The sequence below is a fragment of the Pseudoliparis swirei genome, chromosome 3, assembly GCF_029220125.1.
Source record: "Pseudoliparis swirei isolate HS2019 ecotype Mariana Trench chromosome 3, NWPU_hadal_v1, whole genome shotgun sequence".
NCBI lineage: Eukaryota > Metazoa > Chordata > Actinopteri > Perciformes > Liparidae > Pseudoliparis > Pseudoliparis swirei.
In genome coordinates, this window is record NC_079390.1 from 20,251,830 (window position 1) to 20,540,187 (window position 288,358).

Consider the following 288,358-nt stretch of genomic DNA (forward strand, 5'->3'; position numbering starts at 1 on the left):
TTATTAACTTAAATTCCTTTGGTTGGCTCCATGTGCCGCTTGTTGCTGTACACTAGTGGAGAACTTTTTTAAAAAATGTAACAATCAGTGAAATTGTGCTCTTTTGTGCTTCTTTTCAATGCCATGTCTTAAAGTCCCAGTGAAAGAAAGGCGTTGGAGCGTCTTTATCTTCTGTACTGTGAGCACAAGAGGGATTTAACTATAATTTAAAAAGTGGGCATGCTTAAAGTTCAGCTTAATGTCACGATATTATGTTAAAATTTTTAATCAGTTGGTACAAGCGTACATAGGCACACTTCATATTTTGTTTTCCAGGAAGACAGGATGATTCAATTTTGATGTAAAATATGTAGAAATATAATTTGTTTTAAATATTTTTGCATATATTGTTAAATAAGGTCACAATATAACGGGATGAGATATAGAGTTAAAAGGGGCATTTTTTTATTTTTTTTTTATTATTTCCTTTGTAAACTGAAGTATTGATTTGCGAAGAGTTTTAGCAACTCAGGGCTGTGAAATTTCGCACAATTTCACAACCAAATCTATAAAAACGGATGCATGGAGAATGCAGATGCCTATTTTCTGCATCATACAAGGATTGAACACAGTTGTTATGCATCTGACCCCAGATATCCTGTAATGTCGGAGTTTACAATGCGTTGTGGAAAATGTCCCTCCATTTTTTTGTTATTGAGACTCAAAGGAAATAATTTTTGTATGCTAAATTAAATGCCAGATTTTTTATTACCGTCATAAATGTTTATCAAATATTTCGAGCCACATCTGGGTCATTTGAAGCCCTGGGTATATTAATAAACAATTGCAATCGTTTTAATCCCCACATTCCACGTCTCTTTGTTGAAGTGAAATATTTCAGCTTCTCTAAATTATTGGATTTATTTACTTTCTGTGCGTTAATGTAATGATAACAGTCATTCACTCCAAACACAGAGGGCCTGTGTGCTGCTTACATGGATACATAGTTGACCAAATAACACTAAATTACTGTGAGTGACACAAAAAACGCACTAAACTACCATATAAACTGAAAATGCAATGTGAATTCTCAAGTGTAGTTATTTGTTTTACATCAGTTGGATATTAAAAGTGCTGATGTTGATTGTAGCCACGCCTCTTTAGTCATCTCCTGTCTGAATGGAAAGAAGTGGTACACCTTTTTCGATTTTTCTGTAATGACTATGCAAAGGGTCATCTGGTATTGCACTCACACAGTTTTGCCTTTTACAGAAAATATTCTCATTTCATAGTCATAACATTATTTTAACTCTGCAGTTAGTTGAAGACCAATGAATACTGAAACAAAATGTGTTCAAGAAGATACCACTGATTATCCTTTAATGTGCACCTTATCTCCTCTACAACTCAAGAAAAACAACACATCAAGTCTCATGCCAAATCATTTTGAATTGTAGTATTTATTCAATGATCATATATTTTTTTTTAGTGCCATTTCAACCTCACTTTGAAGAGGACCAGAACAAGCAACACCTCTTTTTTTTTTTTTTTAAGATATTGTATAAGGTGTCAAAGTTTTATGAATATATATTATTTGAAGTTAAAATGTTTCTTTTTATTTTCTGAAGCATGTAATGTGTTAATACACTTCGTGAATAAAAACATACCAAATTGTCAGTGTGGGCTTAACATTACTGCACTGTACACTAAGATGCACAGGTGACTGAGTCAATAACACGTTAACATTGTTTAAAAAAAAGCGTATTCGTTATTTATAGTTTATGCCGAATTTATTTATTTATTATTTATGCCGAATGGAAGAGTGGCTATATGTTAAGAAATAGAAAATGATACATACATATATATATATATATATATTTTGTTGTTGTTGTAATGCATTCAAAATTCAATTGACACTGTATATATATATATATATGTGTAATGCATTTACAAATCACTTTACACTGTATTTGCCATTGTTTGAATTGAGTTTGTGAGAGTAATCTTGGGAAAGTAATCTTGGGAAAGTGGTTTATTTCGGGACGGAGGGCGTAGGCGTCGGTGAGACTGCTGCTGCTGCGTGGGTTTCCCGGATGGAGTAGCGCCGCCATCTTTACGCCAGTGTTACCGGTGGGTCTTCAGTCCAGCGGAGCAACGGTTGCTGTTGCTGATCCACCGCTCGCCGATAATTCTCCCCCTTTCTTACCGGGACGCCACGAGCAGCCCCCACAAACCCGAACACCATGGCGGACAGAGAGAACTTAGTCTACCAGGCGAAACTCGCCGAGCAAGCGGAGAGATACGACGGTAAGAGCGCCACACCGTGTAAAGAATGGTCGTTTGCAGAATCGCTCGGCTCCTCTTTGCCCCCCTCTCAGTCTCCCTGCGCAGGGGGCTCGGAGGCGCAGGTACACCACGACACATGAATCTGTTGGGTGAGGGACAAAATGGCCGATATGTTTCTCCAGCCGAATGAATCGGTGAACGTTTAAATGAATTGTTCGCAGCCTTCTTTTACGCTCGGTGGAAAAACCTGCTTTGTCGCGTGGCCTGGTTACACGTTAGCTCAAGTGCTAAGCTAGTTAACAATCAGCGTCAGTTAGTTAGCGATAACTCCAGCTATCTGTCGCCTAACTAGCCGTTCCTTCAGCCCCCCCGACACGCGTGACGCCAAACTCCATTCAATAATACAGCGATTTATAAAGATAATATTCTACACCCCGTCATACAGTGTGCGCATGCGCTGAATCCATTGGAATAAGCTGGAGCTTGAGTCGGAAGATGTAACGTTATATCCCGAAAATGGTGTCCTTGCCACGGGTAACGTTAAAGCCAACGCACCGCCCACACCGAGAGAGAGAGAAAAGACAAGCCGGTCACAGCCAATGGTTCCACTAACATGTGATACCAATGTTTGGATGCACGCCTAATTTTTACGGGTGACATTTGCCTTTCAACACCCGCTTTGAGGTCCGAATTGTGTGTTTTGCAGCTGGAACAAAGGCGTAACAACCGAAACGAGAAGTTCTCTTTGTGTCGGTCCGTCTGCGGTTGTAGTTTAACAAGGCCAGCGTTGTCGTGCCGGTGTTACGGTTTAAGAAGCGACCGTGTTAACTGGTGACTTTGAAACCGAACGCATCCGTTTTTGTCGTTAGACAGGTGTTGAAAATAGGAAGAAAACACGTAGCTATACCCCCGTGAATGCCGCATTGTGTAATTGGTATAGTATATATTATGTATAGGGTTTGACACTGTATTAAAATATTAAACGAAGCGACATTCACGAAGACACCTAGATGTGTTCTCTATCCTATTTTTCAAACGGCCGTCGTAACCACGACAACAACGGACGTATTTGACTGAAAAGTCGCCAGATAACAGGGTCGCCTGTTAAACCGTAACACCGGCTCATCGATTCAGAGGTGAAGCGCCTGTGGTGAGCCGGCGAGGCACGGACAACTTTTCTTTGCCGTCTTTGACTCGTCTTTTTTTCGTGCAAATGCGACGTTAATTGAGCTCGTTGGCACATTTTCAATATGGTTGAATTATATGTTCAGTCCATACTAGTCGTAATCCTCACCGTGGGACACAGAGGCCTTATCACTTTGTTCGGTGTGATCTATTTGACTGATTTACTTGTTTAGATTCTGCATAAACAAACATTGCATGTTGCATTACCGTATGAAGTGTTGCTGCATGTTGTCACCGGCTGCCTCATCTGGGTGTTGTGAATTTAGAGGAGCAGACACATTACGTTCACACCTTTCTTTCTGGAAACAGAGGAGAAAAGTTGCCGACTCTTTTTATTTTCTTACTTTTTAGTTGATTACCAATGCATTCTGTCATGCACTATAATGCAACAGGACACACCTTTGCGTTCTTCCCATCTGCAACAGGACCCCCAATTGACACTACACATCACATCAACGTCTTCGATTGTCTACATGCATTACATGACATTAACGTGCATACGTGTGACTATCGCTGTATCCCATTTTTACTATGAACATTTCTATATTTCATGCAACATTCTAGATATATTTCTCTTAATTCTGTCTACCTGCTTTTATTCTTCATTACATTTTCTGGTGACGTGTTTATGCCGTGCAACTCTACACCTAATCGAATCCCTTGAAGTTGTGAATGCGTATGGCTGCTAACTGTTGTACATCCTTTTATTAGCCTCTTTATTTAACACAACGCCACAAGACACCGACCACGCCTCGTGTTTCATCAATTTACGCCGATAACGCACATTGAATGTGTACACAAGCCGGCCTCTAGTGGAATACAGGCTAAAAATGTATATTTTTAAGAAGAAAAACTCATGGCAAGGCGGCAACGATTCGTTAATATTGTTTTACATCGCAGGTCATTGAGTGAATATTGTCCCACTGAAGTCGTCTGGATGTGACTGCATTGTGTCTCCGCTGCTCTTCAGTGTCCAACTGTTAAGCACAGATCTGCTCTGGTTTCTACATGCATCTAGTCTGTTTTTAAATGTATTTAAAGACCCATGTGGCTTTGCAATTAGAAACAAAAAAGATCATAATGCGTTTTATGGGTTAGTGTCCGTGAAGAGACAAACCAGCCGCTGGGGGCTATTTTTAGGGAGGTTTCTCTTTCTTGTGTTGAAGTGGTTGAGAGACTGATGCATACCGTTCAGTCGCAGGCGTACCTAATTGATGCCTAGAAATCAAGTACACGTACATAACATATCAACACGTAAGCACAGGATGTTTGAATTGTTCCTTTTTGAGTGGACATTGGCTGCAGTGATGCAGCTGGAAAGTTCTGTAATTATCAGTAGGTACATGGCATCCATGATTCTATGTTCATTTTCAATTTGCACCCTTGAGATAAGAGGGTGTCATTTCCCAGACGTGCTGACGCCCTTGTCGTGCTTCCTGCTTCAACTGCAGCCAAGGCGCCCGAGACCTCCGTGCTCCCTCCATCAAACGGCCCCAAAAGAATACAAAAAGAGCGAGGGGTCTGACTGGAGCCTCATGCTGCGTGTACCTCCCTGTTTCTATTCCCAACGAGTAGAAGCCACATCTTATATCCATCACAAGCGACAAATTAAATCTCTAAAATATCACCCCATGCCATCTTGGCTCTTCACAACAATTGAATACTTGGTTAACAGTTACTCCTCCGTTACTATGTAATAATGATGCACAGAAGAGGACTGCTTTCTATTGCATATATCAGCGTTCGTACGGTCATGGAAAACCTGGAAAAGTTATGGAATTTTAAAATGGTCATTTCCAGGCCTGGAGAAGTCATGGACAAAACTTAAATCCTAAAAGTTTTGGAAAAGTCATGGAAATGTGTTTGTCGAGTTTGAAATAATTAATATATTTTTTTTTAAAGAAAGACGCTCAAAATATAAGCCAGCGATAGCTCTCAAGACGCAAACTTCTCTACAGTTTTTATTTTTATATATCGAGATTTCAGTTTGGTCATGGAAATTTGGTTTAAAGTCCTGGAAATCCATCGGTCAAAATGTGTACGAACCCTGATATGTCAGTCAAAGCCCAAAAGAGCCGGTGTCCAGAGAGGGAGCCCAGTGTGTCGGCATGTGGTCGAGCACAGAGGGGTGGTTGAGCGCATCTGAGAGCGCTCTGGGCCGGAGGGCGGACGATCAAAGCGGCAGAGCGCTCCTCCTGGCCCGAACCATCGCGTATCGGGTTTCTCCCGTATGCTGCGCAGCACCCTGCCGTCGGCTCCCACAGATGACACCCTGTCTGAGAAGCCGTTTGACCGGCACACGGCTCTCACCTCCCGAGCAGCGTGTTCGGCATCGGGGGTGTGACCCGTTCGATGTGTGTGTGTGTGTGCTCGTGAAGATCGCAAGATCACATTGTTGAAACAATTTATTTGCATATCACACACTATGCTATTATTCAGGGTTCGTACGGTCATAGAACACCTGGAAAAGTCATGGAATTTTAAAATGGTCATTCCCAGGCCTGGAAAAGTCACGGAAAAAACTTAAATCATAAAAGTTTGGGAAAAGTCATGGAAATTGTTATCACATGCTCATTTACGCCGAGTTTGAAATCATTAATACGTTTTTTAAAAGAAAGACGCTCAAAATATAAGCCGGCGTACGCTCTCAATACGCACAATTTTCAAAAATGCTGATGTTTATACCGAGACTTCAGTTTGGTCATGGAAATTTGGTTTAAAGTCCTGGAAATCCATTGGTCAAAATGTGTAAGAACCCTGATGATTAGACATTTAGAAATCATCCCACATGTTTTTACATTTTGATAGCAGCGTACAAGTCACACTATTAAAAATACAACCCTGAAGGCTTGTAGATCGCCACATGTTGCTGCGTCAGTGAAGTTTATTTAGACGTTTATCTTCCCTCTGTGCCTCTTGAACTTCTGAGACGTGGTTACAGCGGCCCCACCGAGTGTCTGTGGACGGTCCCCGGGGAAACGGCTTGTTGTCATTAGCAGCTCCTTCAGAGCGGAGAATTAAACAGTTGTTTATCGTAGATTCTTCATCAACCACATCCTCCTGAATCACCTTCAGAAGGTGAAGAACGGCGTCGCGTCGTCTCCGCCTCCTGGTCCATTGTTCTGGCGCCAGTCTCTGGCTGGTGAATCTCTGCGTTTGAAGAGTTTACACCTGGGCCGTGTTCCAGCAACTCCATTAATATAATCCTGAGGACGACAGAAACCTTTCTGGCCGTCGCACTGTGGGTCAACGCTTTGCTTAACCGACCGTTTTTAAAACGAATGCGTCAGAGATGAGCGTCTCCACTGCGAGACATTTGCATTACACTTTGTTGTGAAAAGAATTCCTATACTTTGTGTATAAATGTGCTCGTACAAACAATAAAGTTGTTGCTATATTTATGCCTAGATGACATATTTGTTTTTGTTTTGATGGAGCAACTACAATAAACTCATTGTAAAATAAGAACGGGCATTGAATTCTGAGCATTTTGGCATTAGTTGGATGCCAATTGGATAGAAATTGACCACGCTATGGTAAAAATAAGATTTTGACCTTTGACCCAATCGATCCCAAAATCTAATTTAATGGTCCCCGGATAATAATCAATCATCCCACCAAATTTCATGCGATTCGGTTTAATACTTTTTGAGTTATGCGAATAACACGCATATAAATAAATACACTGAGATCAAAATATAACCATCTGCATTTTCAATGCGAAGGTAATAAGCATTTAAAATATTGTTTCCGTGTCATGTTTTATACAGACATGACACGGCATGAATTAAGATTTATTTTTACATCTTTTTGATCCGTTTATTGCAATAAAATCTCAGCGACATCTCTTGATCTAGTTCCGAGCTGTGGTCCAGCAGCAGCCGGTTGGCCTGGGAGGTGAAGTGTCCGACGCTCAGTGAAGCGTCGGTTAGTGAAAGTCCACTTTTCACACGGTTCAGGTTGTCGCTGCTTGTGTGCCAGGGGGAACTCGAGAAGCCCCCGCCTCACGCCGTTTGTTTCCCCGTTTCTTCCAGAAATGGTGGCGTCGATGAAGAACGTGGCCAGCATGGACGTGGAGCTGACGGTGGAGGAGAGGAACCTGCTGTCGGTCGCCTATAAGAACGTGATCGGCGCCAGGAGAGCGTCCTGGAGGATAATCAGCAGCCTGGAGCAGAAAGAAGAAAACAAAGGCGGCGAAGACAAACTCAAGATGATCCGGGAATACAGGAAAACGGTCAGGCGCCAATATTAACCCAATGTGTCAATTATCTTCTTGCCATTGTTCTGAAATGTTAATTGAAGAACAGCAGTAGGCTTCTTTCTGCCCATTCGGCACTTAATTGTTCACACGGCTGCAGTTGGTCCTTCCTGATGTCTCCAACAAATCATTTACAGTCTTCCGTGACTCTGATGAGAAACTAGAGACAAAGGAGCATTTGTTTGCCTTGTTGCAGTCGCATATTCGCTTCTACGAGTTCATAGAGCAAACATCTCTGGCGTTTCCTGCACTGGAGCCACAGACTCTGATTTGGATCTCTAGGTTACCACTCGCCTCGTTTCACACAGACGTGTTTCTGGTGCCCTGCGAGAGGATCTCATTTCCATTTGTAGGAGGCAACTGGCCCGCCGTGTTTTTGGCTGTTCTCTCCAAGGTCTCTTCCACTTTGAGAGGAAATGTTGAGATTTCAGTGAAATAACGAGCTCGCAGCAATCGCCGATCGACCGTAAATCAATTCTTCCTCATTCCTGCGGCAGAGGAGCTCCCCGTCGCCGAGCGCAGCGCAGCACGGCAACCGACCTGCTCGTTCGATGAAAACGGGAACGTACTTTGTTTTCAGGGTTTGTACGTATGTGATTCCCCAAGGATGCAACAGTTTCATTAATCTGCTTGGTATCCATTTTATTAAAAAGAGCTCAGGGAAGACTCATTTCAGTGAAGATGTTATTGAAATGGAGGTTTAGTCCAGTGATTATTTCACATTGGCTCAAGCCTCGTTATTAGGGAAGCGAAGTCCTCTTACAAATGCTTTGCACATTTTTTAAAAACCAATCTGCTGTTTTCCTTAATGTGTAGAATGCCGTCACAACTCGACTTTAAGTTCGGTAACGGTTCTTTTTAACTCTTGATCATCGCTGTGCCTCTCCTGGACATGTCACTTTTCTTTAAACGAGTACACTTCAGCTCTCGCCCTATTGTATAAAATGCAAAAGGATCAGAAACGTCATCTACACGTTGATAATGACTATTTGTTTTGACTGTCCGAAATCCCATTCCCGTACAGTTTGTATTTAATCAGCCGTATAAGTGTTATTTTCTAAACTACTCTACTATTTAGATGCAAAATAAGACAAAAGTGGGAGTTAACATTACTTCCCAAATGCATTTGCTGCTCGTTTGTTCTGGGAAAACTGGCGATATCCAAATAAAGCTGTTATTATTGACGAGAACATGCTCCCGTAAAGTGGCGTTAAACATGTCTGATTTAGATATCTTACGCTGACCCTGGAACTGAGTCACATTGTCAGCCCTAAAGGCTGCCTCGTGTTTATCTGCCTTCTAACTATTGTCTGTGAGGCGAAGTGTTTTGGGCACATTGTACCCTCGAGATAGAAATGGATCTGACCTTCCACACCGTTGACGGCCGTGTCTGTTTTCATCTGCAGGTCGAGAAAGAGCTGAAATCGATCTGCAACGACATTCTGGATGTCCTGGACAAGCACCTCATCCTCGCTGCAGTCACAGGAGAATCCAAGGTGTTCTACTACAAAATGTATGTATCCAACAAATGTCTCTTTGGCTTCATTGTGACACTTTTATAAAGTTCGGTGTGACTCCGTCAAAGGAGCGACGCAAACGTGTTCCTGTTTTATTGCCCATCAGCAGTCTGTTGGTTCCCACCTCAACGCAGGTTACAATGAACACCAGATGCAGAGCGGAAAGGGGTTCTCCATTTATTTAATTAGAAAGGAAATTGCTGCACACCGCTGTACATAAAAGGAAGTTAACATACTTGTATATATATATCATATCTCACTTCTTTCCAATCCACATCTGAGCTACTTCCTGCTGTGGTGGCAGTGCATAGGATTTGAGTCACTCCATAACCAAGTAATAAAACATTCATGTTTTGGGAGCAACCTGTCCGTTAGACGTTAGCTGAACCTGTCTGTTGCTTTAGTTGGAGATTTTCAGTCGGTGTGAGTTGTTTAATTTTGTACATGCACAGATTGTATTGAACTGTCAAAAATGTCTTTTTCACAATTTGTACTCGGCATGTGAAGAATTCACTGCCCCACCTTATTTAGAGAAACCAGTCCTGTCCAATGTAAAAAAATAAATAATAATAGTTCCATGAAGTGGTCGGTGAAGTTCAGGTGTGGTGGCTAGAAAAAGTTACGCCAGCCATCACTCTTTGTGCTCCCTTGCCTTTAATTCGGCCTTTCAAGTTTAGATGCATTTAGAGATTCATTGTCCTACTTGTCCAATTCATCTCTAGCACACAACATAAAGCCACGACATGTAGCATGTAAAATAAACCGATGACTCAACTCTTGTAAGAACTAAGGAAACGTCAACACACACAATTTTACCCCCCATTTCCTGTTGGGTTAGAAGTTCAACCTCTGAATCCAGCTGTAGGTGCTGCTGTGTCTCTGAAAGCTGTTGGCTATACAGTACAGTTGAAAAAGTCTTCCAGCGTAAACATCTGCCCGGCCTGTTTTATACAGCTTCCATACAAAATTTATTAATTTTAATGCATTTGGGTTATATATATATACTTGAGTATTGTGAAAATTGCAAACCTAGCCTTTATAATAATTGGAAAACATCAGCTTTTTTGTTATGGGGCTCAGGCTTCAATGTAATTATTAAAAAAAGCTTGATGTGCAGCGACGCATTCATGTACTTGTCCCAGACTGTATTGTTCTGCCCAGTAACACTCAGTGCTGTTGTTTATTTGTGGTGTTCCTCTTGCTCAGGAAGGGAGATTACCACAGGTACCTGGCGGAGTTTGCCGCGGGCAACGACAGAAAAGAGGCGGCGGAGAACAGTTTGGTCGCATACAAAGCTGCGAGCGACATCGCCATGATCGAGCTCCCTCCAACGCACCCCATTCGTCTGGGATTGGCCCTGAACTTTTCAGTTTTCTATTATGAAATCCTCAACTCGCCGGACCGCGCTTGCAAGTAAGTGAGATCATTTCATGTTCTTTGTTTATCTGACATTTCCAAGTATATAGGACTCTTGTGTTTTTAACTTTTAATTTCTTATCGTGTTCTCAATGTTTTTTTGTTTTGTTGGTACTGCATTGTTTATGCATATCCGAGCATCCGTGACAGAGTAGCTTAGTGCATCAGAAAAGGTCCGTTGCAACTATTGCAGTTTTGGAAATGAAATTGTCACTTCAACTATTTATTTCTGCCGTGGACCCGAATCCCACGCGATAAGAAACCGTTCCGTCTGTCGGCCACCGGCAACGGAGTGATTTCCATCCATCCAGTTCGCTCCATCTGTCCTCTGAATGTGTGTGTGTGTGTGTGTGTGTAACGCCGTCGTCCCGCCTCCTCTGCCGACAGGCTGGCGAAGGAAGCGTTCGACAACGCCATCGCAGAACTGGATACGCTGAGCGAGGAAAGCTACAAGGACTCGACACTCATCATGCAGCTGCTGCGGGACAACTTGACACTATGGACCTCAGACGTGCAGGGAGATGGTGAGAGACGCTCCTTTCTAACTCGGGCTGTTCGTGGCCACAGCCACATTTCTCAGTGATGCTGAATGGAGATTAGTTCTTCTTGCAGGCATGAGAATCCCTCACCTTCGCCAAAAAGTCGCGTTGAAAAACAAAATAGGTGACTGGCGTGAATGTCCGAGAGTTTTTTTTTTTTTTTGGGGGTGGGGGGGGATCAATGGGTTACCGGGCGATAGATTGGAGGGGGACACGGAGAAGACCTGGAGGGGTGCTTTTTAAGAATAGAACATCTTGATCTTCTGCGCGTCTTGGTCGTCAATCGTCTAAAGATGTCTTCGTCAAGTTTTCAGGTTTGTTAGTGTGGCCGCTTGGCGCTGTCGTGCTGCCGCTATCTGCTGCTGTCACCCTGCGACCCATCAGCCCGCAGCGTGATTTAGCGATGATTATTTAGCATATTTTTATCGAGCGATCATTAATCAGCTGCATTCGCGCGCTCGCGCTGCCGAGACGTCCGCGAGCTGCCACGCTTTTTCGGCGAAAAAAAAAATTTATAAAAAAAAAAAAAAAAAAAAAAGATGTTAGAAGTGAAAAGTTCTGTTTCTGTAACTCTCCAGCTGCTCATCCTGTCTCTCCATGCTCATCCTGATGAACTCTGTCTCATCAGTCCTCATAGTGATAGATACAGAATAAATGTATCTGTGTAGTTTCATAAATATCTTGTAATATAATACTAATAATACTGCCATTTACTAAGAATTGTTGAGTTGTTAAAAGAGTGAAAATTGAGTAAAAAGTTTGGACTATTATATATATATATATTATTATGATATATGGTACTGTTTTATGGTATTTATGTATATTATCATATTACTGTGTATTATGGCAATATAGATTATTACATATTGTCAGCGGAGAATGCATCATAAAATGTCCATCATTAAATGTGTTTTTATGTGGCATTATTCTTGTGTCTTCTGATTCCTTTTGTTGATCATAAATTGGTTCATAAGGGAATATAAATAAAATATAAATGTTGGCATACTGTGATATTCTCTAACTGTGAAGGTTCAAACTGCAAACTGTTTTTCATTAAACAGATTTGAATTATTAAAATATCCTCGATTTAGGGTCATCTTGGAGTTCCTCAGCTTAGCACATTTTCCCAAAGTGAGAGTCAAACCAAAGACCAAGTGGAGAACCACCAGAGAGGAGACCACCAGACTGACCAGTGACCCCAGTAGAACCACTGCAGAACTACTACCTACTACCCAGACCAGTGGAGAACCACACCCCAGACAGACCAGAGGAGAACCACCAACTGAAAAGCTTTTAACAAAGTTTATAAAATAATAATGTATGAAATAATAAAATAATGTTTGTTAAAATAAAAATAGTAAATAAAATATACATAAATATATATAAATATACAAATATTAATTTATATATATACATTACATATATATACAAAAATAAACAAATAAATGCAAAGACAGTTAAGTTTGATGTTAACTGGTTGTTTTAGTGACAACTGTTAGTGCGTGAGTGTGAATGAGGCCAGTTGAGGGCCTTAATGAGATTGAGTGAGCCTGACCATTAATGTTTCCTGGATTAGTAGATCGTGATAACCAGGTAGAGAGAAGAGAACAGGAGGAACAGACAGGAGCAGACCTCAGCAACAAGACTCCAACTTCAAGTTCAGTCCAAAAAAGGAAGATAAGTTCATTCATGAAATATTACTATATATACATATTACTATATATTATAGGCCACGGACTTGGTGTCAGAATGGGAAACTACGTCCTTATCATACAACTTCAACATCGGTGTTTTCACAAGTCACCAGCACCCCCTTTCTACTTGGCGCCCCCTCTTTTCTCTCCTGACCCCTGTTCTTGAAAGTTGTTCTTGTCTTCGTTTCCTTTTTAATTGGCCCCTCCGTAGGCTTTTTGTTTTCAGTTTCGTAGATACTTGTCTTCAAGCCATCTGCTTGATGCTGATCATCAAAAAGCACCATGAGAGCCGTGAAGGTTTCTGTGAGCGTGAGCCTGATCACACGCCTCTCTCCTCCTCAGTGCTCACACACCGCTTTAACTTATCTTTTGTAGATTCTTAAGGACAGCCCTCTTCCCTCACTCCTCCATTATAGAAGTCTAATTTGCAAGTCATTCCTTCTGCCTGTCTCTGGCCCTTTTCCACCTCAAGCTCTCTCTCCTGTCTCCCTCACTAACCTCCTCGCCTCTGCTGCCCCGTTTGCCGACGGCTCAAAAGGATTACGGAGCCGCAATTATTTAAACAGTCCTCTGTATCGCACTACACTCTGAGCTCGCCCACCTTTTTTTAAATTTATTTTTAATTTGATTCAAATCCCTCTTGTCACTCTAACTTGTGTTCCACTGGGACTTTACTCTTTCCACCGTGGCAAAAAAAAAGAAGATTGTGATTGGGGCGTTTTGAAATCAAGACTCTCCGTGCGAACGCAGTGCAGCGGATCGTGGCGCGGCGGAGCCCGGAGACCCGTGAACGCAGCCGTTTGGAGCGTGACATCACGGACGGGCCGGGCCGCCTTCCGTGGCGTTCTCACTGCCCAGTCAGCCGTGGCGCTAACGAGCACCGTCACGGCTTCTCTTTTAATCGTTCCGGAGCCTTTGTGATTTGTGCCTCTTGATTCTTCGTTACGCGGATGGCTGTGCCGTCTCTATGGTAACCCTTCTAAGCAACCGCTTGTCCAGGTTCACACGGCATTTCACTCCCTCAGTACGTCGGACCAGGGCCTGCTGTGAACTCAGCTGACTGGAATGTCAGTGTAACGCTTTAAAAAAGACCACAAAGCACCAGATAACAACTCTGACCGTTCCCTCGTTGTATTCCTAGAGTCTTTCTAAAAGAACTGCAAACATGTCGACGCAAAATGCACATCGTGTTTATGAGAGAGGACGATATGATCTGCTTGATGTTTTGAAAAGGTCGCCCGGTTACTCGTGCCGAGAATATCTACACGGTGGTACGGGTAGATGCTCATCAAATTAAATTTGTGGCGACTATTGGAAAGGTGCTTTTTCTTCCAGAGTGGCATTCAATGTGTACAGATTGTAAAGCCCTCTGAGGCAAATTAGAAATTAGTGAAAATGGGCTATACAAAGAAAAACTAGTGCTTGCCTTTGAGCGTACGCTTTTGTATTTTACTGATTGATGTCCTGTAAACGGGTTGTGACCACCGGACATTCTCAGTGTTTACAACTCAAACCACATGTTCTGGACACTAATGGAAGTCGATCTATAAACTTCCTGATCAGTAACATTTGATAGGTCTAGTCAGAGATGAGTTTTTGCTGTTTTTCTTTGTCATGTGATGGTAAAGTGAATATCTTTGAATTTTAGACTTGAAAAACTAAGAATTTTTGCAAATTTGACTCATTGGGAACTAAAAGTTGCAGTTTAAGATTTGACTGCTCTCATTGATAAAATATTTATTATGAAAATGATTTTTTTTTATATAAAAAAAATATATATATAGTTTTTTAGATATATATATTGGTTTTTTAAAATATATATATATAATTATATTTATTTCTATATATATAATTGAGTGTACAGAGATAATATTGTTTGATGTTCCTGTCGTTATCTCAGGTGATGAACCGAACAAAGAAGCACCTGTGCAAGATGCGGCGGCGGCGGCGGCGGAGACCCAGTGAGACTGAACCACAAAAGACAAGTCCTCCCTCCTCCCCTCCTCCCTTTTCTTTCTCTCCTCCCAGCTCCTGTCCCCAGCCACAGTTTTGAACTGGGTTTCTACTGCAGCCCACACTCTTCCTCCACCTTTCCCTCCAGTTCTACCCGTCCGTCTGAGTCGTTCTCCTCGTATGCATGTCATGTCCCGATGCTCGGCTCCCACTCCCCAGGAGTTTGACCTTATTTCTGACGACTCGTTTTGCAAGCCTGTACCCTTTACGGTTCATGTCCTCTTTCTTTTATTTTGCTTTACTTTGCTGTATCATCTGTTGCCAAGTTTCGCTTGCCTGTATTTCTAACACGCATATGCAAGAGTTTATTTAAAGACAATACTTAGCTGTTAAATTTGTTTTCCCCCTGTATTTGTGTGTTTCTAAACAATATATTGTCCATGCAGTCGGTCAGTTTTGAAACATTTCAGTTTGCAAATTGAGGAAATAAAGTGGCGATGAAAGATTGAAACGGGATGTGTGAAAGCTTTTTGGAAGAACCAAGCGCCCGTTTTACTTTGTGGTTACCAAACCTGCTCCTTCGACACATCAATCTCTTTTTTTATGACAAATGGCAGAATGTCCTCCTTCTCCAAGCATCACTGAGTCATGTGCTGCGAGGCTGGAGAACTTTTGCTGATGGCAGATAGTTAGGTAATGGCTTCTTAGCAGTGTGTGTGCGTGGGAGGGGAATGCTCAACACTATTGATTGTAATATAATGCAGTTTTTGCATTGGCACCATCTAAAAAGAAAAAGTTTGGGAAATCTTTACAGTCCTGACTATTTCAGGGTTCCTCTTCTCAGCCGTCTCTTTCCCACTCCTCGTTTCCTCTCTTCATTCTCTTCGGTATGTGTAACGTGAATCTGATTTGTACTACTGGATATTCTCAACGGAGCCACAAGTACCATTTGTATTCTTACTGAAACACAGCATGGAATTAACATTAAACTTCAAATTGAAAAATGTAATTAACATGTGTAAGGATTGTTTTTATTTTAAACCACTAGAGGGCAGTGCAGGCCAGCAGAATAAAATCCAGCTTCCTGATTGGCAATAGGCGTTTAAAGTAATTAAGTAATTTAGTTAAGTGCTGTACAAGTATACAAGTAAAAGTTTGTAGTAATAGTGCTCTAATAATAGTGTACTAAATAACTGATGGCTTGAGTTACCAGTTACTTTATAGACTAAGGTTTTAGCACAAACACTACACACTGTCTACAGATAAACTTGAGTGATTACCAGTTTAATGGTATAGTAGATTCTAAAACGTGTGTGTGTATATATTTATATATATATTAGTCCAAAAATAAGACATCTAAAAAAAATACACATTAAAGTATATAAATATGTAATTAAACAAAGTATATTACGTAGAAAAATGTCAAAAGGGAATACCAGAAAATATAAAGTGCAGATGGTCTTATAAGTCATTGTGTACTCTAGTGTCAGAAAACATTATGCAAAAAGGCAGTATTACAGTGTTAAAGGTAATCAAAAATTTCCCAATAGTATTTTAAGAAATATCACAAATTCGGTAAAGTGTTTCAAAGTATATGTGAGGAAGTTACTGTTGTGCTGTGAGCCGCTCATCACAAGGCTCCCAACCTCGGATCTTTAAGAAATATCAAGTTATAGTTTAGTATGTTGAAAAATATGACAAAAGACATGGTAGAGTACATCATAAAAAGTCAAAGTATACTACATTGAAAACAGACTGTCATACAAATGTAATAACAAAGTCATTGTATAGCATGTCATCTTTATACTTACCTTTTAAAGTGTCACAGAAAAGTTGAAGGGACGTATAGCATAGTTTGTCTTTCCAATGGCATTACATAATCTTTCATAAACTGTCATGAACTTTTTACTACGATCATTTGAAGACGGTATGAATAAAGTCATTTCATGATGCCCTGTGGAAAAGAAGATGTTACAGTACAGTGTGCCATAAAAAACATTAGAAAAGAGTCATGTTAAAAGTCATCGTAAAAAATGTCATAAAATATCTGGAAATGCCAATGTCTTATATGGCATAACAATCTTAAAAAGTCTTAAATCATAAACACGATTTAAGTATGTCATATAAAAATGTCTCATTTTCACAGTTAAACATTTATATTCATTCCTTAAGACTGATCTGTTTTTCGTTTGCTGTGGAAGAAGACAACATATTCTCTTAATATGAGTGCTCATTTAAAGCTTAATTTAAAGGAATACTTCATGTGTCTTCAAGATAAGACAACGTAATAATTATGTTATTTTTTTGTTGAGACTTTGATGAGAAGATAGAATTAACAGTCCAAAGGTTAAAGAGGTCATATGTTGGACTCCTTTTTGTCCGGGAGGCGTAAAATCCTGGAGGAATAAGTGCATTTAAAAAAAAAATTTGAACTAAAATGTTGAACTAAAGTGTTGAACCACTTTGGGTTCATTTGAAGTTCTGGCACCGCAAAAATAAGTTATTTTTGTGGTAAAGAGGTCCCCAAAAACAGGATAACTCATCATCTCAGGACCCGACTATTCATGCAAAGCTTCAGAACAATGTGGCACAACGACATCTCATCCATTCATAAAATAATGACACCGTACATTTGCAATTTGAATTTTTTTTTTACTTAAAAAAAGATCAAAATAAAGATATACGATTGAAACCCCCAAAGAAAAGAAAAAAGACGCCATTATTACACTTTCAGCTCTAAAGACGGATGGCAGGACGACAAAAAAAACAACAACAAAAAACTCCAGCTGGTTTCTTTTCCTGCAAACCTCCCCATCCTGCCACATCGTGTGCTCGGTAACGGCTGAGAATCAGGGGGGGATGAACACGTTTTAAAAAGCCTACTCCATCGTGGGCTGGTGTCCCTGGAGATGTGGCTTCTTGTATCCTATTGCAGATTGTCCTTCCAGAAAGAGACAGAGACACAAACACATATTTCTGCTACAGTGTCCAGTGTCTCCCTGGACGACCCACAGTGCTTCACCAAAGGAAGGGCTCTAGAATCACCTCAACTCACAACCAGGGGCCTCCCTGGATACATCGGACACTTCAAATGACGCATGATAACAGAGAGAAATGGCATTTTTTTTCTTCAATTTCACGTCATGGTTCTGATTCATGTCTCCATCACACACAGAAACGGTCTCAACGATCTACCCAGATTAGCACTGGACTGTCGACATTTAAAACCAGGACGCGGGACGGGTTTCTTTTTAATTTCTCGGTACAAAAAATAGATCAAAGAGAATGAAAAAAATAGTTATATTCTGACTGCGGATACTTGATTTGTAAAGCTCTACTCAGGAGCAACTCTGGGTCTACGTCTGCACAGTGAGGGGTGTGGTTTAAGGGTTGGGGGTGGAGCTACTTAACATTCATCGTTGAGTATATTAATGAATTTGTATGCAACAGGTATCAGAATATTTGGGCAGTTGATACCCCATTCACATTTAGAGTTTGAATGTTCCTCTATAATAAAGTTAAGTATTCAACACGTAACAGATTTTAACATTGCTCTCCACATGTCTCCTCCTTCAAGTGGCATCATCTTTTTCATTATTGCGATGAATAAGATCTTTAAAGATGATTTACAAAAAGAAAAACCTGTCTGTCCACTAGTGTCTGCTATGTACATCTGTTTAAAAAGCAAGCATGTTACACAGTCGTCCCTATGTACAGCTAACTTCTCCATTTTGTTTTTCGTGGAATATACATATTTACTCATTTTTCACAGTTTCCTATGTTTGCTCGTATATTCAATATCAATAGATTTCATTTTTGTAATTATGAATACAAATCATGTTCATCATATCTTCACAGCTCTCCCAGAGTCACTGGCTGATATCGAGCGAGATTGTTGTTCCCGTGAACGCCGCTCAGGTCTGCAGCGAATATTGTTCAGAAAACAATCTTGATTGTGGTTCAGTTCTTTTTTCTGCTTTTTTTTTTTCTTCCCTTCTCTTTTATTTTTTTGTTTGCCAATTCACAGCAAATCCCCCCCAAAAAATGCACAGTTTTGAATTTTCAAGTTTACAGTTTTCTGGTCTTCGTCTTTATCACAATATCATGATATTATTCATTTTCCTTCTTCTCTGCTCCTCTTCACGCCAGTGGTAGAGTGGTAAAGTGGATTCCCGCGAGCCTTCGATTCAAGCGTACGCTTTCCTGTGTGTAGTAAAAAAAAAGAAACACGATTTTTCTGCCTCTGGTTTTCCACCGATTTCAGAGAGAAATCATTGAGCCGCAACGAGCCGCGACCTCCCGCAGCGGGATCGGTTGTCAGCGCCCACTGGAGGTGACCCGTCGGGCGTGGGAATCCTGTTTTCTTCGTGGTAAGTTTCTGGTTGTTTCGTGGACGGTGTTGATTATTGTTTTTGTTTTTTATCCTTCTTCTTGTCATCGGAATAAGGCACTTGAGAGGTTTTTGGTTTTCACGGGAGCTCGGATGAGACCAGGGCGAGGCCGGAGCCCTGGCGGAGGGGAGGCCCGGTGTGGACGGCCTTGGGACAATCTGGCGTCAGCACCCGTCCGTTCTCCCCGACGCTGCCCGTGATGGACAGACGGGCCTTGTTCCTCATGGCTTCAGTGAAGGTCAGCTGGGGGACAGAAATAAAGAAGATATGTTGTGTCAGAGCGGCTGGAAATAACACACGTTTACATTTGCAGATTGGAGTTTTAGGATGTGTTCCTGCCAGTTATGATCAAATAAACCTCACTAAGATGTATGTTTTTCCTGAAAAAGACACGTAGCTATTCCCATTCATCTCTGATCTTAAAACGTCCAAAACAAACATCAAGAGATCATCACAGAACAAACTTTACAGAAGTTTGCTTATGCTATTACTCTCTTACTACGCTCTTACAATCATTTATAGCACTGCACTCAATCAAATAATTGCTGAGCTGTGGGAACACAGCGTCACTCGAAATGGTAAAGAGGTCCCCAAAACAGGATAACTCATCATCTCAGGACCCGACTATTCATGCAAAGCTTCAGAACAATGTGGCACAACGACATCTCATCCATTCATAAAATAATGACACCGTACATTTGCAATTTGAATTATTTTTTTACTTAAAAAGATCAAAATAAAGATATCTGATTGAAACCCCCAAAGAAAAGAAAAAAGACGCCATTATTACACTTTCAGCTCTAAAGACGGATGGCAGGACGACAAAAAAAACAACAACAAAAAACTCCAGCTGGTTTCTTTTCCTGCAAACCTCCCCATCCTGCCACATCGTGTGCTCGGTAACGGATGAGAATCAGGGGGGGATGAACACGTTTTAAAAAGCCTACTCCATCGTGGGCTGGTGTCCCTGGAGATGTGGCTTCTTGTATCCTATTGCAGATTGTCCTTCCAGAAAGAGACAGAGACACAAACACATATTTCTGCTACAGTGTCCAGTGTCTCCCTGGACGACCCACAGTGCTTCACCAAAGGAAGGGCTCTAGAATCACCTCAACTCACAACCAGGGGCCTCCCTGGATACATCGGACACTTCAAATGACGCATGATAACAGAGAGAAATGGCATTTTTTTTCTTCAATTTCACGTCATGGTTCTGATTCATGTCTCCATCACACACAGAAACGGTCTCAACGATCTACCCAGATTAGCACTGGACTGTCGACATTTAAAACCAGGACGCGGGACGGGTTTCTTTTTAATTTCTCGGTACAAAAAATAGATCAAAGAGAATGAAAAAAATAGTTATATTCTGACTGCGGATACTTGATTTGTAAAGCTCTACTCAGGAGCAACTCTGGGTCTACGTCTGCACAGTGAGGGGTGTGGTTTAAGGGTTGGGGGTGGAGCTACTTAACATTCATCGTTGAGTATATTAATGAATTTGTATGCAACAGGTATCAGAATATTTGGGCAGTTGATACCCCATTCACATTTAGAGTTTGAATGTTCCTCTATAATAAAGTTAAGTATTCAACACGTAACAGATTTTAACATTGCTCTCCACATGTCTCCTCCTTCAAGTGGCATCATCTTTTTCATTATTGCGATGAATAAGATCTTTAAAGATGATTTACAAAAAGAAAAACCTGTCTGTCCACTAGTGTCTGCTATGTACATCTGTTTAAAAAGCAAGCATGTTACACAGTCGTCCCTATGTACAGCTAACTTCTCCATTTTGTTTTTGTGGAATATACATATTTACTCATTTTCACAGTTTCTATGTTTGCTCGTATATTCAATATCAATAGATTTCATTTTTGTAATTATGAATACAAATCATGTTCATCATATCTTCACAGCTCTCCCAGAGTCACTGGCTGATATCGAGCGAGATTGTTGTTCCCGTGAACGCCGCTCAGGTCTGCAGCGAATATTGTTCAGAAAACAATCTTGATTGTGGTTCAGTTCTTTTTTCTGCTTTTTTTTTTTCTTCCCTTCTCTTTTATTTTTTTGTTTGCCAATTCACAGCAAATCCCAAAAAATGCACAGTTTTGAATTTTCAAGTTTACAGTTTTCTGGTCTTCGTCTTTATCACAATATCATGATATTATTCATTTTCCTTCTTCTCTGCTCCTCTTCACGCCAGTGGTAGAGTGGTAAAGTGGATTCCCGCGAGCCTTCGATTCAAGCGTACGCTTTCCTGTGTGTAGTAAAAAAAAAGAAACACGATTTTTCTGCCTCTGGTTTTCCACCGATTTCAGAGAGAAATCATTGAGCCGCAACGAGCCGCGACCTCCCGCAGCGGGATCGGTTGTCAGCGCCCACTGGAGGTGACCCGTCGGGCGTGGGAATCCTGTTTTCTTCGTGGTAAGTTTCTGGTTGTTTCGTGGACGGTGTTGATTATTGTTTTTGTTTTTTATCCTTCTTCTTGTCATCGGAATAAGGCACTTGAGAGGTTTTTGGTTTTCACGGGAGCTCGGATGAGACCAGGGCGAGGCCGGAGCCCTGGCGGAGGGGAGGCCCGGTGTGGACGGCCTTGGGACAATCTGGCGTCAGCACCCGTCCGTTCTCCCCGACGCTGCCCGTGATGGACAGACGGGCCTTGTTCCTCATGGCTTCAGTGAAGGTCAGCTGGGGGACAGAAATAAAGAAGATATGTTGTGTCAGAGCGGCTGGAAATAACACACGTTTACATTTGCAGATTGGAGTTTTAGGATGTGTTCCTGCCAGTTATGATCAAATAAACCTCACTAAGATGTATGTTTTTCCTGAAAAAGACACGTAGCTATTCCCATTCATCTCTGATCTTAAAACGTCCAAAACAAACATCAAGAGATCATCACAGAACAAACTTTACAGAAGTTTGCTTATGCTATTACTCTCTTACTACGCTCTTACAATCATTTATAGCACTGCACTCAATCAAATAATTGCTGAGCTGTGGGAACACAGCGTCACTCGAAATAAGTCCGATGTGGGAAGAAACGTGAGCAGTAAATAATAATCACACCTAAACAAACCATGACCGACTCTTAACTTTCAGACTCTACCGAATCAGCAACATGCTCTCACTCCCATTTCCTCGCTTACACTCTGACATGTCAACAATGATTATGACATTGGAGCCAAACAGCTGTCTCCTGGGTGAAAGTCCTGTGTTTGTCTGATTGGCTGAAATGCATTTACAAAGTTATTGACTTTGAAAATCTTTAAATTGAACCAAAGGAAACAATTAAAAAGCAGTAAAAATAATTCCCGCCTCTAGATCACTGCAGATATTCTGGTCACTTTTAGTACATCCATCCCATAATAATAGAGAATCTGTCTAAACGGGCTCGTTTATTACCGTCTATTCGTTTGACCTCTTTTTCTTGCAACACAGTCCATACCTTCTTTTATCACGCATTGAAAATTGTTTGTCAATGTTTATCACCGTATTTATTTATTTATTTGTATGCGTATTATTCACATAACAAAAAAAGTTTTAAACCGAATCGCATGAAATTTGGTGGGATGACTGGTTATTACCCGGGGACCATTTGATTAGATTTTGGGATTGATCAGGTCAAAGGTCAAGGTCATGAAAAGGTCAAACTTTTCTTGAATCGCATGAAATTTGGTGGGCTGATTGTTTATTATCCGGGGACCATTTGATTCGATTTTGGATCAATCGGGTCAAAGGTCAAGGTCATGGAAAGGTCAAAATCTTCTTTTTACCATAGCACGGTCAATTTGTATCCAATTGGCAACTAATGCTAAAATGTTCATAATTCAATGCCCAATCTTGTGATATGCGAAGGTATGCGCTCTACCGAGTGACCATTCTAGTTATTAGTTGTTTTCATCCTGTCACTAACTATCCTGTCATTAAAGATCCTGCTTCACATCTCGTCAATCCAACTCCCCTCACCTGCCTCTGATCACCTCGTTAGTCCCTCATTCCCTTCACCTGGTCCTCACGCCCTTCTCACCTGCAGCCCATCCCCTCATTAGTCCCTCACTATTTAGCTCCCTCACTTGTCCTCTGCCAGATTGTCTTGTGTTTTTCCGACCAAGCCCTCGAGCGTTCCATAGTTTGATTATTCTGTCTGTTCCGATCTTGACGACTTTCAGTAAAGAATCTTTATTTGAATTATCTGTCTCCTGAGTCGTGCATTTGGGTCCACCTTATCTTCCCCGTGAGACTTTTGTTTCGTTCCCCTTCGGTTTTTAGTGACGTTGCTGCGTTTACAATTACTACAATTACAATAACCAATGTGATAACCTCAGGCGGCCACAGTTATGGAAATAAAACCAGAATGTTTTCTGTTAAATCAAAACAAATGTTACGTGGAGCCATTTGGTTGTTTTGGGGTTATTAGTCCTAACACACGGAAATAACTGTTAGCATTTCTGCACGTCCGCTACGCTCTTCATAAAGTCAACGGGCGTCTATCCAAAACTTAAAGTACGTCACTAATTATCACACTCGTGAATTTTGAAGCTCTTGCGTGTCTTAGAAAAAATTGCAAACGTCATCACGCCGAACAACTGGGCGGCCCTTAGCGTCGTGGTGTCGTCCGTGGATAGCCTGATAGCCTGTTTTTTTTCTTTTTTTGACGATTACGCTCACGCTTCAAAAAAATTATTTTGTTTGTTTGTGAAGATCCCCTTGCTGAACAAAATGTGCAAGTATCATGAACATTGGTTGGCCGCAGATCTTATTTTCTGTAATAATCCATAATCCAACGGAAAGAGATCCCATTAGCTTGTTGTCGAGGGAACCAGTGCGATGCCAACTTGTTCCAGTAAAAGAGAAACAAGGGTGGAAAAGTGCATTAATGCTCGAAAAACATCTTCCATTCGCAATTACTCCAAAAAAAAAAGTAAAATGCCCGATCGACATTCCATACTGTACCTATCTAAACTTCCAACTGTGTGACATTTATATTTTAATCATTATCCACGGCAGTTTAACTCCGCTGACATTACCTCCGCCTCCGTAAAAAACGAAACTAAAACTCCAATATGCTTCAGCAATATCCGTAAAACAATAGATGTGACACAATGCGGTACAGTTAAAAAGAATAAAACAGTCGAGGAGCAAAAACACCTTTTCACAGCCGTTCGCTACAGAATGAAGCCAGCCCCAAAACTACATGTAAATCCATTAGCGACAGAATTATTACACAGTGAGTGATGGTTGCAGGCAGAGGGACAGGGAAGCTGACTAAGCAACAGTCAAGCTAATGAAGAGTTTGAGCTGAAGTGCTGATGGGGGACACATAACCACGTCGGACAGATAGACACGGGGTGGGAAAGGATTTCTGAAAGTCTTACGGTCCAGGACCTGGGGGAAATATCCAAAGGAAACGGCTCCACATCAATAAAGTCCGCTCGGCTCAAGGGACGCTTCTCTTACGTTGACTTTGGTCCGACAATGTACGGTGTGTATACGTGGCTATATTGTTGAGCGCTTCCCGTGGGCTCGGGGTTGGTTTCTCATTAAATCTGCTCCGTGGCTGTACATTGATGGCCTATATTGTATCTGACCGACTGGAGACGGTATTATCCCCCCAGCTGCAGCATGTACTACCCAGGTTCCCGTGTGTGTACATGTGTGTGTGTGTGTGTGTGTGTGTGTGTTTATGGCATAAGGCCGCAAAGAACCTTTGATGGTTCCCCGTGAGGAACAATAATGTACTTGAGGTTCAGACACGAGATGGACGGATGTGTTTGATGAAATGTCCTCACAGGTGGAGACGTGTGTAAGTAAGACATCGGTCCTCATTTAACATGCCGTTCCGACCCGTCACTGTGCTATGAGGGCATCTGCGTCTAAATGGCAACACTAAAAGAACATTTGGTTCAATTGAAGTTCTGTGCTTTGTATTTATGTATTCTAAGACTCTTCCTATCACTTAACCCTTGTGTTGCCTTCGGGTCATTTTGACCCGATTCAATATTTAACCCTCCTGTCGCCTTCGGGTCAATTTGACCCGATTCAATGTTTAATGTCGGTGTTCTTTCTGGAGTCAACAAACAAACATAAAGTACCTCACACTTAAACTTGGAAAACAATATTAATTCTAATAATTTTCTGGAGATTTTAATAGCTGGGGTCATATTGACCTCAAGGGTAAAATATGTTAGTAAATATAAAGGTAACAGGAGGGTTAAACATTGAATCGGGTCAAATTGACCCGAAGGCGACAGGAGGGTTAAATGTCAATTAATTGATAAATCTCCTTCAATTTGTTCAAACTGTCATTTGCATTCTGACGTTACAGTTTTCTAATCAAATGGCCGATTTTTTTTTGGACACGGGTGATCAATCACGGGATCTATTGTATATTTTCAACATGATTGAATTCTTACGAATACCACACTAGATCGTCATCTCCCCGGCGAGTTAAGAATGAGTAATGCGTTTATATTCTTATTTGGCCAGGAGAACACGGGCATGCTGGCTTGATAAATGAGGGCCAACGTCTGCAGCCGCACAAGCTGCCGAGCAGTCGAGGGGCCGCCGCGTCTCGATGATGACTCGTCGCTTCTCGATGATGACTCATCGCTTCTCGTCACATCGAGAGGAAAAAAAAGCTCTAAAAAAAAAAAACCGCAGACCGGGACGTCACATGACCACATAGTGAGCAGTGAAGACAGAGAAGTGGGAAGCATGTTTTTTTTTTGCCACTGGTCACGACAGTCACGTAGCATGGCGAAGCTAGCACGGGGGATATGAGAGGTTTCACTTACAGTCTCTGTGGAGGGAGCTAGTGAGGGAGGGGGGGTCGGTGGGGGGAGCAAAGGCTCGGGCAGACCCCCTATGGAAACCCCCTAACTACATCTTAGCTTCCCCATTGCTGCCATACCCGTTGAAAACCCGGCTAAGCTCGGCTAAGTCGTGGATGCCGGGGTTGAGCCCCGGGCTCTGGCTCGCCTCGGGGCGACGGCGGGGGGGCTGCCTGTCTGGCGGGTAGCGGTGGTCGTGAGGATGGTGGTAATGGGGGTGTTGGGACTGGGATTGGGCCTCCACCTTCATTCTCTTGGCCTCGTTGCGCGACTTGTAGCAGAATTCGATGAGGGCCACCAGCATGGCCAGGCCTAGGCCCCCAACGAGGATGTAGAAGACCCCCGCCACGTTGCTCAGACTGAGGGCCTGGGACGACTTGTCCTGTCGCCGTCGGCGGGGAGAGGGAGCAGACAACAAGTCAGTGCACGCTTCAGCAGGAGCAGCAACAGACAAACACTCAACAATATGTTTAAGACCATGTGGAACAATTACACATCAAACTTCACATTGTACACACACACACACACAGTTTCACACACTCACCCACACAACATATATCACGACTCTTCCTCTATTTTCTATATCTGCTGCTCCACAGCTGGATGTAGCCGCGCTCGCAAAATGATCCGCTTTCATCCTTCCTTTTATATTTTTGGAAAACTTTCTACGTAAACCATGTCGACTCTCAACATTTAAGAATCCGTTTAAACAGTTAAAAAAAATCAAACATGTTTTCTCACTTATCCCCAGTGCTGCTGACCATGCAGATGGATTTGAGTTTGATTTTTGAAATGTTGCCTCTACCACTGACAAATTAATCAGTAACTTATCTCACAAAAAACAATATCAGAATTGACTTTGGGTAAAAGAACAGTTGTGGAACCTTTCCCCTTTCTATGTGTCGGCCTTTATGCGTCTAGGATGAACTCTATGAAAAAAAGAGTTACAATTGGAGCCTTGATAAAATGTTCTACCAGGGACCAAAATGGGTTCTTCCATGGGAACCTAGCGCTGCTATTGGTCTCCTGCGGTAAAATACCGCAGACAGCATGCTCTGTGCATTATCTAAAGAAACAATGACATTGTTCCTGGACAGAGATGCTGCTATATGGATATTTAAAAACGTAAATAGAGATATCTGCATGGCTATATTTAACTAGCGGTAAAAAAAAAAAGAGAAAAAAGGAGAGAAAATCCATTTGTGTAAATTGGATGAACCCTTTAATGTCCCTCCATATTTCACCAGCCTGCCTTTGTCTGTCAGCTCTGACATTCACCTTTGAAAGCCTTTGATTCAAATGTGTGCAGCTGAGCTCGGTCTCCTGCTCCTTCCTGCCATTCATCACGCTCCGATAAATCACTAGTGTCGACGTATTACCTCGACACAAAAAAAGACTGCCTGTCATGCATCGTCTCATTAGCTGGTGATGGCGTGCGCCCGCGCGCGTGTGTGTATGCGCGCGCGCGTGCGTGTGTGTCCTGCACTTGCGGATCTGATCTCGATAACACGACTGATGTGAACAGGTGCATGCTGGTCTAATTCTCACGCGGCGGCTCTCTGCACGCTCCGGTGCGTCGACGAGAACAAAAAGTGAGCCTCGTTCGTGTGCTACCACAGCTGAGGCCTCTGGTGTGACATGTGAACATCCCTCATCCTGCAGTTGCATCGCAGCCACTGCTGTAAAAATATATATATATATATATGTGAAAAGAAAAAAGAAAGAAGAAGCAACCTGTTAGCGCTGCACCATGCCTTGTTTCTGTCATGCTGGATCCCTCGGGCTACGCTCTAAGTCTCTACCTGCCATGTCTGTCACTTGCTCTTCCTCAGAGGGTTATGTCTGTGCGTGTGTGTGTGTGTGTGTGTGTGTCATATCAGCCAGCCCTGCCGTAATAGCGGAGCAGTACTGCCAGCGTTATAAGAAAAGTGTGCATAGAGACAAAGAGAGGAGGGGAGGCTCCCGGCCTGGTGGAGACTGACCTTACTTCCCGAGTCCTTGGGTCCACACTCCCCTTTATCGTACCACCATTTGTTTTTCAGTTTGTCTAAGACTCCTGCTTCACTCAGTTTCAATACGGCAAGGTTTACAGGCGTTCTTCAAATCACAGGGGGGGGGGGGGATGGGGTAGGGGGTGGGAAATAACATAAATAACATCATAGGACATGTTATTTTATGTTATTCAATCAGAAGAAGCCCAAAACAAGAGCAGCTCGGTACTCTTCACAAAGCGACGGAGCCGGGGAGGCCCCCCCCACCTTGTGCTATACGTGTCTCTTTGCTCGCCGGTTGAGACATGGTGCGTTTTGCAGGGGGAGATATTGAGGGCAGGTGGTGGGGGTCGGCAGAGCTAACAGACATATATGTGTGAGGGGGGGGGGGGGAGGGGGGGGCCCGGCTGCATCGCTTTTTTACTGGAACAGGCACATACTGCCGGGACTTTTCTTCCAACAATCACAGAGGCCGGTACTGTCCACCCCAAAACACTGTCGGCTCAGAACAAGCGTCTCAACACCCAAAGCCATGTTCCAAGACACTTACTGCAATGTTTCTTCCCTTTTTTTCCCTGTGAAAGGGTTTTTTGGGGAGTTTTTTCCTGATCCGATGTGACGTCCTGGGACAGGGATGTCGTATGTGTACAGATTGTAAAAACCAAATTTGTAATTTGTGATATTGGGATATACAAAATAAACTGAATTGAATTGCATTACTTAAAAACAGCAGTTTTACTTCCCCAATCTACAGAATACTTCAATTGTTTTTACCGCGACAGTACTCGTTGCCACCCTGTAGGGGTCGACCCGGCAGATGCCCCCGTTACCAACAAAACACATTTGCTCTCCAAAGCGCATCAAGGTCACAGGGGCACAGCGACATGGCGGCTAACCTTCTCGCCACCGCCTCCGCTGCCACACTCTCCTTTGTCGTACCACCACTTGTTTTTCAATTTGTCCAACAGGCCTTGCTCATTGAGTTTTAACACTGCCAGGTTAACTGCACTTCTTGAAAACGATAAAACATATTTGGTGAGAGGGGGGAGGGGGATGAGTATGCTGTCCAATTTGGGAGGGGAGGAAGAGGGGTGGGGTTGAGGGGGGAGGGAGGAGTAGCAGTAAGAGAGGAACAAGTGTGGAAGAGTGCATTAATGCTCTAGACGGTTACATTTCCAGGACCCAAACACACACTGAACACAAATCTCTCCCCATGTAATGTGCTGTCTTAGGTGAACATGTTTATGTATTCATCATATTTAAGTTCACAGGTGTATTCTTTTTTTTCCATTCATTTGTCTTGATTGAATTCAGTTTATTCAAGCAACTCTCTGAGGGTGTCGTGTTAGCATTTGCTTACGCCAGCAAAATAGAGCTGATTAAATCTGCTAGCGACAGGATGAAAACAATAGAAAAGGAGGATGCCTCCGATTAATCAACAATGAGAAAAATTACTTTCTAAGTATTTTATTTGACTTATTTGACCTCCACAGGCGAAATGGCTCTTAGAAATATCTGGTAATGTAATATTCCGGACTTAACTATCTCAAGAAATAATTTTAAAAAATGAAAAACTTTCCAAATATATCCGCCAGAGGAGAGAACTGCATACATCATAATATGTAATGTTATTTATGTTATGGTATATCTGTGACGAGGGTCTACTTTAGGAACCACTGGTTATAGGAAGCAAATATCCAGAATTTATTTTTTAGGCATATATGCAACTGTCAATTTTTTTTATTTTTTATCCCAACATGGATAAAAACATTAAAAAAAAAAATTTAATTTAGCGCAAGGAAATGATCCAATTTAAAATTCAATTAAAACAAATGTTGGCGATCGGCGTCGTCAGTCACAAAATATCTGCACCAGCCAGAGAACTGATAACCAGACGCCTCCAAACAACGCGCACCTGTTTTACACGCACGTATTCAGTGTATGCACGTCAGCCAAGTCAAAGCTCAGCGGATTTAGGAGCATTAAGCTATTCTGGAAAATCATGATTGACTTGCATTAAATGCCAAAGAAAAGCTGTTCAAAATAAGTGTGCATTTTAATTTCATGGTTTGTTTTAAAGGCTGACGTTGTGTCTGTTGATAGTGGAGAGAGAGAGAGAGAGAGAGAGAGAGAGAGAGAGAGAGAGAGAGAGAGAGAGAGAGAGAGAGAGAGAGAGAGAGAGAGAGAGAGAGAGAGCTTTGCATCAGAGTGTGTTTTGATCCTTTTAATTCATTTGCATCATTATGAAAGACAAAAAACAGTCACAAATGGATCAGAAACACAAAAGCGACACGGCTGACATTTGTATTTTTAGCTGACGACGTCGTCGGCGGAGCCGTGTGAAATAACAGCGTTGAGCAACAAGTCGGCTGCTTTTGAAGCACATCACTTATCTACACTGAATAAAACCAAACGGACGGTCTGGCTCTTGGTTTTTTATGAGACGTGATCAATTATAGCAAAGCTCCCCTAGATCTATTTACACAGCGGAGAGCCTCGATAAACAAAAGGGCCCTCGCCGGTGTTTTCTCACATGTTATCGCAGCTCCACAGGAATGAAATGAAAGATGACGGAGCTGGTTTACTCACGTGTGTGCACACACACACACATGTGAGTTCTTTTGCCTTTACTATATGTATCCATTCCCTTTCGGGGAGACCTTGCTTGGGCTTTTGATCGATGAGTGTGCAGATTGAAAGTGCCACTCCCCACAGTGATGACACTGTATTCAGAGTTACCCAGGGCTGAGCTTTCACACGGCTCCCACCACACCATTTCAGTCACTTCGTTGAAAAGTAACCAAAGAGGAAAGCTGTAGTAGAATGAGCAGAATACTCTTTACTCATTACATGTGTAGAAAAAAAATGCAGATCTAAAAAAAAGTTAATTTGAGGAGTTTAGGAGCATGCCATTCCAACATCTCGGCCCAGACAAGCGAGCACAAGCACAACGAGTTACCTGGTGTGGAGAGCTGTGGAGAAAAGAGTGATGACATACCCGCCCCTGCGTGATCGCCAAGACTCCCCCACATGCATGCGGCAAAACACACGTGGCGAGAAGCCACGACTTCGGCCCACACGGAACACATGAAGAAAGAAAAAGCCCCGCCGGCCCACCCCACACTCAGCAGAGACAGATAAAGATACAAGAGGCGGCACACCAGGGAAGGTGGAATACCATAACAACACGTCCTACATATTGTTACACTACTCCACCCACCTTAACTGTGAACCCTTGGGCGTCGCTACTCCGTAGCCTTTGGAGTCCAAGTTGCCTCCCACTTTCATCGTGTCGCACGGCTTGCGTTGCTCCGTGTACTCGTTCATGGTGGACTCCAAGAGGAAGGCGTATTTCCCTTTGGACTTCCGGACGCGCGCCACGCCTTCGCCCGTGGTCTTGGTGAAGACCGTGGGCTCGGCCGACTTCATGTACCCCCACATCTTCTCGTAGACGGCGATCTTTGACCGCTGTGGGGTTATTTTTTTAGGAGGGGGCGGGGGTTCAAAGGTAGATGTGGTGGTGAGAGGTGGAGGGAAAGATGGAAACAGAGTATCCACAACACCAGGTAGAAGACAAAAAAAGTGTTGACCAGAATTGAAGAAATGCATGCACTGGTCTGTGTATGAACTACCTCTATAATTTACCACAGCAAGAACAAGATCTAATCTAAAAATCTACATGTTGGGTATTTTGACCACCATTGGGATTTAGCCAAGCAGATACAGTTTGGGTTTTATTTCCAGAGGTTTATGAGTGATCCGTCTGATATATTGAAAGTCAACGCCGACCGTCAGGACGATCCTCGTGGCCTCGTCTTCAGTGTCAAAGCCCAAAGCTGTAGACTGATCTCTTAGGGGGCAGCTTTGGTATTTTGTTCCCATGCTTTGTGTCTAATGGAGAAAACCGCTTTAAAATGGGTCCAGTATGGAAGAAGCCTGCAGAACGCAGAGCGTAAACGTGCTCTGAGAAGCGGGTGTAAGCAGCTTGACATCGCTATGGAAGGAGACCCGGCAGAGAAAAATAAAACGTATTTTTTCCTCACACGTTGCTTTCTGCTTGTTATCGTGTCACGTGACTTGTTGCCTGATGAAACGTGACGGAGAGTCGGTGAGAGGAACGCCGGTTTGTTGGGTTGGAGCACTGACAAAAGATTTTCAACGTCATGGCCGATGTGGAACAATGTAGATGGCAGATTTCACAAACGAGACGCGCAGAAACAAACAAACCGGATGAAGCGGAAAGGTAAAGAAATACAGCGTAGAATCCCGATAAGCAGCGTTCCCCCTCTAGACTGGACCGGTTTGTCCCCATTAGGCACTTAACCCTCCTGTTACCTTCAAATGTCCTAACGTCTTTGACCCTTTTTGACCCCAGCAATTAAAACCTCCAGAAAATGATTAGAATTAATATTGTTTCCCAAGTTTAAGTGTGAGGAACTTTATGTTTGTTTGTTGACTACCTAAATAGCCCTTTAAATAACTAAAAATGTTGATATTTCTTGTATGTTTTACACAGTGAAAAACAGCCTGAGGTCAAATTGACCGATGCGTACAGGTTGTGTACAGTACATTGAAAACATATCATGTGAATTTTATGTTTTCCCAGTTGTCCCCAATAATTTAGGAAAAGTCATGAAATATGAAGCAAAAAACATGATGTCAATCTTTTTTTTTTAGAGACGTTAAACATTGAATGGGGTCAAATTGACCCCAAAGGTAACAGGAGGGTTAAACACAAAAATGCCCCAGTTACCCTTTAATGTTGGACTTTGTAACTTTATCACATATTTATATATAAATCTATTCTCTCAGTTTCTATTATATAGAATGTGTATATTAGACATACTGTACATATATTACATTCATTACATTATGTGCCTTTTATTGCTACCAATATAGTGCAGGAGTGAACCTATTCATCACTTATATTGTCTCAGGTATTGTAATGCATATATTGTATATAACTATATATTTAATGTTTCCTCTCGAAAACCTTTCTGTATTTTTCCAACTATTTCATTACAACAGGGCTGTATCTGTTCTCTCATCTCTAAATCTGTCTCTGTGAAGTTCCCCTCAGGGTTCAATAAAGTTTTTTATCTGATCTCATCTTCTCACATCCAGCACCACCTCCTCACAACGTATCACTTCCTTCTTAGAAAACCTTTTACCACTGAAGCTCGTCAAGTTATTACGTTTCCTCCTCATCCTCAATGCATCGGAAGAAACGAAATAGGACGACATCGTTGTAATTTCTAGGACACCGGGTTGCCACGGAGACCTGCTAAGCTCCTGTGAAAGAGGGCTCAATCAGCCGTTTCCCCCCGGTGTGTCGAGGATGTGAGTCCTGAATAGGTTTGTCCTACCTGTCTGCCTGAGAGGAGATGATTAACTCCCGTAACCCCGACTCACCCTGAAGAACTCTTTGGTCGAGCCAGAATCCAAAGTGCCGTAAGAGATGTCTGTCTGCTTTGCCAGGTCCTCGGCACTCTCGATGGGGGAAACCATCCTCTCCACGGTGAGGAAGGCAGCCAAGTTAGCCGTGTAGGACGAGATGATGATGAGAGTGAAGAACCACCACACTCCTCCAACGATTCGCCCCGACAACGATCTTGGAGAGGAGGGAGGTGGAGGAGGAGGAGGAGGAGGAGAGAGGAGGGGGGGAAGGATATTGTTGGGGGGGGGGGGAGTTTAAGAAGGTTAGAAAGCAGAGAGAGAGTGGGGGGGAAAGGAAAGGGGGCATGCAAACAAAAAGGAGGGAATTGCCAGAAAGAAGAGCCAGGAAAAGGAGTATTGGAGTGGTAAAAGAAGGGTGAGGAGGAGAGGAGGAAGAGGGATCAGTAAGATAGGAAGACAGAAAACAACCGGTCAGTGTTGTAAAACACGGGGAAAGAGTAGCACAATTTAAGGAATGAAATACGACTGAGACATGGAGGGACACGCCACCACTGTGGACACGAAAAGTGCCGGTGAGCCTCCACACGGTGGAGCTCTGACATCACCTAAAAGCTCCACAGCTGGATTTAACCCCCCCCCCCCTCAGGAGTCATTAGTGCAGATTTCCTCATAAAAAAATCCCCCACGCTTGTATTGACCAGCATTGATACAGAAGAAGATTGGCTCCCCCCCCCCCCCTCTTTTGTGTTCACCAGTGGGATGAAAAAGAGCAGCGGGTCCCCGGCCCGGCTCTTTCCTCGTTTGTTCGCTCGGGGGAGACAGATCGCCCGCTGCTCACGAGCAGCAGAAGGTCGTGAGGAGAATCTCAAACCATAAATGGTGCATTGAGGAGAACAAACAAGATCTCCCCTCGGTGCGAATCAAACGGCAGAGGATACGAAACCCTGAGGCCTCGCCGTCAGAAAGAGAGCGAGAGAGAGAGAGAGAGAGAGAGAGAGACAGAGAGGGGGATCCGTGTTTTCTTGGCATGGTTTTTCCACTGTGTCTCATTGTAATCTGGCCGTATTCCATTGTTCCCCTCCACTCCCACATACCCCCCCCCCCCCTCAAAAAACACGACACAGCCTAAAGAACCTTGATTCCCAGCACTGCTATTTTTATTTTTGTAAACTATTGAGGGTCCTGCAATTGAACAAATAAGAGGGTTCTTCCAATAAAGACTCACGCAGAACGTCCCTCCGACCACAGAGTTGAGCTTCTGCTTTGTCGGTCCGTGGTGATGAAAGTGCCCGTAGCGGCCAAGGCCACTTCCACTTCCACTTCCACTTCCACTTCCGACGTGCTGCAGCCGAGCGCACGCAGGACGCTTTGCCCATGAAATAGACTGACTTAACGTATCAGCTCTGGATTCGAATACAAATGACTCCCCTCTCTTTTCTTCTGCCCACGCTCCATTTTTCTTCTCCTTGAGACCGATTGAGTGTTTTTGTGGCTTTTTTCTCTCTCACGCAGAGACAATTAGAACGATAAAATCATGAGTAAAGGGGTGTGGAGGCAGGCTGTGCGTGATGAGATGCGTGGATGAGGTCTCTATCGTCTCGCTTCTCTCCGCTGCTTTATTTCCTTCTCCACTCGTTCTCTCCATTGAAACCGTCCCCGTCGTTCTCTTCCTCCACACGGTGGAGCAGCGGTGGATTGCATAGGTTAGTAATAACGTCGCCTCCATCCCTCTGTGGCTGATACCACTGACTTTGATCCTCAGTGACACACCGCCGTGTCTTGATGGGCCTGCAGTTAACAGTGTGAATGGGTGAATGATGTCATGTAGTGGTAGAGGCGCTTCCAATGGTTGGAAGAAGAGAACAAAATGTACAGGTCCATCTAACAGAGGGGATGGTGGGAGTTTAAGTCATCTTCAGGCCACATGTTTTTTTATTTCTTTCTCTATTCGCCTTGAATTAATGATGGCAAAAAAATGAAATTAAAATGTGATCCACTGCAGTTGTCGGTGGTGAAAAACCGTCGAGGAGAACCCGAGTGTAATGATGTACGAGTTCGGTTTTCCCACGAGCGGAGGGAAGAAGAACATCCAGGCGGGGAAAGAATTAGAAGAAATAAAGTGGAAACAGGAAGCCTCAGGGTATAAAGAATACTAAATGTCGAAGAAAAGAAAGTATAATTTCAGCAATTATATAGCAATTAGTCAGCACTTTCCCCCTACTGGTTAACTTGTTCATTTGTATTTGATGAGAGCTCTAAAGAGGGTGGCGTGGTCGAGGTGTTGGAAAGGTGGCATTTCTACACTCGCCTGCAATACTACATGTCATTAATCGTAGCTCACTGAAAACATGAAACTACATTTAGCTGACGCTTTTATCCAAAGCGACTTAAAGTCATACGCCGTAGACGCAGCTACGGGGAGCACATCGGGGTTAAGTGTCTTGCTCAAGGACACATCGATCGGCTGGCGGAGCTGGGGATTGAACCGCCGATCCTCTGATTGAAAGAAGGACCTGCTTAACCACTGGTGTGACATGATGACATGATGACATGATGACATGTGTCGTACAATCCCACAGAACTGTATTCCAAATCTCACAGTTTAAACATTTACCGAACATGACAGGGAATGAATGTACACAAATTCTGAACGGACATTTCTTTCTATGTGTAGCTAAAAAAATGTTGGCTTGGGTTTACACTACCGTTCAAAAGTTTGGGGTCACTTAGAAATGTCTTTATTTTTCAAAGAAAAGCACTGTTTTTTCAATAAAGATAACATTAAATTAATCAAAAATACACACTATACATTGTTAATGTGGTAAATGACTATTCTAGGTGGAAACGTCTGGTTTCTAATGAAATATCTCCAGAGGTGTATAGAGGCCCATTTCCATCAACGATCACTCCAGTGTTCTAATGGTACATTGTGTTTGCTAATCGCCTTAGAAGACTAATGTCTGATTAGAAAACCCGTGCAATTATGCTAGCACAGCTGAAAACAGTTATGCTGGTGATAAGCGATACAACTGGCCTTCCTTTGAGCTTGAAGTTTGAAGAACAAAATTAATACTTCAAATATGAATCATTATTTCTAACCTTGTCAATGTCTTGACTACATTTTCTATTCAATGTTCAATTCATTTGATAAATAAAAGTGAGTTTTCATGGAAGACACAAAATTGTCTGGGTGACCCCAAACTTTTGAACAGTAGTGTAAATATTTCGCACAGCATTACAACTCAAATCAAGTGCAGCAGCTTGGTCAGTGCCCGCAGGACTTTCACCCAGGAGACAGCGTTGAAGTATTTCGTCAAGTCAGTTGTTGGTCATGTGACTCGACGTCAACCGCAATCTATCCCTAACCAAGTAATTGTGTTGCCTAAACCTAACTTCCTGTGAAGAAGGGGGCTCACTCGGAAGAGACGTTCCACACTTCACTTATTTCCTTTGATGTGAGAAAAAAAAAAAGCAGCCGGGGGAGAGGATTTGGTGCAGTGTGTGTGTGTGTGTTTAGGTTTTCCAAAGGATTTCACACAGGGAAATAAATTGGCGGCAGATAAGAAAACAGAGGGATATGAAGTGCAGGAGGTGATGAAGTGATAGACAGGGAGAGCTCTGACCTTGAGCAGAGCCTAAATAAATGAGGAGGTGCTAGTCGGCTCCCAGGACCGCACCATTTGACTTATTCATACCAGACAAACTGTCACTCCAGATCCCTCTCTGTTTTCTACACTTCAATTCTCTGTCCGCGGCCTCCTCAACTGCATAATATTTCCATTCTTTGTATCACTGTAATTTCTCAAATCACAACCAGCACAAATAAATAAAGCAATGGCCATGTACAAAATTTACAAATGAAAGGAATTACCTGTACCGTAGATGGTGATTTACCACCAGTACAACCACAGTCATGTAACTCTGCTGCTCTTTTGAATAATATGACTTGACTTTGAAATATTATTCCCAAAGTCTTCACGGAAGGAAGAAACAGCCGTGTTCTGATTCGTTCGATGGAGTCTGGTGTTGGTGAGAGTTCCGGTCAGAGACAACGACCGTATGGCTTTTCTCACGGTAAAATGGCAAATATGAACACATGTTGTGCACTGAAGCTTGCTTACTTTAGGTCTGCCTTTGTTCTCGGTGGCTAAAAGATGTGTCCACTAGCAGTACATATCTTTGCTGTCATACTGAGAATGGATTAGTACCTCAAACATCCCTTTAACAAGCCACCTATGTGAGTTATGTAACAAACATACGTATTCTAACCCAAACCACACACAAAGCAACCGTTTTTTACCTTCGCATTGAAAATGCGGAAGGTTATGTTTTGATCGCCGTGTATTTGTATGCGTGTGTGCGTGTTATTCGCATAAGTAAAAAAGTATTAAACCGAATCGCATGAAATTTGTCGGGATGATTGGTTATTATCCGGGGACCATTTGATCCGATTTTGGGATCGATCGGGTCAAAGGTCAAGGTCAAGGTCATGAAAAGGTCAACATCTTATTTTTACCATAGCGCGGTAAATTTGTATCCAATTGGCATGCAACTAATGCCAAAATGTTCATAATTCAATGCCCAATCTTGTGATATGTGAAGGTATGCACTCTACCGAGTGCCCGTTCTAGTTTTTGTTATTTTGCTCACGTTGATGGCCATTTTGTCGGCGAACGCACGAAATATAACAACCAACGTTTCCTAAGATATCACGTGAACCCTTGTTTGAGGAAACGTTGCGCGGATGTCTATCGGCCAGCTCCAATGGCACCATTGGCTGCTGAGAAGGCCGGTGATATATCATCAAAGATGGCTTTGCGTCATTTCCTTTTACATGCATATTTAATGAGGATTGTTGCAGGGAGCACGAGATCTAAGATCTTCATTGCCACCGACTGCTTCTCTGTAACTGTTGTACACACAAGAAGACAATGACGAATGAAGATAGCATCTCTCCATTAACTCCAGGTGATGCCTGCCAACCTTCTTTTGTTTTACCCTAAGTGGATCCGTTATTTAGCATTCATATATTTATCTTTTAAACATGCACTCTTAATTTTAACGCCGCATTAATTTCCTACAGAGTAATCCGGGAAACATTAGGGACGTGCAGTAAAGCTTCCTGGCTAAATGTGAATTAGTTTCAGGAGCAAGACTTTCATCAGTTCCAAATGAATGCGGATCTGGTCTGGGGACCCTCACAATGTGTTTAGAGATTAAATACCGATGATTGCTCGGGTAGGAAATAAGGAAAAATAAATTCTGCTACTGAACATTATATGTATTTTCCAGACTTCTGTCCAATCTTTCATCCTTTCCTGTGAAACTCTGTTTTGTTTTAAGTCCTCAAAAATGGTTTGAATGAAAAGCAATTAACTCAAAAAAACTCATAAAAGATGGAGTCAATGTATTAAAGGGCCACAAGGAAACAAAGGCGACGCAAGTATGAATTTAAATGTTTGCTTTTGATGACGAACGCTACTTAATTAGCAAAAGCGACCACACGATCAAAGGGGGGGAGACCATAAATTGGCTCTTGACTTTGAAGCTTTAGACCTCCGCTGTACATACAGATGCAATCAGAGCCTCGGGCAATGGCGATAATTTGCGGGAAAAAAGTGCGACGAATCAACCGAGCGAGAAGCGGCGCGGGAGAACCGCCGCGTGTCATTCGGATAACAAAGCTAATTGCCACTGAATTAATAGAATAATAGCAATCGTGCAGACGGAGCGCTTGAAAGTCATTTATTCTTTTTTTTTACAAACGCAGCTTTTGCTGGCGTCAAATCAAAAGTCGGGCACTTCATCCGCGGCGGTCATGGAATTTTTTTCTCCTTCCCATCAGCATTCACACGCTCTGAGCTGATCGGGGCTCATCACGGCGACCTCATTAGCTCGCCGGGGACGTGGCGACTGTGACTCAGCAGAAGGGTCAGAGGTGATTCATTAGGCGGCGGGATGGAAGTGACTGAAAACACCTGGATGGGCCGGTCACACCTGCATGGCAGACGGCGGCCTTCACTCGCACTCATAATGATATTCTGTGACTTGTTAGACGGCGATGATGCGACATCCTGTCGTCTCGGGAGAAAATACCAGAATAACTGGAGTTCTTTTCATCTGGGATTTGCAGTCAATTTGTGTCACCATTTCCCTTTAAGCCCCCTCTTCTTCTCCTGTTACCACGGAGACATTACCATTGGAAACCAGGATATTAATCACAGAATTAATTATTATGGGCTGCCTTGAGTGAGCAGAGGGGACTATTAACCCTTATTAAGAGAGAGGAGAAGAGAGGGAGGGAAGATGTCTTGCGTTATTTCAACCTCTTCCCGTTGGAGCCGTGTCGTGAAATTAGTTTAAAAGAGAAAACTAAATGTAAAATGATAATTCTCTGAGAGAAATTGTGCTGATGTCTGGAGGCATCGTCCGCCTAGTGGCGAGTGGTTCTACCCATACAGCTCAGTGAGCTGATGGCTAATAAAATGCAATAGCAGTTATCCTCAAACAGAACTGGCTAAACTGGTTTTACAGATGGATTATCTCTCAGTTAAAATGCTCAAAGCCCTCTGTTTGTAACACCCTGTTCTGTTTCTCCTGTGTTCCGTGTCTCCTATGTCTCCTCTGTGTCTTCTCTGTCTTAATTGTTTAATTCCCTGCACCTGCCCTCAGCCACTCTTGTCTCGTTAGTGTCTGATGTCGTACACCTGTTTCCCCCCCTATATATTGTGTCAGTCTTTCCCTTGTCTGCTGTCGGATTGTCGTCTCTAGTTCCGTGTCCTTTTCCCGTCGTCCTGTCCGTGTTCCTGGTTCTGCCTGTTTGACCCTGCGTGCCCCGAACCTGGATTCTCTGCCTGCCCCTTTTGGACCTTGTTTTTTTGTAAACTGTTTTGCCTCATTAAAGAGTGCTTTTTTTGTTATTTATATTGCATCCAGTCTGTCTCTCTGCGCCTGAGCCTCACCCCGTCACAAGAACCGGACACTGTTACTGGTGTGGCTTTACTAAATTGTAGCTGGACAGTCATTCTCTCAGTGAACTTCTGCAAGACAAGAAAATAGACCCCTTGTACTCAGACATCCGTCTTTAAAGTGATTGAAGAGAACTTGTTTATCTCCTTAGTCTTGGTTGTTTACTATGTGAATGAAACTTGTCTATGAACGGTGCGAAACAGGTGTGTAGATTATTCCACCTCACAAAATGTTAACGAGGATTAAACATTGATTTAAAACAGTTAACAGCGCCAAAGCGTGTTTAGTCTAGTGGATATTCAAACAGCAGACTCAAGTTCACTTAACAGGTGGTGTGGATGAAGACAAATGCGTACGTATTTAAATAGATCTACGGCTTTCTTTTTATGAGGATGCTGACATTTATTTTTTCAACAGCTGCCGTCCCGACGAGCCTCCGCAGACATCGGTTTGCACGGTCACTCGTTAAACTGAAACCCCGGTGGCGTCTACGGACCCAATGAACTAAAAACTCTGAGGCTTTGACGTTCTCTACATAACCACACATACTAAATTTGGAAGCAGCTCATAAGGATATGTTATCATATGGATAACATAACGCTGGAGATCCTGGCAAACTCAGTTCTTTACTCAGCACTTTACTTTATTCCCCCCCTGTATATTTAGTATTAGTATCAGTATTTAGTCTTTAGTATTTTGTTTTGTGTTTTATATTTATTTTCATTGATGCTCTGATGTGCACCGCTGTGGTGGTTTTTGAAATTTTCCCACTGTGGGACAAATAAAGGAATATCATATCATATCATATAACATACACTACCGTTCAAAAGTTTGGGGGCATTTAGAAATGTCTTTATTTTTCAAAGAAAAGCACTGTTTTTTCAATAAAGATAACATTAAATTAATCAAAAATACACTATACATTGTTAATGTGATAAATGACTATTCTAGGTGGAAACGTCTGGTTTCTAATGAAATATCTCCATAGGTGTATAGAGGCCCATTTACAGCAACGATCACTCCAGTGTTCTAATGGTACATTGTATTTGCTAATCACCTTAGAAGACTAATATCTGATTAGAAAACCCGAGCAATTATGTTAGCACAGCTGAAAACAGTTATGCTGGTGATATAAGCGATACAACTGGCCTTCCTTTGAGCTTGAAATTTGTAGAACAAAATTAATACTTCAAATATGAATCATTATTTCTAACCTTGTCAATGTCTTGACTACATTTTATATAAATAAAAGTGTGATTTTTCATGGAAGACACGAAATTGTCTGGGTGACCCCAAACTTTTGAACGGTAGTGTATATGTATCTGGCCACTAAATATTGGGCCGCTCACGAATGTTTGCAAACTCTTAAAGGGTCTATTTCTCTCTTCCTGCTCATGCTTTTGAGGTGGATGAACATCAAAAAAGTCAAAGGTTTCGGCGACTGAGCTGCAGACTCGGCCAGAGACTGAGAGAGGTTTGAAATGCAGACTCTGTCATTCCGACGCCGACATTGTTGTGCGGCTCTAAAGTCCTTATCTGCGGTAGGCAGGCGGAGATGTGGCGAGCGCCGGTGGTTATGGGGGGCGGGGGGGGGGGGTGGACCGCACACACACGTGAACAAAGCGAGTGTACTCATTAAATAAGTGCGCTTAATCACAGTCACAGGCCCGCCGCTGTAGTCTCCTCTAAAGGTTGCTTACGTGAGGCCGGGCTAATGTACCTTCGGGATCCTCCATCTTTTCTCCTCGGGTGTGGGGGGGGCGGCTGAAACATACAGGCTGGTTTGGTCCACCTTTCATCTCCTACAATCTTACCAACTCTATTACAGTACATGATCCGTAAGGGCTTAAAGCAGATAAAAAAGACGTATTATATGAAAGTCTTGAAAATAACAACGGAGGCCATTACAGCAGTCGCTTAAAATAACCCAAACAATCCATCTGTGGGAACTGTAAGCTTGACAAAGCCATTCAAACAGATAAGAAAGGCTTTACAGGAAATGAGAAACCATTAAGAATTACAGGCTCTACCAGTCCATAGGTTTGACCATAACGATTAGGGCTGCACAATTATGGCCCAAAGGTTCATTTTGATTTAGGGAGAAACTATTTTTATGCCCATTTCACATTTAAATAAACAGTCCTTATTCACAGTGCCTGTCCTCAAAGTCAAATTAAAAAGTCGTGATTTTCACTTTTGCCTGTAAAATGTACAGTGAATCAGGGCCTGCTGCTCTATTTGGGACATTGCCCCGTGGCGGATGGCTGTTAGTTTAGAAAGCGTTTGATTTGATATGCAGCGGGGTTCATAGGAGCGGAACATCAATCCTAAACATCAATATCGCAGTCGATCCTGTTCATTCAAATGTGGGTACTCGATTAATTGTGCAGCCCTACGAACAGTAGATGTGAGCAGAGAGAATGCCTGAGTGCGATGACGGACAGGAAGCCTGATCTTTGATTGGAAAAGCAAAGACGACCAGCCAATAAATGCTGGAGAGGAACACAGACAGACAGTTATGTCTACAAGCCCTTATTTCTCCACCCTTCTACCAAAGCCCTCCATCTTCACCTTTAGCGTTAAGCCCAAAGGATGCTCGGTTTGAGTCATTTGGACAAAGGGAAGAGAAGTCGCAGACACAGGGTGCATCTCAATGAACCACACGCGTTTCATCTACGATGGAGCAAACGGCGGCTCCGCAGGACGACGGTCGCCAGCGTCACTGGAGCTCCGCGAGACGGACGCGAGGCGCACCAGGGCGAAGCCACAACTGCCGAAGCTGACGGACGCGGAGACGACCTAACTCCCTGACAAGCAGAGAGCCGAGTGAATGCAAAGAGACAGCGAGGAACGATGTGGCTGGAGACGACTAGAAAACGCACACACAAAATACGCATGTACATAAAACACTCAGCGTGAGCGGCAGACACACGGAGCAACACGTGAGGCCGTAGCTAACAACACGAAAACACACTCGTACCTAAGTATCGTATAGTACTATAGTGCTATCTGTATTATGCTACAGTTGCCATGCAAACTGCCACTCATACAGCAGGTCATGTGCAATAACTTACTGAACCCTCCTGTTGCCTTCGGGTCAATTTGACCCCATTCAATGTTTAACCCTCCTGTTACCTTTATATTTACTGACATATTTTACCCTCGGGGTCAATTTGACCCCAGCAATTAAAACCTCCAGAAAATTATTAGAATTAATATTGTTTTCCAAGTTTAAGTGTGAGGTACTTTATGTTTGTTTGTTGACTACCGAAATAGCCCTTTAAATATATAAAAAAGTTGATATTTCTTCTATGTTTGACACAGTGAAAAACAGCCTGGGGTCAAATTGACCCCAAAGAACACCGACATTAAACATTGAATGGGGTCAAATTGACCCTAAGGTAACAGGAGGGTTAAATAACTGACTTATAATTGGTAAGATGATGTACATCGTGGTGGATGAAAACCTCATATCTCCAAAATGTCATTGTAAGAGAAAATTTGTTATTTTTAATTGGCTCAACCCCGGGTACGGGTCAAAGTCTACAGGTCCGAGATTACTTTTGAGAGAGTTGAGCTTTTGCTTGTGAAAGCTCTCTAAGAAATTCGTTTTCAGTGTCATTAGTTGAAGTTGAAAGGAATAATTCTGTATTTTGGAGAATGCTCTTCTGTGGGTTAAGTTAGGAGCTCGAGATGGGATGTGTTTAGCTTAGCTTAGCGTAAAGACTGGAAACATCTGGAGCTACAACACCTCTGAAGTGTACTGTATCACATGGATCTCGGGTGTCAGAAATTGGCATATTGGGATTCTTTTCGAGGCAAAAAAAAAGCTAACTGTGTGGAGCTTCTTGAAATGTTGGGTGGACGGATACATTGCTGTTTGTAGAGACATAGTTACATCATGTAACTCAGCATGTACGTTTCTCTTTGTGGAAGGAAACAAAGAAGTTAGATGTCAAATAGTGAGTTTTAAGGTTGTTTGTAGGCGTGAATGTGAATGTTCCACAACGTTAGGCTAGTTTAGACCTGCTTTCAGTCGTTATGCTAAGCTAAGCCGCTCTTCACTTAACACAAAGAAAAACAAGTATTCCTTTAGCAACAAAGTATTTGGGGTTTTCATCTTTTTAGGGTCAACCAACACAGAATTACATTATCCTAAACTTTAATTGAAGTCAATCTTAAATTAGTTTGGGAGTAATCAGATTATGAGGTTTTCACAGCATAACAGTAACTAAATACAATAATACAGTCATCCCAGAGTTTGATCTATAAACTGGTTATGGTAGAAATGTATCACATATGTATATGTGTATATATATATATATATATACTGTATATATGTGTATATATACTGTATATATATATATATATTATTTCCATGGTTTACGATGGAAGCTTACATGTGAATGTTAGTTGTCCCTCAAGCAAAGGACACACTACACAGCTCTTAGGATTGTGAACGAAATAGAAATTACAGCAGATTTTTTTCCATCTCCTGTTGCACAGATTGTCTAAATAAAAGAAAAAGTAAGGGCAACCGTTCTCTTCTTGCCAATTACAACTAAACCGAACAACATCCTGATTTAGTTGTTTCTTTTGCACTGTCACAGGCTACTGCTCGTCTCTGGACGGCGTCTAGACGAGTCCAGTTTGTGTCAATCAAACATGATTAATACGAAGATAAAGGTCTTAACAGGATTGTCAGGCGAGGGATCTAAGGACTCGTCCAGACAATCCATTTGGACGTGATGGCAGACAGCGATTATAATTGGCCTAAAAGTCATGGAATGTTTCCCCCAGCCTGAGGACAAAAAACACAATGAATCAGCGTGACTTGGTTCCTGGATGTTTGCTCCCAAACATCCAGGAACTGTTGCACTTTTCTCAGATGGAAGACAGTCTGATCAACAAAAAAAAGTGTGTCTTACCTGGGGGAGATGTCACAGCCCTGCTGCATGAAGGCGCCCAGGGAGAACCAGAGAGAGTTGAAGATACCAAATTCATTGGGGGGCTGATCGCTTGGCGGACCGTCGGTGCCCTCTTCGGGCTCCTCGGTGTGCCATTCGTACGGGCTGAAGCGGCTGACCAGGAAGAGCACCACGCTCACGCCGATATAGGCGAACACAATGCACATCCAGATCTCATAGGCCAACGGGTCCAGGAAGGAGAACACCCCTGGTTTGGATTTTTGGGGCTTCTTGATCATGATAGAAATGCCCAGCGACATGAAGGGCTTGGAGAAGTCGATCACCTCCTCCCGGACCAACGTGATAGTCAATGGGGCCACAGCGATTTCCGCTTTCTGTGGGGATTTAGATGAAAAGGAATTTGATCAGCCGCCTGAACGAGCAACTCTAAATTCAAATGATGACAGATAACCTAACAGCAAATGATGGATCATCTCTCTGAGCTGGGCCATGCGACAATCAAACATCACTTAGTCACAGATATGACACGCCGAAGGCCGATAACCAGCCAGCCATCGCAAAACAAAACAACAATTACCCCATTTCTCTTCTCCTCAGCTCATGTCTTATATCTGAATTTCCCCCTTGACTGAACAGATCTCAAAGCCATCGAGTTTAGACGTCGGCTGAATACATCTCGGAGTGATCAAGTTGAAGAACGAAAGAGAGAGAAGGGAAATTGAAAAATACATGCCGAAACCCTGTCTAATGCTGAGAGGCTTAGCTGAATCAGCAGGGAGGATACAATAATGTGTCAGAAAGAAACGCTTACAGCACAGGAAGGCCAAAAAAATGTGGAAAAGTTCACACAGGCTTGCTGAGAATCCACAAACCAGATTACAGTGAGTGACTTTGCAACACTCGTGACCTTGTCCGCCCGGCTTAGGAGCAAAGGACTTCATATCTGCAAGAATGTAAGGTTTCATTACGGCCATCTGGCACTTAAGGAGGTGGGAAAGAAGAAAACAAGGGCGAGGGAAAGAAAGTGAAAGAGATTTAAGTTATTTCATCCTCAGCAGAATGAACTAAGATGACAGCCTCGGAGGCCTTTGGTGAGCACGAAAAAACATGGGAGGTTAAGAGGAGGCAGGGCTTTTGTGGGCTTTCTTTCGGGAAAGCCGGGTAAGAAATTAATGTTCTCTCTGCAAAGTCTTGGACAGGAAAGTGCTGACAGCTTCCATGTCCTGAGACATTCCCATGAATGCTGTAGCATAAGCTGCCAGCTTCCTCTATGCACCTAAATCACACACTCTATAGTGCAATATTTGCTATACACACCGGAGCAGAGCATATATTTTCAAGTACACACTGATGCAGGTTTTACTATCCTTACTGGCATTGTTCATCCTCTACGACCTAGTCAACTTCTTCCCTTTTCCCTCTTGTACTCTTGTTAAACGAGGGAAACACATTTTAAAAAGGCAACAGTCTCCTTTGCCAGTCAAGCTTTCCAGCTTTTTGTTTTTCAATCTTACACTACCGTTCAAAAGTTTGGGGTCATCCAGACAATTTCGTGTCTTCCATGAAAACTCACTTTTATTTATCAAATGAATTGAAAATTGAATAGAAAATATAGTCAAGACATTGACAAGGTTAGAAATAATGATTAATATTTGAAGTATTAATTTTGTTCTTCAAGCTCAAAGGAAGGCCAGTTGTATAGCTTATATCACCAGCATAACTGTTTTCAGCTGTGCTAACATAATTGCACAAGGGTTTTCTAATCAGACATTAGTCTTCTAAGGCGACTAGCAAACACAATGTACCATTAGAACACTGGAGTGATAGTTGATGGAAATGGGCCTCTATACACCTATGGAGATATTTCATTAGAAACCAGACGTTTCCACCTAGAATAGTCATTTACCACATTAACAATGTATAGAGTGTATTTTTGATTAATGTTATCTTTATTGAAAAAACAGTGCTTTTCTTTGAAAATAAAGACATTTCTAAGTGACCCCAAACTTTTGAACGGTAGTGTACAGGACTGTCTCAGAAAATTAGAATATTGTGATAAAGTTCTTTATTTTCTGTAATGCAATTAAAAAAAAAAAATGTCATGCATTCTGGATTCATTACAAATCAACTGAAATATTGCAAGCCTTTTATTTTTTTAAATATTGCTGATTATGGCTTACAGCTTAAGAAAACTCTAAAATCCTATCTCATAAAATTTTAATATTTCCTCAGACCAAGTAAAAAAAAAGATTTATAACAGCTGAGTGTTTGTCAAGGCTCAGGAAACCCTTGCAGGTGTTTCGAGTTAATTAGACAATTCAAGTGATTTGTTTAATACCCTACTAGTATACTTTTTCATGATATTCTAATATTTAGAGATAGGATATTTGAGTTTTCTTAAGCTGTAAGCCATAATCAGCAATATTAAAAGAATAAAAGGCTTGCAATATTTCAGTTGATTTGTAATGAATCCAGAATGCATGACATTTTTGTTTTTTTAATTGCATTACAGAAAATAAAGAACTTCATCACAATATTCTAATTTTCTGAGACAGTCCTGTATATGAAGGCTGTTTCTTTTCACATCAAACCCGCTGAATGAAGGGTTAATTTAGACCAAACGGGAGCCTTTGATTGGTTGAACAGTGGAAAAACAAACCAAGGCGGTTGTGATCAGTTTTATCTCGTGTCTGTCACAGTTGTCTAACTGGAGTCTGGTGGCTTTGACGACAGCATATTAATTATATGGTTTGGTCTGTTTATAAATTCTAGTAATTTTGTCGAATCCCTGTTGATTTGATGTATCCTATGTTCACTTCAGAACATGTCATACACAGTAGCATCCGCCCAGAAGGGGGCTAAATGCGCGCGTCATGTTTCTATCGTTGCCAAAAAGCCAGATGTTAGTGGAAGGCAATGGTTTTTTTCGGGAAAGGGGCCTTGGATATTCTTCCCATATCCTTCACATATCTACCCTCAAGCAGAAAGAAAGTCATGATGTGGAATATTCATTTTATTTGCATGTAACAATTACTCCAACATAATGATGAGATCAATACTGTGACTGCGAAAGGTCAAAAGAAATCCTGCACACTATTGATCTGGAATAGGTTTGAAGTCCCAAACTAGACTTGGACAGAGGAGAATATAGATAGATAGATAGATAGATAAATACTTTATTAATCCCCAAGGGGAAATTTGTCGAAGCAGTAGCAGCACCAATAAACTAAACATACGAGAATAAAAAATAAAATATAAAATATAAAAAACAGGGATGAAAGATAGAGATGTATACAAGTATACAAGTAAAATATAAAATAAAATATATATGTACTGTATATATACAACATATATGCATACACAATACAATACTAATGACTAAAATTAAATTAAATATAAAAATATAAAATATAGACAGTGTAAAATAATATGCACACTTAAGTATTCCCGTTTTAAGTTGAAGCTATTTTGCCCGTCATGTCTTCCACTCAGAGCAAAGCTGTATGACAGGAAGTGTTTCTGCTCAGTGTTCTTGTGAAAGAGATGAAAATAGCAGAGAGCGCAGCAGCACTTATTATTCTGGCACTTTGGACCAACCTGGTTAGTCTTTACACCAAAAGTGCAGCGTACTGCTTGATCACTCCTGACATCCCGAACCGTCTTCACAGTGAGTGACGGAAGAACCGAAGAGGCAGGGCGAGGAAAATGCAATGCCCCCGTGTGAATATGACACTTATCTCATCGGGAAACAAAACAGGACTAGAAAAACGCTTTTCTTTTCTTTTTTTGGACTGAATAAAGTTCAAACTCATTTCTATTGCTGCTCCTCATTTCCCGCACACCTGCGAATGTGTTCTGGGAAAAGCCAACTTGAAAATTAGACAACGGTTAAACAGCTATTGTTCTGTGGTCTCTATCAGTGACACAGCGGAGGGGAAATCCAAATGAATTCGCCCTTAAATGACAACATTTTCACTTTAAATTATTTATATTCTGTATTAGAACACAAAAAAACACTCCTCTCTTTCCATGGAAAAGGAAACAACTCTTTATTAGACATACAGTATGTTACATGTTGTCTTTTAAACATACTCTATATTATTTAATTGTGGGGCGGGACCGTTATTTAGAAAGCAGAAGTTACATCATCACATTTTATTCAGACGTTTCAACATTTCCTGTTGTCGTGATGCATTTAGGTTAATGTGCATTACATAAGCATTCATTACATCACCACAATAACGTGTCATACTCAACACATTGCTGTTCTGAGTTTCTCTTCATCGACAGAAATATTGTTTGTTCGCTCGTTATTTTTAGTCGCAATTCATTCGTGACGTTTTTCACAATAAAAGCATCCCATGTGAAACTGCATTACCACCCGTGTTCGGCGTTGGCTTTTATTTTTTAAACATTTGCAGCGATCAAATGCAAAAGAAGTAGAAGATTGGTGAGTACGATGTGACTTTTAGTATAATGAATAAGTGCCACGACACATTGAGCTCAATTCATTATCTGAGTTATATGTTGCGGATGTTTATATATAGTTAAATGTTTCTTAAAGGCTTTTACATTATTTGTGCGAGCCATTAAAGTCACGACTCGCACATACTGGATATAATTTGAGAATGTATGATCGGTTGACATTTAAATACGCATAAATGCATTAAGTGATGTCATTATGGCTTTATTGTGTTTATAAAAGGTCATTGGAAAAACAAATGAACAGAATGTTCTGTTAAATATATATTTGCTTTCATGAAAGCCTCTGCTTACAGTTTCAAATTAATTAATTTGACTTTGATGACCAATATTTTTCTCCATTTTCAGCCTCAGGAACCAATTTTTCTGTCAAAAGCCAGATGGCGTACACATTTATTATTAGCCTTAAAATGGTGAGAAGTGAGAATGTTGTTGTCTATCTTATGCATTTTTTATTTTATGTTTGTAATTTTGTAAAATATTATATAGGTGGAGGCTTCAAATAAGCCTCATTGGCTTTTTGTCTCTTCCTGCACTGAGATATTCATTTATGTTGTGATTTTTTTTGTTCTATTGTTTGAATTATGCAAAATAAATAAAAAATATAATATTATTATATTATCTCTAAATACCATCTTGAATCTTACTGACAAATTAAAGTATGAAGGAGATAAGCCACCTTCGATGAGAAGCTCATCCCTCTTCAAAATAGTGCTTTAAGGAGCGCGGAGAACGCCAACGAGTGTAAACAAACAAAAGCACCTACCCCGTACACCAGCTCCCCGACCATGCCGTTCCAGATCTTTGTCTCTGGGTCTCTGGCGCCGTACTTTCCGTCGGGAACGACGGAGATTTTGTACTTGATGCCGATGTGTTTGGAGATCTCCGCGGCCAGGTCCACGCAGTACCCCTCGTACTGGTCGTTGCCCTCGTACATCTCCCAGTTCTTCTTGAGCATCACATAGGGACCCTCCTACACAAGGGACCATAACCAGTGAACCAAAACCGTCAGACGGACAGACACAACGGTTGGTCGACACACCAATGGACAACAGAATGAAAAGCGGGAACGCCGAGATCAAAGGCACCGGGTGGAGGTTTCTGACCACTGGGAGTGCTACGGAGCGATGTTGTGATGATCCCCGCTTTGTTTGCAATATACGCCGAAACATGCAGCGATGCGCTGTTGCTGATGGTTTCATGCTATTTCATTTCAAAGACGTCGACGGTGGCAGTGACATAGACAAATGCAGCGGGACGATACTTTCTGGCTCGCAAACACGGATAATAATGTTGCTTCAAATGTTTTATACGGCCGAGAAATACATTTGCCGTTCTTGTGTGGCGTCAAGAAAACAAGCAATTTGTTTCGGGGAGAAACTCTAATTCTGTGTTATTTTCTCCCATGCAGCTCCTCAGGGTAACTTCAGTTTCAGTTCAGTTCGTTAATGAAATCTATTTTCGTCTCTTCTGGTCGTGATTAGGAATAAATAAAGCTGCACCATTTAAGATGCTATTAAAAAAACAAACTCAAATCAACAGCGTTTGGCATCATATGATGCACCTTAATGAAAGTTACTGTTGCTAGTTAGGATTTTAGCACATCTTTCAACCAAATCAAGTCCACATGATCAACATTCCTGCACGACAATGAGAAGGTGGACTGTATCGTGATGGGATGGTACCCGAGCTGCCAAATCCAATCATCCAAAATTGAAACGGAATCCAAACCGGAATAAATCGAACAGCATAACTCTTCCATCTCAGTGTGTCAGGGTAAGAAGAAGAAGAAGAAGCTGCAGTCAGACTGAATGACGCAACGCCTCAAAACAAGCCTGACTCAACTTATCGTAATCGGGGGGGCGGCGACGTCGGTCGACGCTGTGACCAGCAGGAGGGTGTCGATCACGCCATTTGCCGCTGTTTAAGAAAGTGTTCTAGAGTGTCAACCTTGCACGCTTTCTGCTCTCATATTTCCAAACAAATTACTTTTGTCATGGAAGGCAACGGATTTCATGTTGAGAACCGGAGCAATTTATTGTGAGATGTGTTTTCTTGACATCGCCCCCGGGCCAAAGCAAGGTAAAACCAAAGACTCCTCAGTGGGAATGCAAATGCTCAGATGAGCCCGCGGTAGGACGAAATATTACTAACGATGGCACGCGGTTGCAGTTTTGTGTCAAAATAATACATCACCATTTATGTTTCACAATATCGTGCTCACAAAAAAAATGCGACACTTTAAAAACTTGTTCTTTTTATTTGTGGGTTGTTATGCCTCACGATGCGTCAGTATAGCATTAAAAAGGGAGTTAACCCAAAATATTCGTGAAGGTTATTCAACAATTGTCGTACAAAGATGAACCTTTAACACAAAAATATCCATTATTCTGCACTTTTTTTGCACATTGAAGTTATTGCAATCTGTGATCCTTTGATCTTGAAGAGCTATCCTGCTATCTATGAGATAGTTTGTGGTAATCTGATCAAATGTCAAATGTATTTATGTATGTATATATATATATATTTTATATATTCCCAAGAAGAAAAGAAAACTGCAAAAATAAATGTATAAATCCAGATTTGGACATTTTGACACACTCTGGTAAGATTAAAATGCAGGACCTAACTAAATAACCTTTTTGTTTCAGTTCATATTCTTAAGGGAACATATTTACAAACATATTTGCAGGTATTTAGACTAGTCACCTGGCATTGTACGTTTCTGCAAACCATGGAATTGTTTTTGCATTCGGTCTCAGCAACTGACGTATAAAAAGAGCGACGAACAGAGCAAGTGACGAAGTAAACCGAGTTTTATTGAAAGTGAAGTAATATAATAACACGTATTACAACAGAGAAAGTCCAAGGTAAGTTGGGAGGTTGGATGTATGGTTCAAAGAAACAGAACTTGTACCCAGAAGGCCACTGTTCTCATCCCGTGTGAAACCAAAAGTACAGTAAATATTAACTTTATGCCTATTACGTAACACAGTTATGCTTTTATTTAACACGTTATTTCAACGTTAGCCATGATCTTCTTTTACAACCATAACCAAGTTTTTCGATTTCTTAAATCAACCACAGCAAGCGCCACGAGAGGCTGATATGAAACACAATCACGAAACACGTTTTTGGGGTTCAGAAATGTTGACATTTAGCGCATAAGGTGTGTTTTTCTAGCAACTGGGTTGAACCTGGAGCCGCTGGGGTCTGTTTGCTTTTGTGATTCCATTCATGCACCAGATTCAAACATCGTATACACCCACAGAGACTCGCATGCATGTCCACTTATATTTAATCTAATTGATGTCAGCCCCACTGTTTATTTCCACTCTGCTAAAAGCGTATTAAAGTTGTTTTTATTAAGTTACTGCTACTGCAAACGCAACATTTCCTACTGCCTCTATAACCTCTCGAGCAGAGTGGCTTTATTGTGAAACGTGGTCAGCGCAAACATCAATTATTCAACTAAAACTAAAATCTATATCACAAAAGACTAACATGAACTCAGCTTATCTTCTTTAGATGTTTTTTTGTAGGAGCATCCAAAGTGAGCCGTTGGATGAAGCGGCGTCATTTTCAAAATGTCAATCATTGGCAAACTTTTTGATCAAAATAAGGCGAGTTTGTTTTTAGCTGCGCTGAAAACAAACCCATTAGACCAAGTAGCCGATCGAGAAAAGTGTGTTGCCTCCGGATTAAACTGAACTGTTCTCCCAACAGTAGATGACAAGTACAAGTGGTACAATCCAAATGGACCCTGTGACAGGCAGCAGCCCATCAATCCAATGAGGTCAAACTAAATGAAAAAGAGTTGGAACACAATAAAGACTGCAATCGTGTTCACTGTAATTAATTAAAACGTCTTTCGCCGCTTCACGTAAAGCAACCCCGTGTTTCCTTCCACTGACAACTATTCGACTGAAGAATGCAATTCATGATACGCTTTTGATGAAGCTCGGCCACTTTGATTATGAAAACTCTTGTTTTCAAGTCGCAGATGTTTTGGATGTATATCAAATGGGAGGTGAGTGGTGGGGGGGGGGGGGCACAGCACTAATCCACGTGATTTATGACAGCAGGGTGTATGACAGTGCTGGCAGCCAGAGGAGCAGAGGGAGGGGCACAGATAAAGGATGCCGTCAGTGTCTCTGGCATGAGAAGAGAGGTCTTCACGGCGAAGGCCAGCACAGCTGGTCAATACAACCACACGACTAATGAGACTCACTGGACATGCTATAAAAAGCACGTAGACGTACATCGTAAGGCCCACTGCCTGTCACAAAGCCACACACACACACACACACACACCTACATCCACAGACACACACAGCCAAATTACCCACGTGAGAGTTGTTTGACTGCTTCCTAAAATCTGTTTGGTTCTGTGTTTGAGTTACGTGAGATAAACAAACTCAGTTTGAATATGAGTGAAAAGCAGCAATGTGATGTTCCATATTTTACAATTACTTGAGCACAAAATCAACATTTTATGAAGCAAAAACACATTAATGCTTCTCAGTAGATGACTCACGCTGGGTCTCAGTCATCAGAAGCCACTCGCAGGCACTAATGATAATAAGAGCAAAAGAGGGCTCACATTTAAAGCACAAATAACAAGTCTCAAATATTTGTAAATGTCCACGTGTTGTTGTTGTTGTTGTGCATGAAGTGCACTCGACCGGCTGCTGCAGGGCAACACGACGGCCTTTGGAGCCTCAACCTCATATACAACTGTATTCACTGTCTGGACTTGCGGCAATAAGAATACACAAGTAAAATGGAAAATTAAAGCTTGTGTAAAAAAAACATTTATTTTATAAATCACTGAATTATTAACATTTAATCTTCTCTAATTGTTGCCAGTTACTTTTTTAAAGATACATGATCCCACAAACATACGACAGCCGAGTCATGAATGACATTTTTTGTTTGTAATTTAACCCTGGATCTCTCTTTCTTACTAATTTTGTCGAGACTAATTCAGACGTTTTGTAAATCGATTGAGACAATTCAATAATTGCAACAAACAACTCTTTGCTACGTAAAGATGAATTTCTACTTGGACAGAGAAAGCAGTCTCCTTCTGTCCGTGTTATGATCCGAGGGTCTTCATAAAAAGTCTCACACATCATAAGGTTTTAGCGAAGATTTATGTTTGTGAAGTATTGCGTATACGACTGAATGAATAAGACTTGGATTACATTGAGTTTGATGAGGCCCAATGTTCTCCAGAGCATCTATCGTTGCATCTTAAAGAGGGATTTGTGATAAAAAAATATCCCAAAAACCGAAACATGTCCTTCGCACAAAGGCTAGCAGAACCATGAAGCAGGACCTTGTCTGGACCGCTCGCCCCCTGATAGATCGACAGTGTGCTCGGTTTAAAGTGCAATGGACGGAGTGTGAAGCCAGAGACACACTTCATCAAAGCGTTCGGCCTTGTGCTGCCAATGCAATAACAGTCAAACGCTGCCCTGGTCTGAGGGACCTTCGCTGCACATGCGTCAACCACCAGGAAGATACGAGTCATCGGCGATGAAACGCTTTGAGCTAAAGACAAATAACAGATATTTACGCCACCAATAAAATCCCACGAGACAAAAGAAGTGGTTGCAGATCTATGTATTCAAAGAAAATGCTTTTTTTCTTCTGTTTAAAGGTTTTTTCACCTCATTCTAATTAGTGAAGCTTTTGCTTCGTTATATGGATTGTCACATGACTTGGAGTGAACCAACCGAAATAAAAAGGAGGGGAAAAAAGAGCACGTTTGTGTGGTCTGAGTGGAATTCCAGTTTTAAATCTGCGTCGACGGATCTATTTCTTCTCAAGTGGGAAATTGCAAAAATCCAAAGGACGTAACTTGACAGTACCGATGAAAATTATTAGCTGACAAATGTTGGGTTCTGAAACAGATGTTTTTTTTTTAACCCACTCAAAAAACAAGCCATACGGTTTAAAAAAAAAACGCTCGCCATAATAGCCATTATGTGACGATTGGCCCCTTTTGGACTGTTTGTTCCCCGTTGGATAAGCTCAGGGAAGGGGCTGTACGCTGTCCTTTAACTGTGTGTTGCCATCGTAAGATTATTTTGTATTTATTTATTTAATTATTTTTTTAAGAAAGCAAATAACTTTGTCCTTGGGGTGAAAGTCGAGCCTTGGGTTAAACATTTGGGTCTCAAATGCTCTCAACCGGGCGGTACGAGTACAGGTCTTGGTTCGGGTCGGCCTATGCAGAACCCTAGTGTGTCGTCACATCACACAACAAGGGTGACAGCAACAACAACCACAACAACAACATCATCCGGCATATGGCAGAATAGGCGATACAACACATCGCTGAAATATAACTGAAAGATTAAGTTTAAGATTAAGCGACAGGAAATGGTGTGTTCACTTCCTGCACTATTTCTCCATGAAGTCTCCTGTCACATAACCAAACGGATACCGATTTCACGGCTGTGGATACGGGACCGAGACAGGTCCGGGTTGCGAATAGTCACAGCTTCATCACACGCCGACGCCCTCGGGCGACTCGCCGCCACCTGAAGACAAACGAGAGCTTTTCCCACCATATTGAACGGCTCTTTTATAACCGCTAAGATGTTCCTCAAGACACACAGGCAGTACAACACCGGGACACGTCATTAACTTTAAACAAACATAACTCTCACAAACATGAAACGCGGGAGTGAAAGAAAGGCGTCATGATGTTGCCGTAATATCATGCTGCATAAAAAGCGTGATGGATATGAACGGGGGTGATTATGAGCGCATTAGTCTTTCTAAGCCGGTTTAAAAGCGGACATGAAGCCCTGCGAGTGTGTCATGTGCTGCACGGCGGAGCAGGTAGACGGAGGGGGAAGTGACAGATTTAGAGCAGACAGGAAGTCAGTGAGACATGAAACATATTCACATTCTGCCGGTGCCGCCTCAATTTATAGTTCAGGGTCCCAAATAGATCTTTGCAACAATTACAAATTCAAATCTGGATGGGATTTACGCTGTGATTGGCCACATAGAAAAACACACCGGGCATGACAATGTATGAAGCTACCACACACAAACAGGTGTAGCGGGAGCTTGTTAATGCTAGTAAACAACACTGTGCTGTTTGGGACCCATTTTAGGCTCAATGGGTGTCCGTCCACACAAAAAAAAAAGACAGTCTTTTTTTTGGCCTCCATTTGCATTTCATTTTGCTCTCGAGGGGCTCCATTACGGCTCTGAGTGGCTCCATTTCTTGTTCAGTTTTACGAACAGGGTGTCCATTAACAAAGTTGCCGTGTCTCTCCTCTCGCCCAGAGTCTTTAGGGCTTCATTCGGGCTCGGGTTGTTGTGTCCATCCCTCTGCCATTTAAGGGCTTTCATATCCTGCTTGCGTCCAACCGGGGCTCAGTTTCTTAAAATGGGGTTCCTCATCAGGGGCTGAAAAGAGGGAGGATTGTGCTGAGCTGTGACTCTCCATTCCCACCTCCGTCCCTCCTCCACCCAGCTGCTACATGTGCGCTCACAATCTGGCTGCTGTAAGTCAGCCATGTTAAAAGTCACAGTAAAATACTTAAGATTTTTTAGCAGCATGTACATTTTTTTATGAACTCTGTGCAATGAGAGAGAAGAATCGAAGTAACGGCAGCAGTTTGACTACCTCTGGTGCAGTACAGGAGAATGTAAGTAGTGGAGCTGTATGATGGTTTGTTGAAGTTTCTAGTTGAGTAATTCAATTCAATTCAGTTTATTTTATCACAATATCACAAATTACCAATTTGCCAAAGCAGGCTTTACAATCTGTACACATCCCTGTCCCAGGACCTCACATCGGGTCGGTAATAAAGAGTCTCATTATTGATTATGTTGGACCGAAGCATGAGTTGTAGTCACAGGACACACAATAAGGTCCTTTAGGGGTACGTAAAAAGCTGAAAACTGAGCATAACATGTTCCAGCATCCAAAATTTCCTAGGAATAATTTTCCTAATAATCAAAGTGACCGTCAAGGAGTTGTGTGCGATGAAAAGTTTGGCTACAGAAGGTGACCTTTGAGTTGAGATTATCTTGTCACACCACAAAGTCTTGTTGCCGCTCTGTATTCTGGTCTATTGGAGCGACAGTTAGTGGATACTTGGTAGCTATCATATATATAGAGAGTTTTTGTGATTCATTTTTACCCCAGTGAAAATGTTGAGCGGCCCTTCTCTCTGGTCTAAAGGATGGCAACAAAACTTTATTAAATACTATAAAAAAGTCAAACTCTATGGTAGATTCATTCAGCACGTCTACATTATGTCTGCTTCGCCGTTAAAGCCCAGAATCAAACAGCAACACTTGCCAAAGAATGCAAGATTCGTAAAGAATAGCGGTTTCACTGATGTTAAAGTGCAAATACAGAGAGTTCTGGAGTAATACTTGTAAAGCGCCTCCTGAAGCGCTTTACAAGGGGGAGGCGGTGAAGGATCACAGTGCAGCTGACCACCGTACTTTAATGTCAGGTTATGGTGAATACAGGTTTGATGTCGGAGGGTAGGATGCAGGATGTGTAGCCACTGACCCTCCTGACTCCGCATATCCCAAACACATTATGCACTAGATAATAAAGTCCTCTTGTGTGTGTGTGTGTGTGTGTGTGTGTCGGAGAGCGCATGTCGGTCTCTTACCATGATGGTAGTAACCACAATAGTGCGGTTCTCCATGCCAGAGGTGTCATTTGGATGCAGACTAGAGTCCTGGATCAGGACCAGTTTGTCTGCATCGTTCCAGTAGCCAATCTGCAGGGAAAACAAAGTGTGAGATTATGTGTGTGTGTGTGTGCGTGTGTGTGTGTTTAATTGTGTGCATATCACTTTAAACAGGCTATTGCATTGCAATGTGAAAGAAAAACACAAAGAAAGCCTTTCTTCAAAGTATATAACTGTATGTTGCCCCAATATGAATATAGATGTGTATATATATATATATAACAGTAATCAGGGTAACATTATTAGGCATGGAATAACTGTAACCAATTTTTCAATAACAGTTAGAGTTCAAGGGTATTGTATAATTACACTGGGCCTCAACTAATGTGCGTTTATAATCGACTGTAATTGAACACATCCGTCTGGACTATCAAAGCCAGTGATGCTTGTACGTTCTTTTTAACAACTATTCCTCAAGTCACTGTGAAGAGCGACTTGAGTCCAAGTGGACCTGATGTTTTTAAAAAGTATTTTCTGGTCATATAAAATAATCTTGGCTCAAAGTCTTTGTAATTCATCTTTTCTTTACGATAATTTTGATTATCTTTCAAACTTATGGTAAATAAGTCGATTTGTTTTTTTCAAACTGCTATTTCCAAAGCCAAACATTACTTTCAGGCTTGTTTTTTTGGTGTTATTTCTAAACATTTGTTCATCATGCCGAAGTTTAAGGCAATAAGCGGTGATGTTGAATCATTGCCCGGCCTCAGCTGGAACTCCCTCATGCAAGATTACAATTTCAAGCTCAACGTTGTGCCGTCAAAATCTATTTCATGTTCAGCCGACATTACTGTCGTCTTCCAGAACTCCTTCAGGGTCAAACTGACCGAGTGGAACTGACAGACATGATATGCTGCGGTCACAACATGAGCACGCTCTGTCCATCGAGAGGAGCTATATAATATTAAATGGCGCTGGTTTGCCCATATGGGATTTTTAACAAACAGCCAATATCTGCAAAAACCAATACTGTGTCAAAGTGATGTATAGATAATCTAATAAACAAAGAGCTTTGACAGCAACAATAAGCAGCTATAAGTCAGAGAGAGTGGAGACGTTGAGCAAAACGGCTGGCTGCTGGTTGGCTGCAGGGAACCGAGACCTGTGATTGGCTGATACCTCTTGTGTGTTGGGACATTGGGATGATTGAGGAACATGAAAAATGTAGCAGAGAGGCCATGACACACACACACACACACACACACACACACACACACACACACACACACACACACACACACACACACACACACACACACCCTGTCCTGACAGGACCCTCGCTGTGCAGAGGAAGACAGGCCAAAGCAGCTTTTGATTGATGGGAACTCCCCATAACACCCCCCCCCCCTCCCCTGCCTCTACCTTGATTGCTCTGTATTTCATTTCATCCTCTCGCTATCACTCTTACAAGTGCTCTCTCTCTCTCTCTCTCTTCCCATTTCCCCCTGAATTTCGTCAACAGACATCCATCCTCGCACACCAGAAGTAGAGACGCTGGTCGAGGCTGATTCTTTTTTTTTTTTTTACAGCTTATGATAGAAAGTGCCACGCTACATTCTGTGTCGAGATCCTTCACATGATAGGTGGGAAAAATAATGTTTATGCTAAAATATACAGTACTACTGACTTGACAAATATACATCAATAACACAAACGTGAGCAGTGTGGTGTGATGTCTTACCCGCCTGGGTCCATTATTCCTCAGTTCAAACATGTCCATCGTGTAGTTGACCCTGCGGCCATAGTGGTCAAACTGGACATTACCTGTTAATCCCTGCAGTCGGACCTGCACACAAAGATATGAACAGCAGCTAATATTATTAATTCTCGCCACAGAAAGGTCGGAGGAAAGTTAATTTACAACCAAAAGAAAGTGTGAAATAGACCAGCTTTTCAGAGGGTGTTTTATAGTGAGAAAAAAAAGCAAATCAATACGAGTAAAAGGAAGACAAGAAAGACTATTTCCACCATAAACATATAATAGGAGTAGAACAGATATCCCATTCAAATCAATGTGGCGGGATGGTCACATGAAGGGTAACATTTCGTAACAAAAATGACAATTTAACGACTTCACCCACAGACTCCTGTCACGGCGCAGTGAGCCGGATTGACATCACCACATGAGTGCGACTTTGTCGGGCTCATTTTCTACCACCAAAGTAGCATTGAACTGGGGAGTTAGAAAACTACCCAGCCAACGAGCAAACAACTGGCTCGGTAGCTAAAGTTCACCTCAACTTTATGCACATGAGAAGCGGCCGACATGATGCCCCGTCTCCCGACTGTTTTGCATTTATATAGACAATAGATTGGAAAAGCGGAAACCGCTGATCCTGTGGACACGTACCGTTAATACTGTCCTTGAACGCATCCCGTGTAGACAGATAGAAGACTGAACCCGCTGCTACATGTGGTTTATTTAAGCTGCTCTCAAACAGAGTTAAAAAGGACGATTTGTTGTGTTAGGGGGAGTTCCGTAACTTTTTCTTGAACAACTGTAGAAAGAAGCAGGTGTTCTCATCCGTGTTTGTTTTGGTGCTGTGGCGTAGTAGACCAAACGTTTTGGAACTAAAGCAAAAGGAAGTGGGAGAGGGATCCTCCTCTGTCGCTCTCCTGAAGGTTTCTTCCCTTTTTTCCCCCGTGAAAGGGTTTTTTCAGTTTTTTTGGAGTTTTTCCTGATCCGATGTGAGGTCCTGGGACAGGGATGTCTATCTGTACAGATTGTAAAGCCCTCTGAGGCAACTTTGTAATTTGTGGTATTGGGCTATACAAAATAAACTGAATTGAATCGAGTCTCAGTTTCGATCACCTGTTTGAGAGTACGCTCCATGTCGATGCCTTGGTTCCACGGGGCGGCGGGGTTGGCCAGGCAGTCGCCAGCGTTCCCCCGTCTGGAAATGTCTACCTTCTGCCTGCGCAGGTTCCTGAAGGCCTCGGCCATCACCATCACCCCGTCGTATGTCAGCGCTGAGGTGTACTGGGAGACAAGAGCAGGGGGTCACATAGACGTTACTGTGTGTGTGGGGGTTCTGTGCAGCTTTCTGAAGCAACGTAACATCACATACACACACATGCAGCAGGAATTACGGTTCAACTCCGGCCTATGAGATGCACCGTGTGCTTTGTAAACTACAACTCCGCAGGCCAGAGTTCTTCTCTGTCTGTTTTGGGTACATAGAGTGCCGAGGGACACGCACTAATAAACGTGTTGCGCACAATTAAATGCTGATTTAGCTGGACGGGCCAAATGTTCTGCAATATTTGCTGGTCAGATGTCCTCTGCCTCCGAGTTTCTGGAGGGCCAAGCAGGATGTTGTAACGGCCTAGATGTTTTTTTTACTCTACTTTAAGCAAAGAAAGAGAGCGAGAGCATATTCCACAGTTTAAGACTCCTGTTACCTTAGGGTCAATTTGACCCCAGGCTGTTTTTCACTGTGTCAAACATATAAGAAATTATTTTTTTTTATATATTTAATATTAAGTTTAAGTAAACAACAAACAAACATAAAAACCACACTTAAACTTGGAAAATTAATAATTCTCCTGATTTCCCCGAATCCGTCTTTGACACAAGGATTATGACTTCATATTTCCATTGCAAGAATCACTCTTTCCGTGAGGAAGGCCATACATTTCCCTAAAACTCACCGGCGGCGGCGTGGCAGACAATTAATTCAGTGAATAGCAAGAAGATGGAGAGTGTGCGGGGGAAAAGGAAAGGGAAAAGGTGAATGTTTAGTCCAGCCGGGTAGCAGTGTGGCATTAATTATCCCGGCTAGCAGGAGTTCATTAACTTTGCCTCCGGCCCGCGGTGGATCCTATTCATTAGCCCGCTGCTCACTGTGACATTATGGCTCTCGACAGAGACTGCTGCTCTCTATCCCCCTGCTACTCTTTGACAAGCTGCCCAAAGTAACACACACAAACAACCGAGGTGCCGGAAAGAAATCCCTGAGAGTCAAGAACATCTTCACTTGCTATAAGAGTAATGAACATGGACAGGGTGACATGAGGGAGTTGATTAATTCTGCAGTCACATAACATGAGCCAGACTTAAATACCCAGTTAAATGAAATGTAGTTTTTTTTGTTTTAATCCTGTGTGTGAATTGCTCATTCATCTCATTTTATATGCCAAATAAATGTAAAAAGAAATGTAATAAAATCTGAACAGAGTACTTTTTACATAAAAATCTGCAATTCCTTTTCTCTTCTCTTCCTGTAAAATGTCTTCAAATGTTTGATGACTCATCCTGCACCCTGGGGCGTCACCAGAACATCCTCCTATTAAATGACATTTTGGGCAACTCGCAATATGAGGAGATAAGAAGAGATATGTGTCTGAATTTCAAAGGACAAAAAACTGTCTTCCAATGGGGCTGAAGTCTGACAAACTTTGCAGATTTCCTGTCCTCTGTTTCTTTGTGTCAAGCTAAACGGTCCAATCAGATGCAACGGACTTTATTCAAACTCCTCTCTGCACACCACTACGTGAAATAAGCTCAGGACTCTTGATAAAACACACAACAAAATGCTTGGCAAAAAAAAACATATTAATACGAGGTGTACGAACAATTAATATAATATAATAATTACAGATAGTATTCAGATGTCACTGCCGAGATCCAGATGTTACGACATGTTCAAACCAAGTGGAAATGAAGTCCCCAAAGCTTACAGTCCAATGCAGGGTACAATAAAGGAAGGGCTCATTAGTTCACTCCCTGCTGATTCCTGGAATTTACAAACACTACAAACACCATTTGTCTTTGCAAAGTGAGTAAACATGCCTAAACTCACCGGTAGTGTTAATATATTTATTAGAAAGAAGGGCTCGCGGTGGCTCGGGCTGTGTGGACAAACGTAATGGGGTGCAGAGTAATTTAGTCTGAGTGGATTTTCAGGAGAGAGAGCAATTCATCAAGAAATGGAGTGGGGATAACTACACACACACACGTGATATTGCCGGTGGAGTAAACTTTTAATTTGAACCACAACCCCAATCTGTCAGACACACACACACACACACTGCTTGACTCGGACCGTTTCCACTCCACCGCATCTGGTTTTTCAAAATAGAAGTCTTTGTCGGACACAGACTCGCCGACCACCGTACCTTCTCGCCACACGCCATTTGCACTCTGTGTGCCTGAAAAGAATCTAAAGTGTGTCAGTCCGTCACGTCTCTGCACATGACTGCGGGGGACAAAGCGGAGAAGACTGCTGGTGCCGATGATGACGATGATGATGATGATGATGCATGTTCCTTGTCCGCACACGCTCACCAATGTGTTCCTTTTGTTATCATCGTTTGTATTCATTAGTTCTGTCTGCACACCTTGCAAACATGCTGCTGCTATATATTCATACCCTTTTCATCTTATCTGTCAGCGTCTTTTCTTGAAATATTATTACTTTCTTTGCTGCATCTGCTTTTTCCCCCCGCTGTTGCAACTCCAGTCACCCCAGAGGAATCCTTAAAGGGGCCGTGGCTTTGCATTTTTACGCCCGTTGACTACAAATAGCATGTTATTTACATGGCCGCCCACTATTCCTCGAACTCGGTTCCCAGCCTCCAGCGAGCCGTCGGTTTCAGCTCATTTCGCTCGTCTCAAAATCCGATCGCAGAGATTTAAAATTGATCTGAAGCCTCACAAACGGGATTTGAGAGTCGACTTCTGAAACAAGCAACAGAAGAAAACCTCTCGCACTAAAAGATGAGATACACAGTTGGGAATGGCTCGTTGTTGCCATGTTTTTTTACAAAAGGATTACGCAAGGTTAAAAAGCTGATCTGCAATATAATTAGGTGTCCTGGGATTGTTAAAATAATGTTAAAATAAGTCCAAAAAGTTCTTGGGCCATAACATTAAGTGTGTCCCCAGGCTGTGCATCACTTTTGTGTCCGCTGGAAACTGTTTAGTTATTTGTTTCCGCTTCTTGCAACGCTCATCAAATTGTATTTCTGTGTATCATGAATAATATCCTCGATGTTTTAGTGTGTCGTGAAGTGCAAAACCGTTTCCCTCTGAATCCACCACCGAAGACTTTTCAGAAGAGTCCCAAGCTCACAGCTGCAGAACCAAATCCGATTAAGATGTTGCATTGCTGATGTGATTTCATCTGCTTTTGAGACGACATACCTTGGGCGGGGCGTCCGACCCCGGGTACTCCCTCTGATCCAGCTTATTCCAGCGTTGCATCAGCTTGATGACCATGGGGTTGCTGAAGTCCACCAGCTGGAAGCCTGTCACGTTGGCTCCGCCGTGCATGAAGCGCTCCAGGTTGATGTCCTTAAAACCCTTGAGGGGCAACAGAGGGGAGAGAGCAAGCTGAATCCAGTGATGGCAAAAAGAATGATGTCAACTACATTAAAAGATACTCTTTTGCCAGCTGTAGTAGGCATTTATGATTTCATCTCATTTCATTTTCGGCCAAGACACTCACAGTTGGCCAACACGGAAGTACCACTTCACTAAATGTACTGTACGTGTAAATGAGGGGAATAAGAGCAAGTAAAACAATTTGATCCGACTGATCGAGGACCATCATACTCCATATCATGATGCTTGGAGGCTACATTACATCGAATTTAGCTGACGCTTTTATCCAAAGCGACTTACAATCGTGTTACATTCATACACCTTCGACACAGCTGCAGGGAGCAACTCAGGGTTCAGTGTCTTTCTCAAGGACACATCGACTCGGGCGGGGATTGAACTACCAACCCTCTGACGGACCTGCTAACCACTGACCCACAGTCACTCTCATTACCGCCGAATCAACAGTTTTCATCGTTAGGAATTGAAGGCTGAGCAGTATTAAAGGATATGTGCAAATTTTTTTCCCCAGTCTGCACTCATACAATACCCACACGCCCAGATGTACGCTGATAGAATTATTAACGAGTTTCAGTACAGGTGGGCGATAAAATCCCCACTCCTTATTTTGTATAAAAATGCATGGGAGCGAAAATAATACGAGTCTTCAGCAAACATCTTGCAACATTCAAGTCTTTTTGTGCAGAATTTGCTTTCTGTGTTTCCCTAGGCAGTGTTTTCCTGCTGAGCTGCAGCGAAGGGACAGTAAATCAAAGAGGGGAATGTCTTCCAGAAGTACTTTCAGAAGATACACAATTGATGCGCTGAACTCTATCTGCTAACGCCTAGCTTTTCCTTCGGCTGATCTTTAGCATGTCATTTAACAAAAAGATCTAAGCTGTGGGTTGTTGAGGTCGTCTAACACTGCAGCTTGGTCAGTGCACCTTCAAACGACCTCTGAGGTCAGTATTGCGCGTGTCAACTTCCGCTCGTTACATGCCGACGCTGCCTTTTCAAAATGAGAATTAGTGAGGACAAGGCGTCAGAACTACTTGGTTATGTTAAGGAAAGGATCATGGTGTGGGATACAAAAGAAGTAGCATTGTAATGTACGCAACATCAGTTAAATAATATTATATAACCAATTTAAACTAGGTCAACGTTGTCTTTTGCTGTCACACGAGACAAGAACACAGATCTAGCTCCTCACACCTTGTCACCTAACTTTTTAAAAGTATTTAGTAGCTAAATCAGATAATTGGGTGTTGGTTGGTCAGCCACTTTGGTCCAGTGTCAGTGAACCCTACTGTTATCTGCTTTAGCATCTGTTTCCATAAAAAACTAGAACGGGCACTCGGTAGAGCGCATAGATTGGGCATTGAATTATGAACATTTTGGCATTAGTTGCATGCTAATTGGATACAAATTGACCGCACTATGGTAAAATGAAGATTTTGACCTTTTCATGACCTTGACCTTGACCTTTGACCCGATCGATCCCAAAATCTAAACAAATGGTCCCCGGAAAATAAACAATCATCCCACCAAATTTCATGCGATTCGGTTTCATACTTTTTTAGTTATGCGAGTAACACGCAAACAAATAAATAAATAAATAAATAAATAAATAGACGGCGATCAAAACATAACCTTCCGCATTTTCAATGCGAAGGTAATAAAGTCCGCACATCAACACCACAACACTTTGGACTCAGGTGATAGTCGAGGTATGTGATAAAGATAAAGATATTATTTTAAGAAACAAGCAAGTAAACCATCAGAAGTCATATCCCCTCACCAGGTTGGCCATGATGTAATGGTAGCCTTTGACATGTTTCCCGACACTGACGATCTGTGAGGAGAGCAGAGCAGAGCTCAGCGTTAATCTGACTGGATTACAGCATAGCATACGTTAATTACATCAAACGATGCATGTGACAGGAGGGTGCGTGCGTGCGTGTTTTTCTTGACACGGTGGGATCATCAAGGTTTAATACAAAGAAGATGGGACGTCTAAACAAATGAACAGGCAGTCGCGTCAGCATCTCACTGAGGAAGTCGACACTTCACGCCTTCAGAGGCATGGCAATGCGTCTTGACTCTTGAACACACACACACACACACACACACAACCACAGAGCTGCACTTTGGTAATAAGAAACTGATTTTAAAATGCTGACATCTGCTGGGAAATCCCACTGGGCATCCAGACTTCACATTAATAAGGGCGTGAATTAAACTGGAGAAATTGAAAAGAAACGCTCTGGGAGGCTCAGAAAAGCTTGGGCTAATATCAATTCCCCAACAGCTTCACTGATGTCAAGACCTGAGCAGCAGTTGGTGAAACTCTGATGTTTGGTGAACGCTCACAGCTGCATATACGCACGATTAAAAGATTTCTTATATTAATTCAGCTAATGGTTTTGCAATTAGTCAGCTGAAAGTACTTTAAAACTTTTCCGTGGATTAGTGACATGGATGAAATGTCTTTAACGCTGTTGGTATAGTGTCTTGGCATTAGAACTGAAAATAGAAATACAGTTTTACGGATCTTTAAAAGAGATACATTTCAAACATTACACAGTCCTGTGTGTGTAGTTTACTGGTCGTATACTTGTAATGATTATTTATGTCCTCAAATTCTAATCCACCCTTTTCAGACTGGGATTATTTAAATGTAAATGTTCATATTACAGGGCCGTCACACATGTGATTGTCGGCATGTGGCGAGAGAGGGAGCAGCGGTGAGCTGGGAAATAACGATGAGAAGGACGATGAGCGGTTTTCTGTTGTAATCTATTTTCCCATTAAATCCTTAATTATTAAATCACAGTGAATCGCTTTCTACAGTTTCTTATCAATTTAATCTTGTATCTGATGCAAACGTCTTTTTTCATAATGTCCTACAGTGCACGAGCGTGAAATGATGAGACGATAAATTGTGTCTCTGACTGTGCGTAAGTGTTTCTCTGGATATTTATATTTTCACGCATGCAGTTGGCATGAAGGCGCTGGTCTGATTATGATTGTGGTTGTGCTTCGCTGGGAGAGAAACATCCTTTCAACCGACTCCTCTGATATCAGAAGAAGCTCCTCAACAATTTAGAATTGTCTCTTTCACAGTGGATTATCAAGCAGATTAGGTTGTGCATAACAGATGATGATTAAGTGATACACTTATTGAGTTGCTGCAGAGCAAGGCGTGCGTGTCGGACCTCAGTGCTCATGGGATGACATTCAGATTCAATTCTGTCACGCTGGAAATGTTACAGATCTGACTTGGTGACTCTAAAGTAAATGTGACTTTGGCATTTATTCACATTTCAAAGCAACATGAAACATCGCTGATACATTTGTTGGTCTGTTTCTATACTAATGATGCGTCTTCATCACACTGTCGGACTATACTCTTTGTTCTCGGGGACTTTGTTGCTCTTTCCGTCCCAAATTTCCATACAGAATTTGGAAATAAAAGTTTGTGAATATTCGTCATTCTCTGATTTCAGATCCAAAATGAAAGAATTAAGAGCAGAAATGCCAACGTGCCAATTTTATTTAGATTTTTAGTTCCTTTTCATTTGTGTCCCCTTTTGTGTTTTCTGTCTGTAACTATGTGTTTTAATGCTGATGCTGATTGTCCTGGTCAAGTCAGCGTTAGAAAAGAGATTAATAATCTCTTTTTTAAAATCTCTGACACTCCTGGTTAGATAAAGACTATATAACATTAATAAATTACAAACCAATCTGCATGTCTGAAAGGGGCTTAAAAGTACCGTTGGGCGACATTCAGTTACTTTCAATACTTCTTGGACTTTAAACCAATCAATTTGCAGCTATGATACAGCTTTGAACAATTTGCAAATGAGTCATCATAAAATGACATTCCCATCCATGAATGAAATAGGTTTGCATTCAGAGATGCTCTCAGATTCAAAATAACATCTGGTCGCTTATACGCTTTGATATGTGCTGACCGTGCTGTTAATTAGCAGCGAATGAGGCCCAATTATGTATTCAAATCAAGTCGTGGATCAGGATAATTTTTTGGCAAGATGCAAATATGAACAGGATGACGCTAGCAATGAATAGAGGCTAAAATTGTTGCTGTCTTTGGCAGTAACTCGGACCGCCGCCTGACCAAAACACTGCATTATCCCACGAGCTCTAAATACGACTCTCGTATCTACTTCTGAGATCTGAGCCAATAGGGATGGAGCGGGACGTCTGCTGCTCGGTGTGGCTCACACGCTCACACACATCTGCAAAGTAGGTTGTTAGAACTATGACAGATGTCAGAGAGGAGATATCCTGAATAATTGAATGATTACAGAGACACCAGTTGCCACGGGGAAAGATGGTGGGATGAGAGGAGGAGGAGGAGGAGGAAGGCACACATGATATTCTGAGTGTGCGGATGCCAACGAACACCACCGGAGCTCCAAACAGACTGTTTTTCACTTTCAAAACTTTCTAATGAGCACAAACATACTCAAACAAACAAACAGTTATAAAAGTGTGCAAATTATTAACTTTGGTTCTTTGCAAATGTTCAGTTTCTGGGATCATGTCGTTGCATTTCAGAGAACGGGGGGGGGGGGGGGGAGTTCGTCATTTATTTTATTTTGCTCATGTTACGGTACGAATATGAAGAGCTTTTACTTCTAAGGTACACACAAAAAGTCTCATAAACACATAGAACAAATATTCTCACCATCATTACTTCAATAAAACAGTGGCCTCTATTTCAATATTATTTTCAGGGAATTCATTGAAAGACATTGTTGGAGGATAATTCTGATTCATGCCCAACTCGGGCTCTATGATAACGTTTACGATCGTGATCGTTAACGTCGTACTCGGTAAGCTAACAGATGAGATGTGAGAAACGTGGCGAGCTTCGTTCTACAAAGGCGGATTATGAAAACCACTTTACTTTGAGGAATTACATTAATCGGTATTAATCCCGCATGCACAAATACAGCAAGAATGTTGGGGAAAAAGTTGAACCAGGGTGTTTGACTCGAAACTGCATTGATGTATCTAAATATATAGATATAGCACGAGAGGTCAGCCGTGTTGCTTATTGGTCCCATTGAGGTTGCATAACGTAAAACGAACATAAAAAAGCCCCCGAGGCCCAAAAAAAGCATGTTTCCCCCCATAGCATTATTATTAGTAGTATTCTTTATATTATGAATTTCTAAACTATGACAACTGACACACAGGCAAGAAGAGTGACTATTAACTGCCTGCCATCATCTCTCATTATGTCACGTCTCTGGCATCTTTCATTGGGATGACCGGCCGCCATGTTGGAGCTCAATTTAGTTCCACTTTTGCTGAATGGCTGATTTAAATAAATCTTTAACATTTGTCTGTCTTTCACAAAATATGCACCCGTTGAAGAGGAAATCCAAAGAGAGGCCAACAACAACTTCATGCTGAGGCCACGGTGGCATCACCTGTTCCAGCACGTTCTGCAGCCTCTCCGCCTCGAGGTCGATGACGTACTTCTTCTCCTGCCTCCGGTCCAGATCCTCCAGCAGCCGGCGGTAGTTGGCATCGTTGAAGCTTTCCACGCAGATGGCGCTGACCTGCCAGTTGTTTTGTCCCGCCTTCTCCATGATGGCCTGCAGGATGGCGTATCCTGATGCAGACACAAGCACAAGTCACATCAGGGAGGGCGGGGAAGAAAACACGGGGAGCGGCTTGACTTCTAAGGCCTTCTGCACAATACGATTGCATTCATTGTACCATCTATTCTCGGCAAAGATGAGCTCGGGATGCTCATTGACTTACTTTTTTCATGTTTACATGGAGAAGAGTGGGATGTCAAACACTAAACCAGGGCTCTCAAGTGTCACGCATTGAGCGTAACACTCACGCATTTCGGTCTTAAGTCACCGCCCACACACACATTTCTCACGCTGAAAAAAAAAAACTCTCGGCTTTTATTTTTTTTGCCTGCCCTCACCATGGAGGAATCCCCTGAGCTCCCCCTGGAGTCTGCTGCTGTGTTATCAGCCAATCATAAAAAGAAATGGCACAATAAGCCAGCCAAAAAAAAAAAACGTATCAAGATTTAATCCAGCAACCAATAAAAATAAAGCAAAATAAAGAAAATGAAAAAGAAATGTCACTCTTGCCTATCTTCAAAACTTGAGAGCCCTGCTAAACTAAGTCAACAGGCGAGTGGTTCGTTGTTAACCTTCGACGACCTGAGCGTTATACTTCTGGTGAGTGTACTTACGCTTAGACGGTCATAAAAGCGGCGTTTTTGTGAAGGACTTTGTAAGAGACGAACTGAATATGCACCCACTCCCATTGGATCCATGCAGCATTACGATGGTCGTCTATAAGTGAATATTGACGCAGATCTGGATATTTCTTCTATTAAAACAACATGAAGTGCTCCTTGAATGCTTTCGAGTTGTCAGCACAACTCTCGGATATGTCTACTGATTAAACTGAGGCACTTATAATTCCTGGATGAAATATGGCCCATTGGGCCATGTGAAGTGATACAACATATTGCTTATAATGACTGGTTGGACTTGCAAAACTGGCTCCCTTTTTTACGATCTAAAAGAAGCTGCGCTGGAGCAAATGGCCTCGAAGAAACTTCTATCTTTTTCCAACCAGACGCTGGATGTTCGTCCAGTCGGTGGAACAGACTCGTCTCCGTGAGCCGGATGTGGCGTCAGACCCTTGATGGGTGGGAGGACCCTCGCTGTCAGGTCTGTGTATAAAGAAGAGGAGGAAACTAGGGAGCTGTGAGGGCGGCTGTTCTCCAGCAGGAACAGATGTCCCCCTTAAACTGCCCCTCCTGGTCGTAATCACAATCTGGCAACCTGTCTCCCTTTGCTCCCAATTAGAGGATTAACCTGTGCTCTGGAAACCAGACTCCGTCTCCACCTGATCCATCCCCTCCCCAGCCTCTCGCTCCCCATTAGAAGGATGTTGGTGCCAGGAGAGACTGGCGGTTAACACGGCACACACGGTGTTCACACATGTTTGCATCAGAATGTCCCCGGTGAGTCCTGGTTTATGACATTTTGGGCTGATGGGAAGCCGGAACCCGACTGCGAGGCAGTTATTGTTCATTTTCTGCAAAAAGACAAATGCGGCAGCGAGAAAAGAACACAATGTGCTTTGATGAGCTCTTTATTGCACCTCTATGACTTTTTGGCCAGACACATTTTCCTTCCGAGTTTTATTTTATGGCCATTATCGACAGGAAATGAGAGCAAGAGAACGAGAGAGATGGGGAACCAAAGGGCCGACAAAAGCCAGTAGCTCCATCTGACACGACGCCTTTCTTTCCTCTTAGCTCGTACATGGTGCCTGATAAATACAAGAAATATATAAAAGAGCGACTCTGTGCAGGGTGTGACGCTACAGGCTTGGATAAAAATGACCCCCTGTGGTAGCTGGAGCTACTTTGCTGCTATTGACTTGAGTTTCAGCGACCAATGAGCAGCTGTTTGGGCTCCCTGCTTTCCTTTTGGTCCGTCAGAGGTATGATGCAATGCCTTCACAGATCCAATCGCCAAAAAGACTGCACTATTTCAATTTTCAATTGTAAATATATTATTGTTAAACTCTAAAAACCCATCTCTCATGATTGAAATACATGATGGCTACACACGTGACATAATGCGATAAGACTGAGGCTAAAGCCACGTGTCTCGGGCAATCATTCTAACCAGTTTATGATGCACGAAGTGTCACGATCCGGAGTTTCTGTGTCTTGTTTCCTGTCTTATTTTGAAGTCCCTGTCTCTCGTGTCCTCTGTTTCCCTGCACTTCCTGTCCCTGTGATCGCATGCCCTGTGTAATGGGAATTTTATATATTCTTCATTGTATTCTCTGTGACACTATGTGAAAGAAACAATCACTTGTGGAGACAAATTATAACAGAGGACAGGATGAAGACTGATTGATAGGTGTTATAATTCACAGGATCTTTCCTTTGAGTATCCTTATAAAAAGGACCTGATCACTTGATTGATCATCGGGTGATTGGATCATTTGGTTACTCGTCGGACGATCTGATCATTTGATTACTCATCAAATGACCTGAAGACAAGTCTCCTTCTTCTTGTTTCCCTTAAATACATGTTGTTTCATTGAGTCTTCCGTTCACCCTTGGCAGACTCCTGAGCGACTCTGTGTAACGGTGACTCTTCTTGCAAGAATAAATTATTTCATCGACAGGTTCTAATTCTTCGATATTCGTCATTTCAGTTTAAAAAGACTCAATCTTGGGTGGGGACAACATTTGCCCTCACACCTGTCCCTGATTGATTCCACCTGTGTGATTGCTAGCCCCGCCCTCATTGTGTCCACCTGTGTCTCGTTACCCTGTGTCCAATCACCTGCACCTCTCCTGTGTATTTAAAACCCTATTTGTCTCTTTCCCCAGTGTTGCTATGTACTGTTTAGTTTGTGTTTGACCTGTTTTCAATAAAAATATTTCATTTTCTGTGGCATGTTGTTGTTTGGGTGCTATAGCTCTCTGGCTACAACAGCCATCCTGACACAAAGAAGACATCTAACGACACAGCAAGGGATATCTTGTCTGTAACATATGTTTAGTCCGAATCCACACTGTTACCCCCACTATCTCCCCAGATACAAATCAGCAGCTGGAGTGAGCTGCTCGTTCGCTATCTGTGGCACGTGCCATCGCGTCGCGTGGCGTGCACACGGCTCGTGGACAAAAAACCGCAGTGGCGAGTAAAGCGTGCAAGGAGCCAGCTGATTACCAGCTGATAAATGTGTAGCCCCGCGGCTGTGTGCGGAGCAGCAGCCAGCCGCAATCAGCATCAGCGTCAAAGACACAGCGAGTGTGCAGACCAGCGCACGTCACGCTGATTTGAGCCGAGCTGGACACGAGATGAGAGGGGAGATTAAAGGTCTGTGTGTGCGCTTTCGGCCCCTTTTCAAACTTCCCCTCCTCTTTTTTCCCTGTCTTTACCCTCCAGTGGGATGCATATTATTCGTGTCTGTCAACAGAGCCTCCATCCTTCCTTCTTTCTCGTTGAGCCAGTCCTTTTCTTTTCGCCTCTTGCTCTTCGGAGAGAGTACATAAAGAGGCTTATGCTTTTTGAAATGAGCCATTCATCATGGCCTGAACCCACTGCCTCTACCAGTCAATCTGCTTTTCCTCTCCTCCCTTACTTCCTCTTTGGATCCTTTTCTCAATCCTCTAGTTTTCTCTCTTTTGTAATCTCCTTGTTTCCTCATCATCTCACTTCCTATCCTATCTTCTTTTCTAGCATCCACACTCCTCCTTTACATCATCTCTCCTAGTTTCCTCTCTATTTTTCCACTTCCTCCTGCTTATTTCCTCTCCATTCATTTCTTTTCACACTTCATTGTTTACTCCTCTCCTCTCCTTTCCTGCCATGCCTCCTCGTTTCCTTTCCCCTCCTCGTTTTCTTTTCTCTCATTCGTTCCAGTATTACTTTCTCCTCTCCATCCTTTCACTTCCGCTCATCTTGTTTCCTTTCCCCTCATCTTTCCTCCATGAGAGTTTTCTCTCCTCTCCATATTTCCTCTCCTGTTCTCTTTTCTGGACTCATTTTATTTTTATTCTTCTATCCTTGCAGGTTTTTTCCTCTTCACATTTTATTTCTTATATTTTCCTGTTTGAGTGTGTACGGAAGCTAAAAGGAACAGCACTCACTACAGTGCTACAGTATCCAGCCCCTTGTATCTCTGGAGCCCTGATGCAGGGATTCAGACTGGCGCTCATTGACTGAGCTCGGCCATGCGTGGGCTGATTCTACATTATAGTCAATACTGGATGAATGCCTGACCCTGTGTGGGAAAAAAAATAATCCTCAGGCCAAAGTGCTGCAGCCTGCACCCAAAAGCTATCTGAAAAGCCCTTGCATGCGCAAACAGAACATGAGTACGTACTACGTAGGTATAACAGGCAATGCTGACGTGCAGACACATTCAGACCCACCAACAAGGACACAAGTCCCCAGGACATATTTGAGGGTTTTTAATAAAATAGGCATGTCTGCCACTTCAGACACAGACTGAGTACACTCACACTATTCCTTCATGAATAGTCTAAGTACAAAAACTCACGGAAGAAATATTAAACATCTCAAAGCCTCTGTTCTACTCACAAAATTGCAGAAAGAAGGCCTCAAGGTTTTTATGGATTGTGAAAAATGCTTTTGCATGAATTTGCTAAACAAGCCGCAAAAGTGAACCAACTGATCAGCTCTGAAGCTGGTGGGCAACATAAATGAGTCCAGTGCACCAAAGGAAATGAATATAGTGAATATAGAAATCTGTTTATAAAGATTAGTTATTTTTCAACTATTACTGAATTTTTGGGGGATGAAAAAACAAATCATAGAACAATAAACATGGAAAAATATTTCACCCGCATTCTTTTACACAATTATCTACATGTTTTTCGTTTCAGGTTTCGGTCTACTTGACATGGTTCTCTTTTTTAATTCAATATATATATATAAATAAAATAAAAAAAGAGAATTATATATATAAAGATATCTATTTTTATTATTATTATTATATATACATATATATATATATAGATAATTATATATATATATAGTGTTAAATGAGTTAATATGATGGACCTACTGTCTGCGTAAATGTGTAATTTCTGCTCGGTGCTCTGAATGACAGTATATTCCAGAAGTACCACAAATTCATGAATTGTCCATTCAATTTGATTGGCTTAGAAGAAATCGCAATAAGTGTTTCGTGTTTGGAACAGCATTACAGACCCTTTCAAATCGGTAGACGAGAGACTAAACCATTACACAATATCATCATCTGTATTCAAGTGACAGACCATTCCTGATTGAGGCAACCTTTGTCTGTCTGTGGGGCCGCATGGCCATAAAGCTATAGGAACCTTTGTTGTGCTTTTTGAAGAACACTTGATCGGATACAAATAGGTTTTTGTTGCGAGGAGAAGGGGCTTTTTAGCCAGTCAAGCGTGTACGGGCCGAGATAAGAGGAAGAGAAAAAAGGAACAAGCGGCCATCCTGATATGCTCCCCACTCTGAGCAGATTGGCTATATAGGAGCTGCAACCACTCACTGCAGTCTCGAAAGCAGCAGAGAGAAAGCATGAAAACCCTGACTACCTTCTGGAAAATGTATGACAGCGAGATGTGGAGATGTGATCCAAGCAGTAGCCCATATCCATTCTGTCGTTTAATGGAAATGTGCAACGGAGGAGGGGGGGTTGAGTACAAACCCTGTGACCCTGTGAGTGTGTATGTGAGGGAGAAGTGAGTGACAGAAAACAATGAAAAGGGGAGAAGAGAGAAATCCAAAGAGAGAGAGACACACATATGGAGGAGAGAAATTTGCCTTCCTCATCCTTAGGAGGGGAATCGAGTCGGAGACTAATGAGAGAGAGAGGACCAACACTGTAGTCTACAACCCTTCCAACAGCACTGCACTATTGATTACCTGGTAGCCTGGAGGCATGTTGTGGATTAAAAAAACAGCCTTTATTTTACAGGCACATCCATTCCCACTTCTGTGTTTGCTGCAATGACTAAATGTACTTATATTTAAGTTAACATCATGTTTGAGAGCTGCAGACATTTTAATTCCTTCAAATCTGATTTTTGTGTTGTGTGCAAAAACAAACACGCACATAATCCAACAGTACTCAAAACTAAATAACCCTAACCCATGAAACAGGGGTTCAGTCTGTGCCCCAAAAAACTGTCATGAGCATTTGATCGGCCACCTTAACCCTCCTGTTACCTTTACACTTACTAAAATATTTTACCCTCTGGGTCAATTTGACCCCAGCGATTAAAACCTCCAGAAAATTATCAGAATTAATATTGTTTCCCAAGTTTAAGTGTGAGGTATTTTATGTTTGTTTGTTGACTACCTCAATAGCCCTTTAAATATATAAAAAAGTTGATATTTCTTATAAGTTTGACACAGTGAAAAACAGCCTGGGGTCAAATTGACCCCAAGGAACACCGACATTAAACATTGAATGGGGTCAAATTGACCCGGAAGGTAACAGGAGGGTTAAGCACACACACACACACACAACCACACACTGGCACTGCACACCAGTGACCTGTGTACAGAAGCAGTCCACCCTCATCACTTACCCCGGTCGGTGTCGTACAGGAAGACAAATTTGTTCCAGTCGTAGTGGTCGAGGAGGGACAGCAGCGCCCCCCGGATGGACGGCCGGAGCTGCAGCGTGAACTGGCTCTCGCCCTCGGTGGGGAAGCTGGGCGTGATGAGGGAGATGTGCAGGGCGCTGCAGAAGGACGTCAACGTGTGGACCGAGCGCTTGTCGTACAGGCCGAAGATGGCGAAGACACCACGGGAGTACTGGGAGCAAACTGGGGAAGAATAATAAGACGATCAATAGATGAGACGATGAGAGCCAGGGGGGGGTTGTGATCTTGGTTGTGAAACATTTATTTAGAAAAGAAAAGAAAGGCGTCAAGAAGAGACGGATAATGAAAGTAGTCAAATGAAGCCAAAGTGGAAAGTTCGTGGACTGGAAACCAACAACGGGTCGCAGCAGCTTTAAACATTAATAAGTTTATGATATAGTTTCACATTCATATTGGTCTCCAGTGTGAATACAAATCGAATAGTTGTTTCCTGTCATGCTCAAATCAAGCATCCACACAGTTGAAGGATGCTGTCAGGCCGTGGATCAGTTCACGCATCTTGTCTGAAGCGCATTTGCCCCATCAGAATCAGAATCAGAATCAGAATCAGAAACAGGTTTATTGCCAAAGAATGAATGTGTTTTTTCAAACAATTTTTTTTTTTTTTTTTGGTGGCACATTTGGACATGGACAACAAACAACAAAAGGAGGAGGAGGAGGGAGAGGAGGGAGGAGGAGAGGGAGGGGAGGGAAGAGGAGAAGAGGAAGGAGAGAGAGGAGAAGGTAGTCCTGGGGGGGGTGGGGTGTCAGTCCCGGGGTCAGGTCCATGAGGACTACCGATGAACCGCCGCGAAAAAAGATGATAGTTTCATCGTGTCGGAGCAAAAACAACAACACACACAATGAAGGCTCACAGAGAAATAAGATTAGCTTTTTTGTCTTTCTTCAATGATCAAAAATATTGGCTCAAGGCCAGGAAACTAATAGCAGAGAACAGGAAGTGCTGTTTCCAGTCTGCTTTGGATCAGCAGGTGATGAGTCGTCTTTTTTTGTTTGTTTGTTGTTGACAAATGCACCTGGGCAGATGGAGGAAAAAAAAAAGAAGAAAGACAAAAGAGAGTGCGCAGTTCGAGTGATAGAAGCGGCGGCGGTGGAAACGCGGTGCAAAAATCAGCGCGGCAATGAAAGCCTTGCACCGGTACTGGAGACTAACCATTATCCCACTGATTACCACTTAAAACCCTTTTAAGGGAACCGCTGAATGTGGTAAACAGACATCAAAACCAAACGCATCCGTTTCCTCTGATCCATTCATCTCAGAAGCTGTTCTCTTCCCCGCATTCAAACAGCAACAACATGTCCTCGTGGCGTGCTGAATCATTCCCCTCACTGAGGTGTATATATATATAAATAAATATTTATATATTTATATATACACTCAAGGACCTCTTCCTCATTAGCTAAACTCATCGCATTCACGCGACGCTGCTTCGCGACATCACGACAAGGCAAACTGAACCTGCAATCTGTTTTATTGGTCGGGACTTTAAATGAAATGGAAACTTCACATTTTCGTAAACACACACCGGCGAGTGTGTCCTGCTTAAGGAGATCTCCTCATTATAGAAAGGTTCGGCTGTCTTCAAGAGACACACTGTAATTGCCCACTTCTTTACTCACACGCAGAACAACAACAGAGAGGGAAGATAATGAGCATCCTCCGCCAGCTTCTGGGCACGAGAAGAATCGGGGCGAGCGGCCGAGTGAACGAAGGGCTCAAGACGTCGGCGTTGTTAAAGTGAAATGGGGGGTGGGGGGAAGCAAATAAGAGGACTGCTTTACTGACAACGCCGTTGTTTCCATAGAGAGGAAAGAAAGAGAGAGAGAGAGAGAGATAAGCTGTGTCCTCCTCCCTCAGTTGAGACAACAGAAGAACTTGATGCTTCAATTAAGGAACAAGGAGGCACAGGGGACTACAGAATCAACAATCAACGACAGGGAACTACAGAATCAACGACAGGGAACTACAGAATCAACGACAGGGGACTACAGAATCAACGCGGTAGGGTTTGTTGTAACGTCACCGAAGTTTGCTAATATCTTCTTCTTTATCATCACGGGTCTAAAGAGTTGTCCTCGACTAGAGAGAGACCCATGAGTCGTAGGTCCAATCTCACATATTGAGCTTGTCGCCTTTCGAAGTCCAGGAGCTGGTGCTTCTTAACCCTCCTGTTGCCTTAGGGTCAATTTGACCCCATTCAATGTTTAACCCTCCTGTTACCTTTATATTTACTGACATATTTTACCCTTGGGGTCAATTTGACCCCAGCAATTAAAACCTCCATAAAATTATTATAATTAATGTTTCCAAGTTTACGTGTGAGGTACTTTATGTTTGTTTGTTGACTACCTAAATAGCTTTAAATATATAAAAAAGTTGATATTTCTTATATGTTTGACACAGTGAAAAACAGCCTGGGGTCAAATTGACACGAAAGAACACCGACATTAAACATTGAATGGGGTCAAATTGACCCTAAGGTAACAGGAGGGTTAAACTGCGTCACACAAATGCGTCAAATAACACAGCTGATGAAGAAAACCCCGATTTTTATTTCCAGGTGATTTTAAACTAAAAACTAAAAAGAAATAGTATATTTAATTTGTGCTAATCCCCTCAAATGCTAGACACCGGCCCTTTAAAAAGACATCTAAAGAGGATTTGTAATATTTCAATGGAAGGGATGGAACAGGTTTTTTTCCTCCTTTCTCCTCCAGGCCTCAGAGTGGGCGGGTGTATGTGTTTGATAGGCAGCATTTTGGACTGGTATTGAAGAAAATTGTCCACCTTAAGGTGATGGGGGAGTTTGAGTGGCTCAGTGATCCTGGGAGCTATGTTGTCGGGGACATCAGTCCAGACTAAGGCCAGGGAAACCGGGGCACCCTCCCAGAGCCAGACTCAGGAGGGGAGCTCGCCGGCTCAGCCCGAAGAAACATCACGGAGCAGCTGCTGTGTTTGAGTTTTTCCCGTAGAACAAGAGCCCCCCCCCCTCCCTGTGCCTACGGGTTGCAGGAAGTAAGGCTCTGACCGCAGTTCGGTGGGAGGGGTCCTGCAAAGTCTCTGTACGCCGGCAGTAGGGGCTGTGTTCGTATTCTCGGTAATAAGTTAGACACTTTCCCGGTGGGTGTGGGGGGGGGGGAGAACGTCACCTTCGGGGGTCTCGGGAACGCCTCTCTGCTGTTCGCAGATGATGTGGTCCTTTGGGCGACCTCGGACGGTGACCTCCAGCACTCACCGGGGCGTTTTGTAGCCGAGTGTGAAGCGGCGGGGGAGAGAGCCCCGTAGGAAGTCTAAATAAACAACCATGTGACACGTTTATGAATATGTAAACGTTGAATTCAAAACTTGCCTCCAATGGCTTTAGGAAAATCAGGAGTTTCAAAGAGAAAATATGGGTTGTTGTTCAAAGGCGGTTGTCTTACCCTCAGTTAGTTTGTTTATTTCACCGTCAGATGAACCGGACCATTCAATCGATATTTATTTAATAGACATTCATCACAAACACATTCGTTATCACACTTACATCACACGATGGATTAACAACAGGATATGACTGACGGTAAGAAATCAATCCACACGTAAGAAAATTAGATTTTTGTCAAATCGATTCCCACCATAGGTGGAATACCAACCAGGCATCACAGGGCCTATAGGTTCAGGGGCCCAAAGGCCAGAGGGGGCCCCTAAGCCAGAGCTTCAGAATGAACTGCTGTTTGTAACTTTGTATTTCCTTTCGCATATATAAGGTTTTCCTGTCAATAACAGAACTCTGAAGGCTCGACTGATGAAGGAAAAGCTTAAACATTCACTTTAAAGACGCCACAAGACAAAAACCATCACATTACTGTCCACGTTACGGTTCATCTGCTCCGTTTATCTATTTAGTTATGCTTTATGGTTTTATTGAGTGTACCTGGGTTGTAAATCCTGTGTGATGAGATACAGGTGAATTTATAATGAGGTTGCAAATGCCCCCGAGAAAATTTAAATAAAATAAATCCTTGTAGTATTTTTAAGTAGATGTAGCAAAATCATAGTTTATACTTTATTACAAGTAGAAATATATCCTTCAAAAGCTAGTAAAAATACCAAAAGTATTAGCATCAAAACATACTTAAAGTAACAAAAGAAATGATTAATTTATGGTTCCATTACGAAAATGTTGCACCTTTAAAGGTTGATCTCACTTTAATAGCTTTTTCTTATTTTAACCTGTGTTGATTATAGTTTGGAACTTAAGTTACCAAACAAATGCAGTGGAGTAAAAAGTAGAATATTTAAATATTATAGCAGAAAATACATAGCACAAGTACCTAAACATTGTATTTAAGCACAGTACTTTGACCTATTTTAATTTTCAGCATAGTTGAAGGGAAACATCTTCTTGCCACACAACGTTTGAAAAGCATCACGAAAAACATCAGCGTTGGCCGGTTTGAGATCCCGAAGCAGCTCTCCGACGTGTGGGGACCTCACTGTGTTCACCTCACTGTGGGGACCTCACTGTGGGCACCTCACTGTGGGGACCTCACTGTGGGCACCTCACTGTGGGGACCTCACTGTGGGGACCTCACTGTGGGCACCTCACTGTGGGGACCTCACTGTGGGCACCTCACTGTGGGGACCTCACTGTGGGCACCTCACTGTGGGGACCTCACTGTGTTCACCTCACTGTGAGGTCCTCACTGTGGGGACCTCACTGTGAGGACCTCACTGTGTTCACCTCACTGTGAGGTCCTCACTGTGGGCACCTCACTGTGGGGACCTCACTGTGTTCACCTCACTGTGGGCACCTCACTGTGGGCACCTCACTGTGGGCACCTCACTGTGTTCACCTCACTGTGGGGACCTCACTGTGGTCACCTCACTGTGGGGACCTCACTGTGGGGACCTCACTGTGGGGACCTCACTGTGGGGACCTCACTGTGGGGACCTCACTGTGAGGACCTCACTGTGAGGACCTCACTGTGGTCACCTCACTGTGAGGACCTCACTGTGGGGACCTCACTGTGGGGACCTCACTGTGGGGACCTCACTGTGAGGACCTCACTGTGGTCACCTCACTGTGAGGACCTCACTGTGAGGACCTCACTGTGGGGACCTCACTGTGGGGACCTCACTGTGGGGACCTCACTGTGGTCACCTCACTGTGAGGACCTCACTGTGGGCACCTCACTGTGAGGACCTCACTGTGGTCACCTCACTGTGGGGACCTCACTGTGGGCACCTCACTACGCATCAATGACCCGCGTGAATTTTTTTTCCACAATAAACATTCGGTCCGATTCTGGAGCATAAAAAAAGTCTTTCAATGTCTCTTTTCCAAACATGCAGGAGCTGCCAATGAAAGCTCTGGCTCAGTGGACCGCACAGGACTCAGCGACAGCGCATGCCAACTGGCAGATGACGATGCTTATACTTTTAATATAAAATCGATTGCTTCGGCAGTGGAAGATGAATCCAGCGAACACCCTGTGCCGGCTCCCCAGTCAATGACTTCAGTATTTGTTCTTTATGACATCACATGGATCTCTTCTGGGTTTCCATGAGTCACTCACTGTTCTTAACGCGTGGGAACTTTTTACCTAAAAGTAGAAATATGCACAGTTTCTTCTCATTTAATGTTGCATGGACATTTTTGAGTATACCGTATTTTAATTGTATTTCTAAGAGTGTGCTCAATTGGGGCTCGGTGATACGGTCAAAGTCTTCATCCAAATAAAGGGTCATTTCAAATCTCGATAACGATATAACATGCTTTCTGCTCACTCAAGAAACAAAAAGCCAATATGAAATAACCACAAGGTAACGCGTACTGTAATAAAAAGTATTTTCATAAGAATGTAGCATAAAATAACATAGCAGTTTCAAGGGTAAATTAGAGAGGAACATTATTTCCACATATACACCGTTTGTAAATCGAGTGATAATGTTAAGTGTGATGTAAAAGCAAACATTATGACATGGTTTTTGTATGTGAAAATCCGGTCTGGAGTAAACTCCTTTACTTTTTTCGACTTGATGTACTCTGGTGTGACATCATTCCCATCTCCTACTTCCTATTTCCAAGATACATTGAACAGAGCATAGATCTGAGACTAATACACTGGGAAATTGCGAAAAAAAGATGAAAAAAAGAAGAGAAAAAATAACTAAATATGTGCATTTAATCAGATTTAGAGGGTAACCTATTTAATGATTTTAAAATACTTAACTCACTGTATAACTCATTCAACTTTTTAGTGATATTTGTAGCATCTGAAGCTCTTTGAGTACAAATCACTGTGACATTCTTTTTCTAAAAGTTTTCCCACGGATGGGCCACGTGTTTTAAGACACACGTCTTCACAGGAAGTTCCGAGGAGGATTGCTCCCGCGCAAAGTGACATCAGCGGCCAATCGTATCGAAGAGTCAAGCTGTACCAAAGAGTTTGCGTTGTGTGACCTAGTGGGGATGTGGCAGCAGTAGTACTGTGACAGTGAGGGGGAGGCCGGCCTCCTGGACTGGTCCATTTAGTCCCACACCAGCACTGACCCTGAAACTGCATCCGCTGGCCTCACACTCCACTGCACAAACAGGTCAGAGCACACACACACTCACTGCAGCTCACGCTGATCAATGGGCCAGACATTTTGCGTGTGACACACTAACAGAAGCTTCCCCCGTCGTTTTACATAACACTCGCCTGAAACCAACTCTTCAGGCAGAAGCGTAAGCCTCACGCGAGCTCAATTTGGCTGAAGTACACGACCGGGCAAAAGTTTTAGAGCACCCCCATTTTTCCAGTTTGTATTCAAATCTAAGCGATTCAAGTCCAGGGACTAACCTGAAATGATACAAAGGTAAGCGGCAAACTGCCCGAGGTTAAACAAAAAAGTTTAGGTTACCAAAAATTGAAAAATAATGAACATTTCAGAGTTATACAAAAATATAATTTTCAGGGAACAGGTAATGGGTTAACAACTTGCAGCTGTTCTGCAAATCTGCAAGTTCTGGAAATAAAGGAAGCCTTGAAAGTTGATGCTAAGATGTCTCAACTTGAGTTTATTACTTAACAACCCTCTGTCTGTATAAAAGCAGTGTTACTACACCCTCTTAAGCATTATGTGGGCAGTATTGTACTGCATTAAGTCGTATCTTGCTCTTATAATGGCGAGAAAAAGGCAATTAACAAAGGAAGACAGACAGATCATCATAACCCTTAAACGTGTAGGTCTTTCCTTTAGAGAAATGGAGGCGTTCTAAAACTTTTGACCGGTAGTGTACGTCTCCCGTTGGGAATCATCTGTAAAGATAAACCATCACCCCAAGCTGAACCTTGCTCGGACACATGAGGTGAGGTGAGAAACTGCTGTGTCATCGGTGCTCTGTGAAAATGTCTGCACAGTTAGATAAAGTCTGGTGCCAGTGACACATTCCCCCCCCCCCCTCCCCCTTCGGTCCCCCCAGGTATCAGGCCCCGCCCACAGCAGAGGACAGTTTGATGATGGCTGCCCCCGACCTCTGCCCCGTCAATATATATCGATCTCAGCTGTACAGAACTAACCTCCATTATTTATCACAAATCTTGGAGCAAAAACACATCCCTCGCACTCTGCCGGGCAGGCAATCCGCTGAATTTTGAGTTATGGCAATGTCTCTGGAGCTCAAATGATTTAGCCGGTGAAATATCCGGGACCCGTTTTGATCAATTGCATTTCATGGGAGAAGTGGAATGGTGACTGATGAATACGGGTATATTTAGCCTGCATTATTTATGGTTTCCTCGATTGCTCCTTCATTAACTCCTCAAGATATATCAGCCCTTCAAATCTCGACGTGCTAAATGAACTGCTTGTTAGGCACACACCACCAAAACAATACCCACTGTGTGTATGCCCATTTTATTTATTATCCGATAATAAAAATCCACAAGATCACATTTGGAATAATTTATACAACACAGTATTGACCAACACAACTGTCGATATATGTAGTCGATAGTTCCAAAAAAAGCAAAAGGTTACTCAAACAAATTGTAATTACATATTTGGTGCTTAAGTGAGTATATCCAGCAGCTGGTTGTTTTATGTTGGACTGACGCACAATAAACTACAGTCATGGTCATGAGGGAGCATGTGGCTCAATGATGCGTTTCTAATCATTTTTGGCTCCAAATTGAGTTGTAAAATAAATTAAAAAAGACAATACAGAGATAATATTTTGTTTGTCTTTTCATACATTTAACTGACAATAATAAAAATATAGAATTAAACCAGTTTTCATTGACTTAAAGTTGAAAAAAGTGTGTCCCATCTCTATAATATTATTGCATGATTCATCATTCACACTACAGCATGAGTATGTTAACCCTCCTGTTACCTTTACATTGACTAACATATTTTATCCTCGGGGTCAATTTGACCCCAGCAATTAAAACCTCCAGAAAAGTATTAGAATTAATATTGTTTCCCAAGTTTAAGTGTGAGGTACTTTATGTTTGTTTGTTGACTACCTAAATAGCCCTTTAAATATATGATATTGATATTTCTTATATGTTTGACACAGTGAAAAACAGCCTGGGGTCAAATTGACCCCAAGGAACACCGACATTAAACATTGAATGGGGTCAAATTGACCCGAAAGGTAACAGGAGGGTGAAACACATTGATGCAGCACTCTCTCATCTGGCTCTTTATTTATTATGGCTGTACGCTGCTTCATAGCATGCCATTGAACTGAAATGAAATACAGATGAAACCAACGGTTTGACGTCCTAAGTCTTACAATAGTTTCTCAAATTAAAAAAATATCTTCCAACAAAAAATATATCCGTAGGAGACTTTTTAGTTGGAATCTGGTGACTGGAAGTTTTCCCCCCAAAAAAGCCCTTCATGGTGGTATTTTCTATCATCATCATCATCATCATCATCAGCTCTCGATGTCTTCATCGACTCACAAAAAAAAGAGGCGAGCAACATGAGTGGAGGTCTTTTGTGAAAAACAACTGCAAGGACAAAGATGAAGACCCTTTGTATCCGTAATAATTTAGACACTGTAAAAATCAATACAGACTTGTTGTCTGAGCAGTCCATCATGAAAAGAAACCATCAGTACCAAAACCGACTGGACACAGCGCTCACGCTGGGCAGGCAGCCATTTTGGGCACAGCAGCAAGTAATCGCTCAATTTCCTCTCTCAATTCAACACCTCTATTGACACTACCAGACACAATATAGCGGCTTCAATGAAGCTTGCAATTTTCTATATTTAAAGGATGAATTACTTCGTTAAACAGCTTCCCATTGTGTCAGCCAGACAACTGAATCATTATCAATTGAGCTGCCCCACAACGATAAAACTTAAATTATGGCAATTACACCTTTTCTTCACCATTAAAACTAGTGGTGTGTCATTGTTACCACTGGACATTAAATCTTATAACAACGGACTAAATGTTAATTGCCATGACATCGTCATTAGCCTCAGTTTTTGTAATAACAACTTATAATGACACCAAAAAGTGTGCGATTACAATTACAAGGACAACATTTCCCAGACATTTCTTTGTTGTAGAGCAGGGGCGTCAAACCGCCTCTTAAAGGGCCGGTGTACCTGAAGTGGTGTATAAACTACTCCTGAACATACTGTTAGATAACTCTCTTTGCATTTGATTATTGTTTATTCGAGAGTAGAAATATTGTACACATGAACTTTTCTCTAATATTATAACACAAATCCATTTAATTTGTAACCTTCAAAATAAAAGCACAGGATATAAAGGTGATCATGTGTCTTTCAAGCCGTCAGGGGCCAAATAAAACGACGTGGTGGGCCGCAATCGGCCCGCGGGCCTTGTGTTTGACGCCTGTGTTGTAGAGAAACAAGGTTTTCACGGCGTCCTCCTTGCATGATTGGTAGAAGTCCAAGGACGGCGTTGAGTGAGAAGTAAAGCCGAACCGAATAAAGACATTCCATAGGTTAAACATATTAACCCATACAAGTATATTTTAAATAATACATTAATTTATAGTAGCTACTGTATTCTGTAGCTTCATCAAAATACAAGTTAATCATAAAAATACCAACAATTACAAATAAGGCAACGTTGAGAGATCCTATTCAAGGGTCAGCAACAGCATGTTATCTTGGGTTTTTTTTTATAGTCCATTTCATGATTTTTGCCCAAATATCCTCCTTACAACAAGAAACAAACAAACCAGCAGGACAGAAAACATAACCTCATTTGCAGAGACATACAACTGGAGTCGCTCACGCAAAGCGGCCGCAGGCTGCATCAGGACTGTGTCGCACCGGCAGGTTCACGGAGAGCGGCAGCGCGACACCCAGAGCATCTGCAGATGACTAAGTACGCCGCGCCTGCGGCCACGTGACGGCGACACGCCGCGGCCTCCTTCACTTCCTGTGTCAGATTGAATAAAGCTTTTGTGCCATGTACTCGTGTGCGTTCAAGTGCATGTCAGCGTGCACGTACGCATTAGAAAGGAGAGAGAGAGAGAGAGATGGAGAGAAAGAGAGAGAGAGAGAGAGAGAGATCCACGGAACAACATCGCAGCACATTTCCCAACATGCATCAGTGCCACTGACAGACCACTTCTCAATACACAGTCATGGACACACACCCACACACGTGTACACACACCTACACACACACACACATGTACTCATCAACACACACACACACATACACACAGACACACATGTGCCGTATTCTGTCTGCTTGACTTTGTCTCCCAGCATGCCCTGGGTTAAAGATTGGTGGTGCAGGGCAAGAGGGAAGATACAGCTCTGCTCTGCACATCATTTAAACCTCCTCCTCCTCCTCCTCCTCCTCCTCCTGCACCCCCAGCACACCAATTTTACTTTCCACAAACAGGCAGCCTGCTGTTGAATGCTATAAGATAATTAGAGGTATAGCCTTGGGCGTTTGTGCACACGGATATAAGGAGGAAGCTGGGTAAAATCCAGGGAGTCACAAAAAAACACAACAACAATAACGGCAACAAACAAAAACAGCAGAACGCATTTATGTCTGCCCGTGTGGAATCTACTCTGAAAGCGTTGCGACAAACCATGCCGTGAACAAATGCAATCAAACCAACTGCATCATATCCATCATACCAGAAGCCGTCGGCGAAGGACATTTACAAAATGTTGGTTTAAAAATCACACAATTAAAAAGTGAGCTGGAGCTACACGATTGCATTAAGTGCATGCTGCCAGTGGAATGCTCCCTATGCTGTTGCCCCTGTGGGAAAAGCACACGACAGACGGGTCAAATATAGCCGTGACCGTAAGTCAGCCATACAGCAGCCGGCAGCTCCGCCGCTGGCCGACGGGCCTCGAACACACCAGCAATACTTCTATGGAAAGAGCATGGCGAAACACACAGCTAATAATATAGCAGGGATCCACAGAGAGACCATCAAGAGGCACAAAACGCTCCAAACTATGCAATATTTTAAGTGCACCCACCGAGGGATGAGTGAACTAAACTCCTCGTAAATCCTCTCCCACTTAGCATCCATAAAACATGAGCTAACCAGGGCGGGGGGGTGGGTGTTATTGGGAGGTGATGGATAACAGCCAATCAATTTGGCCGTGCTTCCCGCTCAGATATTTGCCCTTGCAGAGGAAAAAGTGACTCACCACAGCCCCGTATCACAGTGTGTAGCCATAGGCCTTCTTTTTTTTTTTTTACATGTCACGGTGCAAAAAGCACACGGGTCTAAATGATACGGCTGCGTTTCATTTCGCCGCTTCAGCTTCCCAGTTGTTTTGTACACGCCGGATCGCTGTCCCAAAAAAAAAAAAGGCTGTGAAAAAGTCCTCCAGTCATAGGTTCTGCCTTTATCTCCGACGATGGGATATTAAAATCCAACACCGCTCAGTGGGCGGTACTAAATCCTAAAAGTGAAGCTCCTGTTAGTTTCAGGGGCTGCCGGCAGTGTTTTTGATCCAGATTGGTGAAGCAGATGATTCATCACTTCGCAACAAGGACAGCGACAACAACGTCTGGCAGAAATTCTGGGGAAATAAACGTGCAACCAAACATTCTAGGAATAACATTCATATCTAACAGTGTAAAACACACACAAAAAAAGCTTCACAATGTGCACAGAGGAGCAGACCAAAAACAAGAAAATACAACGCACAAGCCGCAGTTGCTGCCACCGACTGGCTTACGGCCGCCGCAGCAGTGCCCTGCATTATCCGTCAGTGTATGAACTTGTATATCACGTTCTTGTAAATGTGAACGAAAAGAAGGTAGCCTCAGTCCAATTGCCGCTTCGTAATAAATCAAACTTTATTCGTTAAGCACTTTTCTAACAAGGTTAGTTCAGTTCAAAATGGCTCATAAATGACTGGAACAAGCCCAAAACGACCTGAAACTAAGTGGAAAGGACTGTAAATCCAGACGATAATTCTCGGTATTTTCATCACCGCGATCGACCTCTTCCGCATATGACGCGGTCATCCATTATATCCGCTTTGAGGAACTCTTCGTCTTCAATTAACATGCAGTCGAAGCGACAGATTTAGTTTTTAAGGAAATCATATTTCAGCAGAAGGGAATTTGATAGACAGCTGGCTGCCAAATATTGACAAAGTGTGAACAACAGGCTATTGTGTACACGGCGCCGCGAGCTGGTGAGACACTCACACGGAGCCTTCACACAAATTATTAATATCTCAGCTGAGGAACAATCATTTTACCTTCAGCTAAAGCATGAAATCTGTGTTTTTCAAAAAGGTGGTCTGGAAAATGACCATGAATCGCTCTATGTGCAAAGATGTGCAATACAGCTTGCTATTTGTAGATATTTCCTGTCCTGTTTGTGTCCTTTTTATTTAGTCCCTTAATGAAAGCAAATGTTCTTTTGGGAGACCGACTAATTTATCTAATTTGGTCTATGAAAAAGGATTCTCGTTTGCTGGAACTTGGGTCTTATTTGTGTACTTTTGTCCATCATCAACACTCGCCAAATGAATCGCTGATTAGGGTTGAGTTTGGATCGCTATATTTCGGAGTATTTTAACAGCTATTCTGCCCATGATGGATTGTGGTGTGTTCATGCATAACTAAAAGGCCAGATTATGATATTAAGCAATGCAATGACGTTTTAACTTTATTCCAAATCACTCCCCTCTCGAGGGATTCTCTGTTTATTATATATCTAATTATTTAATTCTTCCCACATAGAAGAATATGCATATCCGCTCCAACAGTAGAGAATAAACCAGTCAACCAAGTGTCTGTATGAAGCAGCGGGTTCCTGATTTACAGCCATTCTTCTCGCCTGAAGAAGCATCTTTCCAACCTCCAATTTTCTCCAATGTTCCCGGTGCTTTTAAATATGACGCTCTTGCAGCCCTCACACGGAGAACACATACACTCATAAAACACGTGAGCAAATCCAATAAGCTGCAGTATGGCGCCCCCGACGATCAGCACGCTGCTTCATATCTGCGCGGCCTGATTTACAGCTGCTGGACATTTCTCTGCTCCACGGGTGACTTGGCAAATATAGTCGCGGTTCCTCCGATACACACATCACCAGTGTCACCCAACATCTGCTCTAATGCACATGAATAAGCATCAATGATACATGGAGGATATATTATTTAATATATCGGAGCTATTAAAGGTTATATGTTGGAGAACATAATGAAAAACATGATTTGAAAAGGACTGTTTTGCTCAAAGCAATATCCATGGTTTACTTTGTGCTTCAATTTGGCATTAAAACATAATCTCTACATTCTATGAAATGTCAGCAGTTACAGAAATTACCAAGATGAAAGTGATCTTTATGTGAACTCGAGTTCAAACTGTGAGGGCCGGAAGGGAGGAGGAGGAGGGGGGGGGGGGCATTTACATACAAATGTGTACTCCTTCTCTGAGTCATAACTCCATAACTTCAAACACACAGAGATGTCATACATATTTTTATGATTCCGCATGACTTACATTTCCTGCGGGAATCATTCGCTCCATCTATCCCTAATAAACATCCATAGATCTGCTTCTAAATCAGAGGGGGAAAAAGCTCCAGAATTTGTGGAACAGCCAATAGGAACACCTATTTCTGAAAACCGAACCAAGAGGAGGCGCTGAAGTCTAGTTCCTTCTCAAAACCACTGGAATTAGTGCTATTATTGAAAGAAAAAAAATTTATTATTTAATTTATGGTAACTTTAATGTGTGTGAGCAATGGGGGGGGGGGGGGCATATATATATATTAAAGAGGTTAGCTAATGGCTCACGATGCACTGCCCGGGTCTGAGAGCACAGTCTAGGCCTGGGGGGAAGGGGGGGGGGTGAACCACGAGGCCTCCACCTGCTCCGCTCAGTCAGGTGGCTGCTGGTCTGCCGTCAGCCCGGAGCTGCGCCAGAGGACTCAGACTAGCTGCCCTCAGAGGAACATTATTGCTAATAGGATTAGTTTTAGGTCATAGAAGTGCACACGTGAGCGGACACACATGTGCACACACACGTGAGCGGACACACATGTGCACACACTGAGACATCATGGGAAAGGGCATTGAGAAAGAGGAAGCGCACCGGTTGAGGAAACACTCTGCTTCACTGATTTGTGAGACAGCGAATCTGCCCCACAACACACACACACACACACACACACACACAAAACACGAGCACACGTGGCAACATGAATGCACGCGTATACACACTAACAGAGCTGCGTGATTCTTGGTATGAGGACAACAGTTTGTTTTTGGCTGATGCTGTCAGATCCGCTCATTCTCAGAGATGCATGGAGCCCAGTCGGAACGCACGCACCAACACACACACACACACACTTGTGCACACACAGGGTCTTACTCAAGATCTGTCTGCAGAGAAACGGAGGACACAATGAGAGGAAAGGATTTAGGCAAACAAACAGATAGTTATGGCAAGCAGTGTGTGTGTGTGTGTGTGTGTGTGTGTGTGTGTGTGTGTGTGTGTGTGTGTGTGTGTGTGTGTGTGCGTGTGTATGGGGTGGTAAATCAAAGCTATGAGTCAGGACAATGAGGGACAAGAGGATGAAGAGGTTCAGGCCAAAGAGAGGGCAGTACAGAGAGTGCAACAACACACACCAGAATCAAGCGGCACTGTGTACCTCCCTCCATCGCTGCAGCTCCCCCCCCCCCCCCCCCGCCCTCCCCCTCCATCGTTCAACCTTCCTCCTGAGTCTCTATAATTCAATTACAGCACACTCTACTTCCATTCGTATTTGTCCCTTTCATCCACTCAGGTTGCTCCTGCTTAAAAAAAATTTGTTTTAAAGGAGCTTGATTACAAATCTAGAGCATAGCTCTGATCGAGGATCGAGCGGCAACCAGCGGCAACCAGCTCGGACCAACGATGTAAACGAAGAACAGAGAGACTCAGATTACAAATAGTTGTTGAATTAGAGATGCCTTCATCTCAGAAGGTAATAAGCAAAGAAAATAATTGTAGTTATGACTTATTTATGTTTCCATGCTGGCAACAGGACTCCTCGACCTTTTGAACAACATTTTTCATCAGGTCAAAATGACCTTTATATAACACTTTATTACTGAGAACATTCATGCTCCCCGGAAAATTAACCCTTTCTCTCTCTCTTTAGAAACAGGCTTACTCTTGTTATACCTTCACATTAAAATCTAAACTTTTACACTTGTTATCTCTAGTTTGATATCTCCTTATTGAGCGTGTACTCTGCTATAAGATAAATCCTTTGCGTTCAGTGATTTCATTACCTTTTTCAAGCATCATATCATTCTAATTTGGTATTTATATCCATTAGTAGAGCTTGAGGAATAGTAAATGTATATTGCTGCGGCTCTGAGAAAGGCTTTCTCATTGTGTTGAATCCTGAAACCTCGAGAGTCATCTGCAAGTATGTTGTTAGAATAGTGACTGGCTGCCAATATTAAGAGGCAACTGTTTGCCAATCATAACAATTAATAAACTAGAATGGGCACTCGGTAGAGCGCATACCTTCGCATATCACAAGATTGGGCATTGAATTATGAACATTTTGGCATTAGTTGCATGCCAATTGGATACAAATTTACCGTGCTATGGTAAAAAGAAGATTTTGACCTTTTTATGACCTTGACATTTGACCCGATTAATCCCAAAATCTAATCAAATGGTCCCCGGATAATAACCAATCATCCCACCAAATTTCATGCGATTCGGTTCAATACTTTTTGTGTTATGCGAGTAACACGCATACAAATAAATAAATAAATAAATAAATACATGGCGATCAAAACATAACCGTCCGCAATTTCAATGCGAAGGTAATGAACTGTGCCAAGACTGCCAAAAAAGTTTTTTTAATGAATTAACAAAGCATTACAAACATACCAGATCATTATGAACACAAATGCCCCGCAGCTCTGAAGTGGTGAAAATAATAGAAACACAATTTAATGAAAAAACCCATCTGTTAAAAATAACTCAACAATAAAGCTCCACAGAGGTCAAATATATGTCACGGTCCGACGATGTAATTAGTACAGATTATTTGCAACATTGTCCTCAAAGATACAAACGAAAAAATAATGTTCATTGAAGAACAGAGTGTTTCATCTACATTCCTATGATTGTGGTCCGGTCCGACCACGGATGTCACACAGCTCGCATGTTCTGTCCTGCCGTTACCTTGCAATGGAGAGATATACTCGTCCTATTTTTAGAAAGCGCTGAAAGCAGCTCAGACAAGCCGAAAATATCAAAAAGCACACAATATATTTGCAGTTACCCAAAAGCATGGGAGAAAGGGAGGGTGGGGTGTGTGTGTGCATGTGTGGGCAGGAGAGGGGGGGAACTTAAAGTATTTAGAACTTAAAGTAATCATAAACTTGGACTTCCAGGGAATGTCAGGAGGAGCTTTCCATCTCTCGGCTGCCTTTTATCAACATGGGAAAATGGGAAGAAAATGCTGCAATAGCTTTATGTAAATCTGTATACAACAGTGATGCATATACAGCTCCAGAGGATGCTAATGGATGTCAATTATAGCTAATAACAAGTGATGCAAGAAGATGAGAGAGCCCACCAGCAACGAGGTCATCTTCTCAATGGCATAACAGTTCTCTAGCTGAGCGGCAATTGTTACAATTGCAATTGTGTGCTTGTGCTACAACCTGCAATCTTTTCCCGTGTGTGAACACTGGCATTACATGTCAGATTGTGTGCCCAATAAGACCAAATGCAATAATCAAAGGGAAGCAAATATACATATAAAGATGATAAATGATGTTGTATTATCTATAAAACATTAGTGCTGCGGCAAAACCAGCATATAAATCCTTTTTGTTGGTTTAAGTAAATCCTCGGAAAAGGTGATAATTCAGTAATGAGATGCTCTCACCCTTGGGCGACGAACATAGAAGGTCATGAGGTGGATGAAAAAGACGTACACCAACAATGACCTTCAGGCTAACCAGCACACACACACACACACACACACACATTCCCACACGTTATTGCATGCCATAGTACACACTTGGGCATGTATTAATAGAAGAGGCCGAGAGCTTAAGCACAGGGACATGATGAGGCAGATGGGAGGAAGCAGAACAAATAAAAAGGCTCTTAAACTGAAACAAATGGATGATAAAGTTCAGCAGGTACATTGTTAAATTGCTTGCTGTCCTAATTTAGTGGGTAAGCACATGAATATTAAAGTTTGATCACGTGCGAGTCACTAGCCCAAGTGAGGAAGTTCAAGTGTCTCGGCGTGTTGCTCCCGAGTGACGGTGAAATGGAGCGGGCGATTCGATGCGGCGTCAGCAGTGAAGCAGACCGTTGGAGTTGAGGGGGAGCCAAGTCGGAAGGCAAAGTTCTCGATTTACCATCCATCAGAGCCTATCCCCATGGACGAGAGCGTTCGGCTGTGGCTGAAAAGAATGAGATCGTGGATACAATTGGCCGAAATGAGCTTCCTCCGATGGGTGGCTGGACCTTAGAAGTAAGAGGTTCAGACATCTGGAGGTAGCTCAGGGTAGAGCATCTGCTCCTTGGTGTCTTAATAGGCCAGCTGATGCGCTCAGGGCATCTGAGCAGGAGGCCTTCTGGACGCCTCCTTTATCCAACTGGTAAAAGGCCACGAGGTAGAACCAGAACAAGCTGGAGAGATAATATATCTCATCTGGCCAGGGGACGCCTCGGGGTACCCCAGGAAGAACTCTGGAATACCCTGTTGCTCTCCTGAAGGTTTCTTCACCTTTTTTTCCCTCTGAAAGGTTTTTTTCTATTTCTTGGGAGTTTTTCCTGATCTGATGTGAGGTCCTGGGAAAGGGATGTCGTATGTGTACAGATTGTAAAGCCCTCTGAGGCAAATGTGTATTTTGTGATAATGGGCTGTACAAAATAAACTGAATAAAATTGAATTGAATTGAATTGAATTGGTGAGCCTGCTGCTACCAGGACTCAGCCCGGATAGTTGGAAGAAACTCGATGATTGCAAGATGTAAACTAGAACGGGCACTCGGTAGAGCGCATACCTTCGCATATCACAAGATTGGGCATTGAATTATGAACATTTTGGCATTAGTTGCATGCCAATTGGATACAAATTGACCGTGCTATGGTAAAAAGAAGATTTTTACCTTTCTATGACCTTGACCTTTGACCCGATTTATTCAAAAATCTAATCAAATGGTCCCCGGATAATAACCAATCATCACACCAAATTTCACGCGATTCGGTTTAAAACTTTTTGTGTTATGCGATGAACACGCATACAAATAAATTAATACACGGCGATCAAAACATAACCTTCCGCATTTTCAATGCGAAGGTGATGAACACTTTGCAGGATCTGCATCACGGTGGCCATTTTTGATGGGGTCCAAATAAGACTCGACGTGATGAAAATACGACTCAACACACCAGATCAACAGCACAGGCTGATGGGTTTGTCGTTAGTCGCTGCGCAATGCAACAACGTGTTACTGGACACATTGAAACGGCGACCAGATGAAGGCGCTACATGAAAGGTCGGGATCACCAAGGTTACCATTTATCCTGAGGGGCGGAATGATGGGTACCCAATTAAATCTATGAATCAGTCCGTATCAAAAGGGGTGAACTGACCAACCGGCAATCTTAGAGCTAGATGGAACATAGTGATTGAACCGTCTGATTTTGAATGAAACATCAACAAACATTGTCAACTATCAGTCTGCCAGAGAGAGAGAGAGAGAGAAAGAAGAGACTCAGAGAATAAACCACGTGAGAGAGCGAGAAAAGCCCAGTGTGAACAAGGAGAGGAGAGAGAGAGAGAAAAGAAAGGAGGGGAAGTGGTGATTGAGTGACGGTGCTTGGAAAGCATGCCTCCATTTAAACTCAACCACAACTTGCAACCAGATGGGAGGGTTAATGAGCAGAGAGTCATGCCTGAACACGACGCCGCGGTGTTGGGCTGCACCAACAGGGAGCACAGAAAGACCCAACATGGTGTGTGTGTGTGTGTGTGTGTGTGTGGTCTACAGTATGCGGTGTGTGTGATGAAGAATTGAAGGCTGAAGCTAAAAACTGCGGCACTGGCAAACACCATCTGGGTGTTCAGAGGAGCGTGGACACCCAATCCCCTTCACACACACACACACACACACACACACACACACACACACACACACACACACAATCAGCAAGGTCTTTAAGCGTAATTGTTGAACGAGAGAAGATCCCCCCACCCCCATGTTCTTTCCTGGGGGTTTCTCACACAAAGCACCATTTCACTTCCACTGTTATTGTCGTGAAATATGCAGTGAACGTAAAGTTAAACACAATATATCATGAAAAACTCAGACCATGAATAATCCAGGCTCAGTGTAACATCTACACGGCCCCCGCGATATATCACGGATCGTTCTCTCAGTGTACAATCGGAGGGGAAGCTCTGACCTTGAAGATGAGTGTTGAGACACCATGACATAATTTGTATTTTGTCAGTATTAATAAGTGATAACTATCTATGCACACTTTCAGCTCTCAACAGACACTTCAGAAACTAGCTTGAAACAAACTCTTACTTTTCGGGCTTTAGGATTCGGCATGACAGTCGCACATATTCTCGGACATTCTTTTAAAGATTGATGCAATTTGACATTTGGCTTTTTTGCCTGCAAGTCTTGAGGGTTTTGACATCTAGCAAAGAGTAGAATAGACAGGAGAGTGTGAGTGGACTAGAGATACAAGATAAGATAAGACAACATAGAACTGGATTCACCCAGAGGGAAATTGTTGTTTGGCAGTTGAGTATGACTTAGGAAGGCGAACAAATATGAGATAACAATTTGGTATGAATACAAAGTATAGACGATGCCACAAACAGGTTCAATTAAGGATCATTCACTTGTCACATTTGGATGGCAATTTACTTAACCCTCCTGTTACCTTTACATTTACTAACATATTTTACCCTTGGGGTCAATTTGACCCCAGCAATTAAAACCTCCAGAAAATTATTAGACTTAATATTGTTTCCCAAGTTTAAGTGTGAGGTACTTTATGTTTGTTTGTTGACTACCTAAATAGCCCTTTAAATATATAAAAAAGTTGATATTTCTTATATGTTTGACACAGTGAAAAACAGCCTGGGGTCAAATTGACCCCAAAGAACACCGACATTAAACATTGAATGGGGTCAAATTGACCCGAAAGGTAACAGGAGGGTTAATGAAGAGTATTGTTACAGTTATTAAAGAAAACAAACACAACTTTAATGCTCTGGGCTTAAACATGATGCCTGCTTGTCATTATATTTGGCATGATGCATTTCTTGTTTGTGATGTAGCCATGTATGCATGGACAACAATCACCTGGGTTACTTCAGATAATGAAGAAAGTCTAAATGTTATGACTATGAGGCGAGATCTTAAAGGGAGAGTTTGTGAGAGTGTTTTTAATTGTGTATCCATGATAGCTGCACACTGTCTTCTGCAGCTGGCAGGTGTTATTTATTATAGAAAGAAAATAGTTCCTACATGGAACAGTGACTTTAGGAAAGACCCGTTGATAACGAGTCTTCCAAATAGACTTGTTGGCGTAAAACGTCGTTACAGTTCAATAATCTGGTATCAATTCTTAATTTATGTGGTGCTCAATATTGGAATGTGACACACTGGGCTTGTGAAGGATCATTTAGTCAACGTACGGGACGTCAGAGCTTCTGTTTGCATCTACTCCTGCAGGATAAGGTCACCAGAACAGGTTTTCCAGGCCAGAGAGTTTTCCAGCTGGTGTCCTGCAATTGTCCTGTTAATTGTCCAACTTAGCTATTTGGAGATAATAAACCAACAGGAACTAAAACCATTCAAAATACCTCCATATCTGTCCTTCATGACAACATGCTGAATCAATATAGAGGTGTCCTTTATATGATTGGCGGGTTTTAACTGATCTTGACTCAGATATGTTTTCAAGGTTGAAGAAGTCGCATTGATCCGCTGCAGAGGCTAAACACAGCAGTATATTGCAGAGACCGAACGGTGTCAAGAAACCCAATCGGGTCCACTATACAACATCGAGATAAAGTTTGTAGCTGTAAGAATAACTTTTCTACCTCCCACTGGACAGTCTTACTGAACACTTTTCTGTGTAGCTGTGAAAGAGGCTCCTGGTAAACTGTCACAGTCGATCCTTTTGGGAACGTTCGGCTCAGTTCCAAACCACATACTGTAGCCATACATTTATAAACTCCATCTGTTATCCCCTGTGTTTTCTCCTCTTTGTCTCTCTTTTTCTCCCCCCCCCCCCCCCCCCTGCCGGGTTGACTGAAAATGTGTCTGTTCCCAGCAACCCATTGCTCTCTTTGTCTTGTATTTGTTCTGCTGCTAATGTAGTCTATTTTCCCATCGTGGAGGAAAGATGACATGGTGGTGCGTACCTCTGGTCCTTTCTTCTCACTCTCTCCTCCTTCTGCTAGTGGTACACTTTAGTAACGCTCAGTACAGTGAAGCGGTTCAGCCTGTGTGCTTAATTGCTTTTCACTTCCAAAGAAGCCTCCCTGCTGGCACACACGGAGGAATTCATACATCAGATGTTTGGGGCGAGAGTCATAAAGTGCTACTGTGGTGATTAATTTGGGACACGATTCTGCGCTTGACTAATCTGCTTCCATCTACAGCTTGATGACCCTGAGTTTAGGCCCATTCACCACAGGGTAACCTGTCGACGACTATTCTAAAGGGACTGCGATCACAAAACATTGTAACCAACCTACTGGATGAAAGGAAAGTCAAGGTGCAAATTCAGGCAGAGATTAATCTGCACGACTTGGAAACTGAACATAAAGTGGATGGAAATATGTTCTTGTTGTGGGCTGTGCTGAATAGGTTGCCTCATGGCCAGTTAACGTGGCTTTATGCAACTGTAATAGCAGTCTCAAGTCTCGGGTCTTGACTACAACATGCCGAGTCAAGAGAAAGAGGCACGTTCAAAGTAAACTACCAAATTATAAACATTCAATTTGAATAAATATGTAGAAATGGAGGCAAAATACTCACGTGTGCCTTGATATAGTAATCACATCCTGTCATGAAAACTACTCTGGTGATATCGCCGTGACATATACAAACATAAATAAGACCACACAGCCAAAATCTGGCATTATGTTGGAGACACAAACACACGTATGGGTTTTAATCTTTTCACATTGCCTTCTGTTTGTTGACAACAGCAGAATCTTTGCGACTCAAAGTGATTATCTGAGGTGTCATCTGTTGTCTGTCTGCTGGTCTGCAACGCCGAGCCCACCTGTCTCCCCTGATCGCTCGGCTTTAGCCGGACATATTTAAACTATATTTATTCGTTGACTGGGAAAAAAAAGACATGACATCGCCGCTAAATTTTAACATGAGTGCTAATCTTTAGGGTAGGGCAGGATATCAAGTCATTCCAAGTCGTCTTTGTCATGAATCTCGTCGAACTGTCAACACTTCTGGTAAAACGCATCAAAACGCCGTTATGAAAGAAAAACAAAGCAGTGAAAGATCTCAGACTTCAACATGAACGCAATCATCTCCCACCACCCACCGTCAGGAAAGAGGGACGCATTATCTTAATCGTTCACAACGTGAGAGCTAAATTTGGTGCGAGATGGCCAATCATCAAAAACAATAGGCGCTGACTGTGAATATGATTCATTGCACCCCGTTTACCCGTCCAGTGAGTCCCTTTTCTCCCCGGAGTGAAATGCCCCGGCTTGTTTGTTTCACCTCTGAATCAGACCACCGGTATTCTCGATCACGCCGGTCACCCTTCATGCTTAAAGCTACTGAGGTAGATCTATCTTCATTGGGATGTGCTGTGGGAGACAGCTGGACCCCTTCAGTTCTGTATAAATCTCCATCTGAGGCAGACAGCGGCGACTCTGACCTCATTCCTTTCATTCTTTGGCAATAAACCTGTTTCTGATTCTGATTCTGATTCTGATTACGGCTCGTAACAAGCGTTGTCAACACCATTTGGGTTCAGGATTTATCCTCTCATCCCTCCACTACTCCCTCGCTCCTTTTGCCACACAGCCTAACAGAAGAAGCTCACACAGCATTGGAAGTTAAAGAAGGGCCATTCAGGTTTTATGGGGGGGAAAAAGTCTGTCAGTAGTTTAAATTTATGCTGAAGATTAAGGATTGGAGAATTGAAACGTACACGTACACTAGGTATGCAATAACATGTTTAGCCATGCTGGTGGTGTAACACCCTGTTCTGTTTCTCCTGTGTTCCGTGTCTCCTATGTCTCCTCTGTGTCTTCTCTGTCTTAATTGTTTAATTCCCTGCACCTGCCCTCAGCCACTCTTGTCTCGTTAGTGTATGATGTCGTACACCTGTGTTTCCCCCACTATATATTGTGTCAGTCTTTCCCTTGTCTGCGGTCGGATTGTCGTCTCTAGTTCCGTGTCTTTTTCCCGTTGTCCTGTCTGACGTATCTGATCCTGCCTGTTGACCCTGCCTGCCCTGAACCTGGATTCTCTGCCTGCCCCTTTTGGACCTTGTTTTTTTGTAAACTGTTTTGCCTCATTAAAGAGTGCTTTTTTTGTTATTTATATTGCGTCCAGTCTGTCTCTCTGCGCCTGAGCCTCACTCCGTCACAAGAACCTGACAGGTGGGGTGGGTTTATGAGGGCTCTGTGGATGGCAATGTGGACTGTCAATCAGTCAGCCTACCTCTGTGGCTCAGGCCAACTGGCAACATGAAGCCAATGCTCAAGGGCCTTAAACCTGCATTCTTTTTAACAGCCATCAAGGAGAGACTCCTTGAATTACAATAATGAGTCCAAATGTATGGAAGTCTTCATGAGTTCATGGTCTCAATTGTTATTATCAAGTCTTTGTCAATACAGCGTGATCATTTAGAAAACAAATCAGAGTGTGCTTCAGTGCGTGGCTACCTAGTGATTGAGCGGTAGCCACCAGGACGTTGTCCGGTCTGAGCCTTTCATCGTGTGTTTTCCGTTCAGTAAAGTTTGTAAAATGTTGGCCGCAGAGAAATGTGTTATTCAGCATAAAGTTGTAGCTACTTTGCTCAACTCTCTTTTGTTACTTTTGGCTCCAAAAAACGACCAATGGGTGACGTCACGGTGGCTATGTATCTCTTATATACAGGCTGTGATCCAGATGGAATTGTATTAACAACTATTGGATTTATTGCCATGATATTTGCACAGACCGACATGACCCCCAGAGGATGAATCCTAATGGCGTTGGAGATGCTGTTAATTGGAATCAATAAATCTGAACTGATGACATCAGCAAATGTTCGCATGCTGACAATAAAATAAGACGTTGAAAATGATAAGCATTATACATGCATAACTTAAGCATGTTTGCATTGTCATTGTGAGCAATGAGTGGCTTATTTATAATGATGTTCTTTAGTCGATTTTGGACACTAGCGAATGAAATGTCGACTTTTGGGAGGACTCATTTGGGAGATGTTCATTTTACACATGGGTCAAAGCTGTGTGTAATACTTAAATCATAAAGGTAAATGAAGGCAAGCAAGAGACCATGTCACAGAAAGGCACGTAAACTAACCAAAAGTAATTCGTTTTTGTGACACCGATATATATCTGCAGCCCTGCTATTAACATCTGTGTTGCCACACTGTATTATTGTGTCACTATAATTAAGATGGCTGTAATTTCTGCTTTTTCACCTCCCATAGTTTAAAAAAAAAATCACCTCAAAATGAGGGTTACATTCTCCATAAAGGGAGTAGACCATTAATTACGCCTAAACAAGTGCCCCATGGCTTTCTCACTTGTTCACTTTTTCTGCTTTTGTCAGCACGGAATATACATGATTTGTATTATTTGGGATCATTTTAAACATTCAGTCAATCAAAACATGAAAGGAAAAGTCATCATGGCAATTTAAAGTCAGTTAAAAAATAAAATTCATGTTTTTTTAAAATGTTGTATTGGTTTCTTGGTTAGTCAAGACATGACATTCAAACTGTCTTGACTTCAGCAGCTGCATTTTCAGTTTACAAGAGGATCCTCGAACTCAGATCAAAGCTTTATGTTGTTTGTATGAAGCCTCCCAGCTTCCTTTCACAGAGCGACAGTTCAGAAATAACCATGAGCACGGAAGAGATGATAATGGGTCTTTTTCAATAAAGAAAATTAAGTGTTTTTTCCCTTGTGACCCTCGAGTGTGTTTGAAGTCATATCCAATGTTTGAAGAATTCATCCAACATAAAGAGGAAGTAGGAAGACAAGCAATCAGGTGACTTCTCCAGCGAGAATACAGGACTGTCTCAGAAAATTAGAATATTGTGATGAAGTTCTTTATTTTCTGTAATGCAATTAAAAAAACAAAAATGTCATGCATTCTGGATTCATTACAAATCAACTGAAATATTGCAAGCCTTTTATTCTTTTAATATTGCTGATTATGGCTTACAGCTTAAGAAAACTCTAAAATCCTATCTCATAACATTTTAATATTTCCTCAGACCAAGTAAAAAAGATTTATAACAGCTGAGTGTTTGTCAAGGCTCAGGAAACCCTTGCAGGTGTTTCGAGTTAATTAGACAATTCAAGTGATTTGTTTAATACCCTACTAGTATACTTTTTCATGATATTCTAATATTTAGAGATAGGATATTTGAGTTTTCTTAAGCTGTAAGCCATAATCAGCAATATTAAAAGAATAAAAGGCTTGCAATATTTCAGTTGATTTGTAATGAATCCAGAATGCATGACATTTTTGTTTTTTTAATTGCATTGCAGAAAATAAAGAACTTCATCACAATATTCTAATTTTCTGAGACAGTCCTGTATATACATACAATGCTCGGAAATAAATAAAATAATAACAGTTTATTATATCTTATAGTATCCAGTGTTGCAAATGATTAATTGAAGTTCCTTGATGGATTGTTTCTTGAGAAAATGTACACGGGTGATTTTAAATGTTGGCAAATCATTAAAATCTTTTGCTTTCATTGCCTCAGAGATAAACCATCCATAAGTCTAATGTATCTTGCTGTTTATTTGCTGCTGTAAAAATTATTTTTCCCTGCGGAGATCATTAAAGTTCCCTCATTTTTTCTCGGGTATTGGAATAAAGAGAAATTGTGAGCGGAGGACACCCGCCTGGATTGGGTCCAACATCCAGCTCTTTACTTTTGTGCAGAAACAACATAACTCTATTCCCCCGTTGCTACCTATCCATGTTAATGAGTAGCTCGTATATGTGTGTGTGTGTGTTTACGCTTTATATTAGGCCGGTGTCAAACCGCATCTGAAAATCTATCCATCCCGTCTCCTCTTTCCCTTGAGCACACTCCCTTCTTACACTCACTCCTCTCTGTAGTTGTGCCTATACCCTTTTAATCCCATCATTCCCCCAAACAGACACCAGCGTCGATCTAAAACCATGAAACCACGATGCACATCATCAGGGTTTAGTTTGTAAGACATATCGAGCGTGAACACACTTTGGCGCACACACAAGAAATTGATGAGCTGCGACAAATGTGAGAAAAGTATTCCTAGAGTACCTTATGTAAGCGCAATGCATGGCTGCAACACCTGTAGGTCCACAGTATGTGGCTTATCATAATACTTTGTACGGGCATTCTCACCCCCCTGAGGATGAATCCCAATGCCTCATGCACCATTTTCATAGGGAAGAATGAGGCTCCGCCTCCAACGCTGTATTTAATTCCTGGTCAATTTGTCCAGTCCCTTCCAATTTGGCTTTGAGCTCATGCTGAAGTAGTGACACAGATTGAGAAATGAAGAACACTCATGTCTGCACATTTTGCAGAAATATAAATGGCAACGCACAGATTGTGCAGTTTTAGTTGATGATAAAGAGACTCCAGTTCTGGCAATCGCACAGATTTCGGTCCAGATTTCGGTTTCAATATTTGAGATAATTTAATCCAAATGTAATGTTATAAAAAAAAATTACATAGAAGTGTTGGCATCGTGAAATAACCAGAAATAGTTTGCACTAAGATCAAAAGGATCTCACCCCGACATGTCATATGTCACCAAAAATAATAATGCTTGAATCATATCGTAAGATACAGACATGTGACTCGGTGACATAGCATCACTTGAGAAACCATCGTCAGCAGAAATGACTCTTCAAGAACTTTTGGTTTCATACGAGACACGAACGGTTGTCCCCTTGGTGAAAGTCGTGTGTTTGTTGGACCCATCCATGACGCCTCGTGGCAGTGAGTCCACACTGGGCAGGTTGTTGATGAGACATTCCTTGAAGTGTTGTGAGCTGGAAAAAGGCTTTTTGCCTGCTTTTTGTCGAATGTTGCCGTGTTTTTTTCTTATTTTCTGTTGCGTAATGTAGGTTTATGGAACTTTGGATGTTCTTCACCAGGAGGAGCATCATATGGCCCATCTGCATCATTAACCCACCCTCTGCTCCCCATGGAGACGGGAAATAACATTGGGAGGAGGGCTGGATTCATGGGGTGGTATGAATGATGGGGGGGAGGGTGTGCATGTGTGTGTGTGTTTGTGTGTAGGTGTGTGTGTGTGTGTGTGTGTGTGTGTACGTGTGTTTGGGGAACAGATAGAAAAAGGGGGCAATGGAGCCCAGGGAGAAATGAAGTGATGATGTATAGAAGGCGGGAGCAAGAAGATAAGAGCAACCGAACCCTTTGTGCAGGTCGTTAAGCTACTACATGATTTCAACAACAACGGGTTTGGCATCCAAAACTGTAAATACACAATGTTGTGAAGTAAATATACAAAAGCTATATTTTCATTCATAAAAATGTCAGAAAAAACAGTTTGATAATCTGCGTTTTTTTCTTTCAGAGCATCACATAAAACACTGAGAACACTGAGAACACTTTGTCACGCTAAGTGCATCGTATGCTTGATATTACAGTAGAGTGATCTCATATTCAATAAAAGGCCCGCCCAGTACATTCTTTTATAGTGATAGTAATATACGGGCTGAGACAAAGTTGTCTTTACTGGGCAATGAATAGGAGTAACTGTGCAATGGAAAGACAAAGGGAAATGTTATGTAAGGCCAGGAGAACTAATGGATGCTGAAGAAGCCGTGTATTTATTTATTTATTTATTTATTTGTATGCGTGTTATTCGCATAACAACAAAAATTTAAACCGAATCGCATGAAATTTGGTGGGATGATTGGTTATTATATATAGGACCATTTGATTAGTTTTTGGGATCGATCGGGTCAAAGGTCAAGGTCAAGGTCATGAAAAGGTAAAAATCTTCTTGAATCGCATGAAATTTGATGGGATGATTGCTGATTATCCGGGGGCCATTTGACTCGATTTTGGGATCGATCGGGTCAAAGGTCAAGGTTAAGGTCATGGAAAGGTCAACATCTTCTTTTTACCATAGTGTCAAAATTTTATCTAATTGGCATGCAACTAATGCCAAAATGTTCATAATTCAATGCCCAATCTTGTGATATGCGAAGGTATGCGCTCTACCGAGTGCCCATTCTAGTTATGATTATAATAGTCACAACATGCTGATCGGGTTTCGCAATTTTGCAAATTTTGTTATCAGCATCAACATTTCTGCAACTTCACACAATGCAGTGCTCCTGACACACTTGCCATTTCAGTCAGGACTGACGAATACATCTGTTTTTACTCTTTTTCCAGCACTTTTCACTCAGGCATCACAATGTAAAGACAAATTAAAACTCTTTTCTTATAACTTGTCACTGTAACTTGTTGCAGTCAGACACCACCTCGCACTAACCCTCTGAGGATTTTGTTAACAATGTCTCAAATTAGTTGACGTCAAGGTCAAGTGGACTTCAAACTGATATATTGTCTATGAGGATTTCATTATTATTTTACACAGCAGAAATCTTTTCGTCTGAAATACCTGCAATCCACCTGTCTGCACTGCGGTGGCATGCGGCGACAAACTCTTCTTTTCAAATTTGAAATCTCAGTCACATCTGGAAATGATTAACGCTACCCGTGTCCCGCCCGACAACTGACAACAAAGTCTGAATGTTCCAAACAACTTGCTGCCGGCAACTTTTCAGGGTAGTAGTTCAATAGGGAGCGCATGCTTTATTTAACTAGTCGAGATGATTTGCCTTTACTCCCTTCTCACAGAACCTGCACTCACCCCCTCCCCACCCCCGTCTGTCTTTAAACATTTGCGATGTGCCAAATCAAAAGTCACACAGGATTTTTTCGTTTCTCCCGCACACTACTTCTCCTTTTTTTTGTCCTTCACCCCGTCTCCCTTTTCACGTCCGCATCCTCCTTCGTTGCTCTCGCGGAATCAAACATCTCATCGTTCGCAGTCATGCTGCGTCGGAGGGAAATGTATTTTTTCGAATCCCTGAGCCATTAATGTGCATCATCACGCAGCTTTCTGTTCCCACGGGATCGGGCAAGTCAGCGGATTTATTCTTGAGAGCCGAGGAGGGGGAGGGTTAAGTTCCCCAGTCAGGATTCAAGGACAATTCATTATCACCGCAAGGGTGCGGCAGGGCACAAAAAAAGGAGGGTGGCGGGTGGGGTTAGCGGTAAGCTGTAGGACGGCGGCTCATTAATATGCGTTTTTTGGATTCCGTGACTGAGCTAAAGTGAGGAGCCGGGAAAATGTCAAGGGCATCGGAGAAACGAGCAGCCGCTTCCCTGCTCGCTCTCCGAATCCACTGCAAGCTGCCTCAGAAAAGAAGCCCCCACATCGGCTGTGTGAATGTGCATCTGTGTGTACAGAGAAGGGAGCATAATAGGGCCTCGCTACGAAACATAATCACTCGTATTGTATGATTCTCCTTTTACCTTTACCATCACCTCTCATCTGCTGCTGGTACTAATGCTACTCATGCTATGCTAACATACCATAACCATGCTTTATCCATATAGCACCTGTTATTCTCTCAGTTTACATTGATGTAGCACACATGTGATATTCCACGACCCCAAACTACCAGTCTGTTTAGCACACGTAATCAGGGCTCTCAAGTTTTGAAGACAGGCAAGCGTGACATTTCCAGCTTTTTTCAGCGTGAGAAATACGATGTGTGGCGGGAGTGCGTGAGTTAAGACCGAAATGCGTGAGTCTCACGCTCAATGCGTGACACTTGAGAGCCCTGCACGTAATATATGGTGAGACATTTCTACTGAGGAAAGAGTTGTTACCTTGGGTCGCGTGACCGTTTCCTTTGACCCTCCACACTTAAAAACAAGAGGAAACTGTAAATATTGTCCGTGTTACTCATTACACGGACAATATTTCTTCAACCCGATTAAAGTCGTTCCGCTTAGAGTTTTCAACTTAATCGTTTACGTGGTTGCTGAATAAAGCGATTCCATAAGATGTGAGGTGTTCAGTTCAATGCAATGAAACCGTGAGCAACTTTATTACCTTCGCATTGAAAATGCTGAAGGTTACAGAATGTTTTGATTGGCGTGTATTTGTATGCGTGCGTGTTATTCGCATAAGTCAAAAAGTATTAAACCGTATCGCATGAAATTTGTTGGGATGATTGGTTATTATCCGGGGACCATTTGATTCGTTTTTGGGATCGATCGGGTCAAAGGTCAAGGTCATGAAAAGGTTAAAATCTTCTTTGAATCGCATGAAATTTGGTGGGATGATTGGTTATTATCCGGGGACCATTTGATTAGATTTTGGGATCGATCGGGTCAAAGGTCAAGGTCATGGAAAGGTCAACATCTTCTTTTTACCATAGCACGGTACATTTTTATCCAATTGGCATGCAACTAATGCCAACATGTTCATAATTCAATGCCCAATCTTGTGATATACAAAGGTATGCGCTCTACCGAGTGCCCGTTCTAGTTGGCTAATGGTTTTAAAGCTGTTTCTATAAAATGTATCAGCTGATGCCAATTAGGTTTATGTTCACGCTTGTGTTTAGGACAGACGTGCTAATTGTAACCATCGAGGTATTATCAAGGTATATTTTCTCTGCTGCCTGGCAGGTAATGACCATAATAGAGGAAGAATACTTCTTCTTCTTCAACAACTTTTACTTTTTAATTTGTTACCCACTCATAGACTCCATCTGGTGTAAAACAAAAACACGCCAACCCTCCCCTTGAACACAGCTGCCATGCCATTTGTACAGATTGTTGGCTGCTGATGAAGTAACGTTTGTTTAGATTGTATTCACACCAGATAAATCAATGTCTGGTGAGCAGGAGAAGGTTACACATAGGGACATTATTTTAACGTCGCCAGAAGACTCATATTAGATGTTGTCTTCTCTCAGCCAAAGCAGGCTTTTGCATCCCTTTCCCTTCATCTTTTCTTTTCCCCCCCCCAGCGGCTGTACCGCCAGCATCCTGAACTCAATCAGTCATCAACCCCGTCATTTGAGTAATTTTCTATAGAGTTTCAAAATGTCCAGCTTCTCCAGATCAGCTCATCCACTCCCTCCCTCTGTCCGCCGACCAAAGAGAGGGTATATCTGGTGTGATAAAAGTGCAATAATTGCTCAATCATGGTGCAATCAGGGTCTCTTCACTGGTAGAGCGAGTTGGAGGGAGCTGAAATGCCGAGACTATCCAACAACAGCTTTGTCAAGCTGAAGCCTGCACACACACACACACACACACACACACACACGCACACACATACAGTGGTGCACAGAGGGTGAAAGGCTTTCAGAGAACTGATAACTAGTAATGATCCGCTCTAATAATAGTCTCATCATTGGACAGAGCAGTAGTAGCATAGGATGAAAGGACAGTGTGTGTGTGTGTGTGTTTGTGTGTGTGTGCTTTAATTGCTGTATAGGGGTTGAATCATGAGCGCCAAAAACACGTATTTCCTGCTACAAGTAGAGAGAGGCTTGTCGTGGACACCTTATCAGACCCCACATTTGGAAAAAGGCGTGGCCGGCAAAAGCTTCCCTCAACCCTGTGCTGACACGCCACACGACATGTGACGGCGCCTCACCTGCCTCGGTATGAAACTGGAAATGTTCCATTTTCAAAATGTTCGGGTGAGTCTCAGACGTCGCTCGGCCATTGTAGCTCCCCTCAACACCCCACCTGCTCCTACACCCAACCAGGCGAGTGACAGTGCAGGTCGGTAAACATTTGACATACTGGTGTGCATGATTTTTTTGAATGTGCTTGACCCCTCAGAGTTGCTGAGGTGGGGTCCTGTGGTTCATCACCGTCTGTCCGTAGAGACGCACGCGCTCGCTAATGCCAGGAAGCAGAATGAACGGTGCAGTGGAGTGTTAGCGAGTTGCCCGACTGCTCCACTGAATCAATCCTGACTAATAGAACATGGCTGGTTGAAATGCGTTGGACCACGGTCACGGACTCGGCTCTGAATGGCTGCTTGTTGATACTCTTATATGATTTGAAGGTCGGCTACCAATGGCAGTGCTACAGAACAGATTGAACAATGTGTTCACGTGAACAAGTATTCAAGTTCACACAAAGAAAGAGCATGTGTGTTATGTCAGACACATTCCTAATGACACATTCTGCTGCCTTTGTGTTGCCTTAATGAGCCAAGAAGTGTAGCAATGCACCAACGAAGAAGAAGAAGAGGAAGAAGAAGAAGGAGAAGTCTGCACATGAGGATGGACAACAAGGGGAAATTATTCTGAGGAATCGGCTTTGCAAATGTTTTTATCATGAAGACAATTTATTCGACATGTGTTTTGTTTTCAAAACAGTGGATTGAACTTGTATTTTTTTCAAAAGCCACCTTTAAATAACGGTTGACCAGTCTGCTGTACAAACACGCCACCAGTTGCTCTCCCTGGAGATGTCAGAGCTTTGCTCTCTGATGTGTTTACGGCTCTTGAGATTGCACTCATTCCATTTTGTCGCTTGGTGTCTGCTTTATGTGTTGTTGTTTTTTTTATGCTGGTTGTCTGAATGCAGGCTTTTATTTTGGTGTGCTATTTTGGATGTTTATTTCCATTCGTCTGAATGAAGACATGATATGGAATCAAAATAGCCGAGAATCTCAAAAGTCCTGAAAGTGTTAGCGTGACATCAGAATCCGAATCCGTTTATTGCCAGGAATGTTTACACAAACGCTGAATTTTTTTTTGGCGAAAGGTGCAACATTTGACATGACAAACAACAATCAACGCGACAGCAACAGTGCAAAGTGTGTATTAACTTTAGTATAAGATAAGATAAAGATAAATAAAGATAAACAAAGATAAACAAATAACGTTAAAGTGTTTAGGTGTGTGTTTAGGTGTGTGTTTCAAGAGACATGTGTGTTTAAATTAAAGTGTATGTTACATGTGACGTGTGTTTAAGTTAAAAGTGCATGTTAAAGTGACATGTGTGTGGAGGAGGCCTCCAGGAGGGAAGAAGAAGGAGGAGGGAGGAGGAGTAGGAAGAAAAAGAAGAAGGAGTTTTGATTTTGATATAACTGATTCTTCACATGCATCTAAATAGGCCTCTTGACAGGAAGCGCTGTGCCAACGGCTGCTTGTTTCAGTAGTGGCGTTTTGCTTTTATTTTATTGTCTTTTTTTTGCACTTTTCCTCTCTTTTTCTTCTTCTTTTCTTTCACGTTTGTCTTAGTTACGGTCGGACACTGGACCATAACTACTTTTTTCGATACTTCTACTGTGGCTTTTGTTCACTTTGTCGTGAGTATCGGTGAGCCGCAGCATAACAATGACGGGGATCGTCGTCTACTCGCTCAGCTGATCGCGCTGTGCAGGCCGAAGCTTCTGCCTGGAGAAAGACCTGTGATCCCGCTGGAGCTACGGAGAAGGGCTCGCGGCTGCCGAGCGGGTGTCAAGCGGAGGGCTAAAACGAGGAGATACAAACCCTCGGTACCGTCGATCATAACGGGGAACGTGAGGTCTTTGGCGAATAAGACGGATGAGCTCGGCGCTGGTAATGACCGAGAGGGTCTTCCGTGAGAGCAGTCTCTTGTGTTTCACTGAGACGTGGCTGCACGCGGACTATCCGGATCACAGCGCGTCTTTGCCCGGCTTCAGGACTGTTCGGGCTGACAGAGACGCTACACAGAGCGGTAAGAAGAGGGGGGGCGGGATCGCTGTTTATGTGAATGAACGGTGGTGCCACCCGGACCATGTGTGCGTGAAGGGGCGCTTCTGTAGCCGAACATTGAACTGTTGGCCGTGGGGATGCGCCCGTACTATTTGCCGAGAGAGTTCACGTCCGCCATTTTGGAGTGCTGAGACGTGCCGCCATCAGCTGACGCTGAGGAAGCTGTGGACACCATCCACTCCACTGTGTCTGCTCTGCTGAATCATCAGCCTGGAGCATTCATGGCTATCACTGGTGACTTTAACCACACCACATTGGATAAAGCTCTGCCAACCTTCCATCAATACATAGACTGCCCAACTAGGAACAATAAAACTCTGGACTTGCTGTATGCTAATACTAAGGACGCATACAGCGCCACTGCCCTTCCCCCCCTCGGCAGGTCTGATCATGACCTGGTCCGCTGACACCCAGGTATGTTCCTCTGGTGAAGAGGCTGCGGTGACCACCAGGACTGTGAGGAGGTGGTCTATGGAGGCTAACGACGCCTACAGGACTGCTTGAGTCAACGGACTGGGATGTGCTGTGTGGACCGCAGGAGGACATCAACAGTATGACCGACTGCATCACGGAATACATCAAGTTCTGTGAACACACCACCATCCCATCACGGACTGTGCGCTGCTTCCCCAACAACAAGCCCTGGATCACCAGGGACCTGAAGGCGCTTTAACATGAAGAAAGCTGCTTTCAGGTCTGGAGACAGGGATGAGCTGAGGAAAGCCCAGCGCAACCTGAAGGTGAAGCTCAGGGAGGCAAGGACTCCTACAGGAGGAAGCTGGAGGCCAAACTCCAGCTGAACAACACAAGGGAGGTGTGGTCTGGCATGAAGCAGATAACTGGCTTCAAGGTGGGAGGGAGACAGCCAGGGGCTCCTGGAGAGGGCCAACGAGCTGAACTGTTTTTCAATAGGTTCAGTTCACAGCCCTCCCCGTCTCCTCCACACATCACACCTCCCAAACACCTCCTCCCTCTGTCCCCCTGCTGAGCTGCACATCCACCGAGCCCTCAATAACAATGGGCTCCTCCACCTCCCCTCTCTGTGACGACTGACCAGGTGAGAAGACAGCTGGAGAAACTACACCAGCGCAGAGCTGAAGGTCCTGATGGCATCAGCCCCAGGGTCCTAAAGACCTGCGCCACCCAGCTGTCTGGTGTCCTGCAGCGCCTCTTCAACCTCAGCCTGAGGCTGGGGAAGTCCGGGTGCTGTGGAAGACGTCGTGCCTGGTCCCTGTCCCAAAGAAGTCAGCACCATCTGGCCTCAACGACTACCGACCGGTCGCCCTCACCTCCCATGTGATGAAGGTGCTGGAGAGGCTGGTCTTGGCCCACCTCCGTCCGCAGGTGAAATCATCGTTGGACCCTCTGCAATTTGCTTACCAGCCTCATGTGGGAGTGGACGACGCCATCATCTACCTGCTGCAACGAGCTCAGTCGCACCTGGATGGAACCGATGTCTCTGTGAGAGTCACTTTCTTTGACTTCTCCAGTGCATTTAACACCATCCAGCCACTGCTGCTGAGTGAGAAGCTGCGGTGGCCGGTGTGGACGCGTCCACCATCTCCTGGATCACTGACTACCTCACAGGCAGACCACAGTTTGTCAGAATGGGCCGTGTGCTGTCTGGAACGGTGGTCAGTGATGTTGGAGCCCACAGGAACTGTTCTGTCTCCTTCCTCTTCACCCTGTACACCAGTGACTTCCAGTACAACACGGAGTCATGCCATCTGCAGAAGTACTCTGATGATTCTGCAGTGGTCGGGTGTATTAGGGATGGACGGGAGGAGGAGTACAGGGCAGTGGTGAGTGACTTTGTAAAGTGGGCCGATGAGAACCACCTGCGGCTGAACGTGGCCAAGACCAGAGAGATGGTGGTGGACTTCAGGAGGAAGGCGACAGCTCCTACACCTCTGAGTGTCCTGGGAGTGGACGTGGACATGGTGGAGGTACAAGTACAAGTACCTCTCCATCGACAGCCGACTGAACTGGAAGGCCAACATCAACGCTGTGTACAAGAAGGGATGAGTCGCTCTTTTCCTGAGAAAGCTTGATCCTTCAACGTGTGCAGCAAGATGCTGGAGTTATTCTACCAGTCGGTTGTCGCCAGTGTGCTGCACTTTGCCATTGTCTGCTGGGGAGCAGCATCGAGCCGTGACACCAGCCGTCTTAACAAACTGGTTAGGAAGGCTGGCTCCATCATCGGCTGCCAGCTGGAGCACCTGGAACAGGTGGTGGAGAGGAGGTCGTTGAAGAAACTGGTGTCCATATTGGACAACCCGGACCACCCTCTCCACCACCTCCTACAGGGACAGAGGAGTACTTTCTCCAGACGTCTCCTCACGCTCCGCTGCCACAAGGAGAGATACAGGAGAACATTCCTGCCGACGGCTATGAGGCTCTACAACAGTTCACCTCTTGCCAGATCACCCTAACCCTTCTTATATTTTGTGTTTTGTTTTTTTATTCTTGTGTTGCTGCTACTGACTCGACAAATTTCCCCTTGGGGATTAATAAAGTATATATCTATCTATCTATCTATCTATATAATAGTGTAGTTATGTGCATCTTATGTGTTTTAGGAGGCCTAAAAAATGTTTCCCATCCATCCAATACCTTGACAACTATAAACCTTTTTACAATGATGGAGAATGAGCTCCTCTCCATCTTTTTTCTTGGCCAAGAAGAAGGGCTTAAAGGTCAAGAGGTCATAGCTGAGGGAAAAGCCGTGTTACGAATCATTCCCTCCTAAGGCCTTCCAGTGCGAGTCTGACCGTTTGACCCCTGACTAATGAAGTCCTCGAAGGGTTTTTCCATCAAAGCACCTCATCCACTCACACTGGAAATCTAATGATCATTAAACCAGAACTGCTAATTGTTTGGACACACATACTCTTTTAACTAACTGTTATAAATGGCATCCGGGGCAGCAGGGGATGTTATTTCTATCAGAGTTGCTTGTGTATGGCTAACAACGTGTTTTATGAGGCCACGGGGACTCAAGGGCCCGACCACACCAAGACGCCCGGAGTCGCACCGCTCGTCAATGTCAAAATTGAGTGAGGCAGCCAATCACATCAAGCAAGGCCAGCAAGGGAGGCGGGCTTTACGACTGTACCACTGACTTCCAGTTGTTCGGCCAGTCGAGCTGGTTGGAACGGACAATGAGAGGAGCGATAATCATATGCGATGAATTTACCGACAGCGTCATCTCGACGTCTGCGTTGAATTATTTTTTACCGCCACATTGTTTACATTTTAATGTCTGCTCCACCGGTTCTTGAGCAGCTTTGCTCCGACTCACTTGGCGACCCGTCTCGGCCTCTTCGTGCACCACATTCTCGTCGGTTCAACTTTGACTCAAGGTGGACATTCGTGCCACAGTTGAAGACGTGTTCAGGACAGACAGACGGACGGACAGACAGACGGACGGACAGACGGACGGACCCCTCCGGCGCAGAAGCGTGCAAGTAAAACCTTTTCTGAATAAAGTTGAGAAAAGAATTCAGAAATGAGGTGCAAGATGCTCCTTTCACATCACACTCACGAGGACGCATGCGTGTAGCTTTGTACTTTTTTGAGCGGGATCTCCTCAGTTGTGTCCTTTCTACTGGTTCTACATACCAATCTAATCTCTTGCGGCCGAACATTGTATGTGGTTGCAGCTACTTCCTGTCATTTAAAAAATACGTGATAGCAGCTCATGCGTGCAGTACACGTGTGTGTGTGAGAGCTGTAACAGCATCCTCTAGTGTGTGAGGACAACTCCCCTTGGCCAGAGTGTGTGTTCCTGTTAAAAACCCATCTGTGAACTCACTCGACTCATTCTTGGTGATCTGAGATCAGACCTCCTGCTACTCTCTGTCTCTGTCAGTCTCTTCAAATATTCTCTGTCTCGCAAAGCAATTGCCTTCAATCCGTTAGGCTTTCATGAGCGTTAATGTTGCGTGAACAATGTTGATATTAGGAGTTGACTGATACGGTTGTTTAAAGGTCGACATGGACTTTTCTATTGAGTCTTTCTTTTTAACGAAAGGACTATGATTCTCGTTCCAGGTGGTTACACACCGTTGAAACTATTTGAATATCCACCCCAAAATCCTACACACTGGCCCTTTAAATTGTCTGTGGATATGGTTGTATATATAAGTGTATATATATATACACTACCGTTCAAAAGTTTGGGGTCACCCAGACAATTTTGTGTCTTCCATGAAAACTCACACTTTTATTTATCAAATGAATTGAACATTTCATAGAACATATAGTCAAGACATCGACAAGGTTAGAAATAATGATTAATATTTGAAGTATTAATTTTGTTCTACAAACTTCAAGCTCAAAGGAAGGCCAGTTGTATAGCTTATATCACCAGCATAACTGTTTTCAGCTGTGCTAGCATAATTGCACGTGTTTTCTAATCAGACATTAGTCTTCTAAGGCGATTAGCAAACACAATGTACCATTAGAACACTGGAGTGATAGTTGATGGAAATGGGCCTCTATACACCTATGGAGATATTTCATTAGAAACAAGACACTTCCACCTTGAATATTAATTTACCACATTAACAATGTATAGAGTGTATTTTTGATTAATTTAATGTTATCTTTATTGAAAAAACAGTGCTTTTCTTTGAAAAATAAAGACATTTCTAAGTGACCCCAAACTTTTGAACGGTAGTGTATGTTTACACACCTGTTGTTTCATAATCAGGCCACGATTTCCACACAACTTAATAACTCCAAAAAAACATTTAAAATAAGACTGACATTTACTTTACACAGCAAATTACTACCTAGAGGATTAATGCCTTTTATTGTTAAGAAATATCTCAGAATAATCTGATGGAGATGACCATCCTCCACATAAACACATTAAACTGCCTCTACGCTTCTTCAAAAGTAAAAACATATGTTTTAGATGGTCGAACAGCTTGTGACTGGAAACAAAATGTACAAAAGAGTTATTTTTGAGCTAAATCTGACCATTACATTGCAGCTCTTCTTATTTAGAGGGTGACTTATTCAACCATATGTTGGTTTCATATCTTATGTACTCAACTAATGCCAGTTATGCAACAAATGCAGCTTTTTTATGTTACCAAACAAACATACTTATTCTAACCCAATCACACTGTTTTCTTTAAATATATTGAAGACATACATGAGTGATGGGAGTGAGAACGTTCCTGAAGCTACTTTAATTCTGCATCTACATAACAATGTTTCGAGCTCAAGCGGTCTTCCTCAGATGAAGGTGAGGTCGTGACCCCAGGAGAGCCCAACTACCTCTGTGAAGCTGCACTGTTGAAACAACATAAATTCAACACAATTCAGTTCTATCTGGTTCACTTTCTAGCACACAGTTTAAAAGTCATGGGTAAATTTCAGACTGGAAACAATAACTAACACAGAGGGTGTTGTCATCTTAAATCGGGTGATTTTCGTGCCACCGTGGCTTGATTTATGGACAATCATGCACTGTTAACCCAATTCTGTGTTTTCTGCCACCTTTCTCTCTCTTCGTGTGCAACGTGATGTATACAAATCAAACGGGAGCTCAGAGATGCTCAAAAGTGGAACAGATATATGTAAATGATTAACACAAAGTAACTGACAGGACTTCCTGTCCTAGTTAGTTTGGAGAAAATCCATCCGAACATCCTCAAATCCAAAAATAGATTCCTAATTGAGTAAGAAGGTGATGAGGCTGCTTCTGTTTCACCCCTGATGGCTGCTACATGTTCACTGATTCCCTTTAAAGTCATAACTCATTAACCCTGTAGTCATTGCAATGAGTCTGGCTTATTTAGATCAAGAAGGAAAGTGCAGTTTAACAATATGACCTCAGCATGTTGTCGACTACTTCCTGTTTGTGTCGTTGAAGATTAAAAACCATTACAACCTTTCTTTAAACAATAGCATCAGTGCTATTTATCTTCTGGTTGAGTAAGTTTGAGATGTTTATTGTGAGCCTCTTTTACAGATCTCTTGACAATAGACCAATATTTCCCATCATACGAAGAGAACGACAAGAGGGTAATTTCTGATTGAAGGGAGAACACATTATGTCTCTAAAAATAAACAGCTGAATTCATTATGAATAAAATGCACCCTCAGCTACAGCCTCCATGTCTTGCTTTGTGTTTAATCTTGATGGTTTTAAAATGGTAGAATATTATTTTGGTGCTAAACACTAACCACAGTTGTGCTGTATAGTGGTGGGATGTTCATAAATACCCAAGGACTGTATTTACTTAGAAATGTGAGGAATTGCTTTTTTTTATACTTATACTCAATTCAAATTCAAAAATGTGTTTTTGTTTTTGTTGCTACATGTATTTTTCAGCTACAGTTACAGATTTGACCTACGATCAGTTTATAAAACGTGATGCTTTTGTATGACTTGATGTTAGTGCATCAATAGCAATTCAAACAACATAGTACAACACACATAATCTGCATATAAAATCTTTTATTTTCTATGATAGCGTATTTATGTGCTTTGACTTGGCTTGCCACGGTCGACTGTGTTACACGGTGTTACACAAAGTTCAGACACACGCAACAACAGTACCGCCCCCACTGTCGCGTTGTTTCGCATTTGAAGAAAACAACAATGTATTGCGTTTCGATTCTAAACGTTATTTATATATTCTAAAAGTTGAAGTGTCGATGCTCGATGCGAAGAGGGAACCTGATAACGGCATTCAACGTTAGAGACTTTGAGCTTCATTCTTCGTGTAAGGTGCATCACAGGTTTTTTTTTTGTCTTTACTGTAACTTCTGCGCTGAAAACGTTTAAAATGAATCCGAAGCTCCTCAGACAGACCATTGATTTCATGAATCCAACAACCTCTGAAGGATCAGATTAACAGTTAACTGATGCTCCGTGCAGGACGTCTCCTCAGAGTTCTTCATAAACCTTCCTCCACTAACACAGATACACACACACACACACACACACACCTCAGGGGGCCACTTATATAACCAGTACACGGATCAGGAGGGGGAGGTGCAGGGAGGCGGAAGGGGAAAGAAGGGGAGGAGACCAAGTTGAAAGAGGAAATCTACACAGATATCAAATGTTTTCAGATATTCTACACGTACTTGTGCGGTTGAAAATTAAATGAATCGGCATTTTTTGTGCCAAAGAAAGATGAAGACGTGCGTCACCTTCCTCCATTTAGTTTTCCTATAAAGCAGAGGCCGAATGAGTCACATTGATGTAAAATACCTAATGCATTTTTTGTGAGGTTATGAAATTCAGTATATTTTTTACTTCTGCTGGGAGAAGCTTTTGGGAGCAGATTGTTATGCAAAGCGAAAAGGGCCGTGCTGTTCCTCTTGACCGCTAAGTCAACTCTTTCATTGGACGTCCTTGCATTTTGCCCACAACACAAGCGACGATGCAGGGGCTACTTTGCATGAACATGTCTTGACTAAATGTAGCGTTGCACCGTCACACATTTCGGGGGGGGGGCAGGTGCTAATACCGCCGAGTGTAGCTAATGGTACAAAAGTCGCTCAGAATCTGCTCTGCGTGAGTTTCTTACAGTGCATGCTCACATTTGACATTTTTTACCAGGACAATGAATCGCCCTCGTGAAAATCCCCTCGACCTCGTCTTCAACTATTCAACTCTCACATCTCCTCACCCCTCCATCCTTCCTCTTCCTCCCTGCTTCGCCACGTTAATCTCTCATTAGCTGCCCAGTCCCACTCTCACCAGCCATTACACACACACACACACAAATATACACACACACCTGCGCGCACGTGCGTATACAACTCTGAAAAGGCCTGAACATGTTCACCACATCAGAAGAATCTTCAGACAAATGAGGGGCACGGGCCGCCAGTTAAAGGGCAGCGCCCGAGAGCAGAAGAGCCCCTCTGGCTGGAGCCCGCGGACGGAGAGATAATAGACTTGAATAAAGCGAACATGCGACACACAGACAGATTTATTTGTGCTTCAGACACACACAGGCACGCACAAACGTGTCTTCCTCATCCTCGAGGACACACGAGGAAGCCATGTGTGAGCGGCGGAGAGAATATAGGTTCTCCGACGCTGCATTTGGAGCACCGGCTGCTCGCTATCTGGATCTGGAGTGAGTCAGAGCGCCCCGCTGAATATAAATGACTCAACGGAGATTAAGATGTCACTGTTTCAATGAAGACGAAGGCCGTTGGGCGGCATGGAGGAGGTCAAATTAACCCCTTGCACCCACACACGCATTGGAAACCCTTTGTCTGGCTGGGTGGTTGCCCCGAGGGTCGGCCATGTGAATGCAGGTGAAACACCGCCGAGGACTCTGCAGCTGCTCTGAAACGTATCGATTCGATTTCTCCGGTTGATTTCACACATGATGGTGCTGTGGCCACGTCTTCAAATGGAGATTTTCAATGAAGGCATTGAGATCTAATACTCACAACAACAACAACAACCAAAAAGACTATTTATTTAGTATCCTAATTTCAACCCACCTAATCATTCTCATCTTTTCTCCTCTGTACTCAACTCTCCCATAAAATGATCCTTTCATTGATTTTCCAAAGTTATGCATGAAGCACACGGTTATTATTCATCAACATCCCTCCATTTAAAACAAACTCGTAGATCATCAACACGAGTGCTTGCTGGCAACTTGGCGTGCCAACGATCATCAAATGATAATCATCATTGTTATGATCAATATTGAGATCATGGTTATTCATCCTGATTATTCATTGATTTGAAGTGCAACATACTTTACTTGCACTTTCACGTTTAGATGAACATAGCACTGCTTTCACTTCCATGCTGCGCTACATCCAAAGCCATGAACATATATTTGCATCCAAACTAATCCTTATTCACAGTGCATCTCCTAGAGAGAAATATACATGTAATTGTACCAACACATTTTTTCCAAAATATTAATGTTTTACTCAACATTGAGGAAGGTTTATGCTGTTAATTCAGGAAGTACTTCATGCAATATGCAACAGAGTTTTAAATGTGAACATTGCAGTCAATCATGTTCATGTAATTGTAGGAAGCTGTCCAAATTGTGATTACAATAATTTGATTAAAAGTGCATCCCTAATTGGATTGTCTGTAAACCGTGATGAATATTTACAACAAACAATTATAGTAATCATTTTACTGTTTGCTTTTCTTTTCCAAATAAGGTGCGCCGATTGGTCTGGTCGCCTGCTGCTCGTACTTGTCACCCTGTTGACCTATTTGTAGAGATGTTGTCAAATTCCCAGATCTCATTAACACAATGTTATTTTCCCCAAAAAAGTTAGGCCTGAGAAAAACCAAGGAGACAATCCACATCCAATGTTGAAGAACATCCATGGATACACTGAAATAAGACAGTATGGTACAAAAGTCCCAAAAAAGCCAGGATGCAAACCTCTGGTTATTTCTTCTCACTTATTATTATGATACGTGTAAATTATACCATTTTCAGATGTTCTAACTCTTACTGTAGAAATATTTCTAAACATGAAGCCAGTGGTCAAGATGCAAGACTTTGCGTATGCTCCTCATTTTCACTCCACTTCAATGTGGAGAATCTGAGTTTCGGGAAGTGTTGTTGAGGTGAGTGTATCAGCTGCGCTGCACTGTAAATAGATGGGATATCCCAAGTTCTATTACACAAGTACCAAGGCCACTGGGCATCGATTCTCTGGCCATCTTCTCCGTTGTGCTCTGTCAGAAACAGCTGAATGTTGTTAGTCTGAACTTCCAAAGGGGGTGACCTCACGTCCAAAGAGACAAATGGTCCAGACGTCTCTCGAGTTCAAAGGTGACTGACTGTCCTGAACTTGAGCACATTACCAGCGACGGCACCCCCACAGTGAGGCAGTGATCCGTGAAATGATCGTCACGCTGCCTCAGTGTTTTATTATTAACAAGGCAGTCTGTTGTTTTGCCATTTCACTTCCGGCCCAGTCTCTTTGTGAGAGACGAGGGATGTTCTGTCCGAATACCATCAAACGAACAAAAAAAAAGCACAGACAGACTGAAATCTGCATCCAGGGTGGCATGGATGCCTTATTTTAACCCTCCTGTTACCTTTCGGGTCAATTTGACCCCATTCAATGTTTAACGTCGGTGTTCTTTGGGGTCAATTTGACCCCAGGCTGTTTTTCACTGTGTCAAACATATAAGAAATATCAACTTTTTTATATATTTAAAGGGCTATTTAGGTAGTCAACAAACAAACATAAAGTACCTCACACTTAAACTTGGGAAACAATATTAATTCTAATTTTCTGGAGATATTAATTGCTGGGTTAAAATTGACCCCGAGGGTAAAATATGTTAGTAAATGTAAAGGTAACAGGAGGGTTAAACTTGATGTAAAAAAAAAACCTGATCATGCGATTCTCATTCAAATGCGATATAATAATAATAATAATAATAATTCATTATATTTGTAAAGCGCTTTTCAATGACCCAAAGACGCTGACAGAAAATGCAAAGCAAAAGAACAGACAAGAATGGGCAACATATAGAGACAAAATAGAACAGAACAACAAAACACAGTAGTCAGGGAAAAATAGAAGCAAAGCGGAGGGGGGGGTTTGGGGAGAGGAGGTGGTTAAGGGTAGGGGAGGTCATACGCTCGGGAGAAGAGGTAGGTTTTAAGGCGGGATTTGAAGGTGGTAAGTGAAGGTGAGTCTCTGACAGGCTGGGGGAGGGAATTCCAGAGACGAGGTGCAACTCGAGAGAAGGCTCGATCACCAAAGTGTTTGAGTTTGGACGGAGGAACAATGAGGGGGGGAGTGGATGAGGATCGGAGGGTTAGGGTAGGGCGATGGAGAAGAAGGAGGTCAGTCAGGTAAGGGGGGGCCAGGCAGTGAAGTGCTTTGTAGGTGAGGAGGAGCACTTTAAAGTTGATGCGGTCTTTGATGGGGAGCCAGTGGAGAGATTGGAGGACAGGAGTGATATGATCACGGAACCGGGTGGTAGTGAGCAGGCGGGCGGCAGAGTTCTGTACCATCTGTAGTCGATGGAGGGAGCGGGAAGTGATGCCCGTGAGGAGGGAGTTGCAGTAGTCCAGGCGGGAGGAGACAAAGGCGTGAATGAGGCATTCAGCGGCAGTGGGAGAGAGGCAGTGTCTGATTTTGGCAATGTTGCGGAGATGGAAATAGGAGGTCTTAATAATGGAGCTAACATGAGGGTCGAATGAGAGGGTGGGGTCCAGGATGAAGCCAAGGTTGCAAGCCAGGGGGGAGGGGGTAATGGTTGTGTCGTCAATGGTAAGAGTGATGGGTCCGGTCTTGTTGAGAGTTGATTTAGTGCCAATGAGGAGAAGTTCAGTTTTGTCACAGTTAAGTTTGAGGAAGTTATGGGTCAGCCAGGTTTTTATTGCGGATATACAGGTTTCAATGTGGGAGAGGGGTGGGTTCTTTGTGGATTTTGTGTTTATGTAAATCTGTGTATCATCGGCATAACAGTGAAAGTCCAGGTTGAAGTTGCGAATAATTTGGCCAAGGGGGAGTATGTAGCAGATGAAAAGCAGGGGGCCAAGGACTGAACCTTGGGGGACCCCCTGCGTGACAGAGGAAAGGGTGGAGGTATGACCATTGAGGGAGATGAACTGTTTACTGTCGGTGAGGTAGGAGGTGAACCAGTCCAGTGCAGTGCCCTCAACACCCAGTTGGCGCAGCCTTAGAAGGAGGATGGGATGACTCACTGTGTCAAAGGCTGCGCTGAGGTCTAGAAGTATCAGGATGTTGAGGGCACCTGAGTCAGAGGAGATGAGTAGGTCATTGATGACTTTGACCAGGGCAGTTTCAGTACTGTGTGATGGGCGGAAACCAGACTGAAGGGGTTCGTAAAGGTTGTTGGACTGAAGGTGGAAGTGGAGTTGGGTGGCGACAATTCGTTCAAGGGTTTTGGAAAGGAATGGGAGATTGGAGATAGGGCGGTAGTTAGAGAGGTTGGCAGGGTCAAGGGAAGGCTTTTTGAGAATAGGGGTGACAGCAGCAAGTTTGTAGACAGAGGGAACAAGACCTTGGGACAGTGACTGATTGAAGAGAGCAGTGAGATGGGGGATAAGGGCAGGGAGGCAGGCCTTGGTCAGGGTGGTGGGGAGGGGGTCGAGGGAGCAGGTGGTTGTCTTAGAGGCAGTGATGATATCAGTGATGAGGGCGGAGTCGGCAGGGGAGAAAACAGAGAGAGGAGGGGGGGGCAGACAGGCAGTGGGTGGGAAAGTGATATTGGGGGGTGGAGGGGCGGAGGAATTGGCGATAGAGGCAGACAGTGAGATATTGATTTGGGAGACTTTGTTATTGAAGGCGTGAAGAAAGGAGTTGCAAAGATCAGGGGAGGAAAGTGAGTTGTTGTCGGGGGGTTTGAGCAGCTTTTTGACAGTAGAGAAGAGGGTCCGGGGGTTTCGGTTGGTGCTGTTGATGAGGGTGGAGAAGTGGGCAGACTTGGCAGCTTGAAGAGCATTTCGGTAGGAGGAGATGTGGTGTTTATAGGCATCTGCGTGGACGGTGAGATGTGTCTTCTTGTAGAGACGTTCGAGTTGGCGGCCAGTCTGTTTCATGATGCGGAGTTTAGGAGTGTACCAGGGGGAGGGGGTGGTGAAAGAGACTGTGATGGTTTTCAGGGGGGCAAGTTTGTCAAGGGAGTCGGAGAGAATGGAGTTGAGCAAGATGGCATAGTCGTCGAGAGAGGAATCAGAGGGGATGGCAAAGGAAATGGACTGGGAGAGAGTAAGTGGGTTGACTGATTTGATGTTGCGGAAAGAGATGGAGCGTTTAATGGGGTGATGGAGTGGGGGCAGGGGGGCGGAGAAGAGGATACAATGGTGGTCAGAGAGTGGAAAGGAGAGAGGGTGAGGGTTGGTTATGGGGAGGGAGGCAGTGCAGACTAGGTCAAGTGTGTGGCCTTTTATGTGGGTGGGGAAGGTGATGTGTTGGGTAAGATGGAAACAGTCGAGGAGAGAGGAAGTCAGATGTGAGGGTAGAATCGGGTTGATCCACGTGAATGTTGAAGTCACCAGTGAGAAGGAGGCGGGTGGAGAGAGAGGAAGCGACGGTGAGGACTTCAGAGAGTTCTGATAGAAAAGAGGGGTGTGGCTTGGGGGGGCGGTAGAGGAGAAGAGCAGTTATGGAGTTGGGCAGTGAAAAGGCGAGGTACTCAAAAGTAGACGAGGGGGGAAGGGAGAGGTTCAGGTCGGTGATGCGTATGGAGCGTTTATGAAAAACGGCAAGCCCCCCCCCTCGCCCTATAAGGCGGGGTTTGGCAAGGTAGCTATAGTTAGGGGGGGTGGCCTGGTTGAGTGAAAAATAGTCCAAGGGTTGTTGCCAGGTTTCAGTGAGGAGGAGGAGATCGATGTTATTGTCCAGTAGGAGTTCGGATATGATAAGTGATTTGTTGGCTAGCGAGCGAGTGTTTAACAGTGCAAAGGAGATGGATGGAGGGGGAAGGGAGATGGATGGAGGAGCAGGAGGGAGAGAGCGGAGGTTGTTGGGGTTAGCAGTACGGAACGGGTTGTTGACAGGGGTGCGAGAGTTAGTCCAGAGTGAGGGAATGTTGTGGACGGATGAGGATGAGTTCAGGCAGGCTGTAGTTGGCTGAGAAACAGAACAGGGACGGGTAGTGACGGGGATAGGCCAGTGAGGGGGGCTGTAGAGAGGGAAGGAGAGAGCGAGAGGGAGAGGGGCGAGAGAGGAGAGGAGGGGAGGAGGTGACGGCAGAGGGGGCATGGTAGTTCTCAATGGACAGAGAGGGGGCGGGTGGGGAACGGCGGGGGGTGGGTGACATAAGCAAGTTCAGTCAACTCACACGTGTGGACGATAGCACCGCGTGCCTAATGTTGTCGGCAAGCACGCGGCTGCCCAGGAGATTTGGATGGAATCCGTCGCGCAAGAAGAAAGAGGGGCGGTTCCAGAACAGATTAAAGTTGTCAACATAGTCAATTTTGTGGGAGGTGCAGGTTGATTGAAGCCAGGTGTGAAGGCTGAGAGTGCGACTAAATCGACCAACTCCACGATCCAGCGTGGGGAACGGACCGGATAGAAGAATAGACCTTCCACAGCTGTTGAGCATGTCAATCAGGCGGATGAAGTCTGCTTTCAGCACCTCAGATTGTTGGCGGGAGATGTCATTTGTACCAATGTGCACTATTATTTTGTGGACCGTAGCTGGGAGAGAGATTAATAGACCCGGGAGCTTCCCGATGATGTCGGGGACCGTGGCTCCAGGAAAACAGTGTGTGACAGCGTTGACAAAACGGAGGAGTCTGACAGTAGAATCTCCAATGATAAGAGTCGTGCGAGGGATGAGTGGGGCCACAGTGGCCAGACCAGGCACGTTGGCCATGGCGTCATTTGTTGTGGAAGGGAGGACGATGTCTAATTTGGGGAGATGATCCTGAGTTGGCTGGAGGCAGGGAGAACCGCTAGACCGCCTGACGGCGGCCATCAGGATTGTGTGGCGGGCAGAGGAGGACGAAGCCCGTTGCTTGGCTCCCTGACCAGAGGTGAACTGGACAGACGGTCGATCGGTCCTGGCCGCGGATGGAGAGCGGGCAGCGATCGAGGCAGACTGTGTGAGTGGGGGGGAATCGGACTCTGGTGGAGTGTTGTGAACAGGGAGTGAGGGGGAATTGTGGACATCGAAAATGGAGAATGTATTGCTGGTGGGGATTTGGGGGGGATGAGGTGGATGTGGCGAGGGCGGAGTTTCCCACCAGGTTTACCCCGACAGGCTGTTAACCAGGGCCCGGGAGTGGAGCTAGTCGGAGGTGGGTGATTGGGTTGAGCCCCCTGCAGGGCCCAGCGGTCAGTGGCCTCCAGGAATGGGACAGTGGAGTCCAGCTCGCGAACAGCTGAGGTAGCGGCAGCGCGGCCCACGGAGACCTCGGAGTCAGTGGAGACGGCCTCGGGGGCCGGAGCCACGGCGTCGGTACAGTTGGATAACAGGGAGTCGAGGATCAGCTCGTCATCCCTGATCTGGTGTAGCACGGATATTCGTCCTTCCAACTCGGCCACTTTCTGGGTCAGGCGGAGGCAGCTGTCACAGCCGGATGGTGAGGCAAGTGAAGACATCACTGCGTTCGGGTGCAGGAAGTGGGCTGGTGGGGCTGTTGGCTCGCCGGCTGGTGGAGCTGGTAGCTCACTTATCATGTAATGTGTCAATAGAGTAACAGGAGCTTAACCAGCTAACGTTACGGTGGCTATCGAGCGTAACAAACTCGTGGAGCTAGCGGCGTGGATCTAGCGGCGTGGAGCTAGCAGCTTGAAGCTGTGGCGTGGAGCTAGCGGCGTGAAGCTAGCGGCTTGGAGCTACTGGCGTGGAGCTAGCGGCGTGAAGCTAGCGGCTTGGAGCTAGCAGCTTGGAACTGTGGCGTGGAGCTAGCGGCTTGGAGCTAGCGGCGTGGAGCTAGCAGCTAGGAGCTGTGGCGTGGAGCTAGCGGCGGAGACGGATCGACAAGCGCTCCGCAGCTGAGATTCAACGCCTGTGTGGATGACCTTTGAAAAAGGAACACTTCCTGCAGGAGACGTGCATCATGCGCCATCTTTTAGGCAATAGTGTCACTGTTTTGACCCGACGGCCTCTTTAGAAAATGAAAGTATAGTGAGATACGGCTCATCTCATTATCACAAGATCTAATAATCCCGTCTGCGAGACGTCGTGTGCAGACAAATAAATTCAATGAAATGAAACCAAATGGAGAGACAGAGACCGATTAGATCCCCTTGCTCACCAGAACTGCATTTAAACTAAGACACAGCCAGTAAATAAAACGCAGTCACCTCATTTAAGAGCAGACTTACGACTTTCCTCTTTAATAGTCTTACAGTTAAAGCTGAACCAGGTTTGCCCTGGTCCCGCCCCTAGAGATGCTGCTGTAGGCTTACAGGCTGCTGGGGGACGTTTTAGGATACACTGAGCACCTCTCTCCTCTTCTCCCTCTACTCATAGATGAATTTACATCTCTACATCACACATTATTAACTTTGCTTCCTCCGCAGAGTCTTTGTGATGCCTCCTGCCTGCTGGGCCGGCCTCCTGTCATGGCCCTGCTGATGTGCCCCCCCCCCCTCCTCCCTTTCTGGATCGTGGTCCATGCCTACTACGAACTAATCGTACACTATTTAATATTCATTGAATGTGTCGATGTAACTCTGGAATGATTCCTTCTGTACACATGACATATATTGCATCGGTCCATCTGGGGAGAGGGGTCCTCCTCTGTTGCTCTATTGAAGGTTTCTTCTCCCCTTTTCCCCCCGTCCAAACCTTTCTTATTCTCAACAAATCCTATTAAAACAGACAATATATTTGACTACTTCCTTATTTTGTCCGTTGCAGACAGGCCTAAGTCCATTTAGTCCAACTGAAGATGTAGATATTTAATAACAGGTCACATATATACAGTATACTGTCATTCTTAAAACATAAAGGCAGCTGTAGTTTTACATAAACATTACTTAACCAGGATTTTGTTTGGGACTATTTTCAGTGGCGGATTAATACATGTGAGAAGGATCGAACTTAAAATAAACAAAAATTATGGATTCCCTATTTGTAGCTTGCAGTTATTATACAATATTGCCAGAGCCATAGGACCAGAGAGAGACTTCTCTAGACCACTGCTGCATCTAACATTACCAAATATTAGAATCAAACTAAAATAGTTGTAATATTTCTAAAAGTGTGGATCAATGTTTTATAAATGATTAAATAAGTGTTTACTCATACTTAACTAATGCTTCATATCCTGCAGTTATGATAAAGTATTTATAAACTTTTTTAAATAAAAAATTGTGAAAGAATATGATGCACATGAAACTATAATATTTAAGACCTGAAAAAATGCTTTTACATATCTTGAATTATTTCCTTTGAGGGCAAAAGCCCAACTTCCCCACGCAGAGATAAATCAATTAAATATCACCGCTGAAAAATGGTGACAAACAAATGTCTGGACCACGGTCTTATTTTTAAATGGTAATTATACCGAGGTGTCACAAATAACTTCATACTGATATATTACATTGCTGTGTGAACAATTATTAGTGGGGCCTTTGAAAGTTTTGTGAGATAACCAACAACATAAAAATCATATTAGCAGCTTCGTGTCCCAGTACGATACCAGCAACACTGGTGACCCCAGAGTGAATAACATGGAGACGATACAGTTAATCAAACGGCTGAAACATAATGTATCAGTGTCGGGGTCTACTGGATGATTAGCAATGACAATGAGGAACACACAACGACATTTATCCTCGTCCTCCCACCAATTGTCCCCGACAGTAGAACGTTGAGCCGCTGAATGAACCGATCTCTCTTCACAAATGAGCTCCTTCTCTCATCTCCACCGTGCCAAAAGTACGCGATGTCCTTAAACGTCACACGGGCAACTCTGCCTATTCATAACCATTATCTCAGAGCCACCGATAATGCAGCAAAACCGGGGGGCCGAGAAGGCAAAAAGGAACAAAGACACTGGGAAATGTAAAACGGGGTGTGAAAGCAAGCGATGTGGGTTCGATCTCAGGTTCCCCGCTGGCCCTGAGCTATCAGAGCCATTGATTGGCTCATGTAATTCTGCTCTGATTGGGCTTGGCCAATCAATGTCCTGCAGACTCGCTTCCTGTGACGATGTAGCCATGAGACTCGAGGTGAAAAATCCTATAGTTTCTTCTGTTCCTGGAATTATACCATTCACGCCCACCCACGCCTCTCCTACAGGACGACTGCTGCTCTGTTCTTCTCGAAGCGGCCATCGAGAGCTCCTCTGACAGACGTTTCCTCTCTCGCTGCCTCACTTCAGTGTCTGTATTGACCGGGTGAACACAAAATGCATGTTTCGAGGACGGCGTAACCTTGCAAGTGAAATACAACATACATACAGACAGTATATATAATGCTTTGCAAGTGTTGCTCATCATATATTCTATTCTTGTTCCCATTATCCACACACTTTTCTATTTTTTTTTCTTTCTCCCGCATTATTCAAGACCTTGAACACTCAGTTCCCAACAGAGATCAATACGGCTTCATCTTAGAGTTCATTAACAGGCCAATACTATCCAGACACATTGGTTTTAGGTATGGAAGTATTTGAACTGAATAGACCAAATAAACACGAGAGAAAAAAACAAAATCTCCTTTAATGTTGCAGACGAATTTTAGACTTTTTGTTTGCTGCATTGGTGCAGAGGCAAAGATCCTGCATGAGGTGAAACGGACAGGTGCATCAACATTCCTTCTTCTCTCAGTCACAACTCAGTCAACTCTTACCAGACAGGCAGGATGCACATGTGTTTAGCTTCAGAAAGACTTACAGTCTCCGAGGATATCGTCAATTATAACTTCCATGAATCCGTTGAGTATTCAGAGGGGAAGAAATGCGCTCCTTTTAACTCCTTATAAATGAATAAAAACTTCCTCGAAATCATCACTTTTTTACGTTTTCTTCAGTATTAAAGCGATCCAGTGGAAGTCTTCTGTTCATGCATTGATAGATTATAGACGGGTAACTGCTGACATCTATTTCGGCATTGTCGGTATTCTCTTACCAAAATGCAACTTCAGAAACCCTGGAGGGTAAATTCAAAGGAATTGACATTCATAAGGCTCTATAAGGTTATACAGAAAAGAAAGGAAGCGAGACTTTTCAGAAATACTTGCCCTCCTAGTCTGATTGCAGACAGAGAGAAACATGAAATGTGTCTCTGGTCGTCACGCACACGCTGCACCCACCGCTCTATTCCCAAAACACACATAACAGCACTTCATTCTCTGCTTAATTTAGCCATTGATTTTTCTCACACCAGATCACAACACAGATAGCAGAAGACGTCAGGCAGCAGTGCTTTATGGTCTCTGTGGGAACCCTCACCCTCTGCACAAACACACACACACACACACACACACACACACTCACTCACACAGAGAGAAGCAAAGAAACAGGACGTTTCCCCAGGGATCATCACAACAACAACAACAAAAAACCACTGCCTACTACTGTTAGGAGATTGTGTGTGACTGTTGTCTGTGTGTGTGGGTGTGTGTGTGTATGTGTGGGTGTGTGTTTACAGCTGCTGTCCCCTTCAGTGTGTGTGTGGCTTTGCTCAGATCAGATGTGAACCAGCAGACACTCACAGACACTGCTGTACTGCCACATCATCACATACACACACACACACACACACACCCAACACGCATGCACACTCATGCACTCATGCTCATGTACACACAACGAGCTGGTTTAGTGGCAGAATGGATAAACGACCCAGATATGTGTCAGTTAAAACATTTCCACGTTTTTTCATTTAAAAATGACAAAGACACTCATGTTTTAGTAATATAATGGTTAACTACTAAATATGATCATCATTTCTATCCATCATGAAAACATTGTACTCACCAAAATAATTGCTGAGATCTAGGAACACAGCAAAATCACAAAAAATTGGTCCATCAGGGAATCATACAAGTTACGTGAATAGCGGTGTGAGAAGTTATCGATACACTGGAGTATCGCGATGTGATGTTTTGTCATACTTTGTCAATTCTCTTTTTTAATTGCAATGATCCCCTCCCTTAAGGTAATGCAATTTTTGGGATCATAGGCCCTGAATTAGAATTGCATATTGTATCTCCATATTCTTGCCAACACACAGCCCTTCATGGGATTAGCCTGTTATATCTTTAATCTGTGCAAAAACATAAATGTAAAAATGATAATGTGTGATTACAGTGGAAGTTTCGTCCTTTCTTCAGCTTCTTACTGCAAAATAGACTTCAACTATTCCTATAACTTGAGTATAATGTCATTATCCACAGGAATGAGGGTGAGAATAAGACCCTGAGATATAATCAAACTGAATTATGCTTTAATATAAAGACAATATTGTCCACATATTTTGGTAAGACCGTCACGCACAGGAAGCCTTGTTTTCCTGCTTCACCGTGATCAAACCCCCAAGGTGCACAAACACAAAAACACGACACAATTTGACAGACTTACAGGCGTTGGTGACGGCGAAGCTGTTGGCCGTCTCGATGTTGTCCACGTGGGGCACCAGGTTGAACGGGGCTTCCGAGGCATTGGGGCTGGTGTTGTGCAGGAAGATTGCCAAACGAAAGGCAGTGTACTCCTGATCAGTGTTTCTGATGAACAGCCCGCCTGAACACAAGAAAGGCAGAAGCCAGATTTTAAGAGCCACAGATGCATATTTGATCCAATTTCATCTCCATGTTTAAAGTTCCTGTTTTGTTAGAAAGTGACCATCTTTTCTGTAGACTAAGATTTCAGTTTCAGAGAATGAAAAAACCTGATTTGTGTACATCCTCTGTGGCGGAATACCAGTATGCCATCACTGCAGGGACGGGGATGTCTATATGTACAGATTGTAAAGCACTCTGAGACAAATTTGGAATTTGTGAAAATGGGCTTTACAGATAAACTGAACTTGAACTGCTGGGGGCATCTTGGAACCTCTTCAAGGGCCCTGATTGGAGAAGTAGAATTGAACTATTAGTGACACCAAACCAATGGATAGAATACGGTGTTTGGTTTTGTTGCTGAGACATTTCAATAGTCTTTACATTTGCATATTTTCATGCACATGTTGAAGAAGCTGTATGGAAATGCAAAAATCCAATAAAACTTTGTCACAACTGTTTTTCCGCTTGCTTGAAGATGTTTTTGCCTTCAATTTGGTTTGTTTCCAGTTTGTAACTTCTGCGTCTTCTACTTAATTAAAGTACAGCCATGCTTAGCCTATAGTGCCAACTTCTAACCTAACTAAGCTGCATCCGAATCTATTCGCTCTAAATGCGTTGATGAAAAAGCTCCTAATGTGTTTCGCTTGAAGTTTGCTTAAAATGTGCTCGCCAAACGAATGTAAAATCAGATATAATGACAAAATAACGTCAACCTGCTGGTGTTAAAAGAGGAACATTCAAGTCATGAGGATTCATCCTCTGGGTCAATCTAAACGTCAACCAAATGTCATGGCAATGCTTCCAGTAGTTATCGAAATAGTTCAGTCTACACCAGTTGACCAACTGACGTTGCCATCCTTAGACGCAAGAGTTGCTCTGGAGTTATGGATTGCGGCACAAAATTGTAGTTTGGGTTCCACAACAACAAGAACATTTCTTTATTTGAACCGTCATCCGTATGGTTAAAAAGAAAACTGATTGGTTAAGTTTCGGAAACGAAGACGTTGTTTCGTGGCTACAGGAAACCAAGGTCCGTAAACATCGTCCGTATTTTAACAAACATCGGCCGTTTGTATTGTGAGGACAACCTCCACAAAAGCTTTTATCAAATATTCATTTAGGTTTCACGGACTGTTTTAGGAGCTAGCTCTGGTGAGAGAGGAACCTCTATCATATCAGAGGTGGACACAGCTGACTGGACACTATATGAAATGTAATAACTGGCCACTATTGGTCTCGTAAATCACTGTGGCTGACAATTCGGTACTCATCTATAGGAACTCATGACTCTATAAGCATCAATGGTCTTTGTGACGATGCAGTCTGATTAGTATATACATTGCCATTGTTTTATATTAATGTAAGCAGAATATCCTTCTGGATCAAGACAGATTTTCATTCAGTTTATTACACATGAGCTGCTCGAGTGTCGAGAATCAGTTTGACATCAGAGATGAGACTTTGCTCTCGGTTTCTTCTTTTTCTCTCATCTCTTTTGACATTACAGCTTTCTTCATGTAAAGATATCTTGACTATGCTGTTCATGGTTGTGCAAATGTCAGTGGTGTTTTAGGTTCGAAACGGTCGGCTTCACATTTAAAAATCTAATCTAAGGCTACATTTCTTGGGATCAGACGGTATGAATGTCACATAAAACAAAATGCCAGTGTGTTCTTTTTATAACTGACCTCTTTAAAATGTAAACTTTTGAATATTTCACTCCTTTATGGTGCTCACTCATGTAAATCCTTTCCATATTTTTGCATAACTTTAGTAATGGGCAGAGAAGCACTGGAGCCGCTAGGAATTTCATTTCATTTCCACTGTGATGGTTTCACGTCCAACTGACTCATGCTGGCAACCAAATGCCCACAGGAGGTGTTAATTCCTTATTTACAAAAAAAATATTCTTGGCAACCGATCAGTAGGAACCCCCTTTACATATTTAGAACCAACATATTTTCATTCCCAACTCGTCAAACACAGCCACCTGGTCAGTGGCCTGAAGCTCCAAACTATGAGGCTCTAGTGAAGGTTCTGGACGTGTCCGTTTCCGCTCCTTACATGCAAAGTGTTTTTTTTTAAATGAACTTTCATTGTAGGTTTACTAGGGATTTAGGGTTAATTTGTGTATTTGGTTAAGTTGTTGGAAAAGACTGGGGTTTGAGTTAACTGTCATTTCTTTAGTATGTAACTGAACAACACTATGGTAAAATAAGACCCTAACAGCAGCCTCCTGTGCTGGTTTTGCCCATCCCAACATCCCAGCTGCTCTGACCCTGTAATGATGACACAAATGGGCTAACATTGGAGCTAGCGGGATGTGTCATTCAAATATGAAAATTATCTTGGCCACCAATATAAAAGAGGGAAAAAAGTGTGACATTCCCTTCTGCTAGATGTTGTTGAGCTTGAGAACAGAGTGTCGGGGGCCCCAGACTTCAAAGCGTCATGACTACCATATGCTTTGCCAACAATAAGACTCCGGGGTTTCCAAAGAGCCTGTTCTCTAAATGAGGACATCCGATCACAGACCTTTTGAATTCACACCAGCTGTTGACAGTCTTCCCGTTAGCTCTGCTCGCTAACACATCTATTTTAATAGATCTTCACAGGCAAAACGTGTCATCATAGCGTCTATTACATCACGCAACGCTGTGTAGGACACCCGCCGGATGACGCCACGATGTGCAAAGTGATGGTTGTAAACTGCCGATGGTATCTATACGATACTTTTCAATAGCCTTGCTAACTATTTACTCATGTCACTAACTGTAAGAAGATCATGAAAGCCAATGGAGGAGCTCGCACAGTGCTAGCTTGGCTACTACCCCTGTTAGTCATTTGTCTCTTGTCTTGCACTTCGAAGTGGTCCCCCCCCCCCAAACCCCCAAGACCCCTCTATTGTTCTTTTAAAGAGAAGGAGATTTCTTTACCATATTAAGCTTGTTGGCCAGCGGCTTAAGGTAGCAAGAAGTGGAGAAGTTATAGGTGAATCTTTCATTGACACTCGGCTGAGATCCATGTGAGCCAGATCAACCTAATGATTTGGTTTATTATAAAATAATGCAGACAATGTACAGAGCTAAAGCAAAGTCACTGCCAGACTGTGTACAAAGTTTATTTTCAATACATGAATGTAAATATGATTTGAGAGATGTTTGCAAGTTCACGGTACAAAAAGGCTAAAAAAGGGATTAAAAGAAGATGTATTTCTGTTGTAGGAGTCAAATTATGGAATAATGTTGAAAGAGAAGTAAGAATGGTGAACTCCTTTTTGTTTTTTAAGGGAATTATTTAGAAAAAAATCCTTGAGAGTTATAAATGTAATTAAAAACGGATTAATATGGAAGATGTATGTGGTAGTATATATAAATATATTTAGTTTTTGATCTGTTTATTGTTTTTTTTCTTTATTTTATATTAATTTTCTGATTTATTTTGATTTCAATTTAGGATAGGAATTTATAAGCATTTTTTTGCTTCTACCTATACCTTTTCAGTCTCTCTCTTGTATTTTTTTTGTATATAGGATAATATTGTATTGTATTTGATTTGATTGACTGAATAAAAAAAATACAAACAAAAACAAACCTCCGGATGTGCTTTGTGCGACTAATTTTCGTTGTGAAGCATTCTGCTGCAACGTGTGCATTTTTTTTCTTCCACAGATGACATGTTAAAAAGCAGTTTTAATGTGTGATGATGTGACTGGTCTCATTAAGTCGAAGAATCTGGCAACACCTTAGTGAACCCCCCCCCCCCCACACACACACACAGACACACACACACAGCCACTCGGATGATGTTAGGCTTAGGATCTTCTTTAGAAGTGGCGTTAGCTTCAGGATCGTTAAAAGGGAACCTGTGGAGTCTTACAGAACTATGAAAGACCTTTTAGCGATGCGTCTTCACACATATTAATGCTGTCAGAATGAACCTGTGGCAGTGGTGAAGCATGTTTGCCACGGCTGTATTGGTGCACTTGTGTCTATGTTGCAGGCGTGTGTACACAGTAAATAACCCGCTGCTAATGAGTGTTGATTTTTCAGTGACAATTGTTTGAAGCTGATAAACATGATTGGAGAGATGTTTGCCCTCTCTGAGAACTGATGACGCTTTGTGGTGGCTGCTCAAAACTAGATGAAAAGGGTTGGGTTAGTCTGGTGGGTGAGGAATCACATCGTGGATTCTTACACTCTCAGAGATCGATGACAGGGCGGAGGGGAAATATGACGACACTGGTGTTACATCAGCAATGCTTGCGGTCATTGGCAGAAATGCTGTCCGCTCAAACGATACTGTGAAGTGCTTAATTATTATTATTTTTACTCTGAAACTGCAGAACATGTGTGAGCAAAGAAAATCACACACACAGCAGTAGTTTTGCTTCGATCAGCAGCAAACATGAGTTGAATGTTTATCATGATGGCAGCAGTTCCACAGATGCACATTTAAACCCAGCTACGAGTGTCCCCGGTTCCAGGGCTGCTGTCTGGAACTAAACCTGACCTTTGACCTCGCCCGGGAAAGGCCGGGGATTCGTTATTACGATGATAAAAAAGGACAAGGAGAATCATTTGAGCAGCTTGTCATTTTTCATCAGTCCGACTGGTCCTGATGTGCCTCGACTCCGCTACAAGCAGCAGGGATGCAGTGGAGGGCAAAGCCAGGAACAAAAGTCAGTTGGAGCAAATGCTTAATACCCACATTATTTTTTCTTTTTTACAGAAAAAAGCACGAATGCTTTCCGGTTCATTTATTCGTGCGGTGGGTTGTGATGATCACCAACTGGAGGTCACCTTCTTTTCATTCCCATGCCTTTAAATCAACCAAGTCAATCTGCCTGCTCTCGAGAAATGAAAACCATGAATCCATCAGCTTTATTTCCACACACCACTGTTAAGTTGTGAAATGGAAAACGAGCGGATGAATAAACAAAATAAAATAAAGGAGTGAGAGCTGTATGGCCCCTGGGACCGTGTGGCAGAGGTTTAATGCAGCCGGCGTCTGCGAGAGTCTTAACAGCGGTCAATGCACACGGGCAGGCTGCACAGGGAATACAAACACACTCTTTGCAGCTCTGATATGCTGCAGTGGCGGAGTGCACTGGGATACACACTGTAGCCTGCACATGCAAAGCGCATTTGGGGGGCGCGTGTGTGCCGTGTGTGTGTGCGTGTGTTAAACATGCACAGCATCAACACGGGAAAGCACCTTGGTGTGCCTGCACGTGATATTTTAGAAGAAGAAAAATAAAAGACTGCAGAAAGGAAAGCAATAATTTCCACTTCTAGTATAGTGCCGGGTGCTAAATGTCAGGACAGGACGTCCACACATTGATTCACAGGATTTATTTTCAGGTCGGAATTAACATTAAGGCTCTCACACTCACCGATCTGAACGCTGCTCGGGAAAGCACCCATTGCCAGTCCCCAAAAGCCAGAGAATATCAACAGAAACCAGTCGCGAGAAGAAATCCTCATTTTGTTTCGGTTATAAACTGATGAGAGACATCGAGCAGGTTTAATTAACACCCCGGGGCAAAAGCAACATCACAGGGTAAGAAAAAAGAAAGAAAAAAGCCCCAAAAAAACCAACAGAGATACAAAAATGTATATAAAATGCCCGTTAAATATCCATGTCTGCCTTGGGATGTTGTTTTTCTTTGGATATCCCCTCCGCAGTGCCGCTCGTTTGTGCCGTCAAACTGCGTCCGTCCGTCCGGCGCTGGAGATTTTTTTGCGCACAACACCACCAAGACGAGGTGGAGGGGAGTGTGGGGCTGTGGGTGGAGGAGGGTGTGTGGGGTGGGGGGGGGGGGAGCATCAGCCAGCGGCGGCCAGTGCGTCTGGATGCGGCTCAACTCGCATCACAGCGATAACACACATGGGCTTCTTTATTTCTCTTTTTTTTTTACCCCACCGGGGCGGGCGGGCAGGCGGGAGGGGCGTCAGTCGGTCCGCTCGGTTCCTCGTTTTACCTCCAAAACTTCCAGAGCCGGTGATGCGAAAAACACACCGGGAGTGTCCGCGGAGAGGACTGCGTGGCTCACATGGGGGTTGGTCACGGACGGCTCTTTTAGCGCGAGGAAATCATTGTTCTTCGCTGACCTTAAACAGATGTGCCATTGTAAATGCATAAAGTGCACTTTGAAATCCTCGCTCTCACATCCAGAACCCTGCACGGCCAGACTCCTTCATGCGAGGCTGAACTACTTCGCCCATATTCAACAGCCCGCAATCTCAGATCCAACCTCCGAAACCTTCTGTCAGTCAACTCGTGCTGCCCGAGCTTTGAGGCAGTAGCACCAGAGCTGTGGAAGCTCTGCCTGCACCACGAAGGTTTTCAAATTCAGTATCATTTAACTATCATCTCAAAACATACCTGGCATTTGGTTGAATTACATATTCTATGGCCTGCTTTTTTTATCTTTTTTGTTTATTTATTTTTCTTATTTGTTTGATTATGTTTTTTATTGCACCGTCTTTTACTGTGTATTTTACTTTGCTCTTCTAACTGTTGAAATGTTTTGACCCCTGTTATTGCCAATTTGTTTTTATTGACTATATTGCACTGCACGTTTTGACCCTTTGTCTGTGATAAGTGCAATATAAATACACCTTACTTACATACTTACTTACAAATAGGATTCAATAAAACCTATGAGGGTTGATTAAAATGGTTTCACATAGTATCATTTCAACATATTCTCATTCATATTCTCGATACTGACCCTTTGGCGTCACTTGCTAACGCACTGGGCAGCCCAGAGCGCATGGTGGCATGTACAAACTTAAAGTTACGAATAAATTTTAAAAAACGCTTTGACAACCAAAACCACTGAGTTAAGTTTCGGAAAGAATATCTTATTTGTGGTTTTAAATAACCACATACGCTCATACAATGTAAAGGTAAGTCCTTTTTTTGTTTGACCCATTCAACGTGGAAGTCATCACACTCTAACAATGATGCCACAGGATTCACACTGAAGTTACAAGCCCAGTGCATCTGATTTAGATGCTAAAGGTGCCTTGTCACCACTGAAAAGGCACCTTTAGCAGACTCAAAGGGGTGTGGGTGGCATGTTTTGGGGATCACGGTAACATTATTTGTTAAATGCTCACTGACGCTTCATGTTTCAAAGTTCCAGCATGCAAATTGGTACAAATAGCAACACAACTGTCCAATTAATAAAAGGCATGGGTGTGTCTTTGGATGCAGTTCCTCTAATGGCCACTAGATGCTGAGCATGGACGTTCAAAATAGCTTTGGCGACTCCCAGATGCATTATGGGGAATGAAATCTACAAATAACAGGTTTGAGGTTCAGAAATAACATATCTATAAGATTAGTATGAAGCTGGAGCCAGGACATGGTTAGCTTAGCATAAAGAGTGCAAACATGAGTAAAACAGCGAGCCTTGCCTACCTAGCTCGTTCATCCTGATGGTTTAGTGAACTTAAACTTTGTCACTTTCATTAAATATTGCATGATTTCCACGAGTAGCATCGCTTCAATGTATTGCCATAAAGTCATGAAGAAGTTATGTGAGTAAAGTGATAAACTTGTATCGCAACTCGCTAGTCTTACCCTCATACATTCTGTCATATTCATTGAATGTGTTTATGACATTACATTACATGTCATTGATTGATTGATTGATTGATTGATTGATATTGATTGATTGATATATTTATTTGTCGTTTGCCAGAGTACAGGTACAAAAGCATCGAAATTACAAGAAAGGGTGGATGAAAGATTACAGCATAACATGAGGGAAGAAGGCGAGAAAAAACACCAACCCCGACTATGGAGCAGGAAAAACACCTTAGCACATAAGCACATACATTTTAGACATGACTTGCAACGAGTAGGAAGGGGGGAGGGGAGGTAATCCAACAACTGGGTGATCTAAGCCCATCCATTGGGGGCAGAAGGTAACCAGCACTGACGCTTTCATCCAAAGAGACTTACAATCATGTTACATTCATGCACCGTAGACGCAGCTACAGGGAGCAACACGCTCAAGGACACATGAACTATAGGGAGGGGATTGAACCGCCGACCCCCTGATGAAAGACGGGCCTGCTAACCACTGACCCACAGTCAACCCTTTTTGCTCTGTAATGCATCATTCTGGTCACATAACATCTATTGCTCCTGTCCATCCTGGAGAGGGATCCTCCTCTGTTGCTCTCCTGAAGGTTCTTCCCTTTTTACTGCATAAAGGTTTTTTTTATACTTATTGGGAGTTTTTCCTGATCCCATGTGAGGTCAAATGTCAGGGATCTCGTATGTGTACAGATTGTAAAGCCCTCTGAGGCAAATTTGTCATTTCTGATATTGGGCAATATCAAATAAACTGAATGGGTAGTTCAGTGTTTTGCACAACTACAGATCGTCATAGACCGGAAGAGCCGGGTATCATACCGCCGAGCTTCAATAATTGAAGAACGACTCGCTGTCCCTCGGCGCCACAGCCGCCCTTAAAGGGACTAGAGCCTCCTTTCATAAAATATGTAACTTTGTCAGGGGTCATCATCAGTTTATTCGGTTTAGTTTAGTCGAAGTGAGAAAGACCCATGTGCCCCCTAAGGCCTTAACCCCTGAACCCACAGGGACTTACTAACGTCATCTGTTAAATGGTTAAGTGTGAGAAACTGTAAGTGTAAATACGAATGGGACAGCACTTTGCTGCAGTATATCACGTTACCAAGGTCAACTAAATAGTATGTACACTTGTGGGTTTATTTTAACTTTTTACTCCATGATTTGAATGTATTCTAGGCTCTTCCCTCACAAGGTTAGAGGTCATTTCAAATAATCTGTTTACTTCTTTTGGTCAAAACAGCTTAAATGAAAAAATTACATCTTTGATGAATAAATCTTATTATGATAGTTTCTGATTTCTATTGTTTTTGTGTTCCACTTTCGATCCTTCATGTTTCTGAGAACATGAAATGTGCCATGACAGCACCCGTGTGCCATCCTCTTTGTTGACCTATTTTTTATGTCTCCGTGCTTCCACTGATAACCCCGTGTTTAATGTCACATTCCTATGAATTGTGGGTAATTCCTTTCGGCAAATTCTGCAAAATTGTGGATTTAGGGAGAGTGTTCAGAAAGGGCTGTAAAACTCTACAGCAGGCTGCACTTATAGACAAAGATTACCAAAAAAAACCCATTTCTGGAACAAGTTGATCAACAGACGTCCTCCCGCCGCTATCATTCACGACACAAAAACTTCCCAAGGTCAAGAATAACCTCCCTTGTTTTTCGTCCTGCGTATATTACATCTGCAACTGCAACGCTCTGATTTCCACACAGAGATCAGTGAAGATTAATATTATTTACACCGTTTGAGAAAATGCTGCTGACGTTTTTTCGAGAGGCTGATGCGATTCAAGTGTATTATTATTTCCCTTAAGCTTTGTTGCTATGGAGCAGAGAGTGGTCTCTCACTGTGCAACAAATCTGCAAAAAGCAATAGTCCTCCACGGACTGTTAGGCTGATCGCTTGCTCCCTAATTGCAGTTTTTTGGAATTTCTGTCTGTACTCTTTTTGGAAATTATAGTCTGGTAGCACTTGGGGATGATGAGGGGGAAAAAAATCACAAGGTTGTTTGTCTCCCGGTTCGATGTTGTGTACAATACAATCTAATAAAATGTTTATTCAGTTCGTCACCCGTCTGAAAACCCATTAAACGAGACATTTCTCAGTGCCACTGCTCTAAATATCTGATCCAAGGCGTGACAATCAGGAACCTACTTGTGTTGCCAAAACAACCGCAACGTGATTGGCTTTTCACGTCAGCCCTCCAGTCGATACGAACACGCACTCTGAGAGGGTTTTTAATGATAACCACGGAGATGTTTTCAGTCGACTCAACGGGACTTTACAGTGAACACGGGCCTGGAGCTGACCGTGGTGCTGAATGCCTCGCACTGCCTTACAATGGCTGACTCAATAACAGCAACAGAACTGCATTCTGTGCATCCTCTGGTTCGCTGAATTTAAAAGACACAACAATGTGGCACGGAGGTCTTTTGAGATTGACACAAATGGCCGTTTGGACAAATATCCGCGAAGGATATTCAACTATCTGGATTGGCTTCGGGGGTTTAAGCTCTGAATGTTTTTTTTTTTTTCCGCAGAGGTTCTGGAAGAGGATACATTGGTTTCTCAACAATCTTTATATAGTTTTTTTTATAACTCAAAATGAATTCTCGAAATGCCGCTCAGAGGGCGATAATGGGCTTTAACAGGTCTGAAAACAGAGCTAGCAGAGGCCAGCGAGGCGTCACAAAACGAGAATGCAGAAAGTAAACCCATGGCCACGAAATCAAGGACGACAGCTGAGTGCAACACCACTTTCTCTAATTTGGAAACGTGCGTGAGCTCTTTAGAAGAGGCCCACATCCCTCTCACGACAGGAGTTAACTCAGCTGGAACCCAATGTCGTCAATTTGGAGTCGATCAATGGCGATTTGGAGAAGATGCACTGGGGGAAATGAACATTTGCTAAAGTGCAGCAGGAGAGAATGAAAGGAACACTTTTCAGATAGGCATCATTTCCATAGATAACATTACAGACATGGACTTTTTTAAATTGTGACCAACAACTCCCATGAGTGTTACTTTTGATCATGTCAGTCGGTATAAAAGACACAAACAGGGAGCTCAACGGTATACACTTGAGTTTGTGTTCTATTAATCTTGGTAATATTCTTGTTTGTTTTAGCATTCTTGTTAATATGTAATTACAAACATTATTATGCTCATTAATTTCCCTTTTTGTAATTTATTGCCACAGTAATCTAGACCGATCTGGCCTCGTGCTCTGCGTCCTCAGTACGCCTCATGGGACCAGTGGAGATAAAAAAATAAAAAGACACACTTCCCCGAGCATATTCTGTTGGTGTCGTGTACCTTTTTAACCCTCCTGTTGCCTTTCGGGTCAATTTGACCCCATTCAATGTTTAATGTCGGTGTTCTTTGGGGTCAATTTGACCCCAGGATGTTTTTCACTGTGTCAAACATATAAGAAATATCAACTTTTTTATATATTTAAAGGGCTATTTAGGTAGTCAACAAACAAACATAAAGTACCTCACACTTAAACTTGGGAAACAATATTAATTCTAATAATTTTCTGGAGGTTTTAATTGCTGGGGTCAAATTAGTTCTCTGCATTTAACCCATCCTGTGTTAGTAAATGTAAAGGTAACAGGAGGGTTAATAAATCATTATTACTGTAGAGGGACTAAAACATCTTCTGTTCCTTTGGTCCCGACGGCGACGGCTGAAAGGGAGACCTGACTCACTTTGACGTGGCGAACTTCAGGATGTGTTACGGTATTAATCTGTCAAATCATCACGATTATGACACACGGGACAATAAACACAACCAGGCATTAAAAAAAAACAAAAAAACCCTTGACTGAATTTAGTTTCCGTGATCTAAAACAGCTTTCCGGGTAAAGCACCGCCGCAGTATGACAAATCCACATGAGTGTTGCGTTGCGTGCTGTTAGTGTTAACACAGTTAAGTCTTTGAGACTCGTTGGGGCGTGCAGAGAATTATTGCGTTACTTTCAACACGCCGGCTCTCCCCTCAGAACAATTACAGGATTGTATATATCATTGTTTTCCTACCACATATATCAAGTGCAAGCCCGCTGACAGTAAGCCATTTTATCGGGCTGAAAACCCCCTCAGCTGTAGCGATAGCATCCTTCTGCAGGCTTACGGCTGACAGGGACCCCCCCCCCCCCCTCCTGCTGCGCTGCTCTCTCTCTCCTGCTTCATTCATTAGCTGAAGTTACAGCGACAGATATCCTAGTGATTACACCTGCAGCACAATTACTTTAAAAACTCAAACAAACCGGCAAGTTTTTTATGGTTGTTTGTGACAAATACGACACATATAATATTCGTACTACTAACGTCAAATTGAAAAGTTAAAGCTTGTTGAATATTGGAGGTAACTTTGGACCAAACATAGCCTTCTTAAATCTGATTAATAGTTGATAACAATAGTGATATAACTGCTGCTCCAGTTGCCAATCAGGAAGGCTTCAGAGTAGGTTTTACTTCACATATTTTCACCACTTTACCATCAGACAGACTTTTTCTGAATTGAACTGAAGTCTTTATAATGCTTTCTTCAAAGCGACTCAACTCATTTGAAAAAAACAGTAATTTTACCTTCCAGAACAAGGGAGTGTGTGTATGTATGTGTGTGTGTGTGTGTGTGTGTGTGTGTGTGTGTCTGTGTTTGCTCGAACCAACACTACGCCCACAGCAATTTATACATTTCTGCTTCTCCGAGCATGCCACCTACTAAGTGTATCTAATTGTAGGTAGCACACAGCAACTATGGCTGATGATATATATGTATATATATATATATATATATATATATATATATATATATATTCAATCCATATTTAGCTTTGTATCCACAAGTCATGCAAGATATCCGCTGAGCCGGCTGACTGGGGAACCGCTCCAAATGGCACAGTATGTTCAAACTATAGACTTCAGGAGGAGCTTTTCTTTCACTGCTGCTATTCTCTCTCACACTCTGCACCCAGTGGATGAACGTCTGACCGACTTTATGAATGAGGTGTGTGTGTGTGTGTGTGTGTGATGGATCTCTGCCATAACTCTGGAGTTGAACAGATGGGAAGTCTGCAGTTGGCTTTTCCTGCTCACACCAGGAGTGATGAAGAGTGTTGTTCAACCGCTGCTCGGGAATCCTGAACACACACACACACACACACACACATACACACAGTGTTGTTCTCTAAGTGTGTGTATGTATCCATAAATGTGTGTGTCTTTGTCAAAAAATTAAAAGAGAAGAAAAACGGGATTCACCTGCCCTCCTTCATGCACTCTTGATAATTCAATTTCCAGCTCTTGATAACCAGTTTTTCTAAGATAGTTTAAAAAGCATACCGGAAAAAAAACATTGTATCATTTCCAGGACTGCAGAGAAGGAAAAGAAAAAGACATGGACAAAAAAAAGATTTGTAAATTGTGATGTATCCTTTAAAAAAAAAAACCTGTCATGTATGCATCTGAATTGAACTTCACACACCTAAAGCACGTATATAGCGGTGCAACATCCTCAGTTGGAAAAAGTTCATTTAAAGTTAAGTTATGTGTTCTCAAGTAGCTGTGATCAGACCATAGCCTGTATGTAGGAAGTGGATGTTGTCCCTGTGACGTCAACCATTGGTTGATGGACAACAGTTCTGAAGCTTGAGTTCTGCATTTCTGATGTTGTTTTTTGCTTCTTCTTAAATTAAAATGACACGGAGCAACGCCGTGGCAGCAACATGTCAATCACAAGCTAGTCACGCCCAACAGCATACCGTGGTTCCTTGTCCAATTTACCCTCAATTTAAGCATCATTTCCGGAGTGATCAACACTTTGCGTCGAGGAAGACTTGAAACTAGCAATCGTGACCATAAACCATTGTTTACAAGGTTTACTGATGTATTAGATCTATTGAGGAGTCGAGTAATCTTCTCATTAAACTACAATCCGACTTCTTTTTGCACACAGTCAACTGTTACAGGTGGTGGAACTCTCCTGATCCCTTCCTCCCCTTTAATCATCTCCACTGGTTTCTGGTTCCTCTTGCTAAGGTCCTTCTATGATGAAATAATGCATTTGGTGATGTATGTTGTAAAAAAAAGATTCACTTTTAAACTGTCATGACAAACAACGGCGTTACTGTGTCAGTAATGAGGTCATTACTGACACAGTGCACCCCCTGCTGTGATCCTGAAGTGTCCCCACTGTGGGACTAATAAATGATTGTCTTATCTTATCTTATTATAAATAAAATGCTGATCATGGGTTAGTTTGGAGAGTAAAAGGCAAACAACTCTCAAAGGTGCCTCTTTTACAGTACTTTATGATTTTACAGATGTATAGCTGTACAGCAGCTTTACGGACGAGGGAGGAGCAGAAACCGCTTTCTGAGTTTCTGGTGAGACCCGATGGTTCGAATAAGTAAAAAAAACAAGTTATGTGTTGATCGTCATCAGCCAAGTCAAAGCCTGGGACAGAGGAGGAGGTCAGGAATCAACACTCGAACTATGGGAAAGATAATATGAAATTCATAAAGTCCTGCAAAGTTCAATTTCCACTGGAGCCTTCATACATAATGTATTTATTCAGTTTTAAACACATTTAGTGAAGATTTGTCTCTTGGGATAAATTCTAATAATTTTTTTTTTTTACTGATTATCAAGTTATTTTTCTGGCATCTATTCACCCAAATGCAGTGCCAGTCAAACTTTCTTTTCTCCATCCCAACCATTAGAGTAATGAGTGATTCATATATATTTGTTGTTTGTTTGTTTGACTTACCTACTCTACTAATTGTTCCAGTGTGACTCAAAATAGTAAAAACAACAAAGCATTTAAAAAGTATTTTTGGCTGCTGTAAGCTGGCTTCAGAGTTTATTTTCTTACTGTCAGATTTTCAAAAAGCATACTATATTTTCGACTATTTAAATCAGTGACATTATAAAGGGATGCATTTTAATTAGTGGAGAGTTACAGAGGTTTAGTGTTGTCAGAGAGGTATCTGGAGGAGGCAGAAATCAGAAACCGTGTTTATCAAACATCTAACAATCCCTTCAAGGACTCACGCTGAAAGTTAATGTAATCTTAATTATGATGAATTTTCACAACAGTTTCAGAAAATACAACACAGTAGCTCTACAAAATGTCATCAGTTTACATTTATGCAAACCACAGGATACGTTAAATGTCGACATTTACAAAAAAGAGGTTTCGTATCAGCCTCTTTCCGCACAATGCTCCGTGGTTTACGGTGTCAAACCATCGGTTAGGGGCAGGAAACACGACCAGCAGGTAACTTTCAATAACAGATGCTCGATATGCAACAACACTCGCTCGGACCTGATGCAAAATCAGATATAAAATCATGGTGACAGGGCTGGAAAATGGCACCATTTGGCTCTGTGTGTGTGTGTGTGTGTATGGGGAAATAACAGAGGTAAGTAAATGAGGAAAATTACATTTGTTATAATATGGTACAACATTTGTGAATAGTGTAGTATCATTTATATATTTGTAAATATATATATATATATATATATATATATGTTTATATATATACACATATAAATATATATGTGTATATATATATTATATATGTATTAAACCTCCGGATTAAACATCAAATCACATTGTTTGTCCAAGCTCTCTTGGAATTATTACTGAAAATTAAATCTGTTTTACGAAGGGAAAACCTTGAGCGTTGGTAGGATTTAGGTCTTTTGTACCTCAACCTTAAAGTTAGGGTTTAAATTAGTACTTAGGTTCGTTGTATTAATAAAGACTTAAATAAGAGATGGGGGCAGTTGTGATTATGCGTTAACCTCAAGGCAAAAACAGGATGAAAATACTGTAGACGTGTTTTTCATCGACATAAAACATAATGCCACATAATCTCATTTGTAGTGAAGACACATGATTTGTGCCCTCAGAGTTCTGACTCGTATTATATCATGGCAACAAAGAAAAAAGGTAGAGATGAACCTTGCCCCTCTCTGCTTTATGTAATAAGAATAATTGCAGACCGAGGCACGCACACGCTGACACAATCGTAACCCCGGGCGAGTCATCCAGATTACAAAATGGTGGTGACTTAATGTTAACTAATAGAGACACCAGAACTGTGTGAGGCCCCATCCAAATTGCCAATCGCCTCGCCTCGCCTATATAGCGGGATGCATGTGGCTAGTCATGCGAGATATTAGTCACGCAAACTGAACGAGGATCTCGATCCAGCGACTCTGTAGCGTCACCAATCGCTCTAAATGGGCTCCTGTGGGCATTACATGGTGTATGGAGGAGGCGTAGAGTAAAGGAGGGTGGAGGGGTGGGGAGTGGGGAGTGGGGGGGTAATTTGTATCTCTTCCACATAAATAACCCACGATTGGATCAAATGTCAAATTAAATGTCTGAGGTCTGGAGAAGGCACATTATTGATTCCCACAGTCAGACGGTAAACGGGCGGAAAGAGTTAAGGACGGAGGGTGATTGCGCAAGACCGAGACAATAAAAAGCCTTAGCACCGGGGCCGGCGAGCTGGAGGGAGGGGAGGGCTGTGTGTGTGTGTGTGTGTGTGTGTGGGGCAGGGGCAAAATGAAGGAAATAGAAAGCGACAAGGAAAGACAGAGAGGATACCAACCCTGAGAAAGCGTCTGACTCACAGGATGCTTCACGAGGGAACATCCATTTCTACTTCCATGACAGACGGTCGACTCCAGCCAGTGTCTCTCCTCTTCTCATCCGGTCTACCCCCGATGCACATATGTGCAACAAGTCACCCGAGTCAAACACTGAAGTTCATAAGTTGAAGGGTGAGTACTGATCAAACCTTCAGTGTTCGATGACTACGATGAGTCACATTTATCCTTAATTATTATCGATTCTGGGGTCACCAAGGACACACGTGCTGGCAACATTTAAAAAGAAAAGAAAAGAAAAAGTGAGCCTTTTATTTGGTGCCTTTAGTGGGAACTAGAAGGCTGTGGTGGCCCCCAAATAAACCCTTTTGTGTGCTGTACTGTGATATATTTGACCTCAGATTGCCTCATCATTGTGTCATCACAGCTCACACCACACATTTTAGTTTTGTGTTTCATAGTATATTGGTTTATTGGTGATTCCCAACCGTCTGTACTCTCTAGTGGGATGATTGGGGAGCAGCTACTGTAAGTGAAGAAAAAAAAGAAAATCAGGATTTGCACTGTGGTCATGCTGATATGTGATAAATTGGTTGCTGCAATAACCTGTAATCTTCTAGCAATGATTGAAATAAAGACTTGACTGTAACTGTGGTTGTTTGGGAGTTTTTGTCCACGGTGCCAGAACATACAAAACCAATATCAAGAGCGCTGATTGGCTGATCCCCGCCACCTCAAACAAGTGGCTAAACTACTATAATGCACAAAATGACCTTCAGCAAACAAGCAGAAAGGCCAAATAGACAGCTCCAAGTAATGGATAGAACATTGGGCTTCTGTCACCAAAAGTGGTAAAAAACAGACACATAAAGTAATTTGACCCTAATAATAAAAGAAAAGAAAAGAAAAAGTTTTGGCATCAACAATTACATGATTTTACTGTAAAGTGAAAGAGAGAAAACTGATTATTGCATCCATGTGGTTACATTTTGCCGGATTAAAACTGCTGGTGGTATTTAAAGGAACCGTTTGACATTCAGGGAAAAAGAGTTGCATGAGAAAAATATTTGTATAAATGTATATGACTGTTAGTTTAGTTTAGCATGAAGACTGGAAACAGTTCGCCTTTCTCAGACATCATTTTGCATTTTGTGTAATCTGCAAGTGGTAGCTTTTCAAGTCTTATCTGTACGGCTGGGAGCAAAAATTTACAGGAATCTTATAGCCGGGGGAAGGTGGCCGGCAAACTATTGGAATTTCCCCCCCCCCAAAAAGAAAGAAAAGCATGGTGCATAACACCTGATGAAATAGAAATTGATACTTTCAAATGTCTCTGCAGATACGTATACAAAAAAAAGAAAGTCAAACCATTCCTTTAACCCGGAGAGAACCCAAATAAAACTGTTTCTAAAAAAACAACACATTTTGGACCAGTAAACTTCCATTTCTCACTTTATTAATAAATCAAACTAAAGTTGTAGTAATGTCACAAGCGGTCCGGTAGAAGTAATATAAATGGTTAAAAAGAGCAAAAGCCTGGGATACAAATTGTATTTATATAGTTTACATCCCCCTAAAAGAGAAAGACGACCAGTGTGTGTGTGTGTAGTGTGTGTGTGTGTGTGTGTGTGTGTGTGTGTGTGTGTGTGTGTGTGTGTGTGTGTGTGTGTGTGTGAGAGACAGGTGGTCTAAGTCGTCCAAACTGTCCATGCATGATGTCCTTCAACCTCCATCAACCTCCATCACATGATGGACAGCTGATCATAATAAACTGCCATATGCAAGGACACACTGACATGTCGAGCCCCCGGTGCTCACCGAGGACGTCTTAATCTGTCACCGGGGAGGATTCGAAACATTTGAAACGTGGATTTACGTCCAAGGTTTTGCCTCCTTCTATTAACTCACTCACTCAGCTGTTCCCGCGATGTGAATGCAGCATTATTCTTTCACAAAGACCCTCCCATTCAGCCCAAAGCCCCAAAGCTGAACCACACAAATTATTATTTCAACAAGACAGCTGGGGGGGAAAGCATTTTGTTTTGGCTTTTAGTTTATCCTATTTAGGAATTCCCACAGTGCAAGTTGAATATGTTATCAATACAGGCAATGAATAAAGCTGCCCTGCAGGGAATCTTTACGCCGATAGTACAACCACAAAAACATAGTTGTACACAGAGAAGCACTTTATTTTTCGTTTTTACCATTTATCATGTTGTAATGTTGTCAAGGAGCTGTTTGTTTATTTTGCAATAAAAGTCTCAAAGACAAAATATTATCGGTCTAGAGCGGCAATGTTACACTACGATTCACCAAGAAAAATGTAGGAAAGAATTGACAGTATATATACAGTATATATAAATATATAATATAAATATATATATATATATAGATATATTTATATTTATATTCATAAGTATATATTTATATATATATATATAAATTTATATTTATATATATGTACTAAATATATATATATATACAGTATATATATAAACATGTACACAGCGTAGCTTTAGAGTCTTACGGAGAATGGTACTAAATAAATAAATAAATAACATCAACATGTTTCATTCCCTTGGGAAAATTAATGTGCTCAGAAAATTAATGTGCTCAGAAAATATCATGGCCGTCTACCGATTCGACTGATATAATATTGGCATTTAACAAATCGTGAGTATGAAAGTGTCACACTAGACTCTGGCAATCGCAGTTTGACAAACTTTTGCCTGAGCTCTTAACTGCATCTCCCACTTTTTAGTAGCAATTTAAATTCCCTCAGTTTTGAGTTGTTGAAAGCGTTGGACTCCCAAACAAAGTTCCTTAGGCGGTAATGATACGAGAAAAGACAGCCCCTCCCTCGACGCCGCTCCGTTACAAGATTTCAAATGAGCACGGACCTCATCGGCGCCGCGTTTATTTGATTTGGGAATTCTTCAAAAGCGCTGCGGTCGAACTTTAACGCTGCAGCTGCGGTGCAGGTGCGTTCTGCTTGTCGAGCTTGTACGTTGCAAAGGGAACATCTTCCTTCAGAGTAAGCAGTGGAAAAAGCCCAGATATCATTAAGCTCTCCAAAAAAGATGCATAAGCACTCTGTTTTAAATCATCGAAACAAGTGGCCCTCGTTTACGCCCGAGGAAACCCCTTCAGGAGGGGAACACAACGCGCTTCATCTCCTTTTCACTGGTTAACATGCACCTCCCTGTGTACCGCCTCGGACTACTTCTATAAACTCTTTAGCTGATACTGTATATAGGGTCACTGAAGATGGGTAATGTCGTAATCCTAGATATATATTCTCCTCAATAATAATGATCATATTGATCTGTGCCTTCCAAATGTACCCACAGTGCACCACACTGAACCTGCTTACCCCTGCAGGCCACACACAAATAACCTAAATCAATTAGTGCACGGCGGAGAATGTTTGTTACGGTTAAACTGCGGCTGTATAAACTACAATTGTACGTTTCTTTATTGGCGGGCTGACAGACTCCTTCATAGCCGCCGGCCATCTCTTCTCCTGCAGGCCGAGTGGAAACCAGTGCAACAGCACTCCTCCCCCTTTCACGGCCCCCAGGATGGTGGACACACGTATGACGTGTGCAAGAGCACGTGTGCACTCAGAAAAGTTTGACCATTGTCTACTCAATAAAATTAAGGCAACAAATGACAATTAATATAATTGAATAGAATTTAATACTTCATCTTTGATTAAAAACTATTGATTTAATTAAGCAAATTTAAACAAAATATTAAATACAAATATTTTGGATTTACTAATAATATGGCAAATGTTGAGTATATCCAAATCAATTATACAGGGGAAATGATAAATATTTACTAGGTATTCAAAAGAAAGTAATTTAGATAAACCAAATAGCTGTGAAAAAGTAATTTAGATTTACTAATTATGTGGATGAAATTGATTTCCATTTACTAAATATCTGGATAATACTGATTTGGATTCAATAAATAAAATAAGTTACAACAACTCAACTTGGAAGAATGTTACTTAATTCAACACATTTAAACTGAAATTGTTATTTATCTTTACATAAATACATTTTGCAAATCAACTTATAATTGGTACCACATGACTTAAAATCTATGTAATGTTATTGATTGTCACTTTGTTATTTTGTTTAAATGTAGAATCTACTTAATATCATGCCTTCTTTTTGCAAGAATGTACTGAGGAACAGTTAACAAATTACCACATTTAGGACAACAGCAGTTAAACATTTATTTGTGCAACTTTGTTGACCATCTTTCAAAAACATTTGTGTAAAATGCCAAAATACAAAGAAATCCTGGTGTACACAAAAGAATCACAGCAGCAAGCCCTTCAAATGAGAATGACAAATTGGATGTTTCTGAACAACCCTGAATGGTAAATAACTGCAGCACTGAAACTCAGACAAAGCCTCGAAAAACATGTGACTGTAAACGCACTGTAAAAAAAAAAACTCATTGGGTCCAGACTGAAGACAGGTGGGGACAGAATCTCATGCCGACATGATGTTCAGGAAACTGGAACTTAAGGCAGGAGTAGTCATCATTACTGCTTGAAGACTCACAGGTCAACCGGTTGTCTGTGGGCTGACATGATTCTCTCTACAGCCAGAAAAAAGACAAAACAGAAAAGATTAACAATAATATAACTTTAAATAGCATTTACAACATGACTAGGTGGTTCGAACAATAAAAATGTATTCTGTTGTTAAATTAAGACACTGAACTTAAAACAACTTGTATCCGATCATGGGTCACACTAGTGGAGCAGCAAAGAAGGTGTTGAGGTCCATGCTGGTAGTCGTAATCACACCTAAAAAGAAAGAGTAAGGAGATAAAGGACAAGGGGAGGACATACATCCTCTTCAGTAAAAACAAAATCATTTCAAGCATCAACTTTTGCTCTTTTCAATGCTAATGTTGTAAATAAAAATGAAAAGGCTAGATTCACACTCAAGTGGCCCATGTTGTCGTCATCATGGCGGCCAAGGTTTGATTTCCGGTGGGCCTTTGCTGCAGATCCTCCCCTGTGGCTTTGTGTGTCTCTCTAGCTCGAACACAAATAAAGAAAAAAACATCTTAAAAACAAATAATTGCTTGCTTCTGGCATTTAAATGGATTATAATGTCACCGTGTTGCTGGGTGTCATTAAGGTCACGAAGTTTTTCCATCCAAGTTGGATTATAATGTCTGAAAGGTGGCAGGAGAAAATAATTAGCATTTTACAATTAACTAATTGTTCTTAATTATCTGTACATAAATGTAAACATTGACTCAAAGGACACTCCCTTTGGTGACGTCCTCATCTGATAATGTGGACAATAAATGAAGATTTGATCATGAAACCATCCCCTCACTGGACAGCTCACGGTGCTTCTGAGGAGCTGTGAGCTGTCATGTCCCCCCCAGCGCAGTTTTAAGCGCCATGTTAACAACAGACACGTGAACAGAGTCCCGACCACGTCAACAGCATCAAGATAAGAGCGGCACGTGAACAGAGTCCCGCGTCAACGTGAACAGACCTGTACAATAACGTGTCTGGTCACGTGACTGTCCGGACTGACCGCGCGCGGTATATGTGAGTCGGTCATACGTCTGCTTGGAACCAGTTTCAAAGCACTTCAATAAAATGGTCGTTATTAGATGAAGTGTGTCGCACGTGACCCCTCAGGTGTCTTAACCCACCTGCCACTAATGAACCTATAACACGAGCGTTAGCTAAACATTACCTCAGCTAACATATGTAAAGTAAGCTAATGTTAGCTCGTTCAACACAGAAACCGACAACCTACGTTACATCGACGATGTTAAAGAAACGTGAAAACACTTAACCATCAGATAGCTAAGTTAATCTCTTTTTGACGCCCCACTTACTCTTGACGCAAAGGCGACACAGAAATGCAGAACACCATGCCTCGAATTCAAAAGTAGCTACTGTTAAGTATTCAGAAATCCCCTGGTGCTGAACCGAAGAAAATGTCCGGAGTCGAAAAGTTCTAATAAAATGTATTTAATAAAAAGTATTATCAATCGTTGATAATAACTAATAACTGTTCAGATACAGAGTATAAATTCTCGGCGAGGGGACTAAGGCTTCACAATCCACAGACCACTCCTGGCTAAACCAATTGTAGTTAACTGTCTCTCGCTCCACCTAAAAGAAGTGCCTCAACATCATCCGAAAGTTCATTTTGTATCTCCCGGGCGTCCCGGCCCCAGAGGAGATATCCACTTCTCATTGGATACATTGTCTTGGTAAAACATTAGTCCTAATCCACTCATTGGCTGAGCCGTCTGTCCGTCGGTGTTGAAAGCGTGTCCACTTGAAGTCATCCGTCCCTCTTCCTCTGAGTCGTTCTGACCTCTGCTCTGAATGGCATCGCAGGGGTCCTCAGGATGCCTCTCAGTCTGCAGCGCAGTCTCCGAGCCAGGTGTGAACTTCCTTTCCCCCCCCACCGCCACCATGAATGGGGCCTCTCCATGGGGGGGATCCCTTGCTGCAAGTGATCTGTTTCTGTCACACAGAAAGATTCATTTTACCAGTTACAGTAATCCATTAAATAATAATCCACAGACGTTTACCAAACAATATTGTAAATTATTAAACAATAACACATTCCATAACAACATGCATGAATTGTTAAGTTGTAATAGTTTATTTTGATAACATCTGCAGAAGTCTTATGTTTAAATTAATACATATAGAAAGATATTATAATAGAAAATATTAAGAAGAATATTGATATTGTTATTAAATGTATTATGAAGCATAGGGGTAATGTTTACTCTATGCAAATGTAAATGGCAAGAATTAATGTATGTTCATGAGAGTGACTGTATGTTAGTATTATAGATTGACGGCGCGTTGAATTCCGTGACGGACTTACAATAGCAAGATACTTTTATTGTGAAGGTGACTTTAATTGACGGGACTCTTATTGTGAAAATACCGGAAGTGAGGTTTGACCGGAAACAGGAAGAGTATAAGACGGCGTGTTTTTGTAGAGACCGGCCTCTTTCTCAGGTAAGCCCGAAGGAGGGTTGTGCTCGGATTGTGCCGGCCCCGGCGGAAGGTTGTGCTTCGGATTGTGCGAGCCTGCAGCCTTGACACGGGGGAGAGCGTTGAATGTTTGATTCACTTTTCTTGCCATTAAATGTTGATAACTTAATCCATGCGTGTCCGGAAGCCTGTTTCTCCACCATCTGCGTAGTGCCCCAGTTTTGAGAATACTTTACACTACCCGCTAGCTCACACGAGGCTAGCTCACACGAGGCTAGCCTCACCAGAGAGCCGAGTAGAAACCTCAGTGTCACTAACATTGCCCGTTCAATACAACGTTACTCTCTGAAATTAAATTAAGTTGGCATTCTTACCTCAAGAAGAGCTGTCGTGTCAGGAGGCTGTCGTTCCCTCTGTGGTGTTTCGTGAGTCACTGAAGCCGGAGAGCAGCGCGCTGCTCAAACTGCGGAGAAGAGGCGCGAAACCGGGTTCAACAGTTCAATCTGCTTTTTTTGTGTTGATTGCTGTGATCAGTCTGATCACTGACACCTGGCCTCTCCTTTGAACTCTCTCTCTCTCTCTCTGTTGGACGGGCTGTCTGTCTGTCTCTGTCTGTGCTGTTTACTTCTCTAGTAACTAGATTCTTAGAATAATACAATAAAATAGTAGGACAGGATATATTACATTTAAGAAGTTAAATAATAAAGGAAATAAAAAATAATAAAAAAATGAAAGTAAATACAGTGTATCTAAGTGTATATAAAGTGAAAGTGGTGCAATGTTCATTGATGTTGTTCAATTTGAGGAGGATCTGGCCAGAGGTGATTTATTGTAAAGTCTAATAGTTGCCAGGAAGGTTCTCCTGTATCTGGAAGTCTCTATCAAGAATGTTCTCCTGTATCAGGAATGTTCTCCTGTTTGTCCTTGTGAAGCAGAGCTAAAGCAGTCTGTTGGAGAACGTGCTCCGCTGTCCCTGCAGTAGGTGGTGGAGAGTGGTCCCGTTCTCCAATATGGACAAACATTTCTTCATGTCCTCCTCTCCACCTGTTCCGGATAGTCCTCTTTGCCAATGATGGAGCCGGCCTTCACACCAGTTTAGTGAGTCGGTTGGTTTTCCCAGTACAAATGCTGCTCCCCCAGCAGAGTAGAGGAGAAGTCACACTGGTCCAACAGACTGGTAGAACATCATAACTGAGATTTGTCATATATTACAAACATTTGAGGACTTGTGAACCTTCAAAGGAGTTTTTTTTGTCTTCTCGGTTTTAAAACCACTACCAGGATACTAAGTGCTCTATCTTGCCAGCCGGCAGCCCATTTGGGGGAGATAGTTACAACCTGGAAAAGAAAGGTAAGCTCTGACATGTTGAGAAAAAAGAAGCTAAAATCAGCCCAAACTCTTAACAGGGTCTCAGATTTACAAAGCCACACCTCTTCAAGTCCTGGATTTCAGACAGCCAATTAACTATTGTGGGTGTTTTGGGGAAATCCCCATCACCTCATTGTAGGCCCTGTCTTGAGTGTTTGTGTTCAATCTTGGATATCCAGGACTAATATTCAGGAGATTATGACAATTTTGCACTTCCAAAAATATGCGATTATAAGAGAATAAGGCCCAATTTGACCCTTTGGACCTTTTTAACTTGCAGCTATCAGTCCCAAACTTTAGGGTATTCATATTCAGATGTCCCTCTTTAAATCTGAAGATGATCCACATATCTGAGTTGGTGGGAAAATTTACTAAAAGACTGGTTTTAAGGATTTTCCTCGTCAAGATTTTGGAGGCGATTTCACCCCATGACCTCAATGTATTATATTTAGGTAAATATAATATGTAAGACAAATAGGAGGTTAAGGTCAGTTGGGGAGTAGTGTGTTTGTGTGTGTGTGTATGTGTGTATGCATGTGTGTGTTTAAAAAGATGTTAGTGTTTCAGAATTTATTTTAATTCATTCATTATCAGTTCTGATTACAAATATTGGACACTGGACACAACAGCAAATACTCACGGTCGCCCTATAATGCTCCTCTAAAGAACAAGTATCAAAACTTATCATTATTTCTTCTACTTTGTACTCTTAAAAAAACTGCAATATGTTTATTGTAATGAAAAAAGTGAATTTGTATGTCATTTAAGAAAACTGTAAAAATGACTGTATTAATAAGTCATTTTTCTTTACAAAAATGGGCAACATTTTTAATTTTGTATTATTAGCATAATACTTAAATTAACAGTTGGGTTGTTAATTTACAGATAATGTCTGTAATTTCACCGAGTTTTGAATATAATTTTATTTAATCAATCCTGAAAGCTACCCTCAACCGGAGCAGGTTTGCCGTTCAGAGTAAGTTACCGGTAACCTAGTTTGCTCAGAATAAATCCAGCTTTATGTACTGGAAAGTCAGGTGTGGCGCAAATTCCTTGGGTGTGTACGTCAAAAAAAAAAAGAGTTTCCATTGAGTAGAATTTATTAATTTTTCGACATTGTTGACTTTACTCATAAAATATGATTAAATTCTACTCAATGATTTTGAGCTGATATTATTCAAACAAAAATGAGTAAAATGCAATTGATAAATAATTCAAATTGTATTAAATCAACATAATAATATGCCAAACTCCACACACACATATTTTTTATGTAAAGGTTACTAGTATTTATTGAGTAAATATTAATTGAGCTCAGTCCCACTTTTTTGAGTGTGTGTATGTGAAACTGTGACGCGTGGATGTGAATAGCCGCGCGCCGGTGTGTGTTATATATAATCTTGGTGAGCTGCTCCAGGCTAAATTACTCTGTGTGGTAAGTAGGAAGCAGTCCTGGTGTTTCGTGATGAATACCCTTTCCTTGTCAGCAACACACACACACGCACACACCATTTCACGGTCACACACACTCGGCTCTCTGCTGGTTGGCCGTCTTACTGATCTCACACACATGACATTTGCTGCAGTGAAATCCTTTTGTTTTCCATAGCACTGCACTCTATGATCTCATCAACCTGCACATACTCGGCGCACACACACACACACACACACACACCTTTACAAAAAGTGACTGCTATTTCTATTTAACCAAGCGTTTACTTTATACCAAGTGATTGTATGTTGCATTAAAACCTGCTTGTTGAATCCTGTTGAAAATATATATATATATATTTGTATATATGTATATTTATTAGGGCTGTCAATCGATTTAAAAAAATTAACTAATTAATCGCACATTTAGAAATTGCGATTAATTAATCGCGATTAATTGCGATTAATCGCAATTAAAAGTTAAAAGTTCATTCTTTTTAAAGACAAAACTTCACACAGAGCTGTGTTTTCAAAGAGGCTCCTACATATACAGTGCCAGCGAGGTATTTAATATCGTGGATGATAAATTGTTTCTTCAGTGAAACATCAGATTAGTAAAAAAAAATATATTGAGACCCCATTGGTCCTGTCATCTTTAACATTGAACAGCAGAACCAGTGGCCTTGATAACTGACTGACATTAAAATATGTCACGTTAACCCTCTGGAGGCTGGGGGCATTTTATACATTTTACAAAAAATTAAATTCACCGTTTAACCCTTGTGTTGCCTTCGGGTCATTTTGACCCGAATCAATATTACACCCTCATGCCGCCTTCGGGTTAATTTGACCCCATTCAATGTTTAATGTCGGTGTTCTTTCGGTAGTCAACAAACAAACATTAAGTGCCTCACACTTAAACTTGGAAAACAATATTAATTCTAATAATTTTCTGGAGGTTTTAATTGCTGGCGTCAAATTGAACCCAAAGGGTAAAATATGTGAGTAAATATAAAGGTAACAGGAGGGTGAAACATTGAATCGGGTCAAAATGACCCAAAGGCGGGGGGAGGGTTAAATATTTAATCGGGTCAAAATGACCCGAAGGCAACACAAGGGTTAAAAGTGTTTCTCTTCTTTCTAAACACAAAACTTTACACAGAGCTGTGTTTTCAAAGAAGCTCCTACATATAAAGTGCCAGCGAGGTATTTAATATCGTGGATGATAAATTGTTTCTTCAGTGAAACATCAGATTAGTAAAAAAAAAGAAGTATATTGAGACCCCATTGGTCCTGTCATCTTTAACATTGAACAGCAGCAGAACCAGTGGCCTTGGTAACTGACTGACATTCACATATGTCACGTTAACCCTCTGGAGGCTGGGGGCATTTTATACATTTTATACATTTTACAAAATAAATTAAATTCACCGTTTAAAGTCTTTTGCATGTGACACACCCCCACGTGTTATACATCAAACATTCCAGAACAATCTCAGCTCTGAAATGAGCCTCATTGCCCTCGCGCCGTGTCCTCTGGTTCTCTGACTGACAGGCTGCTAAATGAGCCTTACCTGTGAGGTGGGAGGTCCTTTGTGATTTACTGAGTGTTCATTGGGTTTTTTTCCCCCGAAATGTTGACAGACAAACGGATTGACCAATCACGTTGAAGGTTTCGTGTGTCGCGTTCTTTCCGCGCCGCGTCACCCGACACGTCGCCCCTTTGTTCCTCTGTGTATCAGAGGGGGAGACGGGAGGAAGGAGGAGCAGGAGGAAGCCCGACTGATTCATCCACGAGTTAAACTCATTTATGCTCCTTATTTTCGCGGAGAAATGATTGTTTTAAAAACGGAAACAGTGTCAAACCGTACTGCCGCGGTTTAAAAAAAAAAAAAACTTGCGTTAATTGCGTTAAAATATTTTTGTGCGTTAACGCGGCCAAATTAATCGCATAGATTAACGCGTTAACGCTGACAGCCCTAATATTTATACATATATATATACATATAGCTACAATGTTGCTGTGGTCTCTCTCCTTTCTTTTCCACCCAACTTTATTGAGACGTTTATCCATTAAGTTAACAACACTCTGTGCATACAACTTGGGTATATAATTACAAACACAGCTGTATGACAGTGTTATCGTCAGAACAACATTTTGAGGCAGAATATTTTAGTTTTTTAGCACCCAAATTACATGAGAATTAATGACTACAGCCCCATTTAAATATTCCCCTCTTAACCATGCAAACAACCCGAGGCAGCCAAGGCCTACAGAAGATTTGAGTCATTAAAATGAGTTTCAACCAGGGATGTGTGGTCAGGGGAGGCATGTGAGGCCAAGCAGCGCCATTTTTGTCCAGAGGGAGAGACGAATGGACTTCATTTGCAAATTAAAAGCACACAGAGGAGGGAAATGCGCTCTTTCCCTGAGCTGCTACAAATTGGTGGAATCAAATATGTACCATATAAATGTATGTGTAAAGAAAGCTGATGTGAATTATGAAAAAACAACAAGTTGTCAATGTGCAAGCTGCCAATTGAAAGTTAATTTAAGCTACTGTATTGGGTTCATATATTTGTAAATCTGACTCTGAAAGACTCGCCAGCCACCAACCTGACTGCACGCCACTGGTTTCAAGAGTAATTAAGCCATTATTTTAAAAAACAACTTTAGTTTAGGGACATACACAAGTAATGAAACAAGCCCCCGAGCTATGGCTTCAGATACTCACTCCTACTTCTTATACACAACATTTGACAGCTCTTCACTGATCTACGGGTTCATTTATCTGCACCCTCAACCCTATGCTGATAGCTCCATGTTCTATGGCAACTCCTTGAAGCATGAATGGTGTGTGTGTATACAGGACTGTCTCAGAAAATTAGAATATTGTGATAAAGTTCTTTATTTTCTGTAATGCAATTAAAAAAACAAAAATGTCATGCATTCTGTATTCATTACAAATCAACTGAAATATTGCAAGCCTTTTATTCTTTTAATATTGCTGATTATGGCTTACAGCTTAAGAAAACTCAAATATCCTATCTCTAAATATTAGAATATCATGAAAAAGTATACTAGTAGGGTATTAAACAAATCACTTAAATCGTCTAATTAACTCGAAACACCTGGAAACACATTTTCAAATGTTTGATTTTGTTTTGCTGTTATAAATCTTTTTTTTACTTGGTCTGAGGAAATATTCAAATTTTATGAGATAGGATTTTAGAGTTTTCTTAAGCTGTAAGCCATAATCAGCAATATTAAAAGAATAAAAGGCTTGCAATATTTCAGTTGATTTGTAATGAATCCAGAATGCATGACATTTTTGTTTTTTTAATTGCATTACAGAAAATAAAGAACTTTATCACAATATTCTAATTTTCTGAGACAGTCCTGTATGTGTGTGGGGAGGGTCTTTTTCTTTTTGCTCATCTCATGAATATAAAACATGGAGTCCCCGCAATGCGCTCGGTTGCTGCCACTGCAGAAGGTCTAAAACCATTAGTGAGAATAATCCACAGCGATGGATTAAGTCAGCTCCTTTCTAAACTGTGTGTCTGGCAGAGGTGGGCTGGAAAGAATGAAAGAAGTGAGCCCATGAGTCACCATGCGCTGTAAAGACTTTGACCTCTAAAAACCAGTGACTTGTGTAAATAAATTAACGTATGTTACCACCTTTCCACCTCGCCCCGGAGTAAAACATCTGACAATGCAACACACCGGCCTCGATGGTGAATTTACGCCCGAGGTTACATGTGTTGCCCGTGCTCATCAGTTTTAGATCTGAGCTACAGGGACGCTGGTGTAGGTCAGTCCGTCTTTGGACCAGAGCAGGCGGCAGCGTTGGGTTGTAAGACGTGAAAGCGCAAGTGGCTTAAATTTGTATTATTTCTCATAGCCACGTCTACGGTGTATGATATATCATGATTGTCGGTCGCTTTGGCTAAAAGCGTGGCTAATACACAGCTCTTATCAATAATATCCTTTAAATGGACACAATACTTTGGTTTATGACCAAATACCTTTGTATTGTTATGTCATTCCCATCAACCTGAGCTGTACTTTGTGTTCCATTTGTGACACATATCATCATTTACATGTCGTTGTTGACATATCATCATTTACATGTCGTTGTTGACATATCGTCATTGAAATATCGTCATTGAAATATCGTCATTGAAATATCGTCGTTGACATATCGTCATTGACATATCGTCATTGAAATATCGGCATTGAAATATCGGCGTTGAAATATCGTCGTTGAAATATCGTCGCTGAAATATCGTCATTGAAATATCCTCATCGACATATCATCGAAATATCGTCGTCGAAATATCGTCGTTGAAATATCGTCATTGAAATATCGTCATTGAAATATCGTCGTTGAAATATCGTCATTGACATATCGTCGTTGAAATATCGTCGTTGAAATATCGTCGTTGACATATCGTCGTTGAAATATCGGCGTCGAAATATCGTCGTCGAAATATCATCATTGAAATATCGTCATTGAAATATCGTCATTGAAATATCGTCGTTGAAATATCGTCGTTGACATGTCTCTCAGTTTGTCAAATCACTATAAAACAGTAATGTTCAACAGTTTCAGCTTATCTGCCTAAAAAAATTCCCCCACTGTTGATCAAGTGGATTTTAAATGACCATGTGTATGAAAAGTACATTCATTTAAAATGCATCCATTATAGCAATGGCATGAGCTCATCTTTAACCTCAGTTAGCAGCCAACATGTATTATGTCATCATTTAGTAAAATTCCTACATTACAAATGGCGACTAAAGTACATCCGGAAACATATGTCATACTCCATCATTCTTTAAAGCCAATATACATCAGCAAACAGATAAATGGCTTTAACCTCACACTTAACTTATCCTTACCGCTGAATCAAAGCCAACCGCCATGATTTAAAACCCTGCGGAGATATATTACTCCACAAGACAAGGTTCTGCTCCTCTTCCTCTCCCCGGTGTGTCTCTGTGTGTGCGTGAGAGAGAGCCAGGAAGCCCAAGAGGTCAGCCTGCATCCATCTGCATCTTCCATGGGTGTGAATGATTGCCGCCACTTGTGCCAAAATCACTACAAGCGAGAGGAGAAGGATGGGAGGATGTGGAGGGAGGTGAGGAGGAGAGATAGGACTCCCCCCGTGTGGGTTCATCTCCTGAGACAATGACAAGACTCATCCTCACACGTCGCGAGGTGCTGCATGTGTGTGTGTCTGCCATTCTTTGCAGCGTTTCTCCCCTTAACCCTCCTGTTACCTTCACATTTACTAACATATTTTACCCTCGGGGTCAATTTGACCCCAGCAATTAAAACCTCCAGAAAATTATTAGTCTTAATATTGTTTCCCAAGTTTAAGTGTGAGGTACTTTATGTTTGTTTGTTGACTACCTAAATAGCCCTTTAAATATATAAAAAAGTTGATATTTCTTATATGTTTGACAGTGAAAAATAGCCTGGGGTCAAATTGACCCCAAAGAACACCGACGTTAAACATTGAATGGGGTCAAATTGACCCGAAAGGTAACAGGAGGGTTAATCCACACGTGCATTCACACCGCCGTCCTCAGAGGCAAGAGCGCTCATATCAACCTCTTTTTTTCTTCTTCCGAATGCACACTGCACACTTCCCCTGTGACGCTTTTCTATTCTGCTGACAGAACAAATGCCTGCACTCTTGTGATTAAAGCTGCTGTCACTGGGTTTTCATCACAGGCCTCACCCGCGCTCTTTTCTGCTGCGGTTCTTTTTTTTGTAATTCGTCAGCTCCATCAACCGCGCGGGCGGCGTCGAGGGAGGCGCCACGGTGCTCCCGGAGAACACGGAGGACCGTAAGAGGATAGCGACTGGTCACTAGGCGTGATGCGAGCTGAGGGAACAGCAACGGAGATAAGGAGACGTTTAGATCAAGGTGTTCGATTCAATTCAGTTTGTTATATACAAGCCCAATATCACAAATTACGAGTTAGCCTCGGAGGGTTTAACAATCTGGACACATACGACATCCCTGACCTTTGACCTCACATCGGATAAGGGAAAACTCCCAAGAAATAGTAAAAAAATGACTTTCATGGGAAAAAACGGAAGAAACCTTGAGGAGATCAAAAGAGGAGGATCCCTATCCAGGATGGACAGAAGCAATACATGTCATGTGACCAGAAGGAATCATTTCAGAGTTACATAAACAGATTTAATGAGTATGCCAGAACTCGATGAATAGTTCGTCGTAAGCGTGGACCACGATCCAGACCTCCACACTACATGAGACAGAAGGAGGTAGAGAGGGGGGGGTTGGGTGGGGCGCATCAGCAGGTGTGTGACCAAGGGGATAAATCTAGTCCACATCTGATTCGTACAATACAAACGTTTTAAACTAGAATTTCCGGTTTATTTCAGCTTAGCTCCGGGGGAGCAGAGTGCAGCACTACATCGCTTCGTCCGACACGGCAAGAGGGGTGAGGGTCACACCAGTAGGTCTGCAACAACGAATCGATAAAATCGATAAAAATCGATTATTAAAATAGTTGGCAACGAATTTCATAATCGATTCGTTGTGTCGCGCGATTATTACGGCGCTCAATAAGTCACGGAGTATAAACAAAGTTGAGTTGAGCGCAGAGCGGCGCAGGAGAAACCAGAGCGGAGCGAGGGGGAGAGGAGAGACTGAACGCTGCGTTGTGAGAGCCAATCAGCGCTGAGCTGCTCCTCTGTTGATGAATCTAATTGGCTGCTGCTGCTCACGTGGCGCTGGAAGCGGAAGTCATTCACGTAGTCGGAGACATTCACGGAGCTAAGTGCGCCTCCGGGTGACGTTATGAACCCAGACACCAAGGCACTACATGTCACGACGTGTGTGGCATTTCCACAAGAGTATAACGTAGACAACGTGGTTATTTATTCCGTGGCGGATAGCGGAAAATATTTTTCCATGGAGAAAGGCAACGGAGATAAGCCACGACTCGCTGTGAGCGCTGCGCGTGCAGACAACATTTATCGGAGCGGAGCAGCGCGTGCGCTCCGATCGCTCTTTTAATGAAGTATCGAAACTAAAAATATGCTAAATCACATCGTTTTTAACGTACGGGTACTTTGTTAGTATCGCTACACCGTGCAGCGTGACAGCAGCAGATGTAGCGGACTAACATTCAAGCTAACCTAACTTCCCAAACGCTGTGGACATCTGAACGCTGATTGGCCGAGACTCGACACGTCCCATCAAAGATGTTTTATTGCGAAGAGCACCACTTCACATTTTTTCCGCGTCTCACTGCAATCTCAACGGCAGCGGGCCAGGTGAAAACAATAATAAATCGGAACGCGTCTCTGGTATTGTTCAGGGGGCCACATGGGGACCACTGCTCAGGAGAGGAAAGCTGTCAGTCTGTTTGTGACGGTTCATCACCATGGTGACCAGTGAACAGGTTCATCCACACGACCAGTGAACAGGTTCATCACCATGGTGACCAGTGGGTCTCCAGGACCTTTCCATGACTTTAAACCAAATTTCCATGATTAAACATTTTGTGAAAACTCTGTCTATACGTGACAAAGTGAGAAGATGTAGTATTTAAACTAACAATTAGAATTCCAAAGCATACCGTATATATACCGTGTAAATTAAAATTTGAATAAAACAAATTTGCATAACTTTTCCAAATATTTTGGGATTTTACTTTTCTAGGCCTGCTAATAGCCATTTAAAATTCCATGACTTTTCCAGGTTTTCCATGACCGTACGGACCCTGTTTTGAATAAAGGGTTGAAAATTAAAGTTTTTTTATCCGATTAATCGATTAATCGATAGAATAATCAACCGATTAATCGATTATCAAAATAATCGTTAGTTGCAGCCCTACACACCAGCATTGCTTAGTCAGGTTGAACAGAACCCTGAAGCATCAACTTCCTTAACGCGGTTCATTCAGGGTAGTTTTTATGGAGCATTATTTGAACGCTTAAGAGTAGATCTTTAGAAGAAGAAGAAAAATTCCTTTTTGATCCGGCGAGGGCATCTCTGTGGCTCAGCTCTGACCGACTCTCAAAGCGTCATTGAAAAACCTCAATGGAAGCTTTGAATGGAGAGAAAAAACACATTCAATACATACACAGTACAGCCATATCCATAATGTTAACTACTCTTATGGAGCATAGAGCACGATGCAGGTGTCAGATTGCTAAAAAAAGAAAAAAGAAAGAAGAGACGGCAAACCAGTTTGTAATGATCGGTTTAAATTCACTCGTGTTGATTAACAGGTCTGCGGGCCACTCAGCCAGAAACATGACTGGACACCAGGGCGCAGATTATAGAGATGGTGTTTTATAACCACTTAGTTCTGATTGAAAGTTAAGTAAGTAAGTAAGTAAGGTTTGTTTATACTACAGTTATCACAGAGTAAGTTCAGTACTGTAGTCAATTCAAATAAATTGTCGGGCGCCAAAACATTTCAACAGTTAAAAGAACAAAGTACAATACACAGTAAAAGATGGTGCCGTAAAAAAACATAAGAAAACACATAAGAATAATATATAAACAAAAAAGATTTTTAAAAAGCAGACCATAGAATATGTAATTCAACCAAATGCCAATGTTAACAGATATGTAAATTAGTTCAGATTACATTAATATCATCCCCTCACTTCCTACATGTACAATCTGAATTCCACTCGCCACTCATTGTACAAGTATAGCATGTGATGTGGAAAATGGGTACTTGTGGTCCATCTGATGAATAAAAGATCAAACTCAAATCAGATATAATATATTATATATCAGTACAGCATGTATGCGTGGACACAGACATACCAAAAACAAGTAGGTAACGTTGCATTCACTAAGCTTTTATACATATTTATACAGTACATGTCCAACTTTATTCAGAATCATGTATAAACACGCATGAGAGACAAGGCAGACAACGTCTGTAGTCCTTGTTCCAGACTACTAATCATGTGAGTCTGGGACATTTACAAGGTTATGTTACCTTGAGACAAGCAGCGCCTCCGCCTCCTCTTCCCAGCATGCAAAGTGTGAAGGCCCTTCAAGTTACCAAACCACGGCAATGCACAGATCATACGTTGCTGACTTGCTTCCCAGAAAATAAATTCCTACCACAGTTGGTCAAAGTTGGATCATGACGCCTGTAAATTGTGATGGACGCTAAAGACGAGACAGTTTGGCTCATCAATTTGGTAATTCACATTTTCTGTTCTCCAAGTTTGGCTAATGTTTGTCAGAACATTATCCAATTACTCTCGTACAGTTTAATAATTCTGGAAAACTCACAGATGTCTTCCGGAAAAGATGAATGAGCCTCATTGTAAAAGGACTTTCTTTGTTACTGGGACCATTAGAATTGCAGCCGCAGCTAAATGTATCTCCTACACACGTATCTTGCGCCGCAGAACTCCTTTTCTTTTCTTCTTTGAAGTCCTTTACTTGTCATTCAATTCAATTCAGTTTATTTTGTATAGCCCATTATCACAAATTACAAATTTGCCTCAAATAGAAGAAATAAAACTTTCACGGGGAAACCTTCAGGAGAGCAAGAGAGGAGGATCCCTCTCCATGATGGAGAGAACAATAGATGTCATGTGACCAGAAGGAATCATTACAGAGTTACAACACATTCAATGAGTATGACAGAGTACATGAATAGTTGGTAGTAGTCATGGACCACGATCCAGACCTCCATGATCCATCAGTCATCATTTGGAAAAAGTTATACTACATGTGAAGAAAAGATAATATCTAAAAATAATGATTAAAGCAATGGAAAAATATATTGATAAAAAACCGGAACACCTGCACGTTAATTTATCAAGATCACAAATAAGAAGTGGAAATAAAACCTCTTTATTCTATACCTTATAACTTAATACAGGTGTTTATTGTCGTTGATGATATTGTGAATTGCCTCGTAACGTCTGCATCCAGTGATGTAACTGAGCAAAGCTCCCGATCGTGATCGAGCTGTCCTTTGACGGATTGCTATACACGTGTGTGAGGGTTAAACCATGAATTAAATATACCACACATATCTATGCCACCTTAAGAAAGGCTTGTTCGGTGAGCTCACTCGCCACAACAGTGCATCACTGAATACATTAATTTCCCAGCATACCTGCCACTTCTGCATAAATATAAAGAACATGGTATCATTATTCTTATATGGAAAGCAGTAGGTTTCCTGAAAAAGGATGAGATACGACACTGCTGTGGTCAATAAATTGCATTGCACGACAGACCTGTATTGCATGATGAATCGTTTCTCATTACATTTCCTGTTTAGGTTTATTGGAGTTGTTAGTCCCACTCCACACAGCTGAGCCGCACACCGCTGAGAACCAAACTGCAGAAAGCCTCCCGATTCCAAATGTGGAGAAAAATAATGTTGCCTTATTTAATTATTCAAATGCATTTTTAACAATTTATGTTTGACTATGTGACTAATATTGACTAATGGCACTTTCCAGGATACAAGCAGAAAGAAAGTAAGATTGGAGTTAAAATGTCCGCGGTTGTGTTCCCAGGGTCCCTTTGGGTTACGAGGAGAGCGAGTAGGGGTCGACGGGTAATGGCGATACACCCTGAGGGGGCGTGTTAAGAGATGTCCAGCAAGCCGGCTATTTGACACCTGTAAAGTAAACATTGAAAATGTTTTAATGAAGTGTCTTGTTGCAGCAGTGTGTGCTGATACCAGTAGCTGACAGGAAGTAGATGGAGACCCAGGCTATTTTCAAACAACATAATTCTAATGAAAGGTCTGTGCAAGAACAGCTTTTCTAAATCACAGGTCTCACGCTTAGCACCGCCATCCCCCGGGCCACAGCGGTGTCAGCTCTATAATTAAACCGTAAACAATGATGGTCACAAACAACAACAGTAAATACTGTAATGGCTGAGCTAATAATGGGGCAATAGAAACTTAGCCACCCATCTTTGTGTCTGCATGTGGACATTTGTACCGGATGCCCGACGCCCGTCAGCGCTACTTCTGACCCGCAGCAGTGTGTTCACTACGTGCAGCCACAGTGAAAATCATCTAAAAAGATACTCACATCAACACAAATTTAAGAAATAAAAACTATTATCAAATGGCTTATTTTTTATTTATTTTAGCACATAATGCATTGGGTTTCATTGGGTTCAACAGACTATTACTAAAAATAATAATAATGCATTTAATTTATATAGTACTTTTCAAGGTACTCAGAGACACTTTAGAATAGATCACATAATTAAAACATCACAAAATATATCAAATAAAAGTAACTAAAATTACCATGAACATATTAAATAAAAACAATTAGAACAAAGAGCACACAATCACACATTAAAAGCAGTTTTGAACAGGTGGGTTTTGATTGGTGATTTGAAAATGGAAAGGTTGGTGCAGTCTCGGGTGAGTTTGGGGAGAGAGTTCCAGAGGGAGGGGGCAGATATAGAGACGGCTCTGTCACTGCATGTCCGGTGCTTGGTCCTGTGTGGGGTGGATGGGAGATTGGCATCAGAGGAGCGGAGCCGACGGGATGGAGTGTGGTGATGGAGCAGGTCGGTGAGGTAGGAGGGGGCCTGGTTATGGAGGGCTTTGTGACTGAGGAGAAGGATTTTGCATTGGATCCGTTGCGGGACGGGGAGCCAGTGAAGGTTCCGGAGAACCTGGGTGACGTGATCACGATTCACGACTAATATCTACTGTAGTTCCCAACACAGCTAAACCCCTCAACACTGTTAATAAATAAAAGCACAAAAGAACATAATGTGCACATAATGTGAAATTATGTGGAACACGTGTCATATATAAATCAAATCCCCCTCCTCAGACAGTTTGGGGCGTAATAGGAACCATAGATGGGAGTTACTATTAGCATAAAGGCTTTGCAGGGGGGGTGAATCCTGATGACGACGCCCCCCGCTGTGACACAACATAGCATTAAGTTGCGTAACACCAAAACAAGCCTCCGGGATTGTGTCACAGCGCTCTGTGACAGAAGACTCGATTTGACTGCAGACCGCTGCGCGGCACGACATCGAGATCAGCCGCTCTCGGTGGGTGTCGACTAATGTGCCGCCGAGGGACTGCCAAATATTTGTATTGTTATTGTGTTATCCACATCAATAAGAAGACACGGTGTTTCAAACAGAGCCTAATTTCAAGGACAGTGACCGTGTTTACATGCATTCGAATAACTGGCTTAGTCGGACTGAAATCGAATTATCCGTTTCATGTAAACACCTTTGTTGGACTATGTGCGGTCCAACTACGATCCGATTAACACCCCTGGATAACTCGATCCGATCCGGTTGATAATTCGACAATCGCGGCATGTAACGGTGAATTGGATTAGGAACTGGACTTTGCGTCTTTGCGCATGCTTGAGATCCCGCCGCCCTCCTCCCTCCCTCCCATGTCGTGACCCGGAAGTCGAAAGAGACGATAAGTTGTCACTATTAACATCATGCAAGAATAGTAGAGGGATGTAGCTTCGCCTTGCTCTCTATTCGCCATCTTTCTCGAAATGTTGATGTTGTTGTTGTTGGTTGTTGTTGGTGGTGGTGAAGAGGTCAAGCGGAAATGGCTGTATCACCACGAGTTGTAATGAAAACAGCGCCACCTATCGTATCGGATATGACATGCTTTCGGCCAATGATTCGAATTACTCACTGCCATGTATATTGGGATAATAGCAGATCCCCCAAAAGATAGCATAGTCCGACTAAAGCAAGATTCGAATTATACCATCATGTAAACACACTGACTGAGTACAATTTATTTAAATTCCTAACCGCATGCGGGGGAGGGGAACACATATTTACGGCACTTTATGTCTTCTTCACCCTTTTTGTCGTGTTTTTTTCTTCTCATTTTTCTGGGAAAGTGTTCCTTGGAAGTGAAAATAAACAATGTTCCCTTTTATCTGGGTACGGTGTAACCTGCCCCTCCCAGACGATCCTCTCCGCTCTGTGATGGACAGAAAAGCTGTCAAATGAAGAACAGCATCAACGCTCACATAAAAGGAGCCGAGAGGAAGTCCTGATCACATCCGACAGTCAAGAAAAACCCAGAGCTGCACAGTTCAAAGGGATTTAGCACAGATCCAGTTTTTGACACTTCTGAGTCAACCTACATGTTTGAATGAAGCTCTTTTGCAAGCTTCTTAGGCCTCGAGCCCAATCCGATAAGATGCGGGGCTTCTCCGGGTGAAGACCTAATAAACACCTCACTAGCAGCCCGTGAGGGAACCGTCCCGATGGACGCATCCCGTTCATATTGTTCTCACCGTTCTTGAGCACAAATCTTCTTCAAAGCGCCTTCCAGCCGGAAAGCCTCACGATCAGACGAGGCCGTGTCACCACTAGGGATAGGTATCGGTTTTTTTTTTTTACGATACCGGTGCTAAACCGCTACTTTTAAAACGATACCGGTGCCTAAACGGTGCCTGAACCGATACTTTTCTTTTTTTTAACGCACAACGAGGACATTAAAAACCTCTTTGGCCATATTCCCTAACAAAAAATGGATATCAGACTGTCATGCTTGTAGCGCGTAGCTTAAACATGTTTACAATGGCTAATTTAGTATTTGTGGGCCAATTTTTATGAACGCAAGACTTGCAATCAACGTTACGGTACTAATCTGAGTTCAGGCTGCTCTTGTCATCATCGGTCTCCACGTGTTCAGGGGGACGGTCTCCCCATCGCGCTCAGCCTGACCGGTGATGTGCTCCGGGCTCACGCAGACACACACGGTGCACACCTCCGCTTTCAAAGTTCAATGATAGGCTATCGTAACCCGCTGACAGAGAAGTTCAAAATAATAGTTTTTTTCAATTTCAATCGGCTCGGGCACCGAAAGGAAGCACCGAAATGTGCGTTGCGTTTTGGTCCGGGTGGCAGCGGTTGTATGGTTCTCGGTACCCAACCCGAGTCACTTGAAGGTGCTTCCAGACGGGGAGCAGTTGCATTTTGAACCGCAGCAGGAACCAACTCCGCCAATGCAGCTCAATAGCAGGTTGCAGCTTAAAATGGAGGAACTATGTCATAATATGACATGGTTAATACAGTATGTTTTGTTTACCATCAATTCAGTTTATACAAAATAAACCGAATTGAATTGAATCATTCATGTTGTTTATTGCCCCAGAACAATGGTTTTATTACAAGGAATCTGGCTTGGTGATTGGCGTGTGACAATAAACAGTCCAATGGTAAAAGACATCATTTAAAAATAGAAAGTGTGAAAATTTACAATTAAATATGATGAACAAACAAACCAATTAGGAGTATGTTATTAAAGTGACAGGTTTAGTAGATGTGTAGCAATGTGCAAATTGTGTATAACTAAGTAATTATCCAAGGATGCAAGTGTCTGTTGATGAGCCCAACGTCAGACGTCTCCATGGCCACACAGCGAGAAGCCCTCCCTCTCCTTCTGCTAGGGACGGTACCATCATCAATGCTTATGAAAAGTCATGAAGGGTTTACATATTCTGACCTTTCATTGAGTCTTGCCTCTCCAGTTCCAAACACCTTGGCCTTTAGATGTGGCCAGAGGACTTAGTTTGAATGAAACATGCAGAGATGTCTTCCTGATTGGCATGTGCATGTTCTTTAGAAGACGGATCCATCTGCAGCAACATAACTCTGTTAAAGAAAGAAATGTGTGAAATAAAAGAAGAAAAAAAACCTGTGAGGACTGACATGTGTCAAACGTGAAAGGCACGTACTTCTTATTTCCAGGTCCTGTTCTCTGGCTCCGTCATTTTCTAAATGATGACACTGCCGGTGAAGAGGACCCTCATCAAGACCGTTACCAACACTTTGCCACTCCAACACACAGAGACCCCCGAACACTCTCTCTGATAGTGGAACGATGGCTGAAGATTCAAGATGCCCTTCAGACGTCATCAGTTTGTCCTTTCAGTCTGACATCGCAGATTAAGGCCTTGGACAAACTCTTCTCTCCAACGTGAAGCTTCTTGTTCAGAGTTGCACCCAATTCAGAGTAGACCAAGTAAACAAGTGATTTACTTCAGCCCGAGTTTACTTTGGGCTTTTTCTTTTCATCGACTGCGAGTTTTTTCGGAGATTGGAAGGTATTATTATCCACTTTATATTCAGAACACAAGGACCACGAGTTGGAAAAACACCCAAAAGACAATTTACGGTCGTAAATCAGTCGAAGCCCCAGCAAATATATTGTGGTTACAGAACTGGACTATAAATGGTGAAAACATAAAGAAGGATAGGATCTTTAAACCAGGATTAATTGGGTTTTCTCGGCCACTTGGGTGAAATAGAACAAACTGTAAACACCTCGTGAAGTTGTTTTGCTGAATCATTTGCAACCTAATGTACACATTCAGTCGACACAAAGCGTATTCATTTGAAATCAAATATCTGGCAACTTGATGAATAGAAGTCCAATATTCGGGGCGGCTGTAGCTCAGTGGGGTAAGGGGGGTCGTCCTGCAACCCCAAGGTCGTCGGTTCGATCCCCGCTCTCCCCATTAGTTGCAAGTCGAAGTGTCCTTGAGCAAGGCACTGAACCCCCAGTTGCTTCCCGGGCGCATCACTGCAGCCCACTGCTCCTTAATAACTAAGGATGGGTTAAATGCAGAGAACACATTTCGTTGCATGTGTACCTGTATACTGTGCAATGACAATAGATTGAATCCAATATTCACTCTCCTTGTCGCCCTCTTTTGGGCTACACATACTCCTTAAAAAAGAAATATGTCCGCTAATATACTGTGAGTTTATCAGCAAATGTTTTTTAAATCCGAAAAACAAACCAAAGATGCTAAACCACTAGAATGATAGAGTTTTTAATTTATTACATTGGTAATATCAAAATATATATAATTTGCTTTATTGGATTTCTTAAAAGAAAAATGTATTTCAGGTAGTCCTGCACAGTGTTTATTTCAGTGAATTGAATTGTTTTAAGGAAATTCTCTCTTCTTGAACCTTGTTATTGTGTCCCCCAATTGCTTTTTTATATATTTAAAGCGCTTTGTGACTTTATTTTTGACATCTAACCTGTTGTCAGACACAGTATTTGAGTATCCACAGCCATCACAATGCTTTGAATAAGCTGGAACAGGCTAAACGTCGTGATTGAAGGCACTTTAAAAAGGAAGTGGTTTCATATAAGTCTGTCTCATGGATTGTGGAGGTCTGGATCGTGGTCCATGTCTACTACGAACTATTCATACAATCTGTCATACTCATTGAATGTGTTTATGTAACTCTGTAATTTTCCTGATTCAATGTATATATATATATATATATATATATATATATATATATATATATATATATCAGTCAATATATATATGTATATGTTTTTATTTATATATATATATATATATATATATTGACTGCATCTCTATGTCCTATATATATAGTATATATGTATATGTATATATTTATATATATATATATAAATATATTGACTGCTATATGACTGCATCTCTATGTCCTATTTATATATATAGTATATATGTATTTCTATATATAGTGACTGTGTCACTAACGCTAGACACTGACAGAAATGTGGTGTATGTATATCTGTATAAAATACAAATTGTATTTTGGGTGAAGAAACGTTAACATTCAGCGTATCCCGACTGTGTTGCCGCTCTGACGCTCTTGTTAATGTTGAGTTTTTAGCGATACTGCATCAAAACCCCTCACAAGGGAGACTTCCTGCTGAGGGCAGACAGGAAGATGTACACACTGCTGTGAAAGAGAGGACAGACAACACGTCGCTTCGTGTGTCGACAAACAGGATTTCATGTCTTATTTATACCAGCAGATTAACCCTTCGATAGGATTTGAAATTAATATGCCTAATTAATTGCTTTATAGTCAGTGTGGAATTATACTCATTTAGTGTCGCATTGCAGGAGGGATAAGTATGAGTTTAAAGAAGAGAATATCAAAAACCTGGCATGGAATAAATTGGAAAGGCTTTTCAAATTCAATGTAATGACTGCATCTCTATGTCCTATAGATATTCTCTTGTACATTTATCTCTCTGCTTCCATTTTCTTTTGTATGGTTTATCTCTTTGCTCCTGCTGCAGTAATGTTCTGCTGAGCCCAATCTCAGCCAGTGAAAGTACATAAAAAGAACTAATAAAAACGTATCTCCAAGTCTATATCAACACGGTTAATGAGCAAAAACATCAATGGGCAATGCTCAACTGGCTAATTATTGTTTTAATAATGCACACTGAGACAGTTAAATATGAATTAGCATTTTATTAAGCGCTTATTTATCGAGTGGAGGAGAGACGACTGCATGAACTTTTAATTAGGTCTTGCTACAAGAAAGCAGGAATGGATTTTAGTCCTCATTTGTTGTCGTTTCGTCTTCATTGCCGGAGCAACGTATATCTTATGACAGAAAACACTCATCAACATTAGAAAAGGAAGCGTGGGCGTTGGATAACGTTTAAGATGAAACTTTGAGTCAGCTCCCCGGCGTCGACAAGAACAAGCGGATATACTACATGAGCTGCGGCCCTCGGCCGTTGCAGCTCAAATTGTTTTTGCTGATAAAACTATGAATACTGCACAGGAAAATAATTAAATTCAAATGTGTGAAAAAGGCATTATCAGCAAAATGTACTCCAATGTAATCAACGTCTGTTCAAGGTGCGGCGTTCAATTCTAATATGATGCCGGATAGCTTAAAAAATGAAAAGGCATCACATTTGAATATATTTACTTAATGTTAAATCTGCAACTTTTTCAATTCAGTTTATTTTATTTTGCCCAATCTCACAAATTACGAATTTGCCTCAGAGGGCTTTACAATCCGTACACATACGACATCCCTGACCTTTGACCTCACATCGGATCAGGAAAAACTCCCAGGAAATACAAAAAAAAACTTTCACGGTGAAAAAAGGGACGAAACCTTCAGGAGAGCAAGAGAGGAGGATCCCTCTCCAGGATGGACAGAAGCAATATATGTCATGTGTACAGAATAAATAAAGCATTACAGAGTTACATAAACACATTCACTGAATATGACAGAAATGTATGAATAATTAGTAGTAGGAATGGACCACGATCCAGACCTCCACATCCCACAATGCAACGTGACCAGTAACAGTTGAACTACAATGTTTTCCTCTGGCGTAGAATACACAGTAAGCAATTAGTATTTGAGTTGCAGTGTTTTGGGGGCATTTGTCGAAGCTATTTCTGGGTACAACATTGTAATATTTCATCTCTAAACATTACAACACCTGTAGCTGTGTGGGGCCCTTTTAGTTCGGCCCCCAGATCACCTTTGATATTCAGCCAAGAGTGTATCTGGGTTTTCTTCCTTGACCAGAGAGTATTTCTGACCTTGAGTAGCTACGACTTGTTGTACTAGTTAAAGGAGAATTAAGTCAGATTCATTGGCAGAAATGAAATATAATATGTGTAACTATGTTTGACAGAGGAGCTGTATTTAGCCTCACTGCTAAATGCCACTCATTTATTATAATCTAATAGTCGTACACACTGCTCCTTTAATAGAAAATGGGCAACAAGCCATTCCTGTCAAAACTGCTCTGTTCAGATTTCTTTCTCTCCATCTCTCTGTCATTTGCATCCTCTTTTGCTGCCTCCATCTCCCTCTTCGCCTCGCCATGTGCGCACAGCTGGTGTGTAATTGGTCAATCTGCGCTTGTCATCTCTGGTGCGATTGGTGGCTGTCTCGTCGAGCCCCAGGCCCCCGATGATCTCCGCGAGACCGGCGTTTCACACAAGAAAGACAACCAACGACACGAACACCGCATGGTTCCCATTAATTATAAGAAGGTTGGGACATGGAAAAGTAAACTCAAACCATCGCTGCATCCCAAATACGCTCTCTTCGACCTTGGGGAATCTGACACGAAAGAAATCTTTGGCATGTCAAATTTGTGAAAGATTCTGATGTGTTCCTTCATAATGCTGTATGAATTAAATAAACGCATGTCGGGGATGTACAAAACCTGCATGAAGCTCATTTTGTGCTGATGCGCAATTTTACCGCATTATTTCTTTCAAAACAGCCAAGACTCCAAGCTTGAGTTTATGCAGCTCATGCCATAAATAGAAACATGCCACCCCCTGTAGGCTCAAATGCACCCCCCCACCCCACCCCTTTAAATTCAAGGCTGGCCTAATCCCTTAGCTGAGCTGAGAGTTGCACAGCACTGATATTTCACTGGAAGGGAACGCAATGGCGAATGCTTTGCTCATCCACCACAACATTAAATAGAGCCTCTGAAGTGTGGCCCGGGGCTCGTGCTTTCTGCTTTCTACCCGCTATGACGATCAGGACGAATACATCGCATTTGTCTCTGAAAAGCAGTCCGTCTGAATTCCTTGAGCCGTTTGGACGTCCTTCAATGCGCGCCCGCCTTGTAGCCGTTTGACATTGTGCGTTCTGTGAAAGAAGAGATGATGAGCATTAGCCTGCGTGTATGTGCACACAATTAGATCCACTGTTTAACACCAGATACACTGTGGTTAATCAGCCTGTATGTTTGATTAGCATCATATAAAGACATTGTCACAATTGTTTTTGAAAAACAGCCACAATTAATGTATGGTGTTATCATTATCATTATTTTTGAATAGGCACATTAGTTGCATGCTTCGACATAACCAATCAAGTAGAGCATGCTTTTAAAGTGGTTACCATGTAAGCTACAATGGCAATCAAAAGCTTTTCCGCTCATGCTGGATGACTCACGGAAATTAAGAATAATTAATTTAGTATATTCAGCATCCATGGAACGTTGGTACATCCAGCATCGAGCAGCATGAGTCATCTGCAGCCATTGAGCCGCGGCCCGCTGCTGCTCGGAGAGATGAGTTTCTTTCAAAACTGATAGAGTGGGCACCAAATTTGACAATGCATTGACGGGTTATAATCATGTGTGAATGGAACACTACATACTATTGCAAATGTTTAAGCAGTGACTCTCGTTTGAACTGTTTTAGGTCATGTATTCTTGCAACTTCCATTTGCAAGTGAAAAGTGCATTTAATTAGACAGAAGCCTCTCCTACTGTTTAAGCGAGAACTCAGATGTGTCATTTACAATGCAGGATATTTATTTATTTCCACCTTCTCTCTCTGAGAACCACCCCGTCAAAAGCATATGCTGATACAAATATGGAGTCATAAAATCCATTCTACGCTTGTGTTTAAAAGACAAATCCAGTGTTTCTATTAAATCTAGTCACATATCAACAGCGAATTAATGACTTTTTTGAAATGATAACATTTTACCCAAATACTATCGTGCCCATAATAATGACATTACAACCAAGTGTGCACATGTGCCTCGATGTATAAAAGTAGAATCACCAATAGGAAATTTGGGAAAACAATCGTAAACAGAATGGAGGTGTAAGAAGTTTGAGTTACAGTTGCTCTTAACCCTCCTCTTACCTTTAGTGTCAATTTGACCCCATTCAATGTTTAACGTCAGTGTTCTTTGGGGTCAATTTGACCCCAGGCTGTTTTTCACTGTGTCAAACATAAGAAATATCAACTTTTTTATATATTTAAAGGGCTATTTAGGTAGTCAACAAACAAACATAAAGTACCTCACACTTAAACTTGGAAAACAATATTAATTCTAATAATTTTCAGGAGGTTTTAATTGCTGGGGTCAAATTGACCCCAAGGGTAAAATATGTCAGTAAATATAAAGGTAACAGGAGGGTTAAACATTGAATGGGGTCAAATTGACCCTAAGGTAACAGGAGGGTTAACAAAAGGATGAATCTGGTATGTTCATATAATTACCCAATTTCCATGTGGTGTAAATGGACAGGTTTCAAACTGAAATATAATTCTAAGTGTAGCAGATGGTCGTATTCAGTTGACTCAACTTTCACACAAACATAACAATCCAAACTGGCCTCCAATGCGGAGAAGCAGGCTTATCAAGCATGAATGGCTTCTCACTGCTCTCGTGTCACAACATGAACACTTCCTCTCCTCCACACACACTCTCTGCACTCTTCTCCCCCCGACCCACAGACCAATCCAAAGGGAAGCAGAGCGGCCCGAGCGGGCGTCTCGCGGCGTCAGGTGATCCTCGGCTCCTCTTCCCACCGAGTGTCCTCTGCTTCGCCGAGCAGCTCGTCTGAATCTGCGTCGCTCGCTCGCTGCGTGTTCGCTCATGTATATTACAGTTTGTGTTCACAGATCGCTAGGCCGTGTTGTGTATTAAATATTAAATGTTCGGGCTATCGGGCGTGATGCGGATGTACTTTGAGCCTTCAAATTGAGTCTGAATCAAAAATACTTGGTTTGATGATATGCACTGCAACAAGCGTGGGTACCGGAGCTTGTGCCGAATGCATTAGCGGAGAGGTATTGAGGGCAGAATATGTGACTGGTGTTGTGGCAATAGTAGACTGAACACTATCATCACCCTTCAGCTCTATTTATGAAGATCAATTGGGCTTTTGCCAAAAGGCTCAGATATTTTCGCCTCACTGGATAAAAGTCGAGTGAAAAGCAGACAGACACCATGAAGATGTGTTGATTACTTTGGACCCGCCATACCGGCACTGCACTGTTCGGAGACGTCCCCCCCATTGGCTTGTCGGAGGCGTTATCCTTAATGGTGCATTTTGAAACATCGAAACATTGAATAGCCATAAATGCTTCACAGCATGTTGGCTCTGCTGACACTATAGTTGTTTCACTATAGCGTGAAGAGTGGTTTAGTGAATCCCTCGAAGGTCATCTTCCTAGTTTCCAAGTTTCCTAGGGCACTAAACAAAAGAAAACCTCAATTGTGTGAACTCCTACTACTTCAACCAGGTGACCACACATCCAGGTTTCCATTTCCAGATGTCGAATATGGAATAATCCATCATAAAAGAATGAATTCTGACGGCGAACATTTAAAGCTATTTCTGCTGTTGGCGTCCACGTCGATTCTCCCATTACGTGGAAATACATGCTTGACAGCATGAAACATGGCTAAAACTAGCTGACATGAACAAACAATTCCAACTTGACCAATGGAAACAAATTGACAATGACATATTTCCATTGTTCCCTCCCACTCTTGGGGTTGGATGGCCAAGGCAACTTGTTTTGTTTACGGCTCACAAACCCTACTCCTTTTATGTCGATTATTCCGTTTCAAGTTCACGTAACTGTCACAAATTCCCCGTCTTATTAGTTGCTTTCATTCGTTTTGCTGCTGGTTTAATTAACTCTCATGTCATTTCATATCCGGCCATTCACACCCGATCATCCTTCATTCCATGACCTTCGATTCTCTGCCTGCACCTTTTTGGACTTGTTTGCCTCACGTACTGAACTCCCAATGTTGACCCTGCCTGCACCGAGTAGAATGAATCATCTTTGTTACCCCTGTAAGTTCTTTGACAATTAAATGGGAACATGGCTGCTGTCACAAATTGTGAGTCTGTTCCAAACAGTTGCCAGATGTCAGCAGCCCCCCCCCCCCCTCCCTCAGACTTCCTCGCTCTTCCTGCTCCGCCCGTCGATCCGACCGTCTATTAATGATGCGGATGTGTTTCCGTTGGGTCGATCTGAAAGCCGAGTACATCCCACACAGATGCCGAAGGGTCCCTCGTGCATCGGTGTCAATGTGCTGAGGGTCACTGCCTGAGCATCAGTATTTGACACCCTGAGAGTGGGAACAGGCTCATAGAGGAGACACGAAGTACAGCTCGGCCGACGTGAATGTTTTTAAGTTTTGTATTTAGTCCAAAATAAAAGTCTTGGAAGGAGAGAAGTTATGAACTATTGATGGTGTTAGTTACAAAGTTAAGGGAAGTCTTTAAGATTCCTCCTCTCTGCAACATCTGCATCAAATGTCATGGCAACCGCAATCCCAAGGTTTTAAAATGTCACGAAAATCCCCAAACCTGCTCGTGGCAGGAGTAGTAAAGTCAGCGGATCCTGGGACGGGGATGTCGTACGTGTACACATTGTAAAGGCCTCTGAGGCTAATTCGTAATTTGTGATATTGGGCTATACAAAATAAACTGAATTGAATTGAAAGTATGTATCCTTTTGGGATGAATTAATATCTTTAGAAAATGTCAATGCAATGTATGTCATAGTTCCTGAGATCTCTCCGTCTGGACCAAAGCGGTGGCGGACTGAGGGACAGACGTGCTGTGAGCAAAGTCATCAGACTTTTTGGGAGGGTATTAATTTCCATAATTCTGTTCAGAAAGTCCTCTGGCACTAAACGAAATCAAACAAATGATATTACCTGTGAACCCTCACAACATACCCACATGCCAGGGGTAATTCTTTTCTGACACTTACTTCCTGGAAGGACTCCAAGAGAAGAGGTCTCGGACTAAAAACGGCGGTGAGCTTACAAATATACACCATCTGAGGTGGCTCACATTGACTGAAGCCATTTTATGACAAGATATCATCACCAAATATTGATCCAGCCAAACTTTCCATTTTCTCTGATGCTGCCTATAAGTGGAGGGCAGTGTTCTTTGCCTTTATGACCACGGCCATGTGGTGTGACAACGACTGAAGTCTCAATTACACCAGCGAGATGAGAGAAGGAGGCAGGCTCATCCATCACAGCAGAGAGGCGAGGCAGTCTCAATTGGCATCTGTCTTCTCCGGCGCTCTGAAAACTCAGGAGGCTTGTTTTGAATTACGATGCAAGGCCAGCCTCACTGCCAAGTTTTCAATGACACCCAGATCTGTTAGGTGCATCTGTTATGTTGAGGTTTCTTTTTGTGTTTTTTTTTAGTTGGCAAACTAAGCAATCGACACAAATATAATTCTTTTAAGTAATGATGTAATTTTAGTTCCATCAACATCTGTGTTAAACGACTTCAAGTGGAGTGAAAACGGGTTTAACCTTCTGACAATGTTCTGTTCTTATATATTTAACTTCCTGTCAGAGGTATGGCAAACATAATTCTCCCCACGCTCGTAGAACTTTACACTATAGCTTAGTCATAACATACTAAAAGTTTCATATTAAAGAGGTAAGAATTGAGTAATACCATGTAACTACCAAAGTAATAATCAGGTAATAGCATAGTATTAACGGTGGTTATATCTGGATAATATTAGATAGATATTTATGTAACACGGTAATATGAAGCTAAAAACAAAGCAACCTAATGGAGAAACTATTGAAGAGAGAAATAAGGCCAAAAAAAGAATTTAGTCTAGTAATACTTAATAAAATAGGTATACTGGTGCAATATTTCAATGAAAGAAATGTTAAAATTGTGATATTAATGGGTTAATGACCTGATAATATAATAATAATATTATATAGTTATATTATTTTACAATGTATAGGCTACCATCATCGTCATGCGTTCATATGAAATTTCTTGAAGGTCCAAATTGGAAATTACTATATTCTGACCCTGAAATTCATCCGACCTTAAATGTTCTCTTTTTGTTGAAAGATGATATTGTATAAACTATATTTTGCAGATGGAATATGTATGATTTGCAAATTCAGATTTTTGCGGACAGATTTGTGATCTTTCTGAACTACAACTGACTGACAGTATACAAAAATAAAAATAAAATAAGGTATGTTCATTATTTGGGAGCTTTATGTCTTCTTCACTCATTCATAAACTGTGCTGTTACTGTCCATGCCGCTGTGTTCACAACATAAAAAACTATCACACGGCATATGGGTCTAATTTCGACCGGCACACAGATGGACTGATCGACAATGCATTTAACTAAATTCACAGGGGTCAGGGGTCACCTTCCCATTGGACCCTGAGCTATGTTTACTGGGAAACCTCACAGATGTGTACTGCGGTGGCAGGCACAGTACATTGGAGGTGAGCTTCCCATCCTGACATATACAAGTGAGCGGTGCGTGGCCAAGGTGGCCAGGGCCAAAAAGACAACAACCACCCCGGCCTGACACTGTTCACACTTCTGCGTCAGGCAGGCGATACCGCAGTATCAAGTGCGCTGACACACACCAGGGACAGGCCAGCGGGCTTCAGTCAGGCCATCAGGCTGCTGAACAGGAACGAGACCTCATTAAACACAACACACTAGAACATATTCTGTAATATCTGTATATTTTATTGTATTTTTATATATTTATTATATATATTATTATATATATATATATATATATATATATAATATTAAAAATATATTTATATATTATTTGTTTTTTATATATATATATTTGTATATTCTATTACATTGTTTTATATTTTATATATTATTTGTTCTGTTTTTTGTGTGTTTTCTTATTCTTTTTTTTTTATTCTTTTATTCTTTTTTTTTGTTTTTAGTTGCTGTCGGCTGTTTTGCATTTAATAAGCATTCATGTGACCGATTAACTTGAACTTTCAACGTTATTATTTGGAATATATGGATACAACACTAACGGTACCGTAGGACTGTAATTATTTGGAGCTCTGGAGTGGTTGGAGTGTCATTGCGGTATCTCTGCTGTGTCATCATCCTATGCACCAAGCTCTTTTATTAATTTTCTTTTTTTCTCTTTGGGTGGGGGGAATTATCTATTTACTTTAAATGTTGTACTTTTTTTGTGATTTTAACTTGCTGTGTAAAAAAAAAGAAAAAAGACTATGATTGACAATGCCATGGTGAGCGGCCAATCAGTCTCAACCAGTGGCCCCTATATATTTAAAAAGAACAAACATGGCGTCGGTGCAACGCCGATAAAAACTTCCTCTTCCTCTTCCAACTATCTCACTCAGCGATGCCTGAAGTTTGACACGTCTCATGAGATTTTAATAAGTGAAGGAAAACAGTGTGAACGTCAAACAACAGTGACATTACTGAAAAGAAACTTCCTGCCATGTAATTAATTTAAACGAGGATCCAAATTGTAGCTCATGAATAGTGCCAATTAAATAATTATAATTTCTCTATCAGTATATGCAATTAACAATGATAATTTGCAACAATTGGATTCTAATTGCCAGCGCAATGCAAAATAGAGCTTGGACGTGCAGCTTATGGGTTTCTGAGTTTAACATTAATATGTTCTGGGTTGTGTGAACCGTTTCTAATAATATCTGGGCTTAAACATTCAGTTCATCTATCCATGAGGCAGAATATCTTCTGTCGATATCAATAATTCACTGTGGATTATCCCCCATAAAACAATTAGATCCTTTAAGAAATACGTGTGCGCTTTTGGTGGAACTGAAATATACATCTGTTCATGTCAATCTGCCACAAAACAAGGCTCAGAGATGTTGCGATAACACCAGAGAACGTGCACAGAGCAGAGGGAGGGACATCGATGCGATACCTGGGCGCCCTCCAGAACGCCGCTGCGATGCTGCCAATTATGTGGTGATAAGGGCAGAGGAAGCACTTAAAGGATCTTTTGAATAGACAGCGTAGGGAGTGGGCGGCACTCCCTCAGATTGGAGAAGCAGACATGAGTACCGGCACACATTTTAGGTTATCGCCTCAAACTCATTAGTTTAAGTGTACACTATATTTCCAGTAGTGTACTTAGGCCCACGAGAAAAGCCGTTTTACGACAAGGAAGAGAAACCGTCGTATCCGCTCTCGCAAAAGTCACCGGGCCGGTAATTATGAACACGGGGGTTGCTGGTCCACCGCCACCTCGCTCAGTTAGTTTGTTTTATTGTGTGACTCATCACAAAAAAGAGACGGGCGAAGTCTGTGGAAATGATGCATTTAAACAACAGTTTTGCCTCGGACAAAGATTGTATCACAAAGAAACCTATGGAGTGTTGATGTGTATGCGGCTATCGGTCAGAGTTTAGCCAAATGACCTAAAAACACTTAGAACTGAAAGTGAGCACATTTGAAAAGTTCCCATTCATCCAGTTGCACATGTAAACAGCACCACACCTGCAGCCAGGACAGCCGGACACAGTTGAACCAGGAAGTCAGCCCGCAAACTGGGACGGATGTTTACGACGAACAGTAATGGGAAACAACTTGACTGTTCGCCCTTTGTTTTCCTTTGGGAATCAGTTGAACTAACTGGCTGCTTGTGATTCTTGCTTCACGGGACTTCGTTGTAGAAATCTTGCCACGTTCCCAAATCTCAGTTTATTAACTTGAGTGAATCTGAAACATGTAAAAAATTGTATCTGAGTTGTAATAAACCAGAAAGCCAGTGAGCAATTCTGAATGAATCTTCGGCGTTAGTCATTTATATTGCAGCGTAATTGATTTTTTTTTTTTTTAAAGGAACAAACTATTTGAGAGCAGTCCAAATAAACAATTCGAAATGTGGTTTGCCAATGGGAGTGCTGCGGTGTCAGTGATCGATTTTATGCGCGTTTCTGAATTATGATAAAAGAGAGGAGCAGCTCAGCATATGGCTTTGTTTGGAAAATGCCTTTTCTGTTTGAAATGGCCAGACGGAGATATGCAACCCTGAAAACAAAGCCAAGTCCTCCGAGGCAAACCAACAGGAAATGTGGGTCAGCACAAAAACAACAATGTCGAGGAAAGCAGCACGTACGATTCATTACGACATGATATATTCACCCTCTTAAATCTGAGTTTCCTACCCCCCTGGCATATTTGTTTTTCCCCCATTCAAAAGCATCTTTCCCGCAACATCATTAGTTCCTTCAATTTAAAATTCCAGCCTCATTTTCCGTCTATGATTGGGAAAAATCTTCACGGGAAATCATCGTATCTGTGTCAGTAATTGCCCGGGCAACCAACAGATGTGCTTTAAAGTGCTAATGCAGAAGCGTAGAAGGCCGAGTTCAGTCCTTACATGAGGGATGTGAGCTGGAGTCAGCACATCCAGGCTGATAACAAGCCCGCCGAAAAGTCAGTTAAAAGTCAATCAAAGTTGTTTCGGGAAAACTTTGACAACTTCAAATGAGTGGCAGGAGGCTCATTTCGCTGTTTCGTGCCAAGATGAGAAACTTTTCCCGGTAATGATGCGTTGACTCTGCACCTGAACTCATGGCCAGCTCATTTTTAAAAAGAGGAACACATTGGCAGCCTCTGCAGCCATGTGGAATAACACACCTTCCGATCAAAGGTCCTTTGAAGCTTTTATGTCACTTCCAGTCTTGAAAGACGGCGTCCCCTCTGCCATCCATCATCCCATCCAGTCATGGGCTCAACCCCAAGCTCGATTATTTATAGACCGCCCAACTTAAGCGCTGCATGCTTCTAAACCTGTATCGATTCCCGGCCAGGAGTAACTCAAGCTCCTGCATAAATGATCGGCCAATAAAACAGCCTAACTGTGTGTGTGTGTGTGTTAGATTGATTTTATACAATGCAAATAGGCACACAACACGACATCCAAAACAATCTGTATTTTCTTTCGCCAAGCGTGGCTCGCCCATTCCTGCCTCGATCCCACCTCTCCAAACGGAAATACACTCATCCATCCTCATTATCTGTGATGGCTCCCAGCAACAAATCAGAAGAAATGCATCATGGTTAATTAAGGTTGATGGCAGGGGAACACCTTGTGGCTGAAAGTTGCAGAGAAAACTGCTTTTTCTGAGGTATAAATTGCTGAACTCGCAAGTGCTGTGGCTAAAGCTGATCTAGGCAGGACTTTAACCGAGGGCCTCGACAGGCCAGCCTGAAGCCCAAAGCAGGGCTGCGACAGTGAAGAGAGTCCTACATGCTCCCTCCAAATAAGTGTCGGATTCAAAGTCTGCTGCATATGAGCAGTGATGGGAAATCTTTACATCGTGTGAAAATCAAAACCAGAAATCAATTTGTTTCAGGGACGAGAGAGCACCCTCGAGTATTAATTTTTTTATTTGATCAGGTTCTCGTTGAGATTATTCTTTACAAGAGAGACCTGGCCAAGAACGAACAAACAAGCAGACTGATGCGGCTGTCACACACTGCAGAAAGTACACCCAGCTGAGAGGGAATAAGAGTGAAGAGACAAAAGGTTTGATCTTCCGGTAAAGAAAGCAGCTGTCCAGAGAAAGATAATATCACCAATAAAATGTATTTTTCCTCTTTTGACCATTTCACATCTTCAGACCAGAATTTCGTTTAATTCATCCTTTCTTGTCTGTCTGGGTAGAGTTCCACCATCACTCACTGGTGGAATCAGATTGCCGCACCTTTGAGCTCATGGAAGATGAAATATGAGTGCCCGCTCGGGTGCCATTCCAGTGAGAAAATGTAATAAAGTGCCACTCCCATCTCTTCTATTAAGGGTATTTTAATGGATCATGCATGCTTTCAGTTTTAAAGAGTAAGAACCCCTCAGGGCAGCTTTTTAACCGAGTTGTGTTTATGGATAAATAAATGCTTTCTGTTTTTTCTCCAAAGAACCAAAGTTAAATGCTATCAGTGAGAGCTCCAGCCACAGCTGCTGACAGCTTCAAACTCCCCTGCAGCTCCGAGACATTTGAGCTGAGACATGAGCCCCTTCTCATGGCAGGAAAGTTGACAAAATGCTTTGACGCTTCATCCTCAAAGAGTCAGAGTCACTCCGACAACTTGGGTCCAGGTCCAACTGATTTTCCTCTGCAGAGACATTTTTGAAGAATGTAGCTTTTGATCTATAAAGCGCCACAGCTCGTTAAACACGAGGCGCCTCGTAACCTCGGCCAACCTCAAGTCTCACAAGGCTAGCTTTTTATCATTTAGATTAGAAAAACAGTAAGATGATTATGAGAAAAAGACAAGTGTCCATCGGAGTAAATCACTGATACCGGCTTCAGCAGGGCCGTGACAGGAGGCCGGCCCACCAGGGAGGAGGCCTCCGAAACAGCCAGGTCCAATGGACCCTATGAGACGTGGAGTCACAATAATATGTGATGGAGAGATGTAAATTCACCCATAAGTAGAGAGAGAAGAGGATATAGGTGCTCAGTGTATCCTAAAACGTCCCCCAGCAGCCTATCAGCCTACAGCAGCATCTCTAGGGGCGGGACCAGGTGAACCTGAATCAGCCCCAACTACAAAATAAAAATGTGGCCTGCTTTACAGACAAAATTATAAAATGGTGTTTTGTTAGTTCGTGGCAGGTCACAGCATGTTAATATCCATGTATGAGTAAAATATTCAATGAAAGGGTTTGTTTTTCCACTGGAATCTCTGATAGGAATATATTATCCGCTGGATTTGAAATCAAAGACGTGAGGTCATTGAGTCCAGGAGTCTGCAAGAACTGAAACTGAGCCCTGAACGTCTCCCCAATGTGAACGATAGCTTTGACTTTAACCTTCACACCGAGAGGAACGGGATACGCTCGAAGAAAATGAATAAATACAAATAATTTCTCATCCCCCACAGTAAATAAACCACAGCAGCCCACCAGCCAAAAACACACACACAAACAGTGTATAAGCCAATAGGCCGACATTAAACACATCTGCAGCCAACCACCAGCACATTACACAGCAGCACGTCATCGTATGCAACCATCAGCCAGAACTGGCTGTTAGGAGTTGCAACAGATGTCAGCATGGAGAAGCATGAAACAAATATCCCCGTCTCAGGGCTTGAGGGAAACGGCCATTTTCCTTCCAAAAGCAACGAGGAGCTTTCTGCTCTTCTGATGGTCATCTTCTTCTTCTTCCTCCTATTTGTTTTAAGGCAGTTCACACCAGAAATGTTGCATTACTGCCTCCTTTCAGGTTGTTATTATCCCTCAGTATTTGTTCTCCGTTACAACAATGAGTCAGTGTATTGTTCAAATTAAGAAATTGCTCCTCCATTCTTTTCAATCATTTGACACGGTTGTATCCTCCAAGCACATGTTGTAGACCCTTCTGAATTGATGGAGAAGCATCGTGGTTGGGCCTCATGTAAACAAATTAAAACCCAGAGTGTGTGTGAAGCTGCAGTGAACTCTCGCTTTACATTTTTTCAAGTTTCAATCTAACTGCGAGTTCACAGACAAAAAGCTAATTCTGAATAAATACAGATGTTTGAATTTTATATTTTTACAGCAGCTAAAAAACTAACTGTAAGCAGCTTATAATTCACAATAAAAATGACTAAAATGGTTGTAATCAATAAAAATACAATACCTAATCATTTGAATTGTGTGTTTTGATGCAAATTACCACTAAAAAAAAATATATCATTGCACATTCTTTATAGTTTACACTGACTTCGGAGCAATTACAATTTTCAAGATAGATGGATAGTAGAAATAGTCTTGAGCCTCGTTTACCTTGTGTTCAATCACAACACAATTTATAATCGGACAATATGACTCGTCGACGATCAACAATCGTGTCGTGACTTAACGCAGCTCATCTAAAGTTATACGTGCTCTCTTCTTTTTCTATTTTTACGATTCGCGATTGAAAACCAGCATACGATCCGAACCGTGTGTCATGTTTTTAACATAAAGCACTTTGTTACTTGGTTTTGGAAAGGTGTTATACGTATAAAAAGTGTTTAATATTTTCACATAACAACACTTTACACAAAGTGCTGGTCCTGCACTCATTAGCAAAGACAATCAATTTCCAGTTATTTCTGTCAAAAGCCTCTCACCCACTGAGCAGCTGCTTTTCGAACCCTGCAATGCAGGTGCGGGCTAATTCAAAAAGCGACTAATTAGCTCAAACTCAACAGAAAATGTTACTAATGTGTTAACCTAACCTCACACTGGTGTTCCAAAGATAACTAAAAAACAAACGTTGAAAGCCTGAATTTGACATCCTTTCTCCGTGGAGCCTTTTCAGATCCTCGGGGTGAAACTCATCCTCCGTCCCTCCGCTCTCACAACCTGTGTGGAGGCTGGCAGAATTAATGACCAGCTAAATTTATGAGGGAAATTTATGAATAATGTTTACGTGTTAATCATTCATGGTGGCCAGCCAAGCGCACAGACTACTGCTCCCCTGGAAATTACTGGTTCTCCTCTCGACAATATAAATTATCCATCAGATTTCAATCAGCCCTTCTCGGCACGGCCGGCAAAAGCCCAAACTATCTCTGCAAAATACTGATGCGTGCAAAGTCCAGCGTCTGGGACCAGCAGGCAGGCGGCGCGCGGCGCTCATCCATCAATCAACGTATCGATGACAGCTATGGCGAGGATGCAGCGGTTTAAACACACACTCTATTTCTTTGTCTCAGAATTAACATGCACTGCGCGTAAACGATAAGTTTGGTGCAGATGACGGATCTGACATTAGCGGTGTGAATGTTTCCCTCAATTAAAGATGTATTTACCATTCATCCACTTGCGTTCCCATTATCCCAGTATCCCATTACTGCACAGATAATCACTATGAAAGTAATGTTAGTCCATCTGTCTTTGAGTTATCTGTCCTTTCCAGAGACAGTACGGTATTTTTTATGTTTTACGAGAACAGCCCGGTTCCTGCTCTGTGCCTCTCCACTCGACACAAACCCTTTCAGACCAATCACATGCATTTCTCCAAATAAACACAAAATGGTGTCTGTGATGTTTCCAGTAATGTGCTGAGGTTCTTTTTTCAATTTTCTTTCAACTTTAATGTATATTATACGTGCGTGAAACTGACGAACATTGAGTTCAAAAGTTAATTTTTAAAAGATTTAACACAGACCTTATAGCTTGTTGCATATCTATTGCCTCTGCGTGTTTTTCACAGATGAAACACAACTCAACAAATAGTGAGCTGCTAAGAACCTGTGTGACAGATGTAGTCTGGGGCAGTGGTTCTCCACTGGTCTGGGGGAGTGGTTCTCCACTGGTCTGGGGGAGTGGTTCTCCACTGGTCTCTTCCCGCCCCCTCCCATAGTTGGTGGAGGGAATAGTAAGTCGAAACAGAAGCCACCAACCACGTCACGTTTCTAGCTGTTTTTCCCATGCTCAGCGACACACCCTCTGAGAAACACACTCTGGTTATCGGCAGCTCCATAGTCAGGAACGTGAAGTTAGTGAAGCCACGGACCACAGTTAAATGCATACCGGGGGCCAGAGCGGGCGACATTAAATCTTGTTTAAAACTCCTGGCTCAAGATAAACATAAAGACAGTAAGATGTTGATACACGCCGGCGGTAATGACTCCCGACTACGCTGGTCAGACGTCACTAAAATTAATGTGGAATCGGTGAGTAGCCTAGTTATGCCAAGACCATGTCGGACACCGTCATTTTCTCTTGTCCGTTCCCCAATTTAATCAATGTTGACATGTATAGCCTCATGTCGTCATTCAACCGCTGGCTGCCGAGGTGGCGCCCAGCGAACAATGTGGTCTACGTAGATAACTGGAAGACTTTCTGGGGGAAACCTGATCTGATGAGGAGAGACAGCATTCATCCCACTTTGGATGGAGCGCGTCTAATTTCTGCGAACATGACCAAGTTGATTAACGGACTTAATCCATGACAACCCAGGGTTCAGATCAGGAAGCAGGAGCACAGTTGTAGTCTTACACCCTTCTCTTATAAAAGTTAACTCCACTATTTCAGCAGTGCAACAAAACAGAAACATTAAATGTGGACTCTTAAATATGAGATATATGTCATCTAAAGCTGTTTTAGTGAATGATGTAATATCAGACAATCACATTGATTTATGTTGTCTTACTGAAACCTGGCCGAGTCATGAAGAATATGTCAGCCTAAATTAATCGACCCCTCTAAGTCATATTAATACTCACATTCCTTGAAGCACCGGCCAAGGAGGTGGCGTAGCAGACATCTTTGACTCCAGCCTATTCATAAATCCTCAACCCAAATTAAATTACAACTCATTACGGCCAATTCTATTCATTATACTTTACCGGCCATTCGGTCCATATTCAGTGTTTCCCTCCTTATTAACAGTTATATGATATGATACCTAGACTGTTTGATATGCCAGAAAGAGATTGAATATGTCCCAAATGATATAAAATGCAGTCTGCTAAAAAGTCCAGGATGTCATACAGTATTCGGTCACATGCTGCCAGCCAACATGCTTGTTGTGGTCTTGTATTAATCTCATGGTTTGTCATTTGTTAATTTGCTTTCTTTTGTTTGCAAAACAAAAAGTAAATTGAAATCGTCTGGCAACATCAATAATTGAACGAGTTGATGATATCATGTCACAAACTCACAATAATGAGTTGTTAATCAGTTATTAATGAGCGCAGCTGTGCGGAATGAGAATTAATCATACTCGCACTCTTCGCAAAACAAATGAAAAGTCTCCAGGGAGACCCATTTGGTCAATCAAAATAAAATATGGATTTAGAACTGACAATAGAAGAATCAATTAAAACTGTGTTTAACGCACGCAATACCATAAGTAGCAAAGAAAAACACGGTAGATAGGAAAATTAACATTTTAAGAGGACACTGGCAGCAGAGTTGCATAATGGTCAGAGAGGCTGGGGCTTCAAACACTCGGGTCAGTGGGCCTCGCGTGCTGCTGAAGTGTCTCAGAGCAAGACACTGAATCCCTGCCAGCTACACGAGGCCAGGGAGAACCAGAACCATGAACTGAGCGGAGTCAAATAAGAGGTTTTCTGAAGAGATTTGGGAACACGACCACTTTTATCCACAATGAGCGCAAAAATAAACCGCTAAAATCAACACCAAATGTATCCTCTGAAGAAGAAAAAACGCAACAATTTCTATTTTAAAACATATGATCAAGCGCAATCAAAACATTCAAATATATCACTTGTTAAAATACACAAAGCTTGTTTTCATTTCCTCTTTTCTACTCAGAAATGTTCTTGTCCAAAAGAGTAAAACACTTCATTCTTGGTGCTCATGTTGACTGTAAGAAGAAGGGAAAGCACCGGTTTCAGATTCAATTCAATTCAATTCAGTTTATTTGTATAGCCCAATTTCACAAATTACAAATTTGTCTCGGAGTGCTTTACAATCTGTACACATAGACATCCCTGCCCCAAAACCTCACATCGGACCAGGAAAAACTCCCAAATAACCCTTCAGGGGAAAAAAGGAAGAAACCTGGAGGAGAGCAACAGAGGAGGATCCCTCTCCTAGGATGGACAGATGCAATAGATGTAATGTGTACAGAAGGACAGATTTAGAGTTAAAATACATTCAATGAATATGACAGAGTGTATGAATAGTTCATAGTAGGCATATTCCACGATGGAGACCTCCACGATCCATCAGGCAGATGGCGGTGGGGAGGAGGAGGGCGGAGTCTCAACAGGACAGTGGCGTAGTCATGAGCAGGAATTCCACGACCCAGGCGATCCATCAGGCAGATGGGATCTATGCCGTCTCATAGGGTCCGATGACCCCATGAGACGTAAAGTCAAAAGGACTTCGGGAGAAAGCAGAGTTAGTAACGTGTGATTGAGAGATGAAAATTCATCCTTAAGGAGAGAAAAAGAGGAGATAGGTACTCAGTGCATCCTAAACGTCCCCGGCAGCTATAAGCCTATAGCAGCATATCAAGGGCTGGACCAGGGCAAACCTGATTCAGCCCTAACTATAAACTCTGTCAAAGAGGAAGGTCTTAAGTCTACTCTTAAACGAGGTGACTGTGTCTGCCTCCCGGACTGAAATTGGGAGCTGGTTCCATAAAGAGGAGCTTGATAACTAAAGGCTCTGGCTCCCATTCTACTTTTAAGACTCTAGGAACTACAAGTAGTCCCGCATTTAGTGAGCGTAGCTCTCTAGTGGGGCAATATGGTGCGACAAGCTCCTTAAGATATGATGGAGCATCACCAATCAAGGCTTTGTAGGTTAAGAAGAATTTTAAAAGTGATTCTTGATTTTACTGGGAGCCAGTGCAGAGCAGCTAGTGCAGGAGTGATGTGATCTCTTTCTTAGTTTTAGTGAGAACACGAGCTGCAGCATTCTGGATCAACTGAGGGACCTAAGAGATTTATTAGAGCAGCCTGCTAATAAGGAGTTGCAGTAATCCAGTCTCGAAGTAACGAACGTGAACCAATTTTCTGCATCTTTTGAGACAAGATGTGCCTGATTTTTGAAATATTACGTAGATGAAAGAATGCAGTCCTTGAGATTTGCTTTACGTGGGAGTTAAAGGACAAGTCCCGATCAAAGATAACGCCAAGATTCTTTACAGTGGTGTTGGATGCCAGGGCAATGCCGTCTACAGAATCCACATCACCAGATAATTGATCTCTGAGGTGCTCAGGGCCGATTAAAATTACTTCGGTTTTGTCTGAGTTTAACATCAAGAAGTTGCAGGTCATCCATGTTTTATGTCTTTAAGACATGCTTGAATTTTACAGAGTTGGTTGCTCTCCTCTGGTTTTATCGATAAATATAGTTGAGTGTCATCTGCATAACAATGAAAGTTTATGGAGTGTTTCCTGATAATATTGCCCAAAGGAAGCATGTATAAGGTAAATAAAATTGGTCCAAGCACAGAACCTTGTGGAACTCCGTGATTAACGTTGGTGGTTATCGGCGTCATCGTTTACAAATACAAACTGAGATCGATCTGATAAATAGGATTTAAACCAAATTAGTGCCGTGCCTGAAATGCCAATCGACTGCTCCAGTCTCTGTAACAGGATGTCATGGTCAATGGTGTCGAATGCAGCACTAAGGTCTAACAAGACCAGGACAGAGAGGAGTCCTTTATCTGCTGCCATTAAGAGGTCATTTGTAATTTTCACCAGTGCCGTCTCGGTGCTGTGGTGTTTCTAAATCCTGATTGAAATTTCTCAAATAAACTATTATGATGTAGAAAGTCGCACAACTGATTTGCGACCACTTTCTCAAGGATCTTGGAGAGGAAGGAGGTTAGAGATCGGTCTGTAGTTAGCCAATACCTCTGGATCCAGAGTGGGCTTCTTCAGGAGAGGTTTAATAACAGCCACCTTGAAGGGTGTGGTACGTGGCCTGTTAGCAGAGACACATTGATAATATCTAATAGAGAGCCGCCAATTAAAGGCAAAACGTCTTTAAGCAGCCTCGTCGGGATGGGGTCCAAGAGACAGGTAGGCGTGTTGAAGTAGAAACCGTTGAAAATAATTGGTCACGGTTGATAGGAGAAAATCCTCCAAATATACACCAGGGCATACAGCGGTTTCCAAGGCCATTCCACTTGAGGACAGATTGGCACTGGTTATGGGCAAGAGATTATTAATCTTGTCCCTAATAGTTAAAATCTTTTCATTAAAGAAGTTCATAAAGTCATTACCACTAAGGTTTATAGGAATGCTCGGCTCACAGAGCTGTGACTCTCTGTCAGCCTGGCTACAGTGCTGAAGAGAAACCTGGGGTTGTTTTATTTTTCTATTATTGATGAGTAATAGGCTGCTCTGGCATTACGGAGGGCCTTCTTATATGTTTTAAGACTATCTCGCCAAACTAAGCGGGATTCTTGAGATTAGTTGAGCGCCATATGCGTTCAAGCTTTCGTGACGTTGCTTCAGTTTGCGGGTCTGAGGGTTATACCAGGAGCAAACCTCCTCTTCCTCACTGTCTTCTTCTTCAGAGGGCTATCGAGTCCAGTGTCATGCTCAGAGAGCCTATGGCACTGTCAACAAGATGATCAATCTGGGGCGGACTAAAGTTAGACCAGGAGTCCTCTGTTATATTGAGGCGTGGTATCGAATCAAATACAGAAGGAATCGCTTCTTTAAATTTAGCTACAGCACTATCAGTTAGACATCTAGTGTAGAAACTTTTGACTAACGGTACACTCGGTAGTATAAATTCAAAAGTTATGAGGTTGTGGTCTGACAGAAGAGGATTCTGTGGGAAGACGTTCAAATGCTCAATGTCAACGCCATAAGTAAGAACAAGATCAAGCGTGTGGCCAAAGCTGTGAGTGGGTTTCTGTACCTCTGACAGAAGCCAATCGAGTCCAACAAGGAGATGAATGCAGCACTAAGGCAATCATTATCAACATCCACATGGATATTAAAAGCAGGCAGCGCGCGGCGCTCATCCATCAATCAACGTATCGATGACAGCTCGTATGGCGAGGGTGCAGCGGTTTAAACACACACTCTATTTCTTTGTCTCAGAATTAACATGCACTGCGCGTAAACGATAAGTTTGGTGCAGATGACGGATCTGACATTAGCGGTGTGAATGTTTCCCTCAATTAAAGATGTATTTACCATTCATCCACTTGCGTTCCCATTATCCCAGTATCCCATTACTGCACAGATAATCACTATGAAAGTAATGTTAGTCCATCTGTCTTTGAGTTATCTGTCCTTTCCAGAGACAGTACGGTATTTTTTATGTTTTACGAGAACAGCCCGGTTCCTGCTCTGTGCCTCTCCACTCGACACAAACCCTTTCAGACCAATCACATGCATTTCTCCAAATAAACACAAAATGGTGTCTGTGATGTTTCCAGTAATGTGCTGAGGTTCTTTTTTCAATTTTCTTTCAACTTTAATGTATATTATACGTGCGTGAAACTGACGAACATTGAGTTCAAAAGTTAATTTTTAAAAGATTTAACACAGACCTTATAGCTTGTTGCATATCTATTGCCTCTGCGTGTTTTTCACAGATGAAACACAACTCAACAAATAGTGAGCTGCTAAGAACCTGTGTGACAGATGTAGTCTGGGGCAGTGGTTCTCCACTGGTCTGGAGGAGTGGTTCTCCACTGGTCTGGGGGAGTGGTTCTCCACTGGTCTCTTCCCGCCCCCTCCCATAGTTGGTGGAGGGAATAGTAAGTCGAAACAGAAGCCACCAACCACGTCACGTTTCTAGCTGTTTTTCCCATGCTCAGCGACACACCCTCTGAGAAACACACTCTGGTTATCGGCAGCTCCATAGTCAGGAACGTGAAGTTAGTGAAGCCACGGACCACAGTTAAATGCATACCGGGGGCCAGAGCGGGCGACATTAAATCTTGTTTAAAACTCCTGGCTCAAGATAAACGTAAAGACAGTAAGATGTTGATACACGCCGGCGGTAATGACTCCCGACTACGCTGGTCAGACGTCACTAAAATTAATGTGGAATCGGTGAGTAGCCTAGTTATGCCAAGACCATGTCGGACACCGTCATTTTCTCTTGTCCGTTCCCCAATTTAATCAATGTTGACATGTATAGCCTCATGTCGTCATTCAACCGCTGGCTGCCGAGGTGGCGCCCAGCGAACAATGTGATCTACGTAGATAACTGGAAGACTTTCTGGGGGAAACCTGATCTGATGAGGAGAGACAGCATTCATCCCACTTTGGATGGAGCGCGTCTAATTTCTGCGAACATGACCAAGTTGATTAACGGACTTAATCCATGACAACCCAGGGTTCAGATCAGGAAGCAGGAGCACAGATGTAGTCTTACACCCTTCTCTTATAAAAGTTAACTCCACTATTTCAGCAGTGCAACAAAACAGAAACATTAAATGTGGACTCTTAAATATGAGATATATGTCATCTAAAGCTGTTTTAGTGAATGATGTAATATCAGACAATCACATTGATTTATGTTGTTTTCCTGAAACCTGGCCGAGTCATGAAGAATATGTCAGCCTAAATGAATCGACCCCTCTAAGTCATATTAATACTCACATTCCTTGAAGCACCGGCCAAGGAGGTGGCGTAGCAGCCATCTTTGACTCCAGCCTATTAATAAATCCTCAACCCAAATTAAACTACAACTCATGACAGACAATTCTATTTGTTATACTTTACCGGCCATTCGGTCCATATTCAGTGTTTCCCTCCTTATTAACAGTTATATGATATGATACCTTGACTGTTTGATATGCCAGAAAAAGATTGAATATGTCCCAAATGATATAAAATGCAGTCTGCTAAAAAGTCCAGGATGTCATACAGTATTCGGTCACATGCTGCCAGCCAACATGCTTGTTGTGGTCTTGTATTAATCTCATGGTTTGTCATTTGTTAATTTGCTTTCTTTTGTTTGCAAAACAAAAAGTAAATTGAAATCGTCTGGCAACATCAATAATTGAACGAGTTGATGATATCATGTCACAAACTCACAATAATGAGTTGTTAATCAGTTATTAATGAGCGCAGCTGTGCGGAATGAGAATTAATCATACTCGCACTATTCGCAAAACAAATGAAAAGTCTCCAGGGAGACCCATTTGGTCAATCAAAATAAAATATGGATTTAGAACTGACAATAGAAGAATCAATTAAAACTGTGTTTAACGCACGCAATACCATAAGTAGCAAAGAAAAACACGGTAGATAGGAAAATTAACATTTTAAGAGGACACTGCAGGCAGCAGAGTTGCATAATGGTCAGAGAAGCTGGGGCTTCAAACACTCGGGTCAGTGGGCCTCGCGTGCTGCTGAAGTGTCTCAGAGCAAGACACTGAATCCCTGCCAGCTACACGAGGCCAGAGAGAACCAGAACCATGAACTGAGCGGAGTCAAATAAGAGGTTTTCTGAAGAGATTTGGGAACACGACCACTTTTATCCACAATGAGCGCAAAAATAAACCGCTAAAATCAACACCAAATGTATCCTCTGAAGAAGAAAAAACGCAACAATTTCTATTTTAAAACATATGATCAAGCGCAATCAAAACATTCAAATATATCACTTGTTAAAATACACAAAGCTTGTTTTCATTTCCTCTTTTCTACTCAGAAATGTTCTTGTCCAAAAGAGTAAAACACTTCATTCTTGGTGCTCATGTTGACTGTAAGAAGAAGGGAAAACAACGGTTTCAGATGGACTCCCTGACATCGTAATTTTAAAACAAAAAAACATCAGAAGTAAAGACTCGAAGAGACTGAGAGAAGCCAAACGGACGAGAGAAGGCTGGCTGCGTGGGAAATCCTTGCACTCTTTTACGTAACCGGTCCAGCGACAAAGCGGCAGAAAGCCAGCGCAATAATTAGTTTCACAGGAGGAGTGTGTTTAAGAACGATAAGCGTTGCTTTGGGTGGAGAGGAGTCAGCAGATGAGTGTAGCTGCGCGTTATCTGCGCAGAGCAGAGGGAGAGGAGCGCACTGCTGTAATAACTTTGAGAGACAGAGTGATCGGGAAGGAGGGATGCTGCAAGTAGCGCATAATAAGAACAACAGATCAGCATCGCGTATTCCTGCAAAAACAGCTTTTAATTTGTCACTACGTTTGTAATAACTCTGAAGGCTTTTTTACGGGAATGCCGCGAGAGCCGCGCACGCCTGTGTCCGGCCTTCTAAGAGCCATTGTGCTCGCGCAGCCGGCAGCTTTCATCGTCTTGCTGCATTGCCACAAGAATACACAAACACAGAGAGCCAGAGCCGCGGAAAAAAGATCAGACAATTTGTCAGCAGACGTCAGCGGTTCCACTGCTCACACAAGTTAGCGCCGTCGATACGCGCCACAATCATTATTCACGGGGCGTCGCAGTTGCAGAGCTGCTCATGATGCAGCGCATGTCAGGATGCGCTTGTCAAGTAAGCCTGACCACCGTGTGATGTGAGGAAGAGGAACATGAGAGGGAAAGCTGGAGTGGCTGCTGGGAAATTGGTCCGAGCTGTAGCCTATGGTGGGATGATTTTCAACAACAATGTCAACCTGATGTGGCTGATTGGACAGATATCTATTTTCAGCTTTGGTTTTCCGAAATAAAGTCAGATATTCTATGTTTAGAAATGTTAAACCCATTTGGAGCTCATTACTAATGTTTTTTAATTGTGTGTATTTTTTTTGTCTTTTAGACTGATTTTCTTCTTGCTCCGCAGCTCAGTAGTTTCCCCCATGCTTCACTTCACTTCCTGTTACTGAAAGCATTTTTTTTCTGCAGATCACAGGCGACCTCAAACTGTGGTCACGGATGAAAACACAACTTTAGGGTGCAGCATGCTGGATATAAATCAGCTCCTTTTAAAAATCACACCATTCTTTTTCATTATTAAAATAACGGTGTGATTAAAAATGTAAATCAAATGAATTGATTGAGAAATTTGAAGGCCGTATGCATTAACAATTAATACGGGTCCCAACACCCTAAAAATAAACATTCCTCAGGAATAAACACGTCACAATTGTGAAGTCGATCGAATAAACGGCTGATGGTTCACGTTGCGGTTATTGAAAGCCTGGTGCATCTCATACAGACAACAAAGGTTGCATCGTGCGTTGGTGTCAGATGCCGATGGGTGTGACAAAGTGTTGGCATTTGACGCCCTAAGAATGAGACCAAGGAAGCATCTTTAATTTTGAGAAACACCCCAAAGACTCCGCCCACATTAGTTAAGATGGAAGTCACAAAAGGAGGTACAGAAATGTCCTGGTTTCTGAGAGTGGCATCCAGTCAGAGCTACATTTTACCTTTTCTTGCAGGTTGGGAGGAGCGTTTTACTTTCTTGCTTTGTAAGCGAGCACCAGCATCTTAAACTTAGGGTGAAAGGGTCAATGGTGGGGAAGCGTAGTGGTGTGATTTGGAGACCCAACACCAGACAGGCGGCAACATTCAACACATAAAAGCCTCCAGAACTGCATTGACACCATCCTGGGACTCTAAATATCCATACTGTTGGGCAGAATAATTAAAAATACTTAAAAAGGTGGAAGCACAAACAAATAAAAAATTAAGATCATTCCATAACATAAGAAAAATACATTAAAATGTTTATATTTCACATAGCAGGTTCAGAGAAAAACCTCCATCATCACATTAGAGGTGGACATACTGACTCAATGTCCAGGAACGTCTTCATCGTGCCTCGGAGTTTACTTCAGGACTTCTATAATCGAGACATCTTTGACCTTAGGTTGAATAAATCTCTGAAAAAGATATACATAAATGACAAAAAAGGACAATGCTGGACAGTCTGGGGCTTTTTCATGTAAAGCCTGCCATTTGGTCCTTTGTCATCTGAACAAGCCTGGCGAGCAGGGCTCAAGAGGTTTCATTTCAATTCCTCTTTTTGGAGCCAGTCACCTTGTCAGAGCTATTCTTCGCACTGGCACAAGGCAAAGGAGCCATTCAGCTGGTGTTAGCGCGCTGTACGTTCCTTCTGTTTGTTCACGTCGATTGCACGGAACAAAAATACCAACAAGATGCTCAGCGGTTAGTGTTTACCACATCTACCAATTCAGGTTTCTAATCAGTGTCATTAGTAGGTCATTAAGCACGCCTGACAATTTGAAGGAATGTAGGTCATAAACTTAAGTATTAATTAAGCAAATAGTCTGAGGTGAATTTAAAGATCAACAGTTATTACGATTCATCCTGGGAGGGAACATTACTTGCGTGTACCAAATAATATGGTGATCCATCCAATAGACATCCAGACATTTCACTCAAAACTCATGTGAACCACTAAAGACCTGAGCCTATATATGTTGAGGTATTTCAGTCTGGATTTAAGTAGTACACCAAATGCCAGCCAAATAAAGTTGCAATTCAAAGAGCCCAGCTGCTACCAGGGCTAACAAGAGACACGACTTTCAATTAAAAGTCAATGTAAGTCTCAACTCCATGCCTATACTATCGTCTTAAATTGCTTAAAGTTTACTACATTTCAGTTCTAAAAGTAATCCAATCAGTAGTACAGGGTATTGTTTAAATGTTACAATTCCAGTTTCCTTAAAGTCAGATAGTACTTAATTTGATTCATTATTATTCTACTTGAGTGGAACTATTAATTTGTGTAAAATACCTCAAGCATCAAATGTATTGAATAAATATTGCTCATAATATTGCTCATAATGAAAGGTAAGCAGACCCAGACTGAGCAAATTGTTCAAGCAGATGCTGATGGAAACCAAAGTAATTTAAGGTATGTCAACAGGTAAATACAGTAGCAAGGAATTGTTGTTGTGGTTTAGCCTATTTTCAGTCTATTATTTTGAACAATACAAATAGAGATCACACTGAAAGCCTCGGCCTTGGCATATGACGCAGCTTGGCAGGATGACAGATGTCCTTACCTCGACCTGAGCTTTGAACAAAGAGCACACACGTGTGCATGATTGAAGGAACCTTTTTTAAACCTCTAAACTCTGTCAAATATTTGCATTGACTCATGTGGAACTAGAATGGGCACTCGGTAGAGCGCATACCTTCGCATATCACAAGATTGGGCATTGAGTTATGAAAATTTTGGCATTAGTTGCATGCCAATTGGATAAAAATTGACCGTGCTATGGTAAAAAGAAGATTTTGACCTTTCCATGACCTTGACCTTTGACCCGATTGATCTCAAAATCTAATCAAATGGTCCCCGGATCATAACCAATCATCCCACCAAATTTCATGCGATTCAAGAAGATGTTGACCTTTTTCATGACCTTGACCTTTGACCCGATCAATACCAAAATCTAATCAAATGGTCCCCGGATAATAACCAATCATCCCACCAAATTTCATGCGATTCGGTTTACAACTTTTTTTGTTACGCGAATAACACGCATACAAATAAATAAGTAAATAAATAAATAAATACAAAAATACACGGCGATCAAAACATAACCTTCTGCATTTTCAATGCGAAGGTAATAACTGGAAGACTGTTGGCCAATATGCATTTACACCACCTCTCTGCATGAGCAAAACAGTCATTTCCATGACAGTATTATTCCTGCTTGTACATACAGCATGCATACATTACGCCAGTATTCGGCTCCTTTCGTCTAAGCACTGCCAGCCTTCTCCTCCTCGTGTGCAGGATTACTTCCAGAGGCGACACGGTGGGGTTCTGTGATTAGGTGGAGTGCTCTGTGCAATGACAGAGCTCTCATTCATTGTGTGTCCATGTTGATGCTTGCCCGCCAACAACAGTAGCAGAGTGGCAGCTGATGTCATGGTTCCTGTCAGTCGTCAGCTAGTCTGTCAGCCTCGTGACTTCAAAGCCACATCAGGTGATTTTAAATTCTGCGGCCTCTCATTTCAACCTGGTCTCTTAACTACTTTCCCATATTGCAAAACAGCGGATTCAGTTACAGTTCCAGGTAATGTATTTACTCCTGCATTACGTGTGTATTAGAGGTCAAATACGTTTACAATTAAAGTCTGCGTGGGCGAGGACCAGGCGGAATTTTATTACCCAAACCAAGTCGTTTTTTGGCTGAAACCTAAACGTAATTGGGCATGCAATTTCAAAACCAAAAGCCCCACAAGCTGTTCAAACACATTTTTCAGAAACGTTGATATTCAACCCATCTAAGTTTTGCAGAAACATGCAATGCAAATGTATTATTTTGATGACCTGGTTGCATATTTTTCTAGTACGTAACATATGTGACGGTGCCTCCTACCACTAGGGGTCTGTGACCTGTTTGTTGGCTCTACTCTACCACACCTGAACTCGCTGGGGCTTCAGCTGAAAAGGCTCACCACATGAACACAAACGCTCCTCTTATCCGGGGCTGACACGGTTCCCATTTGGTTTTGTTTGTTCCACACATTTCCAGAAATCCACAGATGCTAACAATACTGATTACTGACTCTCCACGTTTGTTTTGTTGAATAAATATTCCCATTAAATAAATGTGGTTATTACCTTCGCATTGAAAATGCGGAAGGTAATGTTTTGATCGCCGTGTATTTATTTATTTATTTATTTATTTGTATGCGTGTTATTCGCGTAACAAAAAAAGTTGTAAACCGAATCGCATGAAATTTGGTGGGATGATTGGTTATTATCCGGGGACCATTTGATTAGATTTTGGGATTGATCGGGTCAAAGGTCAAGGTCAAGGTCATGAAAAAGGTCAACATCTTATTGAATCGCATGAAATTTGGTGGGATGATTGGTTATTATCTGGGGACCATTTGATTAGACTCTGGGATCGATCGGGTCAAAGGTCAAGGTCAAGGTCATGAAAAGGTCAAAATCTTCTTTTTACCATAGCACGGTCAATTTATATCCAATTGGCATGCAACTAATGCCAACATGTTCATAATTCAATGCCCAATCTTGTGATATGCGAAGGTATGCGCTCTACCGAGTGCCCGTTCTAGTTTATATATGTGTTTTGCCACACAGTTTGCTATGGACATTCATGTTCAATGATGATCTGTAATATACATTTATTTTTGTACTTATTATGTTTGAGTATGCTATACTAAGGCTAAGGTTCATAAGCTTTAGATGTGCTAATATCTTTGTTGTTGATACCTTTAATCAGAGCCAAGCAGTTTAATATCGTTTGCGATGTTCATGCCGCTGGGGAAAGTTTCCAATTTAATAATCTTAAAATTGCTGTTTGCAGGTGATGTGGTTCTGTTGGTCCATCAACCCCGTAACCTTCAGCCCACACTGGAGGAATTTTAAGCTGAGTGTGAAGTAGTCAAGATGCCAGCCCATCTAATTTCGCCCCCTCACTTATGGTCATGCACTTTGAGTAGTGACTGAAAGACTGATGTTGCAGATACAATCAGCCAAAATGAACTTCCCTCTCTGGGTGGCTGGGCTCAGCCTTTGAGATAGGGTGAGTAGCTCAGACAACCCGAGAGGAGCTCAGGCTCTGCTCCTTTGGGTTCAAAAGGGGCCAGTTGAGGTGTGTTCGGGCATCTGATTAGGATGCTTCCTGGTGAGAGGCCCCGGGGTACAACCAGAACATGCTAGGGAGATCATATATCTCGTTTGGCCATGGGAGAGCGCCTCAGGGTCACCCAGGAAGAACTGTAAAACGTGACTCTGGGTAGAGGGGCCTCTGGAATAGCCTGCTAAGCCTATCCAGGCAAGGATAAGCAGAAGATAATGGAAGCATGAGTAGATAGAGCCACACGAGCTGTTTCCACTTGTATGCAGTCTTAATGCTAAGCTAAGCTAATCATCTGTGTGCTCCAGCCTCATATTGAGAGTGCAGTCATGAGAGTAGTATGGAGCTTGTGATTGTTGCATCGTATCATTTAACATTTTAATGTGTTTTAATGGTCTATCATGTCATTTCCTGTGTGATACTGCAAAGCAATCATCTCTGTCGTCAGAAGCCTGAGGTTTAGGTATGGTGTCACAGATTGTTCAACAGTTATGGTATTTGGATTTTAAACATTGTTGTGTTTAGACATTATACATTATTATGTTTCAGCTGAAAAATGAAATATTATTCTGCAGTTACCTCAATTATGCTAGAGTGGACTTATCCATGTGCACCTTTCAAAGGGGCCATTTTGACTCTTCAATTGTTTAAGATACAAGATATAGTGATTATATACACTACCGTTCAAAAGTTTGGGATCATCCAGACAATTTCGTGTCTTCCATGAAAAATCACACTTTTATTTATCAAATGAATATAAAATATAGTCAAGACATTGACAAGGTTAGAAATAATGATTAATATTTGAAATATTAATTTTGTTCTACAAACTTCAAGCTCAAAGGAAGGCCAGTTGTATAGCTTATATCACCAGCATAACTGTTTTCAGCTGTGCTAACATAATTGCACGGGTTTTCTAATCAGACATTAGTCTTCTAAGGTGATTAGCAAACACAATGTACCATTAGAACACTGGAGTGATACATTAGAAAAAATATGGAGATATTTCATTAGAAACCAGATGTTTCCACCTAGAATAGTCATTTACCACATTAACAATGTAGAGAGTGTATTTCTGATTAATTTAATGTTATCTTTATTAAAAAAACAATGCTTTTCTTTGAAAAATAAAGTCATTTTTAAGTGATCCCAAACTTTTGAACGGTCGTGTATGTATACAAGAAACATTTTCAACAAAATGCTAATCGATTCAATAGTTTACTTATAATTAATTGTTCAACCTCGATAGTGTATTGCCCTCCCTATGTTGGTCCCTGGGTACTTAGCTCCACTATTTCCTCTCACAATATGAAGCGCTGTTAAAGAACAATAAGATGTCAGAGTGAAAGCTTCACTACAAGCCAATTCTCATTTACATATTTAGTTCAGAGAGAAATCCGGTTCCCAGGCTCTTCAGTTCACATATCTTAATTAACACTGGGTCGATAACGTTGCAAATGTGGCCTCTTTGATTGGTGACTCATACATTAGAATAATTTCCTTTTCATAAAACTGACACATTCCAGTTGATTGCTTTTGCACTGCCAACCCTTTATTAGGCTGCCATGCAAATGAAGAAGCAGCTCTACAGCGAGAGGGTTTTGAGCAGTAAATTGGAAATGTAACTGATGGCTTATACACAAAGATATATATTGAATTGATCATATGCATCACTTATATTCACCTACTTTCCTGCGTTCACACCTTTATGAGAATCCTCCCTCATTTACCAACGCCAGTTCATCCAATTCGTCACTTTTTAGTTGACCCTTTTTCAGACTAATACCCAGATTTAATCAGATTTAGTCTGACTGAGAAGACAAACCATTTCTACAGCTTCATACCAAGGTGCCAATGACAGGGACATCTCCCAAGAGGAAAGAGGCTTTTCCACTGTATTAAATATCCACTCACTATGAGAATCGCAGATGTAACACAGACATCATAGCTGTCTGTGTTACGTCACATTTTAAAATTAATTCATGTTTTACACGCTAATGTTGAGACGTCAATAATAATTCATACAGAAGGACATGATTCAGGGATATGTTCAGAACATTTCCACAATCTAGGTTATTTATTAAGCTGGTTTCTCTGTAACTGATGAACAAAAGCATATGACAGTAAAGGATGCTTACAGGTCAAACAAAGAACTCAGACTCCAACAACTGTTCAATTTCACTTTTCATGGCAAGAGAATCAATTATAAGAGAAGGGGTGGATATTTGTCTGGTTTTCCTTAATAATATAGATTTTGTATCAAGAAACAAATTGATGGTGCTACATGTTATTTATGTGCCGTAAAGATATAAAGATGTTTGTTTTTTTAACCAGTGCAAACAAAACAACACCACAATCTTTTAAAAGTTGTAAAGTGTGAATTTGAGTTGTTTACCTGTTTCTAGTCTTTATGCTAAACTGAACAAATCACCTGTGAGCTCTTTCTTCATATTGAGCAAAAGAAAAGTGGATTTTTTTTTTAAGTGAATAAGCATATTCATTATTATATTTTATATTTTGTTTCATTCAGGATGTGCAGCATCAGGTTAGCTGGAAACATATCATATTAAAAAGTCACCCTCTAACAAGAGAAGGAACAATGTGCCATTACACCCGGATTGGGTTAGAAGACACACAACCATTCCTGCTGAGAGCTTTTATATATGCTGGTAGAGATTATAGTTTATGTATGAAACACTTCAGATCAGCAAAGTGGGATACCCATGCGTCAGAATACCCATGTCACATAATAACGCTCAATAAATCATATGGGAGAGAAAGCCATAAAGATAATTACACTTTGTAATGGTGCAAAACAGTTGCACAAAGGTGATTATGAGAGAGCGTGCGCATGCGTCATAATATCCACATTGCATCGCATCCTCGAGGCCCTTTAGAAAGTGTGCATGGCTCACCGGAGGTGGGAATTGCCAAACCGAGGCCATAAAAAATAACATCAACCATCACTAAACACACTTAACTGTGAATGGGTCGTCATCACGCACCCATCACAAAAACAAATGGAGGGGCACAGCGACGTCACGCTAATATCCTCCAGCGACACTTCCGAGAGCCGAGCTGTCGAGGATGACAAGCCGCTCGCAGCGTGGGCTCGGATGTCAGCGGGGCCGTCCGGACCCAACGTGTGCAGCTCGTGGAGAAAGCTGCGCACAGTCAGGGAGACAGCTGCTGGGTTGATGAGGGTAGCCCCTGATAAGCATGAACAGTTGCAGTATGACAGCACACACACACACACACACACACACAGAGGATGTCCAACAGTGACGCAGTGTTGGTGGTGAATAATGCAGAGGAGGTTACTGTACAGGAAAAAGGAGGAGGTGGATGAAGGACCGCGATGCTTCGGGAACCATGGATGGAGGATGGAGTTGTCTGATGCTGATCTTCGTGGCCTCGGGGAGATCGAGTTTATTTCATTTCACTTTAATGGCTACATTACCAGAGTCAGCAGTTTTTTTTCCGCACAGCATTGAATACAACGCTGAGTACAGCGTCACAATATCTTTCTCTCCCTTTGCGGGAGCTTGACCGCAGGGGGTGCTGAGAAAATAGGATATTGTTATGACTTTATGAGGAAGTTCTGAAAGTACAAAATCCATTCAATATAATTGTTTTTTTTCTTCATTTTTACCAATGCAGAGTCAAAATAATTGGGTTTGACACGTCATCAGAAATTAAATGAATACTATCCAAAGGGCAGCCACAACAAGAAGCCCACTTAATTTTGCCTGTGCCTATATGCACACAACTGTAAAATGAACTGGCTGTAATCACAATCATTGGCATTGGCTTAAATCTTATGGGCGGATTAAATGTCTATCGCAGTGTGTTTACCTGTTAACTTTTAAAGCCACATTCTTCTCTTGAGCAGAAAACCGTCCATTGCTCAAAAACATAGCTCAACGTGTGCCCCCTTAATTGTGTCCAACAGTTGTCCAATAATAATCATTTAAAAAAGTATTGACCTTCCAGCCTCGGCCGTACTTCATGTTTTGTGCTATACTGCAACACACGCTGAGCTAAATTGGTGACCGTGGTAACCATTACGCCTTCTAAGCATCAGCATGTTAGCACTGTCCTTGTTACATGATAGCACGCTGACATTAGCATTTCACACTAGCGTCGCAGCAGATACTGAGATAGTCTTGTTTCTAATTTCCTATACTTTAATCCCTCACACCTTATTTTTGCAATGTATAAATTCCACAGTATGTGGCACTGAAAACATGCACTTAAAAAACCCATTAATGGTAATTTGGCAATGTGACTGCAATGGCAAAGCACCTCATCAGTGGAACTCTGCAGAGCAGCGAAACAGCATGCTGCCATTCATACCAATCTACTGCTCATACTTTGCATAAGAACATATGGTTGGATTAAGGGTCTGATACTTGACAGCTGGGGAAATAAGTCAAGAGTCGGGGACCTATTCGTGCCTCGTCGTCTGTCTGTCTTGTGGAATGGCATTTGTATTCCTCTGATGCATTATGAAGTTATTTATTTATTCTTAAATGTTTTGCTTGCAGTCAATGTAATTCCCTGATAAATCTTTTTTTTCTGTAGGGATTATGGGCATGGCTGAGAAAACGCATTAATATTGGTCTTAGGCAATTAGACAGGAATGTATCATATGAACTGCAGGCTGCTTGATTCGATGATTTCTTGACTTCGAATAGATCAACACATAATTGGTGATGACAGAGTTTCTGTTTCACCTGTGTGTGTGGGGGGGGGGGGGGTTGTTGGGTAGGTGGGTGCATGGCCAAGCAAACATGAATACCGGTAATCAAGTTATCCACACACTGAGTTAATATCTTTGACCTTGGAGCGGGAGTAGTTTCAGGATTGAGCCTGAAGAAGAAACACAGCTGTAGCGTAGGATCTCATTTACCCAGTATTTTAAGTTTACTAACTCAACAATAAGGGCCCAGCTGGCTAGCCCGGGCTGTTCCTTCACTACAAAAAACACGCAGGACACAAAGCAAAACACAAAAAACACAACCCGGAATACAGTTCATTCAGTGTCTTTCAAGTTTTATATAGTTCTTCGGGCCAAAAGAAATGAACATTGTCCTTTAACGGAAAACCCGACTCAAAAGGAGTCTGCAGATAACTGAAATATTTCTCTAATCACGTTAATTAAACAACATATCATTTCCAAAACCACAATGAAATAAGGGTGTGGGGCAGTGGGATGTGTGCAATGGCAGGAGGGTGGAAATGTCCTGTAGAGTCCAGTTCAGAAGATGGGGAAGGTGTGTGTGTGTGTGTGTGTGTGTGTGTGTGTGTGTGTGTGTGTGTGTGTGTGTGTGTGTGTGTGTGTGTGTGTGTGTGTGTGTGTGTGTGTGTGTGTGTGTGTGTGTGTGTGTGTGCGTGAGAGAGTGTTTGTGTGTGTGTGGGATTGTTGGTAGAAACAGAGAGGTCGGGCCTGGAGAGGAGGGTGTACAGAACTTATCTGTAGGGCATTTCTGTCGGGAAGGAGATTCTCGGGCATCCGAGCAGGATCTGGTCTGGAGGGGCTCCTGACCGCCGGCTACTTGGATCATCTGCTTCTCAAGTCTTGCTTTTCCGGTTTCACCCACTCTCGCTCCTCGCTCTGGTCACCATGTTGGTTTTTCCCCAAATGTTTGTTGGTTCTCCCTCTTTTTTCCTGCTCACAGGTGCTTATCAACTTTTAGGTTCCACCCACTTTTCCTGTGGGGGGAGGGATAAGGCTGTCCTTCGCTACACAGTGACAGAAACAGCAGATTCACTAACAATGACCACGCTGATAGCGATATGAGTTTGATCGGTTTATTGTGAAAGAGAGAAAAAGGAAAAGGGGTCGAGGGGAAGGGATGTAGAGATGAGGGATGTAGGGATGGGGTCGAGTGGAACGGGATGACGGTCGAGGGGTAAGAGGTAAGGGAGGTAGAGGGGTTAGGTGGGTGAGAGAGAGAGAGAAGGTCGGCGGGTGAGACGGCGGGTTGCAGTGTCCCGGTAGCTGCGGAACGGGAGTGGTGACTCGTGGGTGGGGGTTGTCTCCTCTTGAAGCTTCGGAAGGCTGAATCCCCCAAAAGGTAGCTTCAGGTAGACAAGCACCGGTGAGCGTTCCTGATGGCGTTCAGGTTGGAGCGAATGTAGGAGAGATATGCGGAGGAGGACCACCGGCCGAGCATCTTTATGACGTGGTCGGGTATTCCTCGGCTTGCGGCAGCGGAGGCGGCGCCGATGCGGAAAGAGTGGCACGAGTATGACGCGGGAGGTATGCCGGATCTGGCTAGGACCTGGCGGAGGTGGTGGAGGAACCAGGACCGCGTGGCCCCCTTCCCTGTCTCGGTGATAAACAGGGGGTCTTGGGTTGGGCTCGTTGATCTTGAGTTTAGGTAGTCGCAGATTGGCTCATACGGACTCAGGAACGATTCTTGGCGGCAGAGGTAGACGCGCTGAGGTGGACCGTGCTGGTTAGTCTTGCTGCGTTTGAGGAGATATGTGATGGTGTCGGGAGGATGGATGGAGACGTCGGAAATGGTGGCGTGTAGCGACGGGTGGTGGACCGAGCTCGGAGTGGTAAACTCGGAGCAACGCAAGAAACCAAAAAACGCTAGCAGGAACATGGATTCTAGCGTTTTGTCTGTGAATGGAGACAGGTAGCCTGAACGGAGTGTCTGGATGCAGCGAGTGAGGAGGTCTGGAGTGAGGGGCAGGCGTTTAGGCGCAGAGATAGGTTCAGTGTTGCGAAGGCCTTTAAGGAGCATGGCTATGTGCGAGTGGTTTGTGGTTTGTGGCGGGACAGGGCGCCCCTGTGGACAGTTTGGTGAGGAAATTGATTCCGCTTAGGTAGACTTTTATGGTCGCTGACCTGATGGTACGGGAGTGGGCGTATGTGACGAAGTTTGTGAGGGTGAGGACGTCGAGTGATGGGAATGGCAAGCCGGCAAAGGCGTGAAACGCTTTAAAGCTGTGCCATCCTGTGAGGTACGAAGACAGTGTTCGTGGTGCGACGCTAGTGATGATGGCATCTTGGGAGGCGGAGATCAGGTGTCGTAGTTGAGGGGTCAGATGAAGATGGTGGCTGAAAACGGTGGGACCGGAGTCGGCTGGGGTTCCGAGGCTGGTGCTAATCGTTTGAATTTCTGAAATGAGAAACGGGAGAGTGAATCGGCGATGAGGTTTTTGTGACCTGGGATGTGGGTGGCTCTGATGATGAACTGACACCGGGCTGAAATTAGGGTTAGTCTGCGCATGAACTGCATGATGTCTAGGCAGCGTGACCGCCCTTTGTTGATTATGTCAACTACTGCGCTGTTGTCGGTGTAAAAAGTTATTGTCTTTTTGGACCATTCATGCTCCCAAAGAATGGCTGCGATGACGATGGGATATAATTCTGAGATCGCGGAGGAGGGAGTCAAGGACGCAAATTCCACCGGCCAATCGGCTGAAAACCATTTGTTGCCGAAGAGGCCGCCGAAGCCTATTGAGGGTGCTGCGTCTGTGTAGAGCTGGATGTCTTCCGGTTTTGTAATGTGGTCATCATAGAAGAAGGAGATTCCATTCCACGAGGAGAGGAACTGGTGCCATAGTTTAAGCTCTGTTTGGCATGCGTTGTCGAGCGTGACGTGTGTCTGGAGGTTTTCGGCGGAAGCGGCGACTGAGAGAAGGTGGGACAAGAAGGAACGACCTTGGGGAATGATACGAATGGCGTAATTAAGGTGGCCTAGCAGTGAGAGGAGTTGGCGCTTGGTGCATGTGGGGGTCAGGAGGAAATTGGAGATAATTAGGGAAATGCGGTTGATTTTCTCGAGGGGTAGAGACGCTTGGAATAGGACCGAGTCGAGGGTGATGCAGAGGAATTCCAGTGACGTGCTGGGACCTGCGGTTTTCTCTGCAGAAAGAGGGACGCCGAGTTCCTGGAACAAGGAGGTCAGGGCATGGAGGCCGTGTGCCGGGGGGGAGGAAGGTGGTGTGACGGTGAGGAAGTCGTCCAAGAGGTGGATGACGTAGGGGAGTTTATGGACATTCGCTAGGACCCAACAGAGTGCCTCGGATAAGCAGTTAAAGATTTTGGGGCTGCTTTTGCACCCGAAGGTCAGGCGTACGGCAAAGTAGTAAGCGCCGTTCCAGGAGACGCCGAAGAGGTGCCAGTAATCCGGGTGGATGGGCATTATTTTAAAAGCGCTGGTGATGTCAGCTTTGGACAGCCAGGCTCCTCGGCCTGCGAGGCGGATGAGGGATGTGGCATGGCCAATTGTTGTGTACTGCATGGAGTAGTCTGCGCTGGGGATGAGGCTGTTGATGCTTGGGGTTGAGGAGCCGCGAGGTGCTGAGAGGTCTATAATTAGCCTCTTTTTGCCCGAATATTTCCTGGTAGCTATTCCGATGGGGCTTATTCTAACTATGGGGAAGGGTGGGCTGGTGAGTGGGCCGATCATGAATGAGTTTTAACTTCCTGGGCTAAGAGTTTGGCAACTATGTCAGGCTCGGCAGTGGCTGACTGCAGGTTTTTGCACGTAAAGGAAGACTGTGGTACTGCAGATACGCCTGGGTGGAAACCGTGAGTGAGACCTTGTACAAGATAACTCGTGAACTGGGGGTCTGGGTGTCCCTCCAGTGCGGAGGCTAACGCGGGGATGTTAATCGGTGTCCCGAGGTACTTACAAAGCCTGTGTTTTAGAGGGTTATGGGAGCAGGTTGATTTTGTGTGGGCCCCGCCGCAGAAGGAGCAGGTGTGGCGGAATCGACAGCTGGAGGCGTTGCATCCCAGGTCGTTGAAATTGTTGCAGACCGTCTTCCCGCCCTGGTAGAGGATGGGTCTTCCTCTCCGGTCTGTATCCTTGACAGGAGGGCGGGGGGCTGGTTTGACGGGGTAGGGGCGGGGGGCTGCGGGGGGCGGGCTGTGGTGGGAGGTGGGACTTTGTTTAAGGGGAATTGGTTGCGGCTGAGTTGTAGAGAGGAAGCATGAGGAGGCTGGATGGGCTGGTGCGCTGCAGAGCTCGCAGTTAAGGGAAGGGCGGGATGCAAAAACTCGACAATATAATTCTGGGTCGAGGGTTCCCCAATATGTGCCCTGGTTGTACTGTTGCATGCGGCCGGCGGCCTCGGAAGCAAACAGGACGTGGTAGCTATAGAACCCGTTGTTGCCGAACCGCAAGGCTAAATTGAGGATTAACGTTACGTAGTTGTCCAGCTCGGGCCTGCGGTCGGGTAGGGCGGAGCAGATGACGTCACGGTACAGGGAGAAAGCGTACGCGAACTCCGTTGTCGTGAGTTCTTTGGACCGGGTGGGGAGAGGCTGGCTCAGCTCGACGGGGCCGAATATGGTGAGCAGTTCTCTAGGGGTCTGGGTGTTGCTAGCTGATGGGTGGATGAGATGGGCGAGGTCGACGTAGTTACCGGTGAGAATCTGCTGCCTGATGGAGTTAGATAACGGGGATGGTCGGGTGGGTGGGTGTGCTGGAGGTGTTGCTATGGCTAGGATGGGCCTGGCGGGTGGAGGTACGTGCTGTGGAAGGAAGTTGTGAACTGATGCTGGCTGACCTGTGGAATGAAAGGTTGTATGCAGGTTAGTATTACACACGTTTGGGAGATGGGGGAGGGAAGGGTAATGAAAGGGGTAGGGGTAGGGGGGAGGGGGGAACGGGAACGAAGGAGGGGTGGGAAGGGGTGCTTGGATGGAAGGAAGCATGTGCATGGGGTGGAAGTGAAGGCTGTACGCGGGAGCCTGCCGGGTGGGTGGCCTCTGGGTTGAGGGCATGCTGGGGGGGTTGCGATGCAACCTGGGCCTCTGTGTGCGGCAGCGCTGCTGCGGCCGTGGTTCGCGTAGTGACGTCATCGGCGTTGCTGCTGGCGCGGCGCTGGGAACCCGGAAGTGCCGTGGTGTTCCGCTGGTGTTCAGTCAGGCGTTGGTGTAATCGTGCTTTCCTGTCGGATTCGAAAAACGGGATGTTGCGCTCGGTGAGTGCGTCTTTCAATTTACGCACTGTCCACCCGGCGTTGTTTAGAGTACGGCGCTCGGCGGGGCGTCGGCGTGGAGACCGATCGCGGCTGGCGTTCGAGCGGCTGGCGTTCGAGCGGCTGGAAGAGTGCCGTCGGGGAGGGGCGATGTCCCTCGGGCGACGGAGACGGGATCTCCGCCCGGGGCTGTTGGATTGTGAGGGGCCGATGGCGTCGGGGCTGCCCGGGCATCGGTGTCCGGAGCCGTGAGTGACGCTTACTGTATGTCGCGGTCGCCGGCGGCGACGTATGGCGGGAGACGGTGGGGTCTCTGGGTCTTCGGGCGTTATCGGCTCGTCTGCGAAGAGGTCGGCATCGGAAGCGGTGAGTGAGAGTTCTGGGTCCATGCTGCTACGGGATGTAGAGACAGAGTTACGGGGAGATGGGCAGGTGTGCTCGGTTTAAATGCTCTCGTACGCGGAAGTGAGCTACGTTCGGGGCGTGGTCATTGCTCCCGAACTAAGTTCTGTAAAACTCCATTAATACAAAGAATAAAGGTAAATATTCATACAGAACGGTTTTTTTCTGAGAAATAAATGTCCATTGTGCCATTGGTGTGCAATGAGGCTGTTTTAAAGATTAATTTGCAATAAAATGTACAAAAGTCCAAAGCAATCCATTCAATAGTTCTTTAAATATTTCAGCCTGAACCTAATTGGTGGGACCGACCTACTGAGAGACATTGGTATCCTTTGGTTCGACACTGCTAGCATGGCTGAAATCATTAAGAACTGCTCATCAATATTTTACCAATATTATCAATGGATCAAATGAAATGGTCTCGTGTAAAAGGTGACAATCAAAGTGAGGAATCCACAGGAAATGAAAGAACCTGGCACCTCCCTATCTTTCAGACCTGCTACCCCTCCACGCTCCAACCCGTTACAAACACTCAGAAGATCATCAGAGTCCTTGTGACTTCCCGTCTCAGAGGGACCATTGGACCTGTCTGGGTCTGATGCCGTGGCCCTGCTGATGCTCCGCCCACTCCTCCTCTATACCTCCATCTGCCTGATGGATCATGGAGGTCTGGATCGTGGTCGATGACACACTCTGTCATATTCATTGAATGTGTTGTTACTCTGTAATGCATCATTGTGTCCACATGGCATCTATTGCTTCTGTCCATCCTGGAGAGGGATCCTCCTCTGTTGCTCTCCTGATGGTTTCTTCCCTTTTTTCCCCCATGAAAGGTTTTTTTCTATCTCTTGGGTGTTTTTCCTGATCCGATGTGAGGTTCTGGGACAGGGATGTCGTATGTGTCCAGATTGTAAAGCCCTCTGAGGCAAATGTGTATTTTGTGATAATGGGCTTTACAAAACAATCTGAATTGAATTGAATCAGGACCAAGCGCCAGACCTGAGGTGACAGGGCCTTCTCAGCACCCCCCCCCCCCCCCTTCAGTTTGCTTTCCTCTCTTTCTCTTACCAATATGTCCTGTTTGTTTGTTTTGTTTGCTTTACATTTTTGTTTTCTTTTATTTGTCACTGTCTCTTGTCCCCATGTGAAGTGTATTTGTGAATTCAGAAAAGCGCTATATAAGTTTTTATTATTATTATTAATAAATTATCACCAAACTTTACTTTGGCTGAGCAGTGCTATTTTTGTCTCTTTTATCTCGTTGTTCTGGCTCTACAGCTCTCACATGTGTCTGCCTCACCTACAGCTGCAGCAGGCAGTGGTTTTCTACAAATAAGCTTTAAAAAGCTCCTGTACTTTACCACCAAACGGCAGACAAAGATACTGACGTTAGCTGGAAAATAGGCTCTTCTCCCCCTTAAGAATTCTGTATGGTGATAATATGTCATGTTGTGAATAACACAGTAATAGAGCAGTGTAAAACCACAGCAGCAATGATAATCTATTGCCAAAGATAGAGACCAAATGGACCCACGACGTCTTTAGGTTGCAAAGAGAAAGCCAGAGAAAATTACGAGTTGCAACAAACTATAAAGACATGAGAGGCAGAACCGTAGAACCCAGATCGTTGCCCCCCACAGGCGTTATTATTCCTCTGAACTCACTATGTGACCTTTGGGCTGATTACAGTGGAGGTTTGGCATCAAAAGGAAATCAGTTGTGCGTGTTCTTGGTGTGTGAGAGAGAGGGTCGGGACTTTAATCTCTGGCCTCCTGATTCAGTGAGGACGACCAGAATCAATCCAACCTGTATGGAGGAAATCGATACCCATTAAGAGAAAAGTGCAGGACGCAGGGAAGCAAACCCAGCCTGCTCCGTGTTCTCCGTGTGGTGGCGACGCAGCAGCATGTCGGATCGGCTGAGAGTTTGTGATGTCGAATACGAATCGTTTTCTTCACGATAAAAGGTGCGTAACTGTTCACATTGTGTGTTTTTGGAGAAAGACCTATTTTATTTAATGTTAATTTTCAACAACATAAATTGCACTGGTATGGAAATGACCTTTTCTCTTAAGCCGTGCCATCAACACAAACAACCCTCCAGCCTCAAATGGAATGCCCCCCCACCACCCACCACGCTTTGGATAAGCTCTTCTACCTCCACAGATGCTTCAGCTTAAGGAAGCAGCTGTGCCCTGCACTTTTATCGGAGCTGGGGAGGCTAACCTGATGTGCATTTGCAAAAAAACAACCGCTTGGTCCACACCCAGCGTGTCAGTGTACGCTCAAGAGACGAAGGAGTGATGTAACAAAATGCAAACACTGACTCGGTGGAGTCCATATTAGATTGATTTTAAAGATATGTGTCTTTTTAATGCATATATATTTTATTTTATATTTTACTTTGGATACTTCTTGTATACATCTTTATCTTTCATCCCTTTTTTTATATTTTATTATTTTTTATTCTTGTGTGTTTAGTTTATTGGTGCTGCTACTGTTACGACAAATTTCCCCTTGGGGATTAATAAAGTACATATCTATCTATCTATCTATCTAATGTCCCCTCCTCCATTAGAGAGCAAAGACACTTTCATAAACTTATGCTGGAGTACTAAACACATTAAAGAGCATTTATTTTAATGCATTAGAGTAGGAGATATTTAAATAAAACGTACATCTTTCTACACGGTTCAATGTTTAAGCGTCTTTGAGTATTTTGAAAAGCGCTATAGAAATGTCTTGTATTATTATTATCATTATTAATGTTGAGGCATTTTAATTATCCTTATAGTTGGATTTGTTTGTTTGTTGTATTCAGAAAGGTTATTTTGTAGCCCAGCCCGTAATTTATATGTGTCCATCACTTTGACATTTTGCGGGAGATATCCAATAGGTAAAGGTTACCGTGATATAGTTCTGTAATTTGCCGCAAAGTGACACGTTATGATCAAGCTCATTAAAATACACAGATACAAGATATTCGTTGCAAGTAGAATATTTAAGTTTCCGTGTTTCATACAGCGGATAAATAGGGAAAACACAACATCTTGAGTTTGAAGAGCTAAAGTTTCAGTCAGAAGAAAACAATTCAATCACAGCTCACAATATTTATTTCCAACGTATGGAAAGATTCGATGAGAATTCTCCATCCTCAGTCGTCAGACCACAAATAGTTCAGCATTTCTATTTCCTTTGAGTCCATGCAAGATTCAAAAGTAGACGTAAACTCTCCCGTCCATCCTTCGGGGAATGAACTCTCTCCTCCTTCCAGGGTTTCTTGAGGAAGTGGATAATCGGTGTTGGACTCCCTCCCCTTCAGAGACAGTTCTAGAAGCTCCTGAGTGTTTGTACTTTCACTGGCGGCGGCTTTTATCTGCTGCGTTGGTTCATCAGCTGTATCTGCACCACCCGGCATGGCGCTCGGCTCTGCTTCGGAAACACCTTGAACCGGTTCTCTTTTCGCTGCTGAATCTGCCACGTTTTGCATTTCATCATCTGAAACGACTTTTTTGGCAGCTTCCTCCTCAGCTTTGATTTTCTCCATAAGTAGTTTGTACTTCATTGAAAAGCTTATGTTCTTTGGCGGTCGCACCGCTTCCAACATCAGCCACTTTTGAGCCTTAATTGGACAAACGAAGCCATCCTGAACAATGTCCCCATCTCTATTCTTTTTATAAACTGCATAACAGCCGCATCTTCGATTGGCCTTATAACTGGGATACACGGGCAGACAAGTCCAGTCTTCTGGCATCGGATTTAGAAGATATCTTTTATTCGGAAGACCTGCAAAAAAATAGCAGAAACATGATAGTATCACTTATAAGGTATTGTAAACGTTACTAACGAACTGATCAGAGAACATGGGATTAACCCTCCTGTTACCTTTAGGGTCAATTTGACCCCATTCAATGTTTAATGTCGGTGTTCTTTGGGGTCAATTTGACCCCAGGCTGTTTTTCACTGCGTCAAACATATAAGAAATATCAACTTTTTTATATATTTAAAGGGCTATTTAGGTAGTCAACAAACAAACATAAAGTACCTCACACTTAAACTTGGGAAACAATATTAATTCTAATAATTTTCTGGAGGTTTTAATTGATGGGGTCAAATTGACCCCGAGGGTAAAATATGTTAGTAAATGTGAAGGTAACATGGGGTTAAACAAGCCCTTCAGCTTTGGCTTCCCTTCCTACGTCACATGCAGGCTCATAGACTAATATGCCAACCCCCCATCTGAGTAACTAGAGAAATACATTTTACAATACACTATATTTTTCTCGCAAGCCAATCAGAGCAGGGCTTTTTCCCGGAGGGGGTCTTGAAGAGACATAAGTTTAGGATGTTAAAGGATGTCAACACTTTCTGGTTATAACCCAAAACACAAGTATGAACCTGAACAAGAGCATTTAATGGTAAATAAAAGGTTTACAATGCTGATTTGCAGATAAGTCCGATAGTAAAAGATTAAATAATTAAGCATCAGGCATAAAATTAGACAAGTAATAAAAGGATGAACATTGAAATATCACATTATTTTAATTTAAAAGAAGGTATGGAGAAGATGACTCCAATGCCTCCATCACACCATCAATAAAAGGCCCAAGAAGCCTTAGCTTCAAACGTCTCTGTATTTAATTATAGGAAACTATGGGACGTCGAGATTTGTACATCCTGAAAACCGGCGCAACAGTGTAATTATTATTTATTTCTTCAGAGAGGTTGGAGTCCCCGTATTAAAACGTTCAAACCTCTACTTACATGCATTTGATGTGTTCTGTTCTCCGTCCATTCTTTGTGGATATCTGGGAATATGCTCCACACAATTAATATTGGTCAAAAATGATCACCGAAAATAAAAATAAATCACATCAACTGTGAACCAAGTGACAACAAAATGGTCACCTCGGCAACCAAATTTCAAATAAATTGGAATACAACTTGACGAATGTTCATATGTAATGAATGGGGTTCACTGATAGCTTCTTAGCTTCTTTCAGCTCACCGCTCTCAGCAGCAGCAGCAGCTGTTTTCAGCAAAAGAAGCTCTGATAAATAAACTCACAGTCGGCCACCTGCTCAGCACCAGACAGCAGACACATAAAGCACAAGCAGCCAAGAACAGCCACACAGAGCCGCGAGCGCCGACACAGTGGAATGCATTTCACGCATTACAATATGTATGATATCATCAAATTTAATAAAACACAAGCGTTCAGATAATAAACTGCCAGTTTCATATCTCAGGCATATTTATTGCACGTCTTATTGTTACCCTCGCCGGCACTGGTCTTCATGTTTTTTCCATACGGTCTTCTCCATTTAAAAGCAGTGGACTGTGGGCTACGACGCTCTCGGCAGACTGCCCGCTACAGTCATCCATCCTGTGTGTCAGTCAACCTCGGCTGGGATTTCTCATCTCGCTGCCTCTCTCTCCCCAGAGCAATGATAACAACTCCAGATTCCACCTAACGTTATATTTCATGCTAATGAATTAATGTACCCGTTCCCATTTTCAGCCTGAAAATATACTTTCCTCCCATGCCAAAATGAAGGGAAAAAAATCAAAATGAGTCTCGTCGTTTGCAGCTGATTTGTTCAGGTCCCAGCTCGCTTCCCTCCGTTTCCCTCGGCATGGCTGATGCCGACAGCACAGCTGTGTTCCTGTTAGGGATTCTGATAAACGCCAAACGAAATGCCGTCGGACAGAGACGGGCCATTAATATGGGATCACAAACGTCAAGCTGAACAATATATTAAACAGTGCATAAATTCACCGTGCGCCCTCATTTCGCTGCCCCAATACGAATGAGAAAACGTCACTGCTGTCCTGTCTCTGTGACTTAAGTATTCAGGGAACTTGGAAAAACTTACTTTTTTGCACATTGTTAGTATCAGTCTAAGTGTAACCGTGTTCTGGGTCATAACTCAGTCTTATCTGACCACACAGAAAAGATACATATATGTTTACATTTAGTGTCACATATAAATATCTGAGCATATCACTATCTAATGGTAGAATAAATGGTTTTAAGGCCATTTAGAAATCATAGGAAACAAACGCTCCTTAAAACTCCATAGTTTTCCGCCTCAATGGCAACATTATATTTATTTACCTTATATTTATTTGCATTTTTCGTGTTGTTTCAACGCAAGTGGGCTGCTGGGTTTGTTGAAACTTGCTGTTTGTCCCCAAAAAATTTAAAACCTACGAATGTAGTTAGTTTCATGAAAGGTTGCTTAAAAGTGGAGCATATATTCCATAAAATTAATATGATTAGAAAAATGCTTTTTCTTAAAACCCGATACAATACAAACTTAAACCAAGACTTATGGTAGCAGTGGACTTAAGCTTTATTTGCATTTCATTTGAGAAAATAAATTAAGTGAAGGCACTGATATTTAGCATGCATACTTTTTTGTATACATTCTTAACAACTTTCGGAATCTAAAAGGCTCCAGATGAACTCTGTGTCATCCCTTATCTTTCTCACGATGATTTTAGCATTTGTAAATGTGCACGGATCATACAGAGATCAATGGTGTCCATAGAAACAAGAACACCATATTAATGCCCCATCTGCCTTTCATATCTTTAAACTAAAGGATATACTGTAGGAGTCATCTGTGAAGGGAAATGAAAGGTTAGTGAAAAGTTAAAAATAAATGAAAGTTAAAGGGGAAGAGAGTGAAACATATACACTACCGTTCAAAAGTTTGGGATCACTTAGAAATGACTTTATTTTTCAAAGAAAAGCACTGTTTTTTCAATAAAGATAACATTAAATTAATCAGAAATACACTCTCTACATTGTTAATGTGGTAAATGACTATTCTAGGTGGAAGTGTCTGGTTTCTAATGAAATATCTCCATAGGTGTATAGAGGCCCATTTCCATCAACGATCACTCCAGTGTTCTAATGGTACATTGTGTTTGCTAATCGCCTTAGAAGACTAATGTCTGATTAGAAAACCCGTGCAATTATGTTAGCACAGCTGAAAACAGTTATGCTGGTGATATAAGCTATACAACTGGCCTTCCTTTGAGCTTGAAGTTTGTAGAACAAAATTTATATTTCAAATATTAATCATTATTTCTAACCTTGTCAATGTCTTGACTATATTTTATATTCATTTGATAAATAAAAGTGTGATTTTTCATGGAAGACACAAAATTGTCTGGGTGATCCCAAACTTTTGAACGGTAGTGTATATATATATATATATATATATATATATATATATATATTTATATGTAAATATCCTGTTGTTAGCAGATTTGCATTTAGTATACAGAATGAATAAATAAATAATAGCACGTCCTTATTAAAGGCTCAATGCATCTTCAGCTCTGTCACTTGAGAAATGTGTTAGAAACAATCAATCACGGCTCAATTATTGTATCATTTATATTCTTGAAGAAGGGTACACCATATGAATGTTCAACCATCTGAAAGACGGTTTTACTTGTCAGTTATCTGCTCGAGTGGCCTAAGCTCCAGAGATCAGAGGTGCCATTTTGGTACCAACAAAAATAAACATCTATCCCTTCAAGTGTGTCAGTATTTTCGGACTCCATGCCATAATAAAAAGACAGTATTCTCTCTGTGTGTGTCTGTGTTTCTGTGTGTGTGTGTGTTTGTTTGTGCGTGGAGAATCCGTCGGCGTGATCTTCTTCTCTCTCCCCAGCCACAGCCAATCGATTGTCCCCAGGCTGGTGGGTCGGGCCCACTGCTTTCTGCCAGAGCCTTGAATGCGCTGGTGGGTGGATGGATTACTCCATTGTTAGCGAGGGGCACGCAGCTTGAGATTTCCCATTATATTAAATTAAAACCAGTAATTACAAAAACAAACAACCTCAAAAATTGGCAACATGCTTTTATTTTAATGATCGGTTTGATTTTCATTCCAATCGGGAAATGTAGCCTCGCAATTCTGGCACATTCCTGCTGTCCAATAAGGTGTAAAAGTCCGTTTCCAGCTCCACAGCACATGTTTCAGTGGGTGCATTAAAGGGTTAAACTATGTATTGTTCTCACATGAAAGGCATCAGGAAAAAACTGTTAAAAAAATCATGGTTGACGGAAACGCTCATATTGCTACCGCTGTTGTTGTTGTTGTTGTTGTTGTTGTACAGCAAATCAAATATGTACAATCTTGTGTAATTGGGTTTTTATACAACAGTGTTAATCCCTGTTTCCTGCCCAGGGACTAAATATATAAATTAGCTTATCGCTAGATAAGAAATAAATAAAACAAAAATGATGCAACTGGTAAGAGACATCACATATGACCGCATCCAAATTGTTGCCATGGATATTGAACCGACAAGTCATCCATATCTCTGAATGCAGTGTAAAGGTGTGCACTGCTGCTCAGGTCAAAGACAACCATACACCCACACACACACACAACACTACCAATCTTATTTACACACATCAGATAACATCCTCTGAACTGAACCGACGGCTAAAATTGGAAACCTCAGTCAAGCGAGGAGCAATATCTATTTGGAAACGTGGATGTCTTATTCCAATCAGCAATCTGATGCACGATTCCCTCTGCTGAATCCACTCGATCTTTTCGTCATTTAGTGCTAGTGCACTTCCACTTGTTCGCTTCTCCCTCTGTAAATTCCTGAAAAAATTGAAGTATAATTCACACAGCTAATAACAAGAATGCCATCAGACAAAATGCTGTAGATTTTTACCCTGGCTTTCAGGATAGCATCAGGGGATTCGACCCTTTGTGCGATTCTGAAAAATTATTTCATAGAAACGGATGCCTAACTTTGAACTGCTCAGTGACAAAAGTTTGTGAAAGATTGGAGAAAAGTAGACGTAACTTTAAGATCTACAAAAGTGATGAGCCTACATTTAGATATAAAAAATAAACAACTCTGCGCATGAACATCAAAGAAAAGTATATTATTTTCAACTTCCCCATAAGGTAGCATTTTAGCAAGCGTTGCAACTTAACATGTCGTCTTTTTTGCCATTAATTTTCTCTCTCCTTTCAGTATCCTTTAAACCCGATTATTGTGCATTTGTCATCACATTTAGGATTGAATTAGACGTTCCATATTTCTGTTAATCCAATTTGTCTCTGTTTAATAAACACATCTTGTCTTTGTCCCATGATGTATTGCTGAAGATCAAATTACCCAACAGTATATAAATGAGTTTAAATATATGCACAAACTACAGCAGAAAAATATAACATACATTAATGCCGCAGCAATATTTATCTAGAAACATCATATCGAGTAAAATATAACTGCGCAATAAATACTTTTACTTTTGATAGTTTAACTTGCTTTGAATAACTTTTGACTGGATATTTAATTTAATTCCGGTGCCTCTGTGTGACGTACATAAGTAATCGAGACCATCCGTGGGAAGTCTGACTATTTCTATACAGTAATTCCTAATGCTTGTTATCGGTGCCACCGGGTCGAATTCCAGCTAAATCAGATAACATCAGATACCAGATATTCTTCAGCTCATTTTCCAGCTGGGCCTTTTGGTATCGACCAGTCCGCCGCTGACAGAACCAGATCCGGCTCCACTCCAGAACCAGCTGCACTGAGCAGACTGTAAAACGAAAGCTTTTCTAAAAGGGAACGAATACAAAATGAAAACTCCTCTTAGTACCCTTTATTACATTTAGCTGATTATACTTATGCTGCGTTCACACCAAAATCGTTTACTCGCGTGAGTTTATTCGCGTCATTCACTTCATTCGCGCCTTGGAGGGGGCGGGGCTTATCTCTGTGGTTTCACTCCGTGGAAACATCCATCGTGGAATAAATAACCGCTATTTCTGCTTCGTACTTGTTTGTGGACATCCCACAAACATCGGAACATCCAACGCCCTCGCGTTTCATGACATCACCCGTAGGCTCACACAGCTCGGTGACTTTCACCGACTCCGTCTGAATAACTTCCGCTTCCAGCGCTACCAGAGTAGCAGCAGTTAGATTCACCAACGGCACGACGTCAGTGATGACGGGCGGAGCATCTCAACGCTGATTGGCTTTCGCAACTCAGCGTCGGGCAAATCTTTCGCAATATTTGCAAACTTGAGGCTAATTTTTCGCTTGGCTCTATACGCAGTGTTGCCAGGTCCGCGGTTTTCCCGCGGAATTGGGCTACTTTTGAAGTGTTGCCGCGGGTTGAATTTTGTGTCCGCTGGTTCGGGTAGACCTATTTTGCATGCAAATTACATGAATATCTTTAAATAAAAATCCATATTTTAAAAGAAATAATTTATTTATACCAAAATCCTACCAAACTGACTCCAGATCAGCACGTGCACACATGGATATGGACTTTAAAAGCAGTGTATATGGTTTGGCACGGGCATATTTTGAGTTCTGATATTGGACTGGTTTTGATTGGCCATTGGGCTGGTTTTGTCACACAGACCTGGCAACCCTGTCTATACGCCTCATTCACGCCGCCGGAAAATGTGCATCTATTGCAACCATACGCCTCTATGCTTTGACTTTGCATAGGATCTACTCACACGGAAAATATGCAACGCTTTTGTTGTGAACGCAGCATCGCAATTATTTATTTTTTTAAATGCAGGACGTTCACTTTTACTGCATTGCAAACACTGGACATTGTTTGGCACAAGTAGTCAGTACTAATTATACTTCACGGACTATCAGCACAGAATGTTTTTTTCTTACATAAGGACGTGTACAATACATCAGTGACATGCCGGGCAACTGGCAATTTAATTTCCTCATTGTCCAACCCCCGTTTTCAGACGTGAGCAAAATGATTACATGGCCGTCGGTGAAGTAAATCTCCAACGACTGCTCTCCCCTCTGGCCAGGAGCTCTCCTTTGTATCTGCTCTCGCTTCAGGATTCATAAACTTTTCATCTGTCCTCCGCTTGTTCTCCCCGTCCATCACTTCTCCCCCATAACCTTGTGAGTCTAAATATTCATGGTGATTGGACCCGAGGGGAATTCGCTCTAATTTACGTGAGATTGCCTTCATTATTCACCCGGTGATTTGATGTGCATTATAGGATTGGTGGGTGAACATATGAGAGGGGAACTCAAAGAGAGCTGCTCTCAGGATCGCTGAGCTTGATGGAGGAGCTGACTGATCGCCTCGCCCTCGGGAAGATCACTGTGTTCTCCTCTTTTGTCATTTCTGCTCCTTATGACGTCACTCGCTCGCTTTCTTCAGCTTCCATTTATTACCTGGGCTGGCGGCGAGAATGGAAATGTCAAGCGCTCTGTCGGTCCACAACCTTAATCCGGACTGAAATATCTTATACGTGAGATGGATTGGCATGCCATTTTTTTATTGACATTCATGACGACTTTGGCGATATACCTGACTTTTCCTTTCCTTTCCCCAGGTACACGTTTATGATTTTAAGCAGTAGTGGAAGGATTACTTCAATATTTTACTTCGTAACAGCAGCAATACTATAGTGCTTCCCAGACTGTGATCCTCGTGTAACGGTTAGTACACAACATCGGTGATAAAAGGCCTCAAGATTGTACTGCAACTGACCTCTTAAAAACCCTAGAAAATATTTTATTTTATTGGAGACAAAAGCAATTTATTATATTATACACCTCACATTATATGATGTAACAATTAGTTGTTAATCATAGTCAAAAGGTTGATCAAATAATGTATTGGACGTGACCTCTGACATCAAGGAGTCGTAACGTTGGCTAAACGTAGTTTTTAGACAAGTTTGAATGGCAACGAGTTCCAAAAGACAGTTGAGAGTTCATTTGACAATGTTCAGAAGGGCCTTTATGTGCTGGAGAGAAATATGAGGGGCTAAACGATTGCTAAATAAAGCATTTTCAGATAAATTTGTTCAGAAATTGTTTTGCGAAAATAGTCTTTGCTGCTTTCATTTAGCATCCGTGGACCGATACCGTTTGATTTTTCTACGGGTGAATATGTTGATTGCTTTAATGTAAGCATTGATAGGTTTTTAATGCATGACATATAGTATATACATTGCTTAAAAGTAATGTCGGAATGATTTAATCAAAGAAACCGAAACCAGAAGAACAACAGATAGCCAAATTGCGCTTGTTTCAAAATTTAATCAAGAAATGTGTCCTTCTAAAATCAGTAGGCCTAAGTGAGATTAACAGACTGTAAAACATGGATTTGGTTTCATTTATATGATGTGCTGTAACACTTGATTGTACTGGATTTCAGTAGCTATGATCATAACATAATCTCTTTAATATTTCCGCTTTGCAGATAATAAACGACAGACATTTTCCATTTAAGAAAATGCCTAAATCAATACCACAATTCAACAAACTCATTCATCACACCAACCTCTCTCTCTCTCTCACTCTCTTCCCAGGGGATTCTTCTCCTCTTGTCGGCCTGTTTCTGTCCCTCCTTCTTTAACTTTCCATAAGGTTTACATCATGAGCTCTTTTATCTTTCCCTTTTCACCTCCCGATGCTAAAAAGGGCATTTGTATTCCAGACTCAGCTTGGCAGCGTATGCTTATCTCTTCAGAAGCCCTTTCAGGGAGGCTCTGATTCTGCATGAAAAGGAGATTGACCAGGTGACATCTCGTGACAGAGTTCAGCGCGGGGGATAACTAGAAAAGCAATTGGCAGCAAACCAGCCGAGTTTTTGTGTGTTGTACTAACTGGTCGTTTAGAAATCGAGTAGCTCAAATCAAGCAAACTGAAAATACCCACATACCACGTTTAATATAGTTTAATATCCCTCTGAAATCTACAGACACCGGACAGTTTGGTTTCACAATAAATGGCAACATACAATTTGTGTGAATAAAAGAAATAATGAAATTAATAGAAAGCTATCCTGTGATATAAAAAATATAAAATAATGCTAGCTGCGGGTTACAAAGCAACCACAGCCCTGGTATGTGCAGAGACAGTCCAATATTATTATGATATGATATGATGTGATATTCCTTTATTCGTCCCACAGTGGGGAGATTTCAAAAATCACAGCAGCGGTGCACATCAGAGCATCAATGAAAATAAATATAAAACACAAAACTAAATACTAAAAACTAAACACTAAAACTTAGACTAAATATACAGGGGGAAAACAAAGTAAAGTGCTGAGTAAAGTAAAGTGCAGTTTGCCAGGATCTCCAGCGATCTACATTTATGAACATTAGTTCTAATTATAATGTGTCCATAACCTTCATATTGGCATTAAAACAATAGCTCAAACATCGTCCTTGAGCTATTGCTTAAATGCCGAATGGACTATGGATGGACCTCAGTGTTTACACCCAAAAACACACAAAGAAAGTGTGATTTAATACATGCAGAAAGCACCGTGCGAGAATTCATTGCACCTGGAGCCCCATCAACCTCTTGTGTTTTCGTACCCATGTGGTGTTGTGTGTTGTGTGTTGCATGTTGTGTGTTGCATGTTGCGTGTAGAGGTCAGTGCTCCTGCCCGGCCCTCTGCTGACAGCAGTTCCCTGTGTGGACAGGCTGCAGGCTCTGGCACGTCTCTTCCTGCTGCCCCCCTGGATAATGTTTTCTTGGATATGTGAAAGCTGCCAGCGCTTCACTGCTTACTGGGGCATTCATCATCTCTGAGCAGCCTCTCTGCCATCAATCTTTCACTTTTGGTCTATTAACGTGTGCGCTGGTGTCTTCCCTTTGAACCTTCTACATACATGATCCCCTGTGGGGAGCTACGCTCAAGAAGGAAACAGAATCGGGCTAAAACAGACACACACCGATATAAAGAAATATCTCGATGATATTGTTGTCCCTTTTATTCAATCAGTTGTCTGTGTGTGATTGGATAGAGTTTATTTATTGTAGAACCGATCAGTGCAATGGTTCTCCATGTTACGCTCTTTCAGTGTTGCCAACACTCTTTTCCAATAATCGTAGCTAACATTAGCTCCGAAGGGTGATTCAATTCAATTCAATTCAGTTTATTTGTATAGCCCAATTTCACAAATTACAAATTTGTCTCAGAGTGCTTTACAATCTGTACACATAGACATCCCTGCCCCAAAACCTCACATCGGACCAGGAAAAACTCCCAAATAACCCTTCAGGGGGAAAAAGGGAAGAAACCTTCAGGAGAGCAACAGAGGAGGATCCCTCTCCAGGATGGACAGATGCAATAGATGTCATGTGACCAGAAGGACAGATTTAGAGTTAAAATACATTCAATGAATATGACAGAGTGTATGAATAGTTCATAGTAGGCATATTCCATGATGGAGACCTCCACGATCCATCAGGCAGATGGAGGTAGAGAGGAGGAGTGGAAGAGTCTCAACAGTGGGCGGAGTCTCAACAGGACAGTGGCGTAGTTGGTAGCAGGAATTCCACGACCCAGACCTCGATGATCCATCAGCAGATAGGATCTATGCCGTCTCATAGGGTCCGATGACCCCATGAGACGTGAAGTCAAAAGGACTCCGGGGAGAAAGCAGAGTTAGTAATGTGTGATTGAGAGATGAAAATTCATCCCTAAGGAGAGAAAAAAGAGGAGATAGGTACTCAGTGCATCCAAAAACGTCCCCCGGCAGCTATAAGCCTATAGCAGCATATCAAGGGGCTGGACCAGGTGAACCTGATTCAGCCCTAACTATAAGCTCTGTCAAAGAGGAAAGTCTTAAGTCTACTCTTAAACGAGGTGACTGTGTCTGCCTCCCGGACTGAAGGTGGAAGCTGGTTCCATAAAAGAGGAGCTTGATAACTAAAGGCTCTGGCTCCCATTCTACTTTTTAAGATAGGAACTACAAGTAGTCCCGCATTTAGTGAGCGTAGCTCTCTAGTGGGGCAATATGGTACTACAAGCTCCTTAAGATATGATGGTGCATCACCAATCAAGGCTTTGTAGGTTAACAGAAGAATTTTAAAAGTGATTCTTGATTTTGCAGGGAGCCAGTGCAGAGCAGCTAGTGCAGGAGTGATGTGATCTCTTTTCTTAGTTTTAGTGAGAACACGAGCTGCAGCATTCTGGATCAACTGGAGGGACCTAAGAGACTTATTAGAGCAGCCTGATAATAAGGAGTTGCAGTAATCCAGTCTCGAAGTAACGAACGCGTGAACCAATTTTTCTGCATCTTTTTGAGACAAGATGTGCCTGATTTTTAAATATTACGTAGATGAAAGAATGCAGTCCTTGAGATTTGCTTTACGTGGGAGTTAAAGGACAAGTCCCGATCAAAGATAACGCCAAGATTCTTTACAGTGGTGTTGGATGCCAGGGCAATGCCGTCTACAGAATCCACATCACCAGATAATTGATCTCTGAGGTGCTCAGGGCCGATTAAAATTACTTCGGTTTTGTCTGAGTTTAACATCAAGAAGTTGCAGGTCATCCATGTTTTTATGTATTTAAGACATGCTTGAATTTTACAGAGTTGGTTGCTCTCCTCTGGTTTTATCGATAGATATAGTTGAGTATCATCTGCATAACAATGAAAGTTTATGGAGTGTTTCCTGATAATATTGCCCAGAAGAAGCATGTATAAGGTAAATAATGACAGCGGTTTTCAAAAAGTAGTTTTTAATTATGATGGACAGATTTTTGTATTTAACTATTATCACGCGGCTTAAAAAATACCACATATAGCTGCAGATTTTTTTTTTTAACTCCTTTTAAGAAGATGCCTCCGGAGTCCCTTGGTTATTGTTGGCAGAGTCAGGCTCCACCCCTTTCCATCTCCGAACTCAGCATACAGTAAATCAGCTTGCAGAAACAAAAACTCCATCATTTACCTTATTGGTCTTATAGTGAGATCGAACGACCCACTTTGAGCCCAATAATGGTCTGACCTGATATGAGATGAGATGTGGGGTGTAGAGAATTAAAATGACCCAAATGCACAACGGTAAAACTGGGTGACCCTTGGCCCCTGCTTTCTGATCCCATATCTGCATCCATGGGACTTGCCATGACCAAAGAGTGCTCCGATTGAAATGGCATGGGAGGATGTCTGTGATGGATCCTTTGCTGCTTTTTGGACCGCTTCAAACATTTCCACCGCGCCGTTTGAGAAGATTAATGATTAAAAGTTCACTTCTTCTTCATCAGTATCTCGTCCAGAAATACCAGCAGTGCTAATGTTTCTGTGTTGTGCCCTCCGACGGAGCTGGTCAACAAGACAGCCGGGAGCAGGAGGCAAAGATGGCCGCTTAATTAGATGAAAGGTGTGAAAGTGAAGCCAGGAAACTGTCATAACTGCTGTGTCTCCTGCAAACATATTAATCACTGTCAGCTTCTTCGTTCTAATCAAATGACTGGGGACATGGTGATGAAAAACCCTCAACGACTTTGCGCTTATGGCAAATTCATATTTTGCATATCAGAAGGATATATGTTTTATTTCTAAGAGGATGCAAACATGTTTCCCATTGGAGCCAAGGTTGTATTTCTGAAACACAACGTTTTTTTCTTTCCACTATTTGCCCAATAAAGAACGGGAATTTAGAATTTCTCATGAGAAAACATTCAGGAACTAACAGGGTCCCGGGGGGTGCGGGTATAAAGGAAAATATCGTTGACAGGCTACAGATTTCAAACAGAATAAAAGCTGCAGCTGTATATTTTGTCTCTCTCATCTCAAAACGAGGCAACTGATTATTTAAGTGAAAAGTATAACCCCCGACGGCAAAACATCAAGCCAAAGAATCCTGCCTTGACAGATTTAGAGCAAATGAAGACACCACATGACCAAGAATTTACCTCCAACTTGTAGACCACCCAGCACTCTCATTCGCTCCTGCTGCAAAGCCCTACGGTACTCAGGAGCCTTATAGAGCCTGACAGCAAGCGACATTTGGGAGAAAAGGGCAGCGCTTTTCACAAATGGTCAGGTTGAGAAATTGTGTTTCTCTTCACACTGGAATATGTCCCTTTACGTGTATTAAAGGCCATCGAAACTAAATAAGCTGACAGGTTTAACCTGTGCCCTTGTCTCAGGACATGTTTGATCATTTAAATGAATAGTTTTGGAAAGTTTCTGGATAACACGTGTCACTTTCTTTACTCAGGTACGGTGAGAAAACTCTAAAGTGTGTGTGAAGTACAGAGCCGGAATAGACCCAGAAACTGGGTTTATTTAAGCTGCAGATTGTGTTTTCAGTCTACGAGCGACATATCCAACGGTGACACAAAGCTACAAACTGAAAGCATGATTGGCATGACACGCTCGCGTGAGCTGGTCTCACACTTCTTCTTCTTTGTATTAGCTCTCAAACGACACGGTGTAGACCAATCTTATGTTCTTGACTCTCTTCCAGGGTACTTCGTGCTATTTAACGACATCATTGCATCAACAAGCGCATGAGGAACGTGCCTTTTTCCATTCGTAGTGCGAGCATATCATTAAGTGTCACATCACATTATGATTCTCAGCTCTTTGCTTGGATGTTTTTCTAACGTCTCATATTTTTATGTATTTGAACGCTTTGCGTGTACCTTTGACTTTTTAAACAAAAGCGAGATATTTAGCTCAAGCCGCTTTTCATCTTTTGCACCGATGATTCTTCATGTCGACGATTTTCATGTCAATGAAAAGCCTGACAAATGCTCCAACCTTGAGCTATCTAACATTGTTTATACGGAGAACATGAACAGGGCTTTTACCTCCTTGAAGTCGGGGCCTGGCCTTTCATTTATATTACTGCTTCATACTTATGGTGTGTGGTGGTAATCAGAGACTATAAACCACAAACATACCATTTTTCCCACTTGATGGATGCATTGAGATGGAGAGTCACATGACCTGCAGTGAGCTTTTGCTTTCCTGATATCAACACCAAGTGGGTTCTTTACAGGAAACACAGACAACTCCATCATGTTTAGCTCCAGGAACAGAAAACCCATTTGTTCTCACTGCTCTGCCATAAAACGCTCGGCACTGAGAGTTAAAGAGCAGCCTGGACGCAATCAAAAGCTAATCTCTTCAGACGCAACTGCCTTTGAACTGAACACTCAACTCTGCATGTTACCAGTAAACTGAAATGCGTTGCTTGATTAAGAAGGGGAGGTTATTTCTGCAGTTTAATCAGTCGGAGAGAAAAGGGGGGGGGGTATTTGGGAGTCCTGTACGTGACAAGAAGCTGACAGTTCCTCTGTGTTTCTGAGTTATTGCTTTTAGTACTGTAGTGCAGGTACAGCTGAGCAACAGCAGCAGGCAAGAAGCGGACCCATCATTTGTATATGTATTCACTATTAGGTGTCACATGGTTGATAGAATTAACATTGTTGTTTTTGTCCAAAACTAAAATGTGTATATATTTCCTCCCTTTCTGTAAGTGGTTATACACCTTTATACTGTTCTTGAATAACAGCTGAGAGATGTAAAACACTTTAGTGACCACACTCAAAAAAACGATTCAAGCCCTTCTTAGAGGTGACACATTTAAATATTGTTTGATACATTTAAATAAATCAATTACAAAACGAAGATATTTATTTTGAATGGGTGTAACACAAAATGTATGAAAAATGATTCAAGCCCTTCGACACATTTAAATATTGTTTGATACATTTAAATAAATCAATTACAAAAATAGATATTTATATTTAATGGGTGGATCAACTCAAAATAAATGTTTCATTGCTGAAAATCAGTTGTTTACGTTTATATTTTGAGTTGGACAAACACAAATTAATTTAATTAACACAGAAAAGAATGCTGCAGAAAACTAAAAGATTCAATAAGGCAAGGTGATATCATTTTTATATTTCTTGCTGTTTAATAACGTCAAGCAGGTCAAGTCCTGCATTACATCATGACTGAAGTAGCCAATCAAATTGAATTTTGAATATTTTCTCACAGTAAAGGCATACCCTTTCCTCTTACAGGAACAATGCAGCGTTTCTGCTCTAAAGTTTCTCCTGTTAATCCTAATTTCTGATCCAATTCCTAATTTCTGAGAGTAAACAGAGCCAGAGTCAGGATGTGTTCAGCCAGTTTAGCATTATAAAGTTAGAATAATACATCTACAAGTCCATCTATTGTTTACTAATCAACATGTTATATATTTGTTCAATCTGTACACAAAAATGTAAATCCACTTACACCAGTGGTTCTCAAACGGTGGGGCGCCAAGGCATTACAGGTGGGGCACAAGGGGAAATGCTTTTTCAACACCTTTATTGAGAACTTCACAAAATACACAGGAATAAAACTAAGTCATTAATCAATAAAGAGCTAAATGCCTGTACTTTCGTGTACATGTTACTGTTATGTAACCTGTTACATTACTGTTATGCTGCCCGTGTGTGAAAGCCGAGATTCTTGGCGACTTGCCTCATCCTACCTCCGTGAGATCAGCTTTCCTGCTGTTGCCCTTCAAAACAAGAGCTCAACATTGAGCACGAATTGAGTGTGGCCCTATCAAGCCTGCAACCCGTTTTAAAAAGATGTGTACTGGAAAGCTCACTGCAGCGTATAATAATGATAAAACGTGTATATGAGTATGTCTGCATTCGTTTGGTTTTGCAAAGGTTGCACTTTATTGTTGTTGTCTTCGTTTTGCACAGGTTGCACATTATTGTTATTTTCTTGAAAAGATATTCAGTGCAAAACAGGTTGGTTGCAGCCACAATAAGTTATTTGTTGCCAAATATAATTTGTTTTGCACAGATAGAACTGCATTTGTATTCTAATAAAATGATTGAAAACTTGTATTGTTTTTTTATCTGATGGAGCAATCTGGTGTAATTGAAAGTGATTGCAAAGTAATTCTATTATTTGAAAAAGCACAGATGGAAAAAAAACCTTGTTATTTCAATCTTAATTCAGCATGGACCATTGTGTTACAATTTTGTCGGGGCGGTGGGGCATGAACATTTTTCTTCCCCTGAAGTGGGGCATGACAGAAAAAGTTTGAGAACCACTCGCACACACCAACATTTAAATTTACTTTGAAGAACTTTCAACTATTAATGAAACATTCTCACTTTCATACCGATCAACACAAATTGAGAGTACCCTTGTAGCTTATATAGCAACATATTTCAGCAAATTGTATGATATATTTGTATATTTCAGCTAAGTTTATTCATTTAAATCTTGAAGAGAAGGAGAAATCCATACAAAATCATGGTATTGTTGTTTTGAATATAATCAATAATTAAGACACTCAAGTTAGTCTTCAATAATGCAGGTATTTCCTTATGTAAACACCAATATTCTAATGAGCTTTTTGACAGCATCCTAGTTTCTTATTGCGTCTCTCCCACACATCTCCATCATCAACTACTTTCACATCACTCGTGGAAGTTCTGCCATTAATTGCCTTTTTCTTGGCGCTGTGCTCAATTAAAGTGTATTCTCCGTTTCCTGAATGCTAATGTGTCCCGACCAGCCAGCTGCTCCTTATTTTATTTAAAGCCCTTTCGTCAAGGTCCATTTTGTAAAATCTAGTGCATCAATTACATTTTCAAGTGTCGAAAAGTGTCTGCTGATGCTGCCTCGGGAGGGTCTGAAAAGATTTAAATTTGGAATCTTTTATCGTTAGCTTCAAGACTTCATTGTCCCTCAGCCCCATATCTCATTATTGAGATGTCCCCTCAGTTTTCGGCTTTATAGCCTGCAGTAGTTTCACCCTGACAGAAGCCTTTCAGAAGAATTCTCTCATTCTTCATCTTTAAACATTAAATAAAATGTTTTGATTTAATGGCCAACATTCAAAATGGCATTGACGTGTGAATCCACAGCCATGCTAGCAGTTATTCTGCGTAAATGCTTTTTGAGCTAACGGCAGCATGCTAACTTCCAAAGGCAATGCCAGCACACTGAAGATGTTAAGAAGGACGCTAACATTAGCTACTTAGTAAAAACAGGTTGATGGGAAAGCAAATGATTTTTCAGGTATTTGGTTATAATCCAAACTATTGAACAAACTCAAACTTTGACCTGCTGATGACGCCTGAGGAAAAGTGGGAGGATCACCAAAGTTATCGACATTCATTCTAAATGAGACATGACCGTCTGTACAAATTTTATGGCAATCAAGCCGGCAGTTTTATCCACATTTTACACATGTGAACTTTAGGTGGCGCTAAAGGAAAAGTCAGGGAGCCACCAAGTTAAGTATAATACATCTTTTGAAGCCCATGAATATCCGTAAAGACTTTAAAGGCAATCCATGAGTTGAGATATTTGAGTCTCAAGTGGTTCGCTGACCAACAAACCGACACGGCCGTCATGCTGCTCAAACCACTTGGCTCATTAGATCGCGTCTTCGTACAACCCTCAGAGTATGAAGGCTACTGTTCTGTGTGGTTGGGCTGGTACCGGGCCGCACAGAAGAAGTGAATGGAAAAACAAACTTGAGACTTTTTTATCAAAGTCGGAAAAATATACGAGCTACCCACAAGCTAGCGAGAATGTGTGAAACAAAACAAACGTCTTTAGAGAGCTCCTTCAGCGAGGGGAAAGGCTCAAATAAGGCGACAGAAGAAGAAGAAAAGGTTTAAAAAGAAAGCTGCATTCAAAAGACATCAGCAGGAGTCGTACTCAAAGTTCTGCTTTATCGCTGTAGGCGAGTCTCACACCTCCAAACCCGCGCTGCGTACCACTGGCGGCACATTTCAATGACAAAGAATGGGTCTTAAAACATCGTGTTTTCAAGTTGGCCGATAAAGTCGCTGCAAGCGTGGGGACGGCGAGTGAACACGGGAATATTTAACATGTTTCAAACATTGACCGGGATTTTGAAAGCGACTGAGGCTGAGCCATCGTTCTCCAGCTGGTGCACGATCACTTGTCTTTGCGATTAAAAGAGTTCGAGCGGTACATCCCGACCACTAAAGACTGCGAAAGAATGGATCCGCGACCCATTTGTGAACAAACCCGGTGAATCGAGCCCATCCCTGCCAGAAGAAGATCAACTGCTGGAGATCGCAAATGACAGTGGCCTTAAAAGGACATTTCACGCAACGACTCTGTTGGTGTTCTGGATCAAAATCAAGGTAGAATATTTTGAGATCGCCCAAAAAAGCTCTGAAAACCCTGCTTCCAATTCCAACGTCATATCTTTTCTGCAATGACAGCGACCAGAACTAAGTCCGGGAGCAGACCGGACATAACCAACACACGTCGGGTGTCGTCGTCTCCCGTCACCCCGAGACGGGACCGACTCGTTGAAGATAACAAGCTATTGAAGCTAAGGGCTCCCACTAATTCGGCGTAATGGTGAGTTGTATTTTTATCCACTTTATGCCGGTCATATAATGTTATTCCGTCATATTTATTCCGTCATATTTATTCTGTCATGTTTAGGCCGGTCCGTGAAAATATTGTCTGACACGAAACCGGTCAAAAAAAAGTTTGGGGACCGCTGATTTCGGGAATACATTTCCAAAGTGACAGACACTTTCATTTCAGACCCTGATGAGGACAACCCAGCAGGTAAAATAAGTTTGCTTAAAAAAATAAAAGAAATTGTAACCAAAACGGAGGTCTATTCATTGCCAAACCTCAACAATACAATAGTTGCCATGCAAATATTGACATTGGATATTAAAAAACGTAGTCACTGAATATAAGCTTTCTCTTTATCCAGGACTAATGTAACGCTGCCTCTGTTGGGGAAACATCGTAGGTGACCTACGCCGTGATAACCAATCACATTTGGTCCACAGCTAACAGACGAGCAGCATATGCCGTTTGGGAGAGGACATGCTCGCTGTCCCTAAATGACTGTCATGGTTGCTGACCCCTGGATTGGGAAAAAACTGCCAATTTATTTCCACAGAACCGTGAATGTTTCCCCCCTTCTTTTCTCTCCTTACAGTGCAGGCTCCCAAAATGATTTACAGCAGCTCTGTTTTTTTGCCTGAATGAGTTTTGAAGTCGGGAGAAATCAAGCACTTGGATGGCGTTTCCAACAGGATTTTGTGAGACTGTGGTGGGTGGACATGCTACCCTGGAGGAAAATCTTTTAAATTAAATACATGCATCTGGTGCAGAATGAAGAGGCAGGATATATATGTGTAACTGTGTGCAGTAGTAAACATCTTAATCCTAAACACATTGGTTAATTGATCAGACCAGGCGAATGCTCAAATCGTGGTAAACAAAACACGGTCCGGGCTTCAAAGCCGGTCGAATGGCCGACATTGCACATGCTAATTACTAATTATGATAAGGAAGGCAAAATTAAACAGGAGCGACGAGGAAGCGGGTCTCGACAATGACGACATCTTGACGGCGATAACGACAGCGATCAATTGATCCCTGATGGTTACGATGATGGGATAAAGCCATGCTGCTCGAGAAGACTGGATTATAATAATGCCAATATGCAGCTCCATCCGGCATATTAGCTCATCCTCCACTCTGATGAGCATGTGTGAGTGCAGTCGTAGGATTATGCAAATAAAAAAGTTGAAGAAACTGCCGTTTTCTCTGGCAGTCGACTTCAAAGCTTCCGGGACTGGAGATGGAATTAGTGCTCTGCCTAATCCCACTGGAGGAGGGCGGGAGCTGCACTTTATTAATGCACCAGCAAGTTCAATCAGAGACAGAGAGAGAAAGGTGGGTAAAAAGAAAAAGAAAAAATGTTTTAAAGCATATGGAGGCAGAATGAAAAAAAAAAGAGGAGAAGTGAAGGAAGTGAGGAAGAGCGGGAGGGCTGGCGAGAATAAGAGATACATAGTGGAGGATAGGAGCGAGTGGTGTGTTTGTGAACGGGGTGGGGGAGAGGAAGTGAAACACGAGGATCAAAGAGAATTTTTATGGCAGACCTGGAACCCTCTGAACACAGACACCTTATTCTGCCAAACCACCACACCTGATATTCAGTGTAACAGCAGGAGCGAGAGCGCCTCAGAACAACAACGCAGATCAATACAAACACTGCCGATGCTTGTGCTGTATGCGTGTTCGCCCAGATGCTGTGTCGCTCCCAATGTATCGACAACAACAAATACACAGAGCACAGCATGCTGAGTCTTCATACCAGCTCCCCACTTTACAGCATTACTTTTGTTATTATGCAGCAGCATTTTTGGATTGCTCTCCAGCATCCATGCATGAATCCAAGAGACTGCAGGACTTTGACATGCGACCTTCACGGACCAAACAATTCGCTGTAAATCGCAGCTTCTGACGATCTCTGATTTCCCTTTGCTGAACATTAAACTTTTGAAGTTCTCGGACTAAAAGGTGCTTTCAGACGCCCAGGCAGTAAGTTGAGATGAGATTAAGGACACATTGAGTAAGGCATAAAAATTCACAATTCAATTTCCTGATGTATTCAAAATCGCAGAATAAAACATGACTTACACTTTTGTGAACCAAAGATCTTTTTGATGCCTCTAAACCAAAATCCCATTAAAAAAACATTGACTTTAATACAAGGGGAAAGGATGTGCTAAAATACGAACTCATTTCCAGGTTTTAGGACTCATTCCTGCAACACTCTATAAAGGATTTATTGGCTGTTATCCGTCACTTTTATTATAATATATTAAATCCATTGGCTGTATGCTGTAAATTCAGTAGCGGAGTGGATGCATTACCATCTCTGTTCCCAAACATCCAGCTGTCGGCCACGAGCACGACACAAACGGAATTTTATATACTGTATATATATATATGTAGTATTATTTGTGGACTATTTAATGTACTTCGACAGGGGGAAAAGCACAGGGCACAATCTCTTATACACACTAACGGCCTCTAGAGCATCGTACATGCATTGACATAACAACGTGTGTGCTGGATTTGTTTTAGATTACCATAGATGTCCATATTAGTTCAGTTTGTCCTCCTCTGGGAAGCAGGATAGCAAAAAGTTTTTAAATAAATAAAAAGTTGTGAATATCAATAATATAGTTTTCAATGTTCAACCAAGGCACTTTCAATAGGAGGCATTCCTTCTAGGACAAAGAATTTGTTTTACTTTTGTGGCTCATGGAGGCAGAATTTACCCCGGCATGGTACGTTACTCACTTTTAGTCCAAAATAGCGGAGGCGTAGCTCTCCTGCTGCCCGCTGATGGTGCAATTATACGACCAATTAGCTCTCATTTCTCAGCAATTCGAGGTTTTCTGGTATTTGAGTTTTCAGAATAGCAGAGGACCGATCTGTAAAAAGAAAAAAGTATTCGGCGAAAAAGTTTGATTCATCTGTTCTTGACCAGTCAGCGACGTTCATCATAGAGGGTGAGCGACACTTCCCCTCTTAGATGTTCCATATGGACAATCCTTTCCTCTCTTTTACAGTTTCTCAAAACAACTCGTACAAACCACACAGCGGATTACGTGCAGAAGACCGTAACTTGCTCTAAAGCTTTAGTCTATCCCTCAAAAGTAAACATGTAAGTCAATGAACACGTCGGAGTCAAAATGCTTCGCCGTCTTATCAATAGAGTGCATATTTTGATAGTTTTGATGACAATGATTGAAAAAGCACAAGGCTGGACTTTCCCAAGTGACACATTACTGTACGTGGAAGACTTCACAATTACACATGTTTCTTTGTCGTGTCATCGCGATACAGAAAAGAAAGACAATCCGAGTCCAAACTTTTCCATTCAGGACAAATTTAGAGAGAAACAAATGTCTGATAGGAATGTCAATAAAATTTGCTCAACGGATAATTCTACACAATCATTTGCATGAATATGACAAAACAATTGAAATGTATCCAAAAGAACGAGATATTGCTTTTATGATGTGCACCAGTGAGGAGATGATGAGGAGGTTGAACATGTGATGTATTGACAAAAGTCAAGAAAGAAGTTTCCTGGCATGAATAGTAAGTTGGGACAGAAGTAACAGGTGGATAGGAATGGGTTACGTAAGAGGTACAGATACCGCTATAGGTCCAGGGTTTAGGGGTTTAGGGTCCAGGATGACACAAAGCAGCACCATCAGGCAATCGGCTAGGGGAAACGGGTTGGTATATGTACTGACGGGGTAATTGGGAAAAGAGGAACAAGTGAGTGAGAGTCAGGTGACTGGAACAGGTGAATAGGTCTGATGGCATCTGCTAGACAGGCAGAGAATAGTTTAAAAAAATACAATATTTCTCAATCACTTGGGCTCATTTCTTATTTTAGTTCTAAATGTTCTCTGTTTGTCACATTGCAACTCTTCTTTAAGACTTTTCATTCATGCTTAAAATCCTAGTATGAGTAAAGTGGTAAATGCTACCAAAAATTATATTTTTTAATTTCGTATTAAACCTTTTTTTATTTTCAGAATAGTCCTATTTATGAATTCAAATCTCTTTATGGAGGGAGTCCTGGCCAAGACGCCATAAAATATTTGTGTAGATGACGTCACCGATCGATGGAGCTTAATGCATGGTCAGAACATCCATGAATTTAATTAAATGATAATTAAATTAGCAGATGTCTGTAACTCCATGAATGCAGTTTATTGTCCAGTCTTAAACTCTGGGATCTGAAAACATGGCATGTGTCTTGCTGCATTTGTAAAACCGTGGCACAACCCTTTCCTCGCAGATCAACCCATTTGGACTCGTATATTAATATATTAATCAGCCCGCTGTGCTGGTGACTCTTTGATACACACACAGCTTGATTCATGAATTTGCTGCATCGCGCTGCTGTATAACATGATATCTGCATGAGAGCCCTGGAGCGCCTGGAATGGCTGCTGCCGCCTGTGCTTAATCAATAAGGCAGCGTTGATGAATTTAACATATTAGAGCTGCACATATGAAATCCTTGGCGGCATTTCTCTGCTTCTTGGCATTAAACTGGTCTTCTTGGTAAACAAGGCAATCATATTTTCTTGGGAAAACAAGACACTTCATGGAAATGAGGGCACTTCTCTGCTTTCTGAAGAGGCGGTTAAAAACAAGCAGATCACAATTTCTACGAGTGCATATGTGTCGGGTTGAATGTTGATGGGAAATAGCAGTGTGAAGGGAAACAGTGTGTAAAGCCGTTGGACAGGACACTCGTATTCCTGACACTTTGCATTATGTGGAGGTGCTGCATGCACAGCAGGCTGCTGCAGTCCTCTGTTGGCGAAGCGATGAGATGACGCTGCACTCTAGCACCTTCACATGGACGTTTTAAAGTACTGTTTCACTGCAGTGCTCACTATCTCCCCATGGTAACATGCCATCCTTGCTATTTGTCTATCTGTAACTTCGTCGATGTATTTTTAAAGTTGAAATGCAGCGACCGACGACAAGAATAGTGATGAGATGTCGTCAGTCTCTCTCCTATCTAATTATCTTAATTATTTGACCACTTGAGGGAAACCCAACCAGTTGCTCTGTTGGATTTGTTTGCACACTAGCAGATACAGAGCAACATTGCCTTCATTTGGATCGGCATGGTCGTGTTTTCTGTCCGTCAGAAAGGCCAATAGCGTTATCTTTTTAGCTCTGTTTGGGTCTATGTTCCCCAGCTGCCCTCCTCTGTCTGCTGTCGGTTGCTGGACAGGTGATGTACGTTGGGTTTATCTTAGGTTGTTTGCTGAGAACAGCTGTCTGTTTCTGCTAGATTTGACGCTGATTTACAGCAACCTTTTCCATCAATCTATGGGGCTTCTTACCAGGTCGACATGCCTGGAAAACCTCTAAAGGGAGGCATCCGATGGCATCCTGATCTGATGCCTGAACAACCACAGCTGGCCTCTTTTTCTATGAGAAGGAGTACTGGCTCGACTCCGAGCTCCCTCCGGGTGTTTGAGCTCCTCATCTTACATCTAATGCTGAAGCTAGCCCCCCTTCAAAGAAAGGTCATTGTGGCCGATCGTATCCGCGATCTCTTTCTTTTAGTCTCAAGCCGAAGCTTATGGACCATTAATAGAGAGCTTTGGCTTCCGGCTCACTTTCCTCTTTACCACATTAAGCAACCGCCTGTCCATCTCCCATTCCAATTGACCCTCACTCCAGAACAAGACCCATGTTACTTGAACTCCCTCGCTTGGGACACTGGCTCAATCCCAACCAAAAGGATGTAATCAAACATTCCCTTGGTACTGACCCCAACCGCCTCACTCTCCGTTGCAAACTGCCCCAGTACGTGATAATGGTCCTGGTCTGATGGAGCCAACAGAACCACGTCATCTACAAAAAGAGACACATTTCTCTAACCCCGACGATCTTCTCCACCCTGGCTGTGCCTTGAGACTCTGTCCATTATAACAGCTGCAAAACAAGAACAATGAGCTAAAAGATGCTTCAGCAACTTTCCATGACGCCTTTCCCATTCCTTCTCTACTACATCTCAACCCCCGTCATCCACATCCCTTCCTCTCTCAACCCCTTTCAATTCAATTCAGTTCAATTCAGTTTATTTTATATAGCCCAATATCACAAATTACAAATTTGCCTCAGAGTGCTTTACAATCTGTACACATAGACATCCCTGTCCCAGGACCTCACATCGGATCAGGAAAAACTCCCAAACAACCCTTTAACGGGGAAAAGAAAAAACACTTCCTAAATCTAACCCTCTCGTTGCATCTGGTAATAAACCTTTTTTTTAAACCCAAATATCACTATTGTTAGTGAACAGCTCGTTGTTTAGGTTTTCTGGTCATCAACTTTGCTGTTTTGGTTCAATCTCATTGCTCTTATGGCGTTGTTTATTCCGTGCAACCGTTTTTGGTCAAGATTTCGCTTCCTCCCTTCTGGAACACCGAGCCATGGATCTGGAACACTCTGATCTGATTGTTCATCAGAGATGAGCAACAAGTCCATCCTTGACAAACAGAAGAACGGACACACAGGACAGGTAGGTCAGAGTTCACCCAGTATGCCTTTCATCTGATAGATTGCCTCCTGAGTGAAAAGTCACAGCAGTGATGTGGAGACGCTGTGGAGAAGAGGCGAGCTGGTTGAGCTCTCGGAGGTGTTGTCATCACATGCTGAATCCCCTTTGCCCTCGCTTTTTGGCAGCTGTTTAAATGATTTAAAAGCTCTTGTTTTAACCACCAAGAAACATGTCAAATTATTGCCGATGTCATCTTAACCGTACTTTTTGCTTTTCACGTTTTTAGCTTATTAAATTCAAAGCATGTAGAATATTCTCCAGTCTTCCAGGCAGCCACAGGTTTCTGCCCAAAATTCAGCTTGACTTGAAACTACTGTGAGATAAGAAATCCATTATAGTCAGCATTTTGGTGTGTGTTAAAGTAAAAGTCAATATAAAATGTATTTACTACTCAGCTCTCTAGCTCTATATGGTCTCAGGAAAAAGTTATTTTATAAATAAAGTTAAGGAGAGCTCAAAAAAAGTTTTCAGACATTTTGGGAAATTCCTACTTATCATTAAAGCGTCTTATATCCAGTCCTGGGCTTTTGGAAGTGCAGACACAAAGATTCACGCTAAACTATTGCCAAAAAAATAACCCTTTCCTGAGAACAAGTATTGTTTGCTTGCCAATACGACATACGGATTATGTATTTTGTAAGTTTTATATCTTTTTTTGTTGTCTTTCATTCTGCCTCTATCGAAGTCTGTTTGCATTGATATGCTTTCCTTTTTCAGACTTTCATTCAATATTAAATAAATGTTGCGACCATGGAGTGCCTAGGGAGGTGATTATTTATATGCCATTGATATCGTTTCTGGGAGAATTAATACTTTGAAGTTACGAAGACGAGTTCTGACATATGAAATGTTCCCATGTCCAGTTCCATAATCAAACAATGAGAAAGCTGTTGTGAAGGCTGGTGGGAATGTGGTCCTGTAAAGCTCGGTGTTGGAGTTGTTGGAGTCTTTTTTTATTAATCTTTGCATGTTTGGTACATCGTGTCATTTCAACCTGTTTCTACACACAACATTGTTTATTTTATTTCATAAAAGGACCTACATTGAGCTCGCTAACACTGTCAAGCTAGTTAGTAGTATGCTACTCTATCCGAAATCACATAAATAAACAACCTATATTAATGTGACTTAGTTGCAAGCAATACTTTGTTTTTGTTTGTTCAATGTACTAAAGTAAAAGTATTAAAAACACAGTGGAAAATAATCTGTTACAATTGGCCTGCATTTTAAAACTTTACTTCAATAAAAGAAAGAAAAAGTATTGTCATCAAAATGTAGTTAAAGTACCACAAATCAAAAGTATTCTTAATGCAGGCCCATTTCAGAATAGTGTTTATTACAACAGTGCATCCATGTGTACATCACTTTAATGCTGCAGGTAACTTGCAGTAATCTATTACGATACATCTCAAATACATCTTAAAGGATTATAACTCAACTATAAAGTATTATTAAATATGGCAATAACTGCTGCTACAACCGCAATCACTCTTCCTGCTTTGGCATCTGATCAGCTGATATAACAATACCAAAAGGACAAAAATAATCATCATCATTATCTTCATTCAATTAAATACAACCAGTCCAACAAACCTCTCAGCATGCTGTCATGTAACAGACATTGTGCACCATAACTTCTACATTAATCTTCTCCGCAAACAGAACACATCATCACTTACAAAAGGACACGAGAGGGAGAGGGGTCAGATGATCTGTTCATGGAGGCTTCAGTAATATAATATATTTGTTCTGATTTGTTTTAGTGATGAGATGATTTGAACAACCTAAAAACGTGAGATTGAACCCAATCACCGTGTGTTGGTATCACTTACAGCTTCAATACCTCAACCAGCGATGAACAAATGATAATCCACTTTGGAACCAGATCTCCTGTCAAATATCACCAATTAAAAAAACATCTTGTTCATATCATCCGTCCGTCTCTCTACGTGCAAGCTTACCTTCCTCTGCTGCTTGTGCATTAAGTTATCATTTTGACTAATAGACCACAATAGATCCAAAATAGGTGGTAATTAAACTAGGAAAGTATTGTTCCGTATGGGAAATGGGATAGTTAATGATTCACCGCACATACACTTGTAAAGTTGCAGGTCGGATAAGCAAAATAAATAGAAAAGTGCACTCAGTAAAAGTCTCGACCAGCCGCGTCTGCAACCATTGAATAAACACAACAGGCTGACCCCACTTGACCATAATGTGCTACAACACATTATCCTGTACTGGGGCTCCATTAGCTGTTGGACTTGAGCCAAAAACATCATCCCAGAGGGGGGCTATGGAGACTGCTGTTCATTGATTATAGTTTCAGCTTTCAACACCAGTCCCCTCCAGAGACTGGACGGCTGATTGGAACTCCGACTCACCAGACCCCCCATAGACCCACACAACTGCCTCTTAGGCACACACACATAATCCTAAAAGTCAGCCAACTGTCCCACACACACACACACACACACACACACCGTATCTACAGCACAGAGTAGCAGCCCCTACCGAAGAGTAGTGTGTGAGGAGTCAGAAGGCCGCCAGCGTGTGCAGGGTTAAACAGATAATATAAGGGGATATCAAAAAAAAGTTGTGAGCCACCACGACCACTAGAGGTCCGTGAGCGTGCAGCCATAACCCGTCACTCAAAGCGTTCTGCAGTTTGTGCTGCAGGGTGTGAGATGAGCTTCGGGTGCACAATAAGTAGTCGCCGGCCATTTTAACTGATAATTTACTCTTTATTGTGGTCTCAAAAAAGTACAGCATGGTCAAATGAAGCACACAAGTACAATATCTATTCTTACTGAAGAATACAGGACGCCGTATCAGTGGCAATGAAAATACCATCATGCAGAGTGTGGTCTTAAAGGCAGTTTTAAAGCAGAATATACAGCAGCATGTACCTAACTTCATCTACGGTATTGCATACTCCTAACACCACAAACTACGGGTTTATTATCATAAAGGAAACTGCATTTTTATTTTCACAATTAGTGCAAAGCTGACCAGAGCAAAGCAAAACAAGATGGAAGCAGGAGATGAAACCAGCAGTGAAGTAAACGGCTGCATGACACCGACGGGGGGGGAAAGCGTTGACGTTTACTTCGATGGGGCGAAGACGCTCGACGCTATAAAAACACGATCTACAGGGAACGCATGGCAGTAAAATCATGTCGTACATTTGTCAGAGCTGTCAGCATCACACATGATGTGAATGCCCATTGACGTTAGGAACAGTGCTCACGTGTTCAAGTGAGAAAGTACACGTGTCAGATGAATAATCATCGGTGAAAAGTATGAATATTAATCGGAGCTGGGATAACGATCACACTAATTCTCCGTGGAAAATCAATCGGATGGTGAATGTTTGGAGTAGGGGTCAGGACACCCAGAAAAAGAATAAAATACATCTTCTTTGTGCCGTTACTGATGTTGATCAGGACACTCCTGAAAAAGAAATTTCTAATCTAAGAGGAGCTGTCTGGGTGACACCAAAATATCGTATTGATTAAAAAAATATGCTTCCAGTCCGCAGCAGGGCGCTGACAGTGACATCGATGAATACCACGTTACTTAAACGTCTTTTTCTCTCCGTTGACTGGCCGGTCAACGCCTCCATCTTTAGTGTTTTAAAATTTTCACTGTCAGCTCTCTAATGCATCAGAATGACTCGCCTAATTAATTCTCTATGTAGCAGCTCTACTTTAATATCGTATTCCTCTGGTTGGTGCTTGTCAAAGCTGCAGAATGTCGCATTGTTTCAACTTGAGTTAATACGTTACTGTAAGAAACAAAAGATCATGGTGGAGACAGAGTAAGACCACATTTCATATTCAAGACATTATGATTGCCCATAAACCCCATTCAGCTTCCTGTCAGTCCGACATATCTTTGACTTTACAGACAAGAACACACAAGTTTGCACTTGTGCAATTTAGCAGATTTCCACCCAAATTTGGACATCTTGTCTACACTAATAACCCTGATCTTTTAAAATGAATGTGGTAATAATGTACCTCTATTAAACTGTCTATGAAGTGATTAGAAATCCAGTTCTGAGTTAGAAAATATAACACATACTGAGGCACGAATGGTGCAAATCAATATACGTTTAAATGTGCAGTGAAATGAATGTGAGTTATTGCTTTGGCTGATACAACAAGAGGACACAGTGTCACATTCAATTAAAAGAGTCAAACAATCGTGAATGTGAGCATGTGAGGGACAGTCAAAACAGAAACCCTGCATGGGGTCAAAGCAAAGGCAGATACGTTTTGTAAGACTGTAAAAAAAGAAAAGAGAAGAAGATTTTTTTTCTTATTTTATCCAAACGTATAATTACTCTTTGTCAAGTTTTCTAATATGAATGAACATCTTTACAGGTTTACGAAACGTACACTTGAGCTCACAAGAAACAAACTGCTGCCGTGATTGTAAGTTCTCCACATTCGATATTTTGGCGAGGAGAAGTGTTCGGTGTTAATGTCACATGGACATAAAAAAGTACAATCTATATATCGATTAGCTAATACAGACAAAGCTGAGAGATGAGCTGGCCCTATATTGTTAAATAGCTTTTGATTGAATGAGAGCCTTAAACGTACATTATATATATATATATATATATATATATATATATATATATATATATATATATCTATAGCTCTTCATTTTGAACATTAAATATATGTATCCCACACATTTAACTGTGCGTCTGAAAGCCCGACCAGCTATTTGCCAAAATATTGTCAACTGATGAGCACAACGTTGCAATCTCCAACAGGGATTTAGAAAGAAAATGTTGGCCGGGAAAGTAAATTTGGTTTGAAATGAGAAGAAGCACAGGGTCCAAAACGGAGGTGTAATGGCTGTGATACAATCGTCATGACGAATTAAAGCAATAATGATGAGTCGTGTGGTGCAGCCTCCTCATGCACAGCTACAATCGCTATGGTCATCTCTGATGCTGGTGGTGTAACACTGCAGTGAGGGGGTGGAGGCAGTGTGAGTGTACATATATATATATATATACACACATGCGTGTGTGTGTGTGTGTGTGCAGTGGCTGAGTGAGCTTTTGGCAGTGACGCTACATGACGTTAGCTTGGACGAGGTGGGCTGAGCAGAGAGGAGAGAGAGTCTCCCCAGATGTGTCCAGCTGTTGGAGGAACCATCTATCTAAATTTTTTTGGGGGAGGGGCCTACCGGACATCCAGAGGAGACCTCTGAGGGGGGTAATGGAGGGTTCAGTGGGGGAGGTTGGGGGAGGGGTGGAGGGTTTAGAGGTTGACCAGGTGGATGTTGGAGGCGGCGAAGTGGGGGCACAGAGCCATGTCCGGGTTCTTCAGCTGTCGTAGGATCCTCCGGTGGAACTTGGAGCGGACCCGGTTGAACTCCATGATGTCGCTGGGATCCTCCTCGACCCAGAAGCGGTGGAATTCCTGCATCAGGTAACCTGCCACCAAGAAAATAATATTTTACCGTGTAGTCTTTACTATTTCCTCCTGACTAGCTAACGTTTCTCAAAAACACAAAAGAGAAACAAACATGTGTCGCTTGCAGTTGTCACTCAAATGTATTTTCAAAGCTAACTTATGCCTAACAGTTTTCATTATTCAAACTGCAAAATATTTATTAGAAAATATGAATATTGAGTGCCAGGGATGGTTTTAGTGGCCTTATTGTTCCCGACGTTAGCCTCGGTGATGTGTGTTGAGAGTGTGTACAGCCTCATTAGGACTTAACACTGGGTAAGCATAAACTACAACTAAAGGAAGACGACTAAATCAGAATGGGATCATATTGTTTCTTAAGTGTTTATTGTTAAAATCGAATGAAGTCAAAAGGTGACAATGTGTGTATTTATGATGCAGATATTGATATCCCCACTAGCAGGCAGTTACTGTTTACTGTGATGTCGCTGCCACCTCGTGGTTTCCTGGTGTGCCCTCATGATATTCCCGGATGTAAGCAGGCTTTTTTTCATCATGTTATACAGCATCCAGAAAAAGATGAATGTTTTCAAAATGTTTTTTAACTGATATTTATTATTGAAAGCTACTTATGCTGAAAATATGGAATCTTATTTGTTTTGTTCAAATGTGCTACGTGCTTTCTGTTAAAATCGTACAAATATTTGAATAAGCCAAACAAAAAGTCGGTGCAATCTTAATTAGGATCTGATTTTGCAGGAAAACTGGACTCACAGAAGGTTTGCTGGAGGTTCTGCAGATTCGGCATTTCTGGGGCCACGTTGTACAGGTGTGTCTTCAGAGCTCCACTCACCAGCAGAGAGTAGGCCAGGTCTGTGATGTTGATGCCCACAATGGCAAAGGAGTATCTAGAGGGAGGAGATTACAAAGCATGTGCACATTAGTGTGTAGGTAGTGTGAGTTTATTAGATGGTTTTAATAGGGTGAGTGTGAGTGGTGTGACATCACTTCCCATAAGGCCTAGAGACGTTCACTGGTTAAAGAGAAAAAGTTGATGTCCATTAAAGATGTATGGACAAGATCAAACCATCGATTCCCACCTAAGAGAGAGCGCTGCTATTTACTGCAGAACCACGGCTCTCCGGGTGAAACACCACGTTTTAACCCTCCTGTTACCTTTCGGGTCAATTTGACCCCATTCAATGTTTAATGTCGGTGTTCATGAGGGTCATTTTGTCTGGTTTTCACTGTGTCAAACATATAAAATATCAACTTTTTTTATATATATATTATAGGTAGTCAAAACAAACAATAAAAACCTCACACACAAACCTTGAAACAATATTAATTAATTACAATAATAATTTTTTAATTTTTAATTGCTGGGGTCAAATTGACCCCGAGGGTAAAATATGTTAGTAAATGTAAAGGTAACAGGAGGGTTAAGGGAGTCCCTTGAAAAGGCGTTTTTATTGTAATTATGCATTAAAAGTGAAAACACAACATTTTGTTGGTGTGTCTCAGCAGCCCCTTTTTGTTTCAGTTTAATCATCATCTAACTCCATACCTCAAAGGCAAAACGCACACGGTTCAGACGTGTGGGATGTGGTATACCGGTCACACAAACAATAACAGAGGGTTTGGTGTGTTTTTAGAGTCAGACCGTGGTGCTCATCAGAGCGCCGAGGCCGACCGGAGGCAGAAGGTAGTGCAGGAGGACACACAGCATGAATACACACACTCACGTGGCCGCGTCACACACAGCCTCTCTGCTGCGAACACGGCTCTGTACTGAGGCCAAAACACCTCCAGCAGCAGCCCTGATTTGCCTCCTCTGCATCATCCAGCCACATGTGCAGACACTTACCCAATAGCTTTTTCGAGGTTCTTCTGTTCCCAATCCGGCGTGTTCATCTCACTGCGAAGGACACAACACGTGCGTCACGTCTACCGACAACACTTAGAGCCTTCTGAGAAATCTTCAAATGTCAATTAACTGATATTTTAATGAGCTTTAACTGGTGCGCTGCTTGCGAAAAGACTGTGAACACTGGAACAGCTTGTTCTAAAGACGAAGATAATAGTATAATAATATAAATAGGGACTCAACGTGGAGGTTTACATCTTGAGGTCAGGTAAAAAATGTTTAAATGATAATTACATTTTTTAAATCTGAAATTGGTTTCAGTTCATTTCTAACAAAAAGAAAGTACATTCTTAATGTAATACGACGTATTTATTGTTTTATAAGGATATATACACATTTAGAAGATATTCTCAAATGTACTGCCTATTGCATTTGCTGAAACTATTATTACGATAGCAAATGTTTCTCTCTTATTGATTCAAATGTGACAGCACATGCATCAACATGTTATCCATTGTGTTGTACAAATACATTTTCACAGCATCCGTCCGTGTGAGGAGAGGACCGAGTACAAATAAATAGCATATACAGGACTGTCTCAGAAAATTAGAATATTGTGATAAAGTTCTTTATTTTCTGTAATGCAATTAAAAAAAAAAAAAAATGCATTCTGGTTTTCAAATCAAATAAATAGCAATAAGCCATAATCAGCAATATTAAAGAATAAAAGCTTGCAATATATATGTAAACGACGCTTGGTGCAGCTTTAAATGCCTGGACCTTCGGCCCAAAGGAGGAAAGCTATGAATGCAGTGAAAAGAATGAAAGTGAAATCAAGTACCTTGGTTTTCTGTGTGTGCTCCAACAAAACAGTGCATGTGAGAGTCAGAGAGGGAGGCATGGGCATTAAGGTGGAGGTGGAGGAGAAAAAGAAGAAGGCTCTTCATTTGTGAAATGAGACGGCTCGCTGAGATGCCGATGACAAACAAAACAAGCAGCGGCGGCGGCGGCATCAGTCGGTAAAAGAAGACGCAGTGAATGACTTCAAGCTGTAAGAATGGATATAGTCAAGCAGAATGTGGTGAATGCAGAGTTATAGGTGACGGAGCGCAGTTTAAAGTTGAAGGGATACGCCACGTGTCAGGGAGAACGATTATAAAGGCGCATTGATTGATGTTTGGGCCATATGGGCGGAGCTAAACAAGCTGAAAACATAAAACTATTTCCCCAAAGGAATACTTAAAGCCTGATAAAGCCAAATTGGTGATAACAATCAGTGGGTTTTGCCACTATGAGCGTCACATGTAGTCATGACTACATGTACATTTTCCCAGCGTTAAGTAGCTTTACATCTGCTAAGAACTGTGTCATTGATTTCTTCAGAACCCGACAGTCGACCAGAGAGACCTTCTCCCCAAACACTCCTGCGTATTCCTTTAATTTTATTATGCTTTGGGTAAAAGTTGAGAAGAAAAGGTGCGCTGCCATACTTGTGCTTTGGTTGCAGGGAGTCGTGGAGCATCTGCAGAGCAGTGGCTTTATCGTGTTCTGCGAAATACCTGCAGAGAAACCAGGGAGGATTTCAGAGGAAGGAATTAAAGAAACATTGTGTATCCAGTATGTAGAGTATTTACTATGTATTCTAAAGTACAGTTCTTAGATAGCTATTGTTGCCCAGCAGATGTTGTACGTCTCTGTGTTAAAGTCCAAATACAAATCGGTTGAGGGCGCTCACAGCAGGTTGTGCAGGCCCAGCAGGCCCATGCCTCTGAAATCAGTCTTGGGGTCGCTGCCTTGGAAACCGATTTCACACCACTGTTTAGAGATGCGACAGGTGAGAGGGGTGTCGGGACGCAGCTCCTTCCACAGCTGCAACACACACACACACACACACACACACACACACACAGATTAATACAGTTGAATGATTTCCTCCTTTGACAAGAAAAGACAGTGTACTCTATGAATGGGGGCTGTTTGTTACCTGGATCTAGCCATATTATCAATTCTAACATAATGACCTTTCTGAGTTTATGAACATTTAAATACTGAACTACTGAACCCTTTTTTTATTTACAATGTTTTGTCACGTTATTTTTTGTTCAGTGAAACTGAAAAAAAAATCAAGAAATAAAAAGTTTTTTTAATAAATAAATATAAAATGATACTTTTAGAAATGTTTTTATAGTAAATTGTGTCTCAGCCTGTCAAAGGGTCGCGGGTTGCTGGGGTTTATTCCAGCGGGCGCTGAGTGAGAGGCAGCATGAATCGTGGACAGGTGACCCTTCAACCACAGGAGGTTCAAAACAAATCTGCCTCTTCCTGTTGTTTAGGATTATTTTGACACGTACAAACAGCCACAGAGAGCTGCGTACCTTCATCAGCATGTCCTCGTGCTCGGGGTTCTCGCAGTCGTAAGACTCCCTGCGCAGCTTCTCCACCTCCGCCACCAGACTCCTGTAGCCCACAATTTGCATAAGGCTGGCCTGGAGAGAGATGCCTAACCTGGGGGGGGGGGGTGGAGCACACGGGGGAAGAGTAAGTTCAGATCTTTTAATAAAGTACAAGCACAGCACTTTACTAACAGCGAGTCAGTGTGATGACACTGATTTACCACCACACCCCAATAAGTGCTAAAGTCACAGAAAACGTGGTGGTGTCACGCGGCGTCTCACTGTGGGTTGGTGTCGGGGTTAATCCTCTTCAGCGCCATGATGTCATCAATGGTTTTCTCCACTTTGTCAGGGTGGACGCTGAGTGCAGACTGCAGCAGCTAGAGAGCACAGGAGCAGAAGAGAACAGGAAGATGGCAGAGACGGCGAGGAGAAGGTGGGGTTTCGATGTAAAGCAAGAACATGGAGCATATTCATACTGCATATTCATAGAAGGAGAGACCCCTACCTCATTCTTGGAGAACCTCAGAGACGATTCTGGAAGGAGATGGTTACAAAAAAGATACGCATTATTATCATTCGGAGTATTATTCGCTCCCAAAAAAAGCAAAATATAATATTTTAGGTTAATGAATCAACCTAAAATGAATCTAGGTTGATACATTTTGTTGTTGTTGCTTTTATCTGTTTTCACAAGCAAACTTTTCAAACAATTTTTTAGATAGGACATTGAATATTGATGTCATCAACACACACATACATACATACATATATTAAGTGTGTCAGGCAGTGTGGGGGCCGCCTACCAATCTTGAGTGTCCTGCGAGCTCCGTGCTTGTTGTTGGAGCAGATTCGCTGCAGCTCACAGTGGCCCGTAAACTTCCTGGCGACGAACTTGAGGCCCCGCCACAGACATTTACAGTAGAGGAACACGAAGAACTGGGTCACCACTCTGGAGAGGAGAAGACGGGCGGCGCCTTAATAGGTAAAAACCATCCACCGTATAAAAATGTATTTATTACACATTTCCTATCTTGTTCGTCATCTCAGATTTATCTTCGACACCTCTGGAGGTCCCGACCGCCGGGGAGGCCGCCGAGCCTTTAGGGAGAAAACTACTACTGCAGCTTATTGTACAGTTTAGTCATAAACATTCACAGAAAACAGGAATATAAATAGTTCTTTTAATTTACTATTTTACTGCATTTTACTGTACGTTTAATGATCTTCTTTTGTGAAGCACTTTGCTACAGTAGTATACAATGTATATGTAATATATATATATAAATTGCTTTGAGTGCGCCTCCTAAATAATTTAATGTTTCCAGGGTCTCAAATGAGTGGATTTGGTTTGGCTCGGTTTGTTTTCGGTCATACATGATACTCATTTGAATATGTTTTGTTGTAGTTTTGGACTGAAAGTGAATGATGTCACCTTGTGCTCTGGGTTGGTGAGATGGGCATTCTTCAACTTTTTTGTGATGTTTCACAGATCTATAATAATCACCAGATCAAATGGGCTAAATAAGAGGAACGAGCTGGAGCAGGGATGAAGACAAGAAGAAAAAAACAGAGTCAGGAAACTGTGTTGTGCTTCCAGACTAGCAGCAGATCAGAGTGTGCTATTTTTACGGGTGACGCTGAGAATGAAAACGGAGGTGTGTGTGTGTGTGTGTGTGTGTGTCTCGGGAAATTTATAACGACCCATTAAAAAACTGTGCAGAATAAATGCTTTCCAGACTTCGCCCTAGCTCTGCCGTGAACCCAACAAAGGAAGGGCCTTGTGCCGCGTTATTGTCATGTAAAAAACCTACTACCATTAGATTTAATGATCCGGAAACCCAGCTGTTTTTTTCCATTCATAATCAGGAATTAAAGTGTCAAAAAAGCTGATAAGAATACATCAGCATAACCTCCAAACCTCCTTGTGTGAGCCGCTCGCTTCCTTCTTTGTTTGGTTTTGTGGAATAGAGTTTACAACCTTTCGAGGTAGAAATAAATCCTCCTGATGCCGAAGCGTAACGACATAACATCATAACATCATCCGCCATGTCAACATAAAAAGAAGGTAAATATACAGTGCTGAAGGATTAATTCCTTCGGCTGGCCGCGTGGATGAGACCGGCATGTCAAACAGCTCGTATGGACACTAACCGAGAACAGGGGAAGGTTGAGGGTTGAAACAAAGACAACGTGACACTGAATAATCATTTTAAAGGGGCACTCCGTCAATTCTACACATACAGTAAAGGTCAATTAAGGGGGTCAACACTGAGCTTGTGAAAACAATTAGGATTTAAGGTTCAAACACTACACTTGCAGCATTTGCAAGTGCGTTTTTGTTTAACGTATTTCAGCTAACGTTCACAGTGTCGTGTTTAAACTGCAAGTGTGTGTAAGCCACGGTGAAACTTAAAGGAACAGTGTACCATTTAGGGAGCGTTATTGTCAGAGATGGAATATAATATTCATAAGTTACGTTTTCATTGGTTTATATGGACCTGAAACTAAGAACCACTTTTAAAAAAGCCATTCATATCTTCAGCCATGGTGCACTGCCATGTTTCTACAGCAGCACAGATCGGACAAACCAGACGCGATATTTAATGGAGCCCGTTGTTAAATTATTAGAGGCCGAGTGTTGATAAGCCCTGACATTACTGGTGCTGTTTAACCGGTCATTCTTTACGTTTTAGTGGAATGTATTATCATTAGTCGGTGGCAACCTGCAACGCACCACTGGGTGTCACTAGATCTTACACACTGCTCCTTTAATTTGGAGCGTCTTTAGCTTCTGTACTGGGGCTTATTACACAGGGGAAAGACTATTTGAGCCAGTAAACAGTTACAAGAGGGATCTAAATCAAATTCTTTGCATTTGATTGGACCACTAAAAAGTGGACGTGCTTAGAGTTTTGCACAATCCAGAGCTGCAGAGGCCTGTTAGCTCCACACATGTTGTTAGATCGGGAGAGCGAGGGAGAGATTAATGGGAAACTCTGGCAAATTCCAACTGAATTTTAACACTTTTACGCTGTTTGTATGACTGTTTATATGTGGCAAGCTGTTAACTCAAAATATAAATAAATTTGGATGACTGATGAGCCGTCAAACATTTGTCCAACAAGATATACCGACCAAAAGTGGCATGATTGTGAGAGTAGGCGTTTCTTTGTAGCTATTGTGGGAGCATTTGTGTTCACGATGGGATGGCCTCATTAATTTTAAGTGAGTCCCGTTGAGCTCTGATAAACCTTCACATGCTTGCGGTCTTAAACTGGCCCTTGGTGACTGATTTACCGGGAAAACAAGTGGGCATTTGAGAACTCGAAAATTCCGCGAGTGTGGATACTCTGCAACGTCTTCTGTGGGTCTGGAGGAAATGTGAGTTTGGGCCTGAAGATTACAAGTTAAAACAGAAAAACGTGGAGCTTCAAAGACATGGAGGTCTGCCAAAGAGTCTGTAATGTGAAGATGTTGTTTCCATCCCAGTTTGACCTAGATTAGAGGAACTAAAAGTCTGGATATCTCTGCTTAGATTTTGTATTCATTTAAATCAGAATCAAATTCCCCAACTAAAGTGCAGCACTAAATCACTGGAGCAACCTGTTAAATCCTCCCCAATACTCTGATCGGCCAAAACCCATTACAATCTGGACTGAATCATTTTCATACCAGTGAACGTTTTGGCACATTAGCATAATTACTGTAAACAAACTGTGAACGACATCAGTAAAACACATTTGGCAGCCTCAGCTGGGCTCCATAGTTGTTCATTAAAGGTAATTGAAGATAAATATATTTGAGATTAAAACAAAAAGAGTAAAAAGTCAACGTTTTATTATTTTAAGGGATTTATAGTAAATGCGATGTGAATTGGAAGCACTAGTGCTAGAAAACACCTTTTTTAAAATCTATTGTGTTGTTATTTGTCAGTGGTGACTAAACAATAGAACTAATGATTTTACAATATCTGGATGACTAACAATCAATACACAGTAGTATCAGTCACAACCATCAAAATTAAACATGGAGAAGCAGAGTTTAGTTTTTTAATGCACCACATGTCTGGAAGTGTAAATACTTTTTGTTTCTAAAGCCTTTAATTCAATCAAATTAGGGATTGTTATTCATATCATGCACTGACGCAGTGCTGTGGCTTTTTCTCTCCAAACGTACCAGTTTTAGTATATTTTAGCTAATTTCCTATTCTATCTATTTTTTTTCGTATTTGTATATTTATGTTTATATTTCCATGTGTTTGTTGTATAGCTATATAACATATTCTGCCTATGTTTTCGTATAGCTATACAAATTTGCCTAAAACACCTTAGAATACAAGCAATGTATTTCATACAAGTCTATTACTAGATATGGATTTACTGTTGATAAAAATCTGACATATGTACCGAAAAGTGTCAAGAAATGTGTCTCACAACGGTCATTAATAAAGAGATTGCCTATACGTTTAAAATATTTAAATATATATATATACATAAACACAGCAACACACATACAGACCCGTTAAGAGACACTTGGTTTCCATGTGCTCCATAATTAAGAGGCCTCCTCTATCAACTCAAACCAGTTTACAGCACAGCAGCCACTTACAACAATAAATAAGAATCGATTGAGCTTAAATGGGAGAGCTGGGAATTTGGTATAAACAAGCCATTGCAGTAGATCGAAGATAAACATAAGAAGAGAGGGGGGTGGGAGTAGGGGAGGGGGGGGGGGAGGGTGGGGGATTAATTCCTTCACGCATCGACGCGAATTATAAAAATGTAAATTATAGCTCTGCATCGTTTTCCATAACGTGAGTGTCTCTACCTCAGGAAATGCTTCATGTTGGCCCGCGGTTGCCTCTCGGGAGGTTTTCTTCGGTGCCGATTCTTCCGATTTGATCACCTGGGGGAAAGAAATAAAAACACAAGGAGACGACGGTGTGTTGGTGTTGTTGTTGATTGTCCCCGGGACGAGGCCGACAGGAGGCGGGGAGCTTCGGGCCCGGTGAGCGCCGGAGCTGTCCGCGGTGCTGAAGAATGGACGCGCGCGCGATCTGCGGCTGCTTTATTACCCCGGAGCCCCCCCTCACTCCCCCCGGTATGCAGCGTTACTGTTCGGTGCACTGACACAGGGAGACCCGTGCTGGCACCCGCTGTGTTTATTTCACTCGTCGCAGAAACATAATCCGGTAAAGAAGAAGAAGAAGAAGAAAAGAACATTTTAAAACGGCTAATTATTGCTCCGGCGTCTCCGGTCCGATTAGCAACCCGAAGCAGTGCGGTGCGTAATCCGTAGCAACAGACCGCGCCTGTAACGATACAAGCAAGATAACGCGTGAAATTAAAGGACAACATGTTCGACTTACCGATTGCAAATGATGGAGATATTAATGATAACAATAATGGCAAATGGCAGCAGGCGAAACAAAGATGGGGATGCGGCGCTTGGTCCTCTTCACGCGGCTACAGCCGTCTGCTCGTCCTCCATGATGATAGTCACTGACTGGAGGAGGTCCAGGTCTAAAAGCTACAGCACAGCAATGCAGTGCAACACGCAAAGGGTTTTTTTAAAAATCAGTCACCATAATGTGGACATCATTTGTCCCCCCCACTTTCCTTCAGATACCAAATAATCAAAATAATTAAAATATGTTGTTTTGCACAGTGCACTCATTTGAGGGAAACTTTGCTGAATTACAAAAGCTTAAAGTGACAAACTAAGAAAAGAGTGTTATTCTCTCCATCTACACTCAGACCTGTGACCTGTGACCTCTAGGACAGATTGCGAAAAGCAGTCTGTAGGGGTGACTCAAGGAATTGGCCCTTAAAATGTTTCCACAGGTTGAAAAAATAAATAAATGCAATAACCTTGTTTTTCCACCAAACGGTAAACATTTACATTTAAAGTGCTTTTTTTTGGTACTCGATATTGAACTTTGGGAATGGAGCAATTTCGAGGTGCAATTGAAATTGTAAGAAGAACACACAATGGATTAAACACATCTGAGCAAAGGCACACAAGTCTTTATTTTCCTATCATCATATCGTCATTTTAATCTCTTAGGCATTTGTGGAAAATGGTCATAATAAGCATATGTATTCTTTAATTATGGGTAAAAACATTCTAAGAAGGTCACAGTGACCTTTGACCCGAACAAATTTAATCAGTTCATCTTTGAGGCTCAATTTTAAGAAATTCCTTCTTTGGACAAAATGTCGGCCCGAAGGCATTAAACAAAACTTACCTCCATGGAACAACCAAGCAGAAACAAATAAAGTATGAAGTCAATGAAAATGATGATGACCTAGGTTAATACAAAAATCTATTTCATTGTAAAAAGTGAAACCTCTGCATGTCAACAGGCTTGACACAAGGCGCAGGAAGCCTCGAGATGTACAGTGTATTTACTAAATGAACATTGTAACGGCACCATAGGCAACAAGAATACAACTTTGGGTCTGTTTTTCAAAACAATGACATTAACACAGTGGTGGCTGACGTGTGTATAAAATATACTGATACAAAAATGAGAAAGAATGTAACGCATCAGTTTTGGCGCAATAAATAGCAGTGCATTGTTTGTGTTGAACACGGCGACATCCGGGACACACGTAGTATCAGATGGTGTTTGATCCCCGTTCATAAAGATATTTTAATTTAAAAAGAAAACAAATAGGAATGAAAAATGTGTCAATGCAAACTGAAATAATAATAACACATGTAATTATGGAAGAATGGCAAAGTCAAAACTGAGATTCCTTTGCGAGGAGACGTGTCGCAGTCGGTCAGCTCTTAGAGACCGTCTTCTGTCTCCGGTCTCAGCACGGCCTCGGCCTCGGCCGCCGGGGTCTCGGTCCTCGGAGCGGCTCTGCCCGCAGACAGTAGACGGTCCGAGGAGCTCTCGGCGGGGAGGTCGGCCAACACCTCGGCGGGGTCGTCCCCACCGGAGCCGGACTCCGGCAACGCGGAGTAAATGGGCACGGCGTTGAACATGACGAAGCCCACGGTGATGACTACGAACGAGATGATGTACAGCGCTGAAAACTGGAGAAGGAGACGCCGGGCGGACATGTTAGCGTTACGTCCCACGGTTTCACATGACTGCTACACTTTATTATTTACGACATGTTCGTAACCTGTTCCCAACATAACCTGTAGCTATATTGTATTTTAGCTGACGTACAATTTGATATCTTCGATTCGAATTTGTTTAAATTTGATTTCATTGCAATCGACCGCTTCACTGTAACTGCTGCACATGTAACAATTGAAAACACACATTTAAAAACACTTTAACCCCGACAGCAACATTGCAGCAGCGGCTGCTTCTCTGGTTAACACTCACCGTGTAGTGGAAGAGGAAGAGGCCACAGAAGAGGCTGAAGAGGTCGGCGGTGAGCAGAGAGAGGTTGACCGCCGTGGCGCTGGTCATCTTCACCACCACGGGCATGAAGCTGTACAGCGCGTACATGCACAGGCCGTACAACACAAACAGCATGGCTGCGGGGACACAACGCACAGACTTTGGTCAGAGACGGCCAATCGGGGGGAAAAAGAAACTCTCAATTCAACAATTCACTTACAGATGTGAAAGTCCCATTTAATTGCCGCCACTGCGTGAGTTTCCAGGATGGCTCTGTGACGCCAAGAAACCGCAAAAGTTAGCAGCATGGCGAGAAAGAAAAGAAAGAAACACACTTTAAAGAAAAGAAAGTAACTCGTGCATTTCTGTAGTGCGTCAGTGTATTTGTCTAAAAACACTCTTCCATCAGTCAAAATTATTACATTTCAGCTTTCGGTGCACCAAAACGAAAAGTTTAGATTGTATGAATTATTGATTCATTTTAATGTGAACTTGTAAGACTCATGCAGACACATGTATTCAACCCTATTGCTGTCAATCCATCTTATTGCCCCTCTGCCAGCCGCATCAGAATGTATGAGGGATTTAAACTGTAACCCACAGCTGTATGCCGCTGAGGAGGGTCCCAAAGAGGCCCATCATGCCCAGGAATTCGATCCGGCTTAAGTTCTTCACCGTGTACTCTTGGCACACATTGGACACCGCGTAGAAGGCGGCACTGAGCAGGACCAAGCCATCTCCCAGCACCACGTCACTGGCTGCACAGAGAGGGGGGGGGGGGAGGAGAGAGACAGGTAGTCAGTTTACAGGTTGATAATATGAATATAGAAACCAATGCGTGAGGGCCAATGATACGGCCATCCTTTCATCAGTCATGATTGTGGGTTATGACCAGGACCAGATGGCATCCCTACTTGGGCGCTCCAACTCACGCAGCAGTGCAAAGATTTAGTCAGGTAGAGATTTTGTATACATTAATCTTGCCCTTCATGCTGAGGCAAATTCGTAATATTGAGCTATATAAAATAAATTATTTTAAAAATTAATTGAATTGGTAACTTATTTAATGTTTTCTCTAATTACCAAACTTTTGTCATTTGTTTTGAAATATTTACATTTTTAACAGTCCTCTTTGGCTTTCACTGTATTCATCCAATCCTCTGACCTCAGACGATCACAGCTAGAAAAGACCAAGAAATCATTTGTTACCATTTCACAATAAATTATCAATAAATTACAAATCCTATTCGAGCAGCGATTGTTGATTGGGAACATCTTTATCACGATGGTCATTTTGTGTTCAAAGTATTAGTCAATAATTCTCCCTTCTATATTTTCATTACAAACTGTTCCAACAAACTGTGATTAAGTTCCAGTACTTTAGAGATGATAATGTTTAGTATTTTGGTAACGTGTCCTCACTGGATCCCTTTTCTCTTCCAGCCAGGATGTCGGCTCCCACCATGGCCCCTACGCCCAGCAGGCACATCCCCACGGCCACAAAGTGGACCAGCCTGTAGCGAGTCTTCAGGAAGAACCAGGAGAGGACCATCAGCACCGGGATCACGAAGCAGTCCAGCAGCTGAAACGGAGTCACGGCACAAAGACCAACGTTACGAGAGCGATAGAACTCGGGAAGATGAGATAAGCTTTGGACGTCACAGTAAAGATTAAAATACCTCAAGCAAGAGATTGTGGCGGCAGCAGTCACAGTTAAATAACATTAAAGTTGGATTTTTAACCACACACACATTTAAAACTCTCATCATCGTAACATCAGAATATATACCTGCGATCTATAGTGCAAAAAATAAGTACTTTAAGCTTCATCTCCTCTGTACATTACTCAAGAAAAAACCTGGTTACCTTCGCATTGAAAATGCCGGAAGGTTATGTTTTGATCGCCATGTATTTATTTATTTATTTATTTGTATGCGTGTTATTCGCAAAACTCAAAAAGTATTGAACCGAATCGCATGCAATTTGGTGGGATGATTGTTTATTATCTGGGGACCAGTTGATTAGATTTTGGGATCGATCGGGTCAAAGGTCAAGGTCAAAGGTCATGAACAGGTCAAAATCTTTCGCAGAACTCAAAAAGTATTGAACCGAATCGCATGAAATTTGGTGGGATGATTGTTTATTATCCGGGGACCAGTTGATTAGATTTTGGGATCGATCGGGTCAAAGGTCAAGGTCAAAGGTCATGAACAGGTCAAATCTTCTTGAATCACATGGAATTTGGTGGGATGATTGGTTATTATCCGGGGACCATTTGATTAGATTTTGGGATCAATCGGGTCAAAGGTCAAGGTCAAGGTCATGGAAAGGTCAAAATCTTTTTTACCATAGCACGATACATTTTTGTCCAATTGGCATGCAACTAATGCCAAAATGTTCATAATTCAATGCCCAATCTTGTGATATGCGAAGGTATGCGCTCTAACGAGTGCCCGTTCTAGTTCATCCTTGTTTTTGTAGTTCATAGGAATGCACAATTTACTTTTTTGCATTGTGAGTTTATGGCGTTTATGATTCTCTACTGATTTGATAATGCCTTTGTTTTTCTATTTTTGATCTCTCAAGGCATGGTCAATATTGTACATGTCTTTTGCTACTGCGTCTTGGAAAATGAAGAAAAAGTTTTTAATAATTCATCAGCAACTATTTCACTTAATCGTTCAAGTCACTTTTCAAGTCAAAATGCATCCGCTTCTCCAGAGTGAGAAATGGCTGCTGTTATTTGTCCTCTCTGATAATTAACTTAATATCCTTGGGCTTTAGACATATTTCCATATTTTTGTGAAATTTCTTAGAAAAGAAATACGAATACTAATCAAGAATGAAAGTAATCCCCAGTATTTATTTTGGAACCAACCAAAAGGTGTCTGTCCCACTAAATACCAATTCTCTACAACTTTGAGCTAAAATAAAACATCTACTTTTGATGGGTAATCCGATTCTTTAAATCAGCCTATAGGGCTGCAGTTAAGAATAGTTTTTTATTGATTAATTGATAAATCTGCTAATTATCTTTTGGATTAATTTTCAAAAATAGTAAAAAAGTAAAAAATTGTTATAGAAGACAAATACACAACATCATAATTTGAGGCATTTTGAAATACTACATTTTGAAATCCAACGAAAATTCTATATAGTTTTTATATAACGACATTATTTCAACCATATACACACAATAAATAATAGACCTCAGCAGATTACCGTCCGGTTTATGTTGAAGCATCCGTTCACACTGAACTGTTGTTCTCTTACCTGTATACTTGTCAGGGTGGTGAACTGGTAGGCCTTCACAACAACGTAGTTGGCCTCCACATCGGCCAGAGCCATCACCAAATACTTCCACCACTTGGTTTTTAAGATTTTCAAGATGTTCCTGTCACCTGTAGAAATCCAGGTCTTTACTTCAGAGAAGGAATGGTGAAAGAATTTTTCCAAAAGCTACTTTTGAAGATATTTTTCTTACATATTCATGTGTTTTTTGGTAAGAATATATTTTCTCTTACAGACTAATAATGACATTAACCAGTTCCAACCTGTTCTCGCAGATTTGTTTTATGATTATTGTCGGCCAGTATAGGCAGCTTGTTCATTAAATTGTGCTTTAACTTACGACCATTTTTGCAGAATTAAATAATCCATTTTAAAATCAATGTGCATTGTATGTGGAAGTTTTGGTTCACTCTCACCAGTAAATCAGTGTATTTTCCAGGTTTTTCTGTCAGCTGTTTTATGCAAAAAGAAGCTCTAAAATCCTACTTTGCACTATCTGCTTAGCAGCAACAAGCAGAGAGACACAGTGAACACAGTGGAGCAATTAGCAGCTAAAGAGCAATGTATTTAATATCAGTGTTCCTCTGCATCAATTGTGTATTTGTACATGTTGTGGCTGCTGCCCCCTAGTGGCTAGAAAAATACTTTACTGCAGGCTGAAAAGATGCAACCGAGCTGTGCAAAGAGAACAATTGCAAGTCCAGACATGCCGACCTTTGCGCGTGCAGAGGATGGTCGTATAGACGAGGAGCAGCAGGAGGTAGTTGAAGAAGCTCTGCAGCATGGGCGTCTTCACCCCGGAATCCATGAGGCACTTACAGCTCACTGCTGTGCCACAGATCAGCAGGGACAAGACCTGCCCCATGAGGATGGTCTTCAGCAAACGCCTGCAGAGGGGTCAGGGAGAGCATGGCGTGTCAGCGAGATTGCAAAATGCAATCCAACACAGAACAGCCCCACCAGTTTACTCTTTTTAAGACTCTTGGAGGAAGGCGCTGAGAGGGACTAGGGAGCCGAGTCTGGAGGCAAAGCTCTCACTCTACAAGTACATTTACATTCCACGGTTCAGCGGGGTGTGGTCACAAGTGTGCATTTAGCACACCTGTAACCACACCCAACAGTGAGGTCACAGTATGCTTACACATCCTGGAGTGCACTTCTACATCACCGCAAAGAGCTGACAGGTTAAACCACTAGAGGTCAGTATTATAAAGAGTCTAAAGGGGAGACACTACAGATGAATTGGACCGAACACTTTGGTAATAGATAACCGTGAAACTTCCCCAGTTGATAACAGACATTAAGACAATGTTTTCTGAAATGGTATGTTTAAATATGCTAATCGTGTATAGTTTCAAGGGTTTCGTTTGCCATGGGTACCAAGACCAACAGTCCAGACACATTGGAAATCTAGTGCAGGGCTCTCCGAGTCAACAGTTTAGAAATAACACGATAATAATAAAGGAAAAAAATACAAAATATAAAAGAAAACACTATCCAGAAGGTGGTCGTGTGTACAGAAAGCTTGTCATATGTACAAGAACAAGAAATGTGCTAATAAGTACAGTTTTGGATACAGTTTAAAATTACAAATAGTAATAATATGTCACATATTGCACATGATAAGAGTAACGAGGTACTTAGCTTATACGTGCTTTTACTACCGTGACATATAAATGTCTTTTGTGAAAATGGTACTGAACATAGGATAAGTACTCACCATGTGAAGACATCCCTCCAGTTATAAGTGTGTAAACCGCAGGCCAACCTCCATTTCCCACACAGTCTCTCCTCTTCGTGCCCTTCCATATCTTTGAGAGCTAAACCTAGGAGTTAAGAAGATATTAGAGATAAATGAAATGTGACAATCTTGGGTGGATTTGTGTCTTTATGGCTTACTGTCTTCATCAGATTTGTGTCACCCAAGGTGAGCATGGGACCAGATCTTCACAGGAATGCGATGGGGCTCATGTGACCGATGAGGCTCAATATGATTCCCACTAAAATAATGGTCAAAGATAAATAGGACAAAAACATAAATGCAAAATAAATGGGACCACCTGCGTGTTTCCAGACCGGTCAATTCGGCGAAGGACCAGTTATCCAACCGTATCCAACTTGCAGGATTGTTTACATGAGAGCCGGTGGTGCTATTAGTGAGCATGCACGCACATGTTGATTAAGTTTAACTATAAAAATGCATTGTTATGACATTTGATATCAACCGAATTTGAATATGGCGCTTTATAATGGCGTTAGTTCCGTTTAAACAGACATTAACAAGTGGCTATAACCACAGCGATATGAAACCTTTCTTTTTTCAACACTGTTTGGTGTTTCGTGGTTGACAGCGTCATTCATCCGGCTTCCCGAAACTACACATAGTTCAATATACCCGGAACACAAGCACACGCGCTACTCTGATCGAGTACAAATGATGTAGCGTTACATGTACATACGTTTTCCGTCTGTTCTTCAGTCATGACAAGTGTGACCAAACTCTGCGGCTGAGATGAATCTCCATGCTTCTCACAGTCGCACCGGAAGACCATCCACGTTTGTCCCTGAACCTATGCGAGTCAACCTAGCATCGTGGTATTCTAGCCCCGCCTCCTGTGCTCCGATTGGTCCAATTAAAAGACGAAAGGACGTCTGCACTGCGAAGTCAAACCTGGTCCGGTGCTGATGAGAATCAACAGTGAATGGAAATAAGTTTAACAATATACATGTATGTATATTTGTATGCTGTGCTTAGATATCCAGATATTGAGATAGATAACAATATTTACATAATTCTCACTGCATAATTTAAATTTCATTCCCAACTGTTTAACACATATGTCCTTGTTCATTTTGTATGTGACAGTTAACCTTCTTGTTGTGTGAGAAAGCATTTGACCAAGATGGCCAGACAGAGAAAGAATGATAACAAACGTCTTGCTGATTGTAAGAAACAATAACTGTCCTTGAATCTGTGCAAATACTGTTTTCTCGCCTCCAGCTATGCACACCATGCATAGAGTTCCGCTGAAAGTGGACTAAAGGTCATTAAAAGAAAGAAAGAAAATGATAAGGTAAAGCAACGGTAGCACTCGATCGGACAGTGGAAGAAGAATTCAGATAATTTATTAAAGTGAAAGTACAAATACCATAGTCCAACAGTCCTGAATTCAATACATTAATTAAGTATATAGCTGTTTCATCCGAAAAATGTCCGAAAGGAATCATAAAAGTGTGAAATGCTTCTGCCATATTATTTTATAATAATATTCCACGACATCTCAGAGGAAAACATCTTCTACTGTCTATCTACTCCAGTACTTTGGTGCGACAGCTTTAGGCCTACAGTTACAACATATAACTTATAAACACCTATTTCAAATAACTTCATAAAATCAAAAATAGTTTATATTAATCTTTCATTTATCAGCCAAAACATTAGTGCTGCTGATATAACGCATACATAATGTAATATTAGTTGTTTTGTTTTGCTTCTATATAGATATTCATACATAGCATTTTGAATACAGAACGTTTACAAAAGAGTATTTCTTCACTGGTGCTTTTAGTGAAGGATCTGAATACTTTTTTGTATCAATGTTAAATAGGTTATGATAATTAAGTAATAACTGATACATAAGTAAAAGTAAATACATTAAAGAATCAAATCAACACGATGGTGTTAACTGGTTATTGCCTCTATTATTGATCTATTTAGAAAGAGTCGATGAGGTTCATCTTCACGCTTCCGGTAGTTCACGCGAGATTTCACGAGAGGATAAGTTGAGGGTAACATGGCGACGTCTAATTTGCTACTAAAGGTAGGAGCCAGTTCAATTAAATTATGTTGTGTTTAACGCCCGCTGAAGCGCGTGTCAATCGCGCGGTGCGATGTTGTCGTTTAGCCCCGAATTTAACGAACATTACGCAGCACCTGTACGCGCCTGCGCAGTCGGCGTTGACCCGAGCTCGGAGCAGTTAAGTTACATCTGGCTAGCATTAGCCACTTATCACTGATATAGCTGAATATAATGGCCACACCGCCGCTAACTAGATGGGAATGAAGCACACAGACACGGTGGGACCGACTACGGACGGGGAGACTCCTCGTTAGCTTCACCGGCTCCCTGAAATACGGATATTATCTGTGTATCTGTGCACGTTAGCTACACATCTCATATCATCTGTCACTTCAGTGATACAGGAATCGGCAGAAGACCGCCCCCCTTATTTTATAAACACGCTAAAAGGCTGAAAAAAAGCAGCAGTCGGAGCAGCTTGTGTGCAATGTGTGAACCCTAATCCCCTAAACTAAGTTTAGCTTTCAGGGAACCCTCGGGTAATGTGTCTTTAACTAAACCACTATTCGCATCGCTCCACCGTGAGTGTAACAGGTTAGAGCTGTGCAACGAAAACTGGCAGGGAAAGTAAACTGCATCAAAACAAAAGACTTTTGCATTGAAAACGAAGTATCTGTGAACAGTAAGGGGCAGACAGGCAATCCTCCCGTGCAATTTATTACCATATAAATATTGTGCGTGGTACAAAGACCCTTCACAATTATATGTTTATAGACGTAACGTTAAAAGTAAAACAAGCACATTAAGACATCAATGTTAGAGGGATGGTAAGCAGTTAACCCCACAGTCTTGTCAGGACAATTCTGGCTATGTAATTGGGTATTAAAACCATATTTTATAAAAACAACTCTTAAGAATATTTCAATCTGTTTTTCTATTCAAATTAGCTGACCATAACTTAAGTATTTTACTCCTCAAGAATTATGAAATGGGATTTAATAAAAATACATATTGTATGTACCAATTTATTAATTCATTGAAAATATGCTGGAATATTCTTCAGGTGCACATTGAGGAAATAAGTAAGTTAACAACGTACATTTTACTTACTGCAGTCGACTTTTGAGGTACTTTGTACTTGACCTCCAGAATTTTCTTTCGCTGTAACTTTATACTCCTAAACTGCTACAAATCAAAGGGAAATATTGTACTTTGTACTTGATACCATTTATTTGAGAACTTCATTTATTTTGCAGATTCAGATGAATATTACTAAAAATAATCAACAAATTAATTATTATAGGTCAGTAATTACAATTAACTGCAACATTAACATGTTTAACTCATTAAGGCTATAAATAATGATGTGATGACATGATTTAATATGTTGGTTTGGCATGTTTTAGACCCATAATGTATACTTCACACCACAGCCTGATACCTTTAACCTCTGAATTCAACTCAGTTTGACAAGATACGCCCTGATGATTTCTCCTGGGCAAGACTACAAAATCATCCTGTGTCCATCACATTTACCTCCTGTTTATGTTTTGTGTCTATCACATTTACTTCCTTTATATGTTTTCTTAATTAGCATTTTTGCTGCTGCTTGCACTATTTAGTTAGATTTGAAACTGCATTTAATTGTACTGGTACTTTGTGAAACTTGCAATGACAGTGCAGTTGAATCTTATCGTGTCTTAAGTGTACTGTTATTGTAGTTTTATACAATAAATCATCACACATAATAGTGTTCTACTTAAAGGAAGTCACACAAAAAAATTCTGGTGACTGTCACTCTTTTTTTCACCACTCACAATTTATAAAGTTCAATTGTAACTTACCCTTATTTAGTTTTGTTGTGTTGTTGTTGTTCTTGTTGTTGTTGCTGCCTTACCTTGACAACAACAAAAGCTCATGAACAGTGTGAATCGAGTGGCTCACTTCTCTCCCGCCTGTTTTCAGAACAAAGGCTCCCTTCAATTTGAGGACAAATGGGAGCTGATGCGTCCCATAGTGCTGAAGCTGCTGCGGCAGGAGTCCGTCACCAAACAGCAGTGGTTCGACTTGTTCTCGTAAGTTTACCTCATGCATCTGCTTTCGGGCTCCGGCGTTCACGTTGAAGCAAGCGTGAATTTGTTAAGACGGGTCATTCATCGTTGTTTCACAGAGACGTCCACGCTGTGTGCCTGTGGGATGACAAAGGTCCAGCAAAGATCCACCAGGCCCTCAAAGCGGACATCCTAGAGTTCATCAAACAAGCACAAGCAGTAAGACGACGACCATGTTTTTACAAAGCAAACGAGTAACTGATGCTGTTGCTGATTTACAAGGAGGGAAAAAAATGAACTGTTCTTCCGGCTTGGTATCTGACGACATGATTCCGCAGGGTTTAATCAGCCCCGTCTTGTGTTTCTCGCCGTTTCTAAGCGAGTGTTGAGTCACCAGGACGACACGGCGTTGCTGAAGGCCTACATCGTGGAGTGGAGGAAGTTCTTCACGCAGTGTGACATCTTGCCCAAGCCTTTCTGTCAGCTGGAGATTACTCTGATGGGCAAGCAAGGAAGCAACAAGAAGTCCAACGTGGAGGACAGCCTGGTCCGCAAAGTGAGGACTAGCAGGAACAAAGAAGTAAATGAGCATGTTGTGCATGTCGTCGCGTGTCTGACCCGCGTGTCTCTGCCTCTTCAGCTGATGCTGGACACGTGGAACGAGTCCATTTTCTCCAACATCAAAAACAGGCTACAAGATAGTGCCATGAAGCTGGTCCACGCTGAGCGGCTGGGAGAGGCCTTCGACTCCCAGCTGGTCATCGGAGTGAGAGAGTCCTACGGTGAGACCCACAGGAACACGCCACATTTCTTTTTGTACAATGAATAGTTTTATGAGAGACATGAAACTCCATTGACTCCCAATTTTACCTGAAAAGTGCTTCCTTCTCTTTCACCACAGCCGTTACAACTACCGTTATAACTATACTTACATACTCATAGATATTACTGTTGTTCATCAGCAGGAATGTGCGTGAATTTAACTCTGGGCATTTTACCCCCGCTCTTGTCCCTGTGATCCTTCTTTTTTTTTTGCTGTCACGATAAATATGTCTAATACCTCGTGAGCAGGTATTAATCTGACTGTATTTTCTGCCCTTGGACACGCTATGTGGGACACGCCATGTGTCCCTCCAGTTGTCCCACCTCCTTCAGATCCGTTTGTGATGTCTATTTTTCTACTACCGCCAGTCTGAAATATTGTACGTGAAACTCCTTGACTACACATCTGCCGACACATGTTGACCTGTCCACATATCCTGTTTGTGTGTTGGCACCGTGTTTGGTTCCTGAGCAGTGAACCTGTGCTCCAACCCTGACGACAAGCTGCAGATCTACAGGGACAACTTTGAGAAGGCGTACATGGATTCTACCGAGAGGTTCTACAGGACACAGGCGCCCGCCTACCTCCAGCAGAATGGGGTCCAAAACTACATGAAATATGTGAGTATGACTCACAGATTTATTGTGAGAAATGATATACCTAAAGATGTTTTTAATGAAGAACATTGCTTGTTCAGTCACAACCATTTATTGTTGGAGGGGAACTTTAAGCAGGCCCATCAAGAAGAAGGCCAAACCGTGAAATTCCAACTCCCCGGTCCGCCATGTGAAGCCTTCACATGCATTAGATTCTAAAAGTTGTGGAGTTTTAATAACAGCCAAATCCAGAGTTATTTACCTTTTGCATAAAGCCGAGGGCTCAGAAGCGGAATAAAAGGAAACTTCGGTGCACTTGCCCGAATGGGCCCTAAGATGCAGATGATCCGGGTCACTGAGCAACTTTCATAGAGACAAACATGGCTCCGCCTCTAACGCTTTATCCAGTAATTCTTTTTTCATCCATGGCTTTAAGAAGCACTGGATGCTGCGTTCTAACATGGTGGCCTATTACTTCCTACGTAAGTGTCTCACTGTGTTTTTTGGGCCAGTGTCGTCCTCCAGCTGAGCCAGTCGGAGAGCGTATACAGTGGGTACGGAAAGTATTCAGACCCCTTTACATGGTTCACTCTTTGTTTCATTGCAGCCATTTGCTAAAATCAAAAATGTTCATTTTATTTCTCATTATTGTTCACTCAGCACCCCGTCTTGACAGAAAAAACAAGAAATGTAGAAATTTTTGCAAATTTATTAAAAAAGAAAAACTGAAATGTCACAAGTGATCAGACCCTTTCCGTCTCCACTGTTTGTGACTTCCTGTTGGCTACCCGCACACATGACTGGGCTGCACTGATTTAATCATACGGCTCATCTAGGCGTTCCACATCTCATCGGATCGAGCGGATCAAATACTTCCAAAGAGCCGTTTTGTGTTTTTAAATGCTCCAAAAAATGTAATCATAGCTTTTGTAGTCGCTTTTTTTTCTGGATCGAAAAATGCTTCTTTGGGCCGTGTAAAATGTAGATATGATGGAGCCAATGTTTCTCATCAGGCGTTGACTTTTAACTGAGGCGTGTTCTTCTCTTGCCACTTTATTGAAAAGAAGGGGGAACAAAGCCAATAAGTTGAGAATTGAATACATTTTAATAATATGTATCTACAGTTCATCGGTTGATAACCTGACCCGTTTAAAATTGCAGCGATTTTTGTACCGTTTCGTGATCGCTCGGCTCCCAACCACAGCTTCCAGCTCGCTCTCTGCTCACGCTGGAAGAAAACAACACTCCGCTCCCTCCGTGGAAAAGATAATACACGAAGCAGAAACCTGAGGCTTCTATTGAGGCTCCTATTTGCCGTTTTTTTGTTATGATTGTGGCAATAAGCCAGTGGGATGAATCCAAAGAGAAAGCCGCCAGACAGCCGATCTCATGCTCGTCCTCTCCACAGCATCTCTCTCACTCAAACAAGCCCGAGGCGATCTGTCTGTTAAAGCACGGCCAGACATGTCCAGTTTGCTCAGGCTTTAATACTTCGTGTAGATCGAACACTTCAATTACCTTTTCTTTACCAGAGGTTGTTTTTCCTTCTCCTGGAGGACTTTTCCATCGACCTTTTTGTTGTCATCCAATTATATATGAATTTCAAGAAATATGTTATTCCTGACTTGTTTTCTTAGGATTTGTATCATGCGTTCTTTTATGGTACCACGCACTGCAGATGGTAAAGCAAGAACAACTCGTACGAATAATTCGCTCTTCAGTGGCTTGTTTGAGAGATTTCGAAGCACTTGCTACTACATTTAGCAATTTTTTTGTATTTGGAGTTTGCTCTAAGCTACAAACACAATTTACAAGTGGTCCAGACCTGTTGGAGTCGTGTGAAAGTAGTCTTTTTACTAATGGATTGTATATTTCATTACTTTTGAGGCAATTTAGATTTTGTAAACCGACATAAATTACTCTTAATATATTGACATTATTCTGTTACTCAAATTATACGGCTAAAGTAATTCAAAATGTCTTCATATAGCCTAACATTCATTCAGCTATTGATGCTGTTGTATAACACTGCAACATGAACTTCTCAAACTTAACAACGGCCCTTAAATATTTCACGCCCTCCCTCGGCATCCATGGAGGGCCTTGCTGTGCCGAGGTGTTTTTCCTATCGAACCATTTCCTGTTTATTTCATTGACTCACACGGGACACGTAAAATAATAAAGTACACCGATAGCACAGAGTTTGAGTTTGAAGTCTGGATTTTGAAGACATAATTTCTCTAAAACCACATTATTATTATTTTGCCAATGTGCTTGCATTTACGGTCAATTATTTTTCTTTTTAAAATAATCTTTGTATTATTTTTGTATAAATTTACTGTATATGTTACTTGCCTTTTTATGCACACAGAATTGTGATGCTTCACAAACAGAAATAGACTATGTATACAGGGAGTGTGTGTGTGTGTATATATATATATATATATATACAGCTCTTTTTGTTTATTATGAGGTTTTTAATGTGTGTGTGCATTTTCACCAGGCTGATTCGAAGCTGAGGGAAGAGGAGAAGCGTGCTCTGCGATACCTGGAGACGAGACGTGACTGTAACTCTGTACAAGCAGTGAGTGTTCTACAGTCACACTCCAATGTTCTATGGAGTGTCCTCTCTCTTTTACAAAGTGAAACTTGTGTTAATAAGATGCAGTTTTTGTTTTTATATATTTTTTTATATACTTTTTTTTTCTTCACTGTATTTTGTATTAGTTTTAATTTCATGTTGATGCATTTACACTTTTTTTTATATTTGTGTGTATATACTTGTATACATTTGACTTTTATATTTACTTTTTATGAAAAGAACAGTTTAGGGAAATATGTACTAGTGCGTTTCCTTTGTTTCCGACTGATATTAGAAATCTCCCAACTCTCTCTAGTGTTCAACCATAGAAACTAAACTCATCTGTCGAGAGCCTTTGCTCACAGACTGTTTCGCTCAAACAGGAGTGGACGGATCAACTTGTGTTTGTCAAAGAATAGTTACAGCGCATAACTAAACAAACCACAAGTTTTCGACATGAGATTAAAATCTTATCTCTGTTTCAGAAACAAAACAATCGAGCCCGTTTCCCCAAATGTTTGTGCTGCGCACATCTCTCTCGTGTTTCCGCTGCATTGTTTCCCCCCGGGGTTTTTTTTAAAAAAAAGGAAAAGGCCGGGTTTTTTAAAGGGGGTTTTTTAAAAAAAACATTTTTTTTTTTTTTTTACAAAAAAAAAAAAAAATTTTTTTTAAAAAAAAAACCCCCCCTTTTTTTTTTTGGGGGGGGGGGGGAAACCCCTTTTTTTAAAAAAAATTTTTTTTTTAATTTTGGGGGTTTTTTTTTTTTTTTGGGGGGGGGGTTTTTTTTTTTTAAAACCCCCCCCTTTTTTTTTTTTTTTCCCCCCTTTTAAAATTTAAAAAAAAATTTTTTTTTTTTTGGGGTTTTCCCCTTTTTTTTTTTTTTTTAAAATTTTTTTGGGGGTTTTTGGGGTTTCCCCCAACGGTTTTGCACGAAAAAAAAGGGGCCCCCCCCCAAATTTAAAACCCCCCCCTTTTTTCAGGGTTTTTGGGGGGGGTTTTTTTTTTTTGGGGGGGCCCCCCCCAAAAAAAGGTTTCCCCCGGGGGTTTCCCCTTTTTCCCCCCGGGTTTGGGGGCGGCCCCCCGGGGGGGGGGTTTTTGAAAAAAATTTTTTTTTTGGGGGGGGGGTTTTAAAACCCCCCTTTTTGGGGGGGCCCCCCGCCAAAAAAACCCCAAAAAAAACCCCTTTTAAAGGGGGCCAAAAAATTTTTTTTTTTTTAAAATGTGGCCCTTTTTTTTTTCCCCCCCGGGCCCCTTCCGGAAAGGGGCCTTTTTTTTCCCCCCCCGGGGGGTTTTTTTTTTTTTTCCCCTTTTTTAAACAGTTTTTTTTGGGGGGTTTTTTTTTCCCCCCCTTTTTTTTTTTGGGGGTTTTTTTTTCCCCGGGTTTTGGGGGAAAAAATTTTTTTTAAATTTTTTTTAAAACCGTTAAAACCCCGTCCCCCCCCCCCCCCCCCCCCAAAAAAAAAAACCCCCCCCCCTTTCCCCCCCCCCCCCCCCCCCGGGGGGGCCCCCTTTTTTCCCCCCCCGGGGGTTTCCCGGGTTTCCCTTTTCCCCCCCCCCGGGGGGGGTTTTTCCCTTTTTGGGGTTTTTAAAAACCCCCTTTGGGGGGGGGGGTTTTTTTTTTTTTGGGGGGGGTTTTTTTTTGGGGTTTTTTTTTCCCCTTTTTTTGGGCCCTTTTTTTTTTTTTTTTTTGGGGGGGGGGGGGCCCCTTTTTTTTTTTTTTTTTTTTTTTTTCCCCCTTTTTTTTTTAAAAAACCCCCTTTTTACCCTTTTTTTTTTTTTTTTGGGGGGGGGTTTTTTTTGGTTTCCCCCCCAAAAAAAGGGTTTTTTTTTTTGAAAAAGGGGGCCCCCCAAAAAAAAAATTTTTTTTGGGCCCCGGGCCCCCTTGGGGAACCCCCGGGGGGGGGGGGTTAGTTAAATTTCCCCCTTTTTCCCCCCCCTTTTTTTAAACCCTTTTTTTTTTTTAAAAATTTTTTGGAATTTCCTTTTTTAAAAAAAAAAAAGGGGGGGGGGGTTTTTTTTTTTTTCCCCCGGGGGTTTTTTTTGGGGGGCCCCCCTTTAAAAAAAAAAAACCCGGGTTTTTTTTGGGGTTTTTTTTTTTTTTTTTTTCCCCCCCTTTTTTTTTTTTTTTTTGGGGGGGGGTTTCCCTTTTAAACCCGGGGGGAAAAAAAAAAGGGGGCCCAAGTTTTTTTTTTTTAAAAAAAATTTAAAAATTTTTGGGGGGGGGTTTTTTTTTTTTATTTTTTTTTTTCCCCGGGGGCCCGGTTTTTTTTTTTTGGGGGGGGTTTTTTGGGGGCCAAATTGGGCCCCCCCTTTTTCCCCCTTCCCCCTTTTCCCTTTTTTTTCCCCTTTTTTTTTTAAAAAAAAAGGGGGGAAATTTTTCCCCCCTTTTCCCCGGGCCCTTTTTTTTTGGGAAAAACCCCCCCGGGGTTTGGGGGAATTTTCCCCCCCAAAAAATTAAATCCCCCCCGGGAAACCCTGCCCGCCTTGGGGGGCCCCCCAAGCCCGGGGTTTTTTTTTAAAATTTTTAAAATTTTTTTTTTTTTTGGGGGGAAAAAAAAAAAATTTTTTTTTTTTTTTTTCCCCCGGGTTTTTAAAACCCCCCCAAAAAACCCCCCCCAAAAAAAATTTTTTCCCCCCCCCCCAAAAAAAAGGGGGGGTTTTTTGGGGGGGGTTTTTTTGGGGGGAAAGGGCGGGGTTTTTTTTAAAGGGTTTCCCCCCTTTTTTTTGGGGAAACCCCCGGGGGAAAAAAAGGGGGGCCCCCCGGGGAAAAATTTTTTTCCCCCCAAAAAAAGGGTTTGGGGTTTTTTTTTTTTTTTTTTTTTTAAAATTTTCGGGGGGGGTTTTTAAAAAACCGGTTCCAAAAATTTTCAAAAAAAAAAAATTTTAACCCAAAAAAAAAATTTTTTTTTAAAAAATTTTTTTGGGGGAAATTTTTTTAAAAGGGGCCCCCCCCCCCCTTTTTTTTTTTTTTTAAAAAAATTTTTGGGGAAATTTTAAAAAGGGGGGAAAAATTTCCCTTTTTGGGTTTTTTTTAAATTTTTTTTTTAAAAAAACCCCCTTTTTTTTCCCCCCCCCCCTCATTTTTTTTTTTTTTAAAAAAAAAAAAATTTTAAAAAAATTTTTTAAAAAAAAATTTTTTTTTTTTTTTTAGTAAAAAAAGAGTAAAAAAAAAAAATTATTTTTTTTTTTTCCCCTTTTTTTGGGGAAAAAAACCCCCTTTTTTTTTTTAAAAAAAAAAAAAAAAATTTTTTTTAAAAAAAAAAAAAAAAATTTTTTTTTTTAAAGGGGAAAAAAAGGGGGGAAAAAAAAAAGGGGGAAAAATTTTTTTCCCGGGGAAAGGGGCCCCCCCCGGGGGGGTTTTTTTTAAAATTTTTTTTGGGGGGGAAAAAAGGGCCAAAAAAACCCAAAATTTGGGGAAAGGGGGAAAAAAAGGGCCCCCCCCCCCTTTTTTTGGGAAAAAACCCCCCTTTGGGGGCCCCAGGGGGGGGGGGGGGAAAAAAGGGGGCCCCCCCCAAAAAATTTGGGGGGGAAAAAAAACCCCCCCAAAGAAAACCCCCGGGAAAATTTTTTTTTAAAAAAAAGGGGGGGGAAAAAATTTGGGGGGGGGAAAAAAAAAAAATTTTTTTAAAATTTTTTTTTAAAAAAATTTTTTTTTTAAAAAACCCCCCCCGGGGGGGGGGAAAAAAAAGAGAAAAATTTTTTTTTGGGCCCCCGGGGGCCCCCCCCTTTTTTCCCCAAAAAAAAGGGGGTTTTTTTTCCCAGGGGGGGGAAAAAAGGGGTTAAAAAATTTTTTTTTAAAAAAAAAAAATTTTTTTTTTTAAAAAAAAAAAAAAAAGGGGGGATTTTAAAAAAATTTTTTAAAAAAAATTTTTAAAAAAAAACCCCAAAACCCCCCCCGGGGCCCCTTTTAAAATTTTTAAAACCCCAATTTTTTTTAAAAAAAAAACCCTTTTTTTTAAAAAAAAAAAAAAAAAAAAAAAAAAAAAAAAGGGGGGGGGCCCCTTTTAACTTTGGGGAAAAAAAATTTTTTTTTTTTTAAGGGGGAACCCAAAAATTTTTTTGGGGCCCTTTTTTTTTGGGGGCCCCAAAAAAAATTTTTTTTAAAAAAAGGGGGTTTTTTTTTTCCCCCCCCCCGGGGGGGGGCCCCCAAAAAAATTTTAAAAAAAATTTTTTTTTTTTTTTGGGGGGGGGCCCCCTTTTTTTAAAAAAATTTTTTTTTTAAAAAAAAAAACCCCCCCCTTTTTTTTAAAAAAATTTTAAAATTTTCCCCCAAAAAAAAAAAAAAAAGGGGTTTTAAAAAATTTTTAAAAATTTTTTTCCCCCCCTTTTTTTAAAATTAAAAAAATTTTTAAGGGTTTAAATTTTGGGGAAAAATTTGGGAAAAAAAAAAGGCTTTAAAAAGGGGTTTTTTTTTTAAAAAAAAAAAAAAAAAATTTTTTTTTTAAAAAAATTTTCGGGGGGGGAAAAAAAAATTTTTTTTTAAACCCGGGAAAAAGGGGGGAAAAAAAGGGGGCCCCAAACCCCCCCCGGGTTTCCCCAAAAAAAAAAAATTTTTTTTTTTGGGGGGGGGAAAATTTTTAATAAAAAATTTTTTTTTTTTTCCCCCCCCCGGCGGGGGGGGTTTTTTTTTTTCCCCTTTTTTGGGGGGGGGGGAAAATTTCCCCCTTTTTTGGGGTTTTTTTTTGGGGAAACCCCCGGGGGGGGGGAAAAAAATTTTTTTTTTGGGGGAAAAAAAAATTTTTTTCCCCCCCCCCCCTTTTTCCCCCAAAAAATTTTAAAACCCCCGGGCCCCCCTTTTTTTTTTGGGGGGGGCCCCCCCCCCAAAAAGGGCCCCCCCTTTTTTTTTTTTTTTTTTTTTTCCCCCCCCGGAACCCCCCTTAAACAAAAAAAAGGGGGGGGTTTTTTGGGGGAAAAAAAAACCCCGCCCTTCCCCCCCCCTTTTTAAAAACCTTTTAAAAAAAGGGGGGAAAAGGGGGAAAAGGGAACAAAAACCTTTTTTTTTTAAAAAAAACAAAAAAAAATTTTTTCCCCCTTAAATTTTTAAACCCTTTTTTAAAATTTTTTTGTGGGGGGGTTTTTTTTTGGGGGGGGGGGCCTTTTTGGTTTTGGGGAAAAACCCCTTTTTTCCCCCAAAACCCCCCCGGGGGGGGGGAAAAAAAATTTTACCCCCGGGGGCCCCCCCAAAACCCCCCCCCGGGGGGCCCAAAAACCCCCCCCTTTTTTTTTTTGTTTGTTCCCCCCCCCAAAAAAAAAACCCCCCGGCCCCAAAACCCCTTTTTTTTTTTTTTTTTTAAAATTTTTCTTAAAATTTGGGTTTTTTTTGGGGGTTTTTTTTAAAAAAAACCCGGGTTTTTAAATTTTTTGGGGGAAACCTTTTTTTTAAAAAATTTTCCTTTTTAAATTTTTTAAAAAAAAATATTTTTTTTTTTTTTCTTTTTTATTTTTTTTTTTCCTTTTTTTTAAAAAAGGGGGGGGGGGAAAAAAAAAAAATTTTTTAAAAAAAAAAAAACACGTTTTTTTTTTTTTTTTTTTCCCTTTTTTTTTTTGGGGTTTTTTCCCCAAACCCGGAAAAAACCCCCCTTTTGGGGAAAAAACCCCCCCAAAAAAATTTTTGGTTTTCCCCCAAAGGTTTTTCCCCGGGGGTTTTTTTTTTTAAAAATTTTGGGGAAAAAACCCGGGGGAAAAAAAAACCCCCCCACCCCCCCTTTTTTTTTTTTTTTTTCTATTTTTTCCCCCCGGAAAAATTTTTTTAAAAAAAAAAAAAATTTTTGGGTTTTCCCCCCTTTTTTTTTAAAAAAAATTTTTTTTTTAAAAAAGGGAAAACCCCCCCCAAAAGGGAAAATTTTTTTTTTTCAAAGGGAAAATTTTTGGGGGAAAAAAGGGGGGGGGAAAAACCCCTTTTTTTAAAAATTTTTTTTTGTTAAACCCTTTTCCCCTTTTTTTTTTTCCCCCCCCGGGGGGCCCCCCCCCCCAAAAATTTTTCATTTTTGGGTTTTTCCCCAAACAAAAAAAACCCTTTTTTAAAAAAAAAAAACGCAGGGGGGGTTTTAAAAAGGGTTTCTTTTTAATTTTTTTTAAATTTTAAAAGGGGGAATTTTTTTTTTTGGGGGGTTTTTTTTCCCAAAAAAATTTTTTTTAAATTTTTTTTTAAAAAATTTTTTTTCCCCCCCCTTTTTTCCCCCCAAAAAAGGGGAAAAAAAAGGGGAAAAAATTCCTTTGGTTTTTAAAAAGAAAAAAAACCCCCAAAAAAGGCCCCCCCAAAGGGGGGCCCGGGGGGGGAAACCCTTTTTGGGGAAAAAAACCCCCCCAAAAGGGTTTTAAAAACCCGGCCCCCAATTTTGGGGGCCCCGGGGGGCCCCCCCCCCCTTTTTCCGGGAAAAATTTTCCCCCCTTAAAAAAAAAAAAAACCCCCCTTTTTTTTCCCCCTTTTTTTTTTTTTCCCCAAAAAAAAAACGGGTTTTTTAAAAAATTTTTAAAAAATTTAAAGGGCCCTTTAAAAAAGGAAAAATTAAAAAAAAAAAAATTTTTTTCCCCCAAAAAAAAGGGGGGGCCCCCCCTTTTTTTTGAAAAATTTTAATTTAAAAAAAAACCCCCAAAAAAAAAAAAAAAAATTTTTTTTCAAATTTTTTTAAAAATTTAAAAAAAAAAAATTTTTTTTTCCAAAATTTTTTTTTTAAAAAATATACTGTACACACACACAGATACAATTTACTCTACACTCCTAATGCAATGTGTCTAACAGCTCTAGAACACACTCGGTGTTCACTCATATAAGGTCAACCTCATGAACAACAACTCTACCAACAACATGAACAGGAGAGGGATGACCGATGAAGAGGGGGGGGGGCAGATATGTCAAATCCTTATGCCAATGCCTGACAAAATACTTGATGTTATTGTAATTGGAGCGAGTTTTAAAAAATCAAGACCATTTTGAGAAGACCGTAGCCTATATGTGAAGTACATTTTTGTTATCAAACTGTCCCACTATTATTCTGCTATACAGGATGAGCTACTCTTCTAACTAAGAGGCATCAGAAAAGACTCTCGTGTTATTTGGGAGACGTCTTGTCATTTAGTTTGAAGGACGTCGCTGAACTGATGTGACGTTCTTTTTCTCATCTGTAAAAGGTAGCAAGAGAGGCGTGAAGAGGAAGGCCTTCGTCACTAGAGGACCAATTGAGAAGAAGAGGAGGAAAATAGATTATTGTTTATCAAAAGTTGAGGCCAAGTACAAGGAGCAGGAACAAAAGTTGGCCGTGGGGGATTTGGATGCGTGTTTGGTGGCGAATAATCTGCCTGTTTGAGCTACTCACATGTACACACACAGAGACACACGACACACACACACAGTTTGGTCACAAAGTGTTAACCAAAGTCAGCACCCGTGTCCCTGCTGGACTGGTATGATCTGGACCAGGAGATGATTCTGGTGCAAGAGAGACCGACCCCTGCCAAGAACCTCTTCCACTACATTTGCGGCAAAGGAGGCTCCTGAGAGGAAGAGGAAGCCGAGGGAAGCAGCTGGAGTCTGCTCCGTCACAGCCATGAAAACGTGTCAACGCATCCACTCTCCGATCCCACATCTCTCTCTCTTTTTGTCTGTTAGATTAAACTGAGACAGCTGGTCGATGCTGCGATTGACCTCCAGCAAAGACACACAGTTTACCTGAGGTTTAAGATGAACAGGGAGAAGCTGCATCATTATACCTGTAGTGAACATAGCATTGAAAGATCCAAGTGAAGTGACAAGAAGCAAAAATGTTTTTAAGTAGACGATTTATATAAGGCAAAATATTTTATTTGACAATATCCAAACATGTGGGAAGGAAAGCGGCTGCTCCACTACTCTCACTTTTTTAAGTCTTTTACATTTGCCCACACCTTTTTCAGTGATGTCAAAACCGAGTTTACGCTCTATAATAACAGCAATGTGGGCTTTTTAAAAAGCTGACAATAACTGGATTTTAAAATTGTAAATAACATTTTAAAAAGTGAGGCAAAAACGTTAACAACTTCATCTTTTCCAACAGAATTACAAGCCTGTAAACGAGCCCTGCCGCACCTTTGGCTCGCCTGTCTTTATTTGCTCCATTGTCTCTAGCGAGAGTCCAGAGGACAAGCGAAATGTACAAGCTACCCTTGAACGCGGCGTTTCTTTTTTGGTGTGCGTTTGTAGCGCCCCCAGGTGGTTGATATGATATCAACTTTAGGGTATTATTTCAGGGGCTCACGTGAGCATATCGTGCGAGTTTCAAACCCACGGCTGAGGAGGAGATGTAAAAAAAAGTGTTAAATACATAACAAATGGTGGGAAAATCTAAATAGGCAGACTTGTGTGTTAATGTTATTGAGGATTTTATTTGTAAAAAATATGTAACTGGATATGTGTGTCGAATTTCAAGTAAATCTGTGTGAGACGTATTTTTATTTTAATGGCTTTACGTTTTTTTTGGCCATGTTGCCTCCAAACGCCACTTTCATGTTTGTCCTGCAGGAGTCGCTGTTATAGCATTTTAATCAGTATTTTAATCAGATGTATCTTCACAGAAGAGAGACAATATAAATCTGATAAATAATACTGACATTTGGAAATAGTTTATTTCAACCAATTACACTTTGTTTATATTTTGCACAGCATCTATGGATCAGCCTTCTCCGGTTGACGCAGAGTTTGTACACCTTTAGTAACCTTCTGTGTGTTGTTCCAGCTGTATTCTCAGTACAGATATTTCACATTAATTTAGAAATTGTACAGCATGGACTTTATCAAATTGTTAAATTATATATTAAGCCATTTTTAATAAATGTGCAGGCTTCAACTAATATATTAAAAGATGAATAAGGTCATATCGAGAATTATACAAATGTATCGTTATGCAGTATATAACCAGTGTTTATGTCCTGTATTCAAAACAGCCCTGCCTTTAGTGTTATCTCTTACAACATAATTATAAAAGCTCAGTATATCTTCTTAGGTGTTACATATGGGCAGCTTTGAAACTGGAAGGGTGTAATTAGGTGGATAGTGTTTTCTTAATTACAGCATAATGCATTCTCTTGTTATTTGTGTCAGAGGGGATTAAAGCGGGCCTGTTAGCTGGGCGCATGCTCAGTCTGCAGCATCCCCGTGCCTGCGTCCCTCCGAAAGGACCACTGTCATATACCGGCAACATATATATTACACTTCCTGTTCACACCTTCAAAATAAAAAAGAAGAATATTCAGGAGTTTGTAAAATGTGTGCGCGAACAATAATGTAAAATGCATAATTACACTTCTTAGGAAATAGAAAAGTGCTTCAAAATCCATGTCCAAGGTGCCTCACCTCACCTCTCAACAATATAGCAAACAAAAAAGTATAACAAATAAACAACCCAGACGGTTTGACAGTATACAGGTTAAATACTCAAGCAAAAACAATAAGGAGTACATATACAGTAGATGGACCCCACAAAGGAAAATAAAGGGATTAACTGGGTTCACAATGCTGCAAATTATATATTATATATAATATTGGTTGTGGGAGGAGCCAGGCCTGGGATTGCATTCACTGACACTATGTTACGTTATTCATTTGGACTGGGGGAGCTGAGTTAAGCATGTTAACAACTAATCCGAAGTCATATACTCTTTGAATTATTAAGTCCAATGTGACGTTATATATTATTGTAATTCACTAAATAACAGTGTGGAGAACCGATACAAACGGGTTTAGCCCTTTGAGGGCAGCTAGGCTAAACTAGAAGTTAACACCCACACTTGTAAATTGACACGTGCTTGTTAGCTAACAGTTCGGTTAACAGCAAGCTGTTAGTTACTGTTGCTCATTTACGTATCCAGCAATTACGGAACGTTAGCATTTATTTTGGAGATGTTTCAGGCACATTCTGCAAATGTAAGTCCATTATTTCCTCTCTTTATAGCTCGGTTTTGCTCTCCGCTAGTTAACATTATCTAGGTTAGTTGCTAGCTAGTTAACGGTTATATCTAGGTTAGGTTAACTAGCTAACGGTTCTAAACTCTAACTTTATAACGTTATGTCCAACGGTCCGTTAACTTCTGTTTGCTGGTTGATGTTCGACATGTAAAACATATTTGTGTGTGCCTTTTTTCAGTTCATGGTAGAAATATATTTGAATTTTGGCACACACAAAATATTGGACATTTTGAAAACCGAAGAAGTAACTTCCGTTTATTGTGTCGTCTTCCTCCATGGCAGCTTGACGCTGGTCGGGAGAGGAGAGGAGAGGGGAGAGAGAGGAGCTCCGCCAGCGGACCAGAGAGAGAGAGAGGGAGCGTGGTGAGGAATCCCAGCAGCCCCAGGAGAGTGAGAGCCGGACCGGCTGGACCCCCGGAGGAGGACCCGAGAGAGAATCACGTTGCCACGGGAGAGAGGCCTCACTTCAGGTAACCGATAACACGCCGCTTCCCCGGGCATGCAGGTGCTCTGGAGGGCTCCTGCCGGAGATGGAGAGGCGGTCGGCTGCGGTCGGCGAGCCGCACCAAGCGATTTGTGAAATCTCAAGAGATCCGAGTATAGTCGTCGTGGCCTTATGTGGCCTCTCTGCACGGGGGGGGGGGGGGGGGGGGGGGGTTGCTGAGCCGATACCATGTTGAGAGAGGGGGGGATGAGAGGAAATATTTCCCAAACAACTGTATTGCACCGGTGTGAAATGTGCTGTGCATTTTGCGCAATAATAGCGGCATATTGGATATCAAGGCTGATGTTCCCGCTGGGATGTTTAGTGTTTGTATACTGCTGAGCCTTCGGATTCATGTAAACGGATGGTTAAGTGGGTATTGAAACGGTGCGTTTTTACTATATTGTATCAAATGTGGATCTTAGTTTCATAAATACAACACACAGCAGATATTGTCATTAATATATTCAAGATCCATTTCTGGCAACAACACCAGTGGAGCATTCAGGAGCAGCGATATCTTCAAGCTTATAGTTTGGTAACGGAAAACCAAATGACTAAACGGTCATAGTAGATATAATAAATAATAATAAAGGAGGACTTATTTTGTGTCATGTTTTGGACGCCGTCGGTGCCTCTGCCTGATGCTGTGGTGCCTGTCTTCCCCATACATGTGGAGTAATACATTAATAATGTCAAAAAGTGTATTGTTTCTGCAGAGCAAGAGGGGACTGGTGCACATCTATAGTCCATGCCCCTGTGTAAGCCCCAGTTTAGGCTACTTTCCAGGTATCATGGTTGAAAAAGAGGAGCGCTAAGACTCCCATAACGTGTGTTTTTTTTTAAACACAATCTAAAATCATATAAATTGTCATGGAACTTTCAACAGTGGCTGTTTTCATAACATATTTTATTCTTACTACTGTCGTCTAAATACAATGTGGAATAATATACGGTCCAAGTTAATAAATTAAAAAAACGTCCCCGTTTATAAAATGTATTCTTATAAAATAAGGGTTGACCCAATTGTGTCTTGATCTGGGGTCCCTCAATCTTTGTGCACATCAAGTAACATCGATGAAACATAATTGTCTCACCCTAATCTGTGCCTATGTGGTATTGTTCATGAGAGAGAGAATATCGCACAAGAAAAATCAATACATTACTTTTATCAGGACTTCAATATTGAGTGCAACGTCATGTTTATTAGTATTCCTGCAAGTTTAAAACTTGGTTTAAAGACAGGTTCTCCCTCAGATAAACAAATCTATAATGTAATTTCATAGCAGCTGACTGGGAAATAATAGCATTCAAATGTACGGACGTGGTAACAGGTGCATTCAAGTGGAAAAACAAGTAAAACCGAGTGGACTTGCAAGTGGAGAAAAGTGACTTGTAGTGTCGCATGTCATGGCCCTGGCAGCAGGAGAAGATACTGCAGAGAGGAGAGCACGATGCTGGGAGGATGGGAAGCTGGGATAGCCCTCCTCCCTGGTGAAGGAGGGGAGGATGGATAAAAGATGGTCTGGCGCACCCCTCCCTACGTTTTTTTTCTCTCTCTCTCTCTCTATTTTCTCCCACTCCGACTCTGTCTCTCCCCCTCTCTATACTGGTGCATTACTGCTCAGTGTTCTCTTGTCTGAGTGTAATCAGTCTGTCAGCAGGAGCAGACTCAATCAGTCACTCCCCGCACCACCAACACCCGAACACAGTCGTCCCTGATCTCTGACCAGCACACTGACACACTCTGCCGCTGTCTGCGGTGCACATTAATAATGTGCTGCACAGTTTTGTAAACATTTCCAATCATGACACCGAATCCCAAAAGACATTTTCCCCGACAACAGATCCCCGTAATATTCATTTCAGGGTACTCAAAGAGTAGCCGCGGCGTCTCTTGTTCCTTATCATTAATGGCATCAAAATTATAGCCTCTAATGTACTTTGTCGCTAATATTTGCGTCATTCTTTAATCCTGTAATCCTGCAGCCAACATGCACGTATTCATTTCAAAGTGCGGATCCTTCCACTGGATCGGTTTGTCTGTGGTATTTGTATTTGTTAGTGTGCGTCAACGTTCATTTGTGCGTGCTCGCTGTACAGCCGCATTGATATGGTCACCCCAGAGAAACCTCTAGCCTGGAGCCACTAGCAACAACATGGCAAATTCATACCCAGAATGAAACCGTTAAAGTAACAGGCACTCCCCTTGTGATGCCAGGCGCAGTGTGGAGAAAATTGTTTAAGTGTAGGCAGACACACCATTATCCTCTGGTAATACCGCCTCCCTGGATATATAAGTAGATTTTACATTTTTTTTCCCTGCCCAATTGATTGGTCCAAAGGAAGGGTGTCTGCCTCGGGCTGAACACTGCGGCCCCATTCAGAGGAGCTGTCCGTGGTGCTCTTCGGTTTTCTCTGTGTGGTTCTTAGATAAATGCCGTCTGTGGTTCTGGAAAGCCCTCCACTGCCGTTTCACTTTCCACTTGTTCACCACAGCTGCATCACACATGTTCAGCCAATCAAGACCAGTTCAACTAAGATATTGTCGACTGGGATGTAGTGGTAGGCCAGTCTTAATGCACTCGGCTTAATAATCTAATGCAAGGTAGACTGTTATTTAAAAAAATATATATAAATCTTTGTTGAACGATCCCAGTAAAAAGGTCCTTGTAGCATCCAAATATTTCAACACATTTAACATGTTCTGCGAGAGTGAAACGCCCTGAGTGGTTGATGACAGCTGCTCGGTTCGCCATGTTTTGAGCTTGAAAATAGTCTCAATGTGCCCAGAATTTCTTGCAATTTACTGCAGTTTGAGAGTCAGGAATTAGACAGCTTTGTGCAAGTGATGAAGTTGAAGTTTTGTTTTATTCTCACTGACTTTATAACAGCAGACAGCCGCGTTTGACTAACAGATAATCTGTCAGTAGCGGTACAGTTTTTTACCCGGTGCCAGTTATTAAAAAAGTTTAGGAACAAATAGAACAATATCAATTTACAATCTTTTGGACGAGTTTTTCCACATGAATGCAGCTGCGTCTTGAGGGAGTGACATTTTATTTTCAATCTCCGTTTGATTACGAAGGGGCTAGTTTGGGAAATCCGTGTCTCCGTGCCACTGTTTGCACGTACACGCAAAACAAATGGCGTCGCTTCACCACCAGAAGCATCTGGTACATCTCGAGAAGCGTGCTCCTTAGTTTGACAGTTGTGTTGTGGAAAAAAAATCGGTCGTTGTACCGCTCTCAAACGTCTTTGCCAGTATGCTGCGCAGTGCCACGCCACATCAGTAAAATGAGATGAATGTTGACATCTGCTGACCGGCAGTTTCCCCTGCTCAATAAGGCTGGCCGAGCAGAATGAAGGGAGGGCAGCTCGCCGTCTGGACCGACGCTCATATTCAGCCTTTTGTTCGAGTCTGTTGTTCAATAGCTGCAAAAATCCATTGACCGTTCTGGGAGTGGGAGTGGTTTATAAAGACGGCTCGCGCCTTCAGCTCCACGAGATGACTGGCCTCTACTGCTCAGTAAACAATCAGTGAAACAAAAGCTCTGCAAAGCTGGAAGCGAGTCGAGTGTAAGTATTATGAATTATTTGTAGTCCTGGATCAACATGTTGGAGCCGAAGTGTAGCTGCTGATTAATGCACACTGCGTTACACACTGTATTACATGTCCACGGTGCTCACATCTGCTGGATGGGGCACTTTGATTCCTTCTACTCGCTCCTCGGAGTATTGATCATTGTGTGTGTGTGTGTTGGGGGGGGTGTCTGCGTCGTCATGAATTAGTTAACATGTCATTATTATTTCATCCGTAGCAGAAGTTCTTCTCCTTCCGCAACATATTATTTCTCATTTTTCAGCGCGTTTACACGTTCATCATCGACGGTTACGATGTGCAGCGCTCACACTCTTTGTCACTTCGCCGAAATTTGGTGCAACTCGGTATGATGAACGACGGGAGTGCCGTCTCGCCAACATCAACACTTACCCGGCCACCGCGTCTCTCTTCCGTCTTTATTGCCCATTATGTCGGAAATGTCGTAAACAAACTCGCCACTTTATGACGAACCGATTCCTTCCCGTCTCCTGCGGTTCGCCGCAGTCCCGTCGGTCCTGTGGTGTGAGCAGTTTGTGTTTCCCCTTCATTCCTTTTCCATCTCTTTTGCTTCCCCACTTGTAGGTGAGCTTCAAGTCTTATGTCATCACAGATCATGGAATTTGTTCCACATCAACGCATCTACGTCCACTTATATTACTGTTGAACGTTGTTGCGCTTTCACTTTTGGAGACGCTTCAATCGTCAATCTCGTTTGAAGGGATATCGTTGAATGTCACGTGACATT

At 42.0% G+C, this 288,358-nt stretch overlaps 6 protein-coding genes across 9 annotated transcripts; 2 read left to right on the forward strand and 4 right to left on the reverse strand.

Annotated features, from left to right (window-relative positions):
* The first annotated feature begins 2,095 nt into the window (after window positions 1–2,095).
* Window positions 2,096–15,836, forward strand: LOC130191823 (14-3-3 protein epsilon-like). Its single transcript, XM_056411540.1, has 6 exons — window positions 2,096–2,286; window positions 7,485–7,684; window positions 9,115–9,221; window positions 10,432–10,638; window positions 11,029–11,165; window positions 14,775–15,836. The coding sequence occupies exons 1-6, from the start codon at window positions 2,223–2,225 to the stop codon at window positions 14,837–14,839; spliced, it is 780 nt and encodes a 259-aa protein (XP_056267515.1). The 5' UTR covers window positions 2,096–2,222; the 3' UTR covers window positions 14,840–15,836.
* Window positions 15,837–21,065: 5,229 nt separating this feature from the next.
* Window positions 21,066–137,536, reverse strand: gria4b (glutamate receptor, ionotropic, AMPA 4b). Of its 4 annotated transcripts, none has more exons than XM_056411534.1 (16): window positions 137,242–137,536; window positions 131,647–131,805; window positions 77,025–77,264; window positions 70,345–70,529; window positions 66,681–66,734; window positions 64,706–64,864; window positions 61,373–61,540; window positions 60,242–60,346; window positions 58,480–58,590; window positions 50,586–50,792; window positions 45,338–45,711; window positions 33,456–33,654; window positions 31,264–31,511; window positions 28,035–28,149; window positions 26,297–26,434; window positions 21,066–21,909 (listed from the first exon to the last, which is right to left on the reverse strand). In XM_056411534.1, the coding sequence occupies exons 1-16, from the start codon at window positions 137,330–137,332 to the stop codon at window positions 21,745–21,747; spliced, it is 2,718 nt and encodes a 905-aa protein (XP_056267509.1). In that variant the 5' UTR covers window positions 137,333–137,536; the 3' UTR covers window positions 21,066–21,744. The 4 variants fall into 4 exon arrangements, with proteins under 4 accessions (XP_056267509.1, XP_056267508.1, XP_056267510.1 ...); XM_056411533.1 differs by lacking the exon at window positions 28,035–28,149 and adding an exon at window positions 28,940–29,054; XM_056411535.1 differs by lacking the exons at window positions 21,066–21,909; window positions 28,035–28,149 and adding an exon at window positions 28,940–29,054 and having other exon boundaries at window positions 26,342–27,731.
* A 73,686-nt stretch (window positions 137,537–211,222) lies between these two features.
* On the reverse strand, window positions 211,223–212,695 carry LOC130191732 (uncharacterized). The gene has a single exon (XM_056411413.1). It carries the CDS (start codon window positions 212,693–212,695, stop codon window positions 211,322–211,324), a length of 1,374 nt encoding a protein of 457 aa, XP_056267388.1. The 3' UTR covers window positions 211,223–211,321.
* Window positions 212,696–246,099: 33,404 nt separating this feature from the next.
* Window positions 246,100–258,527, reverse strand: elmod1 (ELMO/CED-12 domain containing 1). Its single transcript, XM_056411539.1, has 11 exons — window positions 258,446–258,527; window positions 257,905–257,982; window positions 253,881–254,026; window positions 253,583–253,611; window positions 253,357–253,454; window positions 253,057–253,186; window positions 252,417–252,550; window positions 252,172–252,240; window positions 250,682–250,732; window positions 249,589–249,722; window positions 246,100–248,837 (listed from the first exon to the last, which is right to left on the reverse strand). The coding sequence occupies exons 2-11, from the start codon at window positions 257,919–257,921 to the stop codon at window positions 248,662–248,664; spliced, it is 984 nt and encodes a 327-aa protein (XP_056267514.1). The 5' UTR covers window positions 257,922–257,982; window positions 258,446–258,527; the 3' UTR covers window positions 246,100–248,661.
* Window positions 258,528–259,083: 556 nt separating this feature from the next.
* slc35f2 (solute carrier family 35 member F2) lies at window positions 259,084–266,276 on the reverse strand. Its single transcript, XM_056411537.1, has 10 exons — window positions 266,194–266,276; window positions 265,634–265,734; window positions 265,455–265,560; window positions 264,449–264,621; window positions 263,717–263,844; window positions 261,866–262,025; window positions 261,045–261,201; window positions 260,664–260,716; window positions 260,426–260,580; window positions 259,084–260,124 (listed from the first exon to the last, which is right to left on the reverse strand). The coding sequence occupies exons 3-10, from the start codon at window positions 265,541–265,543 to the stop codon at window positions 259,873–259,875; spliced, it is 1,167 nt and encodes a 388-aa protein (XP_056267512.1). The 5' UTR covers window positions 265,544–265,560; window positions 265,634–265,734; window positions 266,194–266,276; the 3' UTR covers window positions 259,084–259,872.
* A 1,240-nt stretch (window positions 266,277–267,516) lies between these two features.
* Window positions 267,517–274,143, forward strand: LOC130191821 (cullin-5-like). Its single transcript, XM_056411538.1, has 7 exons — window positions 267,517–267,555; window positions 269,500–269,609; window positions 269,705–269,804; window positions 269,965–270,141; window positions 270,226–270,367; window positions 270,883–271,028; window positions 273,508–274,143. Exons 1-7 carry the CDS (start codon window positions 267,529–267,531, stop codon window positions 273,919–273,921), a joined length of 1,116 nt encoding a protein of 371 aa, XP_056267513.1. The 5' UTR covers window positions 267,517–267,528; the 3' UTR covers window positions 273,922–274,143.
* The last annotated feature ends 14,215 nt before the right edge of the window (window positions 274,144–288,358 follow it).

Coding starts and splice junctions, on each gene's coding strand:
- LOC130191823 (XM_056411540.1), top strand. CDS start 2,223: ATGGCGGACAGAGAGAACTTAGTCTACCAGGCGAAACTCGCCGAGCAA. Junction 2,287..7,484: donor GCAAGCGGAGAGATACGACG/GTAAGAGCGCCA, acceptor CGTTTCTTCCAG/AAATGGTGGCGTCGATGAAG. Junction 9,222..10,431: donor AAGGTGTTCTACTACAAAAT/GTATGTATCCAA, acceptor CCTCTTGCTCAG/GAAGGGAGATTACCACAGGT.
- gria4b (XM_056411534.1), bottom strand. CDS start 137,332: ATGAGGATTTCTTCTCGCGACTGGTTTCTGTTGATATTCTCTGGCTTT. Junction 64,865..66,680: donor ATTACATCATGGCCAACCTG/GTGAGGGGATAT, acceptor TTGCCCCTCAAG/GGTTTTAAGGACATCAACCT. Junction 58,591..60,241: donor GGAATAATGGACCCAGGCGG/GTAAGACATCAC, acceptor TTTTCCCTGCAG/ATTGGCTACTGGAACGATGC.
- LOC130191732 (XM_056411413.1), bottom strand. CDS start 212,695: ATGATCGGCCCACTCACCAGCCCACCCTTCCCCATAGTTAGAATAAGC.
- elmod1 (XM_056411539.1), bottom strand. Junction 253,612..253,880: donor TCGCAGGACACTCAAGATTG/GTAGGCGGCCCC, acceptor ATCTCCTTCCAG/AATCGTCTCTGAGGTTCTCC. Junction 248,838..249,588: donor GAACCTCCAGCAAACCTTCT/GTGAGTCCAGTT, acceptor TCTTGGTGGCAG/GTTACCTGATGCAGGAATTC.
- slc35f2 (XM_056411537.1), bottom strand. CDS start 265,543: ATGGAAGGGCACGAAGAGGAGAGACTGTGTGGGAAATGGAGGTTGGCC. Junction 261,202..261,865: donor TGGAAGAGAAAAGGGATCCA/GTGAGGACACGT, acceptor CTCTCTGTGCAG/CCAGTGACGTGGTGCTGGGA. Junction 260,717..261,044: donor CTCCTCAGCGGCATACAGCT/GTGGGTTACAGT, acceptor TTGGCGTCACAG/AGCCATCCTGGAAACTCACG.
- LOC130191821 (XM_056411538.1), top strand. CDS start 267,529: ATGGCGACGTCTAATTTGCTACTAAAG. Junction 269,610..269,704: donor CAGTGGTTCGACTTGTTCTC/GTAAGTTTACCT, acceptor GTTGTTTCACAG/AGACGTCCACGCTGTGTGCC. Junction 270,142..270,225: donor AGGACAGCCTGGTCCGCAAA/GTGAGGACTAGC, acceptor CTGCCTCTTCAG/CTGATGCTGGACACGTGGAA.